This window comes from Trichomycterus rosablanca, chromosome 18 (genome assembly GCF_030014385.1).
Source record: "Trichomycterus rosablanca isolate fTriRos1 chromosome 18, fTriRos1.hap1, whole genome shotgun sequence".
NCBI classification, from domain to species: Eukaryota; Metazoa; Chordata; class Actinopteri; order Siluriformes; family Trichomycteridae; genus Trichomycterus; species Trichomycterus rosablanca.
This window is the reverse complement of record NC_086005.1, coordinates 1,453,586-1,688,454: the sequence shown is the minus strand read 5'-3', so window position 1 is coordinate 1,688,454 and position 234,869 is coordinate 1,453,586. Positions and strand designations below refer to the sequence as shown.

General features: G+C 42.7%; 11 protein-coding genes, 3 long non-coding RNA genes and 1 other non-coding gene across 17 annotated transcripts in view; 7 read left to right on the top strand and 8 right to left on the bottom strand.

The window, feature by feature from the left end:
- Positions 1–18,030: 18,030 nt before the first annotated feature.
- On the top strand, positions 18,031–36,265 carry csgalnact1a (chondroitin sulfate N-acetylgalactosaminyltransferase 1a). The gene is made up of 7 exons (XM_063014343.1): positions 18,031–18,716; positions 22,925–23,141; positions 25,077–25,178; positions 30,908–31,086; positions 31,899–31,993; positions 33,230–33,311; positions 34,248–36,265. The coding sequence occupies exons 1-7, from the start codon at positions 18,062–18,064 to the stop codon at positions 34,535–34,537; spliced, it is 1,620 nt and encodes a 539-aa protein (XP_062870413.1). The 5' UTR covers positions 18,031–18,061; the 3' UTR covers positions 34,538–36,265.
- Positions 36,266–43,206: 6,941 nt separating this feature from the next.
- Positions 43,207–67,129, top strand: plpp1a (phospholipid phosphatase 1a). Its single transcript, XM_063013556.1, has 6 exons — positions 43,207–43,565; positions 52,768–52,922; positions 58,539–58,822; positions 62,854–62,911; positions 65,593–65,769; positions 66,644–67,129. Exons 1-6 carry the CDS (start codon positions 43,508–43,510, stop codon positions 66,761–66,763), a joined length of 852 nt encoding a protein of 283 aa, XP_062869626.1. The 5' UTR covers positions 43,207–43,507; the 3' UTR covers positions 66,764–67,129.
- On the bottom strand, positions 67,000–97,380 carry mtrex (Mtr4 exosome RNA helicase). The gene is made up of 26 exons (XM_063013555.1): positions 97,255–97,380; positions 94,515–94,655; positions 94,297–94,426; positions 92,990–93,102; positions 92,663–92,837; positions 92,492–92,582; positions 90,776–90,900; positions 88,988–89,086; positions 88,665–88,785; positions 88,458–88,589; positions 85,873–85,952; positions 85,107–85,217; positions 84,918–85,019; positions 80,270–80,395; positions 79,311–79,461; positions 78,912–79,084; positions 77,875–77,943; positions 77,444–77,572; positions 77,020–77,130; positions 76,731–76,919; positions 74,313–74,476; positions 73,417–73,522; positions 70,855–70,911; positions 69,236–69,398; positions 67,780–67,884; positions 67,000–67,240 (listed from the first exon to the last, which is right to left on the bottom strand). Exons 1-26 carry the CDS (start codon positions 97,347–97,349, stop codon positions 67,188–67,190), a joined length of 3,111 nt encoding a protein of 1,036 aa, XP_062869625.1. The 5' UTR covers positions 97,350–97,380; the 3' UTR covers positions 67,000–67,187.
- A 1,260-nt stretch (positions 97,381–98,640) lies between these two features.
- dhx29 (DEAH (Asp-Glu-Ala-His) box polypeptide 29) lies at positions 98,641–123,793 on the top strand. 2 transcript variants are annotated; one of them, XM_063013896.1, is made up of 28 exons: positions 98,641–98,765; positions 98,852–98,931; positions 106,099–106,212; positions 106,671–106,800; positions 106,930–107,072; positions 108,194–108,337; positions 108,428–108,554; positions 109,158–109,319; positions 109,418–109,589; positions 110,376–110,496; positions 110,576–110,904; positions 111,088–111,367; positions 111,980–112,123; positions 112,215–112,391; positions 112,512–112,652; positions 113,496–113,640; positions 115,824–115,944; positions 116,063–116,147; positions 117,153–117,241; positions 117,873–118,001; positions 118,990–119,065; positions 120,465–120,689; positions 120,788–120,924; positions 121,055–121,145; positions 121,819–122,100; positions 122,357–122,488; positions 123,074–123,170; positions 123,510–123,793. In XM_063013896.1, exons 1-28 carry the CDS (start codon positions 98,645–98,647, stop codon positions 123,566–123,568), a joined length of 4,053 nt encoding a protein of 1,350 aa, XP_062869966.1. In that variant the 5' UTR covers positions 98,641–98,644; the 3' UTR covers positions 123,569–123,793. The 2 variants fall into 2 exon arrangements, with proteins under 2 accessions (XP_062869966.1, XP_062869967.1); XM_063013897.1 differs by having other exon boundaries at positions 98,822–98,931.
- Positions 105,998–107,462, bottom strand: LOC134332311 (uncharacterized). The gene is made up of 4 exons (XR_010015238.1): positions 107,400–107,462; positions 106,674–107,049; positions 106,197–106,358; positions 105,998–106,116 (listed from the first exon to the last, which is right to left on the bottom strand). It is a non-coding gene; the product is annotated as an uncharacterized LOC134332311 (long non-coding RNA).
- Positions 117,001–121,839, bottom strand: LOC134332310 (uncharacterized). The gene is made up of 4 exons (XR_010015237.1): positions 121,779–121,839; positions 119,421–119,579; positions 117,877–117,986; positions 117,001–117,228 (listed from the first exon to the last, which is right to left on the bottom strand). It is a non-coding gene; the product is annotated as an uncharacterized LOC134332310 (long non-coding RNA).
- A 617-nt stretch (positions 123,794–124,410) lies between the features above and the next one.
- Positions 124,411–124,484, top strand: trnat-agu (transfer RNA threonine (anticodon AGU)). Its single transcript has one exon. It is a non-coding gene; the product is annotated as a tRNA-Thr (tRNA).
- A 3,941-nt stretch (positions 124,485–128,425) lies between these two features.
- mcidas (multiciliate differentiation and DNA synthesis associated cell cycle protein) lies at positions 128,426–132,656 on the top strand. The gene is made up of 4 exons (XM_063014478.1): positions 128,426–128,513; positions 129,207–129,277; positions 129,909–130,019; positions 131,208–132,656. The coding sequence occupies exons 2-4, from the start codon at positions 129,215–129,217 to the stop codon at positions 131,766–131,768; spliced, it is 735 nt and encodes a 244-aa protein (XP_062870548.1). The 5' UTR covers positions 128,426–128,513; positions 129,207–129,214; the 3' UTR covers positions 131,769–132,656.
- A 387-nt stretch (positions 132,657–133,043) lies between these two features.
- On the bottom strand, positions 133,044–158,706 carry pstpip2 (proline-serine-threonine phosphatase interacting protein 2). Its single transcript, XM_063014479.1, has 15 exons — positions 158,634–158,706; positions 155,096–155,196; positions 153,040–153,114; positions 151,792–151,826; positions 151,516–151,622; positions 150,970–151,032; positions 147,099–147,197; positions 144,895–144,940; positions 144,314–144,393; positions 138,506–138,604; positions 135,860–135,956; positions 135,691–135,763; positions 135,562–135,593; positions 135,383–135,451; positions 133,044–134,935 (listed from the first exon to the last, which is right to left on the bottom strand). Exons 1-14 carry the CDS (start codon positions 158,664–158,666, stop codon positions 135,396–135,398), a joined length of 996 nt encoding a protein of 331 aa, XP_062870549.1. The 5' UTR covers positions 158,667–158,706; the 3' UTR covers positions 133,044–134,935; positions 135,383–135,395.
- Positions 158,707–161,105: 2,399 nt separating this feature from the next.
- sub1a (SUB1 regulator of transcription a) lies at positions 161,106–166,211 on the bottom strand. 2 transcript variants are annotated; one of them, XM_063014309.1, is made up of 5 exons: positions 166,119–166,211; positions 163,916–163,985; positions 163,710–163,832; positions 162,881–162,989; positions 161,106–161,446 (listed from the first exon to the last, which is right to left on the bottom strand). In XM_063014309.1, exons 2-5 carry the CDS (start codon positions 163,982–163,984, stop codon positions 161,367–161,369), a joined length of 381 nt encoding a protein of 126 aa, XP_062870379.1. In that variant the 5' UTR covers position 163,985; positions 166,119–166,211; the 3' UTR covers positions 161,106–161,366. The 2 variants fall into 2 exon arrangements, with proteins under 2 accessions (XP_062870379.1, XP_062870380.1); XM_063014310.1 differs by lacking the exon at positions 166,119–166,211 and adding an exon at positions 164,529–164,641.
- Positions 166,212–168,068: 1,857 nt separating this feature from the next.
- pmaip1 (phorbol-12-myristate-13-acetate-induced protein 1) lies at positions 168,069–170,965 on the bottom strand. Its single transcript, XM_063014312.1, has 2 exons — positions 170,827–170,965; positions 168,069–169,234 (listed from the first exon to the last, which is right to left on the bottom strand). The coding sequence occupies exons 1-2, from the start codon at positions 170,837–170,839 to the stop codon at positions 169,101–169,103; spliced, it is 147 nt and encodes a 48-aa protein (XP_062870382.1). The 5' UTR covers positions 170,840–170,965; the 3' UTR covers positions 168,069–169,100.
- Positions 170,966–178,674: 7,709 nt separating this feature from the next.
- On the bottom strand, positions 178,675–180,299 carry LOC134332809 (uncharacterized). The gene is made up of 4 exons (XR_010015315.1): positions 180,153–180,299; positions 179,725–179,767; positions 179,385–179,433; positions 178,675–179,211 (listed from the first exon to the last, which is right to left on the bottom strand). It is a non-coding gene; the product is annotated as an uncharacterized LOC134332809 (long non-coding RNA).
- A 6,528-nt stretch (positions 180,300–186,827) lies between these two features.
- golph3b (golgi phosphoprotein 3b) lies at positions 186,828–196,913 on the bottom strand. Its single transcript, XM_063013961.1, has 4 exons — positions 196,534–196,913; positions 193,851–193,982; positions 193,109–193,223; positions 186,828–192,293 (listed from the first exon to the last, which is right to left on the bottom strand). Exons 1-4 carry the CDS (start codon positions 196,744–196,746, stop codon positions 191,869–191,871), a joined length of 885 nt encoding a protein of 294 aa, XP_062870031.1. The 5' UTR covers positions 196,747–196,913; the 3' UTR covers positions 186,828–191,868.
- A 5,229-nt stretch (positions 196,914–202,142) lies between these two features.
- isl1b (ISL LIM homeobox 1b) lies at positions 202,143–206,160 on the top strand. Its single transcript, XM_063014693.1, is given in 7 exon segments — positions 202,143–202,161; positions 203,040–203,229; positions 204,001–204,249; positions 204,909–205,128; positions 205,412–205,429; positions 205,777–205,938; positions 206,059–206,160. Coding segments are annotated over 7 exon segments (960 nt in total).
- A 20,174-nt stretch (positions 206,161–226,334) lies between these two features.
- Positions 226,335–234,869, top strand: part of itga1 (integrin, alpha 1) — a 43,183-nt gene continuing 34,648 nt past the window's right edge. Inside the window, exon 1 of the mRNA XM_063013603.1 lies at positions 226,335–226,398. Within this exon, the coding sequence (XP_062869673.1) occupies positions 226,356–226,398 (43 nt within the window). The 5' untranslated portion in view covers positions 226,335–226,355. The remainder of the gene's footprint in view (positions 226,399–234,869) is intronic.

Genomic DNA, 234,869 nt, shown 5'->3' with positions numbered 1-234,869 from the left:
GTTGTTGCCATGGCTACTAAACCTCTCAGAAACAGTAGTTAGCATTTAGCTAATCCCTAATATTACAGGCTGTGCAGGCAAATAATAACATTCAGTCATTTTGTCCTCATATTAGATTTCAGGGCATTTAGGTGCCCTCAGTGGGCATTCTGTTGTGAGTGTTAGTGTTTTCTGGCAGTTCTCCCAGAAGGGTTTACCCACAGAGGCGGAGTATACCGCCCCTAAACAAGGTTGCCAGAATCTCATCTGGTTCTTAAAAATCCTCATATAGAAACGGTAAAACAGAGTAACATTTATACAGGATACAGTAATATTCACTCAGATTTATCACAAGCAACACAGTTCTTCAGTGTTTTTAACCTTTCTTCATTTCACCAGTATTTCCTGACATATCTGCGCTTACTGTGTTGGATGACTTGGCCAATTTTTTCCCCAATCGTATTCAAATATAACTTTATAATATAATTTTTTGTGGCTGGTTTATTATGTGTAATATTTTGGTTGTCGTGTTGCAGATTACATGATTACTTTAATCAGAAAGAGGGAAATGACTTTCCCACCCCTGTAGCCATGACTGGAAAACATGAAATCAGAAGTCAAGATGTGAAACAGCATAAATTCATGGCCCACAGTCTAATCTCATTTCTGTGCCACCTTTTTTTTAGCTGGGTTTTTGGCAAGTCTCTGAAATACCTGGTATACCAGTGTATACCTACTTGATTGTGGGACTCATTCAGCATATTCCTGAATGATATAATAAAAACGTACGCTGCTCAGGAGGCACAGCGGTAAAACACACGCTGAACACCAGAGCTGGGATCTCAAATACATCGTATCGAGTCTCAGCTCTGCCTGCCGGCTGCCGGGGTGGGATATTAAAAGTTTGATAGGGACTCTCTCGTAACTAATGCAATTACAACCTCTGCTGGCTGATTAATGGCACCTGCACAGAGATGAGAAAAGAGTGCTCTCAGGGTGTGTCTCTCTGTACACAGTGCTGATCTGCATTGCACACAATCCATACGGCTGCTGCCCACGTGTTGGAGGGGACGTGGGTTAGCTTCGTTCTCCTCAATCAGAGCGGGGATCAGCATTGGTGGAGAGGATAGATAGATAGATAGATAGATAGATAGATAGATAGATAGATAGATAGATAGATAGATAGATAGATAGATAGATAGATAGATAGATAGATAGATAGATAGATAGATAGATAGATAGATAGATAGATAGATACTTTTTTATCTCGAAGGAAATTATTGAAGGAAGCATGACACAATCGAGCAATTTTTTATTATAAAAAATTATAAAAAAAAAAAAAAAAGTAATATTAGGCCGGAAAGAAAAATCTGAATTAAAATTGGTTTTATGGTTCAGTAGAGTTTTATTAACAAGGGATTTAACATAAAGTTTCACACACAGACACTAAAGCAAGAACAATCTAATACATTCTAAATATTTAAAATAGTTTCAATAAATTTATTACTTTTTTGCTGTAACACCTAATTATTAATAACTTTTTTATTGGCTGTTTATAAAGACTTTATTTTACAAGAAATTTTACATTTTTTACATAACATTTGTTTCATTTTTAGTTGTTTTTAATAAAACCAGGTACAAATCGATCGCTGGAGTTTAATAAGTGAATACTTGTATTGTTTGTTTGTTTGTTTATTAGGATTATAACGTCATGTTTTACACGGTAGTTACTCATCACACAAGATTCATCAGTTCACAAGTTTAATATCAGACACAGTCATGGACAGTTTAGTATCTCCAATTCACCTCACTTTCACGTCTTTGGACTGTGGGAGGAAACCCACGCAGACATGGGGAGAACATGCAAACTGCCCTATCTGGGGATCGAACCCAGGACCTTCTTGCTGTGACAGTGCTACCCACTTAGCCACCGTGCCGCCCCTAATACTTGCATTGGTGTCATGTAATTTAGTTATGTAGCATTAGTAACCAGTAATTTCTCTAATTAATCAGACCCACCTCGATCTTGACCTTGATCTTGAAGCGTAGTGGTTAAGGTACTGGACTAGTAAGCAGAAGGTCGCTGGTTCAAACCCCACCACCGCCAGGTTGCCACTGTTAGGCCCTTGAGCAAGGCCCTTAACCCTCAGTTGCTTAAACTGTATACTGTAAGTCGCTTTGGATAAAGGCGTCTGCTAAATGCCAAAAATGTAAATGTAAATTAATGCTCTACCTGTTCCTCTCGGTTCCTCTCAAGGCAACCAACCCGAGCACTTGAAGTGACGTTAAAAAAGAGGGTTTTGTTCCAATCTGGCAGCCCCTGATTCAGCTCCGTTTCCATTGAGTGCTGAACAGTTCTTCAGTTGTCAGTACAGTGACAGAACAGTTCCACTGATTCACTCCTGATCTGATCAGCTCTCACACTGCAGGGTAAGTCTGCACCTATTCCATCTACATCACTAATCCATCAGGACTTTATTTAACTCCAGTTTCATTCATCCAGCTTTTAATCTCATAGTTTAGACAGGAAAAAGCTTCTGAAAGGATGTGGAGATGTTTCTACAGACCTCGTTTAGGTGCAGAACAGTTTTAGGAGTTGACTTGGTGGGACTTGGTGATGAATCACTTAATAACACATGTTTACATGTTTAAAATACTTGTGTATGTATATGTGTGTGTGTGTGTGTGTGTGTGTGTGTGTGTGTATGTATACACTGTATATATATATATAAGGACTCACTGTACAGGAACTGTAAGTGAGGACATGATGTCTTCCTCATGTTCACCAACATGAGCTGCATCCTGAGCTGAAGTTTGTTGATATAATAAAGAATTTGTTCATCAGTCAGAGGGGAAGTCACTGTTTTAAACTCACACTTTTATGAGTAGTGTAATAGTGATATAAAGCTCAGCAGTCCTGGGTTCAGTGCTGATCGTTGCTGTGTGTCTTTATGGAGGTTGGAATTAGTACTGGAACTGCTAGAATGGGGTGCTGAACACAAGGTGTGAGTGTGTGTTGCTCCCGAGGTGCTTGTGGCATCTTGTTAAGGGTGTATTTTTACCCTAATGTTTGTTAGTTTGTTTAGTAGGTCATGTTTAACGTCATGTTTTACACTTTGGTTCCATTTATGACAGGAACGGTAGTTACTCATTACACAAGATTCATCAGTTCACAAGGTTATATTGAACACAGTCATGGATAATTTAGTGTCTCCAGTTCACCTCACTTGCATGTTTTTGGACTGTGGGAGGAAACCGGAGCACCTGGAGGAAACCCACGCAGACACGGGGAGAACATGCAAACTCCACACAGAAAGGACCCTGACCGCTTTATCCTGGTCTTTATCAACTGCTTTATCCTGGTCAGGGTTGCAGCAGGTCTGGTTTCACCAGGAAACGCTGGCCGTAAGGCAGGAACACCCAGCCATCCCATCTTAAACATAGCCATGCCTGTGTAGATGCCTGTCCGGTCGATAGCACCGCTGAGATTCGAACCCGGATCACTAGTGTAATAGACCGCTGTGCCACCTGAGCGCCTTCAGATGATCATAATTTTGATAGACGTACCAAACGCATCAGTCTGAGCTAATTACTGAAAAAACCACCACTAAACAGCTGTAGCCTAGTGGTTAAGGTCTAGCTGGACTAGTAATCAGAAGGTTGCCGGTTCAAGCCCCACCTCTGCCTGGTTGCAACTGTTGGGCCCTTGAGCAAGGCCCTTAACCCTCAATTGCTTAGATTGTATAATGTTACAGTACTGGATAAAAGCGTCCGCTAAATGCTGAAAATGAAAAAAAAATCCACTTCACATTAGTAATGAACCAGGGCGGAGGTAGCTCAGCTGTTAATGTACTGGACCAGTGATCAAAAGGTTGCTGGTTCAAACCCCACCCTTGCCAGGTTGCCAATGTTGGGCCAGTGAGCAAAGCGCTTAACCCTCAAATGCTTGGACTGTTGCTTTGAATAAGTGTCTGTAAATGTTGAATATGTGATATACATATAAATATATGGACAAAAGTATTGGGACGACACTTCTAATTATTGATTTCATGTGGTTCAGCACAACAGTTGCTAACATGCTACCAACTTTGCAGCAACAGTTCCATCATGACTCGGTTTAAAGAAACTCCAGTTTCTCGACCTCAGCACCACCAGCAGCTTTGGAATGAACCGGAACATCGACTGAAGCTTTCCTGATCAGCCAGTACAGTCTCCGGCCATAGAAATGGTGTCATCCTTTGATGGAATGGGCACAAATTCCCACAGGCGTACTTTAAACTGTTGTGAGAAGCCTTCTCAGAAGAGCGATCGTTGTTCTAGCTGAAAAGATCACATATTGAGGGCGCTCTATAGGTGTCCAAGTACTTTTGGTAATATAGTGTGTACATTTGTTATAGGGCAGGGCGGCCGTTTGCCAGTGTTTACGGAACGTGTCTTTAGGTTAATGTATGGGCTCATTGACACACCCCTCTGTCCCACTGAAAGACGGTCTGTACTCTGTTAACACAGCGACCCCACACGAATTCTCCTCCAAACGAAATCACAGGAGTCCTAATGACACCCAGAGTGAATCGTTTTCACTTCTGAATCATTAAAAATAAAATAAAAAAACTCACACGTATCAGGACTGAAGTTTCAACCCAACCTTGGTCATGTGATCACCGTTCCATGTACTTTTTAATGGGTGATTTTACACCAGCACTGTCTATACAGACACAGAGAAGTCACCAGCTGTAGTGAGTCATAATCGTCTCATATCCTGGTCAGGGTCACGGTGCGTCTGGGTTGCCTGGAATTATCGAGCGTGATGCAGTAACACCCCAGACAGGATGGTGCCAGTTCATCATGGGGCCTCGGCCACCCCACCCAGACCAGCCAAATTCTGATGAGAAATGAGTGTCTGCTATTGGTGCTAGAACATCACAGAGGGAATTTCCTCCTGGACTATAGAGCCAAAAGTATTTGGACACCTGATCATGAGCTTGTTGGGCGTCCCATTTAAAAAACAAACAGAAGGACCTCTTTGTGATCTTTTCAGCTAGAACAACAGTCGTTCTTCTGAGAAGCTTCTCACATGAGTTTTCAGAATGTCTGTGGGAATTTGTACCCATTTAGCCAAAAGATGACAGCATTGGTGTGGCTGGGCACTGATGTCGGTCAAACCTGGGCTGAGGTCAGGGTTCCTTCATGTTTCACAGGGGCACAGTCATTCTGGAACAGGACAGGGTCTTCCCTAAACTGTTGCTGCACAGTTGGAAACATGAATTCTAGGCACTCAGAAATATACAGATTTTTTTGTTTATGCTTCCTCTCCACCAATGCCGATCCCCGCTCTGATTGAGGAGAACGAAGCTAACCCACGCCCCCTCCGACACGTGGGCAGCAGCCGTATGCCTCTTATCACCCGCACTTTGACGAGTGCAGTGCAGCTCAGCGTTGTGTACGGAGAGACACACCCTGACAGCACTCCTTTCTCATCTCTGTGCAATCTGAAATATTTTTAACCATATGCAACATCATCATGATGAGAATCTAAATAAAAAATGATAAAGCTTGACTCGAAAGCCCAGAATACTTTGCAGCTGTACTTCTCTGCAGTTCTTGTTTTTGGTTATTTAAAGGAAATGTGACAGCTAATAATTTCCTAGTAAAATGACTTCACGCCATCTGGGTGTTTCTCAGACACACAACACTTCAACAACACAGAGGAAAATGTTTAAGTCATCAAATTCATGTCCCTTTTTTTACATTAAAATAAAAATAGTCTACTTCTGAGATCCAGAGATTCAGGGTTCGAATCTCAGCAGTGCTATCAGCTGGTCAGGCGTCTGCGTGGACATAGTTGGCTAATGTCTGAGGTGGCCGAAACAGCCCAGCCATTGTGAGGTGCACTTGTCAGTGTTTCTCAGCGCAGGTCCCAAGCCCGGATAGAAGTAGGAGTAGGATAGAAGAGGGATTCATATAAAGATCCGCACTGCGTACTGAGAGTCACACACATCAAAAAAGTGATGAATAACGATAAAAATCTACTAGTGTTAATGAATAAGACTAAAATCAAACAAGGTTGTAATCAACACTAAGTTTACATAAGTATGTGGACACCTCTTCTAGCTTCTGAGTTTGGGAGTTTCATCCACTCCAGTTGCTAAGAGGTGTATACAACCAATTATATAAAATAGATTATATCCTTTATAAGTTTGAGGCATCAGTTTGGGGAAGGTCTGTTCCTATTCCAGCATGACTGTCTCCCATGGGTGACGAGTTTATTGTGGATCAACTCCGATGTTCTGCACAAAGTCTCAACATCAACCTTACTTAACACCTTTGTGTGTGTGTGGGGGGGGGGGGGGGGTAGAGTGTGTATGAGAGTGTGTGTGTATATGTGTGTATGTCTGTGTGTTAGTGTGTGTGTGTGTGTGTGTGTGAAAACGTGTGTGTCAGTGTGAGTGTGTGTGAGAGAAAGAGAGCAAGGGTATGTAAGTGTGTGTGAGAGAGAGAAGTGTGTGTGTCAGAGTGTGTGTGTGTCAGTGTGAGAGAGTGTGTGTTAGTGTATGTGTGTGTGTTAGTGTGTGTGAGAGAGAGAGAGGGAGAGAAGTGTGTGTGTCAGTGTGAGAGAGTGTGAGAGAGAAAAAAAGTGTGAGTGTGTGTAGATGTGTGTGAGTGTGTGTGTCAGAGTGTGTGTGTGTCAGAGAGTGTGTGTGTTTGAAAGAGAGAGAGAGAGCAAGTGTACATGAGTGTGTGTGTCAGTGTGTAGATGTGTGTGTGTGTTAGTGTATGTGTGTAAGAAAGAAGATGTGTGTGTGTATATTGGTGTGAGAGAGAGCAAGCGTGTGTGTGTGTGTGTGTGTGTGTGTGTATTGGTGTGAGAGAGAGCAAGCGTGTGTGTGTGTGTGTGTGTGTGTGTGTGTATATTGGTGTGAGAGAGAGCAAGCGTGTGTGTGTGTGTGTGTGTATATTAGTGTGAGAGAGAGCAAGCGTGTGTGTGTGTATACTGGTGTGAGAGAGAGCAAGCGTGTGTATGTGTGTAATGGAAAGAGAAAGCGAGTGTATGTGAGTGTCTGTGTGTAGATGTGTGTGTGTGTTAGTGTATGTGTGTAAGAAAGAGGATGTGTGTGTGTGTATACTGGTGTGAGAGAGAACTGTGTGTGTGTGTGTGTGTGTGTGTGTGTTTGTATGAATTTGAAGGTTTGCAGTGCTTCTGAATGTCATGGTGCAGAACTGCTGCAGTCTTGGCATTTTTAGAGTAAATAGAGATAATGTCAGCACACACACACACACACACACACACACACACACACCATGACCCAGGCTAAAGCAGCTCAGTGTGTTGGTCTTGTCAGCTCACTTGGTCTTGTTTACAGGTTTGTGTGTGTGTCCTGTGATGGGTTGGTGACCTGTTCTGGGTGTTCTGGGTGTTTCCTGCCCTTCAACCAGTTGAATCAGACCCACCGCAACCCTGACCAGGATAAACTGGTGGTAAAACAGACAGTAAATGAATTAATGTTTTGTCCTGCACTGCTCTGTACTCATGTTTTACTTTTATGGCTGTACATGGCACAGCAGAAGGGCATGATTCTGTAACCATGCTCCTACGCCAATCTTCACTGCATCTGGGCCAGTCACAATCCCGAAGAGCATCTTGTGATGTTACTGGATGCTCGGCTTTATGGTTTTAAGTGGGAATGCTGGACTGGGTTTAGGTCAGGTGACTGTGGAGGAAAGTCCAGGACGGTCAGCACATCGTGATTTCATGTGGTTGTTGCAAAGCTTTGAGGTTTATCAGAAAACTGTAAATAAAAACTGCAAAATAAAAGTGTTTTCACGTGTGGCTTCAGACTTTTGCCCTCAGGTTGATGATTTTTGCACTGGTTCTTTGTGGTGTGTCGGTGTCTCTGACTCTCAGCTTGTGTAACGAGCGAATGCAACAGGAAGATTAACAGGAAGTGAGAGCGTCCTAGAAACCAGATCTTTTCTTAACAAGAAGTGGCAAACGCACCGAAATCTAAACCTCGACTTTACGTCATGATCAGGGCCGCTGACGTCCTCGCTCACCGCTCAACTGAATTCAGATCCAGTTTGTTCTTAAAGCTCAGGTGTTATGAGCTCGGGGTTAGTGGTAGCTCAACGGTTAAGATATTGGACTAGTAAGTGGAAGGTTGCTGGTTCAGGCCCTACCATTGCAGAGTTGCCCCTATTGGGCCCCTTAACAAGGCCCCTTATCCTCAATTGCTCACATCGAGTTCAGTCATAACTGTAAGTCGCTTTGGATAACAGCAGCCGCTAAATGCTGCAAATGTTCATGTAGAACTGAGCACTTTAAGGTCAGAAGAACTGTAGAGGTCAGATGTACAGGTATGTAGGTGTTTGTGTATATATATATATAAAGGTGTGGTGCATGTAGCTGTATGTGTGTGGTGTATGTAGGTGTATGTGTGTATATATAGGTGTGTGTGGTATGTAGGTGTGTGTGTGTGTGGTATGTAGGTGTGTGTATATAGGTGTGTGTGTGTGTACAGTGTTGGTATTTTAATGGGAGGTCAGATGTAGGTGTGTAAGTGTGTGTTTAGGTGTGTGTGTGGTATGTAGGTGTGTGTGTGTGGTATGTAGGTGTGTGTATATAGGTGTGTGTGTGTGTACAGTGTTGGTATTTTAATGGGAGGTCAGATGTAGGTGTGTAAGTGTGTGTTTAGGTGTGTGTGTGATATGTAGGTGTGTGTGTGGATGTGGGATGTAGGTGTGTGTGTGTGTGGTATGTAGGTGTGTCCGTATGTGAATGAACAGCTCCAGTTTAATGGAGGGGGTGGGGGGTGTTTGGTGGAGGATCACCTGAGGCCAGAACTACACATCAAACACTCTGGTTTCCTCTCTGAACCGCTGGCTCTACTGGATCCACATCTGGTTCCTCTTCTGCTCTTTCATCTGCACTCTCTCCTTCCTCTCCATCACTCCGTACCTGTCCAACACCTGGAACAGCTTTCACCTGTCCTGTACCAACAGGACGGAACCTCTAACAGCTTTCTCAGTATCCTACTGCACTGCCTCTCACTGCCACACAGCTCCGGAGACCCGGGTTCTATCCTGGCTGAACATTCTAGAGATGTCTTGGAGGAAGCACGTGTTGGCACCAATTATAGGATGCTAATCTGAGTCTCATGCACTGACTGAGCTCCATGAAGAAACTTTTCTGTTCTGTGTGCAGCCAGCCAGCACATTCAGGATAAACTGTAACTAAATCCCCATTGTCATGTTCCAAAATCTAGCGGGAAAGCTTTACAGTAGCTTGAGATCTTGTTCAGCAGCAAAGCAGGTCCAGCTTTCTATTTATTGGCACGGTGCTGGATATAATATGTGGGTGTCATACTGTACCTCACTAAAATTTGGTCCAGTAATGGATTTCACATGAGTGCTAAACATTAGCTGTGAACTTTCATTAGTCGTTAGCTGTTAGCCTTCAGTACAAAGCTAAAGCACCAAACATGTCGTGACAGAACAACTAAAGCAGTGCAGGCTATTGAATAGACCCAAGCACACACACACACACACACACACACACACACCTACAAAGTCTCAGAAAAGAACCCAATGAAGCCAATCAGGATTTTTGTACGGTGGCGCCACCCCTCTTCTCCTCCTTCATCCTCTTTTTACTGTGACAGTGCGGGCAGTTTGTCTTCACACCGAGGAGACGTTCTCAGTACAAGGGGCCGGGGGGGTCCGGCTGAGTGTACACACACACACACACACACACACACACGGGTTCCAGGGGCCACTAAAGGGTGCCACTGGTGGTCTGTGCTTAAGAAGCACTTGAGAAACCCTAATTTACAGTACAGTCGCTCCCCAATGTGCAGATTCACGTCTACTGTTTCAGCGCAGTTTAAAGTTTAAAATGTCAATTATTTTATTTATTTTAATGCATTTTCTCCACATTTCTTTACTCAATTTGTCTTCCGCTGCTGAGAGATACCAGATTGCATCCGAGGAGAGCACCATTCTGCACGGGCGTCTCTTCTGCCAATCAGGGTCCTTACACTTACACAGCGTATGAAGACCCGCCCACCCACACATAGTCCGGCCCCCACCCTGCAGATACGGTGGCCAATCAGAATCTGCCGCAGGCACTGCCGATTATGCCCGCCAGATGGCGCCCAGCCGACCGGTGGCAACACCGAGTTTCGAACCGGGGATCTCAGAATATCCCTTAATGTCACCTAAAGTTCACGGGTCTGTCTCAAACCCCAGCCCTCTCTCTGTACACAGACACATTTTACATCATCCTACACTCCCGAGAAGAGGGCGTGTCTAAATTCTTAGCTCCCTTAAAATGCTCCTACTGAGGCGCCTTAATTCTGAGTGATGATCTGACCGAATAACGAGGGAGCGTCCGACGCCTCCTCAGCGCTGAAGGCAATCCCAGCATTCAGTGCGGCACGACTTTCCTCACACAAAACACTACAAACGTGGCGGACGAATAAAATGCGGAGTTTTAAAGTGTTAATAAATTCTGGTTGATGTTTATTCTGTATAAAGGTGTAATTATACGAGTGTCGTTTATTTGTAAATCGGGGCGTCAGGGACAGTTTAAGTGCTGTCGGTACACGGAGGGAGACGTTAGCTGGCGTGCTAGCGGGTTGAACGGCCTGATGCTAACTATGGTAGCTTAGTAAGCTAAAACCGCAGTGACGTAATGGGTGTATCTCTGTATAAGTAGAGCGTCTAAATATGAGTTATGAGCTCCAGGTCTTATTAGAATCCTCTCTACTGAGGAGCTGATCAGGTAGGTAAGGGGAGCAGGGCGGGTCACCAGGTTTTGTTCTGTTTATTATTAGTTACAGTTGTGATTCTATAACTGTGGTTTATTAATAAATAAAACTCTATGATAGGTGTGTATGTACAGGTAAAATTATATCTAGGGTTCAGTATTATCCAGTTTGCGTTGCGTCTTGTAACGTTCCCCCCACAGATGAGGAACGTTTATACACAGTCTACCGAACAGGCAGTAATTACAATGAGATTCCAAAATTTAATTTCATCGTCTTGTTTCATCATCAGCTTTCATCCTGTTTTTATCTGTGTAACAGCTGCTGATGAACACTTTTTAATATTGACACTGTCTACGGGCACAGAGACGCTTAGGAGTCAGTATGAGTTCATAAAGCCACATTCATAAAGCTAAAAGCACCCGAAAGAGCGAGAGGGGGGTGAAAGAGAGGGAGGTGGGGAGACTCACTGATTCTTCATGTGCCATCTTTGCCCTCCAGACAGGAAGCAGTCTGAGGAGAGAGGAAATTATTACAGTCAACTGAGAGAAAGGAGAGGAACGGATCTGTCTCTCTCACTGTCTCTCTCTCTCTCTCACCCTCTCTCACTCTTTCTCTCTCGCTCTCTCTCTTATTGTCTTTCCTCTCCTAAACGAGGACCTCATTTTTGAGGTGTGCACAGGAAATATCTGCGTGTGTGTCTGTGTGTATGTGATTGTGAGTGTGTATGTGACTGAGTGTGTGTGTATGTATGTGTGAGTGAGTATGTCAGTGTGTGTATGTAAATTTGTGAGTGTGTGTGTGTGTATGTATGTGAGTATATGTGTATATGAGTGTGTGTGTATTTGAGTGTGTGTTTGTGAGTGTGTATGTGTGTGTATGTGAGTGTGTGTGTATGTGATTGGTTGTGTGTGTTTGTGAGTTTATGTGAGTGTGTATGTAAGTGAGTGTGTATGTGATCGGTTGTGTGTGTATGTATGTGAATGTGTGTGTATGTGAGTATGTATGTATATGAGTGTGTGTGTAAATGTGAGTGTATGTGTGTGAGTGTGTGTATGTGTGTGTATGTGATTGTGTTTATGTGTGTGTAAGTGAGTGTATGTGTGTATATGTGAGTGTGTGTGTAAGTGAGTGTGTGTATGTGTGTGTATTTGATTGTGTGTGTATGTGTGTGTGTATGTGATTATGTATGTGTGAGTGTGTGTGTGTATGTGAGTGTGTGTTTGTGTGAGTGTGTTGTGTATATTTGAGTTTGTGAGTGTGTGTTTGTGTGTGTATTTGAGTGTGTACATGTGTGTATGTGATTATGTATGTGTGAGTGTGTATGTGTGTGTATCACAAAAGTGAGTACACCCCTCACATTTCTGCAGATATTTAAGTATATCTTTTCATGGGACAACACTGACAAAATGACACTTTGACACAATGAAAAGTAGTCTGTGTGCAGCTTATATAACAGTGTAAATTTATTCTTCCCTCAAAATAACTCAATGTACAGCCATTAATGTCTAAACCACCGGCAACAAAAGTGAGTACACCCCTTAGTGAAAGTTCCTGAAGTGTCAATATTTTGTGTGGCCACCATTATTTCCCAGAACTGCCTTAACTCTCCTGGGCATGGAGTTTACCAGAGCTTCACAGGTTGCCACTGGAATGCTTTTCCACTCCTCCATGACGACATCACGGAGCTGGCGGATATTCGAGACTTTGCGCTCCTCCACCTTCCGCTTGAGGATGCCCCAAAGATGTTCTATTGGGTTTAGGTCTGGAGACATGCTTGGCTGTCTCTCCTGCTGTAGGAACTCATGTTAGCCGTGTAACTGGTGTAGGCCTGGTGTGATGTTACTGGAAAATGACCGACTGCAAGGTGCTCACCAGTCTGCGTCACACTGGAGCTTCATCCCACCACCCTCCCATTGATTATATTTCTATAACGCCACACCCTGGAGTACCCGGTTCCTCTTGTCTGTCTGCAGAACCTATAAAAGACCCAAATTACCAAAGTGAGTAAGACATGGAAGTAGTTTTCACCATAAGAGCAGAAGTTTTGGACCCAGCTCAGACGTTCAATAAAAAAATGCCAACGGAGGGGGAAAAACCCGCCTCATTTCCTGCGTGTTACAATACCAGCTAAACTGGAGCTGGGAGAATGGCGCGGCTGGGATGCATTAGCCGTATTAGCTACGTAGACAGTTCCTGAACACATCAACTGGCTTTTAGCGTAATTAACCCTGTGTGCTGAATGGTAGGAAAAAGACAGCGGAAGATGCCAAGTGACCGACTAGATTCACCATCGGGTCCAAACGCCCACTGCTGAATCACTGTCGTTAATTATCAGCGATCAGAAATAATGTAACGTTATCCTGATTCAAACGCTGCTCATGACATGACATGAAAATCAGCCCTTCGATGTCAGCGATCAAATCAACAACGTGCACCAGCGCTGAACCAGGGTTCCTCATCACTGGGGCGAGTGCGACCTCTGCTGGCCGGTCGAGGTGCTTGCACAGTGGACGGCTTATCACAGATAGCAGTGCGTGGCTCTCCCCGCCCCTGGCAGGTGAAAAGAATGAAGCCCTGGCATGAAGCCCTGGCCCTTTTCGATCAGCAACCAGTGAGAGAGAGCGAGACTCCAATTGGCCCTTACTGGGTAAAAAAAAAGATGAATTAGATGCTAGAAGGAAAAGGGCAGGAAGGGCACCAGCAGAAATAAAGGAGAGAATAAATTTCTGCAATAAAAAAGACCAAGAAAATGAGGAACAGTTAAAAATAGAGGAAAGAAAATAGAGAATCATAGGTGCAGAATGGAAGGACGGACAGGAACGGAGGAGGTGATGGAATGTAGGAACAGAGAGAGAGAAAATGACATGGATTTAATAAAGTACAGAGCAAAAAAGAAATTGAAGAAATATAGAAGTAAAAATTGAGAAATAAAGAAGCCATGAGAGAGAAAATGAAATAAACGAGGAGCATAAAGTGCAGAAGATGAGAAAAACAGAAGAAATAAGATGGAAAGATGAAGATGAAGGTTTATGGAGAGCCGAGAAAGAAGTAAAGAATAAAAGACAAATGAGTAAAAATATCTGAAGGTGAAAATGGAGGAGATGGAGAAGAAATCAGAAGAAGATCAGACTGGTGTGGTGCTGCCGGGGTGTTTTACCACATATATACCCCAAGACCCAAACCAAGACCCTGACCAGGACTGTTCTGGGTTTGAATCTAGTAACACACACACACTTCACTACTCAGAAAGTGTTTTGGTCGAATCCCAGGCACCTTCGTTTCATGTTTAAAAGGTTTTTAAGTGGACGATGAGCTGCATATGATTAACAGGACCTAGAACCTAGAATTAGTAAATATGTGAAATATAGCAGCATGGAGAACATGCTTGGAGAGCATCGGTTTAAAACACTGATGCTCACCTACAAAGCCAAAAATGGACCAACTTCAAGTTACCTTCGTGGTCTAATCAAACCCCGCTCTGTACCACGCAACCTCCGAGCCACTAGTCTCGCTCGACTTGATCCTCCACCCAGGACTAGAGGAAGACAAGCATCAAGGCTCTTCTCTGTACCGGCACCCAAGTGGTGGAACGAGCTTCCTCTGTCTGTCCGAACATCTGAGTCTCGCTGTCTTTAAAAAACAATTAAAAACCTTCATCACTTCATTACTGAACATCTAAGCTGACTTGTACTTACTTACTAACACTCACTTATTCATTTCTTGGGAAAAAACCCCCCACTAACTTTGGTTCTAACAGAGTTTCAGGAGATTTGTGTTCTTGGACTGTTGTTTACTTAAACTAGAGTAAGGTAATGTTTACTATGGAAGCACTTCTGTAAGTCGCTCTGGATAAGAGCGTCTGCTAAATGCCGAAAATGTAAAATGTAAAATGTAAATGTAATACTAAAGGCACGAGAACACTGAGCACAGTCTAGTGATTTATCACAAAATGTTCTTGGAGGTAACAGGAACGAACGTGGATGAATCTTCTCAGTCAGAGTTACAATATTATCAAACATACAGGGATAACAGGGAGAACCTACTAATGCTCTTCCTGTGAGCTTCACTAGATACAGATCATGAACATTTCTGTTCACAATGTGACCTGATCTATGAGAATATTTCCACATTTATTATCAGAAGGATGAATATGTGAGGGTAACAGGACTGATGAACTAAAACATCAATTTTACCCTCATTATTCTACGTTTCTGATGGAAAATAAAGATTAAAAACATCGACGGGATCTGGAGTCACCAAACACTGCAGGACACAAGGACTTCTGATAGATTTTAGTGTCGTGTTAGAGAGCGGGGACATTATAGGATTTATAGGGAGTTTTTATGAACGTTTTAAATTAAATATTCTGAATTTGCAGTGAGATCAATCTGCAGGACACTTTGCAATTTAAAAATGCATTTTAAAGGTAATTTCCATCTACATTTGTACATTTAATGTCGTGGGGACGGAGATGGCACCGATTCGGAGGAACGGCACTTCTACAGTGTACAGTCTGAAGGAGTGAGTTATGAGATTCATGAGGTGCTTCGACAGCAGTTAGAACGAGGACTGCGGTTCACACTGGACTCCATTCAACACCGTACTCGCTCCAAATGGTGTGTGTGTGAGTGATTGTGTGTGTGTGTGTGTGTGTGTGTGTGAGTGATTGTGTGTGTGTGTGTGTGTGTGTGAGTGTGTTCACACTGGACTCTATTCAACACCATACTCGCTCCAAATGGTGTGTGTGTGAGTGATTGTGTGTGTGTGTGTGTGTGTGTGTGAGTGATTGTGTGTGTGTGTGTGTGAGTGTGTTCACACTGGACTCCATTCAACACCATACTCGCTCCAAATGGTGTGTGTGTGAGTGATTGTGTGTGTGTGTGTGTGTGTGTGTGTGTGAGTGTGTTCACACTGGACTCCATTCAACACCGTACTTTCTCCAAATGGTGTGTTAACTTCTATACACTCTTACTATGTGTGTGTGTGTGAGGTTCAGATGAACAGTGTGTGTCCCAGCTCGCCCTGATACACTCCTGCACTCAACATAACCGATCCTTTCATTTAAACCCTCCTTCCCTAAACTGTAACAGAACCAACTGTGTCTCTTACACACACACACACACACACACACACACACACACACACACACCATGTCTCGCCCTTCTCGTTTTCACCTAGGTTTCCAAAGGACGGTCCTGTTCCTTTCGTACAATGTGCTCAGTGTGTGTGTGTGTGTGTGTTTCCTCAGCTCACACTGGTGCTCCCTTGTGAGGTCGTTATTAACAGGCCGGTCTCATTTCCGTGCATCACCCGAGCCACCGGCTTTAAATGCAGGGGCCTCTGAAATGAGCTCAGTGTGTTTACCGCTCGGTAGCAACATTCGAACCTGCTGCCCTCTGCTCCCGCTCACAGATTCCACCCGGTTATTCACACAGTATAGTGGACCCACGCTCACCTTCTTCTTGACCGACTCAAAAAGAAAACAAAAAAGCACTTGGTTGCAATATCGCCAGCTACTCAGTCCACCAGCAAGTTATTAAAACACTCACCAGAGAACCACGCATGATCCCAGCAAATCAAGAGCGGCAAATAACCTATAATAACCTGAATAAAGCTGTTATGCCATCTATGGTCAAAACTCAAGAACACAGAGGACACCAGAAGCAGCACCGTTATGCCACCACAGTTCAGACAAACAGACAAACAAGGTGAAAACTAACAAACAGACCGAGGACTGAGCCTGGAACTAAGACAGGTATGGGTATAAAGTTTGGTCCCCAGGTGTAACAGGTACCGCTCGATTAGGTGCAGGGAATGCTTTGAAGTGCACTTTCCGTCAGTCCCTTCACCCCTCTGCGTACCAGCGTGGGTACGCTACAGAGACGACTTCACCCCCGAGCGTCAGCAAGAAATGTTGGTACTGCCCAATGTCATTGGTCATGTTTGTTTGTTTATTAGAAAATTAAAGAAATTGGGAAAGAAATTGTTCCCTGGCACCCAACACTATGTCACAGACCCCCGGGGTCCTCGGATTTATGACATCATAAAACATAAAGCAGGCAGGATATTCAGATTTTACTACAACTGATAAGAATTCTGTACACTTTAGAATCAAATATAGAATTCTGTATTAGTGATGAAAGAGAGAAATGAAAGCCTCTGATATTCTGTTAAATATTCATGTTTCTTTGTTTTTATAGATAACACAGCGGAGGATGAAATATTCAGCAGGTTTATATTAAACACAGAAGATCTGAGGACTGAAGGAAGAGACGAAGCTGCTGACGGAAATTAAACTTCTCCAGGATCAAGGATGTCCAGAACAGATCCGGTCGTTCCTTCACATGATCCGCTCATGAGATCTTCTGATTTAAGGTTTGAGGAGTTTAATCTGGAGCCTGAGATTTGGATTATTGGACGTGGACTATCAAGGGAACAGGAATATTAGCAAGAACAGACGTCACCACTCGATTAGTTGTTGTTGCATGACTTTTAACAATTAGGATAAATTTAGCTATAAATATTCATCCATGATATTGTCTATTAGCAGCTAGATTCATTTTTTGGTGTTTAAAGATAAAGCTTTTAAAATAGGGCAGACTCAACGAAGCAGTGGTGGGGCTCGAACCAGCAACCTTTCACTCAATAGTCCAGGGCTTTAACCGCTGATCTTGGCTTCTGCCTCATTGTAACCAATTACAGAGCGAGTTGTTGAAGGTTTAAGGCCCAAAAGTGGCAACTTGGTTGAAGTGGGGCTTAAACCAGTGACCCTGAAGTACCCAAACCACTGAGCCACAGCCTAATACACAGTATTTTGCTAGAATTGTTGTAACCCCTGATCTTATTCCACTGTTCACATGTCAGATAGAACCGAACATGGAAAAATATCCAGAATTATTATAGAAATGTTGCATGGAATTATCAGAATGATTGCAAGCTTAGTGTAAGCTTTAGTGTATAGGATGATATTTTGGTAGGCGAGTTGCATGTTAAATTATAGAGACATTTGTGGAAACGTTTACTGTTTTATAAAAAAGCTAATTTAGCCATTAGCTGAGACAACCAGCTAGCTAGCTTGTGGTTAACTTACTCAGCTTAAGCCTAAAGCTCAAGATAAATGTATGTGCTTATGAAATGTAAACATTGCAAACACTTTAGCAGGTACATCAGTGACCTCTTGACTGACAGTTGCTAAAGTTTATGCTTTATGCTAAAGATAGCATTAGCATTAGCCCGAATAAACATCTGAGCATCTTTAGCTTGCGGTTTTTACACATGGGCATGACGTTAAACGCTTGATTCATCACATTTGGCACAACATGTGGCGCAGAGGAACGCTATCGTGGCTCTCTCGCCTCTGTGGAGCTCTGGTACTCGTTTGCTGCTCCTTGTCCCTCCTCTACATCCTCACCTGCAACCCTCATGCCGACGACCTCTCGCTCTCGCCCAGGATGGGTGCGCCGGGCTCTCCGGGAGGGCCGGGAAGCCCAAACGGACCAAACGCTGCTCCCTTGGCGCCGTCGAGCCACGAGAGCTACCAAGCTTTGCTCCAGGAACGCGAGGAGCAGCAGCGGCAGCACATCTCCAGCCTCAAGAAGCAGATCGCCGAGCTGAAGGAGGCGCTGCAGGAGCGAGTCGAGCGGCCCAAGGAGCCGCAGGAGAACGTCGGCAACGCGGCGAGCGATCTCAACGACTTCCTCCGCGCCCAGATGTCCAGGGCGGAGATAGCTGCAGGGGTTCGTCTGCCCAACGAGTACGCCGTGGTGCCGTTCGACAGCTTTACTCTTCAGCGGGTGTATCAGTTAGAGACGGGGCTCACCCGCCACCCGGAGGAGAAACCAGCGAGGAAGGATAAACGTGATGAGATTAGCGAGGTGGTGGAGAACGCCGTCCACGCTCTGAACTCACAAAACATCAACAGAGGAGATAGAAGCGGCTCCAACAAGGTCTACAACACGGCCGACTTCATCGAGGGTGAGTGGGTCAGGTTTATTTATTTACTATTGTTTATTTTGTAAGTGGCTGTTTAGTTAACACTTTCGATTAAATATTTGCAACTTGGGTTTGATTTTAATTCTTGCAGGTGGAAGTAACAAAACATGATCAGCCATAACATTAAAACCACCTCCTTGTTTCTACACTCACTGTCCATGTTATCAGCTCCACTTACCATATAGAAGCACTTTGTAGTTCTACAATTACTGACTGTAGTCCATCTGTTTCTCTACATGCTTTGTTGCCCCCTTTCATGCTGTTCTTCAATGGTCAGGACCCCCACAGGACCCCCACAGAGCAGATATTATTTAGGTGGTGGATGATTCTCAGCACTGCAGTGACACTGACATGGTGGTGGTGTGTTAGTGTGTGTTGTGCTGGTATGAGTGAATCAGAGTTTTTAAACACCTCACTGTCACTGCTGGACTGAGAATCGTCCACCAATCAAAAACATCCAGCCAACAGCGCCCAGTGGGCAGCGTCCTGTGACCACTGACGAAGGTCTAGAAGATGACCGACTCAAACAGCAGCAATAGATGAGCGATCGTCTCTGACTTTACATCTACAAGGTGGACCGACTAGGTAGGAGTGTCTAATAGAGTGGACAGTGAGTGGACACGGTGTTTAAAAATTCACTCATACCAGCACAACACACACTAACACACCAGCACCATGTCAGTGTCACTGCAGTGCTGAGAATGATCCACCACCTAAATAATACCTGCTCTGTGGTGGTCCTGTGGGGGTCCTGACCATTGAAGAACAGCATGAAAGCAGGTAAAAAAGGTATGTAGAGAAACAGATGGACTACAGTCAGTAATTGTAGAACTACAAAGTGCTTCTATATGGTAAGTGGAGCTGATAACATGGACAGTGAGTGTAGAAACAAGGAGGTGGTTTTAATGTTATGGCTGATCGGTGTATAATAGTTGCTGGCATCTATTGAAATGAATGTGTGCATTTTAGACACTGATTGGTCGATAATAATAATAGCGCTTTTTGGATGCACCCAAACAAAATAATTAGTAGGAAAATCAACGACCTAAACGACACCACCACAGAATCTCTGCTGGGTTTAAATTTAAAGTTAAATGATTTTTGGTGCCACATTAAATTTCACTCCGTCTCTGTTGTAGTATCATACATCTGTGCATTAGTGCTGCGGAAAAAAACAACAAGAGTCGTTTTCAGACAAAAGCAGTTTGTTTCTGAGCAGGAAATCCTGTAGCGCAGGCATTGTGTTTAATCTCGGTGAGAAACAAATCCAGCTGCTGTACTGCACACACTCATAAACACTACATGACGGGGTTACACACCAGGGTCACCAACACCTAAATAACAGAGTACAGAAACCACTGATTCATTCCAGTAAAGATCTCAGAAAAATGTATTTAAGTGCTTTAATTCTGAACCACTTCTCCTCACTTCCCCTCTGAACCTCTCAGCTTTGATCTGATGGTGTAATTATTCGGGCCCCTCTCCATTCTCCGCTCTCCGCTTCACAATGGAGGGTTTGTGAGGAATCAGACGAGCACTGAATCTACATTTCTTAAGCCTTGTTCATCTGAACAGCTGACAAAAATAATAACAGGACGTTTTAGTAAAGCTGCTAGCACAAATACTGAGGGAACACGACTCTCTGGCGTCCGGCTCTGTGTGAGAATCCGCTGCTGGCTGGTGTAAAGAAGCGGCTTTACGCTTGACCTTACACAAACCGGTGGGGTAAGCGGCAGAGAAATCGTAGATGGGAACTGGAAATGATCAAATTAGGATAGAATTAGGATAAGATAAGATGGGATAAAATAAGATATAAGATAATATATAAGATAAGATAAAATATAAGATGAGATGGGATAAGAGATAGGCTTAGATGAGATGGAATTAGATACGATTGGATAAGACAAGATGGGGTAAGAAATAAGCTTAGATAAGATAAGATGGGATAGCCTCTCAGGTGGCGCAGCGGTAAAAACACACGCTGAAACCAGAGCTGGGATCTGGAATACATCGTATCGAGTCTCGGCTCTGCCTGCCGTCTGAGGCTGAGCGACCACATGAACGACGATTGGCCTGTTGTTCAGATATGGGCGGGACTAAGCCGGATGGGGTCTCTCTCCCATGACTGGTGCAATTACGACCTCTGCTGGCTGATTGATGGCGCCTGCACAGAGACGGGAAAAGAGTGCTCTCAGGGTGCGTCTGTCCGTACACAGGGCTGATCCGCACTGCACTCGTCAAAGTGCGGGTGATAAGATGCATACGGCTGCTGCCCACGTGTCGGAGGGGGCGTGGGTTAGCTTCGTTCTCCTCAATCAGAGCGGGGATCGGCATTGGTGGAGAGGAAGCATGATGCAATGGGGCAATTGGACACACTAAAAAGGGGAGAAAATGCATAAAGAAAAAAAAATTTATTTGTAAAAAAATATATAAATAATGTCGCCTTCCCTTTATTATCTTCTTTAGTTTATTCGGTGTGACCGGGTGGAAAGAAAAATGAGTGACGGATAAACAAAATCACGTCTGTTAGGGAAGAAGCGCTAAAGTTAAGTTAAAGCTAATGCTGAGTGAAATATTCTGAAGGTCTGAAACAGAAAGAAAAAAATCACACTGACACGTGAGGACACGCTGAGCTGAACCTGAGCGAGCTGAACCTGAGCAAGCTGAACCTGAGCGAGCTGAACCTGAGCGAGCTGAACCTGTCAGGGGTTCCAGTCCGATTTTCTCTTCTAATCCTTAGACAAGTGTTGACGTCAGATATTACAGCTTTAGCTCGATTGATTAACACTGTGCGGTGGCTCGGTGTGGTGGGTGTGGTGGGTTCGATTCCCAGTTGGAGTGATCTGGGTCTAGTACTTTCTTCCAACTTGAAACCATTAACGGACAAACGCTGGAACAGATCAGCTCAGGAAGAACACGCCGAGAGCATCAGAAGCTAACAGGAAGAGCGAACGTGAATGTGCAAGTGTCCTCCATGTCGCTAGCATCCTCCCTCACTTCCTCTGATTGAGGCTGTTTACTAAAATAGGAACAATACGTGACGGTGTAGATGCTGAGTTCATCTGCATGATCAGTACGGTTTTCATTTACATGCTTATATATTTACAGCAGATTTTGAGGTCCAGGCTCAAATTTGAAGAGGTCCAGACTGTCAGGACCATCATATTTTTTTGTTTATGCATTTTCTCCTTTTTAGCGCGTCCAATTGCCTGATTGCGTCATGCTTTTTCTCCACTAATGCCGATCCCTGCTCTGATTGAGGAGAACGAAGCTAACCCACGCCCCCTCCGACACGTGGGCAGCAGCCGTATGCATCTTATCACCTACACTTTGACGAGTGCAGTGCAGCTCAGCGTTGTGTACGGAGAGACACACCCTGAGAGCACTCTTTTTCCATCTCTGTGCAGGCGCCGTCAATCAGCCAGCAGAGGTCATAATTGCATTAGTTATGAGAGAGACCCCATCCGGCTTAGTCCCGCCCATATCTGAACAACAGGCCAATCGTTGTTCATGTGGTCGCTCAGTTTTAGCCGGCAGGCAGAGCTGATATTCGATACGATGTATTCGAGATCCCAGAATGCTGTTGTGCCACCTGAGCGGCCGACACCTTATATGTTTGACATGTGCTTGTTCGACATCGAATTTTAAAACCAATTCCAATGAAGCCCCCAAGGCTTGTCTGTGGGAATTTGTGCCCATCCCGTCAAAAGAGCAATGGTATGTTGTTCGCAAGGCGCAGCAGCCTAATACGCTAGTTCCTTTCTGGCCAGGTATCCAACAGACACAGTCGAGCGTGTTTGATGGAGGGAACGCTGCTTTCTCTTTATCAAAAGAAGGGTCGTAGGGATTACGCCCTCTGCTGGCTGATCGATGGTGGCTACACAGAGACGGGGGATAATAGAGAGCGGTGCATGGCTCTAAGTGCACAATACAGATCTCCATATGAACCCATCTGGTGCAGGTGAAAAGAAGCGGTCCATACTGCACACGTGTCGGAGGGGGCGTGCGTTAGTTAAGACCCTCCTCAGTCAAGAGTGAAGGTCTGCTGCAGTAGAGAAGAAATATGATCTGGGAATTGGATATGACTATGAATGCTGGGAACATTTGACAGGGCTGTCCAAACTGTTGCATGTATAATTTAATAATAATAATATATAATGCATATGGTGTTTTTTCTCTTTGCTCTGCAGGTCTGGCTCGTACAGAGAGAGATAAAGGAACACTGTACGAGCTGACGTTCCGCGGGGAACAAAGAAGCGAGTTCAGGCGTCTCGTCCTGTTCCGTCCCTTCGGCCCGTTGATGAAGGTGTCGAACGAACGAGTGGAGACATCTCAGAGCACCATCAACATCATCGTTCCTCTCTCACAGAGGGCCGACAAATTCAGACAGTTCATGCACTACTTCAGGTAAAACGCCTCCTCGTGGGTACGTCTCTACCGTAGGAGGGTTTGACCTGTGGGTGGGGCTGTCAAAGAGGGACTCGACGACATTGATGTGTTATTTAGGGTAAAAAAAACACTGATCAGCCATAACATTAAAACCACCTCCTCGTTTCTACACTCACTGTCCATTTTATCAGCTCCACTTACCGTATAGAAGCACTTTGTAGTTTTACAATTACTGACTGTAGTCCATCTTTTTCTCTGCATGCTTTGTTAGCCCCCTTTCATGCTGTTGCTTCAATGGTCAGGACCCCCAAAGGACCACTACAGAGCAGGTATTATTTAGGTGGTGGATGATTCTCAGCACTGCAGTGACACTGACGTGGTGGTGTGTTAGTGTGTGTTGTGCTGCTGGATATTTTAAATACCGTGTCCACTCACTGTCCACTCTATTAGACACTCCTACCTAGTCGGTCCACCTTGTAGATGTAAAGTGTGACTGGAAATGTTATATTTTATTAGTTATTTGCATTATTTGCAAGTTTCTGCTTTCTTAGTTCGATTAGCAGGGGTAGAAGAGACGTTTGGAAGGTTTCTGAGGTCCAGAGATAAGTTGACCTTGGCATGGGCACCCCCGCACACACAGTTTTGATACTTATGCATTCTTATGGAAGTACACCATGTTCCTAACAAGCTGACTGTTCTTGTAGGATGATAAACAAGTTTGGTGTGGAAAGTCGGCCTTGAGCTGGGTCGCTGAGAGGAGTTAGCCTGAAGGGGCAGTAAAGCGGGGTATAAATACTGCGATAGGGCGGACGGTATCCACCTTTCTATCCTGTAAAGCTGTGTTATGAGATGGGTCCTCAGCTGAGCAATAAATTTATTATTTTGCTTTCACCATTACCCCGGTTGTCTGTATCAATCTGTAAGGGTTATTTTGAATTCCCACAATAAAAGTCAGAGACGATCGCTCATCTATTGCTGCTGGTTGAGTCGCTCTAGACCTCTAGATCTTCTAGACCTTCATCAGTGGTCACAGGACGCTGCCCACGGGGCGCTGTTGGCTGGATATTTTTGGTTGGTGGACGATTCTCAGTCCAGCAGTGACAGTGAGGTGTTTGAAAACTCCAGCAGCGCTGCTGTGTCTGATCCACTCATACCAGCACAACACACACTAACACACCACCACCATGTCAGTGTCACTGCAGTGCTGAGAATCATCCACCACCTAAATAATACCTGCTCTGTGGTGGTCCTGTGGGGGTCCTGACCATTGAAGAACAGGGTGAAAAGGAGCTAACACAGCATGTAGAGAAACAGATGGACTACAGTCAGTAATTGTAGAACTACAAAGAGCTTCTATATGGTAAGTGGAGTTGATAAAATGGACAGAGTGTAGAAACAAGGAGGTGGTTTTAATGTTATGGCTGATTGGTGTACATCCCTCATGATCAAGGTCGAGGTGCATCACAGGGAATCCTTCCTTGGACCCTGATTTGGCACAGTGGATTCAGGACCACCGGTCATTCTAAAGATGGACTGGCAATGTTATATGGTACCTGTGTGTGAGTGAGTGTAAATAATTGAGTGTGTGTGTTGTGCCCCGGACCAGACTGGTAGCTTGTGCAGGTTGGATTTCCACCATGTACCCAGTTCCAGGACCCAGTATGATCCTGTGAGCTTGAAGCCAGTTTTGAAGTGTCAGTGTGTCTCCAGGCGTCTGAAGGTCTGGAGGACACTGACTGTCTCCTCCTTCATGCTCTGAAGTCTTCACTCATGAATCAGTGAAGGTTGCAGCATCTCCACGTGCAGTTTTTCTGCAGCAAGATAAAAGAAAAATCCAGAGTCGGCACTGAGCTGGAACATTTGGCGTCCGTACATCAGAATGTGTCTGTTTCCAAGTCCTGGAATTTCACACCACTATTGTGTGTGTGTGTGTGTGTGTGTGTGTGTTTTCAGAGAGGTGTGTATTAAGCAAGATGGACGAGTTCACCTCACCGTCGTGTACTTCGGGCGAGACCAGATGAACGAGGTCAAAGGGATGTTAGAGAACACGTCCAGGTAATCCAAACTTTAAGGTTTGTGTTTAGCCTCACGTTTACTGCAATCCTACGGCAATTCAGTTAGCAATCGGTTAGACAAAAATTGTAAAGCAGATAAAAACACGACTTGCGTAACTGAGTTTGGAAAAATAACAACCAATTCTGTGTTTGTGTGTGTGTGTGTGTGTGTGGTTGGGGGGGTGGTCAAAACAAGGACGAGAATTTTGATATTTGAGACAGAACATGAAGCCTGGCACAATCGCTGGATGTTCTAGGTTTACATTCGACTATTAAGGCTGTGCCGTGTATCATAGCTTCTATTTATTCTATCCTTCAGTTTCTCAGAATCTCTGCTATCGGCCAGTCGGGCACCTGTACGGACATGATTGGCTAATGTCCGGTTGGTGAAGGGGATGGGGGGATCACAATAATGTTATCGGCCAGTCGCAGGGCATCCGGCATTAAAACTGTGCCAAGAACCTGAATGATGTGCTGTAGCGCCCCCTAGTACATACAGGAGCAGCAGGAAGAGAAAAAAAAAAAAGCTGTATAGTCAACATCTGTGTGTGTACAGCGAATCTTATCTGTTCAGGTAACAGCTCCAGAGTCGTTGAGTGTAATGGCATCAGGATCCATTATAGGATTTTACAAAAGGTCGTCTGTCGATGTACACACACACACACACACACACATCAGACTTGATTGAGAAACTGAACACACCCCACCGTGCATGATTAATTTATAGCGCAGACTCACTGGCTCACCCAGTTCTGGAGCTCTCTCATAAATGATGCCGTGTGATCTCGTGTCCGTTCAGAGGAAACTTTTCGTCTCCGGTTCACACAGAGTGAAACCCACGAGTGAGGATCAATAACCATGAATAATTTCTGCTGCTCTGAAAGCAGAGAGGAGACGAGATGCTGAACACTCGCCAGTTACTCCAGCCAGAGTACCGGTGAAAAAGCAAACACCGTCTTTTGTTTTCTGTCTTTTCCTCACTAATCTAGTCATATGTTATTTTTTTTCCTGCTCCTGCAGTCCCTTACCCCCCATCAAGGAGGGCCGCAGACTGTCATAACCCCCCTCCAACTCCACCGACCTCTCAAAATGTGCAGTATTACACACGTCACTGAGGAACCCCTGCTCGATACACATCCATCCCCTACATACGCACAGCCAGTCGTGTGAGATGTCTTCAAACTCAGCGTTTGAACTCAACGTTAGATCTCAGTATTGGTGGGCTAGAGCATTAAACCGCTGCACCACCGAGTGTTCTGTGTGTTTTGTACTTATCAAGACACTTTTTAGCATTATAATTTGTGCCCTACTAAATTTACGGGAAATTTCGCTTAATATCCTCGACCTCATTTTTCAAAAACCAGATTTCACTGATTTGTAAAGAAAAGAGCCACATTTCACATCAGTCATTAAATGACACTCATAAAATAAATGATAGAATAAATGGAAGCTACTATACACAGCACAGCTACCTTAATAGATGAAAGACGAAAATACTTGCTGCTTTACACTTTCACATCTTGGACATTTTGTCTAACCGATTGCTAACTAAATTGCTGTAGGATTGCTGGTGTAATTGAGCGTCTTTAGAGTTGCTGAGTGTTAGGTATTAACATTTGTTAGGTAGTTTCTCAAAAGTCATTCAAAGTCCTGTGCCTTAAACTAGACTAGAACTTAACCAGGAGAAGAATCATTCGTTGAATCTCGTGCACGAGGAAAGCACCCAGACCAGACACCAAGTTAAAGTATGAATGCCTTAGTTTATTGAAAGAAACCAGAGTTTTTATAAAGACCAGAAAAGTATGTGTGTGTGTGTGTGTGTGTGTGAAGGCTAAAATCCATGAGAAAGTTTTAGAGAGAAGGACAGTTTTGATCAACAAGAACAAAACTAGCCAAAACAACCTTCAGAACTGCATTATCAGCTCATCAGCTCATAAGCGGCAGAAATACTAGTCATACCATAGTGATACCATAAGTGACATAAGCGTAACTAAAATCTAACACTGAGTTTATAAAGAAGGAAATAAACTGTACATAGATAAACGATGGGGAGCAGAATACTTTACTGGTTTGTTCTTTTGAGGTGCAGCACAGAGATGATCACGTGTGTAGAGAAACATACTTTTATATTGACAAAATGCCTCAATATGTAAACACACACATCAGACATCAGCACATCACACTACATCACAGAAAAGTCTCTTACACTGACTTAATTATCATATGATTGCTAGGACGCCTCATCTTTCATGTGAATGGAAATCGTTAAATCGCTAAACACAAACCTTAAATATTGAATTCCACAGCAAATTGAGTATTACACGAGAAACGGCTCATTTCATGGACCATGAATTAGGCAGGACCTTAATCATAGTGCAACATATTGCACTAATTAACACTTGTTAGCGTGGCTAGACACAAAATTCCGTTAGCATATTCTACATATTCCACCTTCTGCATGCCTTCATAAGGTAAAAGTAAACACGAGTACCTAAAAATCAAACAAAATGCTGCACACGGACACAGGGAACCCTCAAAATCTAAACCTCTCACAGACAGGAAGGAAAGAACCCAGGTCATCGAGACTTATGTGTGTGCAACACCCTCAACTGCTGCCACGTAGCGTACTACCATGCTTCCACATACAGCACCAGAGTTGTTAGGGTGGGTTAATCCCCAATGTCTGGGTACTCTGGGTACCTTTCGAAACTATGCAGAAGGTGGATTTTCCGCAGGTGAGAGTAAGCAAGTAAATGTGTGACTTGCCACTGAAGTTTATTTAAATCTGCTTCTCACAAGACTTGGAAGCATGTCTGTGGGAACTTGTGCCCATTTAGTCAAAAGATTGATTTGTTACACCTGTTAGGAATTGTTGTGGCTGAAACACATGAATTAAAAATATTAAATTGGGTGTCCCAATACTTCTGAGCTGTTAGAGGCCACATCACACATCGTACAAATCCACAGAACCGCTCTTCTGTAATATTCTGGCCCAAACCCGAGATCCTACCACATGATCACCATGTTCTGCGGGATTTGATCTAATTCCTTCTCAAACCACTAATTCCACTAAATATTGGCTCCAGGGATCAGCGCTGTTAACAGAACCTGGCACGTGTACAGGGGGGGTGACTCAGCTCAGGCTAAATACTCAACATGGACAAAAGTATTGGGACGCCCACTTCTAATGATCGAATTCACGTGTTTCAGCCACAACAGTCACTAACAGGTCTAATAAATCGTTTATATAAAGGAAACCAATGCTTCCAGCTTTGCAGCAACAGTTTAAGGAAGGCCCTTGCTTCTTCCAGCATGACCGCTCCCCTGTGCACAATGCAGATCTATTAAGACATGGAAAGTGAATTGCTTTGGAATGAATCGGAACTTCGACTGAGCCTTTTTGGGTAACAAATGCTGTCATCTTTTGACTGAATTGGCACAAATTCCCACACACAGACAGGTGTAATAAATCAATTATATAAAGGAAATCACATGCTTCAAGCTTTGCAGCAACAGTTCAGGGAAGGTCCTTTCCTGTTCTAGTATGCTGATGCCCCTAAGGAAGCTCTATAAAGACAGCTTTGGAATGAACCGGAACACTGACCGTGGCTTTCCTGATTAACAACAGCGCTCAGCCGTATACATACATCATATAAAGGAAACAATATGCCTACAATATGCAGCAACAGTTTAGGGAAGGTCCTGTCCTGTTCTAGTATGACTGTTCCCCTGTGCACAAAGCAGCTCTATTAAGACATGGAAAGTGAATTGCTCTGGAATGAATCGGAACACCGACTGAGCCTTTTTTGAGTAACGTCGGTGCTCAGCCATGCAAATGCTGATCTTTCGACTGAACAGGCACAAATTCCCATACACAGACACGCTTCAAAGCCGTCTCAGAAGGGAAAAGGTCACACAGAGGTCACAAACAGTTTGCTTATAGTCAGGTGTCCGAATACTTTTGTGATACTGGTTCGTTTTGGGGTAAAGGAGTTAATCTGAGTGATTGCTTTAGTCCTGTTACACACATACACACAGTCAGTGCTGGTCTAACATCTCCACAGGGGACTGTATGGGTTCATTCCTGAACTCAATTCCCAGCATGCACTCTGATTCAAAGCAATAAACACCATTATGACTTTAATAAACATTTACAGTGATGCTGTTTGTGTGTGGAGAAAATGTCACGCTGTGTTTTATTAGAACTGAAACACGGAACCTAAACGTAGTACAGTGGTCCCTCGCTACTTCGCGGTTCGCTTTTCGCAGACTCGCTGTTTCGCGGGTTTTCACTTAAATATTAGTGTAAAATATTTATTGCGGTATTTTCGCTGTTTCGCTGGTTTTTGCGGTACTCGTTCTTCACATGCGTAGAATGAATACTGTACACACCAAAAACGCAAAGTAGGACCTACCCAGCGGCCGCTTGAGACGCTACTTGCCGACGTGAGATTGTAAACAACACATGATTGGTTGACTGATGGAAAGCAACCAACCAGAGAATGCTGCTCTGTATACCAGTCGCTGATCAAATTTTAAAAATTACGTATCTAGGTTTAAGAGTTTAAAACACTTTTAGTGTACAGTATGTATGAACATTTAAGGAGTGTTTTAAAAGAAACAGGTACAGTGGGAAAGGTTATTAAGGGAATGGGAAAGTGTTATGTAGTGTATAAGTGAGTGGGGAGGGTTTATAAAAACTTAAAATAGTGTATAACTACTAAAATAATGTATAAATATTAAAATAGATATAGCGTCGCTACTTCGCGGATTTTCACTTATCGCGGGTGGTCCTGGAACGTAACACCCGCGATAAGTGAGGGATCACTGTATACATTAAGTGCTTATGGCAGGGCTTCCTGAGAGCCGGGTGTCTTACTTCCACCCGTCTGTATCAAATCATATCTTATATACTGAGCCTAAAGTATTTGGACGCCTGATCGTGAGCTTGTCGGACGTCCTGTTTCAAGAACAGATGTGTGATCTCTTCTGAGAAGCTTCTCACCAGACTTTGAAGTGTGTCTGTGTGTGGGAATTTGTGCCCGTTCAGTAGTACAAAAGATGACAGCACTTGTACGGCTGGACGCTGATGTTACTCAAGAAAGGCTCAGTCGGTGTTCCGGTTCATTCCAAAGCTGTTCACTTTCATTCTTTATAGACTTTGCAGTCATGTTGGAACAGGCAAGGGCCTTCCCTAAACTCTTGCTGCACAGTTGGAAGCATATTGTTTCCTTATATGATTTATTACACCTGTGTGTGTTTGGGAATTGGGGTGGCACGGTGGCTCGGTGGGTAGCACTGTCACCTCACAGCAAGAAGGTCCGGGTCCTTTCTGTGTGGAGTTTGCATGTTCTTCCCGTGTCTGTGTGGGTTTCCTTCCACAGTACAAAAACATGCAGTCAGGTTAATTGGAGACACTGAATTGCCCTATAAGTGAATGTGTGTGTGTGTACTGGTGCCCCATCCATGGTGTTACTGTGTGCCTTGCCCCCATTGAAAAGCTCGGGCTCCAGCTCCCCCCGCAACCCTACATTGGATAAGTGTTTAAGAAAGTGAGTGTGTGTGGGAATTTGTGCCTGTTCAGTTAAAAGATGACAGCGTTTGTATTGCTGAGCCCTGATGATCAGTGGATGTTGCGGTTCATCTCAGAGCTGCTGATTGAAGCTTTTCTTCATGTCTTTATAGAGCTCACGTTGTGCAGACGTAACGTTTAACTCTTTCCTCTCTCAGAGAGCTGAATTTCCGGAACTTCACGCTGATCCACCTGAACGAGGAGTTTTCTCGAGGCCGCGGTTTGGACGTCGGCGCCCGGGCGTGGAAGGGAGGAAACGTTCTGATGTTCTTCTGCGACGTCGACATCGTCTTCACCGCCGACTTCCTCAACAGCTGCCGTCTCAACACGCAGCCAGGTACGAGGAGCCCGAATCAGACCCGGCATTATATTTACCTTCATGGCATGGGCATCGAATGCAAGCAATTGAGGGTTATGGGCCTTGCACAGGGGGCAACGTGGCAGTGTTGGGGCTTGAACCAGTGACCTGCCGATTACCACCTACATTTTCACAATCTGGCAGACTCTGTTATCCAAAGCGGCTTGCAGTTATCATTGAGTAAAATTTAAGCAATTAAAGGGCTGAGAGCCTTGCCCAGGGGCCCAACAGTGGCAACTTGGCAGTGGTCGGGCTTGAACCGGCAACCTTCTGATTACTAGTCAAGTACCGTAACCACTGAGCTTCCACTGCATATTTTCTGAGCACTGAGTCTTCTCTTATAATGGTTGATAAGCCTAGAGAATGTATAGTGATTGATTGGCATCCTGTTCGAGGTGTGTTACAGCATCACGTCCAGTGATTCTAGGGGAAGTTAGAACCACCACGACCCTGAACAGGATAAAGAGGTGGTAACAATAAGAAACACTGTATAGATTTAATACCACTTGTTTGAGGTGTGAGTGCAGTTCTGATACGGTTAGTTAAGTGTGTTTGCATGCACAGTGTAATCTGATTATTTAATTCAGCATGTAAACGGTATCATTTATTATATTATTCAAATAAAGGTCATGTTTGGTTCAGTAATCAGTTAATGTGGCTGATTTGTACGACTAATCGAATTGCTCTCGCTTTGGGTTTGAGCAGGAAACGCCGCTCCCTTCAGAGCTTCAGTAGTGCAGCATCACTGAGATGAAGATGATGACGGATCTTTATATTTGTGTCTCTTACAGGGAAGAAGGTGTTTTATCCCATTCTGTTCAGTCAGTACAATCCGGCTGTGATTTACGGAGGCAGCGATCACGTCCCGCCCGTAGAGCAACAACTGGTAATGAACCTTTAATCAGCTTGGATGGAGCCATACGTACCATCAGCATTAAAATTACACCATTATCTATTTTAAAAGTTCACTGTTGGACTTAAGATGTAACAGACCTAATATAAACATGTCAACCAATCAGAAATTAGGGTTTCATTCATTCAACTCATTCATTCAAATAACTGTGACCATCTACTAACATGACAGATGATCCTGGGTTCAGATCCCAGAAGGAGTGGTCCTTTCTGTGTGGAGTTTGCAAGTTCTCCTCGTGTCCGTGTAAGGTTTCCTCCTACAGACATGCAGTCAGGTAAATTGGAGCTACTAAAATTGCCCTTAGATGTGCGAGTGTGTTCAGGTGTGTGTGAATGTGTTTGTGTGTCTGCCCTGTGATGGACTGGCACCCTGTCCATTAGGATAAGTGGCTTATCTATCACCATCTACCGTGCATGATATTGTGAAAAGACTCAAGGAAACCAGAGAAATTAGTCTGTTAAGGGCAAAAGTGCACGTCCTTCAATCCTTCAGACGGCATTGCATGAAAAACTGTCATCCTACTGTGATACATTTACATTTTGTGCATTAAGTGCTTCCACAGTAAACATTTCCCTACTCTAGTTAAAGTAGACAACAGTCCAGTAATACAAACCTGCTAAAAACCCTGTTAGAACACAGGTATCGTTTCCTCGATGCTCGTCTTCCTTGAGTTCTGGGTGGAGGATCAAGACGAACAAGACTAGTGGCTCGGAGGTCTTATGAGTTCTCTAAGGTAGCTTTGTAGGTAAGCATCATTGTTTTAAACTGAATGTTGGCAGCTACAGGACGCAAAACGTTGCCATTTGGGCTCTGGAGTACTTCAGAAATCCATTGTCACATAACACAGTCCGCCGCTGCATGAATAAATGAAACCTGGAACTTTATAATGCGAAGAAAAACATAGCCGAGCTCGTTTCAGATGTACCGACAGTCAGTGGATCAATAAAAACACTGGGATTCTTTTATGGTTATGAGGTTTTATATTTAAATGGAACAAAGTATATAGATGGTTTACACTTTTTATAGCCATGCTTCAGTTTTCCTGTCTCCCTATCAATCAGTAACAGAGCACGAGTTAGCCCTTGCCCTCCCAGGCAGGTAGCTGTTGTTTACTTTATAAGTGGAACATGGTGGCACTGACTAATATGTAAGATTACTGAGTAAAAAAGAATGTATAATAATAATAAAGGTGTGATGTTCTGTGTGCAGGTGATTAAGAAGGATACGGGTTTCTGGCGGGACTTTGGCTTCGGGATGACCTGTCAGTACAGATCAGATTTCATCAACATAGGTAATTATTATTCATTCCCCCCTTTTCTCCTAATCTAGTCACTTCCAAATCCCGATTATAACTCCTTTGCCACTTGTACCACCCCTGCCCTGGGCATGAAGAGCCGCAGAACAGCACTCGCCTCCTTCGATACGAGTTCTTCTTTTCACCTGCCAGCGGTGGATCCTGAGAATCATTCACCTCTCGTGCAGGTGCATTAACCAACCAGCAGAGGTCGCCTTTCTGCAGCAGCAATGTGAACCCATGTTGAACTACCCTCCCTCAGACACGGCCGGGTCAACATAACTGAATTTCTGTGTGTGCTGAGATCCGAGTTCCAATCCAAGCTCTGCTATCAGCCGGCCAGACGCCTACACAGACACACGATTGTCAGGCTGTCTGCCTGCAGGGGGAGGGACAATGGGTGCCCAGGGTTCCACTTCAGTCATTGCGAGGCACCTGCAGATCACGAATATGTGAGTGTCCATACACAATAATATGCTCTGTGAGACGCCACCCCTGACAGGTGAAAAGAAGCGATCACTGACTGTCGTAGGGGTGTGTAACAGCCTCGGCCCTTCTTGATTGGGCATGGGGGTGGGGGCAGTGTTGAGAGAGATATAAGTCCCAATTGCTCACAACCAGATTGGATGAAAAGAAAGAAAACTAAATAAATAGAAGAAGTGAACGTCCTGCAAAGTTTACACCAAAAGCCCAACGTTGATCGCTGGTGGAGGTGACAGTAAAGGATCTGCAAACATTTTCAGAACCTTCTCAGTGTAAGATAAACACTTAATGGTTTATAAAGAAATTGATGTGGGGCTCAAGCATGCAATAGACCAGGTGGTACTGGACCCACCACAACCCTGTCTGTCTGTAGATTTTTCCAAAGAGAACAGAAGCCTCATAGATGTAATAAAATCAATCAGACTGTTTACCCTCTCCTGTTCACCTTAGGCGGATTCGACGTGGACATTAAAGGCTGGGGCGGCGAGGACGTACACCTCTACAGGAAGTACCTGCACAGCAACCTGCTGGTGGTCCGCGCCCCGTCCCGCGGCCTGTTCCACCTGTGGCACGAGAAGCGCTGCGCCGACGAGCTGCAGCCCGAGCAGTACAAGATGTGCATGCAGTCCAAAGCCATGAACGAGGCGTCGCACGGCCAGCTGGGCATGCTGCTGTTCCGACACGAGATCGAGGCTCACCTGCGCAAACAGAAACAGCACGGTGGATCCAAGAAGGCCTGAAAGACGAGACACGCTGCTCACTCGTACCTACGGAATCCATACGGAACACCCTGACTGGATACTCATGCCAGCGAGGTGGCGCATCGCCTGAGCTACATGCCTGAGCTACACGCCTGAGCTACACGACTGAGTGCCTGCAGCTAGAGTCATTAGGAGCTAAATTACGTGTGCCATCCCAAACATGTAGCCTAACATCTCCTCAAAAACAGAAACGTGTACGATCCCTGCAGTGGTGTTCATGTGCTTTTCCAGTACAGCGTGCTCTAGTTCACTACGTTAGACCATCATGTCCTGGAGCCACAGCAGCCTGTGTATAAAGAAGGCATATTCACTGGTGCAGAACATTAGTGTTAGTGCTGCACAGTTCCAGGAATCCGTGTTTGATTCTTTTGAGCTGTTGGCTGACTCGACTCCAGGTACTCTGGGTAGGGTTCCCAACTTTCAGAACTGGAAATGGGATGGCGGGTGTTTACCTGAGCGGGAGCGGGTGGTTAGGGTTGCACCTATAAAAAATATAACGGGTCTCACACCGTCATAGGAACATTATCAAAATGTTTTATTTAGGCTGTTTAACATTTATTATCTTCATTCTTTATAATAATAAATCAGAACCATATTTTAGGCAAAACAACACGCGTAAAAAACATCATGTAACATTTTATTCTCAATAGTGCAAACAACATTTTTACATAATCCATCTTCACACTGACATGCAGCCCCGGTTCAATGCCCGGACAATGCCCACCCCACCGCCCCATAGCGCCGGCCTGTGTTACTTTAGTTTCGCCCTAAGCCGGATTCGAACCTAAGGGGTAAAAACATGCGCGATGCGCTCTGCCCACTGTGCTACTCAAACAGTGGCGTAATAAACAGGTTGTTATGCTGATATGCCTGCGCACACGCGGCATTACTAAGACTAAAAGTAAATATTACTTAAAATAATAACCAAACGCTTTCTAATTTTCACGGTAGCTACAGTTTCCTTCTGTTTCATACACATCACCCTGTCTCAGTCTAATCTGCTGCATTTCTTTCTTATTGATAAAAATACAGAACAAAGCACGTTCCTTATCAGTTCAATATGGAACACCGCGTTTAGTTTCCAAATAAGGAACGATTCCGTATTTTACGGGACGGTTGGCAACCCTAACTCTGGGTATTATGATTTCCTCCTGCTTTTCCAAAAGCACCCAATAGAGTGCAGTGTGTGCAGTAAGAGACATTATTGAACTCTTTTCTTATATTATTGACGTTTACTTTGTTAAAAGTAATAAAAATGTGACTTTATTTTATTAGAAATTAGGAGGTGTGAGCAGCTGGGAGCAGATCTACACACATCACCCCAAACATCATGTTTTTTCTTCCTTCTCGACAGTTTGATGTGGATTTATTAGAGAATTGCTGGAGGGTTTGAGGTGAAAGCATGTGCAGGTTCTGACTGAAGATCGTTTTCATGAAGATTGTGAACTATATGACTATATTAGACTGCCATCTTTTGGACTTCTGAGGAACAGCAGCACTAAATAAAAGCAGCTGTATTTTCGTGGACATACATTGAGTAGTGTTGTGCGGCACAGCTCCAGGGTTTCGTGTTCGATCCTGAGTTTGGAATCTAGCTGGCTTCGTTTGTCCCTTCGAATGTCCGCTAGCTACGATTTCTTGCAGTGTTTATGTGATGAGCTAACTAGCACCTTGTCCCAGATTGTCTCATTAAACATCATGCACTCACACATGAGCACATTTTTCAGTTTTATATATAAATAAATATCATGTTTTATAAGCGCCCAAAGTCTGAGAGCAACAGTTGGATTCGATCGACTCGTCTGAAGCTTGTAAACTAGCAAATCAAGGCTAAACTAAAGCTTTTAAATGGGGGCAAAACATGGCACATTAAAACTGTATTCAAACCACAACCAGCAGCCCAATCATGACCACATCATCAAGAAACCAATATAATTACACTTTCTAAACACATATACGTAGAATGTGCTGAATAAAGAAGAAGCCACACCAATCAGCAAGACTATCTTTGAAAGACGGCTGTGTACTAGTGGTCTCAAAGAGACAAGTAGCTTAGCATGGGCTAATCCAGTAGACAAATGGACGAAATGTTCTATTTATCGATGAATGAAAGTTTAACATTAATAGCAGTAACAGAAGGGTTCATGTAAGGTGGAGAACATTATAGTAAGAGAGATATTGATAGCACAGAGTATCCAAATGACAGTGAAGCATGGTGGTGGGAGCATTTAAGTCTTTGGAATTGGTCAGGCTGTGTGTCTGTACAGGATTCCTCTTCAGCCATTTTGTGGCCGTCGCTGACCAGTCGAGGTGCCTGCACGGGGGGCGGATGATCAAGGATGGCAGTGTGTGACTGACCATAACCAATACAATTACGTCTTCTGCACAGATATAGAATGTGCTGAATATAGAGGAAGCCACTCCGATCAGCAAGACTATCTTCAAAAAATGACGGCTGTGTAGTAGCGGTCTCAAGGGGACAAGTAGCAGGCAGCAATCCACGCTTAGCATGGGCTAATACATTATACAGTAAATGACTGGAAAAGTATCAAACACAGAGCATCAAAACAACAGTGAAGCATGGTGGTGGGTGTATTTAAGTCTGGGATGAGAAGTACCACTCCATGTGCTACCCTCTGTTTTAGATCTTTGTACAGAATGATTAAAAAGGCACCAGGGTAAAGACCCAAACACACTTGAAGCTTTGAAACAACTACTTGATGGAAATCATGTGCTGACTGCTGACATTACACACTGGCGCCCAGGTGGTGTAACGGGAAATTCTGCTAGCACACCAGCGCTGGGATTCTGTACTTCACAGTCTCAGCTCTGCTACCGGTCAGCTGGGTGCCCTTGGCAGGCATAATCTGCAGTGCCTGCAGCAGACAAAACTGGCCACCCTGGTCTGCTGGGTGGGAAAAGACCGGACTGAAAAGTGGGCGGTGTCTTTGACGTGCTGTCGGTTAGTGGTCCGATGCGCCTGTACAAAAGTGAAGGAACGTGGAGATCAGCGCTTGACTCTCCGGCCAATATACCTTCCTTAGATGCCATCAGGGTCTCCAGCAGCGGAAGAGTAACTGGTGATGATAAATTGGGAGAAAATTTTGAAAATGCAGAAACAAAATTGAAATAAAAAAAGATGGAACTAACTCAAGATTCAACTTTTCACTCAAATTGTTCTCAAATAGAAGTATTTCACTAGTGGTCTCATACTTCTGGCCCTATCTGTGTATAAAGTCTATTTTTATTTTATTTTGAGAGTAAGATACATTATCAAACCCTATTCTTATATAATTGACATTTATTTTATTATTAAATGAATAAATGAAATGCTCGAGCACGACCACATTTGTTAATTGATTTTAATAGAATAATATCAGTCAGGTGCTCAGGTGGTGCAGTGGTGTATTACTTTAGCCCACTACCACTGCAAGAGCAATGCTCTGTTAACTACTGACTGGATGTTTAGTGTTCCTGCAGTTTTAATATCCTCTACCTACCAGAATCATAAATGTTTGAAGCTGACGTCATCTCTTCTTCACATCGGTTGTTCATCAGATGCTGGTACTTTCTACACCGATAGAGGGCAGCAGTGCATCATTTATACCATCTATAATATAATAATACTAATGTGGATAATATTTACATTTATATTTTCAGCATTTAGCAGAAGCTTATATTCAAAGCGACTTACAGTCATGACTGAATACAATTTTGAGCAACTGAGGGTTAACGGCCTTGCTCAGGGGTCCAACAGTGACAACTTGGCAGTGATGGGGCTTGAACCGGCAACCTTTAGATTACTAGTCCAGTACCTTAACCACTGAGCTATCACTGCCCTTGTAAGTGGATAAGTGGCCCTATTCTGGATTACAACAATTATAATATTACTATACATTTTAAAAATCTAAACATAGGGCAGAGAAGAAGGAAGAATCTGAATTATTTGGGTTTGATACTAAAAATGGTGTAATAACCTTCTATTAAACTGTACTGAGTAAATATAAGCAAACTAATAACAATGAGGCTCAGTGTCAGTCTCAGGGCTTCTGAACCAGAGAAACCACTTCTCATTTCACCCCCAAAATAAACTATAATGACGTTCACACTACAGAAACATCACTTCTTATTTTAGCTCCTTCATCTGATCTTATTGTCTAAATGTTTTTTTACCTTTTACCTGAAACAACTAAATATATAAAACCTCTCAGTCAGAAAGATGTAAAAATGACTTTATTTGACTTTATAAGAGTTAATATATAAGTTAATACATGCACTATATGCCAAAAGTTTGTGGACAGCTGACCAAAAGCTTGATGCACATTCTAGTACAAAACCGTGAACTAAATTTAATATAGAGTCTCTCGTCCTTCCTGCAGCTATAACAGCCTTCACTCTTCTGGAAAGTCTTTTCACAAAAAATGTAATTGTGTCTGTGGGAATTTGTCCCTATTCAGTCAAAAAGGCATAAGCCAGGCTCACAGTCAACTTTCTAATTTATTTCAAACATGTTTAGTGTGGTTGAGGTCAGGGATCTGTGCACAAAACCAGTCATGTCTTATGGGCCTTCATCAAGCATTTACAAAGCTGGAAGCTGATAATACTTTTACAGTAATTACATTTATTCCACTGTTTGCAGTGTGTGGCTGAAACAACTGAACTTAATACCTGAGAGCGGCGTTCACATCATTTTCGGCCATATAATTGATTTCATTAATTTCATACACATTGCTAAAAAACTACTAATATAGCACTGTCACCTCACAGCAAGAAGGACCAGGGTCCTTTCTGTGTTGAGTTGGCATGTTTTCCCTGGATCTGTGTGGGTTTCTTTTAAGTGCTCCGTTTTCCTCCTACAAGTCCAAAAGTCAGACAGTCAGACCAACTGGAGCTTCTAAAAATTGCTCCAAGTGTTTGTGTGTGTGTGTGTGTGTGTGTGTTGTTTCCTGCCTTTTGCCCAATAAATCAGACCCCCCGTGACCCTGACCAGAATACAGCGGTGGCAGAACAAACAGTGAATGAATGAATAATAAACCTGGTTAAATACTTCATTAAACTCTTAAACACGACATTTTATACACGTGATTAAAAAGCTCAAACATTTCTAATCAGTGCAGGAATTTTAATCCTCCTAACACAACGTATCTGATATGTTTAGCGAGCTCGCATGCTGTGTTTAGAAAAGAAAACAAGTTTGTTTGTTCATATAAAGAATAAAGAATAAATGTAGAAGATGCAGGAGGTTTAATAACAGCTTTCCTGCTTTTGTCCTGCAGGCAGCAGAAGGTTGCTGCTCTTTTATGGCATTTCCTTCTTTTATTTCTTTATTTCCAAAAACAATTCAGAATTATGTGCTTCCAACTTTGCAGCAACATTTTAGGGAAGGCCCTGTTCTGTTCCGGCATCCCCCTTTATATAGATGTGAAGAAAAGCTCGATTTTTCGAGTCCTGACCTCAGCCAGCAGCTCTGGAACATCTACATCAGAGCCCAGCCTTATGATGTCATCTTCTACTGAATGTGCACAAATTCCCATACAAAGACATGCTCCAAAGTCCTGTGAGAAGCTTCTCAAAAGAGCGGCTGTTGTTCTAGCTGAAAGGTTCACACAGAGGTCACTGTTTTAATAGTGTTTGTTTTTGGATTGTGCTCTGACCCCAGGTTCCAAACAAGCTGAGATATACAGAAGAGGAACTGTACTGCACTGCGGACGTGTAGACGTATACAGGTCCTTCTCAAAAAATTAGCATATTGTGATAAAGTTCATTATTTTCCATAATGTAATGATAAAAATTAAACTTTCATATATTTTAGATTCATTGCACACCAACTGAAATATTTCAGGTCTTTTATTGTTTTAATACTGATGATTTTGGCATACAGCTCATGAAAACCCAAAATTCCTATCTCAAAAAATTAGCATATTTCATCCGACCAATAAAAGAAAAGTGTTTTTAATACAAAAAAAGTCAACCTTCAAATAATTATGTTCAGTTATGCACTCAATACTTGGTCGGGAATCCTTTTGCAGAAATGACTGCTTCAATGCGGCGTGGCATGGAGGCAATCAGCCTGTGGCACTGCTGAGGTGTTATGGAGGCCCAGGATGCTTCGATAGCGGCCTTAAGCTCATCCAGAGTGTTGGGTCTTGTGTCTCTCAACTTTCTCTTCACAATATCCCACAGATTCTCTATGGGGTTCAGGTCAGGAGAGTTGGCAGGCCAATTGAGCACAGTAATACCATGGTCAGTAAACCATTCACCAGTGGTTTTGGCACTGTGAGCAGGTGCCAGGTCGTGCTGAAAAATGAAATCTTCATCTCCATAAAGCTTTTCAGCAGATGGAAGCATGAAGTGCTCCAAAATCTCCTGATAGCTAGCTGCATTGACCCTGCCCTTGATAAAACACAGTGGACCAACACCAGCAGCTGACATGGCACCCCAGACCATCACTGACTGTGGGTACTTGACACTGGACTTCAGGCATTTTGGCATTTCCTTCTCCCCAGTCTTCCTCCAGACTCTGGCACCTTGATTTCCGAATGACATGCAAAATTTGCTTTCATCCGAAAACAGTACTTTGGACCACTGAGCAACAGTCCAGTGCTGCTTCTCTGTAGCCCAGGTCAGGCGCTTCTGCCGCTGTTTCTGGTTCAAAAGTGGCTTGACCTGGGGAATGCGGCACCTGTAGCCCATTTCCTGCACACGCCTGTGCACGGTGGCTCTGGATGTTTCTACTCCAGACTCAGTCCACTGCTTCCGCAGGTCCCCCAAGGTCTGGAATCAGCCCTTCTCCACAATCTTCCTCAGGGTCCGGTCACCTCTTCTCGTTGTGCAGCGTTTTCTGCCACACTTTTTCCTTCCCACAGACTTCCCACTGAGGTGCCTTGATACAGCACTCTGGGAACAGCCTATTCGTTCAGAAATTTCTTTCTGTGTCTTACCCTCTTGCTTGAGGGTGTCAATGATGGCCTTCTGGACAGCAGTCAGGTCGGCAGTCTTACCCATGATTGCAGTTTTGAGTAATGAACCAGGCTGGGAGTTTTTAAAAGCCTCAGGAATCTTTTGCAGGTGTTTAGAGTTAATTCGTTGATTCAGATGATTAGGTTAATAGCTCGTTTAGAGAACCTTTTCATGATATGCTAATTTTTTGAGATAGGAATTTTGGGTTTCCATGAGCTGTATGCCAAAATCATCAGTATTAAAACAATAAAAGACCTGAAATATTTCAGTTGGTGTGCAATGAATCTAAAATATATGAAAGTTTAATTTTTATCATTACATTATGGAAAATAATGAACTTTATCACAATATGCTAATTTTTTGAGAAGGACCTGTATATGACAAATAAAGCTGTTCCATCATTTTATTATTAAAATCTATTAGGATTGATTGGGGGACGTTCCTGTCATATCAACAGCTGACAGATCCCAACATTACAAAAAGCTAGTGAGAAAATATGTTTATTTATAATGCTTACACTTAATGAAAAAGTGAAGTATTAACAGCATCACCAGCTACAACAGCACCACTATTACTGTTACTAATGATAGTAATAAGAACAATAATAACATTCATTACTTACATCATTAATTATAATCATAAAAATAATAATATAAATAATAATAATAATAATAACTACTGATAATAGTAATAATAATAAAATAATAAAAATAATAAAAACTGAAATAGTAAATAGTAATAATTATAATAATAATAACACTAAATACTACTATTACTACTGATAATAATAATAATAACAATACTAATAACACTCACTCACTCACTCACTCACTGTCTTATCCGGTTATCCAATCAGGGTCATGGTGGGGGGGGGGGGGTTTGCTGAATTACAATAATAGTAAAAACTTCTATTGATAATAATAATATAATAATAATAATAATAAATAACAAATAATAAAATAATAATAAAAATAATAATAATAATACATAATAATAATAATAAAAACTATAATAATAATAAAAACTACTACTGATAATAATAATATAATAATAATAATAATAATAAATAACAAATAATACAAATTATAATCTAATAATATTAATAATAATACTTAATACATAATAATAATACATGATAATAATAATAATACATAATAATAATAATACTTAATACATAATAATAATACATAATAATAATAATAATACCTAATACATAATAATATTAATAATAATACAAATTATAATAATAATAAAAACTACTATTGATAATAATAATAATACTTAATACATAATATTAATACATAATAATAATAATAATAAAAAATATAATAATAATATTAATGATAATAAAAATAATAATAATAATAATAATAGAAATTATAATAATAATAACAATAATAAAAATTATAATAATAATAAAAACTACTATTGATAATAATAATAATAGTATATATTTTGTGTGTGTGTGTGTGTGTGTGTGTGTGTGTGTTTGGTACACACTCTTTGTTGTGTTGTTATTTTATGGGTGTGGTTCGGGGGGGGGGGGGGGGTGAGTGTTTGTGATTGGTTGTTCTGCACCTCGTGACGCTGCAGACGGAAAAAGGAAAGGGGCGTGATCTGAGCTCGTGACGCCTCCGGGTTGGTAGAAGAACCGGCGGCTCGGTGTCGGACTTTATTATGATCGCGGTCGGACTGAGATGTTCGGACTGTTCGAGTATAAACAGAAAAGCTGCTCCGCTCAAAATCACATTTTATTTTAACATGTTTACATCCGATTAAGTTTATTATTATTATTTTATTATTATTATTTTATTATAATTGTTATTAATTATTATTATTATTATCGCGGGTCTGATGAATATGAGAATCTGATCTGGACGCTTTTTGGTGTCGGTTGATTCTTCTGCGCAGCCGCGTGTTTTGGTGTTTTGGGTTGGACGTCACTTATCGGGACTCTTTGATCTAATCGTTTGATCTGAAGCTTTGAAGATGTTTGATAGACGCGGGATTCCCTACATCATGCTGGATATCGCCTGTCTGATCCTTGGTATGTTCTCCTCTGCTTCATACTGACGCTTCTTACAGGGCTGCACGATATATATCGTTTATAATAGTTATCGCGATAATTATGTTTATACCGGCCAGATGTTTATTTGGACACGTGAATACACACACGCATGATTTCTGCAACTGTTCTCTGTCAAAAAATATTAAATATAAATAATAATGAATCATTTGTTGGTATAAAAAGTTCCATAATGGATTTGAACTTTGTGTCATGTCCTTAATTCCTTACAACTATTTCTGACAACTTCTCTGTGCTCATATAAATAGGGCGAGTTCGACTGCACCTGTTAAAAAGCTCACTTAAAATAAAAGGGGACGCTCAGGGGGCGCAGCAGTCTAATACGCAAGCTCACCACCACACCATCAAGAGTTTTAGCTTCCAACTGAGTACTAGTGGTACTAGTGGTGCTACCAGCCTGCCCGGGCGCTCAACAGACATTCGGTCGTGTCTGTAGGAGGGAAGGTCAGACAGGGTTTCCCCCTCGTCAGAGCTGCAACACTGACCCCTGCTGTCTGGTTGAGGAACCTGCACGGGTACCGAAAGAACATGTATGGCACAGAATTAAGACGCTCTGTTAGAATCCACCGCTGGCTGGTGTAAAGAAGCACTAGGCGGCTGCACACGTACTGCACGGCGGGTGCAAGTTTGTGTTTTCACATTTCAGTTCCATGTGCACCTTTGAAAAATGGAATAAGTCGCTCGGCGCTCGGGTGGCACAGCAGTAAATCTGAATCCGAGTTCAAATCTCAGCTCTCATAGTAGCTCATAAATCTCATAGCATGATTGGCTGTGTCTGAGGGTGGCTGGGCTGAAGGAATTCCTCACTGTTGCTTGAATAGCGGCCTCTTCTGGCTGGTCAAGGTGCTGCACAGAGATGAATAATGGACAGCAGTGCGTGACTCTCTGTACTCTATACTGATCCCTAAAGCTAAAAATATTTACAAATGAGGTGCCAAGATTTTAACAGGAACATAAACTTGTACACGAACGCCCCCTGTGGAGGCTTTAAATTACACCTTGTAAACCACAGTGTGACCAGATTACCACGTTTTTATTCATTGATTATGTTTCGTTTTGTGTTTGGTTTTGATGCGTCGTTTGTGTTACCTGGATCGTTTGAATAGTTGCTAACATGTTGTACTGGTTCATTTTGGCATCGCCCCGACTATCAGAACCAGAAGAACCAGACGTTTAATCATGTGTTCCAGCTGCACACACCTCAATGCAAACACACCTTCCACCCTCTGCTAAACCCTCCCGCGGTAACGGGATTAGCTTTCATGACATGCACTGTTTCTTTTGCATGCAGGGATCGTATTACGCTGCACGCTGTGAACGTCAGGGCTACCATTAGTGCCGAGGTGGCGTTTCATTGTCATGTTTTCAGGGTCCCGACCCTCCCTCCTCAGATGTAGCTGATTATGTCTGTATGTAGACGCCCAACCGGCTGATAGCACAGCTTGGAATTTAAACCCTGGATCCCAGTGGTAGTGAGCTAACGTAACTTACTGCTGCGCCACACAATGTTTTGATTAAACTGCTGGACATTAAGATGATGATATCACCCCAAAACGTGGCGTCTGAAGCGGAGCGTGAGGTACAACGTTGATCCAAACTGCCTGAAGCGCTACAGCAGTGTGTTGAACGTGTACTGTTAGCTAAGCGTACACCAGGAGGATGGATTTAGTTCCGTTGCATACTTTATTGTAATGAAGCCCAGAAAACCAGAATGAATTCCTAATGATAAATGAGGTGTAGCTCAGTGCTTCTTGTGGCTAAATCGCTAACTTCCAGCCCTACTGTGGCGGTTCCAAGAAGCGACGTGACGTTAATGAAGTTTGGAATTAGAAGGTACCACAGGTCTGTGGGGGGTGGCACGATGGTGCAGCTGGTGAAGTGGGGCAGTGAAACCTGTGCTCTGTCTGTCAGGTGTTTGGCATGTTCTCTCTCAGCCAGTGTTTTCAGACTCACCTTGATCATGACCAGGAGAAAGTGCTTGTGTTGTGATTGATACACACACTCACTCTGATAGAACATCACACACACAGGGATGGATCACGCCACTCACCCCCCAGTGTTTAGTGTCTATAATAAATGTTCTGTATGATCAGTTAAAGCCTGTTCAGAGTGTGTGTACGAGAGTGTGTGTACGAGAGTGTGTGTACGAGAGTGTGTGTACGAGAGTGTGTGTACGAGAGTGTGTGTACGAGTGTGTGTATGAGAGTGTGTACGAGAGTGTGTATGAGAGTGTGTGTATGAGTATGATTGTGTGAGAGAGTTTAAGTGTGTGTATGAGAGTGTGTGTATGAGAGTGTGGGTATGAGAGTGTGTGTATGAGTATGATTGTGTGAGAGAGTTTAAGTGTGTGTATGAGAGTGTGTGTACGAGAGTGTGTGTACGAGAGTGTGTGTATGAGAGTGTGTGTATGAGTATGATTGTGTGAGAGAGTTTAAGTGTGTGTATGAGAGTGTGTGTATGAGAGTGTGTGTATGAGAGTGTGTGTATGAGTATGATTGTGTGAGAGAGTTTAAGTGTGTGTATGAGAGTGTGTGTATGAGTATGATTGTGTGAGAGAGTTTAAGTGTGTGTGAGAGAGTTTGAGTTGTAGCTTAGTGGTTAAGGTACTGGACTAGTAATCAGAAGGTCACTGGTTCAAGCCTCACCGCTGCCAGGTTGCTGTTGTTGGGCTCCTGAGCAAGGCCCTTAACCCTCAATTGCTTAGACAGTATACTGTCACAGTACTGAAAGTCCTTTGGATAAAAGCGTCCGCTAAATGCCGAAAATGTAAATGTAAATGAGTGTGTGTATGAGAATGTGTGTATGAGTGTGTATATAGGTATGTGTGTGAGAGAGTTTGAGTGGGTGTATGAGAATGTGTGTGTATGAGAGTGTATATAGGTATGTGTGTGAGAGAGTTTGAGTGGGTGTATGAGAATGTGTGTGTATGAGAGTGTATATAGGTATGTGTGTGAGAGAGTTTGAGTGGGTGTATGAGAATGTGTGTGTATGTGTGTGAGTATTAGAGTGTGTGTTTATATTTGTATGAGTGTCTGTGTGTGTGTGTGTGTGTGTGTGTGTGTGTGTGAGAAAGAAAGAGCGTTTAAGTGTGTGTGTGTAATACATGATGGTTTGATATTGCATCACTGCAAACCGTTAGGAAAACAACAGCTCACACAGTGTGTGTATGAGAGTGTGTGTATTTGTGTATGTGAGAAGTGTGAGAGAGTTTGAGTGTAGGTGTGTGTATATTTGTGTACGTGTGTACAGTGCCTTGCAAAAGTATTCAGCCCCCTTGAACTTTTCAACCTTTTGCCACATTTCAGGCTTTAAACATAACGATATGAAATTGTAATTTTTTGTGAAGAATCAACAACAAGCGGGACACAATCGTGAAGTGGAACGAAATTTATTGGATATTTTAAACTTTTTTTAGAAATAAAAAACTGAAAAGTGGGGCGTGCAATATTATTCAGCCCCCTTGCGTTAATACTTTGTAGCGCCACCTTTTGCTGCGATTACAGCTGCAAGTCGCTTGGGGTATGTCTCTATTAGTTTTGCACATCGAGAGACAGAAATTTTTGCCCATTCTTCCTTGCAAAACAGCTCGAGCTCAGTGAGGTTGGATGGAGAGCGTTTGTGAACAGCAGTTTTCAGCTCTTTCCACAGATTCTCGATGGGATTCAGGTCTGGACTTTGACTTGGCCATTCTAACACCTGGATACGTTTATTTGTGAACCATTCCATTGTAGATTTTGCTTTATGTTTTGGTTCATTGTCTTGTTGGAAGATAAATCTCCGTCCCAGTCTCAGGTCTTTTGCAGACTGCAACAGGTTTTCTTCCAGAATGTTCCTGTATTTGGCTCCATCCATCTTCCCATCAATTTTAACCATCTTCCCTGTCCCTGCTGAAGAAAAGCAGGCCCAAACCATGATGCTGCCACCACCATGTTTGACAGTGGGGATGGTGTGTTCAGGGTGATGAGCTGTGTTGCTTTTATGCCAAACATAACGTTTTGCGTTGTGGCCAAAAAGTTCGATTTTGGTTTCATCTGACCAGAGCACCTTCTTCCACATGTTTGGTGTGTCTCCCAGGTGACTTTTTATAGATATCTTTGAGAAATGGCTTTCTTCTTGCCACTCTTCCATAAAGGCCAGATTTGTGCAGTGTACGACTGATTGTTGTCCTATGGACAGATTCTCCCACCTCAGCTGTAGATCTCTGCAGTTCATTCAGAGTGATCATGGGCCTCTTGGCTGCATCTCTGATCAGTCTTCTCCTTGTTTGAGCTGAAAGTTTAGAGGGACGGCCGGGTCTTGGTAGATTTGCAGTGGTCTGATACTCCTTCCATTTCAATATGATCGCTTGCACAGTGCTCCTTGAGATGTTTAAAGCTTGGGAAATCTTTTTGTATCCAAATCCGGCTTTAAACTTCTCCACAACAGTATCTTGGACCTGCCTGGTGTGTTCCTTGGTCTTCATGATGCTCTCTGTGCTTTAAACAGAACTCTGAGACTATCACAGAGCAGGTGCATTTATACGGAGACTTGATTACACACAGGTGGATTCTATTTATCACCATCAGTCATTTAGGTCAACACTGGATCATTCAGAGATCTTCACTGAACTTCTGGAGTGAGTTTGCTGCACTGAAAGTAAAGGGGCTGAATAATATTGCACGCCCCACTTTTTAGTTTTTTATTTCTAAAAAAAGTTTAAAATATCCAATAAATTTCGTTCCACTTCACGATTGTGTCCCACTTGTTGTTGATTCTTCACAAAAAATTACAATTTCATATCGTTATGTTTGAAGCCTGAAATGTGGCAAAAGGTTGAAAAGTTCAAGGGGGCTGAATACTTTTGCAAGGCACTGTATATATTTCTGTATGTGTGTGTGTGTGTGTGTGTGTGTGTGTGTGTGTGTGGTAATTAGTGTGTGTGAGTATGTCTGTGACAGTTTAAGTAAGGGTGGGTTCATATTTGTGTGTGTGTGTGTTTCTTATTTTTATTTTTAATATTTCTCTTTAACTTGCTTTGGCAATACGAATGTCCTTGTTTGTTATGCCAATAAAGCTTCTTTTGAGTTTGAGTGTGTGTATGACTGTGTGTGTGTGAGTATATACTGTATATACGTATATATTTGTCTGAGTGTGTGTAAGAGAATGAGTTTGTGTGTGAGTATGTGTGTGTATGAGTTATGTTTGTGTGTGTGTGTATTTCTATAAGTGTGTGTGTGTGTATATATATTGTATAAGTGTGTGTGTATGTATGAGCATTTTTATGTGTGTGTATGACTGTGTTTGTGTGTTTGTGTGTGTGTGATTGTGTGTTTGTGTGTGTGTGTGTGTGTGTACTTTAACCTGTGAGCTTGCGTGAGTAACATATTCTGATACATGCTGATAATCACACACACACACACACACACACACACACACACACACACACACACTGATTCTGCAGCAGATTTGGAGGTCAGAGGTCATTCTGTAAGGAAAACAAGTAATAAACAAAATAAAGAAATAAATAAATCTGAGCTTTAAAACCTGGAACCTGTACAGACTCTCGGGCGGCGCAGTGATAAAAAGGGTTCGAATCTCAGCCGTGCTATCGGCCGGTCGGCCGGTCGGGCGTCTGCATGAACACGATTGGCTAACGTCCGCGGGGTCGTGGTGCATCAAGCATCACAGGATTCAAATTCATAGGACGTTCTGGAATGCAGACTGTGACGTAGATCTTCACCTCCTGCAATTCTGAACCACACCACAGAGCGGTCAGGACGATCCTGGTCAGGGTCACATGCGTCCAGGGCCACCCAGAAACCCAGCAAGGCACCAGACATCACACTGACACTGGTACTGTAAACACACTCACTCACTCACACTATATTTTGCTTACATTCACTATACAGCCAAAAGTATTTGGACGCCTGATCGTGAGCTTGTTGGACGTTCTATTTAAAAAACAAACTAGAAATTGGAGCGTCCTTTCTGTGAACAACAGCCACAAGTGTGTGGGAATTTGTGCCCATTCAGTCGAAAGATAATAGCGTTTGTATGGCTGGCACTGAGCACCGGTTGATGAGCTGGTGTTCCGGTTCATCCCAGAGCTGTTGAGTGGGGCTGAGGTCAGGACTCTGTGCAGGACACTGGAGTTTCTTTATACCATCATGCTGGAACAGGTGAGGACCCTCCCTAAACTGTTGCTACTAAGCTGGAATGAATAATGCATGAATGAATAATTAGAAGGGGAGTCTCAATACTTTTGTCCATGTACTGTAGTGTACATACTCTGTAGGTAGATGGATGTATACGGCTGGTTAGCAACGTCTTCCATATATGAAAGTGAAGCATGTCCTTCATGCAAACTGTAAATGAAATGAAGCCCTGATGGAAATGAGGAGCTCGGTGTTTGGATGAAGACGTGAAGAAGGAACGTTTGCACACCGGCTCAGAACACTGAGCAGAACATCACACACGGATCACGGGACCCCCTGTTGGACCTCCACAGACCCTCACGTGCGCTCTTGTTCTGGAGAAGGTTTGGAAATCCCGAAACCTCTGGAACGCCCGATGATGATATTTTCCTGGGCGGAGTGACATCATCAGAACTGCATGCAATCAAAAGCAGATGATGCGACGGTGCTGCTGCAACCACAAACAGCAACTGCACCGAAAACAAGAGTCATCGCTAAGCGCCTCGAATAGAGCGTCTCATGTAGAGCGTCTCATGTAGAGCGTCTCATGTAGAGCGTCTCATGTAGAGCGTCCACTTTATCATTTTAATACGAGAACGATCTGATACAGCTGGTCAATACATACATACACTATATGGACAGAAGTATGTAGCCTAGTGGTCAAGGTACTGGACTAGCAATCGAAAGGTCACTGGTTCAAGCCCCACCACTGCCAGGTTGCCACTGTTGGGCCCCTAACCCTCAATAGCTTAAAATGTAAATGTATCAGGACGCCTTTTCTAATGACTACATCCATGTGTTTCAATCAGAGCAGTTGCTAACAGGTGTAATAAATCAATGATATGAAGGAAACTTTATGCTTCTGTCTTTACAGCAACAGTTTAGGGAAGGCCCTGTGCTCGATTAAAAAAAAGCTGACCTCAGCCCCACTCAACAGCTCTGGAATGAACCGGAACACCAACTGATCGTTCAGCGCCCAGCCGTACAGATGAAAATGCTGCCATCTTTTGACTAAACAGGCACAAATTCCCACACACACACCAAACTTCAAAGTCTTGTGAGAAGCCGTTTCAGAAGAGCGATCACTAGAGGTCACTCTATTTTAAACAGCATTTGTTTTTGATATAGGACGTCCATCAAGCTCACGGTCAGGCGTCCAAATACTTATTTCTATACTGCCATCCTCCCAAAGGTGGTGGTGGTGCAGAAGGTGGGTTGGCTGATGGTGCAGTTTGGTGTTTCAGTAGGACATTTGTCAAAACTGTTTTCTAAATGTTGACGCTACTAAAAAGTCGAGTCTGTTCTTAAAACCAGCACGTTTTTTTATGTGAATCAGAAGTTTTACCAGCTTTTAAGTTAATTTAGTTTTTCTGTCATTTTTTTCAGCCACGATTTTGTTTTTGTTCCAAACAAGAACAGTTGCAAAAATCATCGAAATCCCAAAACTGACATAATGAAGCTTCTACAGGTGCATGGAACTTATAGGTGATGTATCATGTACAGCAGGGGTGTCCAAACTTTTCATGTTAAGGTTCAGATAAAGTAAAAACCACGGGGCCACAACCACGGGGCCACAAACACGGGGCCACAACCACGGGGCCACAGAGTCTTTATTAATACAAGAAATCTAAATATAACCGAGCTGCTGATTACTAACAATTCCACTTTTGTGATTAATGATCTTTCGTCCACAGTGGCGTGTAAACTCAGATTTTGCTCATCAGTTTATAATCCTAACGTGAAGATTATTTTACTTCTTCAAATTAAACATACCCACTTCCCCCTGAACTCGGTGCTCCTGAAATCTTCTGCGTTCGCGTCTAGTTTTTGTTCCTCTGCAGCCGCAGCGTTTATGTAGGTGCAACGTCAATGTTTTCAGTCTGGGGGAGAGTGTTTAGATCTGGTTCATGTGAGAGCGCCACCCAGAGGTCAAACAGTTCAAGCTGATTTTTTAAACCTGATTAATAGTGACACGACTTTCATTTTATTTCTAAAATACCTCACGAGCCGTTTCAGAAATGGTAACGGGTTTGGACATGGTTCATGTACATGGTTCGGACACCCCTGATGTACAGATAATAATCTACACTATATGGACAAAAGTATGTGGACACCCGACGATGAGCCTGTCAGACATCCAGTTCCAAAACCACGGGGATTTAGACTGAATTAAGCTGCTCAGTCTTTCATCTGTAGCTTTAAAATAACACAGTGTTTTAGGAGGCCTGTCTACAAGGCTCAGTAAGTCAGTAAGGTCAGATCAGGCACTGATAGAGAAGAGAAAAGAAAAGAAGTGAAGAGAAGAGAAAAGAAAAGAAGTGAAGAGAAGCGAAAAGAAGAGAAGAAAAGAGAAAAGAAGAGAAGAAAAGAAGAGAAGAGAAGTCCTGGCTCACCGTCTGAGTGTAATTCATCCCAAAAGTGTTGAGTTGGGTTGAGATCAGGGCTCTGTGTAGTCAAAACAGGGGGGTAATCATGCTAAAATAGAAAGGGGACTTCCCTAAACTATTGGCACAATGTTAAAAGCATGCAAAACATTCACCTCATATCATTTATATACACCTGTTAGCAACGGTTATGTCCGAAACAGCTACTGTAAATTCAGTCATTAGGAGGGGTGTCCAGATACTTTTGACCCTATAGTGTCTGATCGTGTCATATCTGGTTCCTTTTACACCCTGATATTCGTCCTTTTATTGTTTTATTATTTCTTTATCTAAGCTAACTGGTTAGCATTGATGCTGTCTGACACAAATTCTTAGAATGCTTTTAGGGCGTGGCGCTCCTCAGAAATGTTTGTACAGCACGTCCAGGTTTATATTTAGATCCAAACCTGCTGCCTGTGAGGATCCGACAGCCTTTCTGAGAGGATTTGTAGATCTTTAGGTAAACGTGTGCTGACCTTAGCAGCTAATTAATGCTAATGCTAGCTAGGTGCACACACACCTCCACCGCGAGATGTTAACGGTTTGTTCACCCTTCTCCGTTCACAGCGGGTCTTCCTGTGACGGCGTATAACCTGGGTAAGGTCCGGCCCTATCAGAGGGGCTTTTTCTGTAAGGACGAGAGCATCGCGTACCCCTTTCACTCGGGCACCATCACCTCCACTGTGCTCTACACGGTGGGCTTCACACTGCCCATCTGCAGCGTAAGTAACGCTGGCGGCGACCGTTCACATCGACCACGTGCTCAGGGATCCCCCCCCCCCCCCCCAAAATCAGTATATATATATACACCGATCAACCATAACATTATAACCACCTCATTGTTTCTACACTCACTGTCCATTTTATCAGCTCCACTTACCATATAGAAGCACTTTGTAGTTCTACAATTACTGACTGTAGTCCATCTGTTTCTCTACATGCTTTGTTACCCCCCTTTCATGCTGTTCTTTAATGGTCAGGACCCCCACAGAGCAGGTATTATTTAGGTGGTGGATGATTCTCAGCACTGCAGTGACACTGACATGGTGGCGGTGTGTTAGTGTGTGTTGTGCTGGTATGCATGGATCAGACACAGCAGCGCTGCTGGAGTTTTTAAACACCTCACTGTCACTGCTGGACTGAAAATAGTCCACCAACCAAAAACATCCAGCGCCCCGTGGGCAGCGTCCTGTGACCACTGATGAAGGTCTAGAAGATGACCGACTCAAACAGCAGCAATAGATGAGCGATTGTCTCTGACTAATAGTGTCTAATAGAGTGGGCAGTGAGTGGACACGGTATTTAAAAATTCACTCATACCAGCACAACACACACTAACACACCACCACCATGTCAGTGTCACTGCAGTGCTGAGAATCATCCAGCACCTAAATAATACCTGCTCTGTGGTGGTCCTGTGGGGGTCCTGACCATTAAAGAACAGGGTGAAAGCAGGTTAAAAAAAGCATGTAGAGAAACAGATGGACTACAGTCAGTAATTGTAGAATTACAAAGTGCTTCTATATGGTAAGTGGAGCTGATAAAATGGACAGTGAGTGTAGAAACAAGGACGTGGTTTTAATGGTATACCTGATCGGTGTATTAAATCCAGATGTGTTGCAACAAGGTTCTGCAGATTTGATCTGAACTCTTCGATCTCACGATTATTTTTTATTTATTTAATAACAATAACCAGAACAGAAAAGAAATAAAGAAACGACTTCTTTCATTCCCACTGATTCTGTGTGGACTCCCTGAGCACGTCTCCTGTTCTTAATCGCAGTTTTGCTTTGCAAATGAGGATGCAAAAGCAGAGGAAGTCAACTCAGTGTTAGTCGGCATCAGAGTCGGCAGTGTGAGCTGTAAGAACACGACGGGTGGAACCGGGTTCCTCATCGTGTCTCAGATTTTACCTGCTGTACGATGTTTTAACGAAGCGGAACGTTTCTGAACCACGAGGGTCAAAAAATAAACTAATGAGACGTTTACTGTATTAGTTGCAGTTGTAGCCTAGTGGTCAAGGTACTGGACTAGTAAGCAGAAGGTCGCTGGTTCAAGCCCACCACTGCCAGGTTACCACTGTTGGGCCCTTGAGCAAGGCCCTTAGCCCTTAAATGCTTAGACTGTATACTGTCACAGTACTGTAAGTCGCCTTGGATAAAAGCGTCTGTAAAATACTGATAATGTAAATATTAGTGGAGAACGGGAGCCAATCAGCACACGTTATACATTTGAGTCCCGCCTCCAGACTGACTGTGTATTATGCTGCTGCTTTTATGCTTTGCTTTCTCCATTGCATTGTCCCTGTTTAGATATACCCAATTCCCTCAGTGCACGCTGGCACGTTGCTGGTGTAGGACGGCCACAGACTCCAGTAAACCCACTGACCTTTTTTTTAACACCCCGTGATGAGCCTGTGGTGTGAAATCAAGGTCGAGGGTGAGAACACCGAGTAGTTCTGCTGTACAGAGGAAATTCACTCAGTCGTTACAAAAGCGACGCTCCAGAAATAGCTGCCGTAGATTCCTGGAGCGTTTCGTCGTTTCTGATTGGCCGTCGTTAATCCGGACCAGAGCAGCAGCTGCTGATCTGAAGACGAGGCTTTACAGACGCCGTGTGTGTGTTGCCGTTACGTTGATGAGGCCGTTCTGCACCCCCGTACTTTACAACGTCCAGATTTAGGGCCCTTAAAAGTTTGCATCTCTTTTCAGATGATTCGCTTCCGACCTGCTGTTTAGTTGATTCATTCATGCGAATCATTTCCATCTGAATCATTTGCTGTTCAATTCCTCACAATGTGTTTAGAAGCTTTTGTTGTATCCAGTGAATTAAAAATAAAACTCGTGGCGTTGGCGTTAATTTAGAATCCAGAAACACTGAACCCACAGTGACGTATGGAGGTCAGAGAGAGCATCATGATCATCATCATGATGCATGTTAAATTATAGCATATTAAATTAACTTTAATCCATCCGATAGGGCGGCTCGGTGGGTAGCACTGTCACCTCACAGCAAGAAGGTCCTGGGTTCGATTCCCAGGTGGAGCGGTCCGGGTCCTTTCTGTGTGGAGTTTGCATGTTCTCCCCGTGTCTGCGTGGGTTTCCTCCAGGTGCTCCGGTTTCCTCCCACAGTCCAAAGACGTGCAAGTGAGGTGAACTGGAGACACTAAATTGTCCATGACTGTGTTCAATATAAACTTGTGAACTGATGAATCTTGTGTAATGAGTAACTACCGTTCCTGTCATAAATGGAACCAAAGTGTAAAACATGACGTTAAAATCCTAATAAAATGGTTCTGGAGCGCTGCTTATTAAATCATAGCATATTAAATAAACCTTTATGCATCAGATAAAAACTTTACGCCCGTCCACAGAAATCCCAGTAGCCTATCAGGAGAAGGCCTGTGGATGAATATGTAGGGAGTTCCCATCACAGTCCAACCGTGCTGGCCAAAACAGTATAACGACTTACGAGTTCCTCCTACAAGATTGCAATGACCAGCCCGTCAGCCGGCCAGGCATCTATACAGACAGCGACCGGCTCGTCTGAGGGAGGGAGGGCCGAATGGATTCCTAATAAGTGCTGCAGTTACTCCCTCTGCTGGCTGATCGATGGTGCTGCACAGAGACGGAGGATAATGGGGATCGACGCGTGACTCTCCGTGCGCGATACAGATCTCCGTATGAACCTGCCTGCAGTCTGCAGTGGTGGAGGTAGATTGGATACGACTACGTTGGGAGGGAATGCATAATGAATGATGTAAATCACATGCTGTGGTCACTGCGGTCAGTTGAGCTTCAGGTGGATTTTTAGAGTGACCTATTGGACGTGGTCTCTACCTCCCGTATTAATAGTTAAGGGAAAGGGACACTAAAGGCAGCTTGTGACACCCCAACACCCAAAATTACTTTGGCATTTTCCCAGTTTGGATATATTCACTTCCACTGTGCGCTCTGGCGACCTCTGCTGGTTGCCCGATGCTCTTGCTGGTAGGTCTGCTGGCTGGCACGCACATCCTCCGCTCGGTATTTTACTCCAGCCAGGGAGAGATACCTTGGCGGCAACGTGGTAGCCTATTAGAAGTCAGGATCTCACGCTACGTGTCCCGCTACACGCCACCGTACTGACCACACGTGCCCGTCCAGCTCCGCGTCAGGACTCTGTGTGTGTGCCCGTGTTGTGTGTTAAGAGCGCTCTTCTAACCCACTGCTGTCCCACTGCTTTTGTTTGTGTTTGTTTTTGCTAGCTGGAGTCCCGTTCGCTATACTCACACTGAAACACACAACGTTCAGTCGAGGATTTTTCTGTAGCGATGAAACAATCAAGTACCCGCTAAAGGAAGACACCATTTCCTATGAATTGTTAGGAGGAGTTATGATCCCAGTCGTGCTGCTGACTGTAAGTGCTCTTGGTTTTGTTCTCTGCTCCTCTCGAACCCTCCTCCCTGTCTGTCTCTGTTTAACACCACGGCCTCGGCGCTGTGGGTTCGAATCCCTGCGCTCTTCGTTCTTCACTCTTTACCGCCGTGTGTATTTATCTTTGTGGAGTTTCTGACTGGGAATAAATTAAGCAACCGAGACCGGAGGAGAGCCGTGACTAACACATACCGCTTCTTTTCACCTGCATGAGGAGGGTTCATACGGAGATCTGTATCGCGCACGGAGAGTCACGCACTGATCTCCATTATCCCCCGTCTCTGTGCAGTGCTGTCGATCAGCCTGCAGAGGTCGTAACTGCAGCAGTTATAAGCAATGCCTGCGACCCTCCCACCCTCGGATGAGCCAGTCGTTGTCTGTATGGGCGCCCCGCCTGCTGGTAGCTAGCATGTTGTACAGCTGCGCTACCCAAGCACCCAGATGATATTTTTCTGATTGGGCATGACCGGGCACGACTGGCATCTGCTTGGTTTAGCAGTTATTGGCATTACAGTGCCCGATAGCATAGTTTTATCAGGACTATCTGACTCACGCTGTGCAGTTCAGCACTTTCCAATCGTCCTGTTTAAAACCGTCACCCCGAATAAAATCCCCACACCCCGAACGCCACACCCAGGTCCGTCCACGAGTCTGGAACAGCTCAGAGCTCGTAGCGGCGCCTGCAGAACGTTTCCAAACCTGCTGCGACTGATTCCTGACCTTCACACGAACAAAGAAGCAGCTGAGATCTCAGCACGGAAAGAATGTCGATCCCAAACCGCTCGCCCTCGTGCTAAACCCACAGCGGCACGTTTCTACAGATCTGAGGGGAAAAAAAACAACAAACCCACGTAAATGCCAAGAAACCTCAAGACTGGCACCAATCAGGAAAACAGTAGAATGATAATGTTTATGATTAGGAAACATGATGCACAGTTCACTTAAGCAGTCTAATTTAGAGAGAAAAACATGAATATAATTAATAAATTATTATTAAAGGTCATTTATTTATCACAAACTCCATTTCCAGAAAGGTTGGGACACTTGGGACACTTTTAATGATTTGGGAACTAAGAATTGGGAGACTTCAGCTGCTCGACAGTGCTCGTCATCGTCTGATTCTCATCTTTATGAGGCGGCAGACGTTTTTAATAGGAGACAGATCTGGACTGCAGGCAGGCCGGTCAAGCACAAGCACTCTGTGTGTATGAAGCCACACTGACAGAATTAGGGTTACCCTGGATGGGGCGCCAGTCCATCGCAGGGCACACACACACACACACATACACACACAGGGCAATTTAGTGTCTCTAATTATCCTGGCTGCATGTTTTTGGACTGTGGCAGGAAACCGGAGCTCCCAGAGGAAACCCATGCAGACACGGGGAGAACATGCAAACTCCACACAGAAAGGACCCGGACCGGACCGCCCCGCCTGGGGATCGAACCCGGGACCTTCTTGCTGTGAGGCGACAGTGCTGCCCACTTAGCACTTAAATTAATTTATTTCAAATTTCTGTTGGTCGAGCTGAGCAGTTGAGGCTCAGTTGTCCTGCTCAGGGGTCCAGCAGTGGCTCTCTGGCACTCAGGATATAAATAGGCAACCTTTTAATTTTTGCACAGGAAAGAACTGAAGAGAAAAAATATTTTTAATGCCTCATGTAAATTTAGAATTTTATTTATGGCTTGCTTTGATTTTTGATTTGCCCGAGATGTGACTGAAGGTTGTGACTGATGTGACTGAATTTCATCACGCTACGTGATAATTCCACCCTCTCCTGCTCTCTAACCGCCTGAGTTGACGTCCTCGGTGATAGATAACGATGTTCTGTGGTTGATATTTGAATAATTATCAGGTTTGTTAGAATTTTCTCTCCTCAGAAGCGTTTTCATCTCTCCTCTGTCCCTCTCCTCCTCCGGCAGATGATCGTTGGCGAGTGTCTGTCGGTTCATTTCGATCGCATCAGATCGAAGTCCTCTTTCAGCAACAGCTACGTGGCCTGCGTCTACAAGGCGGTGGGCACCTTCCTGTTCGGCGTGGCCATGAGCCAGTCCCTCACCGACATCGCCAAGTACTCCATCGGCCGGCTGCGACCTCACTTCCTGGACGTCTGTAAGCCCGACTGGAAGCTGATCAACTGCTCGGGCGGAGCTTACATCGAGAACTTCACCTGCACCGGAGACATGAAGAAGGTCAACGAGGCCAGGTAGGGAATTCAACATGTTCATCACGAGCGATATTTATTAGCAGCTCCAGATCTGACCAAACCAGAACGTTCTTGGAGAATACGTTTCTCCAGAGTAATCTGGATCGGTATCAGAAATCAGAAATCTTCAGTTTTCTGAAAAGCCCTCCCAGACGAGTGGAGGCTGTTATAGCTGCAGAGCCAAGGTGTGGGAGTCCCCATCAGTGGCAGTGGTTTTAGACCGTGACGTCCCATTACATCAACATTTACATTTCCAGCATTTTGCAGACGCCTTTACAATACAGTGCAAGCAGTTGAGGGTTAAGGGCCTTGCTCAAGGGCCCAACAGTGGCAAGCTTTGGGCTTGAACCAGCAACCTTCTGATTACTAGTCCAGTACCTATGGATTATAAAAGGAAACCAAACCCGTGTCCACTGTTAACTGGACTCCTGTTTACGATGCACGAGCGACTCCAGCGCTTCACCTCCTCCTGGGAATATTTTGGGCCCTCAGACGGCCCCGTCTGCCCCGTCGGCACCGCTGGAACTCTGCTGGACCTCATGTGCAGCTCTGACATGAAATTCACCCTCCAAAACTCCCTACACACACACACAAGCACACTTTGATGTGGTGGGTTTTCCAAACAGGCGTGTGTGTTTGATTTGTGTGCAGGAACCGTACCGGCCCGTTCTTACACACCTACACACCATCTGATACGTGAGCCGGTCAGCGCCCAGGCTTAGAGCTCCCAAAATTACAGGCCCCCGCGTGACCCTAATGGTGTAATAGCACGGGATCGGACTTCAGACGAACTGCACAGTCACCCAGATGCAATCGGATTAAACGGTGTCCGATTAACAAAGACGCGTTGCTGGGTCGGGTTAATGGAGGGTGTGTGTGTGTGTGTGTGGGGGGGGGGGGGGTTGTGTGTGTTTAGGTCTTGTGGTGAGACGGCGGTTCACACACACTTTGGTGCTCTCTGGTCCTGCGGTGAGCTTTCAGAGCCCACACACACTCACACACACAAGGTGGAAAGTGTCCAGCTCTCGGGGATTTTTGGGTCGGATTCAAGGCCGGTGGAAACGTTCCTCTAGAAGGTTCTCCTCAGGTTCTTATTAATGCCGGGCGTGGTTCCTGTCTGATAGACTCGCCCTGCTGGAAAGGATCCACGGCCTGTGTTGGAGACGAATCCATTAATAGAATAAATAAAGCGACGGGAGAAACGAGACGCCAGGAATAATCATGAACCCTCGTTAGATGATACCACGGACGTGAGACCGGGGTGGAACGCCGGGTTTTGGGGGGTGGGGGTGCAGAATCAAAACATCGGTGGTTCTGAAGGTTCTGCTGCTGCTGAAGTCGCCACGGAGAGTCCAAACGTTTATTAGATTGATAAAACAAACACAACCTTTGATCTTTTCACCCAAAATAGACACGCCTTATGTGGACAAAAGTATTGGGACGCACCTCTTAATCACCTCTTTGTGAATCATGTCGTTGTGTAGAGCTCACAATTACAGCGTGGTTCTATAACGAATACAATACGAATACATCGAATACAATTCGAGCAATTGAGGGTTAAGAGTCTTGCTCAGGGGCCCAACAGTGGCAACTTGGCAGCAGTCAGGCTAGAACCGACAACCTTAGGCTTCTTAGTTCCAGTGAAGATAAACCTCAATGCCTCAGCATACCGAGACATTCTGGACAATTGTACGCTTCCAACTTTGTGGGAACAGTTTAGGGAAGGTCCATTCCTGTTTCAGCACAAAGGGACTTTCCATAAACGTGTGCCTGGGTGAGTTTGGTGTGGAAGAGCTCAACTGGCCCACACAGCCATGAAACAGACAAGTCGCTGGTCAGTGCCCTCTAAGTGCAGGTCCCAAGCCCGGATAGAAATAGGAGGGTTGTGTCAGGAAGGGTACTACTGTCCTGCATCTTCTGAGAGGCTTCTCACAATACATTTGCTGTCTGTGGGAATTTGTGCCCATTCAGTCAAGGAATGAAAGCATTTCTATGTGTAGGGCTGGGCGCTGATTAATCAGTTAATGTTCCGGTTCATCCCAGAGCTGTTGAGTGGGGCTGAGGTCAGGGTTCTGTGCAGGACACTGGAGCTTCTTTAAATCAAGCACAGGGGCACAGTCATCCTGGAACAGGAAAGGGCCTTCCCTAAACTGTTGCTGCAAAGTTGGAAGCATATACATTCCTTTATATAACTGATTTATTACACCTGTTAGCAATTGATGTGTCTGAAACACATTAATTTATTAATTAGAAGTGGCGCCCCAATACTTTTGTCCATATAGTGTATGTATAGGGCAAGCTGTAGCCTAGTGGTTAAGGCACAGGACTAGTAATCCAAAGGTTGCTGGTTCAAGCCCCACCACTGCTAGGTAGCTGCTGTTGGGCCCTTAAGCAAGGCCCTTAATCCTCAGTTGCTCAGACTGTATACTGTAACTGTAATGTAAGACGCTTTGGATAAAGGCGTCTGCTAAATGCTGAACATGTGAATGTAAATGTATACTATCAGCTTTATTTCTACCTTTTCAAGACCTAGAAACACTTCTTATCAATGCTGGGCAAATTCTAAATAAAATATATGTTTTAAACTGATCAAGGATAAAAGATGTGACCACAAAATTCCAGATATTTAACAGAATAATGAATCTGTCTATATTTTAAAGACGTCCTTCACTGAGAGGTATCAGCCGGGTTCCATTCTGAATCCTCGGCGTCTCTTTGTCTCTTAATTCGTCCGTGTGAGCTGTAACTCGATCGGTCGGTCGGAGGGAACACGACAGCTCATCCATCAGAGCGTTCACGTGGCACGGTGCCAGGCTGGGTGAAGCTTTCGGCTAGATGAAGAGAAGCCACGATTACGATTACGCGCTATTACTCACGTCAGACGGCGGGATCTTCTGGTGGAGCTCGAGTGTAGTCTGGCACCACGCCCTTCACCGTGCCAGGTTTATTAACCTCTGCTTTTGCTGTTCTGATCTTGGTGTGGTGTACCATGTCTAGAAGATGTATAGATGGATGAGATAGAATCGAGGGACTGGATTTGGGATCGATACGATGGGTTAAATAGATGGACGGAATTTGGGTTGATGGTTTGATTCTCAGTTTTACCCTCATCCACGAATCCATGAAGTCCTAATAATTCCACTCATATCATGATTGTTTTGATGACACGTAAGGTCCAGATCAGTGGGTTTGGTCTTGTTAGTGCTGCTACAGCGACCAGGCATAACATTAAAACCACCTCCTTGTTTCTACACTCACTGTCCATTTTATCAGCTTCACTTACCATATAGAAGCACTTTGTAGTTCCACAATTACTGACTGTAGTCCATCGGTTTCTCTGCATACTTTGTTACCCCCCTTTCATGCTGTTCTTCAATGGTCAGGACCCCCACAGGACCACCACAGAGCAGGCATTATTTAGGTGGTGGATGATTCTCAGCACTGCAGTGACACTGACATGGTGGTGGTGTTTATAAACACCTCACTGTCACTGCTGGACTAAGAATAATCCACCAACCAAAAATATCCAGCCAACAGCGCCCCGTGGGCAGCGTCCTGTGACCACTGATGAAGGTCTAGAAGATGAGCGACTCAAACAGCAGCAATAGATGAGCGATCGTCTCTGACTTTACATCTACAAGGTGGACCGACTTCACCGGCCCTTCCTTCCTCAAGCGTAACCAATCACACCTGTATGTAGACGCTTGACCGGCCAGTAGCACCGCTTAGTATTTGAACCCTGGATCCTGGATCCCAGCAGTGGTGGGAGTAATTACCAAGTCTAGTATTTATTTATTTATTTAGATTAGTCAGTGGTATCTTACTTAAGGTTAAGGTACCTCTCTAATAATCAGAAGGTTGCTGGTTTAATCCCCACCACTTCTCAGAACTGTAGTCTCTTTAGGATGAAGGCGTCTGCTAAATGTCGTAAACAAATAAATGTATAAAATAATGAAGATGATGAACAATGAAGAGTCGATCATCAGCGTCAGTGTTTTGTTTGTTTCTCTCTCTGTGTGTTTGTTCTACAGGCTGTCGTTCTACTCTGGACACTCCTCCTTCTCCATGTACTGCATGCTCTTCCTGGCAGTAAGTTTCTATTTATACCTCCACACACACACACACACACACACACACGTGTAAAACCCTCACTACATGGCTCCAGCTACACCCTGATAACACCCTGATAACAACCAGAACCGCCTAAACATCCACACCCCTCCCCGCCCAGTGGTGGTGGAAAAATCCACACAGATTCCAGATGTTTTAGAGGGAAAAACCTTCCTGAACGGAGAGCCGACATGAGTGAGAGTGTGGATCATTTAACGGGTGCAAATTCAAGGTCCTTAACTCTCAGTTATTTAAATTAAAGCGTCTGCTAAATTACGTAAATGTAAATAAATAGTAAAATCCTGAATCCCAGCCGCTGTGATGTTAGATTTACAGTGATGAAATGAATAAATGTTTAATGTTTTAGTCTGATTAGTCCAAGTTAGAATAAACATCACAAGCTTGCAGAAAATGAGATAACCGTTTTGTAGGTCCCGATTCCGGACTCCTGAATCCTTCTAGTTCAAAACCAGGACGACTGTGCACTGTTTACCACCCCGAGCATCCATGAATTCACCCTTCGTTGACCAGCAATGCCTTAATTATTCATGTTTTATCTTCTCTCACATTGACCACTGTACTTCTCTTTATCTCGTGATCTGTTAGTCCACTCTGTCCCCCTGATCTCCCTCCAGTGGCTCCCAGTAAAATACAGTGTAGAGTTTAAGGTTCTTTTATTAGTGTGATGCCACACCCACATTTTAGATCTATTTAATGCCCTGTTTACTTCTATTAATTTTTGAGATAATGACTCTAAATCGTCCGTCCCGTTGATACCTTAGCTTGTATACAGGTTTTGAATATGTGCACCCGATCGCTCACCACACCCATTTTTATACCCTTTTTTGCCCCATTGACTTTTCATTCATTTTTTGAAAGGCAGGTTTGATCTACTGAGCCTCTGCATGCATGACCTAAAGTTTTAAGACGCCACCAACTCCCGAGCTACAATCACACTCGCGTTTTCTTTAGGAAATATATTTAAGGCTCTTCTTGGTGATTGAGGTCTAAATGTGACCGGACGACACTGTGGCCACCCCAAAGTTATGGAACTGCTTGCCAACTTGAAGACCAATTCATTTTCACAGGCGTTTGGGTTTTGTGTAGTATAGGCACTTTTATATTTTGGCTATAAGCGGTGCGCGTGGGAGGAGTAATCTGAGAGACGCTTATAGTCCGGATTTAGCTCCATCTGATTTCCACCTTTTTGGACACTCGAAGAAGCTTTAAGGGGAAGAAGATTTTCATGTGATGATGGTGTGAAAACAGCGGCCCATCAGTGACTACACGCTCAACCGAAAACTTAATACTGACGGCATTAAACAGTTATTACAACGCTGGGAAAATGCGACGATGTAGAAAAGTAATAGAATTTGTTCTTAAAATTCTTAATAAATAGAGAAGATCCTCGTATCTATTCTGCTTCGTCTTTTATTACTATTTTATGTCATTGGTTTGTTTTATTAGCGTTCTGATTTTACTGTGCAGCACCTTGGACGACATTCGATGTTTGTGAAGGCGCTCTATAAATAAACATGACTTGACGTAACTTGATCGGCCCTCTAATGTTCCCTGTATTCAGAACAGGCCGGTGACTTCAGCTTTTCTGTCACTTTGGGCTGGACTGTGGCATTTAACTTCCTTCCCAACTGAGTAACATCACAACACACCCTCCGCACACACCCTCCGACTGTCACGACATACAAATCACCACAGTAACACACGTGGACGACACGCCCTCGCGACGAGAGACGCCTCAGACTAAATATAGGAGCTGAATCAGGGTTGGGAGCGTCGTAGATGGCGTGTACGGTGTAATCAGTGTGATTGTGACGCCCGTCACTCGTCTGCACTGTTATTACAGTATAAACGCCCAGAAGTAACTCCCTGCTACAACAAAAACAATCATTATATAATTGCACGACACAGGAATTTAACACGACACTGAATGACGGACTTGAATAAAAAGGGGCAGAGGTAGCTCAGTAGTTAAGGTACTGGATTAGTAATCAAAAGGTTGCTGGTTCAAGCCCCACCAAACGTCATGTTTTACAAACAGGGCAGGATGTTATTGCTTACACATTCACCAGTTCAAGTCTTTATCACAAACACACAAACACAGTCATGGACAATTTTGTATCTCTAATTCACCTGACTGCATGTCTTTGGACTGTTGGAGGAATCCCACACAGACACGTGGAGAACATGCAAACTCCACACAGAAAGGACCCAAACCTATGCACCTGGAAATCGAACCCAGGACCTTCTGCTGTGAGGCGACAGTGAGCTCAGTGGTTAAGGTGCTGGATTAGTAATCATAAGGTTGCCGGTTCAAGCACCACCGTCACCCAGTCGCCACTGTTGGTCCCCTGAGCGAGGCCCTTAACCCTCAACTGCTCAGATTGTTTAAGTAAAAATTGTAAATCACTTTTGATACAAGTGTTCGCTAACTGTAATTGTTATTAATTGTATTAATTTTGAAAAGGTTTAGATGAAAACCAAGTCACTGATCACAGAGTCGATCGGTGAATCAGCTTTTTTGTTTGAATTATTTACAATATTACTTCTCGTATTCATTATGATTATTATGATGATTTATAGTTGTGGTTGTTCACCCTGCACCACCACACGTCTCTCTAACCCGAGCGTTTTTCTCTCAGCTTTACCTGCAGGCTAGAATGCGGGACGAATGGGCTCGACTGCTGCGACCCACCCTCCAGTTCTTCCTGATCGCCGCGTCCGTGTACACCGGCCTGTCCCGAGTGTCCGATTATAAACACCACTGGAGCGACGTTCTCACCGGCCTCATCCAGGGAGCCGTCATGGCCTTACTGGTGGTGAGTCCTGCTTCTTAGTACTGATTAAACCCTGGAGTCACCTTCAGGCAGGGGGGGGGGGGGAGGCAGCAGTTTTTTACCCTTTGCCTCTTGAGTTTGATTTTTAAGTATTTTACAATAAAATAATTCTTTGCTGAGCGTTCTAATGTAACTAAATGGTCCTAAATGCTGCTGGAATTAATTTATAACAGCTAATTCACCAGCCTGGAAGACTAGAAGTGCTGATCATTTGATCACAGCAACCAAAAAAATAAATAGGATAAATATACATAAATACAAATAAAAATAGAATAAATAATAATTCTTTGGACTGGATCATATTCCAGTACACTTCATTAAATTCGATTTCACTCTAATCTGTGTGAAATTACCATCATTCTGCCCTACAATATACAAACGCATCATGCCTTTGGGCTAAACTTTTGTCTTTTATAAATAAAAATATTAAAATCATCATATATTTAGAATTTATCCTCTTTCTCCATCAGGTACTCCCTCTTTTACAGTAAAATAATCATTTGTTGAACATTCTAATAAAAGTAAATAAAAGTAAATAGTCCTAAATGCTGGAATTAAATAATAACTAAAAAATAAGCTAATTTATTTGACCGCAGCAACAAAAATAATGAAAAAGTAATAATAATAATAATGATTTAGACAGCATCATATTAGAAGACACTCTAATCAGTCCTCTGCATGTTAATTAAATTAGATTTCTGTCTAATCTGTGTAAAATTGCTGTCAGCTCCCCCTAAAATAAACAAAAGCATCATGAGTTTGGGTTAAACTAAATTCTTCTATAAATAAAAGTATTAAGAAATCATCATATATTTAGGATTCTTTGGTTTAGCTGTCGTCCTCTTCCTCCCTTCAGGTCTTCTTCGTGTCCGACTTCTTTAAGAAGCAGCCGGCGGTGCAGAAGGAAGTGGAGATGACGCATTCCAACCTGCAGGAGACGCCGACTAACGGGAACCACTACGAGATCACCAGCTAAAGCCTTAACCCACGCCGCCCGTCCCGCCGCGCTTTCTGAGGCGCCGGTGTGCGACAACGAAGGACCACTGGGGTGAAAAACCTGTGAATGTAACTCCCCGCTTTGCCCTGCTCTGCCCAGACTCCGTTTCCCATGATGCCTTGAGGGCTGCTAATGCTGCTATCTGCCTGCCACTGCTTTTCTCGTTCGGGCCGCAGCGATTGTATGTATGGAGGGAAAAAAACCATATAGAAAAGTAAACGTCACTATACATATTTTTAATTAAAAGTTAAAACAGTATGTACAAACAGAAAGAATCCGTGCTTAATGAAGACAAAAGAAATGAAGCCATTATTGTCGTGAACGTTAATAAATCATGTTCTCTCACGTCCTGCTTCAGTGTCATGATGAACGGGGACGAAAACAAAACAAAACCGAGTGAGCGTTACAGGTACAGACTGGCTGCAAACACGATGTCCCTCTTAATCTTTGTTATACCTGTAAATAAATAAGAATAAAAATCACATCTCAGTCATTAAAATAATCAGACCCTTCACTTTCATTAACTGCTTTATCCTGGTCAGGGTCACAAGGGTCCAGTTCCTCCGGAAAACACTAAGAGCGAGGCGGGAACACCCTGGACAGGACGCTAATCCATCTCAGGGCTTCAGCCACCCAACAGCCACCCCGCTTCCTTTTCTTAGACTCAGCCAATCATGTCTGTGCAGACCCCCGGCCGGCTCATAGCACCTCTGGGATTCGAACCCGAGGTACCTCAGTGCATTATGGGTTATAGAAGGTCAGTGTGAGAACCTAGTGACCCTCCCTGCTCCCTAATGCCTACCTGATCAGCTCCCTCGTCATTCGGTCAGATCATCACTCAGAATTAAGGCGCCTCAGTGGGAGCATTTTGAGGGAGCTAAGGATTTAGACACGCCCTCTTCTCGGGAGTGTAGGACGATGGGAAATGCGTCCGTGTACAGAGAGTAAATTTAAGTAAAAGCAGCAGAAAAAAAAAAAAAAAAAAAGAGTCGTACCGAGAGCAAATTTATTCTCCAGCTCGGTGTTTCCGATGGCCTTGGCGGCCTGACACATCTGCCTCAGGAGCTCCTCCAAACGCCTCATACAGCGGATTATACTGCCTACACACACACACACACACACACACACACACACACACACACACACACACACACACACACACACACACACAATTAAATATTTAAACACACAATATATATATTAGGGATGCATCGATACCATTTTTCCCAACCGAGTACAAGTACGTGTATTTTTGTACTTGCCGATACCGATACCTATTTAGAATGATGGAGTTAATGAGTTGGAGGTTAATAAATATTTTTTGCAATGTCGGTGTTTTGTTGTTATGTTTTGTAGAGAACGATCAGGTCAGAAATACTGTAAAACGTGTGTGTGTGTGTGTGCTGATGTATTCTGATATAAACTATATTATCCCCCTGTGCCACCTGTTTACACTCCTCTCCTGCGTTTCCCCTTCACACCGTATCCTACGTTCTCATTGGCTGTTCCACATGTCGCTCGTTCCCAGTCGCACGTCTCGGATCAGATATCTGACCTGCTAGAAAACTCGAGCGCTCGGCGAGCCGGTCGGATCGAGTCGTCGGATGGTTCACACTCAGCGATCGGGAGCCGAGTTTCGATCGCCGAGCGAACGCCGAGTCGCTCCCGAGCCGGCAGATCCAGCGCCGACCGGCCGGCGAGCGAAAATCAGGGCAAAAGTCGTGTAGTGTGAACCGGGCGTAACGCAGCGACGTGCACTAGGTACACGGTATCGGATGTTTAGTATCGGAGCCTCGTTTGCGAGTACGAGTACGAGTTAATGAGCGCGGTATCGGGCAAATACACGATACCAGTATCGGTATACTCATGCATCTCTAATATACAGTATATATGGCCAAAAGTATGTGGACACAACCACGAGCTAGTTGAACATCCCATTCCAAAACCAGGGGCATAGGCATAGTGTTGACCCCTACTTTGCACATATCACAGCCTGCTCTGTTCTGGGAAGGTTTTCACAACATTTTGAAGTGTGTCTGTAGGAATTTGTGCCCATGAGGTACTGTAAAAAGGGTTCGGCCTTCTTCTCATAGTGTTCAGCAGCACTGAGCATCAAAGTTCCTTCACTCCATACTGTACATTTACATTGTCAGCATTTAGCGGACACTTTTATTCAAAGCGACTTACAGTTACAGTATACAGTCTGAGCAATTGAGGGTTAAGGGCCTTGCTCAAGGGCCCAACAGCAGTGACCTGGCAGAGGTGGGGCTTGAACCAGCAACCCTCTGATTAATAGTCCAGTACCTTAACCACTAGGCTACAACGTCCCCAAAGTCATTAAACCATGCTGACTGGAACTCACCCGAACTCGATAACCAGGAGAGCGTCCACATACTTCTTGGCTAACAGACACTCGAACACCATCAAGCACTAGATCAACAGGTCGGTTACCTTCAAAGACGTCGGTCATCTTGCAGATCTGAGAGAAGGACGCTCCGTTGGCCCAGGTGTACACCACGTCCATGAGGTGAGGACGGAACTGGTTCAGGTACAAGTCCTCGTCCACCTCCAGCTTCGCCTCGGCCGAGACTTTGGCGATGCGCTTGGCGCACTCCTGCGAGGGAACGACCGATAAAAAAAGCATTTTTAATATACATCAAATTTTTAAGACTTAATTAGGAAGAAAAGTATTTGTTTTTTACTGTTCTTTTTAGTTTTATCTACACCTTGTTTTTCCATGTCATTTGTTGTGGAACTACTTCTTGGCGGAAGGATACTGTCAGTATCCAATTACCCTACTGCATTTTGCTTCCTCTACTGCTGCAGACCTCCACTCCTGACCGAGGAGAGCCGTGACTAACACACGTCCCCTCCAACACGTGTGCAGTAGTGACCTCTTCTTTTCACCTTCACAAGGCAGGTTCATACAGGGATCCGTATCGCGCATGGAGAGTCACGTACTGATCCCCATTATCCCCCGTCTCTGTGCAGTACCATCGTTCAGCCAGCAGAGGTCAGAAATGCGGCGGTTATGAGGCCGCAGACCGATATCGGTCCGTGGGTCATTTATTACCGGGCCGCACAGAAAGAGTAAACAATTAGAGACGCTACAAGAGCAAATACATTTCCAAAACTCTTCAGGTGTTATTGTCCCCAATCACCACTAGGTGGGAGCAGCGTCTCGTTGCAAGAAAAAAGCTCAGGATTCACACTGATTTTCCACTCTATAGTTATTCTTTTATATATATGAAACCGGTCCCTACGGCGTTCCCACCGTATAACCGGTTGTATAAAAGCAGTAGTAGACCAGAGGTCTGGATGTTCTCGATAACACACTCGCTCTCAGGTTCTGTTGCTTTAATATAACATGATATTAAACAGGCCAGATTTATCGGCTAATATTAGCAACAGAAGAGCACCCAGCGACCCCTCCACCATAAACACACCAGCAGCTAAAAGCAATAGAAACCACATGGCACAGAATCCCTCGTGTAAACACGTGTAAGAGGAGTCAGTACTGTATAAACATGCCGAGCAAGTGTGTGTGTGTGTGTGTGTGTGTGTGTGTGTGTGTGTGTGTGTGTGTGTCTAACAAAAAAGAGCAGAAACAAAACAGATAACGCACAAAACCCCAACACCCCCCCCCCCCCCCCTTTATACATCCAGATTTAAACCTCTTCTACAGGGGACGACACACAGCAGCACTATTTATTATGATTTTAACGTCATGTTTTACACACTGGTTCCATTCATGACAGAAACGGTAGTCACTGACAATTTTGTATCTCCAGTTCACCTCACTTGCACGTCTTTGGACTGTGGGAGGAAACCGGAGCTCCTGGAGAAAACCCAGACAGACACGGGGAGAACATGCAAACTTCACACAGAAAGGACCCTGACCGCTCCACCTGGGAATCGAACCCAGGACTTCATTGCCCACCCAACCACAATTATTAACTATTATTGTTCGTCCTCATTTTGACTATGTTCTTGTTTTACATTTCTATAGTTGTTCAGGCAACACTATTGTGTGTGTGTGTGTGTGTGTGTGTGTGTGTGTTTGCACCTACCTGCATCTGACGGAGAGGTGCTGCTAACTGCTCTGTGAGTTTGGGCATCTCATTCGCCTAGAAGAAAGGAGAGAGAGAGAAAAAAGTTGGAAAGGTTTTGTTTTGCACATTCCAGGGTTCGAATCTCCAGCGGTGCTATCAACCAACCGTGCGTCTACATACACGCATGCATGATCGGCTGTGTCCGAGAGGGAGGGGGTCGAGGCCCCGTGATGGATCGTCAGCAAATCTGGGGTGTGTTACAAAGAGCCTGGACACACAGAGAGCCTGACCAGGATGAAGTGGTGGTAAAAGTTACTATAGCAGTTACTATAAGCTCCAATTGTCCTGACTGGAGGAAACCCACATGAACACGGGGAGAACATGCAAAATCCCTGTTGAAACTATGACTCGGGTGGAAACAGAGACCTGTTAGGGAGGGAACGCACTCGGTTCCGGCTGTAAAAGCTTATCGTACACGCAGCACGAGCAATTTTAGCTACAGCCACTACAGAAGGCTGAGTGGGTACAGCTGGTGTGTGTTGGGGTGGGGCGAGTCTGTGGTGAGAGGAACGACAGGTGGAAACACTGAACTGGCAGCTGAGAGAGCAGAAGAAGCAGCTGCGCACACTCACACGCACACACAGACACACACACATACACACACAGACACACACATACAGACACACACACACAGACACACACACATACACACACACATACAGACACAGACACACACACATACATACACAGACACAGACACAGACACACACACATACACAGACACACATACACAGACACACACACAGACACACACACACACATACACAGACACACACAGACACACAGACACACACACACACATACACAGACACACACAGACACACACACACACATACACAGACACACACAGACACACATACACAGACACACACACACATACACAGACACACATACACAGACACACACACAGACACACACACACAGACACAGACACACACACATACACAGACACACACACATACACAGACACACATACACAGACACACACACAGACACACACACACACATACATAGACACACACAGACACACATACACACACACACACATACAGACACACACACAGACACACACACACACATACACAGACACACACAGACACACATACACAGACACACATACACACACAGACACACACACAGACACACACACAGACACACACACACACACACAGACACACACACATACACAGACACACACACAGACACAGACACACAGACACACACACAGACACACACACACACACAGACACACACAGACACAGACACAGACACACACACATACACAGACACACACACAGACACACATACACACACACACACACATACACAGACACACACACAGACACAGACACACACACAGACACAGACACACACACAGACACACATACACAGACACAGACATCACAAACCAACAAGTACCATTTTTTACAGTGGTAGCCTAGTGGAGGAGCTTTGGGCTATCAATCAAAATGTTATAGGTTTGAATCCTGGCTTGAATTTGACGGGCCCTTGTGCTGGTTGTGGGTTTGAATCTCATGCAGCCACTGTCGGGCCCTTGAGCAAGGCCCTTAACCCTCTGTGTAAAAGAATTTTATCGTACTGTTCACATGTGTATGTGTAGGGGTATATATGTGACACAAAGCCGTTCTATTCTGTTCTATCCTAGAAGGTTGCAGGTTCAAGCCCAACCAACACCAAGTTGCCACTGTTGGGCCCCTGTGCAAAGCCCTAACCTTCAGTCGCTCCCAATGTATTTGGACACAACTGTAAGACACTTGGAATAAAAGCGTCTGCTAAATGCGTACATGTCTTTTACATTATATGGCCAAAAGTATGTGGACACACCTATTGGTCCATACACTCTTGACCGTTTGGAGTACCAGGATGCCCCCTACTGAAAACTTACCATAAACTGCATTATACACACCGTCATATGTAGAACTAATTCTTCATGTAACTGATCTGATTTACGCTAAAACAGCTGACGGCTGACCCGCCTCAGCTCTGGGTCAGCGTAATAGACCCAAGTGATCATGTTTCCGAATTAAGAATGTTAACGATTAATCAACACAGTCATTAACGATCTTTCTGATGGTTGGCTGTCCTTATCAAATCAGGACGCTCGGTTATCAGAGCAGAGTTTGGAAAGTCCTGAGTTTGTGTCCTGATCGGCTGTGTAGCAAAGGTCTCTGCTGATAAAGTGATTTAAAAACAATCCATTACTGATTTATTACCACATACATTATGGACAGAAGTATCTGGACACACCTCATTTCTCTCAACTGCATTCATTCTTTGGGATGAATTAGAATGCCCCACTCTTTCCTGATGTGTGGAGGCCGTTACGCTCACAAACGTGTTGCTGCAACTCCATGTCAATCTCGTCGTTTTGAAATGGCATGACAAACAATCCTGTTGCGTGGTGTCCATTTACTTTTGGTCAGATAGAGTTACTCACCGGGGTTAATCTTACACTGACTGTTCTGTGGTAGATGAATGAAACGAAACGTGTGTAATTACATTTTCCTGGAAGACGAAGCAGCTGAGCAGGGCCGTGGCTTGTTCCGCCGTCAGGTCGTTAAAGAGGCCGTTGAAGACCATCTCGGTCAGAAGCAGCTCGTCAGCGCTGCAACACACACACACACACACACACACACACGTTGACCGTGACCCAGACAACACAACTACGTATTGAAACAAAACACAAAACAAATTTAATTAATAAAAACGGTGACAATCTGATCGCACTGTGGTTTACAAAGTTTAACGTAAAGCCTCCACAAGGGGGCGTTCGTGTACAGGTTCATTTTGAGTTTATGCGCCTGTTAAAATTCATTTATTTCATTATAATTTTTCTCTGTGATCCAGGGTTTGAAAATCACTGCTGAGTTTTATCCTGATCAGAGTCACGGTGGGTCCTGTGTCTCCCTCAACATTCGCTCAATGGCTGGAGGTCCCTGCGCCCGCTATACCAGCTGTGCCAACCTGCTACCCTGTCCGTTACAGACACAATCATCACTAGGGTGGATTTTCATCTACAAAAGCTTACATTCTTTTCTGCATCGTCCTGATTTGGATATACTCAATACCCTCGTGCACTCTGGCGCCCTCTGTCGGTTGCATTTACATTTCCGGAATTTAGCACGCACACAGCACTGTGACAGTACACAGTCTAAGCAATTGAGGGTTAAGAGCCTTTCTCAAGGGCCTAACAGTGGCAACCTGGCAGTGGTGGGGCTTGAACCAGCGACCTTTCGATTACTAGTCCAGTACCTTCACCACTAGGCTACAACTGCCCATACCTCTCCCTGGGCACAGGCTAGAACGCTAAATGGAGATCGCCGTTCCCCTATTCAGCCTTTCCTCTCTCCAACATGGTGAACCTGAACCAGCATCACAGTTCTATATTTATATACCTGCTGATCTCACAGGCGACACGACCCTTCATCTCGATGACGTCAGAGGAAGTGGCGAAGCCGAGGCGCCGCAGCACGCGCTTCCGACACTTCAGCTCGTCCATCTGCAGCACGGTTCGAGCTTTCTTCAGATCTCGCTTCGCTGCCTTGATATCGCCGGCAATCTGCCACACACACACACACACACACACGGAGTAAAACCGTGAGCATCGACACACACTTACATGCCCCTCTCTGCATCTACAGCAGTCTCCACTCATCTGGAAAGGCTTCCCAAGATTCTGAGTTTGTAGAAGTTTAAGGCCAATCAGGTTGAAAAGCATTTGTGAGGTCAGGCTGTGATGATGGACGAGAAGACCTGGCTTGCAGTCAATGTTCCCAAGGTCTTTTATTTACTTTATATTTTTAGTTTTTAATTTTATACATCAGAAGTATACATTTATACATAAATGCGATGCAGCTTCATATGGGAACCCAACACCGGTAAGGGATTAGAAGGGGCTGGTGAGTTGGTGCTCCTTGGTTATAATGAAGGTGGTGCAGTGGAGATACAAGCAAAGAAAAACAAACAAAAAAACAAATGAATACTTCAGCATTTTTGGGTTTAACTTCTTAAACATCTTAAAGGAAGAGGAAAGGCGCCGTTTCACTCGCCGAGTTCAAGTGCAGTGTCTCAAAACCACACACGCTAGTGCACCACAGACTTCTGCAGCCTCATAAAGCAAAGCGTTCTTCATCCTTCCGCTCTCCGATTAGCTTTGAAGTGAGCCGTTACTGAGCGCCGCCAAATAACCGATTGCCAATCGTTTCAAACATCGGCGCCTCGACGACGGATCAGTGATCCAAAAAAGCTCGTTTTACGGAGCTCTGTGAATCATACGCCGTCCTACACCGGAACGCTGGCTGATGAAGAACATCTGAGGAGCTGCAGGTCCGTCTCCAAAGGAAGTCACGACTGGAATTAGACTTTACGCTGCCAGGTTGTTCACGTCACTGCTGTGGAGGCACCAGATGATGGTTTATCTGACGAACATGAAATAATGTGTGTGTGTGTGTGTGTGGGGGGGGGGGGGGGGGTTGTTCATGACGCATGGTGATCATGGATGGTCCAGCGATTGTGAAACTGTCGCGTGATTCACAGACGCACTTGAACATGAACCGTCGAGGCTAAAAACGTCACACGAAGCCTTTCTGCATGTGGTGACGAACATAAAGATGGAGGGACGTTCCAGGCTTTATGCTTGTGTCTTTATAATTGAATACAAGTATTTCAGAAAAGATGGGCCATTAGGTGGAACGCTAATAAAAACAGAAAGCATTAAAATAAACTTTAAACCGAGTTAAACTGATAACTGTATAAGGACAGCATGTTTTTATTTGTTTCATTAAGCTTAAATATTTCTGTAAATAATCATAAATCAATGGATTTTCACCCCCTACAGTGCTTATTATAAAAAGATTTAGGGAATCTAAAAAGCATTCCTAACGCCTGTGACCTTCAGACATTTTTACTGCTGCTACCTCTATTGGAGGGATGCTATACAAAATTTCATTACACCTGTGTATAGTGACAATAAAGATTCTATTCTATTCTAATAATAAACAATATCCTTCACCATATATACTCAGAAATATAAAAAGCATTTCCTACACTGTCCCAACTTTTCTGGACTTGAGGTCTGTAACAATGGACAGCTTTGTGAGCTCTACCGGTCTGCACCAGACAAAGCCTGAGTAAATTTCCTGGCTTTGTTTAGGCACAGTGGAGAAACTCTGGTACAGGAATCAGTCAGGTCACTACGACTGACCAGAAATAGCTACTGAGCTCCGTCTGCTCCTCTGATACTTATTCATGAGGACTAAAAAACAGCTCATCATCAGTATGACATTTAATTATGCAAAGTTCCATCTGTCCTGTTCTGGACCAGGAGAGCCCCAGACTATCATGCAACTAATATGATGTGTGCAGTGTTGTGTGTGGAGAGTCACGCTCTGTTCCATGTGTTCCAGTGTAGCAGCAGGGAGAAACCCTAATTGACCTAGCCCAGACATGACCTACAGTGTCTGTTGATAGCAGAGCTGAGGTTTGAGGTCAAGATCTCGGCACCGATGGGCGTGTTTTACACCTATATGCTTATATTATGAATTTATTTACATTATATGTACATTTGAATGCTGTGCAAGTTAGAAGACTCAGCAGTTCAGTTCAGCTGCAGTAGAATCAGGTGTCATGAACTTGCTTCATTTTTCGATCCACTTGTGCCATAAAATTGCCAAAAATAAACGTTTTTTAACATTAAATCAAAGCTAACGAGGCAAAAAACTATAAAAAGAAACATAATTCATTTACAAATCTTCCTGAACAGTAAATTTATGACAGTAAGCCCTAAAACACAGTGTGTGTGTGTGTGTGTGTACCAGTGCTTTCTTCTCGCAGAGCGTGTAGACCGATTCGAGGCTGGGGTCGGTGTGGAGCGGGTGTGTATACATCCTGTGTTCAAACGCCTCCACCTTCTGGATGACCCTCTTCAACCCCGAGTCCTTTATCCCCATATCATCTATAGGGTCCAGCAGGGGTAGGCCATCAGGAAAACGCTTCTGCACCTCCTGTACGAGACGGGGACGGAAGGAAATGGAAGACGGCAGCTGAATAAAAGTGGTCGTCGTGTAAACCGGGACAGATTTACCCTTCAGGTGTGTGTGGTACCTGGATGGATTTGAGCATGCTCTGTCGGTTGTCGAAGGGTCGCAGGTCTTTAGGAATGTAGAGACGAACCGAGCTGATGGAGGTCAGCAGGTTCATCATGACCGGTACCACCTAAACAAACCGAAGGATTATCGGTTAGAAAGAAAACCTTAATCCAGTCATATACATACATTATAATGTATTCATACAGCATTATCTCTCACTGAGAGCAAGACGCTTGCAGGTCGACTTACAGCACAGAATTTATTAAGCTCGGACTCATTCATCTGTGAAACATGACCGACACCCCCACACGTGCCTTATTTATACAATATTTTAAGCACTCACTCTTTGAAAGGTCTCCTCACGTCCCTGGTCTATAACGGAAGGTCGGCGGGTAGAAAAGTGACTAAATAGACCGGAAGTGTGAACGTGCATCTCTCACCTGCATCTCTCCTTTCTCTCCTGGTGCTGCCGGCCTGGCCGCTTCGGTCGCTGCATTTTTTACGCTTTCCTTGCTGCAGTGCAGCAAAACTTCAACTACATACAGAGGATCCAGCTCACCAGTACCAGCCTAAACACACACACACACACACTTTCATTAACAATTCACACAGGTTTTAACACTGGTTATTAGAGAGCATGTCACTGGGACAGTCAGGGACAGCAGTAGCTTACAGCTTCAGACTGACCCTGTGCTCTGACCCCAGCTTCCAAACAAGCAGGGATATGGGATATAAAATTATTTCATTGTACCATACATGTGTGTATGTACATAAGATAAAAGCCTTCCATCTTCACTATTATTATAATCATTATTATTATTAATAATTAAGGATCTAGTTATTGATCTAGCTGCAAATCAACCAAACCTACCTTGACATTGGACTTTTTGGAGAAGTTAACGACGACACCCCAGCCGAAATCCAGATCGTCCTTTTTCACCTGAGTAAGCACAGAACAGCAGTATTTATTTATTTATTAGAATTTTTAAATCATGTTTTACACACTACAGAACAGCGGTATTTATTTATTTATTTATTAGTATTTTAACGTCATGTTTTACACACTACAGAACAGCAGTATTTATTTATTTATTAGAATTATAACGTCATGTTTTACACACTACATAACAGCAGTATTTATTTATTTATTAGAATTATAACGTCATGTTTTACACACTACAGAACAGCAGTATTTATTTATTTATTAGTATTTTAACGTCATGTTTTACACACTACAGATCAGCGGTAAGATCATCGACAGTGACATGACCCCTGAGCATGTACTACAGAATTACCGGAGGTATAACAACGCACAATATGTTCAAAAGTATGTGGACATCCAACCATGAACTTGTTAGACATGTCGATCTAGGATCAAGGGCACTGAAATGATCCTTATTTTGACTTCGGATCGTTCTTAAGCTTCGCGTTCAGTGGAGGTGCGCAGACACAGTGTTGACGATTTATTCACATGCAGTTTTGTATAAAATGTGTAAGCTGGTGTGGTGTGATGGTAGGAGCCATGCTTCTGATAGTAGGGGGTATGAATTCCAAGCTGGACTCACAGATACATAAGGTGCATGGTGGTATGTAACCCTAGCTATTGGGAGGGGCAGTAGTGCACCCTTAGTGTTTAATACATTAACACAAGCCAAGTGTCATGTTCAGAATGAACACCTGAGCTTATTTCACCTGTAAGTTTAATCTGAGTAGGGTGGGGAAAAGGGGGTCCACAGCCCCTCTCATCAGAGGTGGGAGATGGGAACGAGGTTGCACACTGGATGGGACTGGATCGAGTGGTAATACGTATTTGTATTGGGACTAGGGTCTCGGAAAAACACATTCACACATTCGATTTAAAAAATAGAACCACACAAAATGAAACAAAACCAGTTTGAGAATTATTACCTTGACTAAGCGTCCCGGCTGTAGGAAAGGCAGGCAGTATTTAGGCTTCTGCACATATTCCTCGATCTCCTTGGCCAGTTTGGCTAGCTGCTGGCGGATTTTGTAGTAGGTGACCACATTCTCCTCGTTAGGGATCTCGATGGCGTTATACATCCCCTCTAACTTCTTCAGCTCTGAGAATAAAAGAGGATTCTGTGAATAAGCCCGATCATCCGGCCATAATCTTGCAACTTATATTGGCCATTCTCCGTTAGATTTCAACCACGGTGCGATTCTAACTACAGAACTGCCGCTTACTGGACGTTTTTTGTAAAAAAAATCCCATGAGAAGTTTTCCAAACCAATCCAGACTCAAACAATCCAAACAAACTGTACAGAGTAAAGAAGCGTTTCTCGTACTCTCCACGACTCCCGGCACGGCTCTGTAGTGCTGAAACTGGTAGAAGGATTTCTCCAGCATGTACTCCGGGTTGATCTCCTCCACGCGCAGCAGGTTCAGAACCATGTTGTAGGTCAGGTGAAACGCGCTGTTCAACGGGTCCGCCGATCCCTGTCGGCAGAGAAGGAAGAGACGACAAAAAACGGGTGAAGATCCGATCGTACGGTCGCGCCGGCAGAGAAACGACGCCGGTTTGTTTGCGACAGGAGCCGAGAAAGCACGGTGACGGGAGGAGGACGAGGAGGCGCCGTAATCGGCTATGCGACAAAGCAGAGAGGAAACTCATCACATCAGGCCACTTAGGGTCATGATTTCTGCAGCTGTACTTTAAACAGACAGACCTAAAATTCTTGAGACCCAGGCAACACAAACAATGCATCTTACTCCAACTGCTCTGTACAATCTGGTCCCACTGTGGTTCACAAGATGAAACATAAAACCTCCACATGAGGGCAACCACGTACAAGTTTATTAAATTATTATTATTTGTCTATTCAAATCAATCATTATTATTATTTCTCCCTCAAATAAATGAGAAAAATAATAATGCAAAACCCTGAAATAGATGAAATACCAAACAAGGAATGTGGAAGCCATGCCACTGAGTTAAATGACATTAAAGACCTGTGCAGCGGCCTACACAAACAGGTGTGTCTGAGAGAGGGAAGGTTGGACGGGTGCCTGTTGGGTGGGATGGGGTGAGGTGGGGGGTCACATGGAGCTTAGTTTGGCTCTCCGAATGCAATATGGCTCTGCGTGGGGGCATGTGGTGATCTGGCTCTCCTTTATCATATCGGGGTTGTGCAAGCGGCAGTGGAATTACAATGGGGAATTAGATATGACTAAATTGGGCAATAAGGTGGACACAATCCAGAAAATCCAGATGTTGAGAGCAGAGCCAGGGATGTAAAAATCTTACCTTCAGGAGCTGCTTCCCCACAGCCGGGCTCATCTTCTCATCCACCATGAAGATAACGATCCCTCGTTCATCCATCCCTCTCCTACCGGCTCGGCCAGACATCTGGATGTACTCGCCAGAGGTGATCTGGTAACACGGAGACAGAGATGTTGGACCGAACGTTCATGATGATGGAGTGAAGCTTCATGTCGGATTTCATGACGTAAACGCTTCTGCTCAGCACAGATCAGCACTTGGACGGATGTTCTAACAGATCTGTGGTCAAAAACGTCACGAGCCGGAGGATGGATCCATGTTTCAGGTCCTTCCAGCTACAAGTCAAGTCAATTGTCCGAAAGGAACCGTACAGAATCCAGGACTGACGGACAAGCTGAGGGCGACGGTGGGGAGGGAAAAACTCCCTTAAAATTACAGGAAGAAACCCTTGGAGGAACCAGACTGAGCAGGGACCCCCGTCCTCCCTGGGTGGCCTGGAGAATCATTTAAAAAAAAAAAGAAAAAAGGACAACATACGACTAAAAGTATTTGGACGCCTGACCATGAGCTTGCTGGACGTCCCATTTTAAAAACTAATGGTTTTAAACCAGAGTGACCATCTGTGTGATCTGTTCAGCTAGAACAGCAGCCGCTCATCTGAGAAGCTTCTCACAAGACTTTGAAGTGTGTCCATGTATGGGAATTTGTGCCCTACAAAAGATGACAGAATTTGTATTTGTATGCCTTTGTATGGCTGTCATTCCGAAGCTGTTTGAAAAGGGCCAAGCAGGAGGAAAGGGCCTTCCCTAAACTGCTTGTCAGCAATAGGAAGTAATAAAGCACGATGACAGTAGGAGGTTTAATAGATGGAATAGGAATTCAGTTTAATAGATGACTAGTGCAAAGTAGGGCAGTTGTAGCGTAGTGGTTAAGGTACTGGACTAGTAATCAAAAGGTCGCTGGTTCAAGTCCCACCACTGCCAGGTTGCCACTGTTGGGCCCTTGAGCAAGGCCCTTAACCCTCAATTGCTTAGATAATATACTGTCACAGTACTGTAAGTCACTTTGGATAAAAGCGTCCGCTACATGCTGAAAATGTAAATGTAAAAGAAGTCTGACATTGCCTGGAAGCAACTTTACAGAATCCAGGACCAACAGACTAAAAACCCTGTCGTTGAGCACGCCGAGGGCGATGGTGGGGAGGATGAACTCCCTTAAAATTACAGGAAGAAACCCTGAGAGGAACCAGACTCAACAGGGACCTCCATCCTTCCTGGGTGGCCTGGAGAATAATTGAAATAAAATAAAAAAACAATATACGACTAAAAGTATTTGGACGCCTGACCATGAGCTTTCTGGACGTCCCATTTTAAAAACTAATGGTTTTAAACCAGAGTGACCATCTGTGTGATCTGTTCAGCTAGAACAGCCGCCGCTCTTCTGAGAAGCTTCTCACAAGACTTTGAAGTGTGTCCATGTATGGGAATTTGTGCCCGTTCAGTAGAACAAAAGATGACAGCATTTGTATTTGTATGGCTGCATGTATGTCATTACAAAGCCGTTTGAAAGGGACCAAGCTGCAGGAAAGGGCCTTCCCTAGACTGTTCGTTAGCCATAGGAGCTGAGAAAGCACGGCGACACTAGGAGGTAGACGAACGTGTTGTGGCAATAACTGATAACAGCAGATCGTTTATGATTCCTGCGACTGTACTTTGAACAGACTTAGAATTCAGTCTAATAAGATGACTGGTGCATTGTTTATGGGCACAGAGAAGTTTCCAGCTGTGGTCAAAATACCAAGCATGGAATTTAGAAGCCATGCCACAAAGTTTAAGGACATCAAGGACCTGTGAAGGAGCCTACGCAAACACAAACGGCTGTTGCTGCAGAGTTGTCCACATCATTTCCTGCCTATCCATCCATTTACTCTTTTGGGTTCGTGAGGGGGTTGAGGGTGGAACAGAGATTAGAAACGGTCTCGGACTGGTGGATGAATCCATGTTAATTCTATTCAGAGCTCATGAGAATTCCCTCCACGTCTCGTCCGAATAAAACGCCGCGTCACTCCTCGACCGCTGATCAAACCTGAAAGGTTCTCGGCAGCGGACTCAGACTCTCGGACCCCACCGAGGCGCGATGGAAGCTGGAGGGAGGCCGGTCACGGTCGACGAGAGGCGCTTTCGCTCCGGATCCGAGAGCCCGTCGTGAAGCGTGTGGTGGAGATTAAAGACTTCGGATCCGACCGCAGGAACCGGGAACAGGACCGCTGGCCGAGGAGCGACGGTTTCACAACCCGACTCCAGTCATGCAGCAAAAAGCTAAACGTGGCACGGTTCTTCTGCCGGGATGTGGTGCGCAACAGATCTTCCTCCACGACCCCACTGCGACCTTTAGAGCTTAGATAAACATTTTCCTAAAGTATGTGGACACCTAATTGTTAAGGTGTTTTAGCCAGACTCACTCCTAACAGGTGTATAACAGCTTAATGGTGAAGGTACCGGACTAGTAATCAGAAGGTCACTTGTTCGAGCCCTACATCCACCAATATGCAACTGTTGGGCCCCTGAGCAGGACGCTCGACTCTCAATTGCTTAGATTGTACAATTGAAAGCCGCTTTGAATAAAATGCAGAAAAGCAAATCTGACACTCTAGTGCACGACTGCTGAGTGTTGAACCTAAGCAGTCACAGACCTGGCCTGGCACCCAAACACAACTGGGCGTGTCTGAGGGTGGGAAGGTCGCACATGGGGCGTAGTGTGGCACCCTGTGGAAACGCCAACATAAGAAGCGACCATGGCTTGGTATCGGGCGTTTCGAAGGAGGCGTGTGGTGATCCGGCTCTCCTTGATCAGCTCGAGGGTTTCGCAAGCAGCAGCGCATTTACAATGGGGAACTAGATACGACTAAAACTGGAAGATAAACAAAAGAACGATAAACGACGTGCAGCCTATCACCACGACGCCAGGTCTACAACTGACGCAGAAACCGAAAACCGAGTTCCTCCGGAGATCGTTCGCGTCCTTCAGGATCACGTGCAGCCACAAGGATCCAGAGGAGACGTGGCAACGAGTTTCTCTTCCTCCTCACTCACACGTTCCAGATGTTCCTCACAGCAGGATTTGGATGGCAGCTCTTCACAGCTTCATGCCAGAGCCGATGGCCAAGAGCTCGTCTGTTATTTATTTATTTATTTATTTTCGTTTTAAGTTCCAGCTGCTTGAATCGCGGCCTCTCGCTCTCGCTCGCTCACACGGACGACACGTGGCGTTTAGAACGAAACGTAAAAGAACGTCCTGGTCTTCTGTGCCACTTGGTGGTTTCAACCCTCTTGCTGGCATACCTCTGCCAACCTCAGCTGTGCAGCCGCATTTGGCGGGCACACTCATAACTGGATTGGATGAGATTTAGCCAGTGACCCCGAAGCGGTGACGGAATTCAAAATACCAAGAAAGTTACAGTGGTGTGTGGCGCTCGGGTTCGGATCTCAGAGGCGCTATCGACCGGCCGGGCATCTACTACACAGACATGACTCTGCAAACTCCTGCCATCTGATTTTTCGATTCGAATCGATCTTTATTTGAACGATCCGATATCGATTCATATAAACGCGAGATCGATCTTTCAAATACGCCCCTTTTTGCGGTGCACACGGAAATATTTATTAACCTCCAACTTCAGAACGATCCCTGTTGGTCGTGTTGCCAAATCCACTCAGATTCCTTTATTTTTTTCTCTTTGATATTACGCCGCTCATCAGCGCACAAACTCTGATCGCTCGCTACTTGTTGGAGTGTATTTTAGGACGTGGTTTCATTAAACCCCTCGTCACTTCTCGCGTGTGTTTTTGTGACAAAACGTAGTTTTGGAGAGCAGACAGACTCATCTGAGATTCCTACTGGTGATAGCCCAGCCCTACTCATCACCCTCTAGACATAGCCAGTCACGCCACGTAAATCAGCGTCTTTCATACTTTTTTTTAAAGGAACCAAAGGATTTTGTCCATGATTTTTACTGCGACCCAGGCACTCACTCACTCACTCAACCGCTTATCCAGTCAGGGTCACGGGTGGGTGCTGAAATCCCAGCTTTTCAATGGGCGCAAGGCACACAGTAACACCCTGGACGGGGCGCCAGTCCATCGCAGGGCACACACACACACACACACACATTCACCTGTAGGGCAAAATACAGTGTCTCCAATTAACCTGACTGCATGTTTTTGGACTGTGGGAGGAAACCGGAGCTCCCGGAGGAAACCCGCGCAGACACGGGGAGAACACGCAAACTCCACACAGGAAGAACCCGGGACCTTCTTGATGTGAGGCGTCAGTGCTACCTTTATTATTATTCATTCATTAATTAATGAAGCTGATGCCAATTTGGTCCCACTGTGGTTGACAATGTGTAACGTAATGCCTCCACAAGAGGGTGTTTCGTGTACAAGTTCCTTTTTTATACGTGCCTGTTAACATTCATTCATTTATTTATTTAATTATTATTATTATTATTACTATTAACACAGACATATTGTACCCAGTGTTTCCGGTTAAAGAACCAGACCCGCCACGACCCTGACCGAGCTACAGCAGATGATAAAAATAAGTAGTGTGTGTGTGTGTGTGTGTGTGTGTGTGTGTGTGTGTGTGTGTGTGTGTGTGTGTGTGTGTTTACCCAGCGAAAGTCCTTGCCATCGAACTTGCGAGCGCTGGTGAAGAGGACGGTTCGAGCGGGCATGTTGATCCCCATGGCGAACGTCTCTGTAGCGAACAGGGCCTGACGGAGAGAAGAAATAATAATCACGTGATGAACCCAAAGCCGTGTATACATGAAGGAGTGGACGGGTGGACGGGCGAGTCTGACCTTCAGCAGACCCTCAGAGAAAAGAATCTCGATGGTCTCCTTTAGGATGGGCAGCAGGCCGCCGTGATGGATCCCGATTCCTCTCTTCAGCAGAGGTAAGACGTGTTCGACCTAAACACACACACACACACACACACACACACACACACACACTAAGGATCAGCTACAACAACTATTTAATTCCATCTGCAGCATTTAACGGGCGCTTTTATCCAAATCGACTCAGCAATTACGACTGAACACGATTTGAGCAATTGAGGGTTAAGGGCCTTGCTCAGGGGCCCAGCAGTGGCAACTTAGTGATGGTGGGCCTTGAACCGGCAACCTTCTGATTACTAGTCCAGTACTTTAACCAGTGAGCTACCACCGCCCAATTACCAACAGGTGTAATTAATCAATTATATAAATGAAATTATCTGCCTCCAGTTGGCAGTAACAGTTTAGGGAAGACCCTTTCCTGTTACAGTATGTTGGTTTAAAGAAACTCCAGTGTCCTGCACACAGCCCTGACCTCAGACACACTCAACGGCTCTGGGATGACCCGGAGCATCAACGGAGGCTTCCTTGATCAGCCAACATCAGTGTCCAACCATACAAATGCTGTCATATTTTGACTGAATGGGCACAAATTCCCACAGACAGCATACTACAAAGTCTTATAAGAAAATACCGTGTTGAAACAGAGGGGAACTGAGTCGGGAAGAGATGAGGGGGGGTAAAGGCTGAGGTGAAGCAGCTCGGTGCGTTTGGTGGGCGTGGTCCTTACCTGTGGCAGCTTCTTGTCCTCGTCCGACAGGCAGTCGATGGCGTTGCTGAAAACCTCCTCCACCAGTTTCTTCTCATCGTCTGGATGGACGCACGAGGGGAAAATAAAATAAAAACATTTTAAAAAAGCAGCGAGGAAGGTGATCAAGGTCACCGTGATACTTCATTAGCCTGGAAAACGAGTCCTCGGGACATTAATCATATTAAAATAGATCGAGCTCGGGACCCTGAATCATTCCAAATGGTTGAAAGAGAGTCACGGTCAGTCATGTGATCACATCTGATAAAGGTGTTTCAGGTTTTAAATCAGTGTAATTCTGGTGAGAGCTGCAGACGGGTGCTGACGAGCGCTCCACCGCTACTAGGATTAAAAATAGAACTCGTTCTGTACAGCAGACCTTCAAACAGGCAAAATTACCGTCTGTGTTCTTAACAACAACAGGGTCTGATTGTAGACGTGATACGCTGAAGCACTTCAGTGAGGACTGGGACTGAAAGAGAGTCCACCACACTGTCGTGTTTGATTTTACTTATACATTCACTTAGCGTGCTCAGTTAGGTTTCTTTTTATTTATAGATTTATACAGATTTAATTTAGCAGGCCCTGTGGAGTCTGACCGTGTTAATGCATTCATTTAGCATGCAGTTTCAAATCTGATTTTATTTAGAGATATTTCTATGCAGATCATCACTCAGAATCACGGCGCCTCAGTAGTAACATGTTAAGGGATCTAAGAATTTAGACACGCCCTCTTCTCGGGAGTGTATATCGTGATATTTTTTGATTATCATTATAGATTAATTAAGCGTGTCCTGTCTGGTTTGATTTCATTTAGGGTGATCTCTCCTGTTTAATTTAATTTATAGATATATTTCATGTGTCCTTTCAAATTAGATTTTATTTATAGATTGAGAATTTTATAGACAGATTATGGATGTGTTGGAAGACCTAGTGAGCTGCCTTGCTGCCTTACTGCCTACACAGGCAGCTGCCTGAGTAGAGAGGATTCTAATAAGTCATCGATTTATGTGGCAGGTTATTCGAAGGCGCTACTTAAGACAGCGATTCAGTCAGATTTCACTCACTAAGCCAACGCAGTTAGCATCATGCCATTCAAACCGATGGGATGAGGTGGCACAACGCGCTAGCACGTACCGACAACGGTTAAATTCGCCGACGAGCTCGAGTTTGCAAACAAACGACACTTGTGCACCTTTATATAAATTTAAAATTGATGGGCAGTAGTAGCTCAGTGGTTAAGGTACTGGACCAGTTATCAGAAGGTTGCCGGGGGGGGGGGGGACGTTTCTCTGTTAGTAACGGGTCATTCGTTCGCGATCCGATTCTATTGAACGGCTCTTTCAAATGAACCGAGTCGCATCTCTGGGAACCGTTATATACATGTTTTATATGTTCTTTTCATTTTTGCGTCGTTCTTATTGGCTGTAATGCACCAATTCTGCTTCACATCAGTTCGGGGAATTAATCAGTCATAATAAAAGCCGTTTATTGTCGTTATTCAATTCCGAAATCCGAGTATCGCGAAGAGTGAGCGCGACACAAACACACACACACACACACACACAATATTAATTGTATAAACTTGCACAAGTGTGTTTTTTTGCAAGTTCGGGCTTGTCAGTGAATGTAACCGTATTCGGTACAAAGAGATGTTATAGTGACATGCTAACTGTTAGCTTAGCAAGCAAAACCCGATGGAATCGCTGTCTAAGTAGTCATTGACTTACAGTATTAGAATCCTCTCTACTGAGGCAGCTGCCTATGTAGGCAGTAAGGGCGCAAGGCAGCTCACTAGGTGTTTGAACACACCCCATGTAGAGCGCTCCCTAGCTTTCCTAGTGTTATCATCTCAAAAAGCGAGCTCCCCACAACCAATCAGCGAGCTCCAACCGCCCACAACTCCCGCCCCTCCCTTATTGTGGATGCGCACTGGTCTTAAAGGCTCCGTTTTCAAGGTGGACCTGAAGCAGAAATTTGGCGCTTCACATTTTTAAAATACCGCGGTATACCGTAATACCGTCATACCGCCCAACCCTACCCCCACCACTGCCAAGTTACCACTGTTGGGCCCCTGAGCAAGGCCCTTGACCCCTTAATTGGTCAAAAAAATCGTGTTCAGTCATAATTGTAAGTCGCTTTGGATAAAAGCATCTGCTAAACGCCAAAAATGTAATTGATGATCATTTATTCACGTTTGAAAATTACTCCCTCATATATTTCGTACTTTTTTGTGCCGCGTTGAAGGCTGGGATTGCCTTCAGCGCTGAGGAAGCATCGGATGCTCCCTAGTTTTTCAGTCAAAATAGATTTAAGACGCCTTACTAGGCAGCATTTTAAGGCCCCTTCTCGATAGCGCATGTAGGATGACGTAAAATGCGGCCCTGTACAGAGCACACCAGGTTTTTGAACACACCCTTGATCTTTAAGCAGCTTCATCTGACCCTCGTTTTTTTTTTTTCTGAGCAGGACCTTTTTAATCTTTATCTTTTACTTCTCTGGCTGGAATCTGGATTCTGAAATGCAGTGAGGTGTTCGCGTGTGCGGGCGACGAGATCCGCGCGTACCCGTGTTGAAGTCGAGTTTGGACACCTGCAGAGCGTACGCCTCACATTCCTTCTTGCTGAAACTGAAGATGATGACGGGCTGGAAGTTTCTCTCCATGATCATCTTCACAATCTTAAACACGGTGGAAGGACCTGCGGACAAAAACCATCTTCATCAGAAAGATGAACTCATGCCAGTAAACCTGAGAGGTTCACTCATTCGCTCACCCTTGGTTCCTCCTCTCCTGCCTTTAGGGTCCCATTTGCCCCCTCCGCCGCTCGCCCCGGAGTCTCCGGCATCTTTGAGCACCTGCATGGCTGTGCTGAAGTTATCCTCCCTGAACTCACCCTGACAGGATATAAAGAGAGAGAAAAATAACATTGATTGTTTAAGATTCTCAGTCACTTCTTAATAAATTACACCTCTGCAGACTGCAGGCTAACAAATATACATCATAACAATATAAGTGAGAGCAGCGTGGTCATTCCACGGGCTGCATAAGGTCCATAGCTCCCACTTCTCTCTCTATTGAGGGTCAAGAGCAGCTTACGTTCTCATCCACGACCAGGTGAAGTCCGTCTCCTCCTGCTGGAAACACGTAGTGCTGCAGTGGAGTGGGTCTGTAGTCGGTGTACACCACGTGACAGGGCTGTGAACACACAGTGACACGTTCAGTGATAATCCACTCATTTTTATTTATTTATTAGGATTTTAACATCCTGTTATACACACTTTGGTTACATTCATGACAGGACAGGTAGTTACTGCTTACACAGATTCATCAGTTCACAAGTATTTCATGTCAAACACAGTCACGTCTTTGCGCGGTGGGAGGAAACCGGAGCACCCGGAGGTTTGTTCGTTCGTTTGGGTTTATTGCCGTATTAGCAACATATTGGCTATTTTATGGCGTAGACATTTATTAGATCTTTCTATTAGAATTTTGTAAAAAATAGTAAAAATAAAAATGCTCAGATCATTTGTTTAAAATTACGACTTTCTAAAAAGTGAAGAACAAAACTGACAGGCTGGTGCCTGCTCTCCAAGCAGGAGGTGTCGACGGGTGAGGGCAAGATACGGGTAAGATTCGGCACCTGGTAATAATTGTCTGGTCGTGTCTATTTAAGAAATCTCGATTGTGTATAATATTGAGGTTTGGAGTCATTTCATACGGTTTGTTTTGAGTATTGGTGGACCAGTCTTATTGCCATTTTATTTTACAGTACAGTAGTTTTTTTATTTCTGGGTAAGCATCAGTCTTTGGGATGTATCTCCAAGCGAGATCTTCATTTCTTGCTTCCTTTGCCAAGCTGTCTGCTTTTTCATTTCCCTCTATACCACAATGACTTGGAATCCAGCAGCAGATGATGGGAAATCCTCGGCTGTATAGTTCTTTGTCCTGTTTAAGCAGTTCTTGTATTATTGCGTGATTTGCTTTCATGGACTCAAGAGCTTGCACACAGGATTTAGAGTCGGTGCAAATCACATAGCGTTTATGGGGACTGATAGATATATGCCTGATGGCCAAGAGGAGTGCATGAGCCTCTGTGGTAAAAAAATGAGGCATGATGAGGTAAACGAATACTATAACTGTGGCCGTTGGTAAAACAAAGCGGCTCCCACATGGGTCTCATCAAACCCAGGAGCTTCTTGTTGTGAGGCGACGGTGCTACCCACCGTGCCTCCCTATTTACTTTTGATTAATAAACATAAATAAATAAGTATACTATGGCCAAAAAGTATGCAGACACCCTTTCTAATAATTAAGTTTAGTTGCCTTAGGGAGACCCCATTGTTGACAGGTGTATACAATAGAATAGAACGGTCAACAGGGTCAGGCCGTACGGAGCACCTGGAGCCGAGAGGGTTAAGGACCTTGCTCGAAGGCCCGACAGTGGCTGCATGGCAGGGACGGGATTCAAACCCTCAACCTTTTGATTGATAGCCCAAAGCTCTACCCTCTAGGCCACCACCAAGCCAGTTCCTGGCCTTACAAATGCTCTTATGACAGAATGAGCACACATTCCCACAGACACAGTACAAATTATTAAGAGAGGCGGTCCGGGTCCTTTCTGTGCGGAGTTTCTGTGTGGGTTTCCTCCCACAGTCCAAAAACATGCAGTCAGGTTAATTGGAGATGCTGAATTGCCCTATAGGTGAATGTGTGTGTGTGTGTGTGTGTGTGTGTGTTTATGTGCGTCTGCCCTGCGAAGGACTGGCGTCCCGTCCTGTGTGCCTTGCGCCCATTGAAAAGCTAGGACAGGCTCCAGCACCCACACACCCCCTGGTGTCCACATACTTTTAGCTCAGCACTCAGAACCCCTCACGTCTTTCTGACCTGCGTGTGAAGATGGCAGATCCACTCGGCGAACTGGCGCGCGTTGGGGATGGTGGCCGACAGGAAGACGTAGTGGACGTTATCCGGCAGCAGGATGATCGTCTCCTCCCACACCACGCCGCGCTCTGTGGGACAAAACGGAGCCGGATCACGAAGGCTGCCGGGTAAAATCTGCACCCAAATGATCATTCTACCCATTTCATGATGGACAAGAGGATTCGATCTAACCTCCAGCTTTGACCTCAGCTGTGCTGTCAACCGGCCAGGCGCCCACACAAACAAACTGGCAGCTGATAAACACAACTACAGTTTCTATTTCTGCATTTTTAAGACCAATAATCCCATGCACGATTTTTTACATTTTCAATCTAGTCATATCCAACTTCCCAGCTGTATCTCCTCTAGATCTGTAGACCCTGACCGAGAAGGAATGGTATTTTAGGAACACGTGCGATACTGGTTCACACCCAGAGAGTCACGGTTACCCCTTTTCCACCGACGCGGCACGGAGCCCGTTCCGGTTCCCGTGTTTCCACCGGAAAAAAAGAGGTTCCAGACAGAGAACTAGAGGGCCGATCTGGCCCCACAGAATACTGGGTTTTTCAGGCCGAACCGTGACGTCCGTCAGTGGGCGTGTCGTGTTGTACAGCACAGCGACAGCAACAACGGCGTCAGCTGGGGTCTCGCATGGAGCGTAATGCTGCATTTTTATCTTTTAAACTTCACCTGATTACATTTTGAGCCAGTTTGCCCCTGATATTTTCAAAGCGCCTTTAAAAAGATGAACTGTGTGATGTGACGTGGTAAAAGTGACCCGGACAGAACGGGTTAAACACAGATACACGTGGTATTTTAGACTGGGTTTGATGGTTATTTTACACAGATGTTTGTTCGTGTTGTGGAACTTTAGTGATGTTTTATCGCGCGAGTCGAGCGCCGAGCAAATCGGCTATTTGCGCCGAGAGTCGCGGTGAAAGCGAAGCGCAAAACTCCTCTCACGTCAATGAACTAAAGAAAACAACAACTGAGACGAACACGTCACGTCTTCTCATCACCGATTGTTAGATCGCTGCTTTTTACATAAAAACAAACATCTGTAACAGCAGCACAAATGCTCGCACATAATCCACACGCTCCTCCATGTTATTACTGCTCTTAACTTTCGCTGCTTGGTTCTCAAAAACTGGTGGAAACGTGCGTCGGTTCTCTACAGAACACCAAGGTTCGGAGAAACCTGAACAGAACCGGTTCAAGAACCACGTTTTTTTTTTTGGTGGAAAAGGGGTAAGAGAGTCTCCGCGCAGCGCCTCGACCAGCCAGCAGAGGTCGCAGGTGCAGCAGCAATGAGGAATCCCTTACACCAGTGGTCCCCAACCACCGGGTACCGGTCCGTGGGTCATTAAATAATATAAATAATTAAAGATCGCTAGAAAAGCCAGTTTTCACTGCTTCTATTTCGGGTGTTACTGTCTTATTGTCACCCCTTGGTGGAAGCAGCGTCTCGTTGCAGCAATAAAAGCTCATTTTCAATCATTTGTGTAACTAGTAAGGTTAAATCCTCCCGTCCCCGCCGGTCAGTAAACTTATATCTTATATGAAACCGGTCCGTGTATCAAAAAAGGCTGGGAAATGCTGTCTTACACCATCCCACCCTCAGACACAGCTTATTATGTCTGTAGCAGCAGATACAGTACTGAGAACGGTATCATCACCCACCTGAGTCTCTCATGTAATGAATCTCATCAAAGATAACCCAGGCCACCTCACGCATGACCTCTGAGCCCCGGTACAGCATGCTCCTCAAAATCTGAAACGACAAAGATCAAGGTTCAACCCCTTATAACGAAGGTCCTGTGTGTATAAATCACCTGTAGAACCGAGGGTTACCTCTGTGGTCATGACCAGGCATGAGGCGGTGGGGTTGATGGTGACGTCTCCGGTCATTAATCCCACATCCTGGAACTCCTCGTACATCTCCCTGTACTTCTGGTTGCTCAGAGCTTTAATGGGGCTGGTGAAGATCACCCGCTGCTTCTCCCTCAGGGCCAGAGCTATGGCATACCTGCACACACCAGATACCCGTGACTAACGTCCTCCAGGGCTCCTCGTTCACACCAGGTCACCCACTCCCACCTTTACCTCTCTATTACACCCTCCAGCACATTATACACTCCACACCAGGTCAGCAAAAGTGAAACATCGGACGTTACTCACTCGGCACACACGGTTTTCCCGGCTGAGGTGTGAGCAGAGACCAGGACAGACTGGTTGTTGTCGATGCACAGGAGGGCCTCGCGCTGGAACGGGTCCAGGATAAACGGGTATTCCTGTGGCAGAGAAATCAATTCGTTTTTAAATGACTAGATAATAAAATGATTATTTTATTTCCCCCCCAGTTTAGTCGTTTCCATTTCACATTGCGCACCCACTGCTGCATGCACCACCTCCGATCAGGCCAAGGACGCCGGCTCAGTAGCCGGGACCTACCTAGACCACATATCTTACTTAGCAGCAGTACAGAGAAACCTTATCCGACCATCCATTCCTCAGACACAACCAACCGTGTCTGCTGGATGCCAGGCCAGGTGGGTAGCTTGGCTGAGATTCGAACTGGCGAGCCTGAACACCCCAGGGAGATAAGCTAGCACATAAGGCGCCGTTTGTTTGTTTGTTTGGATTTTAATTGTGTCTTGTCTTTATATTGCGAGTCCAATTTTCATTTTTATGGCTTCGTGAGGTAGAAACTGTTCTTGTATTGTCTCGTGTAAGAATCGCTTTTGCTCCCGAGCGCCGTACTAGAAATGTTTTTTTGAATAAAATAAATACCAAACATAATTTAAATGTTGGTTTTAGCATCTGATAAAATGAATAAAACAGGAAAATAAATAATGTGTCTGTTTGTGTAAATAGGTGCAGTTGTAGCCTAGACGTTAAGGTACTGGACTAGTAAGCAGAAGATTACTGGTTAAAAACCCACCACTGCCAGGTTGCCACTGTTGGGCCCTTGAGCAAGGCCCTTAAGCCTCAATTGCTCAGATTGAACACTGTAAGTCACTTTGCATAATAAAAGCATCTGCTAAATGCCAAAAATGTAAATACTTATAAAACAACTGGTCCCAGGCACTTGACATGGTCTACATAATGATGTACAGTCATTACTGATTATCCTACAATACACAGAGCACCAAGGTAAAGAGGCTTTCAGACGTTCCTACTTTTAGAAAACATTAAAAAATCTCATTAATAATTAATAAAAAAGCTGATGGAAGACGGTGCTAAACACATCATTGTCCCAATTGTTGGAAAACTGTGTTTGTATTTAAATTGTTCATTTAATGTTTGTACTTGTGCAGAACAGAGCAGTCCCGATACATCCCAACAGCAGCACAGAAGCAATATTGTTTAAAATCGTACTTATCTGTAATTGTAATTTGTAATTATTTGCTCACAACGACACCAAAAGACCTGAATATTCCAGTAAGAAGTGAAAACGTTATTCCGTTTCCGTGCCGCTCGGCTACCTTGGCCGCTTTCCCGACCCTGGGCTTCAGCTGCGTGTATTCCTGATCTGCGGGCAGCGCCACCTCGTGAGTGCAGCCCTCGATCGTCTCCACCTGCTCCACCTTCACCTTCGGCATCAGGTCTGCCAGACTGCCAAAGAAACGAAACAATTTCTCCATCGTTCACAGATCAAATCTAACCAACATCGCGCTGATGCGCGGGGATTAACAGTCCCCACCTGAACTCTTCTGTCGACAGTTTGGCCTTTTTACCCGGCGCCACGTCCTCCGTGCCATCGTTGTCGGCTTCTCGTTTCGGCCTCGCCGCCGAGGTGGATGCTGACGTGGTCTTTTCCTTTCTGAGCGCTCCAGCGGTTTTACTGAATAACATTCAAATAACAGAAACACAACAACAATCTTAATCAAATAATAGATTTAATGCCATGAATATAAACACAGTGAAAAAAGAAAACACATTCTTGCTGATGATAACTGTAGACCAGGTCTAGACGGTACAATTAAGCCTGTTTTTAATTCCACTAAATTGGTTGACCAGTATATTTATAGTCAGACCAGTAAGCAGCATCACAAGTCAGCAAACCAAACTGTCCTGTACCCTGCCCTCCCCAAGCTGCTACTAAATGCACAGATACATAAATAAACACATTTGTACATAAATAAATACTATTATTATTATCTGTTTTTACTGTTTGCACTATTCAACCACGTGTGTTTATATATCCGTATTGTTTCACCATGTAAACACTCATATTTCTTACAATTTTACTTATTTTGTGCTGCACTGAGTATTTTTTTGTACTTTTTTTTTATATATTTTGCTATTTTTATCTTGTTTTATTGTATTATTGCTGCTGGTCTCACAGAGCCACCAAACGTTGTATCATTGTATAACTACAATGATAATAAAGTGTCTCTTAACTTATAGTGAACTGTGAACAGCAAAGCCAAAATAACGACCCTCACAAGTGCAGAATAAAATCATTTAGAATTTAAAAATGACGTATGATTTTAGAACAGCTCAGCAGTTAAGTTACCAGAGTAGTAATCAGAAGGTCACTGGTTCAAGCCCCACATCTAGCTATCTATTTATCTCTTAACGCCGTGTTTACTCTTGTGAGTTACATTCACGGCAGGAATCGAGCCCTACATCTGCCAGGGTTCCCCTATTGGGCCCCTGAGCAAGGCCCTTAACCCTCAATTGTCGCTTTGGAAAAGACAAGAAGCGTCTGCTGAGTATAAAATGTGAAGAGCGGTGGTGGCTCAGTGGTTAACGTACTGGATTGGTAATCAGAAGGTTGCCACTGTTGGGCCCCTGAGCAAGGCCCTTAGGCCTAAATTACTTGCTTACTATCCAGTCGTAACTGTAAATCATTCTGTGTAAAGTATCTGCTAGACATGTAAAAGCAAGCAGTTGTAGCCTAGAGATTAAAGTACAGGACTAGTAATTAAGAGGTCGCTGGTTCAAACCCCACCACTGCTAGGTTGTCACTGTTGGGCCCTTGAGGAAGGCCCTTAACTCTTAATTGCTTGGATTGTGTACAGTCAGGGTTCTAAGTCACTTGGAAAGGACAAAAAGTGTCTGCTAAATATAAAATTTGAAGAGCAGTGGTGGCTCAGGTTGCCACTGTTGGGCCCTTGAGCAAGGCCCTTAACCCTCATTTACTCTGACTGTGTACAGTCAAAATTGTAAGTCGCTTGTATACAAACTGTCTGCTAAATATACCCTTCGAGGAGCAGTGGTTACTCAGTGCTTAAGGTAATCAGAATATTGCCATTGTTGGGCCCCTGAGCAAGGCCCTTGACCCTTAATTGCTTTAATTGTGTACTTTGTTTGTTTGTTTTTGTTTATTGCCATTCCAGCTCAATTTGTTAATTGTGTACAGTCAGAATTCTAAGTTGCTTGGACAGAAAGGGTCTGCTAAACATGCATTTTGAAGTGTAGTGGTGGCTCAGTGGTTAAGGTACTGGATTGGTAATCAGGAGGTTGCCACTGTTGGGCCCCTGAGCAAGGCCCTTAACCCCTATTTGCTCGGACTGAGTGCAGTTAGAATTGTAAGTCGCTTGTACACAGTGTCTGATAAATATACCTTTCGAAGAGCAGTGGTTACTCAGGGCTTAGGGTAATCAGAATATTGCCACTGTTGGGCCCCTGAGCAAGGCCCTTGGCCCTAAATTGCTTGCTTAGTATCCAGTCGTAACTGTAAGTCATTCTGTGTAAAGTATCTGCTAGACATGTAAAAGCAAGCAGTTGTAGCCTAGAGATTAAAGTACAGGACTAGTAATTAAGAGGTCACAAGTTCAAGCCCCACCACTGCTAGGTTGTCAATGTTGGGCCCTTGAGCAAGGCCCTTAACCCTTAAATGCTTAGACAGGATACTGTCACAGTCGCTTTGGATAAAGGCGCCTGCTAAATGCCGAAAATGTAAACATAAATGCAGAATATGACACCGAACAAGCTCGTGTTCTGTTGTCCACATACTTTTGGTCATATTGTGTACATAGTGGTGAAGTCAGCCTCGCCCTATTTATATGGACACACACACAGGTCAGCTGCGCATGAAATGAGTATAAACGAGATGTTTAATCGTGCATCCTGCAATTCAGAATCAGGTGCAGAAATTTAACTTTAAATGTAGATTTGGAAGTAAAACGCATGAGCCAGTGAACGCTGCACAAGTCGAGTTTTCAAGCACATTTGAGCTTAAATGTGCTCCAAAAACACTTATTTTGATTTCTTCGATTTGTTGTGAAGCACAAACACTCCCTAAATATGACTAATAACGGTTTATTTAGATAGCATGCGAGCCTAAAAAGTGGGATACAAGCTAGAAGGGTTAAACAACACGCTAGCTAGATGCTAACTCGTGGGCTCGCAGGTTAGGTAAATAAACACATTTAAAAGAAACTACAGAAAAATGTTGTGTTTTAATCAACTATTCACATTAAAGAGAGACTCACCCTGATTTAGTTTCGGTCTTCGAACTTGAGGATTTAGCAGAACTCTGATCTTCATCAAACACGCTGAACAGATCGTCTCCAAACGCGTCCGCCATGATTATCCTCCAGAAGACTACAACTCCCACAATGCTGTGCGGCCGCTCAAATCACTGAGACACGTGAAGCCCGAAACGACGAACATAAACAATTATAAATAAAGCAAAAGTCTTTAATTAGTTATGAATAATAATAATAATAATGTAAACTAAAACATCCCTCTTATATTGTTATGATGCTATAGTGCTGCACTGCGGGTAGTGTGGGTGTAGTGCAACACCACGGTTCTAAGCAATGCGGGTTCGATCCTCACCTTCTGTGAGATATTACATTCACATGTTCAGCGTTTAGCTGACACCTTTATCCAAAGCGACTTACATTTCAGTTACAGTATACGGTCTGAGCAATTGAGGGTTAAGGGCCTTGCTCAAGGGCCCAACAGCAGTAACCTGGCCGTGGTGGGGCTTGAACCAGCGACCTTTTGATTACCAGTCCAGTACATAACCACTAGGCTTTGACTTCACTAGATATTAATCTGATTTCTTGTTGTTCTGAGCCGACAGTAGGTGGATCGGCTGTTTCGAAACCCCTGGTTTGTCCACGGGCGGCACGGACAGCAAGAAGGTCCTCAGGTGAAGCGGTCTGGGTCCTTTCTGTGTAGAGTTTGCATGTTCTCCCCGTGTCTGCGTGGGTTTCCTCCCACAGTCCAAAAACAACATGCAGCCATGTTAACTGGAGACACTGAATTGCCCTATAGGTGAATTAGTGTGTGTGTGTGTGTGCCCTGCGATGGACTGGTGCGCCGTCCAGGGTGTTACTGTGTGCCTTGTGCCCATTGAAAAGCTAGGATAGGCTCCAGCACCCTTGGATAAGCGGTTAAGACAAACTGCCCCACCTACTGGGGGAGCACAGAGAGAGCTGCACACTAGCAGCACGTTACACACACACCTGCCACCAGGTGAGGGACAGTGGGTGACCATGTCTCATACACACACACACACACACACACGTTTATTACTACCTAATTAATGTAAATGTCACCATTTTTATTATTATTTCATTCTATTTTATTGTCTGTATATATTTGTTCTTACTGTTATTTTTATTTTTCTCTGTGACTGAGCTTTGGCAATACGAATGTCTTTATTTGTCATACCAATAAAGCTTCTTTTGAGTTTGAGTTGAGTGGCTGACTTTTATTTTGAAAACAAGTTTTTCTGTCAATCTCAATGCTGCTGTTTTCATGCTCCTGTACAGACCGGTGCGTGGACCAGGTAGCCCTTCCAGTTCTGGTCTAATCCAGTCCACTTCTGAATCCCAGTCCTGACTTCTGATCCTTCTTCCCAGTTGCTCAATGGGTGGGAAGAAGAAGAAGAGTGCAGGTGTAAGTCCTGCTCCTGCAGCTCCAGATTCTGCAGCCAAGAAACAGCAACAACAGCAGCAGCAGCAGAGACCAAACACCAAAAGCACTAAAGGTTTAGTACAGTACTGAATCACCTGATCCTGCTGACTGTATCCTCGCTGTGTGTAGTTTATATGAGTGTCTCTTGTTTTCCTACAGCACCGAAAACCTACACCCTGTCCAGCACCACCTCCAGCCAGGGAGAGTCTGGAGGAGTCTCAGAAAAATCAGTGCTGAAGGTGAGTCCACAGCTGATCCATGCCTGATACTTGGCTTTTTATTTCAGTACCTCTTTCTGTAGCTTTTACAGGTTCTGACTGTAGCTGTTGTTGCTCCCCTGTACCTCATGCATCAATAAAAAGAGGCTACAATAGGACCACCACTGACTTTATATGATTTAGGTCGTGGACTACTGTCAGTACTGCACTGTCTGGTATTGGTACGACTGTATCATGGTTGTGTGTGTGGTGCTGGTACGAATGAATCATGGTAGTGTGTGTAGTGCTGGTACAACTGTATCTTGGTAGTGTGTGTAGTGCTGGTATGACTGTATCGTGGTAGTATATGTGGTGCTGGTACGATTGTATCATGGTAGTGTGTGTAGTGCTGGTACGACTGTATCTTGGTAGTGTGTGTAGTGCTGGTATGACTGTATCGTGGTAGTATATGTGGTGCTGGTACGATTGTATCATGGTAGTGTGTGTAGTGCTGGTACGACTGTATCATGGTAGTGTGTGTAGTGCTGGTACGACTGTATCTTGGTAGTGTGTGTAGTGCTGGTATGACTGTATCGTGGTAGTATATGTGGTGCTGGTACGATTGTATCATGGTAGTGTGTGTAGTGCTGGTACGACTGTTTCATGGTAGTGTGTGTAGTGTTGGTGCGACTGTATCATGGTAGTATATTTGGTGCTGGTACGATTGTATCATGGTAGTGTGTGTAGTGCTGGTACGACTGTATCGTGGTAGTATATGTGGTGCTGGTACGATTGTATCATGGTAGTGTGTGTAGTGCTGGTACGACTGTATCATGGTAGTGTGTGTAGTGCTGGTACGACTGTATCTTGGTAGTGTGTGTAGTGCTGGTATGACTGTATCGTGGTAGTATATGTGGTGCTGGTACGATTGTATCATGGTAGTGTGTGTAGTGCTGGTACGATTGTATCATGGTAGTGTGTGTAGTGCTGGTACGACTGTATCATGGTAGTGTGTGTAGTGCTGGTACGACTGTATCTTGGTAGTGTGTGTAGTGCTGGTACGACTGTATCGTGGTAGTATATGTGGTGCTGGTACGATTGTATCATGGTAGTGTGTGTAGTGCTGGTACGATTGTATCATGGTAGTGTGTGTAGTGCTGGTACGACTGTATCATGGTAGTGTGTGTAGTGCTGGTACGACTGTATCTTGGTAGTGTGTGTAGTGCTGGTACGACTGTATCGTGGTAGTATATGTGGTGCTGGTACGATTGTATCATGGTAGTGTGTGTAGTGCTGGTACGACTGTTTCATGGTAGTGTGTGTAGTGCTGGTGCGACTGTATCATGGTAGAGTTGCCATGGTGATGGTGGACGCTGGCGCATTTGGCTGCCGCTACCGTTACCGTATTTTACCGTATTTTATTGTATTTTTATCGTTTTTCGTTTTCATCTTTTTACACACCTTGTGGATCTATTTCTTTTATGTTACTTTTGATACTTTTATTTGTGCTTTTGATACTTTTTGTTCTTTCTACTGTACATCGCGTCTGCGGCCGGTGGTGAACGGTGGATGAGTTTTCCTGGGATCGGCACGATGTTGAACTATTCCGTTGACCAGCTGAGGAAGTTCAACAACTGCACTACTCCATCGTGTATTTCAGTCATCAAACAGCTTGGACTCCTTCGCCGGCCTCGTTATATTCACAGGGGCTCCCGGAGAAAGCTTGTTTATCTTCGAAACGGTAACGCTATTCCATCCTTCTGGTCAGCCGTGCGCACTGTCGCTCCGCAAACACGTCATCAGAGCGCTGCTGCCTTGCACACCAGTAGCGGTGTAGTCTCCATGACAACGCTGTCCACGGAGTGGGATGGGAAACGCGGAGTGGACTTAGCAAATCTCCGTTCTCTTCCTCGTTCCTCACAGCCAACTACACAACAATACCACTTGAAAATGGCATTGCTTAATGTTCGTTCACTCAACACAAAAAGTACTGTACTTAGTGAATTTATATCTGACAGTGAACTAGACTTTTTCTGTCTCACTGAAACTTGGCATAAACCCTTGGATTATTTTACGTTAAATCAGACCACGCCAATGGGATACTCATATATTGATGAACCTCGTATGGAAGGGCGAGGTGGTGGTGTTGCTGCAGTCTATAGGGATGATATTAAAATAACCACTTTGTCTTTTCCTGCTGCTCTTTCTTTTGAACACCTGGCTTTCAAGTTGTCAGGGCCTACTCCTCTGGTCACTGCTGTAGTTTATCGTCCGCCAAAGCCAAACGCTTCCTTTCTCTCTGATTTTTCAGATTTTTTAACCCAGCTTAGTGCCCTCTCATCCTCTGTACTGCTTATGGGTGATTTTAACATCCATATTGATGACAACAACTGTAAATTTGCCAGGGAATTTTTGGAATTGTTACAGTGTTTTAATTTCACACAACATATACATTTTCCAACTCATAAAAAAGGTCATACTCTTGACCTTGTCTGCTCTACTGGTGTCCTAGTTCATCAGCCGTCCAGCCATGACCTTACTGTCTCTGATCATTTGACAATCATCATGGACATTGAGGTCACTAGGCCCATCACTAGAGCTAAACGTAAAATATCCTTCAGGAATCTTCAATATATCTCTCCCTCTGCTTTCTCAGATTCTCTTGTTAAAAAGATGTCTGTCTGTCCTGTACTGTCTAGTAATTCATCTGACCTTGTCGATTACTATAATGACATACTCGCCTCATGTCTTGATGAGCTGGCTCCTTTGAGAACCAAATTTGTTTCATTTAGTCATTCCGCACCATGGTACACAATTGAGCTTCACCAAATGAAATCCCGTAAACGCCAGCTTGAAAGACTTTATAAGAAAACCGGTCTAACAGTACATTATCAGATTTATTCTGATTATCTTCAACATTACAAAGACGCTCTTACGGCAGCCCGATCCACTTACTATTCCGAACTCATACATGCTGGATCAACAAATCCTAAGACTCTCTTTTCCACAATAAATAAACTTCTCAAACCAGTTGACAATACTACCAATTCCTTTACAGTTGACAAGTGTAACTCTTACCTCTCATTTTTTCAAACAAAAGTTGAGAATATCCACAATTTTCTGACAGTTTCCCCTGTCATCTCTGTTTCTCCGCCTATCTCATCTCAATTTATTACCCAGCCTCTGTCTCAGTTCTCACCTGTGTCTCTTTTGGACCTATCTGAGATCTTAACAGGGATGCGAAGCTCCACTTGTGTTTTGGATCCTGCTCCATCAAAACTTGTTAAGGGTTGTTTTCCAGTTATCTCATCACTTATCACAGAGATAATCAATTCCTCTCTTAGTTCTGGCTCAGTCTCTCAATCACTCAAATTGGCTGCTGTTACTCCCATACTTAAAAAACCTGGACTTGACTCTAACATTATGAGTAACTTTCGGCCCATTTCCAATCTTCCATTTCTGTCGAAAATACTGGAACGTGTTGTTGCCTCACAGCTCAAAGATCACCTAAATTCCAATAATCTATTTGAATCATTTCAGTCTGGTTTCCGCCCCCAGCACAGCACTGAGTCAGCCCTCCTCAAAGTCACAAATGACCTTCTTCTTTCCTCAGACTCTGGACAAATTAATATTCTCGTCCTCCTTGATCTTACTGCAGCTTTTGACACCATTAATCACTCCATTCTTCTGTCCCGCCTTGAATCCTCTGTCAACATCACTGGTACTGCCCTTTTGTGGTTAAGGTCATATCTCGTAAACAGACAACAGTTTGTTAATATCAACAATTGTAGTTCTGCCATTGCTCCACTGTCCCAAGGCGTTCCCCAAGGCTCAGTGTTAGGTCCCCTTTTGTTTATTCTTTATATGCTCCCCCTTGGTGACATCATACGTCGGCATGGTTTACATTTCCACTGCTATGCTGATGATATTCAGCTTTACATCTCCTCCAAATCCATTAATACTGAACTTCACTCCACTCTGACAAATTGCATCACTGAAATGAAATTGTGGATGAAAGCTAATTTCCTCAAATTAAACTGTGAAAAATCTGATATGATCATTGTAGGTCCTACATCCCTGGCAAAAACCACAAAAAATTTTCAAATTACCATTGATAATGACACTTTGTCTCCGTCTTCTAACATCCGAAATCTTGGTGTAATTTTTGATAGCAACCTCTCTTTTGACCGCCATGTAAATCACATCACCAAAACTGCTTTCTTTCATCTAAAAAACATAGCACGTCTACGTCCATCACTCTCCTTTTCTGCCGCCGAAACCTTGATTCATGCTTTTATTACATCCAGAATTGATTATTGCAATAGCATCCTTTATGGTACATCTAACAAAATCCTAAAAAAACTTCAGTATATCCAGAATTCAGCTGCTCGCCTCCTTACTCATACTCGCTCCCGTGATCATATTACACCTGTTCTACAAAAACTTCATTGGCTTCCCGTTGCTCAACGCATTCAATTCAAAATTCTTCTATTCACTCACAAAGCTCTCCATAATCAGGCCCCATCCTACCTCACCGACCTGCTCCATCAGCACATTCCCTCCCGTAGCCTTCGCTCTTCTGAGGCTAACCTACTGTCCATACCCTCTAGGACCAAGCACCGGACCTGGGGTGACAGGGCCTTTTCCATAGCTGCTCCATCTTTATGGAATGCTCTCCCCAAACACCTACGAGATTGTCCTGACCTGTCCAAATTCAAGTCACTTCTCAAAACTCATCTATTCAATATGGCATTTAACTTGTAACAACACGAAATAAATGCTTTTATTTTTGCTATTCTTTTTAATAGTTTTTATACTTAGATCACGACAGAAATGTGAAGTCCTAGATCCTAAAACTTGTAAAGTTTTCAGTTTCCTGATTGCATGTAAATCTGTCCTGTTTCTGTCTAATTTTAAGAAATTGTTCTATATTTGTTGTTCTCTCTCATAATTTAGCTAATTTTTAATGAACTGTCTTATGCTGCTCTCTTTGTTTTTATCTTAATTATTCTTGATGTTGATGTACTATTTTGATTTTGTACTATGATTTGTATGGTGTATGTACGTATTTGTTTTGATTATTTGTCTTATGTAAAGCGTCTTTGAGTATCTTGAAAAGTGCTATATAAATAAAATGTATTATTATTATTATTATTAGTGTGTGTAGTGCTGGTACGACTGTATCATGGTAGTGTGTGTGGTGCTGGTACAACTGTTTCATGGTAGTGTGTGTAGTGCTGGTACGACTGTATCATGGTAGTGTGTGTAGTGCTGGTACGACTGTATCTTGGTAGTGTGTGTGGTGCTGGTACGACTGTATCATGGTAGTGTGTGTAGTGCTGGTACGACTGTATCATGGTAGTGTGTGTGGTGCTGGTACGACTGTATCATGGTAGTGTGTGTAGTGCTGGTACGACTGTATCTTGGTAGTGTGTGTGGTGCTGGTACGACTGTATCATGGTAGTGAATGTAGTGCTGGTACGATTGTATCATGGTAGTGTATGTAGTGCTGGTACGACTGTATCAGGGTAATGTGTGTAGTGCTGGTATGACTATCATGGTAGTGTATGTGGTGCTGGTACGAAAGAATCATGGTAGTGTGTGTAGTGCTGGTACGACTGTATTATGGTAGTGTGTGTAGTGCTGGTACGACTGTATCGTGGTAGTGTGTGTGGTGCTGGTACGACTGTATCATGGTAGTGTGTGTAGTGCTGGTACGACTGTATAATGGTAGTGAATGTAGTGCTGGTACGACTGTATCATGGTAGTGTGTGTGGTGCTGGTACGACTGTATCATGGTAGTGAATGTAGTGCTGGTACGACTGTATCATGGTAGTGTGTGTGGTGCTGGTACGACTGTATCATGGTAGTGTGTGTAGTGCTGGTACGACTGTATCATGGTAGTGTATGTAGTGCTGGTACGACTGTATCAGGGTAATGTGTGTAGTGCTGGTATGACTATCATGGTAGTGTATGTGGTGCTGGTACGACTGTATCATGGTAGTGTGTGTAGTGCTGGTACGATTGTATCATGGTAGTGTGTGTAGTGCTGGTACGATTGTATCATGGTAGTGTTTGTAGTGCTGGTACGACTGTATCAGGGTAATGTGTGTAGTGCTGGTATGACTGTATCATGGTAGTGTGTGTAGTGCTGGTACGACTGTATCGTGGTAGTGTGTGTAGTGCTGGTACGACTGTATCATGGTAGTGTGTGTGGTGCTGGTACGACTGTATCATGGTAGTGTGTGTAGTGCTGGTATGACTGTATCATGGTAGTATATGTAGTGCTGGTACGACTGTATCATGGTAGTATATGTGGTGCTGGTACGATGGTATCATGGTAGCGTGTGTAGTGCTGGTACAACTGTATCGTGGTAGTGAGTGTAGTGCTGGTACGACTGTATCATGGTAGTATATGTGGTGCTGGTACGACTGTATCATGGTAGTGTGTGTGGTGCTGGTACGACTATCATGGTAGTGTGTGTAGTGCTGGTATGACTGTATCATGGTAGTATATGTAGTGCTGGTACGACTGTATTGTGGTAGTATATGTGGTGCTGGTACGATGGTATCATGGTAGCGTGTGTAGTGCTGGTACAACTGTATCATGGTAGTATATGTGGTGCTGGTACGACTGTATCATGGTAGTGTGTGTGGTGCTGGTACGACTATCATGGTAGTGTGTGTAGTGCTGGTATGACTGTATCATGGTAGTATATGTAGTGCTGGTACGACTGTATCATGGTAGTATATGTGGTGCTGGTACGATGGTATCATGGTAGCGTGTGTAGTGCTGGTACAACTGTATCATGGTAGTATATGTGGTGCTGGTACGACTGTATCATGGTAGTATATGTGGTGCTGGTACGACTGTATCATGGTAGTGTGTGTGGTGCTGGTACGACTGTATCATGGTAGTGTGTGTAGTGCTGGTACGACTGTATCATGGTAGTGTGTGTAGTGCTGGTATGACTGTATCATGGTAGTATATGTAGTGCTGGTACGACTGTATTGTGGTAGTATATGTAGTGCTGGTACGACTGTATCATGGTGTTGTATGTGGTACTAACACGACTATATCAGGGTAGTGTATATGGTAGTAGTACGACTGTAGCATGGTAGTGTACGGGGGTCTGAATACTTTCTGAATCCACTGTGTATTACATTAGTATATCTGTATAACTCGTTCTTCCTTTGTGTTTCCCGAAGGTCGTCATTCAGCCGGTCCTGGAAAAGAAAATAATCAAACTGATCAATGATCACCGACAGGAACATGCGGACGGTGGACCGATCTCCGGTAGACTCACCTCCAAAAAACTACTGGTGAGGAACACGCCCACTGCTAACAGGCCTGTCCAGTCAATTATATAAAATAATTACATGCTTCCAACTTGGTGGCAGAATTTTGGGGAAGGTCATATCGATTCAGCGGTGTAGAGGAACTCCAGTGGACTTTGTGCAGCCCTGACCTAAACCCAACAGACACAAACAAAAACAACAGTCACAGGCCAGGTCTTCTTATTTAACATCAGTAACTAAAATTATCTTTCGATTGAATGGGCACAAATTCCCACAGGCAAATCCAAAGTCCTGCCTGAAGAGTGGAGGCTGTTACGGCTGAGCTATAAAACCAACTTTACATTACTGCTCAAGGTTTTGAAATAAGACGTCAGACAGGCTTACGGTCATGTGTCCACATACTTTTGGGCGTATAGCATAGTTGGATATTTGTCATTAACTGGTGTGTGTGTGTGTGTGTGTGTGTGTGTGTGTGTGTGTAGGACCTGTACACGGCTCTGCAGCTGTTTGGATTTAAAACAGATCACATCGAAGAATCCATGAAGAGCAGCGTTCTGTACGGAGGTGATCTTCACTCAGCGCTCGACTGGCTCTGTCTGAATCTTAGAGACGGTAAAATAACCTCATGTACCATTCGAATGCTTTTCACCCCCCTCACGCTACATATGTGGGAAAGACCCAAATGTCTAACGATCTGCTCTGGAGAAGCTGGACAACATGCGTCTTTCCTGCTTTCCGCAGATGAGCTGCCGGAGGGGTTCAGCCAGAGTTTACGTGAGGAGACCAGCAAGAGTCGAGCCAAGTTTCAGCACCCAAAAGAAGAACCGAACCAAGCAGGGATGAAAAACTGTGGCTCTAAACCTGAGGAGAAACCGAGAGCGCAGGTAAGAGATAACCAGAACGTAAACACATTCTGTTTGAAATCCCAAAAACCTCATCCAAAGCCAGATCTGAATTTAAACCCTAATATCACAACCTAAATCTGGTGTTACATTTTTAAACCCATCTGATGTAAATATTAATAATAAAGCCAATAAAAAAACTGGAATTTAGTCTAAACTCAGCTCTAGTGTGTTAATCTAAATCCTAAATTCCTCTTCATTTTGATCCAAATGTTGATTCTTAAATCCCGGCCTGATAAACGCTGGTGGAACTTCAATCACCTTGAACAAAGTCTTAATAAAAATCAGTGTTTACTAAAATGAGCTTACCATTTGCTTGGGTTCTGCGTTGTTTTAAAGCACTGCTGTAGTTTTGCAGACCTCATGAATATCAGCACCGTTGTTCGAGCTCCAACACAAATCCTAGTGATTCCCCCCCTTTTATTTAGTCATTTTCAATTCCACATTATGAATCCGCTGGCACTTCCGATCAAGGAGAGCCGGATCACCACAACCCCGCTCAGACACACGTCCAGTCTAGGGCCACTTCTTATCTCCAGCCAGTGTTGGGTTCACACACTGAGTGACCGCGGCCGTCCAATCGTCGGTGGCTCTGCTAATGCGCCAGTGTTCATACTTTTACAGTTTCCATACAGCTTTACTCTCCAGTGTGGTCTTGTTAGTGAAGATTAGAGACTCTCAACACCATCTGCGGTTACTTTTACATCCTTTTGATGCTGCAGGAACTGCGCAGGTCATACCAAACATAAACCTCTTTTTTCACACGAGTAGCTAACGCGTTGTCAGCGACGGTGATATGTCTTTTCCAATTGATGATTGTGAATCCGGTGCATTGTTTACACAAGTACATGTGAGTAGTTTGCTAACTGCATCCTTTGTGCTACGTAGTGTGTAACTGTACTATTAGCAGTTCACGGTATGGTAATATGGTAGATATTTTTGCCACAGTTGGGACTGGAACACAAAAACATGTCGTAAAAAGACCCACCCTCTCACCCACCTTTAATACAAAAGAATAATCACATCAGAGAGAGTCGGGCTTCATCAGGCTCTTGTAAGGAACCTTGTTCTGTAGTGTAAATGAGAACTATACCTCCACACAGGTGAAGGACGACGGAGCGAGTATGAAGGAGTGGATCCTACGATACGCACAACAGAAAGAGGAGGAGAGCAGCGAGGAAGAGGAGGATGAAGAAGGGAACGGTGGTGGCTCTCAGAATAAAGAGATGGATGAGGAGTTTGATCCTGTTCGTATAAACATTTGTTCTTTTTTCTTAATAAATCATTACAGTCGTACTGCTGACCACATGAATCAAAGATCATGACTCTTGTTGCAGAACGAGCGCTACCTGCTGCTGACGGCTCAGCTGTTCGATGCCAAGGAGGCCGCAGCACAAGCTAAAGAAAAGAAGGACAAAGCGGCGCAACGCAGCGCGCAGGACCGAATCCGCGTGATACAACAAGGTCTTACACACACACACACACACACACAGATTTATTCATAGAAACATCTATATGATGCGCTACATAGCTCAAGCATCCTGGCAAACTGGGCATGATCTGTACTCTCACCTTTCACAAACACTCAGTAGGTGGATTGGCTGCTCTAAACTTCCTCTGGGATGGGGGGAGCGATTGGGATGAGTGATCGAACCCCCTGTGATGGCTTGTTCAGGGTGTGGTCCTGACTTGCACCCAGTGTTTCCAGGCAAACTTCACACAAGCAAACATGTCGTGGTGGGCTAGTGTAAAAGAGCGCCGCTAAAAGAGTGTGTAGCAGCACTCTACACACACACACCTGCCACCAGGTGAGGGACAGTGGGTGACCATCTCTCTTTCACACACACTTGTGTTCTTATTATTGCTCTTATATTTAGTATTATTACTGTTTTTCTTACATGTTAATATGTATATCTGTAACTTTTTTATACAGGTATATTGTATATTTTGTACAGTTATAATTTTCTTACTATTATATTTCCTAAATGTGTAACTAAGCTTTGGTAATACGAATGTCCAGAATTTGTCATGCCAATAAAACTACACTCTGCACTGCTCTGATTTCAGAGATGAAGCCACTGGAGTCTCATCCGGTCTTCAACCCCGCCATCAAAATCACTGACGTCCCTAAAGAGGAGAAAAAACCCAGAGCTCCGGCTGTGAGCGACCAGGACGAGCAGCTGAACTTCAGCTTGTTTGAACAAGCCAATCAAACACCAGCGGAAAAAAGTACTTCATTTCTGTACTGATGGGAAAATAATACTTTTGGCTTTTTAGTCATAGCACTTCATCAGATTTTAACCGTCTTGTGTTTGTTAAATTTTTAGCGGAAAAGGTGAAGAAGGAGCCGAAAGACATCCGTGATTTTGACTACACGAGTCGTAGCTGGACAGGAAAATCACCCAAACAGTTTCTGATCGACTGGTGCAGGAAGAACCTGCCCAAGAGCCCAGCGCCATCTTTTCAGAAAGTTCAGGCTGGAAAATACTGGAAGTGCAGGTCAGTGCAGTGCAGGATTATCTCAGTACTCCATCATATTCTTGTCCTCATGAGTAAGAAAGGACCAGAAAACGAACCTTTTACTGTGTGATGAGCAATTTACTGTGAAACTTTAAGCTTTGTGTTTAGTGATTTAACGTTTTTCATTCGTGTAGCGTTCGAGCGCCTCATGTTTACTGCTTAATCTGCACTATGAGCCGTCCTAGCAATCCTACGGCAATTCAGTTAGCAATTGTTTAGTCAAAATGTCCATGATGTGGAAGTGTAAAGCAGCTAAAAACACGACTCCGGTAACTGGGTTTGGAAAACTAACAACCGATTATGTGGACGCGATGGGGGGGGGTCAAGACACGGACGAGAATTTTCGTCTTTGAGACATCACATGAAGCATCATATTAAGGTAGCTGTGCTGTGTATCATAGCTTCTATTTATTCTATCATTCAGTTTATAAGTGTCATTTAATGACTGAAAATTCTGTGAAATCTGTGATTTAAGCACATTTTCCCGTCAATTTAGCGGCGCCCTAATCATAAGCTATTGTGAGGTGTTCACTAATAACAATATTTAGGAAAGCAGGCAGATACAGGGCCTCACTCCAAAATCTGGTGCTAAGACCTCCCCAAGGAGTGGAGGCTGTTAAGAGCCAACTGATGTTACTCTATGGTCTTGAAATGGGAAATCCAATAATGGTCAGGCGTCCACATACTTTTGGCCACACTGTATAGGAATGAGTGGTAGACTTGCAGCAGTGCTTTCTGTGAGGGTTTGGTTGGTTTGTGTGCCAGGGTGCGGATTCAGAGACCCGAAGACGTGCTGGAGGTGTGTCCCACCATCCTGACGGAGGACGGCATGCAGGCGCAGCACCTAGGAGCCACGCTGGCTCTGTACACCCTGGTGAAGGGACAGGTATGGAAAGTTCTGGTTCTGTCAGGTGCACCAGTGTGAATCCTCTCACAGCCGGACCTGTCTGTCTCTGTCTGGTCAGTCAGTGCATCAGCTGCTGCCCCCTCCGTACCGGGACGTCTGGCTGGAGTGGCGTGACGGAGAGCAGCAGCAGGAGGAGCGAACGCGCTCGGCCGTCAACAAACCGCGGGACCAGTTCATCTCTCGCCTCCTGACTCGCCTCAAGCAGCAGCAGCAGCAGTCTGAGCCACGCCCTTCGGCGCAGGGTCCCGCTCGCTGCACCGAGGAATCGTGGGAAGCGCTGGCGGAGAATGAAGCGGTGGAGAAGGAGGAGATGAAGAGAGACGGGCAGGAGGACGAAAAGTCACGATCACTGTTTGTAAAACTCCGCAACTCAGAGCTGGCTCAAAGGTCGTTATATATCATTATATAACTTTAACATTCCGTGTATATAAATAACCCATACTGGTTATGCTTGGTATGTAGTCTAAATAAAATCCAGGTTCGAATACCAGCTGTGCTATAGCAGTGATGTAAACATCAGATGAAGTTCAGGATTAGTTGATCTAACTTCAGACTCTTTACTTGGAGCAGGTTGTTATCAGACCGCCAGCGGCTGCCCGTGTATCAGCACCGGGCGCGAGTGCTGGAGACTCTACGGCGCCACCGCGTGGTGGTCGTGGCGGGTGAGACGGGCAGCGGGAAGAGCACACAGATCCCTCAGTTCATCCTGGAGGAGGTGCTGGGTAGGCAGCGGGAGGGAGGAACCAAGGGGTGTAACGTAGTGGTCACTCAGCCGAGAAGAATCTCCGCCATGAGTCTCGCTAACAGAGTCAATCAGGAACTGGGGAGCGAGGAGCCACCGGGGAGCAAGGTGAGCAAGAGACGTTTTGCATGGTTTGGTCTCTTTAGAGGTATTTTTCATACACTGGTGCACCATTCCTCACTGTTTAATCCAGTAGCGTGTTCATATTGGCTGAAAGCAAGAAACCTAAGTTTAAATCACACTTAAACCTAATTGTGAATCAGGCTACATATTAATGTCCATGGTTTTAAAGTGGGACGTCCTTGGAATGGTTCCTCACATTAAACGCTGGTATGCACTGTGTGCACATGTATGTTAAAGTTTGTGCACCCCTAGTCTGTGCGACCAAATTGCACGTTTTGACACGGAGATAACTGCTTTTTTTGTAACCCAAACGTTTACAATTAGGATGTTTACTGCAGATTAATCTGGTCGGCATACCAGACTTGGCATGCCCTTCCTGGCGCGACCCTTCTACTGTATGTTTATAAGGGCCTGGGACCTGCACTGAGAGTGCACAGACACGTGGCTTGGCAGTTCAGCTGTTATCAGATCTACATTTGTATTGTTTGGGCTCTGTTTGTGTGGGAGACGTTACAGGAGAGCTTACTGAAGGTTTACAGTAAGAAGCTTACTGATCTCGTATCCCATGATATCTAATAAATGTGGATCATTTTGTAGAACACGCTGTGTGGATATCAGATCCGAATGGAGAATCGATCTAGCTCCTCTACACGCCTGCTGTACTGCACCACCGGGGTCCTGCTGAGAAAACTCCAACAGGAGCCGCTCCTCTCCTCCATCACACACATCATCGTGGACGAGGTACTTTCACTTACTCACTCAGACGGGAAGGTTTAAGCTTGATAAGCTTCGTATTGTTATGCTGTATGTATGTGTGTGTGTGTGTGTTCAGGTTCACGAGCGCAGTGTACAGTCGGATTTTCTCCTCACCATTCTGAGAGACGTGATCCAGAAGCGCTCAGACCTGCAGCTCGTCCTCATGAGCGCTACGGCAGACTGCAATAAGTTTGCTAAGTATTTTAACCGCTGTCCCATCGTCAGCATCCCCGGCAAAACCTTCCCTGTAGAGGTCAGTCTCTCAGCGTCTGTCTTCATTAAAGACAAAACAAAACCAATCTGATCTGAGAAGTGTCTGGGTGCAGTCGAACATTTTAACGATACTCTCTTAAAAAAAAAAAAACTGTGTTAGGTGTTTCACCTGGAGGACATCGTGGAGGAGACAGGATACGTACTGGACCAGGAATCTGAGTACAGTCAGAGATTTGTAGAGGAAGAGGAGGACGTCAGCATCTCCATCACGCAGAAAGGAGGAAAAACCCTGCAGCACCAGGTGCCACACACACACACACACTTTCTTTAATACATAGTTCATCCCAGGAACAAAGTTATTCAACACACATATAACCCTTACAGAAACTAATGCCATTGCAGTAACAAGATCAATTAATTCACCATTTTCATTCAGTTAACTGAACAAGGGGCGGCACGGTGGCTCGGTGGGTAGCGTTGTCGCCTCACAGCAAGAAGGTCCTGGGTTCGATCCCCAGGTGTAATGGTCCGGGTCCTTTCTGTATGGAGTTTGCATGTTCTCCCAGTGTCTGTGTGGGTTTCCCCCGGGAGCCCTGGTTTCCTCCCACAGTCCAAAGACGTGTGTACTGATTAATCTTGTGTGATGAGTGACTACCGCTCCTGTCATGAATGTAACCAAAGTGTAAAACATGACGTTAAAATCCTAATAAATAAGTAAACTGAACAAGACCAGGCTTGGTTTAGCACACCAATGTGGAGTGGTAAAACCGGCGGGTTTGAATCTGGCCGAGGCGAGCACACAAACACAATCGGCCGTGTTTAGGGGAGGGAAGGTTGGACAGGGTCTTTATATTTCCAGGACTGGTCCTGGCAAGGTACGTGAATGTATGAAATGAGACGAGGACATGTGGTGTTGTCTGTAATAGCTTATGGATAAAAGCTATTAATGAGTCTCAAAAGCTCCTCAGTCCTTTCCACAAAGCTTTTTTTTGGATGGGGGGGCTGGACCAAAATAATTCATGCTGGTATCAGTGGTGCTTTCCACAACATGTCACTGTACATGGAATATCATGATTATATTGTAAATAACTCACAATCGATGTTTACGTTGTACTCTTAATAAATAAAACGCATGTGTGATCAGGAGACGATTACGCGGGACCCCGGTTCATGCAACGATTTGGGACCAGAGCTGGATCATTTCAGCAAACGGACTCGTCATGCTCTGCAGCACATGAACCCAAACAAGATCAACATGGAGCTGATCCTGGATCTGCTCGACTACCTGGGTAATCCTCACTACAGCGAGGCTTTAACACTCTCACACACACACAAACCAGTTTAGAAAGGTAAAAAAAAAAAAAAGCAACGTCCAAATTGTGATTTAATTTAACACCACAGCCCGAGTATGTAGTCGCTGATCGTATGCTTGTGGTCACAATCATTTCTACCTGGTTCCATAAACTCTACAATGAATCCAGTGTAGTTTAACAGCCTCCCCTATTTATCAGATCTGAATCCAATGGAGCATCTTTGTTATTTGGAGATTTGAAGCATGAATCAGATGCAATTATGGGGGGGGTCAGAGTGCAGGGCCAGCCATTGTACAGCGTTCCTGAAGCCGAGAGGGTGAAGTGCTCTGCTCAAGGGTCCAACAGTGGCTGCTCGGCACCAGGTCTCATCCTGTCTAAAAACACATTGTAATTATAATAATAGGTAATAATTATAACAATAATTTCCTTCGGGATAACAATAATTTCCTTAATGAATAAACTATCTATCTATCTATCTATCTATCATCTATCTATCTATCTATCTATCATCTATCTATCATCTATCTATCTATCATCTATCTATCATCTATCTATCTATCATCTATCTATCTATCTATCTATCTATCTATCAATCTATCTATCTATCAATCTATCTATCTATCTATCTATTATCTATCTATCATCTATCTATCTATCATCTATCTATCTATCTATCTATCTATCTATCTATCTATCTATCTATCTATCTATCTATCTAATCTATCATCTATCTATCAATCTATCTATCTATCATCTATCTATCTATCTATCTATCTATCTATCTATCTATCATCTATCTACTATCTATCAATCTATCTATCTATCATCTATCTATCATCTATCTATCTATCTATCTATCTATCTATCTAATCTATCTATCTATCTGTCTATCTATGTATCTATCTATCATCTATCTATCTGTCTGTCTGTCTGTCTGTCTATCATCTCCTATCTATCTATCTATCTATCTATCTATCTATCTATCTATCTATCTATCTATCTATCTATCTATCTATCTATCTATCTATCTATCTATCATCTATCTACTATCTATCAATCTATCTATCTATCATCTATCTATCTATCTATCTATCTATCTATCTATCTATCTGTCTATCTATGTATCTATCTATCATCTATCATCTGTCTGTCTGTCTGTCTATCATATCTATCTATCTATCATATCTATCTATCTATCTATCTATCTATCTATCTATCTATCATCTATCTACTATCTATCAATCTATCTATCTATCATCTATCTATCATCTATCTATCTATCTATCTATCTATCTATCTGTCTATCTATGTATCTATCTATCATCTATCTATCTGTCTGTCTGTCTGTCTATCATCTCTATCTATCTATCTATCTATCTATCTATCTATCTATCTATCTATCTATCTATCTATCATCTATCTATCATCTATCTATCTATTATCTATCTATCATCTATCTATCTATCATCTATCTATCTATCTATCTATCTATCTATCTATCTATCTATCTATCTATCTATCTATCTATCATCTATCTATCAATCTATCTATCTATCTATCTATCATCTATCTATCTATCTATCTATCTATCTATCTATCTATCTATCTATCTATCTATCATCTATCTACTATCTATCTATCATCTATCTATCATCTATCTATCTATCTATCTATCTATCTATCTATCTATCTATCTATCTATCTATCTGTCTATCTATGTATCTATCTATCTGTCTGTCTGTCTGTCTATCATCTCTATCTATCTATCTATCTATCTATCTATCTATCTATCTATCTATCTATCTATCTATCTATCTATCCGTCTATCCATCCATCCATCCATCCATCCATCCATCCATCCATCCATCCATCCATCCATCCATCTATCTTTGGCTCCATAACACAAATGTACTACAAAGAAGAAAACATTTTGGACGTTCAGAAACCTAATTTAAAGCACCTAATATAATTATTGCAGTCATATAAACTCTGTATTTAGGATTTAAACTGTACGATTTAAACATGGGTATGGTCTCTGTGTGCTAAAGTGGCAATAAACTATAATGAATACATAAAAATCTTTTAGTACAACCATTCAGGGTAAAACTGTGTAGATATTGTGGAATGTTTATTATGACGTGTGTGTGTGCTGGTCCTAGATAAGTCGCCCCAGTTTGCATCGACCCCTGGTGCCGTGTTGCTCTTCCTTCCCGGACTGGCTCACATTCAGCAACTTTACGACCTGCTCAAAACCGACAGGAGGTTTAATTCTAAAGACAGGTAATCATCCACTGTGCCGTGTTCACGTTAGAAGAACGTTTTTCTTGATTTATTAAGCTTCATTTTCTTCATGCATGTTTGACATCATCATATTTTTAATGATGACGTTATGTTGCAGGTATAAGCTGGTGGCTCTGCACTCCACTCTTTCCTCTCAGGACCAGGCTGCGGCGTTTATAGCGGCCCCTCCAGGAGCCAGGAAGGTACTGCAGCTGTTGGGTTCAGCAGATGTGATTTCTATGTAATTGGGGACTAATCCTGAAAAAACTAAAGGATATCTGAATGGCCAAAAGTATTTGGACACCTGACTGTAAGCTTTAGAGATGTCCCGTTTCAAAAACAAATGCTGTTAAAATAGAGCGACTGCTTATTTAAGAAGCTTCTCACAAGACTTCGAAGTGTGTCTGTGTATGGGAATTTGTGCCCATTCAGTCAAAATATGACCGCATTTATATGGCTGGTTACTGACGTTGGCTGATCAAGAACGCCTCAGTGGCCGCTCAGGTGGCGCAGCGGTAAAGACACGCACTGCAACCAGGGCTGGATCTCGAAAGTGCGTCGTTTCGAATCCAGCTCTGCCTTCACCGGTCGAGGCTTTTGAGACCGGAGGGGATGCTCTCTCAGGACTGGGGCGGTTGCGCCCTCTGCTGGCTGGTCGGTGGCGCCTGCATGGAGACGGGAGGGGGTGCGGCGGAGTGTGTGATCGTCAAGTTATTAAAAAAATTATTTAAAAAAAATAATAATAAATAAAGAACGCCTCAGTTATTGTTGCTCTGTGCACAGGGGCACAGTCATGCTGGAATAGGAAAGGGCCTTCCCTAAAGTGTTGCTGCAAAGTTGGAAGCATATCCTTTCCGTTATATCATTGATTTATCACACCTGTTAGCAACTGCTGGGGCTGAAACACATTCATTCAATAATTACAAGGGGTGTCCCAATACTTTTGTCCATGTAGTGCATCATAAAGTACAATTTTTTAAATTTCATTTAATATCACTGTAGTCTTCGCCTTTGATTATTCGAAATACAGACACAGCGACTAGTTGCATATTTCATGTGTGGACTTTATTTAGACAGACAAACCTAAGACTGGCTTTAGGGAGGCATTTACGTTTTTAAAGCTTAAAGTCACGTCATTTCCTAAGAAACTAGAAGTTAACCTTGTCATACGTGTCTCTGGTGTGTGTGTGTGTGTGTGTGTGTTTCAGATCGTGCTGTCTACCAACATCGCTGAGACTGGAGTCACTATTCCAGATGTGGTGTTCGTCATCGACACGGGCAAAACTAAAGAGAATCGGTACATGATGACTTATAACATTTTTATTATATGCTATAAGGACAAAAGTATTGGGACACCCACAGGGACAGACATCCAGTGTCCTGCACAGAGCCCTGATGTGCCCCACTCAACAGCTCTGGAACATCAACATCAGTGCCCAGCCATACAAATGCTGTCATCTTTTGACTGAATGGGCACAAATTCCCACACACAGACATCATAAATCATAAGTCTGGTGAGAAGCTTCTCAGAAGAATGCCTTATTTTTTTTAACGCATCTTCTCCCCACTTTACCTCCCGATGTAGTGCATCCAATTTGTCTTCCGCTGCTGACAGACTCCGGATTTGCATCCGAGGAGAGCACGCCGCTGCCCACGCCTTCTTTACACGTGTACAGCCCAGGAGTTCAGAAATTCGGTGCTGGTGCGCCAGCGGAATATCCCGCTGCGCCACCGGGGCGCCCCAAGAATGACTGTTTTATCTACCTGAAGAGATCACACGGAGGTCGCTCTGTTTTAATGCTGTTTGTTTTTTAATTGCGACGCTCAGCAATCTCACGGTCAGGTGTCCGAATACTTTCGGCCATATATTGTACTGTACATTCTGTGTAAAATAAAGAGTGTGTGTGTGTGTGTTTGTGTGTGTGCAGGTACCATGAGAGCAGTCAGATGAGTTCTCTGGTGGAGACCTTTGTGAGTAAAGCCAGTGCTCTTCAGAGGCAGGGGAGAGCGGGGCGTGTCCAAAACGGCTTCTGTTTTCGCCTCTACACAAACGGCAGGTGAGAAACACCGAATAGCATCACGACTTCAGAGTATTTAGCTTTTTATTACATTGAAGGGATTAATATATTTGTAAATATAAAAAGGGTATGCAATTGAGTATTAAGGGCCTTGCTCAGGGGCCCAACAGTGGCAGCTTGGCAGTGCTGGGGCTTGAACTGACAACCTTCTGATTACTAGTCCAGTACCTAAACCACTGAGCTATTACTGCCCTGGTTCACCTGTCTCGTATATACATTCATTAACAATTTAATAAGCATCTAACATACAGATGAACTTTTGAGGTTTTCAATTACTGACTGTAGCCCATCTTGATCTGCACACTTTGTCAACCCCCTCTACCACATCTATTATAGGAACGAGACCCCCCCTGACCAGATGATGTTCGGGTGGTGGATCCTCACACTGACATGGTAACGACACAGTGAAGTGTGTGTTGTTCTAATATGAGTCTAGCAGGTGCAGCAGTGTTGTTGGGATTTTTTCACACCTCAGTATGAATGCTGGAAGGAGAGGATAAAAATATAAAACCAGCAGCGTCCTGTGATCTGAAAGTAAAAAAAAAAAGATAGAGGAAGATGAACACATGTCATGACAATGCAGTATTTAAAAATTCCCAACACTGCTGCACCTGCTGCACTCATATTAGAACAACTCATGCTGCCAGGTCCTTAACGTGTCAGTGTTGTTTCAGTGTCGAAAATGATCCACCACCTTAACATTATCTGCTCAAGGCGGGTCTGTGGGGGTCTGTTTTTTTAAAGATGTTGTAGAGAGGGTGACGAAGTGTACAGATCATCAGATGGGCTACAGTCAGTAATTGTATGTTCACATATTCATACAAATAAAGATGAAACTAAACCTTAAACACTGATAAAACTGTAAGTTTGTGGTCATATTATATTTTTATTTAAATGTTTAAACATTCTGAGTCTCAGTGGTTGTATTAAAAGAAATGGGACAGCAATGGATTTTGTCTTTCTACAGATTTAATAGTTTTGTTGATTACTCCAAACCCGAGATCCTCCGAGTTCCGCTGGAAGAGCTCTGCCTCCACATCATGGTGACACGTCTTATCTACCCTACTTTTACTTTTATTAATATTAATAAAGTGGTGCTTCCACATGTTATTGATAGCGCTTAACTTTCACTTTCGTAACCTCCCACACTGTCATGGCTTAGTGATGGTTAGCTGCGCAGTGGGTCAGGTCTCTCGAACGCAAGTTGCATACAATCTAACATTCAAAACACCTCAGATTAGGTGGATTTGTGGAAGGTGTGAACATGTGAGTTCACCAGGAACATTATCTTGTACTTATAGGTCCAATATTGGAATAATTACTATAATAATGACATAATTTCTCCTGTTTGAGTTCAGTCTTACGTAGGTTGATGGAGCCATTAGACAATTTGATTACCAGAAATCAGCTGCTTTGTCTTTGGTCAGGGTCACAGCAGGTTCAGGTCCACTGTAAAACACCGGATGCTAGGCAGGTTTACCCTGAACAGGGCACCAATCCATCGCTTGGCTTCGGCCGCTCCCTCAGACGTAGCCGGTCATGACTCGCCAAACTCGCCTACAATTAAACAATAATGGTATTATGATATTCTGCCAGCACACCAGCTAGCGCCCAACCGAGCAGTTCTGAATCTCGGCGTTGCCACCAGTTGGCTGGGCGCCATCTAGCAGGCATAATTGGCAGTGCCTGCAGGGAGGGATGACCGAAATATGTGGGCGGGGTCATCAAACGGTGTGTAAGGACTGTGATTGGCGGATAGAGATGCCAGTGCAGGGTTTATGGGTGGAAAAGGGTTCCGTTAAGGGCTGCACAAAAAAATCGAGGATCCCCAGCAGCAGAAGACAAATTGACTACGCTAAATTGGGAGAAAAACACTATCTTTAACATTATCTGAATAATAAATATGGGCAAAATTTAAAAATAATTATCAGAGGAGTGTAAACTGGAGTGGATGCCTTTCTCACACAAACCTCCTATTTATCAGCTATTTATATTGACAAGTGCACCTCCCGATGGCTGTCCGGCAGCCCCATATATACATACTGAATCTTGTCTGTGTAGATGCCTGGCTGGCTGATAGCACCTATGAGATTTGAACCCCAGATCTCAGTGGTAGTGAGCTAGTGTATTTTACCGCTGTGCCACCCAACTTTGTGGTGTACTTATTTAATCGAAATATGTTTGTAAACGTTATCGTTTTACGTGACCTGGTATTTACGTGTAAATTGTACAGTAATTGGTTGCTTGTCATATTAACTCCGGGGTGAATTTAGACACAGTGCTGACTGTGTAAATTGTTGGTTAATACTACATGGAACATGCGTATGTGAAAGGGTTTTACATGCTTTCAAAACTACACACACTGATCAAGTAGATCTTTGCCTTTTTAGGAAGAATCTCAGTTTAGATGATATAACTGTGTGTGTGTGTGTGTGTGTATAGAAATGCCAGTATGGTTCCCCGGAGGACTTCCTGTCCCGTGCGTTGGACGCGCCCCCTCAGCAGGCTGTGTGTAATGCAGTAAGTGTGTTGAGAAAGATTGGTGCGTGTCAGGTAGAGAGTTACACTCTCACCCCGCTGGGCCACCACCTCGCCTCACTGCCCGTCGACGCCAAGATTGGCAAGATGCTCGTCTTCGGGGCGGTGCTTGGCTGCCTGGAACCCATCGTAAGTTTAGCTTTTGAACTTCACCTGCCTGAAAGGTCTGTGCATATATACGTCTCTGCTCTAATTATTCATCGAAATGACGATTTCTGTCCCTACAGGCCACCATAGCTGCAGCCATGTCTGAGAAATCGCCGTTCTCCACCCCCATGAACAGAAAGGAGGAGGCCAACCTGGCCAGAGACGCTCTATCCATGTCCAGTTCAGATCATCTGACCATCTATAATGCTTACCTAGGGTATGTGACCAAACCCCATCCAGCCTACTCTGATCAGACGTGGTGGTGGTGGGCTAGTGAGCGGGTGAATACTTATTTAATACTGAATGGATGTTTCAGTGGGGCTGAACTCTTCCTTCGTTCCTTGCAGATGGAAGAAAGCATGTCAGGATGGTTTACGTACTGAAATGGCCTTCTGCAGAAAACACTTCCTGAACCGAACCGCTCTCATCACTATCGAGGTGACAGAATCTACTGATTGCATCTATTATTGCCTATTAGCCACATTAAACAAAACCTGATCCAACGCACGGGACAGTGGTAGCCTAGTGGGTAGGGCTTTGGGCTATCAACTAAAAGGTTGAGAGTTTGAATCCCAGCTCTGCCATGCAGCCACTTTTGGGCCCTGGAGCAAGGCCCTTAACCCTTACTGCTCCTTAGCTTCCGTCTTATTCTTCGGCTGCTCCCGCTAGGGGTCGCCGGCGGATCACGATCCACACTACCGATTTGGCACAGTTTTTACGCCGGATTCCCATCCTGACACAACCTTACCTATTTATCCGGGCTTGTGACCGGCACTACAATGCACTGGTTTATGCATCCTAGCGGCTAGCGACTGTGGGAGGAAACCGGAGCACCCGGAGGAAACCCACGCAGACACCCCACCTGGGGATGGAACCCAGGACCTTCTTGCTGTGAGGCGACAGTGCTACCCACTTAGCCACCGTGGCTCCTTAGCTTCCCTAAGTAAATGAAATTATCTTCCTTTAATGTAAAATCAGACCTGAATCATTTGGCCCAAAAGGGGGGTGATTACTTTTTCACGCCACTGTATATGGGGGGATAAGCGTATCAAAAGTAGATTTAAAACTCACGTATATTCACTTGGCATTTCTTTCTTTTTGCCTCCATCAGAACGTGAAGCAGGAGCTGGTCCGAATGGTGCAGCAGACTGGACTGAACACTTCTACATCCTCGTCCTCCATGTCCTTCTCCAAACAGGAAGTGCCGGTTATAGTGGCCGTTCTGAGTGCAGGGGTTTACGATAACGTGGGGCGCATCATTCCTACCCCGTCCGTCCTGCCCGAGGAGCGTATAGCGTGCACAGTGGAGACGCCGCAGGGGAAAGCACAGGTCCATCCGTCCTCTGTTAACCGCAACCTGCAGACTCACGGCTGGCTGCTCTACCAGGAGAAGGTACGGCGGCGTGAGCGACTCGGCTAACTAGCACTAGTGTTCACAACACAACAATGGAAAATGCAAAATTGCTTGTACTGTTAACATTTTCCACATGTCCCAACACTTTTGTCCATAATATGATGCCATCCTTGAGCTTTTAATTTGTACATGTGAATGAATGTAATATGCAGTCAGTATTAGGTGTTAAACATGATCTGATTACAGACCGTTATTGGTTTACACAGATCTGATTTGACTGCTGTGTCACTCACAGGTGAAATATTCTAAAGTCTACCTGCGAGACACCACCCTCACCTCTCCGTTCCCCATCCTGCTGTTTGGAGGAGATATCGATGTTCAACACCGGGAGAGACTCGTCTCTGTGGATGGATGGATTCACTTTCAGGTCTCATCATGCTTTTGATTCTTTAGCTAGTGATGCTTTTACTGTTTGGGTGCCTGTCAAAAGTCAGATCACAACATGGAGGAACTTTATTATTGTCCTGTCCTATCAGTGCAATTAGCTTAAATGAATATTCATGAAATAGTGCTGAAATGTAAGTGCACCCTGGACACGAGGGTAAAACAGGTAGCTGTGTACGTGCTGGTACATGTACAGTATGTGTTCACTTAATTACTGTGTTTTGTACTAAATTTACACAGTTAATGTGTTTTAGTTCCAGTCAACAATGTTTGGACACGCTTAATCCAAGTGAGTTAATCTGATGTTATGTTAAGAGCCACACAGCAGTGCCTAAGTTCCGGGAGTTCGATTCCTAGTTTTAGTCCCAAGCCCTAATAAACAAGAGGGTTGCGTCAGTAAAGCCATCCAACGTGGACAGATAAGCCTCAACCAGCTGTGTCCAAATGTCTCACTGGTTGGGTATGTCCGATCATACTGGTTTACCAGTATTTAGCTTTAATTTAATGGATGAAAATTCCAGATGTATGTGTGATTTTTATTTAATAAAATGTTTTATTCTTTATTCAGGCTCCTGTTCGAATTGGTGTGATCTTCAAACACCTGCGTCAGCTCCTTGACTTACTGTTGGAGCGAAAGCTGGCCAATCCCAAACTCAGTCCGGAAGGTAATTCACATCTACACACTCACAGCAGACGTTTCTAATTATTACAGTATTAGGTAAGAATGGAAAAGGATGGTTTACTTAAGTTCTTTTAAATTAACTAGTTGAGGAGACAAGAAATAATCAACAGAATAAAACTTAACACCAATCATGCCATGACTGACACAGATCTGTGTTAAACATGCTGTTAAAACTTAAATAAATAACTAGTTGAGACATTTGCAGACATATCTGAATATCAAAGTTCAGAATTTGGTGGTGTCTGGGTTTAGGTGGTGACGTTTTGTTCATGTGATTAGTTTTGATATCGGTCATATGTAAGACTTTCCTGTTTTTCCACAGACGAAAAGACCATACAGATCATCATTGAGCTGATTAAATCTGAGAATGCTCCACGCTGAGGCTGCTTCGGTTACCGATTGACAAACAGACTGTAACTGGGTGTGTGAGCTGAATCAGGACTGTTAGAGAGGGAATAATCCACATCCTTGGAGATAAGAATGATACTGAGACATTTCAGAAAGGTGAGGGACCGTTCCTACCTTCTCAGTGGGAGAAGAAGATTATTCTCCTGTACTGTGTTTACATGCATTGTGAAATCTGAATAAAAGTATTTTAACACTGTAGTAGTTTGTTTAATTATCTTAATCCTGTGTGGTGTGTATGAGCATTGCAGTTAGACGACTTTTTCAGATTGTATACTTTTCAAAAACATATTTAGCACTTGTATGGAGCAGCAGGTTAATATATTAGCCCACCGACGCTGAGACTCAAACAGGGACGCCTAGACTCCAGCCTGTTCAGGGCACCCTACAGACAATCTGCTGGAGCAATGGCTGGATGTGACTCCTACTGTCAAGTACAATTTTGGGTCAAAGATATTGCAGTTTGGGAAAAGGCCTCACTGAAGATCTTTGAGATGAATTAACATCAACTGCGAGCCATGCATTTTTAAACAACAGTGTCTGACCTTACAAATGCTTTTGTGACTAAATGAGAACAAATTCCCCAACATAATCCAAAATCTTGTCAAATCCTGTTTAGAAAACTTAAAGCTTTGGGTTAGGATTATTTAAAGCTCTGCTATTATACAGTTCTTATCGTTAAAAACAGCCAAACATTACAGTCCCCCAGTATAATACGCAGATTTATTAATATATGTAAATAAAGGCCAAGATAAGTCTAGCAGTGTTGATATATACCCATTATTCAGGTAAATACTGAAATAAGTGTACACATCTAGGGCAGTTGTAGCCTAGTGGTTAAGGTACTGGACTAGTAATCCAAAGGTCGTTGGTTCAAGCCCCACCACTGCCAGGTTGCTGCTGTTGGGCCCTTAAGCAAGGCATGTAATCTATCTATCTGACTGTATGTCTATCTATCAATCTATCTGTCTATCTATCTATCAAATAGAGCTAGTAAAATTCTTCATGGTTCCTTTCAGTCATGACATAATGTTAAATATTTGAAGGGTTTTTGGGTTGTTTGTTTCAATCTCACCATCATTATTCCACCCACTTTGGCATTTATGTGGCATTTCCACTTAGTTTACCTTCTGTTATAGTAATATTTCGTGTTATTTCCATGTTCCTGTGGTGTAGAACCATGTTGTTCCTCTCAGTACTGAAGCTCTGCCTCAAAACGACCGTTTTTTCCGTTGGTCGGTTGATGATTTAAATTTTGCCCGCGAAACCTGAATGAAACGACACGGGTTTTAAACAGCGCGTGCACCTGAAAAGCTTCAGAGTCGATTCAGCTGTCAATGCCTGGATTCAGAGAATCGACTCATTACCTACTATTCACATTCACATGCAAACTACTGAAGTTAGACTGAACTTGGTGACAATAAAAGCTGATATTTTATTTAAAAATTGTTTAAACAAACAACTTTTTCTAATCTAGAAAAGCTAGTCAGTTTAAAAAATGTAACTGTAAGTAGAAAGTATAACATTTTCCTCAGAAAATGGTGAGTAGTAGTAAAAAATACTACTACTATAGTAGTACGTGGAAGAAATACTATTGCTTTTAACTACAATATGTGATTATATAAAAAATTTAGTAATATTATTCTAAATATAGTATTTATATATTTTTTAACGATTCCCAATCCCCCAAACATATATTGCTAAATGAAGTCTTTATCAAGTATTAATTACTTATCAAGATTAAGTAGTATTTTATATTTATAGCAGGATATTTTTTAGGCTGCCATATCATGGTTATTCAACCACTACATAATACTAGTGATCTTAAAACCTACTATCTCTAGTCTGTAGGACCTAATGCTGGGTTATGACATGATTAACCCATTGGGACTTAATAACCAGCCCTCATCTGCTTCAGTTGTAATATGTTTTATAAATGTTTTATAGTGGGACTGTTCTGGCCTAGTGGTTAAGGTACTGGACTAGTATTCCAAAGGTTGCTGGTTCAACTACAGGTTGCCACTGTTGGGTCCTTGAGCAAGGCCCTTAACCCTCAATTGCTTAGACTGTATACTGTCACAATGCTGTAAGTCACTTTGGATAAAAGTGTCCGCTAAGTGCCGATAATGTTAATGTAAAATAAACACCAGCCTGAGATTCAAATGTTCAGGGTATAGCAACCATGGTGAAAGCTAATGAGCTGAGAGGAGGAGACCATTTTATTCACTAATGGGTAGAAGATTTTTACCTTGAACATTCCTAGAGACACCACTGGAAGTATTGTCTGGACGTTCCAAACCTGTGGTCCTGCAGCAAACTTGCCTGGCTGTGAAATAAAGTCCAAATAATTAATAAATAAACGCCTTAGCAATCTAATTAGATATTTTTTAGATTAGATTAGATTCAACTTTATTGTCATTACACATGTACAAGTACAAGGCAACGAAATGCAGTTCTAGAAGAAACAAGAAATAATGACCACATTGGGAAAGAAGGAGATAAGCTCCATTCAGCACACAAGCACATAAACATGACAAACATAACATAGTCACACAACAAGCCACAGGTAGGGATGTTGGGATTGGAAAAGTAACCAAACTACGACAAGCAGCCATCTTGCGGTTCGCAGCCGATCGGCGCGCGCTAAGACCCGTCTCGCCGTATTGGTGGGGTTAAGCTTAGTTTGGAAGGCGTCGGGTGATGGGTTGGGAAAATGTCAGTTCTTTCATTCCTGCAAAAAGTCTGTACAAAGTACGCGATAAGATGGCGACACAGCAGTTGCTGCCCAGAATGAAAACAGTCAACATAGAACAGTGGAGGGAGGGTGAGATGACCCTTAGCGCAGATCTTCCGGAGGAATTTCCTTATCAGCGAGGCCATGCTGATAGCAGGGAAAGCCAAAGAGCAGAAATGACCTGTTTTTGTAATCCGAACACGGTTAAAAATTTCCTTAACACATGCTCTGCGATTGATTCGGTCTCTGATTCAAATCCCTTTGCAAAGCCGCTAGTTTCACCAAGATAAATTCCATATTGCGATTCATAGTCACAGTCTGAGTTCCGACGGCTTTGCCCATCATATCAATCAAATTGGGCAGTTTCTGGGGACCCTTGACAACTGACCCAACTCTTTTAATTTCCTGATACAGCAGAGTAAAGCCTAATCCAATCAGCAAAAACCCCACAATCACAGTTCCGAATAGGTAAACATCTTCTATGTCCTCTAACGAAAGAGGTGCCAGGCACACGACTCTCCACTTCTCCCACGAGTCCATCGCGTATCCCGCCATCTGCGTTCCGCCGGGGCATGTGGGTTTTCCCGAACCCGAACTCCTCGTTGAGAAGATGGTGTCAATAGCATTCAGAGACCATTTAACCAAATCCATAATTTGTTCTTCAAAGTGCAGTGCTAAGAGAATCTCTGAAGAGTAGAGTAGACGAGACAATATATACAGAAGAAGCCAAGCAGGAGAGATAAGGGAGCAGGGAACAGTGCGTCCGCCTTCCACGAGAGCTTAATTAGGACAATAAAAAATCTCTGTAGATTAATTATTGTAATTGTTGTTTTATTAGTTTCTGTTATTATTATTATTATTATTATTATTATTATTATTATTATTATTATGACTATAGTTGTGTAGTTTATGGTATTATTATTGTAGCTGTGTAGTTTATGGTATTATTATTAACATTATTGTAGTTGTGTAGTTTATGGTATTATTATTAATATTATTGTAGTTGTGTAGTTTAAGGTATTATTATTAATATTATTGTAGTTGTGTAGTTTAAGGTATTATTATTAATATTATTGTAGTTGTGTAGTTTATGGTATTATTGTAATTATTATTATAGTTGTGTAGTTTATGTTATTATTATTATTATTATTATTATTATTATTGTAGTTGTGTAGTTTATGGTATTATTATTATTATTATAGTTGTGTAGTTTATGGTATTATTATTAATATTATTGTAGTTGTGTAGTTTATGGTATTATTATTATTATAGTTGTGTAGTTTATGGTATTATTATTATTATTATTATTATTATTATGATAATTGTGTAGTTTATGGTATTATTATTAATATTATTGTAGTTGTGTAGTTTATGGTATTATTATTATTATTATTATTATTATAGTTGTGTAGTTTATGGTATTATTATTATTATTATTATTATTATTATGATAATTGTGTAGTTTATGGTATTATTAATATTATTGTAGTTGTGTAGTTTATGGTATTATTATTATTATTATAGTTGTGTAGTTTATGGTATTATTATTATTATTGTTATTATTATTATTATTATTTTAGTACTGTAGTTTCTGGTATTATTATTATTATTATTATTATTATTGTTTCTGGTATTATTATTATTATTATAGTTGTCTAGTCTCTGCTATTGTTAGTTGGTATTATTATTATTATTATTATAGTTTATGGTATTATTATTATTATTATACTTTCTGGTATTATATTATATGTCTGTAGTGTCTGTTATTATTATTATTATTATTATTATTATTATTATTATTGTTTCTGGTATTATTATTATTATTATAGTTGTGTAGTCTCTGCTATTATTAGTATTATCATTATCATTATTATTATTATTATATTATTATTAGCTGTGTAGTTTCTGCTATTATTAGTATTATCATTATTATTGTTATTATTATTATAGTTGTGTAGTTTCTGCTATTGTTAGTTGGTATTATTATTATTATAGTTTATGGTATTATATTATATGTCTGTAGTGTCTGTTATTATTATTATATTATTATAGTTGTGCAGTTTCTGTATTAAATGTCAGTAGTGTCTGTTGGCAGAAGCGGGAATCCTGAATGGAATGTTCTGAGGCGCGCGGACTGAAGGCATCTTCACCCCTAACAACCACAACATACAAACCAGCCAGCGCGCGGTAAGGCACGCGCTCACTACACACGCACGCACGCGCACACACACACGCACACACACACACACATAAAGCTCGCGGCTCGTGCTGCAGCTCTTCAGTCATTAGTGTCTCGAGCGTCCGTTTGCACACGCGCTGAATTCTATTCATCATTTTATGCTTCAGCGTTCAAACTGATGAAGTTAAGAACAAGGTAAGTTCAGATACATATAATACATCCACTGTCTAATAATAATGGCTAAAGTTAGACACTATTTTAAACGGTACATTCTCTCTATCACATGTTATGATTCCACTGTCAGTAAATAATTCTTTAACCATGTTTAGGTGCCACAATTAACCACAGAATCATGTTACCGATGCACCAAAACCTCCTGAGTTCCTGACTGCTAACTCACTGCATAATGAATTAGGATTTGTAAAAAGCAACTTTCTTGAAATGATCTGAGTTGATGTTGATGCTGATTTCCACCCAACTCAACAGATTTTATACACTGAGGCCAAACTCTATAGAATCATTAAAACACTGGTGCTCTGGTGGTGTAACAGTCTATGGCTAACCCACCACAGCTGAGAGTTCCAGCTCTAGACACACTCAAGAGTTTTCCATGTCTGATGGAAACAAAATAATAACTGATGCATGACATATGACATAAAAATGAGACATTTAGATTTTTCCTGTCTGTGTGGAATCTTCAGAGCTGCTCATGATGGACGTTGTGGATCCTGTTCAGTGTTACCTGAATAACACCATCCAGATCAACAGACAGGTAAGAGAGAGGAAGAGATCAAAGAGTTCTTCCATTCCTCTATTGCTTTAATTTTCCACTATTTAGATCATTAACCACCTAATTTTGGTCAGGATTGTGGTGGCTGTGTGTTAGCTTGAAACACTGGATGCAAAGTATAAATATACCTGCAACATACAATCATGCAAAATCACACCTAGCCAATCCACTCAATGGCATGTGTTTGGAATGAAATAATAAACACTTACATGTGAAACTCCATTCAGTGACCGGAGGAGAGTCGAACCCAGATGCTCAGAATCCACCTTGCTAGTAGTTTAAAGTATCATAGTTATTAAACTACTGCATAATACTGCTGATCTTAAAACCTACTGTAGGACCTAACGCCGGGTTATAACATGATTAACCCATTGAGACTCAGTAACCAGACCCAATAACCTGAAGCAGAAGTCTTGTGGATTAATTCAAGGCTGTGATCATAATACATATTATCCCCCCATGTTCAACTCATGGCTACATCCTTGGATTATTTACGTTAATGTAAACATTTATTATTTAATTTTAAACTTGTATTGCATCTTGAAATGACGAGCTGTGGTGTTCCACCATGTTGCTCCTGATTACTAATGAGAATCATCTCCTCTCGCTGTAGCTCCATGAATCTTTACAGAGGAAGCAGGAGGAGATCTCAGCTCTAAAGGAGAGGAACTCTCAGCTGATGGAGCTGCTTAAGCAAGCTGATCATTACGCTGCTTTACTCGACGTAAGTCAGAACACGTTCATTCGTTTATAAAAAGATTTACAATGGGACTCTTTACCGGCCTAGAGAAACAAGGTTTCTAAATGTACATTTTCAGCATTTGGCAGATGCCTTAATCCAAAGTGACTGACAGTACTGTGACTGTATACTGTCTAAGCACTTGAGGATTAAGGGCCTTGCTCAAGGGTCCAACAGTAGCAACCTGTCAGTGGTGGGGCTTGAACCAGCGATCTTCTGATTACTAGTCCAGTAATTTAACCAACAGAGCAATAAAAATTTGAACCCCATGACTATCATTATGTGTGAAAAAACATCATACCAACACTCACGTGTGATGGTGTGCTGGTGCTTTGCTACACTTCATGGACACATTGGGACACCCCTTCTAATGATACAGTTCATGTTTTACCACAACAGTAGTTAACAGTTTAGGGAAGGTTTAAAGAAACTCCAGTGTCCTGCACAGAGCCCTCATCTCTGCCCCACTTAACATCTCTGGAACAAACTGGAACATCATACAAATGCTGTCATCTTTTGACTAAATGGGCACAAATTCCCACAGACGTCAAACTTTAAAGTCTTGTGAGAAGCTTCTCAGAGGAGCGGCTGTTGGTCTAGCTGTTTTAATACCATTCGTTTTTTAGATGGGATGCACAACAAGTTCACGGTCAGGTGTCCAAATACCTTTGGCCATATACACCTATTCTAAAGAAAATGGGGGGTGGTCAAAACAGCCTAGCCAATGGGAGGTGCACTTGTCAGTGGGCTCTCAGTGCCGGTCCCGAGCTTAGATAGAAATAGGAATGCCGTCAGGAAGGCCGTCTGGGTTTCATCTTTCTCAGTCTAGACGTTCTTCAGATGCAGCAGCATCAGCATTTATTTAAAACACCGTAATAGTCTCCAGGATCCTCACCAAGGTTTGAGCGTTCAACTTTGTTAGAGTGTGAAGTGAGGAAAGTAAGGTTGAGACCAAAGCTCCTTCCTGGAAGAACCTGTACCTCAACCACACTTGACAGAGCCTGCTGGCTCCTCTGGGTTCTTTTGGTCTACAGATGACCCTCAGAACCTCAATTGAGGCTTGTTGGAGTAAATACAAAAAAGTTGCACACCAGGGGGCACTGTGACCTCAGGTATCAGTCAATCCACCCCAACAGCACATGACTTCATTCTCGTTTCCTTTTTCCATTTCAGGAGCTCCAACTTCAGCCCGAGGAATGTGCATCACACCCAGCTGTAGCTCCCGTTCCACACCCACATTCCCCGAGTGCTGAACCAGCTGAATGGCATCCATCATCACCACAGCCTTCCTGGCTGGAGTCCCTGCTCTTAGATACGCCGCCAGAAAAGGAACAGGAAGAGCCGTACACCCCGGGGTCTGAACAACGCGCCAGCACACGCGTGAGGAGACAGTTATGGCCGAGTCACCATGACTCCAGCAGTGACGAGTGTTCCTTCACAGAAAGTCTGGGATGGTGTCCTACAAAAAGACCAAAGCTGGACCAGGATCTAGACTTCCCTCAACGTCTACACTCGGAGACCGTATGTGTCTTCGGATCTTTCCATGGACTACAGGTTCTCAAACCCACGACACCATCAACGTCTCATTTCTGTATGGAGGACACGGCGTGTTTTAAGACCTCCATCAGAGAACACAGTACTGTCCAGACCAGAGCGTACCCTCATGGAAAGACCCTAACTTCACTCACACCTGATGGATCCTGCAAGTTCCTCTGGGTTCCCAAACACAACTAAATTCTCTGGCTTTTCCCAAATACTAATTATCTAATAGATGCTGCAGGTTCTTTGGGTTTTGAAGCACAACTGATGAATCCTGCATGTTCCTCTGACTTCATTAAGAACATAGACCCACATAGAGGTTCTGTGGTTTGTCCTTGGTTCAGCACCAGTTCTTGAACTTAAAACTAACAGCAACTGCAGGTTCCTCTGGGTTCCCCAAACACCAGTGTGTTTTAGTATTTATTTACACACCGTAATCCACATTTTTTGCACATTCACTTACTTGAATTGAATCCTGAATGGCTTCTTGACTATATGTGGACACCACATGGAGTAAACCAATGATGGGTATGATCCCAGTTTGGATATACTCAGTTCTCTGTGCACTCCCAGGGTGGCACACGTTCTCCACCATGTATCTTCACACCATAGTGAGCCTCAACACTTTTTATGTACACTATATGGACAAAAGTATCGGGACATCTTTTAATTACTGAATAATAAACCAATTATATAAAGGATATTATATTATAGGCCTCCAGCTTTAGGGAAGGTCCTTTCCTGTTCCAACATGACTGTGCACAAAGCAAGCTCTATAAAGACATGAGCTCTGGAACTGGAACATCAACTGAGGCTTTCTTGACCAAGCCATACAACACTTTGACTTAATGGGCAAAAATGGGCATCATACTTCCAAATCTTGTAACAAGTCTTCTCAAAAGAGGGGCTGTTGTTCTGTCACTGGGGCGTCCAACAACCTCATGGTCAGGTGTCCAAATACATTTGGCCATACAGTATAGTGTACCTTGTTCTTAGTTTGGTCTGACCTGAAGTGTCTCAGTTTTCCATCAGAAGGATGATAAATAGGTTTGTTTAATATATAAAGCTTCACACTATTTAAATCACAATAATAATATATTAATTTATTAAAGAAGCCGTGTTTCAGATTCACTGACCTCCTGTATACAGCATTTACAGACATTTACAGACAGAACACACCTCAATAAAGCTGCACTGGAGACAATTCTGCTTCAAAATCAGCCTCAATCTGTTAGTGGTCTATAATAATAATAATTGTTATTATATTATGGGGTTTTGGTTCCAGCATCGGCACCAGGCCGGTGGAAAATGCCATCAATGCCGAGGCGCGACCCTCCTCGTTACACACAAACTTACAAGTTAATGTAAATTTTTGGCATTAATTATCATAGGTGTTTAAATCTGTGATGTTTTGTAGAATTTGAATAAATACAGACTGTTAATTTAAGAGCTGCATTTCATTTCATTCATTTGTGATATAAATACGAATCAAAATTCTACCCAGTGCAGCTTCGAATCACTGATGAGTCTTTCTGTCCGACGTGTTATTAACATTCGTTACTCATCATTTTTCTTTGGTTTGTTTTCCACATCAAAATTTTAGCTTTTTAGTAAATAAGGCACAAACGAGTGAACAAAACAATGAAACAAATAAATATAAAATATCAACACAATCATGATGCTCTGGAAGCATATGCTACACTTCTTAAATATAAATATACTACTAATATAATCCAGTGTAAATCTAAAACCTCCCACCCTTCTTCTTTCTACTTTTCTTCATTTTTTGCATTTGTCTAATTTTTCCAGTTCTCCCATTTCCCTGACAGAGAAGAGCCTCAGACGATCACATGCTCATTGGCTGAACACCGGTTGCATGTTGTCACCCATGCAAAGCCCCTTCGACCCATCCCTTCCTCAGACACAGCCAATCGCGTCAGGTCAAAAACTCAGCTGAGATTCAAACCCAAGAGCTTGAGATCTCAGCTACAGTGGTAGCACCCCAAATGTTTTTAATGTTGGTTAGAAAGGCCTGCATAAGGTGTTTATATATGGTGTGTGTGTATGGTGTGTGTATACAATGTCTGTATACAGTGTATACGGTGTGTATATATGGTGTGTGTATACAATGTGTGTATACCGTGCTTGTATACAGTGTATAAGGTGTGTATACAATGTATATACAATGTGTGTATATGGTGTGTGAGTATACAATGTGTATACAGAGTACACTGTGTGTATATGGTGTGTGTATATGGTGTGTGTGTATACACTGCATACAGTGTGTGTGTATACAATGTGTGTATATGGTGTGTGAGTATACAATGTGTGTATATGGTGTGTGAGTATACAATGTGTATACAGAGTACACTGTGTGTATATGGTGTGTGTATATGGTGTGTGTGTATACACTGTATACGGTGTGTGTGTATACAATGTGTGTATACAGTGTATTCAGTGTGTATGATGTGTTCGTATATGGTGTGTGTATACAGTGTGTGTGTATATGGTGTGTGTATTTGGTGTGTGTGTATACAATGTATAGTGTGTGTATATGGTGTGTGTATTTGGTGTGTGTGTATACAATGTGTGTATACAGTGTATACGGTGTGTATATATGGTGTGTTTATATGGTGTGTGTGTATACAATGTGTGTATATACAGGGTTTGTATATGGTGTGTGTATACAGTGTATACGGTGTGTATATATGGTGTGTGTGTATACAATGTATACAGTGTGTGTATATGGAGTGTGTACACAGTGTGTATGCTGTATGTGTATACAGTGTGTGTATGATGTGTATGTGTATACAGTGTGTGTATACTGTGTGTGTATATGGTGTATACAGTGTGTGTATATGGTGTATACAGTGTGTGTATACTGTGTGTGTGTGTATTCAGTGTATTACAGTGTGTGTGTATACTGTGTGTATACGGTGTATACAGTGTGTGTATACGTGTGTGTGTGTATACGGTGTATACAGTGTGTGTGTATACGTGTGTGTATACAGTGTGTGTGTGTATACAGTGTATTACAGTGTGTGTGTATTCGGTGTATACGGTGTGTGTGTGTATACGGTGTATACAGTGTGTGTATACGGTGAATACAGTGTGTGTATACTGTGTGTATACGTGTGTGTGTACAGTGTGTGTGTGTATACAGTGTATTACAGTGTGTGTGTATTCGGTGTATACGGTGTGTGTGTGTATACTGTGTGTATACGTGTGTGTATACGTGTGTGTATACTGTGTGTGTATCGTTACAGAAACATGGTGTGTTTAGTGTGAAGGGATTAATATGTGTTTAACAGCAGGTGAATGAGTGAATACAGCAGTGTTCAGCATGGTGGGGTGCAGCGTCTCTGTAACAGAACAACACAAACAACCTCATTATTCATTCATTCAGTTGTTAATTCATTCATTTATTTATTAATCCTTTCATATATCCACTTATTTGTTCAGTTATTATTCCTTAATTTATTTATTAGTTAATTTATCAATCACTAAATTCATTCATTCATAAAGTGCATAACACATAACAGACCTACACACTCACACACACTCATCCCCATCTCCCTCCCTCCCTCAGACACAGCCAACTGTGCCTGTTAGATGCCGGGCCAGGCCCGTAGCACAGCTAAGACTCAAACCGAAGAGCTTGAGATCGCATTATACCACTGTGCCACCCAAGTGGCCCTAAATCACAATCTTATTTTGATTTAGCTTTTAGCCACCAGTTTACATATTTTTATTTAGCTTCTCTGATTATTTATTTGACAGAAGGTGATTATGTGGTGTTTAACTCTTACCTCGTCCTTTCTGTTAGTATTTAATCAGACTGTATCCTGGATCTTCTATAGTCGCATAGGTCACATCACCTGCAAAACAAATCATCAGCACCACCCGGGTGTAAATAAAACCACAACATGGAAATGAAAAACGTTCTCCTGTGTGTGAGAGCTGTGAGGATGTTCAATCCGGTTCGTACCTCCTGCGTTGGGTAACTGGGGTGCAGCTCTCCTAAATCACAAAACAGGGTTCTGATTATCTCCCAGGCTTCATTATGACAGGATCTAATCATCATTATCATCATGAGGAAGCTAAAGAGTTTACAGACCGGGTTAAAGACGGCGGCTGTCGGGTAGGAACCGCTCTCTGATTGGAGTAGAAGTTCTCGTACTGTATAGGAGCTGAGGACCAATCAGAAGCGAGATTGTTAATTGTTAGGACCGGACTGTAAACAGAAAATGAAGGTAGGTGAGAAGGTGTGGAAGATGATGGATCACCTGGAGGTTTGTCTCCGGTTCTTCTCAAGTTGATGAAGTGCTCGATGTCCTCCTGGATGTTACACTGCTCCAGAGATTTCCTGACATCCTCATAAAGCTGAAGCCAAACACACACACACACACATTGTAATGTTAACTCCAACCTCACTTGGTGCTGCTTCGCCCGTGTACCAGCCTCTATCCTTCTGCCATTCTTGCATTTTGCCACAAAAGTTCCAGTAAGGCCGGGCTCTGATCCCCAAGATGTTGGATGGGAATGAGGTCAGGGCCAATAGACAGCACTCAGGTGGTGCAGCGGTCTATTACACTAGCCTGCCACCACTGAAACCCAAGTTTGAATCTTGAAGCTGTGCTATCAGCCAGCCGGGCGTCTGAGGGGGATGCTGGGTGGCCGAGGCCCTGCGATGGTTCGGCACCCAGTCTAGGAAGTTCCTGCCATGCGGCCAGGGTTGCCCGCTGTGATTCAAGCTGCTAACCGGAGTGCTTTGACTATCAAAGTAGTTTTGTTTGTGGCTTGTAACTGCTGTCTAAGGTTACTAGATATTTAATCGCGTGCATAATGCGTAACGTTTACCACATTTACACTTACATTATTATTATTTTTTTATTTTGAGAAGGAAAAAAGCGCACTGCTACTCTTCTGCATTCTAGACTTTGAATTAAAAGGTCAGATAAATTATCTTAGGCTCCTGCACAAACACTTAAAAAGAAGAAACTTTTCTAGTCAGTTGGGACAGTGAACCGATTTAACTCAATACTACAGGGATCAGTAACGCGTACGGAGAGTCGTGCACTGAGATCCATTATTCACCATCTCTGAGGAGCACCACGACCAGCCAGTAGAGGGCACCATACAGGCCAGCAGCACCTCCCTCAGACATAGCCAATCATGTCTGTATAGGCTCCCAGCCTGTCAATAGCAGAGCATGTTGTCCCACTGTACCACCAAATGATGGTATTTATTGCTGTCTTAGGGATCAAAGGTCACAGGTATTCGATACTGCCGTTTATGCACAGATTTTTCTCTGCATTCTCTAGAAAATTAATAATGTTATGGACTGTAGACGGTAAAATCCCTGATTAAACTGTTCGGCTATTTATTTCCATAACCTTGACCCATGCTACAAAAGGCGGACCAACACAATATTAGGAAGGTGGTCATAAAGTTATGCCTAATCGATGTATATGCAAATTCTAGATTTCTTTCACTTTATCTCCCAATTTTTGTCATATCCAATTCCCCCTTGTTGATCTGATCAAGGAGAGCCGGATCACCACACACTCCCTCAGACGTGTCTAATCTGCGCCGCTTCTTCTCACCTGCCAGTGTTGGGTTCACATAAAGAGAGACATGCTAAGCTCCACGTGACCCCCCCACACTACATCGCAGCGGCAGTGGGAAGAGACCCAGTCCGACCTTCCCTCCCTTAAACGCAACCAATTGTCTTTGAGGGACATTTTCAGTGCATTCACTGCATTCCATTCTTCATCAGACGTATCAGCCAGTGCTTTGTTTTGTATTCCGCTTGTGCGCTGTAGGTTTCCTCAGTGTTACTCTCTCAGGACGTGCATGTTCCTGTCTGTAATGTTCTCCACTCAGCAGTTTCTACAAGCCTATCGACATTCCTGTTCCTGACAAGTACTGGCAAATTCCAGCTCATGTTCTACAGCTTTTACTCCAGACGTGATGGACGTTTGTTCTACCCTGTAAGAACCAGCCACTGTACCAAACTCCGACCTGAACGTTCTACTGACCTAATGCATCTAGGACCTGTTTAGAGAAACCAACACACATAATGGAATCAATTTCTTTAATCACCTGGAAAAACTGGAGCACCAGCTTGGATTCAAGGATTAAACCCAGGACCCTAAAGCAGTACAACACCAACACTACCTGGTGCACCAACACACAGCAACATGAGTTCAACCATGCAGAAGGTGGACTCTAGGTGTAGGTAAATGTGTAAGAGTGCGTTGCACTGTAGACTGGCTCCCAGTCCAGGGTGGAATCCTGCCCTCTGGCCAGTGTTTAAAGGTGGCGCCAGACCCACTGTGACCCTGATCAGGCTAAAGCAGTTATGAACGACTGACTGAAATACATGACTTAATATTTTAAGTATGTGGACGCCTATATTTCATTTTCATTAAATACATTTTTAGAATATCATTTGCATCATGTCTATCGTGGTCAGGGTCCCGACTGGTCCAGGCCCCCCCGGGAAACTTCCTGAAAAAAACACCCTAGACAGGGCATAAATCCATCGCACATCTGTGTAGACGCCCCAACTGGTCGACAGGGCCCAACAGTGATAACCTGACAGTGGTGGGGCTTGAACCAGCAACCTTTCGATTACTACATTTACATGTATGTTTTCGGCATTTAGCAGACGCTTTTATCCAAAGCTACTTACAGTTATGACTGAGCAGGATTTTGAGCAATTGAGGGTTAAGGGCTTTGCTCAGGGGCCCAACAGTGGACACTTGGCAGTGGTGGGATTTGAACCAGCAACCTTCTGATTGCTATTCCAGTAACTTAACCACCAGGCTATCCTTTCATATTAAGGTGGTAAAACAGACAAATGAATGAATGAATGAATGGTGTTGGTGTAGATGCTTTTGCCTCCCGGAGTCCTCTCAGATTTTTACCTCATCGCTGGTCACACACTGCTGTGAGAGCTGATTTAGGTGAGTCCATATCACGTTCCGCAACACACTGATCCTCTCCACTTCCTGTTTCTCAAACATCTGAACACACACACACACACACACACACACACACACACAGATGATCATTTGATTTAAAGGGGAACTGTGTGACTTCCCTGTTATTGTGTAATACTGTGGTACAGATCAGTGTTAATATTACAGTGTTTACAGTTCAGTACTAAGTTCCCTGGACTCTGACAACTCCAATACACAACGACCGAGTGACTATATTACTTAAATCTTTGCACAGTACAGTAGACCCTTGACTTACAAATGTAATTGGTTCTGAAGGGCTGTTCTTAAGTCAAAATGTTCGTTAGTTAAACCTATTTTTCCCATAAGAAATAATGTAAATAGAATTAATCCATGCCAGACCTCCCAAACTTACTCAACCTCCCCCCTTACTCAACCTTTCAAATGTCTTAAATACTCTTTTTTGTTATGAATACACGTATATTTCGCCTTAAATCTTAAATTATAGAATACACATTCCTGTAATAAACAATAATAAACAACAATACACAGTAGTACTGAACTGTACATGAACACACATCACATAACATTTAACGTACAGTCTAAGCAATTGAGGGTTAAGGGCCTTGCTCAAGGGCCCAACAGTGGCAGACAACCTGGCAGTGGTGGGGTTTGAACCAGCGACCTTCTGTTTACTAGTCTAGTACCTTAACCGCTAGGCTAACTGCCCCATGTACTGGCCAACACTACTACTGTCTCTAGCCTCCCTCGATTTCTTTAGATTAGTAACGTCTCTTGTATTTATTGTTCTGTTGTTTATCTGCGCTTGTGTTCTGTGAGGCAGCCTGGTCCTGGTCCTGGAGAAACGTTGTTTTGTTTCAATATGTACTTGTATAGAGCTGAATGACAATAAAGTCTCTCTTAAACTCTTGAAGAGCTGTCGGAGGAAAGCCTCTGCACTCAAGGACCAACGAACTCAAGCGCCTGCTAGATCGTTTAATGGGACCGCATAATATGGTGAAATAAGACCACAATAAAACACAACATGTAGGTTTAGTGGAGACACGAAAATACCATACTTCCTCACTGTGAAGCATGGCGGTGGATTCTGATCCAACCAGCCCCAAAGATCACATATCTCACCAGAGAGCAACACTGTTTAATCTTTCCTCCGCGACTGTGGCCGAGTGTGCTCATTCTGACCACATTTAGTTTCATTCACTCTTCGCTCTAGTTCCTCAAATGTATTCGGCCAGTGCGGTGTTTTGTATTCTGTTTTCTCAGCATTAATGTCAGGACGTGCATGTTTTTTGTTTGTAATGTTTGTAATGTTGTTTAGTTGTTAAAGTGAACGGTATCTTGTTAAAGTGAACGGTATCTTAACTGAGGATCATGAAATGATAGCAAATACTTTTAACAATTTCTTCATAAACTCAGTTGAGCAACTGAGCAAGAATTACTCCACGCAGATTTCTTTACATACTCCTATTGATGATGCCAAACCCATTTTTAGAATAGCAGAAATATCTGAATTTACAGTATTAAACATTATGAGTTCGATAAGAGACTCTAAAGCAAAAGATGCTTATGGTTTGGACACAAATTTTATAAAATCATATAAGGATATCTTGGCTAGCCCCATAGCTAATTTGATTAATCACTCAATTAAGCAAGGAGTTTTTCCAAGAGCATGGAAGTCGGCTGTTATAACACCCATTTTCAAGGCAGGTGACCAAACAGCTGTGGAAAACTACAGACCTATTAGTATTTTACCTGTGGTTTCCAAGGTGGCTGAAAAATGGGTGGTAGAGCAGCTGACTGCTCACTTGAACAAGGGCTATGCTCCCCTGCACCCGATGCAGTTTGGATTTCGTGCTAACCACTCAACAGAAACAGCTATTTGTTATTTTCTTGAAAGCGTAAAATCAAAACTAGATAAAGGTGGAGTAATTGGAGCGGTATTCCTGGATTTAAAGCGGGCGTTTGACACTGTAAACCATGAGGTACTTTTATCTAAATTATCTAATTTTAATTTTTCTATTGATGCTATTAAATGGATGAACTCATATCTATCAAATAGGACACAAAGTGTACGTATTGGGAAAACTCAGTCAACATATTTAAATTGTAATACAGGTGTCCCACAAGGGTCAGTATTAGGCCCTATTCTGTTTAGCATGTACATTAATGACCTGCCATCGGTCTGTTCATCTGCTAACATACAGATGTATGCTGATGATACCGTTATTTATGTGCATGCTAAAAATAAACAGCAAGCTGCAAGTGAGTTAACTGCAGCCATGATCCCTGTATCTAATTGGCTAACTAATTCATGCTTACACTTGAATGTAAATAAAACTGTTTGTATGTTTTTTTCACAAAAACATACAGAAGCATTTCAAGATGATGTTCTGGTCAGAGGAGAAAAGCTCAAAGTAGTGTCTGATACTAAATATCTTGGAATCATCTTAGACTCAAACATGTCATTTAAAAAGCATGTTAAAAAGGTAACAAGTACTGTTAAACTGAACTTAGCTAATTTTAGACACATACGACCATATCTAACAGCTGCTGCAGCCAAAATTTTCATGCACGCAATGATCTTTTCTCACATATCGTACTGCTTTACAAGCTGGTCACAAACAAGCTCTACAATCTTAAAACCTATTGAGTCCCTTTATAAACAGGCACTAAAGGTATTAGACCGGAAGCCTAATAGCTACCATCACTGTCATATTGTACAAAAGCATAATTTATTTAGTTTTGATAATTTCAAACATTTTGCAGATGCTTGTCTCATTTTCAAGATTTTAAATGGGCTTGCTCCTCCTCCCTTGAATCAGTTTATAGCACAAAAAGATAGTAGAGGTAGCAGGATAACAAGAGCAACTACTAGAGGGGACTGTATTATACAATACAGACAAAGCAAATTTGGGCAAGCAGTCTTCTCAGTTAGAGCCACCCAATACTGGAACAGCTTACCAATCGAGTTAAGAGCGAGCACAAATTATCGAACTGTTAAATATAAATTGAAGACATGGCTGAAAGCAAATCAAACCTGTTATCATTGATAATTACATATATTTTTATCTACTGTTTGTGATGTTATATGTATGTACGTTTATGTGTATGTATGTGTGTATTTTAATAGCTTTTTTTGTGTATAATGTTTTACTGAGCTATGGACACTGCTTCCAACCACACAACAACAACCTGCCTAGGGACTACAGATGGAAATTAGCTTTATAGCTAACTCTGGTACATTTACATTGATGTGGAAACAAAAATGTTGATTAATGTATATTGTCCCTGTTAAATAAATAAATAAATAAAAAAATAAAAAAAATAGTGGAGACACAAAGATGATAAAAAGTAGCTCATCCTCACTGTGAAGCACGATGGTGGGTCTGTTGTTTGTTTCCTTAAGGATAACTTCAGATACTTGATGGTAAAAGCAATCTGCCCCAGCCTGGATGCTCAAACTGGGACGTAGTTAAATCTTCCAGTAGGACAACCATCCAACACACTTTTCAAACACAATGCACAATGCAAAAATGGTTTACTGACCACAGGATCAACCTAAACCCCTCAGAAAATGTGTGGGACCAGCTGAACATAAGAGTCTGGACTCTGGAATCTGAAGCATCCGGAGGGATTCTCTACAAGTGAACGGTCTCAGATTCCTCTCCATGTGTTCTCCAGTCTCATCGTGCATTACAGAAGATTCCAAACTGTTAGTTCAGCAAAGTCAAGCTGTACTACAGTGCTAAATAAAGGGGTGCCTATAATTATGGCACTTTTTTAGTTTTGTGAAGGAAAAATGACATAAAAGATGCTTTTTTGCTTGGGATTAGTTAGACCATGGCAACCAAACGTCCACAGCCGATAATGATGCTTCTGATGTGAACACAGGGCGACGAGCGATCAGAAATTCGGGCAACAAGAGGTGAAAAATGACTTTAGGGTTAGACTGACACTGGTCCTGCTGGTCCATTCCATTCCTGAGATCCGGTTTCATCCAAACTGAGATGTGGCAGTGATCTGGTGGCCAGATTAGAAAGAATATGTGGACCAGACGCCAACAAAAGAGCATCAATCATTCATCATCTGGGTTGCATTACACTTGGATAGAGATAAATGGTCTAAATGTAGGCAGCCGCGGCAGCTCAGTGGACTAGTAATAGAAAGATTGCCGGTTCAAGTCCCACCGTCACCAAGTTGCCACTTCTGGGCCCTGAGCAGAGCTCTTAACCATCGATTTTTTAATTGTATTTAGTCACAATCGGTATTTAGTGTCTTGTTATTTCTCTTCATTTTTCTGGTAAACTGGTGTGACGTACTGGTAAAAGCCACAAAATGGTAGTTCCAACAGAAGGCACACAGCATTACATAAACCCAACCAAACCTAAACACATCAGTGCACCCTTAGTGCAGGTCCCAGGCCCGGATAAATACAGTGCCAAGTTAAATATCAACATCAGTGATTGGCTCAAAAAAGCCAAACATTCGGACCAGAGCCGTAGATAGAGAGAGTTGCGACACTCCTTGATCTCGCCGCCACGCGGTCACGTGGTTCATGTAACCCTCCGATAGTTCCAAACAAACCCGGCGCTGTCATGTTCTCATATGGGACAGGCAGCAGTAAATGAAATATTAAACGGCAAATAATAAACATTTGTACAATTTCTGGGTATTTTCAACTGCGTTTACATTTACTGCATCTGCTTTAATGTCAATTTGGTATATAAAGTGGAAGCTTGATGTTTATAATGACTTGTTAATAGGTCGTTCTTGTTAACACACAGTACATTATATTAGCATACATTACATAATGCGATATCATTAAGTAGTAGAGACAATATACAGTACAGAGATTAAAGTTTTTTTATGTTTTGTTTTTTACATAAACTAATCTCCCTTCACTTTCCTGAGGATTCATAATAATAATCATTTTGGCTAAACACTCATGTCACTAAACCATGTGGCTGGATTCATAAGGTTTACCTGCACTGAAGGAACAGATTGATAAACACACTACCGTACCTTTAAGGTACATGAAAAAGCATTCATTCATCTCTTATTTCATGAGTGATTAATAATTGATTCCTACATGTAATACATTAATGAATTCATTATGAATATGCACTAGTTCATTTTGTCTAATGTAAGTGGTGGACAAGGTACACAAACCATGTAGTTGAGTTAAAGTAGAGATATCCAAGGTAACATATTACTCCAGTAAAAGTAGTAGTAAAAGTAAAAATACTCTTTACCTCCACTAAAGTACTAAACTAAATTTACCTTCAAATGTACTGAAGTATGAAAGTAAAAGTATAATGATTTATTGTGGTTCTAATATTTTATTATCATTTCTGTAACAAGACTCTTGATTAATCAACTCATTTTAGGTGAAAAGACTCGTGTGTCATTAATTAAGCTAAACTGAATAAGCTAAATTCAGTTATACCTATTAATTAAGATAAACATGTAACATTTAGTGCTGAGCAAATGCTAAACAATAACAGTATTAAGTATATTAATGACATTAAATTCATAATTGTTTTAAAACAAAGCAACATACAGCTAAAAATGCTGGATAAGTAGTGGAAATGAATGGGGCTCTATGGGTTGTTTGGAACTATACAGAGCTCCACAACCCGGAAGCTGCGCAGAAAAAATGTCCCGCCCCCTTTCCAACGGTTCCCTATGAGAGTGTCGCCACTCTGTTCTCTCTACCGCTCTGATTCGGACTATTCGGACGTGTGTGTTACTCACCTCACACGCTTTAACGAACTCGTTGAGCCACTCCTCCCGAATCTTCCCCAAAACGCACACGCTCTGGTTGTACATCCTGTCTGTATCAGACACACCGACAATTCCACTCAAACACACAAACGTGCGACATATTCACACAAAAATCTAAAGTATTCGGACGCCTGACTGTGAGCTTGTCCGACATCCCGTTCCAAAGAGAAATGGTATTCAAATTGAGCCACCTCTATTTGATAATTTCGGGTAAAACAGCAGCCGCTCTTCTGAGAAGCTTCGCACAAGACAAGTATGGGAATTTGTGCCTATTCAGTCAAAAGATGACTGTGTTTGTATGGCTGGGCGCTGATGTTGATGTTCCGGCTCATTCCAGAGCTGTTAAGTCAGGGCTCTGTGCAGGACATGGGGGCACAGTCATGTTGGAATAAGCAGGACCTTCCCTAAACTGTTGCTACTAAGATTTCCTTATATAATTGATTTATTACACCTGTTAGCAATTTATGTGGCTTAAACAGGTGAATTCGGTAATTAAAAGGGGCGTCCCAATACTTTTGTCCATATACAGTGTGTGTGTGTGTGTTGCTCACCAGCTTCTTCTGCTGACTGCTTGGCCTGCTGAGCTTTGGCAAAAAGCTACAGAAACAAAAAGAACGACGTTATTTAGTCTGCATTTAGAACAGCTAGAGGTTCAAGTTCAAGAGAGTTTAAACGAGGCTTAATTGTAATTTCAGCTCTATATAAGATTATACATTTTGAAACGAAACAACGTTCCTCCTGGACCAGGACCAGGGTGCAACACCGAACACAAGTGCAAAACTCTACAATCTACACAGTGCAGATAAACATCAGTACAATAAATACGAGAGACATTTCTTATCTGAAGGAATTCAGGGGGGTGGAACCACACACAAGAGTAGTGTTGACCAGTACATGGTATTGAGTAAATGATAAGTGAGGTAAGAAAACAGCATGTTCTGATATACAGTTAGCATCGCAGGTTTATATAGTGGCTGAGATATTAAAATAAAGTGCAAAAAATGCAATATTGTGCAAAGATGTGAGCAAAATAGTCACTAGGTCGTTGTATATTGAAACAAAGTCCAGGGAACAAAGACTGTGTTGATTGTGTGTGTGTGTGTGTGTTTGTAAGAGTGCGTATGAGTGTGTGTATGTGCATGTAAGTTTGTTTGTGTATGAGTGTGTGTGTGTGTGTATGTGCATGTAAGTTTGTTTGTGTATGAGTGTGTGTGTGTGTATGTGCATGTAAGTTTGTTTGTGTATGAGTGTGTGTGTGTGTGTGTATGTGCATGTAAGTTTGTTTGTGTGTGAGTGTGTATGAGTGTGTATGAGTGTGTGTGTGTGTGTGTGTGCTTGTAAGTTTGTGTATAAGTGTGTGTGTATGTAAGTTTGTTTGTGTATGAGTGTGTATGTGTGTGCTTGTAAGTTTGTTTGTGTATGAATGTGTATGAGTGTTTGTGTGTGTGTGCTTGTAAGTTTGTTTGTGTATGAGTGTGTGTGTGTGTGTGCTTGTAAGTTTGTTTGTGTATGAGTGTGTGTGTGTGTGTGCTTGTAAGTTTGTTTGTGTATGAGTGTGTGTGTGTGTGTGTGTGCTTGTAAGTTTGTTTGTGTATGAGTGTGTGTGTGTGTGTGTGTATGAGTGTGTATGTGTGTGCTTGTAAGTTTGTTTGTGTATGAATGTGTATGAGTGTGTATGAGTGTGTATGAGTGTGTGTGCTTGTAAGTTTGTTTGTGTATGAGTGTGTATGAGTGTGCATGAGTGTGTGTGTGTGTATGAGTGTGTATGAGTGTGTGTGTGCGTGTGCTTGTACGTTTGTGTATAAGTGTGCGTGCATGTAAGTTTGTTTGTGTATGAATGTGTATGAGTGTGTATGAGTGTGTGTGCTTGTAAGTTTGTTTGTGTATGAGTGTGTGTGTGTGCTTGTAAGTTTGTGTATGAATGTGTGTGTATGTGCATGTAAGTTTGTTTGTGTATGAGTGTGTGTGTGTGCTTGTAAGTTTGTGTATGAATGTGTGTGTATGTGCATGTAAGTTTGTTTGTGTATGAGTGTGTGTATGAATGTGTGTGTATGTGCATGTAAGTTTGTTTGTGTATGAGTGTGTGTGTGTATGTGTGTGTATGTCCTTGTAAGTTTCTTTGCGTGTATGCAAGTTTGTGTATTATTGTGTGTGTATGTTCGTATGAGTGTGTTAATACAGGTATAGGAATAATGTGTCACAGTGTGTGTGTATATACGTGCGTGTGTGCATATAAGTTTGTGTGTGTACGAGTGTGTATATACAGATATATGAAATGTGTCACAGTGTAAGTGTGTGTGTGTGTGTGTTTGAAAGTGTACATATGTTAGTGTGTGTGTGTATGTGGATTTAAGTTTGTTTGTGTATGAGTGTGTATATGCAGGTACGTGAATAATGTGTCACAGTGCAACTGTGTGTATGTATGTTTGCATTTGAGTACGTGACGTGTGTGTGCGTACGTATGTATGTGTGTCAGAATCTAAGTCTGTATGTATGTGTGTGTGTGTGTGTGTGTGTGTGTGTGTTTGTGAGTGTGCGTATGTTAGCGCGTGTGTATGTCTATTTTTGTATGAGTGTTAATATTAATATTAATAAACACATTAATATGATAAGACATTCAACTCCGGGCCCGGCCACGCCCACTCGAGAGTGTGAATATACAGCCGGCGCTATTGTGGAGCTTCGGCTTCACATCAAAGGAACCAACACTTTTCTAACCAATCAGAGTTTGCGGTTCTGATCCGAGCACACAGACCTTCTCCTGCTGTTTGCTGTTGCTGGCGCCGGCGCTTCGATTCATGGCCTGTTCAGCTTCTTCTTTATCACGACATTTCTGCTCGTACGTCTTCTTGGTCTGCAACGAACACACACACACACACAGGTTATACTGTAATAATGTGATTTCTAACTGGTTTTAGGAGCCAATATTTCATCCATGTTGCATTGTTGAGTATGTGCCACACAGCTCACTGAACTCTTCCTATACTATAAATTTTTTCTTCTTTTAAACAGTGTGCTAAGGAAGGGGGGGTGTAAACTTTTGGAAGGTTTGTTCTGTACAACTTCTGTATTTTATACTGATATGCAAACCAGTCTGCAGCTTCCTCTTCAGCAGTGTGTGAATGACTGGCGTAGGTCCATTTCCTCCTCGCTTACATGCAACGTTAGGCGCGATGCCCGGCTGCCATGCCAGCTCAGCCCGACCCAGAAAACAGCTTTCCGTGCCGGGCACCTCACGGACCTGACCGGAATCCTGAGGTGGAGGGTGATGACGTACTGAAAGTACACTATAGGTACAAAAGTATTTGGACACCCCTTCTAATGGCTGAATTCATGTGTTTCAGCCACTACAGTTGCTAACAGGTGTAATAAATCAATTATATACTACACAGCAACAGTATAGGGAAGGCTCTTTCCCATTCCAGCATGACTCTATCACTGGGCACAAAGCACCTCAGATACACTCAACAGCTCTGGAAAGAACTGAAACATCGACATAGTACTACTAAATGGGCACAAGTTCCAACAGACATACTTTAAAGTCTTGTAAGTGCCACCCATTAGTGCTGCTGTACCCTATTACACTGTACCTTATTACACTGTACCCTATTCCTGCTATCAGCCTGCCGGGCGCCCGCACAGACACACGATTGGCCGTGTCTGTACGGGGAGGGACGACGGCTGAAACAGGGTTCCTCTTCGTTGGTGAACTTTCAGCCCCTACACAAACCTTCTATTAAAAATATGTTTTTTTTAACCCAGGACAGATGTAAGAAATGTTAAAAATCACGTGTCCTGTCGTACACACTTATTAATGTTCAGAATAATGTGTGTGTGTGTGTGTGTGTGTGTGTGAGGTGGAAAGTGAAAGCTGAACTGCTGAAAATAAAAATCCAGTGTTTAGTCAGGACGCTGAGTGACCTTTAGTTCTTCTGTTTCTTCATCTATCTCAACGTGGAACTGATCTGCTATACGAGGCCGGATGCAATCTGTCACACACACACACGTTCATTCACTCACTCACTTTTTTTAACCGCTTATCCAATTAGGTGCTGGAGCCTATCCCAGCTTTTCAATGGGCGCAAGGCACACAGTAACACCCTGGCTGGGGCACCAGTCCATCGCAGGGCACACACGCACACCCATTCACCTATAGGGCAATTCAGTGTCTCTAATTAACCAGACTGCATGTTTTTGGACTGTGGGAGGAACACGGGGAGAACATGCAAACTCTGCACAGAAAGGACCCGGACCGCCCCGCCTGGGGATTGAACCCAGGACCTTTTTGCTGTGAGGCGACAGTGCTACCCTCCGAGTCACAGTGCGTCTCCGCGTATTCCGACTTGTTTGGAAGTTGGGGTCAAGGCGCTGGGTCAGTCATCGTACGTCGACCCTGGAGCCGAGACAGTGAAGGACCTTGCTCAAGTCCGTCTACCTCCCACAGGGACCCTGATCTAAGTTTGGTGGACTGGTGTAGGAAGCAGGGCACGTCACTAGCGTAGTTCGAACCCCCAACCTTATGATTGGCAGGCCAAAGCTCTACTCTATTAAACAACCCTGACTAACGCTCACACACCCGTCACACTAATGATTACACGGATTCTAAACCTTACACAACTCACAGCTTATTGCTAAACCCAGCAGAAGAAGCCACGCCTCACCGTAACCAGGAGATGGTGGGAGCAAAACAAACACGCACCCCAGTCAGTGGGTTCAGATCTCACGAAACCCCTCCCGAACCATCGGTCACGAGTTTACTTCCACTCACAGGGAGGTGATTCACATCGGCATGAACGATGAATGATTTCCGACTTCCTAAGTGGTCTTTTCACTGAATGGGCACAAATTCCTTCAGGCACACTCCTAAATCCTGTGTAAATCATTCTTGTGCAATTGGATTTTTAACACGCTTATAAAGATGCACATATTTTTGCACACACCATGACTGATTGCTCAGTGCAGTTCTGAAATATGTAGAGAAGCTGAGATGCGTCAAACAACTAATCCTGATCAGGGTCGCGGTGCGTCCACCTTCCACTGAGTCGCTGGGCGCAATGCAGTAACACACCCCGGACAGCACGGGGCCACAATCACCCCCGAGACGTCGCCAATCATGTCTGTATGTAGACGGCAAATTCGGACCCTGAATCCCAGCAGTTATGGGCTAGTGTAGTGTAATGTAGCGCTGCACCATCGAGTGCTCGTTTATATACGATGGAGGCCAAAAGTCCACTTTTTTTTTAAGCGATGCACATTTTGTCCGTATTTTTAACCGCGACCCGGGCAACACAAACGATGCATGGAAATGAAATACATGTAATTAATAAAATTGGTGGCGATCTGGTCCCACTGTGGTTTACAAGATGTAGCGTAAAGCCTCCACAAGGGGGCGTTCATGTACAAATTCATTATTTATTATTATGGGCGGCACGGTGGCTTAGTGGGTAGCACCGTCGCCTCACAGCAAGAAGGTCCTGGGTTCGATCCTGGGCGGTCCTGGTCCTTTCTGTGTGGAATTTGCATGTTCTCCCCGTGTCTGCATGGGTTTCCTCCCACAGTCCAAAAACATGCAGTCAGGTTAATTGGAGACACTGAATTGCCCTATAAGTGAACGTGTGTGTGTGTGTGTATGTGCCCTGCGATGGACTGGCGCCCCGTCCAGGGTATTACTGTGTGCCTTGCGCCCATTGAAAAGCTGGGATAGGCTCCAGCACCACCCGTGCGACCCTGATTGGATAAACGGATAAGGCAGTGAATGAATGAATAATTATTATCATTTTTCTCTGCCCTATTTATGAACATAAATCAGCTTCTGATGAGTCGATCAAATCCACCTGCTGGAAGTACGATGTTCTGCTTTAATGTAAACAGACAGACTGAAGAAAACGAAACACTACAGACGTTTAGAAACACACAAAAATTCAAGTTTTACTCAAGAAAAGACAGAAAATGAAGAGTAGAAGCATTTTCACTAACGTCCCAAGACTTTTGGTACCTGAAGCAAGATTTTACGTCCTTTAAAATATCAGTAATGAGTCACAGGTTTGGTCAGATCGTTTCCTTCCTCTTTTTCAGGACCAGTGCAGAAGATCTGTGGTGTTCAGCCAAAAGTATTCGGACGCCTGATTATGAGCTTGTCGGACGTCCCGTTTCAAAAACGTTATTAAAACAGAGTGAAAACAGGTCTCTCACAACACTTTCATTCCTTATTTCTGTGGGAATTTGTGCCCATTTGGTCAAAAGATGACCAAAGAGTCACGCCGGAACAGGAAATGACCTTGCAAAGTCTGAAGCATGTAATTTCCTTTATATAACTCACTTATTACACCTGTTAGCGACTATCGAGGCTGAAACACATGAATTGAGAAATACAAAGGGGCGTCCCAATACTTTTGGGAGTTTTGCTTCACACGTACAGGACATTCGGACCCCGGAGCTTTCAGAGATGCTGTTTACATGCAAACTATTTTAGCGCAGGTTAGTAACTATTAACTATTAATGTATAAATAACATCAGCTTTTCATAAATGCAAATGTGTTCCAGGTGTTTCGGTTCCTCTTTTCTGGTGCTGCTGCCCCGCCCAAAAATAAACAAATAAACAAATAAATAAATAAAGCCACACTCACCTCCATGGTTTTCTTGTACTGCGTTGCTTTCTGTTTGTGCAGCGCGTCTATCTGCTGCTCCATCTGCAAATCAACACATCTGTAATCAGAGCCTGATCTGATCTACCGACACCTGAAACTCAAGAGCTCGAATCTCGGTTCTGCTAACAAGGGTGCGATTACGACCTCTGCTGGCGAAACAATGGCGCTGCACAGAGACGGGGGATAACAGACATCAGTGCGCGATACGGATCTCCGTATGAACCCAGCTGGTGCAGGTGAGAAGAAGCGGTCGGTACTGCACACGTGTCGGAGGGGGCGTGTGTTAGTCACGGCTCTCCTCGGTCAGGAACACGAGGTGAAATATGATAGGGGAATTGGATACGACTAAATTGGGAGGAGAAAATTAAAAAATCCCGTACGTACGCAGAGACGCTACACCGTGCTGAATTCTGACTCCTCCCTTCCTCGACCCTTCCTAACCCTCACCCCCCCCCACACACTTAATTCCACTGAAACTGGACCCACCATGACCCTGACCAGGATAAACTACATGGTTTGCTTCACCTTTTTTCTTGCTTCTTTCTGTTTCTCTTTGAACTCCTCTAACTTTTTGACCTCGTCCCTCATGGCCTGGGCCAAGTGCAGGTGTGAGAAGCCGACCTGTTCGGTCTCTGTAACACACACACACACACACACACACACACACACACACACACACACACACACACACACACACACACACACCCACACACACACACACATACATACATGAGCAAAGGGTGGGAAAATTTTCATTTCTTGTATTAAAGTGTTTCACAATAGGTACAGTTTTACACTTACGCAATTTGAAAACGTCAAGTGATCTCTTCAGTGTACTGAAAAATAATAATAATCAATCAGTGACAGTATGAAATCCATACATTCAACTATACATCCATCCATCCATCTATACATCCATCCATCTATACATCCATCCATCCATCCATCCATCCATCCATCTATACATCCATCCATCCATTCAACTATACATCCATCCATCCATCTATACATCCATCCATTCAACTATACATCCATCCATCCATCTATACATCCATCCATTCAACTATACATCCATCCATCCATCTATACATCCATCCATCCATCTATACATCCATCCATCTATACATCCATCCATTCAACTATACATCCATCCATTCAACTATACATCCATCCATCCATCTATACATCCATCCATCTATACATTCATCCATCTATACATCCATCCATCCATCTATACATCCATCCATTCAACTATACATCCATCTATACATCCATCCATTCAACTATACATCCATCCATCCATCTATACATCCATCCATCTATACATCCATCCATCCATCCATCCATCCATCTATACATCCATCCATCCATCTATACATCCATCCATCTATACATCCATCCATCCATCTATACATCCATCCATCCATCTATACATCCATCCATCCAACTATACATCCATCCATTCAACTATACATCCATCCATCCCACTATACACTTATCCATCCATCCAACTATACATCCATCCATTCAACTATACATCCATCCATCCCACTATACACTTATCCATCCATCCAACTATACATCCATCCATTCAACTATACATCCATCCATCCCACTATACACTTATCCATCCATCCACTCAACACTGAGTGATGTGACACATCTGTTTAAATTCTTTTAATATCATTATTAATCCTCTGTAATCAGGAGTGTTACGTGACATTCACACATCAAGAAAATGAGTTTACTTAATAGATCATTTATAAATAGTGAGCGAGTGAGCGAGTGTGGTGTAATGTAGGAGCCACGCTGCTGGTAACAGCACGGCCTGAGTTCTGGGGGTTCGAATCACAGGCTGGGCTCACCAATACAGAAGGCGTGTGGCGATACTTGAACCTAGTCACTGAGGGGGACACACAGTGCACCCTTAGTGCAGGTCCCAAACCCGGATAATATTCTCCTTTTTATTTTAAACTGGTCAGTCGGTCAGTCTTGGTGAATCCTGACTCACACCGGACGTTTTACGCTCTACGGAAATGACCAGCTTACTTCATCTCGTTGTGGCCGCACACTTTTTTGGACAGTCCCAGCAGATCCTTGGCATATTTCTCCTCGATGGCGGCTCTGAAACACAAAGAGAGAGAACTTCAGATCTCACCGCTGGCAAATCAGCAACATACTGAGTGCCGAATAAAACGAACCGATTATACACAAAGAGGACTCGAGTAAGCGGATTCATTACATGAATTACTGCGATATTATCCTGATCAGGGTTGCGGTGGGTTTTATTCATTTGGCGAAAAGCGGGAAACATCCTGGACAAGTCGCCAGTCCATCACAGGGCACACACACACACTCACACACACACACACACACACACACAGGGTAATATTATCTTTTACTATATTATTAACATCCAACGATCCTGACTGCATGCGTTTGGGCTTTGTTATAACAGCACTGACGGTCGACTGTGGAATATTTAGTAGTGAGGACATTTCACGACTGGACTTGTTGCACAGGTGGCATCACGGTACCAGGCTGGAACTCACTGAGCTCCTGAGAGCAACCCGTTCTTTCACTAATGTGTGTAGAAGCAGTCTGCATGCCGAGGTGCTCGGTTTTATACACCTGTGGTGATTTGGATGGGTGAGTGAATACTTTTGACAGTATAGTGTACGTCCAACATTCGTATTCGTACCTTTTTTATCAAAATAATGACAAATTACCTCTTGTTGTGCAGTTCTTATCATTTAATGGGCAGGGAAAGTGGCAAAACTGGTCCCAGTAAGGCTTGATTTCAGCCCCTCTGAGGAATACGAGTCTCAGGGAGGTGGCGCTACCTAAAAACACTTCTATGTGATCTTTTCTGAGAAGCTACTCACAAGACTGAAGTGGGTCTGTGTATGGGAATTTGTGCCTGTTTAGTCAAAAGATGGCAGCATTGGTATTACAACTGTTGTGGCTGTAACTCATTAATTTAACATTCAGAAGGGGCGTCCCAATACTTTTGGATTTATAGTGTATGCACTCTACATTGTTTGGTACGGAAGAGAAGCCCGGCACAACGAAGCAACGGCGGCGGTTTCGGACTATCGGACGCCGGTGCGATCAGAGGCGACGACTGCTTGATTTTAGCCGAACGTTCTGCGCTCGTCTGGACTTCTACGCTGTTCTTTGGAGGAGCAGCTTCACCACAGGACGTCCTGTTTCTCACTTCTAATGGAAGATATCTTAGCGAGTTATTTTCACACTGCTGACGAGGTGACGGCTTTATGCAAATGTTAATAACCGCAGGCGGCGCTGGAGCATGCATGCATGGTTTCTGAGGAGCTGTGTTCCATCCCTACCTTTTACCCACAGTGTTCCTGTAGAACCTTTAAGTTGACCCCTTGGCTTATGCCTGGTTCACACTACACGATTTTTGCCCAGATTTTCGCTCGGCGACTGGTCGGCGCTAGATCTGTCGGCTCTGGAGCAACTCGGCGTTCGCTCGCTATGTGTGAACTACTCAACAACTCGATCTGAGCGGCTCGGTGAGCACTCGGTGACCGAAGCGAGATTTCTAGCTTGTCAAAAATCTGGATCCGATTTGTCCGACTGGCAATGAGTGCTATGTCGAACAGCCAATGAGAACGTAAGATACGGTGTGAGGGGAAACGCAGGGGAGGAGTGTAAACAGGTGGAACAGAAGCGTAATATAGTTTATATCAGAATACATCAGCACACACACACGAGTTTAACAGTATTTCTGACCTTATCGTTCTCTACAAAACACCCACGCTGCATTGCAAACAATATTTATTAACCTCCGACTCACTACAGAACAATTCATGCTGGTCGTGTTGCCAAATCCACTCAGATTCATTTATTTTTCCTCTTTGATTTTACGCTGCACATCAGCACACAAACTCTGATCGCTCGCTACTTGTTGACGTGCATTTTTGGACGTGGTATCATTAAACCCCTCGTCCCTTCTCACGTTTGTTTTCGTGACAGAACGTAGTTTGGGAGACCAGAGAAGCTCGCCTGCGATTCCAGTTGGTGATAGATGGTGTAGTGTGTGACCCCCTATCACCGATCAGTCGTGTAGTGTGAACATTACCTGGCCTTCATGAAGTCCTCGATCTCCTTGCACGTCCTCTTACCATCGTTCAGGTGCTGGATGATGGCGTCGTATCCCGCCGTGCTGGTAATGTCGCTGCTCTGTTCACCAGAAAAAACAAAGACGAGGAGGAGAAGCAGGTATTAAAACACGTCCCAAATCTGCAGTCATGACATCATAGAGAACATGGCTATTAACACAGCCACACGACCCAAACTGCCCATAATCACTGTTAGGGTTAGAACCAGCCAGAGCCGTAAAGAATCTGTGAGGAAGATGGTTAGAGAGGCATTAACAGGTTCCCCAAACATCCTTATGGGAGAAAATACCTCGAAACTCAACGTCTTTAAAACTCGACGCCACTTCCAGAACCGACTGACGTGAGTCTCAGATTTGCTATAAACCTGTCAGGCACCCACACAGACACACGATTGGCTGTTTGTCTGTACGGGGGGGGGAACAGCGGCTGAAACAAGGTTCCTTTGTGACTTCGGGCCTGTCAGGTGAAAAGAAGCGGTCTAGGCACAATCTGCCCTACTCGATCAGGGCATAGATAAGAAACATGAGCTCCAATTGGACTCCAATACGACTGGATTGGGTAAAAATGGAATAAAGCCATGGAGAAAAATAAAGCTACATGAAGAAAAAGCCTGAAGGATCTGGAGAGGATCTGGAGAGGATTTTGGACTTTCCAGTCTCACCATTAGTTAAATACACTCAGAAACAGAAGTACTGATGGAGATGGTTGTGTTGACAAAGTAAAGTTGCACAAAGTACAAAGCAGGTTGCAAAACTGTGACTAGTTTCCTTTATTTAAAGGTTTGATTTCTGTCATATCAGCCTAATATGGACAGCGGTAGCTCAGTGGTTAGAGAGTTGCCGGTTGAAGCCCCACCATCACCGAAAACGAGACCCTTAAGGCACCATTATAGTTTGGATAAAAGCACCTGCCAAATGCCTCAAATGTAAACATAAATATTCAGCATCATATCCATAAAGAACCAGGATTAATAATAATAAAAATAACAAGAATAAAACGAGGCGTATGTTTGACTAAAAGGCAAATAAACAAATAAATGAACATGGGTTCAATATACAAACGAGGCGTCGTTATGGTTCAGTAGTTCTAACCTCGGGTACTATTTCTGACACGCTCTCATCTGCTTTTTCACATCTCGGCAGTATCTGTGACATTGCTAAAATTGAGGAAGAGAAAAAAAGAACGATGGCCGGGTTCGTAGCAGAATTACAGTGTAATGAGGGAAGGATTCGAGCCGTGAGGTCTCAGACGGGACCAGAGAAGCTGGCTCGAAGAGGGCAGACAGACCTCAGAGTACAACGGTTTCTTTCGTCCTCAGATACGTCAGCTTTTTTTTTATCTATGCATATTTCTGCACTTTCTCCCAATCTAGGCGTATCCAAGTAGCCCAACTGTATCCACTGCTGCAGGGTCGTACCTAGCACACGCCGCTTCTTTTCACCTTCATACGAATTCACACAGTACGGAAAGTCAGGCACTGCTCTCCATTATTCATCATCTGTGTGCAGCACCTCGACCAGCCAGCAGAGGTCACTATCACAGCAGTCACTATTTTTTTTCTCTTTTTCTCCAATTTCCCCCCCCAATTTAGTCACATCCAACTAGCCAGAATGCAATACACTTCACCTCTACAACCCTGCATTGCTGACTGAGGAGTTTCGCAACTGACACGCCCCCTCCGACACGTGAGCAGTACCAACTGCATCTTTTCGCCTGTACGCGGCAAACACCAGGGACCCTGGCCCGGCTTATCCCATCCTGTGAACAGCAGCCAATCGTTGTTCATGTGGCCGCCCAGCCCAGCCAGATGGCAGAGCTGAGATGCGATACGATTCATCTGAAATCCCAGCTCTGGTGTGCTAACATATTTTACCACCGCTTGTTTACTTTTATCAGCCCAGACGAACAACATGGATGTTATGTTGGAGAAAGGTGGGTGTATGCCATGTATGATGCCACTGTCTATGCCAGAAATCTTTAACTGCAAAAAGCATGAAACTGGATCTGAACTCCAGTGGTCTGCACAGCCAACCCCATACAAACATTTTTTAGATGAATTGGAATGATGACCTGACCTCACATGTGGGAGTATGGGATGCTAAACAAGCACATGGTCAGGTGTCCACAAACTTCTGACTAGTGTTTGCCTTGGTAATACTGGGTGTAAAATGACTTTGTCGGTCCAAACCCCAAACAGAGAAACGTGCGAGTGTGTGTGTGTGTGTGTGTGTGTGTGTGTGTGTGTGTGTGACTCATGAGTGATGAGTGTCATTATGTGCTGAGGTGTCCAGTGGGGTGTAATTTCTGCACCCAGACGTTCTGCTCACACCCTGCAGCCACACTGACCATCGGCGACGTCACACGTTCTGTAACCACAGGGTCCGTCTCAGTCAGTCGTGGATATAAAGTCTCAGCGTCCAGAGAGACCTAAATCAAGCCCACAGCGAAGAGTCGTTGACGTTTAATTTTTGCAAGTTTAGTCATCTCTAATTCCCCGATTACGAGCCGCAGACTCTCATGACTTTTAGCCGTGTGTTAATCCGTGCTTTATTTATTTATTTTTAAATTTTTTAGGGGATTTTTCTCCCCTAATCTAGTCGTGTCCAGTTCCCCTGATTGCGTCCTCTATACTGATTCGACCCTTCACCCTTGACTGAGGACGCCCCTCAACTGACGTGCGCCCCCTCCGACCGCATTTTCCACCCGTGAACGAGTCGAGTTCATACACCGACGGGCACCGTGTACGGAGGGCCACGCCCCCATCAGCGTTATTCCTCAGCCCTGTGCAGGCGCCATCCGTCAGCCAGCAGGGGCCGCAGTCGCACCGGTTATGAGGACCTATGATCCGACTCTCTTACCCTCTAACCCCGAACAACAGCCGATCGTTGTTCATGCTTCCGCCCAGCCCAGTCGGAAAGGCAGAGCTGAGGTTCGATAAGATGTATTCGAAGCCCCAACCTTTCATGCAGCTTCTTTGTCCAGCCAGCAGAGGTCGCGTTAGCAGCAGCTTTGAGGAACCTCGTCGACCTCCCTCCCTCCCTCAGGCACAGCTACAGGTAGTCGTTCATCCAGTGGTGCCCTATAAACTCATAAACCTCTAAGGAATGGCCTCCAATTTCTCCTTTTTGAGCTTACTAAGGGATTTTTGAACTGGGATGTCAAACAAGTTCATGATGAAATACTTTTGGCCATATAGAAAAGTAATAATGAATCCAGAGAACAAGAACAGTTGCAGAAATCACTGAACTATGCTGACTGTGCTGGTGTTTTATGAGAGATTATGTGAAAGTCCATAAAGGAAGTGTAATGAATCCTTTCCGTTAAGGAAATAAAAAAAGCTTCCCAGATTTCACCCCAACACACTTACTGACCTTCTATAGCTTCTATTTCACATCACAGAATCTTACTTTCTGGTCTATAACAACCTTAGAGTTTTTTGTCACAATAAAATGAGATGCTAAGTGATAATAAAAAGTAAATATTGTGTAGAATTCTTACCCAGAAGTTGTCTTTAAAGTGCAGCTCTCTCATGATGAAGCAGTGAGAGGAACGACTGTGACTAATGAGCACTTTCACACTCATGTTATAAAGCAGTGAGAGGAGCCGGACGCGTCCCAATCTGATCTACCTTACGCACTTCTCCCCTACACTTAGTGAACTCAAGCATCCGGGTACCTCAGAGCTAGAAAGGCTCGCTAACCGTCTAAATAATTAGTGACTCGTTACTAACTATAATCACACAACTAAAATCAAAATGACAATAAATATAAATCTAAATTCGATTTAAGAGCACACAATAATATTAAAGAAGATTATTGTTTACAACTAAGGAGTAAATATCTAGAGAACACGTCAAATATGTGATTGTTTTGTACTTTTGTATTTCTAGAAACGTAGCGTCTTGTTTACATCCCTTCTGCACATTTTAGACTCCTCACAAACACAAACATGGAAAATTCAAGTGCTAAACAGTTAGTAATACTATTATTTACATACTAATGTTGAGGAAAAGCACAGTCTGAAACCTGCTATCCAAAACTAGGTTGAAAAACACCAAATGCTTGTAATATAGAGGAAATAAGTGAGGCAAAACTGCCCCTATGTACATGAAATTTAGTTTAATTGTTGGAACTCCTAAGTATTAAGTAACAGTAATTTATTTTAACACGTTTCTCAAGTTCTGTTTTAGGCAGCAAGATGCTTCAATTTGAGACACACACGACTAGAACCTGCTCAACTCTGCTGCCACCTTGTGATTGAAACCTAATCATGTTTCTATTTCAGGTCTTCGATTCATCATCCATCGTTCATCGTCAATGCGTACCTGCTTTATCCTGGACAAGGTCGCGGTGGGCCTGGTGTCATCTGGTAGCCCTGGGCGAAATACTGGAAAGCACTCTGGAAAACACACCTAGAACAGTCAAAGTAAAACTAGTACAGTACTTGACAGAAACCCAATCAAGACAAATCACCCGAGTGCAATATACCACAAAATTATGTGGACACCTGAGCATAAGCTTGATAGGGATGCCTTTACAAAAGAGCTGAGACGTAGTCTTCTGTCTTATGGTCCAGCATTTGTGAAGTCAGGCACCAGACGCACAATCCTAACGGACCTGTATACACCTGGTTAGGTGGGTGTGGCTGAAACGCCTGAACTTTATCATTTAAATAAATGTCCATAAATTTTTGGCCATGTAATGAACATGAGGAACAAAGTTGATTTAACACAGTCCAGTACACGTGAACAGAATTATTCATTCATTCATTCATACATGATACCGCCAAAAGTACAAAGGCGCAGAGCTTGGGGGTTTCTTGGTGATAAAAGCTTGTGGTGATCAGGGATGTTGGGTTGCTGTCGTTCTGCCTCTCTTGTCCGATCACTCAGGTTTGATGACGGTGGGGAGATGGGCGCTGATGTCCTATGACAGCCTTCATGACCTTGTTACCTGCTCGCTCTCCCTTTTAGTCCTGCTGTAATAATTAGAGGTGTCTGAGTTTAAAACTGATATTTTACTCTTAATGATTCACATTTTACACGTTTTACCCCGAGGTGGTTCTGACGGAAACCTGTTCACCCGCCTGAGGTTAAGGAATGAAGTCGAGACCGCCGTGCCAACAATGCTGTTCCTGCCAGATGTGACGGGGACCTGCCGTGTCTGCACCAAGAATGTCAAGAACTCACTACAGACTTTATTACAGACTGGACTGAATAATAACTCTATTATTATTATTTATTTATTGCTAGTTATAACTTTTAGTTCATTTTAATTTGTGTTTGTATGATTTGTGTAAATCCTATTTATTCAAAGTTTCCTCCAGGCCACCCGAGAAGGATGGAGGTCCCTGCTGAGTTCCTCTGGTTCCTCTCAAGGTTCCTTCCTGTAATTGTAAGGGAGTTTTTCCTGCCACTGTCGCCCTCGGCTTGCTCAACAGGGGTTTTTGGTCTGTTGGTCCAGGATTCTGTGAAGTTACTTTGAGACAATGTCTATTGTAAAAAGCGCTATATAAATAAAGTTGACTTGACAAGCTTGCTGGGCATCCAGTTTCAAATGCAAATGTTATTAAAACAGAGTGACCTTTGTGTGTGATCTTTTCAGATAAAGTAACAGCCGCTCTCCTGAGGAGCTTCTTACAAGACTTTAAAGCTTGATGTCTGTGGGAATTTGTGCCCATTTAGTCAAATGATATCAAGAAATCCTCAGTCGATGTTCCGGTTCATTCCAGAGCTGTTAAACGTGGCTGAGGTCAGGGCTCTGCTTCTTCAAACAAATGTCTCTGTAGAGCTTGCTTTGTGCACAGAGGTACAGTCATGCTGGAAAAGGACCTTCCCTAAACTGTTGCTGCAAAGTTGGAAGCATGTAATTAGTAACTGCTGTGGCCGAAACATAATACATAAATTCAATAATTAGAAGGGGCGTCCCAAAATTCTCGTTCATATAGTACACATTAATAAATATTACGATCTTTTGAGTTTCAAAAGCTTTTTTATTGTAAAAAAAGAGCAGACGTTAATCCCACAACCATTTACAGATTTTATCTGGCAGTTTGTTTCCTTAGTTTCTTGGTCAGTAAAATAAAACTGCAAAAAAAAACCTAAATAAAGAAAGAACGACACTTATGATGATAAACTGATGAAACCTAATCTACAACTCACACACAAGCTAATCCTGCATCTGCAGACTATAATCTCACGACTCGAGGGGCGCGGCAGATTCGGCCGAGTCTTTATATTCTCTTCACCGCGTCATCGATGTCGTCGATCTGCTCCTTCAGCTGGTTCCACTGCTCCGGGTTCAGAGAGATACCTGACATCAGAGGAGAGAGGAACGGTTACAGGAACAGAGAGACACCTGACATCAGACGAAACAACGTTTTGTTTGGTTTAATGGCAAGTTAGCTAGAGATGGACCGATCTCCTTTCAGGGACATCGGCCGATAGCCGATTCCGATCGGGGGGGGACGATTAGCAGTAAATAAACTTAAAAAGAGCCTCACAGTAAAGATAAACCGGAGCAGCGTGTGTGTGTGTGTGTTTGTGCCTTTAGAAGAGACGCTTTGTTCACAGTATCGCTATAAGTGATTCATTGATTCATGAGTCGATTCGTTTTTATGTGAAGCGTAAGTTTCTCTTCTCAGTTATCTCTCCGTGTTTACTGTTATTAATTAATGTCGTGGTTTTAAATAAACACCAACTACTACAGAACATTCTGTGTGACTCTCTTACATTAAAAAGCTTCATTACACCGTTATTAGCACAGATCTGTAACCGACCGTCAGACTCGTTCCGTCTAAGGAGCTAAAAGTTCAGCAGATGATCCTGAACTAACGAATTTGGTAATGAATAAACTTTTGCCTCTGATTGGCTCTGTAACGTTTTCTGTTCTCATCTACATCACAAGTAAGAACCGCTCACGATTTACCAAAGTGAACCAGGAGTTTATATAACGTGCTGATAGAATCCACTCAGATGTGACTGGGTTGAATTATCTTTTTAAAGTAAATATTTCAATCAGCAAAATTACATCGTAAGAGCTTTCACGATGGTTTCTGTACGATGGTTGATGAATGGTGATGCGATGGTTGGTGCTTCGTAGCTCAAAGTCTGGATCAATCCACTGAGCTGTTAACTTAACGTGATCTTTATATATCACACGATCGGATCGGCTACTTTTAGGAAATATCGCCGATCGCATATTTTGATTAAAAATCGGCCGATACCGATTCGTAGCCGATCGATCGTCCCATCTCTAAAGTCAGCACCTATGGCCATTTTTGACTGGTTCCATAAAGGTCTCATTTTATTTAGTCATGGACGTACGTGATACTGTCATACTACTGTACAGTATAATAGTAATTGCCCTTATATAGTCCATATTTTTATTGTTTTGCGAGCCAAAAATGGGTTACAGAAAAAAAATGATTTCATTTAATAATTTGTTAGGATTTTAATGTCATGTTTTATACACTTTCATTAAGATTCATCAGTTCAAGTTTAATGTCAAACACAGTCATAGACAATTTTGTATCTCCAAACTAACTTGACGGCACGTCTTTGTACTGTGGGAGGAAACGGGACAAAGGACCCGGACCGCTCCGTCTGGGGATGGAACCCAGGACCTTCTTGCTGTGAGGCGGCAGTGCTACCCACACATCCCTGTAATGCCCTGTAATACGCGGTTCCTCGTTCGCTGCGACATTAGAAATCAATTTATGCATAACGGGCGTAAAACGTCCCTCACCTTTCTTCCCAGGTTTCATCTCCCCCTCCTGGTCCATCCAGTACTCGCGGATGTCGATGAGAACCTTCCCTTTGAACTCACGTACACTCACGTACCTCATCTTCCCTATCTTGGAGAACACAACACACAGAACGTTTACATGTTTACACCTCAGTCACAAGTTACACAAGGGTAAATTATGCAGTGGGATGAATCAGAATCAGAGCGCTGTGGTACTGCCCGCCTGACCGGGTGCTCGAGAGACAGAAATCCGTCGTGTTCGAGTGAGGGAACATCGGACCGTGTTTTCCTGGTGTCACCAGTGCAAGTTTGCTTGTTAGTTTGGATTTTAACAGCATGTTTAACACGTTTGTGTCATTTTATGGCATGATCAGTACCACGTTTGAGTCTGCTTATTGTATCCTGTCCATTATATATCTTTATTTTTATGGCTGTGAGGTAGGTTCAGGTGCAAGTACTGGAGGAACATGCAGGACACACAGCGTGACTCCCGATCAGCCAATCCAGAGATTTAGCACGTTATGGGGAGCAGGAAGACAACAAGTGCACAGAGGGAGAGGAAATACGGGCATTGGGATTGCATTTCCCCGTCTTATTTCAAAAATACTTGGAATTAATCAGTAGGGTTCAGTTATCTCCTCAGGTAAATGTGGCCGCTTTACTTACTGGAAGAAAAAACATCCAGTGAGCAGCAGACTGTACGGTCTACGTCTTGTGTCAGCAGAATGAATGGACCCGACCCGCTCTGTATAAACAGCTCAGGCTGCGAGTGCCGGGGGTGTACCGGTGTAGGAGATGTGAGCACGTGTAATCGGTTGCAACTCCTGACCTGGAACATGTTGTCGGCTTTATTGCTGCTGCCGCCACTTTTCGCCGAGCCGGATGATTTCGAAGACTCGCCGCTCTTCTGCTTCTTGGCCGGTTTCTCTGGCATCGGCTTCTTTCTTTTGGCCTTGAATGATGGGAGTCCAGCGATCAATAATCAATAACGATCATGAACACGAGTGTGCAAAAGTCTGGTGGACGTTTTCATACCTTAGTTTCAGCTTCACTGTCTGAGTCGCTGCCGGAGGTCGAAGACAGAACTTCCCTGGATTTAGGCATCCTGCAAGACAGGAACACACTCTGTTACTCGAGTAACGTCTGGAGCAGGACTGCTAGTCTTGATAAATTATTTAAACCAATAGCAAACCAAACCATAATTCGTCCTAAGAGTTTCATGCCAACAAGGCTTGAGGTTTCATGGAATTAAAAAAATAAAACAGTTCAGCATTCAGGCTGCCGCTTACTTCATGATGGGACTAAATTAGACCTAAATAAGCTAATAAATGAATAAAGATCCAGTCTGAATATAAAAAAAATAGAAAATTGAATATCTAAACATATCTAAGCATATCAAGTGAAATAGAACTGAACCAAGAAAACACCCTTGAGGTACCCCACATGTAAGTGGAGCAATAGAAGACGTCTGATTACCTAGAGACTGTGAATGTTCTGTTGTTCTGTATTATAAAACGATGTAATCATTGTCCAAACATCAGTTTAATGTAAAGTAAGTAAATGCACATCATGCCCTAGTGCTCTTCATTGTTCTGACCAGGTGCACCAGTCTAACTTTACTTTTAACAGAAATTAATTCCACACGCACCTGTTCTGTTGCTGCTGGCTTTACCACAACCACGAAAGTGTAATAAAAAAAATCCCCACAGCCTGGTTTAATATCAAATCAAAAACAACAAATTCACTCCTGCAGCTCCTGCTCGACACAAAATGAAACCTGATGGGAGTGCGACTCAAACTGCGCATGCGCACACGGACGTCGCGGCGTTATCGTTATCATTTAAAAACACATTTACAACTCGCGTTTACTGTATTACTGTATTTATATTAGATATCTACCGCTGCCGTATTTATAACTGACTCATTTATTTAGTAAACGTTTACAGTAAGCTTTTTGTGTTCATTTCGGTTGGCGCGGATACAAAAAACTACAGTAAAAAAAACTACAATTCCCATAATCCTCCGCTCTGTACCAGGTTTACTATAAACGCATTGTTTATATCAGACACATAGTTCTTTAAAAACATTTTAGATTTTACAATAACAAATAATAAGGCGATTGTTCTTTGTTTACTAGTTGAACAATAAACAATAAACTGAGGTCTGATAAATATCTCACTAGCATTGGAAGCGTCCAAAAAGCATCGAAGTGTACTAATTATAGCGCACACAATTGATTCGACTCTATACAGAATAGGGTACCTATTTAGACATACAGTACCGATTTGGAACGCAACCGCAAAAATGCCCGGATTCAAACGCGTAATCTTATTGGGTCATTTAGTAATATTCAAATCAACATTTACATTTACGCATTATTGAACATTACCTTCAATATTATTCTGTACACACACAATTGAATTCTTTATTTAAATACTATAATGCTTAAAATGCGTTTTTATTATTATGTCGTTTATTAAATAATCTGCTTTCAGAGATCGACAGGAATTAAATCAGGCCAAATGCCCGGATGAGAGCGGGAAATCTGATTGGTTAACATAACTATCGCTAAAGTACTAAAAGGGCTACATGTATTTATTGTTAATTATTATTATTCATTTACCCAACTGCGTTTTATATTAAAACGTGATCCCTAATCTAACGACGTATTTTAGCGAGACGTTAAAAATGGCCATGTCTGAAACAACACCTTACTTCCTATTTACTACACACTTCAAAAGGTAGTTCAGGTGCTCTGTAAACAAATAGTTTACACAATTTAAAAGCAAAGTACATTATTCTGCTCTTTATTAAGCAATACGACTAAAAACCTTTTAAGTTTTAAGACAGTAAAATTCTCTAAACTACCGTACTACTCAAGAATTGTAGCTCGAGAAATGCCCGGATGCTAAAGCGGCATCTGATTGGTCAACTCTGCACGCTGTTTCATGGGATATGTAGTTTTTAACTACATGAAGAACTACAAGTCAACATTAACATTTTCGTAAAAATATGAGAAGCGGAATGATCACAATAAACACGTTACATAATATAGATTAATCTTATATTATATCGACACACTAAATAAACACAGAACGCTCGTAAAAGAGGCATTTTTTTCACCATATCAAAACAAAATCCCATTCATTTAACATCACGGATGAACTAAACAAAGCAATAATGTATTAAATATTAATTCTGCATCGATATTATTATGTTATTATGCGTAAATTCTCACCTGTGACTCTGATCTTGTAAACGCAGCGTTGGAAAGTCAGTCGGTGTAAAACGGCGGTTTGTTTCTAATAGAAAAACCCACTGACGCAAAAATGGCCGCCGCAGGACGTGTAGTGCAGGATGTAGGGCGCAGAAGCCATTATTTCATTCCCTAGGAAGGGCGCCTAGATAGTGAATAAGAGGTGATTTGGGACGGAACCTCACGTTAGATTAAAAATTAGAACGTCGCAGAGGACTTTCCCCAATACACTGTTTACTTGGTTTGGGAATATTTTTAAAAACAACCGTTTGTACAAACAGTCACTCAAATGTTTATTTATTTAGAGTAACCACTTTAGTCTAACCAGGCTTGCGGTGTGTCCAGAGCCAACCTAAACACTTGGAGCATCCATTACCTTTACTCACTTACACCTAGAGTAGTCAGTACACATAGGTACATGTTTTTGAGGCACGAATTAAACAAAGTACCTGCAGGAAACCCACACACACATGAGCTACTGTTTATGAAATCTTATCTATCTTATCTTCTCATCCATCTAGCCCGCCAATATAGAGAGCTTAAGCTCTTAAGAACTGAGTCTCAGCAGTGCTACAGGCCTGTTCAAGCACTCAACAGACACAGTTGGCCGTGTCTGAGGAAGACAAGGTCGTTTTAATATTTTAGTTTCATCATTCTTCTTAGTTTGGCACAATTTTGAGCAGCCAAATTATCTAGTGCATGTTTATTAAGGGTTGAGAAAAAGCAGAGTACACAATAAACACCCACGTATACCTGAATAGAACATGCCAAACCTTTCACAATGACTGGAAGTGTACACACCACATAGCCAAAAGTCTGTGAGTTTACGTGTTTCAGCCACACTCATTGCTAACAAATGTATAAAATGAATGATAAAAAACCCCAGCTCCAGTGTTGGTCTGGACAGATCTGGTTTGACTAGTTCGGTGTGGTCGATTCAACCTAACCCTAAACTCAACCTTACTAAACACATTCGGGAGTAATTGGAGCATCACGTGCAGAGCTTTCTTGTCTAACAGGCTTTGACTTAAACTCTCTTTGGACAGAATGGTTACAAATTCCCACACACATGTTCGAAAATCTAGAAAATCAAACAAGCTCAAGGCCAAGTTTCCACATACATTTGGCTTTACAGTGTAGTCATGCTGATTAGATTCAGGAGAAACCAGTAACAAGTCGTCTAACAGACAATCAGGTTTTTATAGGAGTTTATTAACAGAGAATTATGTGACAGTGTAAAAATAAAAAATAAATATTTCAACATTTAAAATCAGAAAAACCCAAAACAGCAACATTCCATTTAAATAAAGGCAAGAAAAAAAGCTTAAAATGAAATGTGTGTTGTCTTTTAGCAAAAGAAATAAGTTAAATAATTAAATTACATTTATTATTTACATTTCCAACTTTCAAACCCAAAGTGTTTAACTTGTGTGATTGAAGACAACTGAGTACAAACGCTGCCACAGACATTACAAGCAATATTTCCACCAGTACAATATAAATAAATAGTTGTGGACATTTTTATTTATTTAGGTTTTAACGCCATGTTTAACACATTGGTGTCATTTAATGGCAGTAATAGGTATTATGTATCTGTCTTCATATTTTGGTCCATATTATATGTTCATTTTTATGGTTGCAAGGTATGTTAAAAGTCTTCTTGTGTTGTCGTGTGTGAGAGTCTCTTTGATGGTTTCTGGCATGTGTGCTTGTTCTCTTTCTTTAGTGTATTTTGGGCATTCTATCAAGATGTGTTTTATTGATATAGGTGTTTTTGTGGACATTTTAAAGCTGTAAATCTTGGCACTTGGAAAAGAACAAATAATTACTTTTTAATTTCATTATTGAGCAAGTCCCACTATATATACGGACTAAGCACAAACATTGGTCTATGGGCTGTATGTTACAGACACAATAACATCACTGGTCCACTTTGCTGCTTCTTTTTACCTCATAAATGAGTTTATTATGGTTGTTTGTTTGTTTTTACAATGTCATGTTGTCACATTTATGATATTTACAGCAGGAATCAGTGTTTATGTTTCATTGGTGTTCTTATACAGTATATATGTTTTATAATATTAAGGAATCTGATGATTATTACTGTATTATCTTGTGTGACTAGTCTTTGTCTTTCACTGTTGTCATAAATGGTTTAAAGAAAGAAATAACACATATTTTGACATTTCTGGCATTATAGCATGACGGTTCTCTTTAAAAAAAAAAGTAGAAATATGATCGGAGCATCAATTTAAAGTTCACTTCTGTTTATGTACGTGATAAAGATCTTATCTAACATCATTTCTCTCCTCATATCTTCCCTCCACTCCAAATTCTGCTTTAGATTCATCAGCTCAACGTCAGATCAGTTCTGGGAATAAAAACGGTCGCTGTAAAGCCATAATCTTCATGTGAAATAAATGGTGGGATGCAAACGTTTGCACTCGACTGTATTTACACACACACACACACACACGTATACATTTGTATACACCAAGTAAGAAAATTATAAATAACAACAGAAATGGTAATAACAGAATAATTATACAATAATAGAAAAATAATAGAATATGTAATAGAAATGTCTAAATCTGTGTCTGTTAAATTCATATTAATTTTTAAAGTAAGAAAATGGATTGTTTCTGTGGTGTGTTTAGAGCGTGACGTGTGTCCAGCGCAGAACACCGAACCAAATCCATCATCCATACAGTCCAAACCCAGAGTACAACCCCAAACCATTTCACTCCAGCCTTCCAAGAACAGGGAACAACGAGCGGTTCGATATGAACCAACCCGCGAGACAGCAAGTAGCGAGGCAGCCATCGGCCGTTTGAGACAGAACCCTCATCAGAGCTTTGAGTTCCACTTTCCTGTGGAATTTGTGCCCATTTTTTTTTTCTTTTCAGGTCAAGTCGACCACGTGCAGACCGTTTCCTTCATTCAGCGGCTCCATTCCAGTCTCGGCTAGGTCCCCGTCACCGAGTCGTCGCTGGCTGCTTGAAGGGTCCGTACGATCAGCTCTAAGAGAAAATATTTCCAGTAGATCTGGTCTCCCAGGGTACGGAGCTGGAGAGCGCATGTAGCCACCACGGACTCTTCTGAAGAGGAAAAAAAAACAAAGGATTAATACGGTTCATCATCAGTAACGTATCAGCGACTATAAACAATCAGTCATGAAAATTTAGTATCTCCAATTACAGTCACTACCGTTCCTGTCATGAATGGAACCAAAGTGTGTAAATAAACAAATAAATGTTCATTGTAGAGCACTGTGCTCTCAGTGTGATCTTTACTAACGTTTTATTCATTTAGCCCACATGACATTTGGTAAAGCTTTTATCCCAGGGGTTCACAAACTTTTACCGCTTTTATTTCAGATGTAGGCCTGTATCTTGTACAGTCTACATTTCTATTTCCTCATTCTCCACTCGTCTGTCTTTCACTTTCATTTGTCCGCATCCACGTGGCAGCAGAACTGTTCCAGGAAGTGGATATGAAAAAACTAATGCTTTACATGTCAGTTAAGTCAACTGGGAATTTTTCCATACAAATATGGTTTAAATACTCCACACACACACACACACACACACACACACACACACACACTTTTTCTATTTCTCTTCACCTTCTCTACTAACGTTTTATTGGCACTTATTGCTAAAACAAGATCAAACTGAACATCAGGACAGAGTGTATTTACATTAAAGCTATTTATTATTATTATTTATTAACACTATTAATACAAACACTGCTACTGTTATTAATATCAACATTACTGCATGTGATTATACTATTATCATTATCATTATCATTAATAGTTCTTCTATTATTACATCTAATAATGTTCCCATCACTACTGCTATTTCTAATAATAATAATAATAATCTTAATAATAGCAATAACAACAATAATAATAGATCTAATACTAATACTATTACTATAAACCCTACAATAATGATGACAATAATAATAATCATAAAATAGATCTCATACTAATATTATTATTAGTAACACAACAATAATAATTAATATTAATAGATCTAATACTACTAACACTACAATAATATTAATAATAATGATATTAATAATAATAATAATGACAATAATAATAATAATAAATCTAATACTGTTAACACTATAATAATATTAATAATTATAATAATAATAGATCTAATACTATTAATAGTTACACTACGATGGTAATAATAATAATAATAATAATAATAATAAATCTAATACTAATACTATTAACACGGCAATAATAATAATAATAATAATTAATACTACTACTAATAATAAATCTAATACTACCACTACCAGTAAAACAATAACAACAATAACATTATTAATAATAAATTATATATTTTTCGACATTAAAACCAGTTTAAAATCGATTATAATCAGAAACTGTGCAGATTTACAAAAACAACGACAGTAATAATAGATCTAACACTAATACTATAACTAGTAACACTGCAATAATAATACTACTACTACTAATAATAATAATAATAACAATAATAATAATAATAAATAATAACGATAATAATAATATAATAAATAATAATAATAATGTATTTTACAACTTTAAAATAGTTTGAAATCGATTATAATCACAGATTACAGATTTATAAAAACATCGACTAATAGATCAAATATAAAACTTGTATATTATAATGAGTGAATTCACCTTTCTTGGCCATGTTGAGGTGTTGAAGATGTTATAAGATAAATAAAGGTAAATAAAGCTGAGCTGAGCTGTAATGATGTGGATCTTGATGTGTATCTTCACTCTCTCTGATGAAGTCTGAGCTGAAGCTCTGTGTGTGTGTGTGTGTGTGTGTGTGTGTGAGCTGGAACTTCTCCCGCACTTCCGCCTGAGCTGGACGGGGCTTTTCTACCTGCTATCTATAGTGTCTGTGAGCAGAGTCTCAAATCACTTCTAATTAACTTCAAAGTGCACTAGAGAGGGCAGGAAGCACAGGGTTAAACACTCTGCGTAGTGCGCATGTGTAGGTTAGTCTAGGCGGTTTGGGATTGGACCGGACTCGAGAGCTCATGTGATTGTGAAGTTCCCCCTTTGCGTCATTAAATCATTCAGTGACGATGATAAACATCTAAACCGGAAATTAGCTTCTGTAATAATCACATTTATTCTGGTTTCATTGCTTTTGAGTCACTTGTTTTTTTAATAAGTTTTAATACGTTGTTTGCTGGTGTTTATTTCCTGTACAGTGAGAGATGTTGCAATGCTGTGGAATAAAGAGTTCAGCCTCCTAAACTCGCCTACATTTCATCTCTCAAACTGCACATTTCAAATAAAGAAATCACTATCAACATCTTGGGGCGATTTAAATCCACCTTCTGCATGCTTTTGGCTGGACGGAGGTGGGTGGAACTGCAGTGCCTGTGCTAAATTCCAAGCAGGCGTGAGAACATGCCAAACTCACCACAGACGGTAACCTTAGGTCCCACAAGACACATGTTAGGGGTAGGGTTGCCAACTTTCAGAACTGGAAATAAGGAACACCCTGGGCTGGCGGGTTGGCGGAAGGCATAGGGTGGGGGGTGGGATGCCAGGTGTTTACCTGAGCGGGAGTGGGGGGGTTGGGGTTGGGGTTGCACCTGTAAACAATATAATGGGTCTTACACCATCATAGGAACATTATCAAAATGTTTAATTTAAGCTGTTTAACATATATTATTTTCATTCTTTATAATAATAAATCAGAACCATATTTTAGGTAAAACAACACGCATAAACAACATCATGTAACATTTTTTCTCAATAGTGAAAACAACATTTTAACATAATCCATCTTAACACCGACATGCAGCCCCGGTTCTGGACTGCGTTGCTTAGGGGGGCAGTAAGAAAACTGGGGAAGGAGTGGGGCAATGCTTGTGTTACTTTAGTTTCGCCCTAAGCCAGATTCGAACCTAGGGCAGAAGAACGTGCGCGATGCGCTCTGCCCACTGCGCTACTCAAACAGCGGCATGTTTATAGTGGTGGTAAATTCGGTTCATTTTATGGACTCTGGTTAATCTGAGTCACTCAGTAATGTGATCCGTTTCACTTGAGTCACTTGAGTCAGCTTTACTGCATTAAAATGCACACTCTAAAAAATGATTCAGCACATTAGTAAATTAAACATAATATAATAAGTCAGTTCAACAAAAAAAAATAAGTTTGTTACATTTGTTCAAATTTTTTGTTCAAATGTTTGAGTTTGGGCAACCTAAAAAGACATTATTTTAGACAAACTTAAAATTGTAAACTTTTTCAACACATTATTTTTGCTTTAGTACAACATCATACCAATTTTGAGTTGAGCCAACTAAAATATCTGAGTTGTCTGAATGAAAGCAAAGTAAAGAAGAGCATCAGAAGCTCTACGTTCTGTGACTGCACATGCAGTCGGACATGTAACGGACGATGACGACGCTGAAGTTTTGGATTTTTCAGCTATTCAACATAATACAAGTTATGTTTAAAACTTAACAAATGCATAAACAATAAACTGACTGAATAACGAGGGGAATAGCATTTTAGTTTCACGTATTTTCTCAACCAAAGATTTCAAATATTGTATGGCAGACGAGTGCGAGATCTTTTCAAATTGTTAATTTATATAAAGGTGTACAAGTGTAATCTATTTGCAAATTTGGGCTTGTCGGTGACAATTTAACCATTTTTGGTACACAGAGAGAGCTGTTAGCTGACATGCTAGCGGGTTATGATGCCCATTGGTTTGAATGGCCTGGGGCTAACTGTGTTAGCTTAATAAGCTAAACTTGTCTGTGGTACAGCACATTACAAAACAGTCTGTTACACTTCATTATGATGCGGTATGATTGTAAGTAAGCGGCTCATTTGATGTGATTTTCACGACTGTGAATTAGGTAGGGCCTTATTCATGGTATTCATAGTTAGCTATAGTTGCAAACTTTTTAACATTAATATGCTTATTGTCAATTTATTGGAATTTTGCTTACATACTTCAACTTTAGCTGATTTACTGTGCTTGTCTTAATTGATCATTAAACGAGAGCTAAATCATCATATTGTTTAAATGTAAATATATTAATTTAAAATTGTTTGTGTTTTTTATTGCAGATTAATATGCAATGCAATCCCAGTCCAGAAGTGCTACTGAAACATTACAGATTGTGTCATTACCAAGGGTGCTCCTGGCCATTGCCGTGTTTGTATCCTGACTCTGCTTACTATACTAGAAAACTACTTTTGTTTATTGATGCTAATTATACTTTTGCTGGCGTGGCACAGGTTTATGGCTTAAAATAAATGTCTGTTGTTAAAGTCAAATAAACATTTAAATAAAATTTTCTTAAATTGTCTTAAATTTCTTTCATAGCTACTTGTTAAGAGCGTAACATATTCATTTACATTTTTGTCATTTTGCAGATGTTTTTACTCAGATAGACTTACAATTGTGGCTGAATACAATACAAGCAATTGACGTTTAAGGGCCTTGCTCAGGGCCCCAACAGTGGCAACTTAGTGGTGGTGGCGCTTGAACCAGCAACTAGACCAGTACCTTAACCACTGAGCTACCAACTGCCAGTTCAGATATGTAAAAAACTTTTGCCTGTAAAAAAACATTTAGTAACTGCTTTTTTTTAGTTAAAAAAAACACAGTTTAATAAACTAAAAGTAAAATGTTTAGTCAACCTTAAAAATCTAAAGGTTAAGCTGACTTGAAAATGTAAGGCAACCGGCTGCCTCACCTTTTTAAGTTTTCTCAACTTCAGCAGGTTGTTAGTTCACTCAAATCACTATTTAAAGTTGGACAAAATTACAATTACTATTTGATTGTACTTCGAAAAAAAAGGTTGATTTAACTTAAAATATTCTTTTAAGTGAACTTACAGGGAAACGAAAGAAAATAAGTACGAATGCCTGAAGTTGAGAAAACTCAGAAAAGTGAGGCAGCTGGTTGCCAAAGCAGATGCTTTAATTTGTTGTTGCATAACAAAACTTTCTTTAACTGAACTGTCATATAATTAATACAAAAGGTTAGATTAATTTAGCCTGATGGTTTTGAAATATATATGGTGGTTGCATATAATAAATATACGTATATATATATATATATATATATATATATATATATATATATATATGCAAGCCCTTTTGCTGCTTGTTAATTGTTTGCACTTTTAATAAATACAGATATTGTATTTGATGTCTGGAAATTGATTTATTTGAGTGTATTTTAAGAAATACAAAAGCAAAAAAATTAAGGCAATAGTTTGCATGGATCTTTCTATGTTGGTAGAACTTTAAAAAAAATGAGCTGGTACAACTTGAATTTGTAGTCCTTCATTTTGACTTTATTTAGTTGTGTTTATTACAAAACCTGAGTAGATTCAACTTAAAAATATTTAAGTTGTCTCAACGTAGTGATTTTAGTTATACTGTGATAATTTATTTAAGTGTATTTTAAGTGGCTTAGATAGGTTCCATTTACTTAATAAAACAGAAAGTTAATTCAACTCAAAAAGATCCATGCAAACTATTGCCTTAAATTTTGTAAGTAATTTCAACACCTCATTTTTTACAGTGCAGCTGCGATGCAAGTGTTTCCCGAAACCGTAGTTCGAACTACTGTTGTAACTACGTTGGTAAGTTGCATAGTTCAAAACATCGTAAGGCGACACAGGTGTTTGTCAAAAGCATAGTACCAACGAACGTTCGTAACTAATGTGGTAAAGTTGTGTAGTTCCAACTACACCTGTAGATGTGTGGTTAGAAGCGTAGTTCCTGGTGACTACGTCATCGCTGACGTAGAACGCCGTTAAAGGGCAGTAGTTTTGGACGGTAATCTTGGTGTACGAACATTTACAATGTAAAATGTTTAATAATGTAGCTCTTAATGGACTTCTTAATGTATTAATGTAAATATAGTTGCATTTGTCGAATAATTATTCACACACACACACACACACACACACATCATCTGTACATAATGGATTCATACAGGAATGAGTGAATGAATATATAATCAAAGCGAACACGTAGGGAACCAACGTGGTTCGAACTACTGTTGTACCAACATGTTACGACAGTTTCGGGAAACAGTCGTAATTCGGATGTTTGTTAGTTTAACGATGCATCGTACTATGGTAGTTCAATGCTAGCCTCCGTGGTTGTTCGGGAAACCCAGAGAGCAGAGATGCGCAGGGATGCACGTCTTTTGTCTATTAAAAATGTTTAAATTTAGCTTCTAGCCTAGGCTAGTTCTACACTGTAACACAAACAAAGTGTTTAGGCTAAATATATTAAATGCGCTAATCTAATAAAATTATGGTAAAAAAAAAAAAAGGAAACAAAAAAAGAATAAAGGCTGAAAGACCTTAAACCTGCGTTATCATGCGCGCTGGAAAAACCAACATGTTCACCTGATGTGGTTTGAGGGAGGATCTGAGTGGGGTAGCGATGTTCCCCGCCGCACTAACAGTCTTTTTGAGTTCTGCCAGCTGCTCATAGAATTACGTTGATCCAACACAATATTTTAAGTTTGATTAATTAGTTTTTCATAATTTAGTAAAAATGATTTTTAAATAACATTAATTTAAATGTTTGTTCACTAGCTCCTAGCATTGCACTAAATCTTTTTTCACCCTGCTCGTGCTTCTTTCTCAGTAATGTCAGTCTTTCTGAATAAAGTGAACAAAGCAAAGACAACATGACATTATTACAAAACACTTACGGGCCTTTGTTTAATTCTGCTGAAGGTAAAACAATTTTTTTTTTTTTTTTTTAAAGGGGACATTATTACCAAAACTGGATAATTTCATCAAAATAATTTAAGATAGATAGATAGATAGATAGATAGATAGATAGATAGCTGGATAGATGGATAGATAGATGGATAGATGGATAGATAGATAGATAGCTGGATAGATAGATAGATAGATAGATAGATAGATAGATAGATAGATAGATAGATAGCTGGATAGATGGATAGATGGATAGATAGATAGATAGCTGGATAGATAGATGGATAGATGGATAGATAGATAGATAGATAGATTAGATAGATAGATAGATAGATAGATAGATAGATAGATAGATAGATAGCTGGATAGATAGATGGATAGATGGATAGATAGATAGATAGATAGATAGATAGATAGATAGATAACCCCCTAAACCTGAATATGGATGCCAAAACACAAAGTTTACTTTGAAGACATCTCTTTTTATTGTATCACTAACAGCGTAAGTTGAAATTTACAAAAAAAAAAACAATACACCACATAACTATAATATTTCAACAAATATTTATGTGTACAAAATGCACATGTCATTCCTGTTAATCTGTGTAAAAAAAAAAAACTATTAAAAAATTAAAATAACAAATTTTAATAAACTATGGTCAATAAACTATATTTTTAAAGAAAAAGAAAAAACCTAATAAAAAAAAAAAAAACGCACACAAACATTTTTTTTTGCTGACATACCTACACATTTTTCCTAACTTACTAAGAAAGACATAAATCAGACTTAATCTGATTCCAAAAATGAAGCCATCATTTCTTTAAGACGGGACGTTTCTGCCTCCATGACGCTGTTTCTCGAAAGTTCTTTGGAATGTCCTTTTTATTTTTTCCATAAGATAGCGCAGAAAAGAGTGTTTTAAACCAGGAGGCTCCCACCCCTCTGGTCAAAGCTTCCATGCAATGCCTTTTTCTAGAACGAGGTGCTCGGTTGTGGGGTCGACGCTGATGGCCGCTGGCTGACGTCATCGTCGTGGTCTGCTGAAGGACCGGTCAGTGCGCTTCCTTGTGCAGCACTCAAACGCTCCTCTAACTCTTGAATTTGAGCGCTTAACCTTTGTTCTATTTCTTGCTGTTGAAGAATTTGTTGGGTTTTCATATTGTCCTTAAAGGCGTCGAATTCTTGACGCAGGACACCAAAATCTCTTCTCAGTTGAGTCAATTCCTGGACAACAAAACTTTCCAGGGCTGAAAACTTTGCGTTCACAACTTCTTCCGCAGACAAGGAGCAAACACTGTCGGAATCGGAGTCACACATTTTCTCTGTAAAAAGAGATTTGATAACATCAGTAAAGTCACAATTATTTGTCTATATAAAAAAGAATCTGTATTTCTTACTTATGGAATACACGTAAACTTTTTACTCACCATGTAACACGTTGTTCACAGGATAAACGAAACAAGCAGAATTACAAGCTATTACATACAGCACTGTGCGCTTCTAAAAGCCTCCAGTCTCGGACTAACACTAAGCCCCTCTTTTATTAGCAATATTACTGGCTTCTGGCTTGTGTTACACCGAATTTGAGCCAATGGGATAACAGAATACATTTACCATAATAGCAGCGTGCAAACCATCACTCCGCCCCAAAAGGGAACGCGCATCCACCCCCCCCCCCCCCCCCACACACACACACACAGACTCAGCGAATTACAATTATCTATACAAAATATCCTTAAATAAAAGTAAAATCACTTATAAAGTAACAGTACACACTCTAAAAAAATTAAACATTAGATCAACAAAAAAATGAAGGCAACGTTTTGTGAATTGTCCAAAGTCAAGAAGATTTGTGCCTTGAGAACTTAGACAATGCATATGTACACTGTAAGCCCGGTTCAATCTACTTAGAAAATCTGAGGAAACCGGTTGCCTTAAAAAAGTCTGATGGTGCTCGGTGTCGGTTGTCGCGCCACTATTAACCACACTGTAAAAAAAAAAAAAAGCGTAAAAAAACGGTATTTTTCAGAGAATGTCTGTAAAAAAACAGGAAAAAACTGTAAAATTTAAAACAGATATAAACTGTAAAAAAACGGTAATTATATTTACCATAATTAACATCTATCACTGTAATTTTACAGGAAATTGTCCTATAAGTTCATGAAATCTTCTACTTTCAACATATATTAATTGTTAGAACAGTGTCATACACCTCTAAAAAAAACCCAGAATATTTATCTTTATAAATGATAAAGAAAAGTTTAAGTACAGATAATTACTACTGTTATCACAAAATATTTGCATATAAAACAAAAAAAACATGTAATTTTACTTAGCAAAAGCCCAATTTTAAATTAACTGTCAGAGGTATTGCAAAAAATATCTGTTAAATTGTCTTTTTTTATTATCTAAATACATTAATAAACTGTCAAAATAAAAGCATTTTCTTTCTCTAAAACATAAGTTAACTGTATTTTTAAATTGTTATTCTTCATTTAAAAAAAATATACAAAATACAAAAATTTTAAGTTAGTTAAGATTTGTCTGCATAATACTTACTGTGATATTTTGCAGCTGTTACATGTTATATAGAACTTTATAAATGCAGTATATAAATAGCTTTTGTTAATTTCAGCTTCAAAATGGATCAAAATCCACCACAGTTCAGCTATTTTTGACCCAAATAATTTTCACACAAATGAACAGTAAGTGTAGAAACAAGGAGGTTTTAATGTTATGGCTGATCAGTGTAAGAATCAGATGTCTAACACAATACAGCATACAATAAGTGCAATCAAAATTCATTTCAATGGAAAATGTTTAACAAAGCAGCACACAGTTAAGTGAAATGTCTGCAAAACATGAGCATGAAACACTTCTGAACAAATCTGAATTATGTACAAGTCAGTGCCAACATTGAAGTTTTCAGAAAGTGCAACCACAGTGGGATTCGATAAACATTACGTCACAAGTGTAATACTCAGTATGGACTACATCTCACTGAACAGCTTTATATTTAGTAATTGAGCTTTATGAGACAGTTTGTTAGCATCTAGTTCCAGAAACAGGTTTTGGAGAACATCAAAAGTGTATCTGAATGTAGGAGGGTAACTCAAGTTCTAAATCATAAGGTTATAAATATATAAGGCATAAATCAGCCCGAACTGCAAAGGCAAGGAACACACTGCCCAGGTCTTCTAGAACCACACCACCTAATACCACTTCAGTATTGGCAGGGGGGTCCATGGCTTCAGCTCCCTCAACTCTAGTCACATAGATCCCAAGAACAGTCTCCTCAATCACCCGTTCAGTTGCAGCCATATCACCATCCTACAATGGAACAGAGGGGGAAAATCACTTTCTTAAACTTAACAGTACACAAATTTCCATTTAGGACTTAACATATCTGACATCTCACTTCAACCTTTATTTTAACTCAGACGTACATTGGCCCGAAAAGATGGGGTGGTTGCTGTAACGACTCAGAGGAAACTCGTGCTTACCTTCACCCTCCTAGCGCTGATGGTATTGCGTGATTGGAGGAATCCTAAACTGTAGATGAAATTGGATACTATTAAAATGATATATAAATAAAAAATTACTAAAGAAAACTAAAGGAAATCAAAATCAGCAAGACAATTATTTATAAAGAAATTACCAGCTTAAATAAGAAAATAGACATAAAATACATAAAACTAAAAAGTAAGTAAAAGAACCAAACAGAATAAATAATAAGAATTTCCACATTTTTTCTTCTTCACTTAATCTAAACTTAACTCAGTGTTCAGTCAAAAGTAGCTCAATATTCTTCAATTTAGCATCAAATGTAGGAAAAAAAGTTACCAGTAAAAGGTCAGTCCAACTGCAAATACACATTTCCAACCATCTGTAAACAGAAGATACAAAACATCAGTTATTTTGTTGTAAATAACTAAAATATTATTTCTATAGTAAAGACTTTAACATTACAAATTAACTGATTATCCAATACTGTTCACATGTGTGTGCTTTCCAGGATAACAGTCACAAAACTCAGGTTTGTAATGATACTAACGTTACAGAATCACTTTGTTTTTAAGTTTGTGCAGAACGTGAGCGCCAAACATAAAGCATGAAGTTCCCCTCAGGCTCGAGCTGCCTGCTCACAGCTTAGCTAGCTAGCTTATGTGCTCATGTTTTTTAATGCACTGGCACCGCAAATATTACACATCTTTTTATTTTCTACCTTCTTCTAATATATTTCTGCATGAAGTAATTTAAGCCATTTTTACCTTTCGGGAAAGAATCTTACTGCCACAAGTTGAGAATACTGGCTGTTGAACTTGACTAGCTTAGCACTAGCTTAGCACCACGGCAATGCAACGTTATCACACACAGCGCAGCCGGACTTAATATACAGTCAGCCAACAACAATCTATTAAAATCTGCCTCAAGACTTTAATATGATTCACAGAAACTCTGAAAAGATGTTAATAAATAAATCACTATAAGCAGGTCCGCCGTTAGCGTTAGCATTTTTAAACAAATAAAGCATGCACAGCAATAAAACTTGAATATTATTCAACTAAAGAGCTATATTAAACAATATAATAAGATAAACATCATGATTAGCATGCAATTATACATATGGAAAAAGATTTTGTAAAACTTCACATTATCTGAGACGCCATTGAAACACAATGTGCCTTCACGATGTATTGCGTAATCCCCGGTGCGTCATATCCGGTTTCACCTGATAAACTCATTGCATTAAGTAGTTCCAGGGAAATAAAGCAACTAAGTTAAGTTAACTAATAAACACAATGCAGTCATGTTTCAATCTAAAATGTAATTGATTTGTGTCACACCAGCATATATTCTTTATGCAAAACCAACAGGCACTCAAAAGTGTGTAACTGGTAAATTAGAGCATCATTTTATATCTGTGGTGCTCTGTTGGAATGTGAACCCAACATGTTGCACAGATGGACTGTAATAAATTTTTCTGTGAATTGGGGAATGTGGGGATGGGTAAATTATGCTTGATTTAAATATTATAAATGAGAGAATAAATCACAGTTAATAACATTTTAAATTTGACTATAGTTTTACACAGTTTGTATAAATGCACTTATTTAACAATTCAATCTTTAAATTAATACAAATGCATAAATAAAGTAAAAGTTAAAATCTGTTTAAATTGTATTGTTGCCTGACTAATAAGGTAGGCAATACCTTTGTTTTTCCAGTTTATGTATATAAAGTAGTGGTTAAGAAATGCAAAATTACTAAATATTTCTTTCTTTGCTCACATATTTTTTTTGCAATTGTACTTTTTTAAATGCATTATTAACAGTATTTTTATTTATTTGACAGTGATATATCGGTATAACAAAAGTTTTTTTTTTGAAAATTACATAAGATTCTGCTATTTTTGTCAATGAAGATAACTTTATTTTTACAGTTAGTTTTGTTAAAAGTGTCATTAAAAACTGTTAAAAAACAGATTTTTTATGTATTTCATTTATACAGATTTTTTATGGTAAATCACATGACACTTTTCAATATACAGTTTATTCTTGTAATTTAACAAAAAAATTCTGTCTTTTATAAATACAGGGAAAACCTGTAAAAAAATGTTTATTTTTTACAGTGCATCTATTAAATAGGTATAATTAACATAACTACTACATTTTAAGTTATTATTCGTTTCAATACATTTTTATTCAACGAAAAAATGCTTTTCCCAATAATTCTACTTAATATCTTGAGCTCAATGGAAAAAAACTATTGATTTTTTCTTAGTTTTCATGTTAATTACATTTCAAATATGAATTACAAATGTTTATAGAGAAACAGACACAATTATACAATTACTTTTTCTTTATTTCACTTCAGACGTATTTAAATACAACATGTCAAGAAAACATCTTTAAAACTGTACAAACTGTGTATAAAGTTCTGATGAAACGCAAACAGCTCTTCACAGTAACCATGAACCTGTAAAACAAAACAAAGAAACAAGAAACAGAAGTATTAAAATTAATTAAACCAGATTAATGCATTAATAGCATTAATTTAAGGATTAAAATAAAGCAAGCCAGCACACTCTTTGCTTCGTATGAAGGCTAGCATGCTAACATGAATGTTGATTATTTATTTAGTGTCAACATTAAGATCATTTATTTTAAACAAAATTGTTAAGTACAACACTTACCAACATTAGACTGAAGTTCGGTTAATGGAAGATAAAAAAGCCCCATCAGACTGGTGTACATGCTACTCAAAAATAGCATCATGAGAAAGAAAATGATTGTCCACTTACTATAGTGTGTTGAAACAAAACTTATAATGTGTGCGTTATCAGAACTTATATATTAAATATATTTAAAAATCATTTAACGATTTCCCTCTGGAAAACACGGCCCTTAACCCTCAATTGCTCGTTGTGTTCAGCTCATTCTGTAAGTCGCTTTGGATAAAAGTATCTGCTAAATGCCGAAGATTTTAATGTAAATGTTATAGGTCAGCCCCATCTGTTCTATTCTTTGTCTTGACACCTTCATGGTGTCATTAACTCTCAAAAATGTCCAATACACAGCACCATCACCATACAGATGAGAAAGTCCGAAGACAGACAGTTTAACACCACACAACGACGACGGGGTCGTTAACGCAAATCAACGACGCAGACATTCTTTTGTATTGCCATTTAACACATTACATTCTTGATCTAATGCCTGTCTCTTTGTATATCTGTTATAATTGTATAATTTTATCTACAGACATTGCTGCTATTATTATCATCTGTATCTAATAAAAATAAAAAAAACCTACAAGAAAAGCAAAAAAATTATTTTTTTTTACAATGATTAAGAGGAGCATGGAGATACGTTTCAGTACGTGTCTCTAAAACCTCCATGTACATCATAGCTTTTTTTAAATCGTGCATAACTGATAATAAACATAATTTGTTGTAAAATGTTGTAAAGTACAAACAGCACAGTATTTTAAAGCTAAAGTTTAATATGCAACATTTGTTTAAAATTCGCAATTCTGATCTATAAAAATGGTTGAACTAACACAAAATTTATTTATAATTCCTTACACAGATAAAAAATAGGCAACATACTACAACAAATATCACGTCTTCAATGCACTCATCTTTAGTAAATACATTTTTCTTGGCACCTCACACGTCTCTTGTCAGTGACAAGGGGGGGGGGGGGGGGGGGGGGGGGTTGTTGGACTCACCTACCACTCAGATATGGGTCAAGGGTTTAAAATTACCATGGGGGCTGTGATACTCCTTAAGTGGTACAGTACTAAAGTAGCCTGTCAGCATTTGCATTTTAATAATAATAATATAACTATATTTTGTTCTTGTGCTCACAAGAACATATGCTGCATTACTAATCTATACCACTAATAATAATAATAATAATAATAATAATAATAATAGCATGTGCATAAAATCAGCCACATAACGAACACCAGTGTGTTTAACCGCTTGTTTATTGGAATATTTAACTTATTACTTAGATTCACAGACTGGAGTGAAGTCGGTTCAGCCGAATCATCTGAGTCAGAGTCAGAGGTGTTTCCAGTGAGTCGGCTCACTCGCCTTGTATACTGAGCAGCAGCCAGTCAGAGGACTCGTAGGATCCGGGTTCATTTAGATTTCGGACTCGTGATTCCTGATTCAGTACAAAGATTCGAATCATATATGTCTTCTATAGAACCATGTTCTGCCTGCAGGGGAATTGAACCCAGGCCCTTCTTGCTGTGAATTGGCAGAAGTGGCCACATGAAATCCACTATCTAATGAATGTAAATTGCTTTAAAAAGTCATTAATTATAAAATAATGTGATCTATAATGCTTTTACAAGTAAAATTGTATTTATTATGATTATTAATTCCATTTAAGTACAGAGCTGGTTTGCATAGTTATGAAAAATAATTATTAGAATAATGAAAAATAGTCTTTATTATTACCGAATTTCTCATTTGATGTGGTGGGTGTTTTAATTGTATTAAATGATGATTTATTTCAGCTGCTCCGATTAGGCGTCGCCACAGCAGATCCGGGCACAGGTCCGGCATTGAGAGTGCACTGATAGTGCACCATGCACCTTGTGTGTTTGTGAACCCGGTCCAGGATTCGAACCCCAGAGCTCCATCACCGTTACCAGCAGTGTGGCATCTTAACATAATCTTAACATCTTAACATAATGCCAAGGGTCCTAATGTAGCCATGTGTGTATACTTGTATGCACATGCATGTGCAAACGTATATATATATATATGTGTGTGTATGTATTTGCATATGTGTACATGAGTATATATGTGTATGTATTTGCATGTGTGTATATGTATGTATATGGGTTATATGTGTATGTATGTACAGTATATGGCTATATTGGCCTCATTGTGCAATATTGTCATGTCACTTTACTATTTAATAATGTAATTACTATTCAATCTTTACACTAAAACTATACCTCTATATGCATCATTCATCCATCCATCCATCCATCCATCCATCCATCTATCCATCTACCCGCTCACTCTAACTGTTATTAAATTAAGATTTATTTTCAGTTTGTGATCATAATAGACAGTTACCAGTGGGTGTAACATAGAGTGACCTTACTTTGGTTTTTAAAAAAAGAGGACACTTGGGGCAGGACGGCAGCATGAGGCAGACGGACACCGGTACTGGGTGGAAGGTTGGGTTCGAAGGTGGGGGGTGGATTGGCAAAGTAATTTAAAGTAATTGGTGGCACAGTGGCAATGTGTATGGGGTAAGCGTTTAAATATATAAGAAATATGCATCAATGCATAACCATGCAACTATGTTCTTAAACTATAATACATAAACAGTTAATCATGTTGGGGAAAACGAGGATGTATGGTCACCCTATGTAATCTGAAGACCACTGTCATTCTGGATGCCGTGAACATGGGGGGGTAATTAAATAGCCGCCCAGCTTGTAACACTGTCAAAACAGCTCACATACCAACACACCTGAAGGTGCTCTGTGGTATCTGGTACCAGAACATTACTAGCAGGTCCTCCAACTTTGGTACATCATGAAGCCAAGATCTCCAAGAAAACAGGGTTCGACAGACCAGCCAACCTTCTTCTGCCTGTATGTCCACTGTAGGAGATGCATGGGCACTCTGACTGGTACAGAAGGGTTTGATGCTCTGTGTGCTGTGATGCATTCATCTCATCACCAGGATTAAAATCATCTGCAGTTTGATCCACAGTGGATCTTCTCTTGGTCAGGACCAGACGCCACAGCCTTCATGTTGCATCAAAGAGTTTTTGCTGCCCAGTAACCTGTCGGCGGTTGGTGTCTCGTCTCCTCAACGTGTGAACTATGAGGAACCTACAACATTTATTAGCTCCCACACCCTCACATGTACCAGTAGGGCTACTAAATAAGCACTGGCTAATCAGTGGTCTGTACTGTATATTAACTACTGTTGTGGTGTGTTATGGTTGATATTATTTAATGCTCTGGCGCCATCTGGTGGATAGAAGAAGTGCAACATCGATCTCAGATCTGAGAGTTTAATCAGACAGGAGACTTTTAATATAACCGAAGACAAAATAAAGGAAAATTAAGAAGAGACAATGTCCAATAATCAGTCTTAAAACTGTAAATCAAATAATAATAATTGCTTTTGTTCATATACTCCCTTCCTGAAGAGACTGTAACAGAATAATGAGGGCTGCACCAATATGAAACCTCTTATCGTTACCCCAAATCCAGGGGTGTTTAGGTGGCGCCCAGGGTTCAGAGTTGATTTTCAGGTTTGATGCTTTCTGTGAGCATTCACCACTGCATGGGGAAAAGAAGCGGCTGGATGCTTCACAAGTGTGTCAGAAGAGACGTACCAGTCTGTCAAACTCTTCAGCCGGCGTGAGGGTCATGCAAATCACCTCAGCGCCACTCAACAGCTCTGAGATGAACCGGAACACCAACTGATCAATCAGCGTCCAGCCATTGTTCGAATGACCGAGCACAAATTCCCACAGACTTGTAAGAAGTCTTGTCATTAGATCATACACCGATCAGCCATAACATTAAAACCACCTCCTTGTTTCTACACTCACTGTCCATGTTATCAGCCCCACTTACCATATAGAAGCACTTTGTAGTTCTACAATTACTGACTGTAGTCCATCTGTTTCTCTACATGCTTTTTAACCTGCTTTCACCCTGTTCTTCAATGGTCAGGACCCCCACAGAGCAGGTATTATTTAGGTGGTGGATGATTCTCAGCACTGCACTGACATGGTGGTGGTGTGTTAGTGTGTGTTGTGCTGGTATGGGTGGATCAGACACAGCAGCGCTGCTGGAGTTTTTAAACACCTCACTGTCACTGCTGGACTGAGAATAGTCCACCAACCAAAAACATCCAGCCGACAGCGCAGCATCCTGTGACTGATGAAGGTCTAGAAGATGAGCGACTCAAACAGCAGCAATAGATGAGCGATCGTCTCTGACTTTACATCTACAAGGTGGACCGACTAGGTAGGAGCGTCTAATAGAGTGGACAGTGAGTGGACACGGTGTTTAAAAACTCCAGCAGCGCTGCTGTGTCTGATCCACTCATACCAGCACAAAACACACTAACACACCACCACCATGTCAGTGTCACTGCAGTGCTGAGAATCATCCACCACCTAAATAATACCTGCTCTGTGGTGGTCCTGTGGGGGTCCTGACCATTGAAGAACAGGGTGAAAGGGGGTAACAAAGCATGCAGAGAAACAGATGGACTACAGTCAGTAATTGTAGAACTACAAAGTGCTTCTATATGGTAAGTGGAGCTGATAAATGGACCGTGAGGTGGATTTAATGTTATGGCTGTGTCACTTTATTTGTTTTTAAAAGGCGTCCGAATACTTTTGGTGTAAATCTAGAAGTGAAACAACGACAGAAACAAGAAAGAAAAATAAATCAGGTGAATTTTACTGATGATTAGGAATGAAAGTGAACGCCGGAACTGAACTGTGGATCACAAACAAAAGAAAAAGAGAATAAAAATACACTGAAGTCTCAGAAGTCTTTGATCTTGTGGAGCGCTCGGTGGGAGAACATACAAACTTTCCATGGACCCTGAACAGACCGAGAGCCATGGCGCTTCCACAAAATCCCGATCGTCCACCGTGCAGGATCACACACACCGGCTCCACCATCGTGCTGTTTATTTTATACAGATTTTATTCTCAGTTAATGACAGAACGAGTCCGTTTGTGTAAAATCATCTGATTATTAATAACGACGATAAAAATAAATCCGCCTGACTGCTATAAATATCCCTCTTTATATAAATAGTTCCTCCTCATCATTACTTATCTGTACTCTATAGGGTCAAAAGTATGTGGACGCCTAAACGTGAGCCTGTTAGACGTCCCAGTTCCTAACCGTGGGTGTTAATATTGGATGGATAGTGTGGTACTCCTGATACCCACAGTAAACGAGGCAAGATCAGAATTAAACCCTATCTTACACCCCACCAGGGTAGTTCGGTAAGGTACAGTGGGATGGGTACAGTACTGCTGAACGGCAAGGAATTTTGGTATTGTACTATAGCAGGGTGTTTTGATAAGGTACTGGTACGGTACTGTACTGTAGTACAACAGGGTACTGTGGTAAGGTACGAGTAGGGAAATGTAGTACGGTAGGATCTGTATGGTACTGTTTTTTGTCTATTTATTTCTAACAGAACCGTGTCTGCTGCAGGCACTGCCAGTTATGACCACTAGATGGCGCCCAGCCGACCGGTGGCAACGCCGAGCTTCGAACCGAATATCCCGCTGCACCATGGGTACGGTACTGTTGAATGGGTACGTTGTACTGTGATATGGCTGGGTATTTTGGTCAAATTTGAAGGGAAAAGTAAGGTATTGTAGTACAGCAGGGCATTTTGGTAAGGTAAATGTATGGTTTTGGTGTACTGAAGGGTATTTTGATTAGAAGTGGGCAGGGTACTGTAGTACAACAGGGTATTCTAGTAAGATAAGGGTAGGGTACTGTAGTATGGCAGGGTATTCTGGTAAGGTAAAGGTAGGGTACTGTAGTACAGCGGGATATTTTAGTAAAATGTGGGTAGGGTACTGTAGTCTGGCAGGATGGGTACAGTACTGTAGAGCGGTATTGTACTACAGCAGGGTGTTTTGGTAAGGTACTAGTACCGTACTATAGTACAACAGGGTATTCTGGTAAGATTTGGGTAGGGTAAGGAAGGAATTTCGGTATTGTATTATAGTAGGGAGGGATATGGGTATGGTACTGTAGTACAACAGGGTATTCTGGTGAAGTACAGGTACAGTTCTGAAGTACAACGCGGTATTTTGGTTGGGTACTGATACGGTACTATAGGAAGGAAGGGTATTTTGATCAAATATGGGTACGGTATTATAGTACAGCAGGGTATTTTGATCAAATATGGGTACGGTATTGTAGTACAGCAGGGTATTTTGATCAAATATGGGTACGTTATTGTAGTACAGCAGGGTATTTTGGTAAGGTAAGGGTAGGGTATTGTAGTACAGCAGGGTATTTTGGTAAGGTATGGGTAGGGTATTGTAGTACAGCAGGGTATTTTGGTAAGGTATGGGTAGGGTATTGTAGTACAGCAGGGTATTTTGGTAAGGTAAGGGTAGGGTATTGTAGTACAGCAGGGTATTTTGGTAAGGTATGGGTAGGGTATTGTAGTACAGCAGGGTATTTTGGTAAGGTAAGGGTAGGGTATTGTAGTACAGCAGGGTATTTTGGTAAGGTATGCGTACGGTACTGTAGTACAGCAGGGTATTTTGATAAAATAAGGGTACTGTACTGTAGTACGACAGGGTACCGGGTATTGTTGTACTATGGCAGGGTATTCTGGTGAGGTAAGGGTACGGTATTGTAGTACAGCAGGGTATTTTGGTAAGGTAAGGGTAGGGTATTGTAGTACGGCAGGGTATTTTGGTAAGGTAAGGGTAGGGTATTGTAGTACGGCAGGGTATTTTGGTAAGGTAAGGGTAGGGTATTGTAGTACAGCAGGGTATTTTGATAAGGTAAGGGTACGTTATTGTAGTACAGCAGGGTATTTTGATAAGGTAAGGGTAGGGTATTGTAGTACAGCAGGGTATTTTGGTAAGGTAAGGGTAGGGTATTGTAGTACGGCACAGTATTTTGGTAAGGTAAGGGTAGGGCATTGTAGTACAGCAGGGTATTTTGGTAAGGTAAGGGTACGGTACTGTAGTACGGCAGGGTATTTTGGTAAGGTAAGGGTAGGGTATTGTAGTACAGCAGGGTATTTTGGTAAGGTATGCGTACGGTACTGTAGTACAGCAGGGTATTTTGATAAAATAAGGGTACTGTACTGTAGTACGACAGGGTACCGGGTATTGTTGTACTATGGCAGGGTATTCTGGTGAGGTAAGGGTACGGTATTGTAGTACAGCAGGGTATTTTGGTAAGGTAAGGGTAGGGTATTGTAGTACGGCAGGGTATTTTGGTAAGGTAAGGGTAGGGTATTGTAGTACAGCAGGGTATTTTGATAAGGTAAGGGTACGTTATTGTAGTACAGCAGGGTATTTTGATAAGGTAAGGGTAGGGTATTGTAGTACAGCAGGGTATTTTGGTAAGGTAAGGGTAGGGTATTGTAGTACGGCACAGTATTTTGGTAAGGTAAGGGTAGGGCATTGTAGTACAGCAGGGTATTTTGGTAAGGTAAGGGTACGGTACTGTAGTACGGCAGGGTATTTTGGTAAGGTAAGGGTAGGGTATTGTAGTACAGCAGGGTATTTTGGTAAGGTATGCGTACGGTACTGTAGTACAGCAGGGTATTTTGATAAAATAAGGGTACTGTACTGTAGTACGACAGGGTACCGGGTATTGTTGTACTATGGCAGGGTATTCTGGTGAGGTAAGGGTACGGTATTGTAGTACAGCAGGGTATTTTGATAAGGTATGGGTACGGTATTGTAGTACAGCAGGGTATTTTGGTAAGGTAAGGGTAGGGTATTGTAGTACGGCAGGGTATTTTGGTAAGGTAAGGGTAGGGTATTGTAGTACAGCAGGGTATTTTGATAAGGTAAGGGTACGTTATTGTAGTACAGCAGGGTATTTTGATAAGGTAAGGGTAGGGTATTGTAGTACAGCAGGGTATTTTGGTAAGGTAAGGGTAGGGTATTGTAGTACGGCACAGTATTTTGGTAAGGTAAGGGTAGGGTATTGTAGTACGGCACAGTATTTTGGTAAGGTAAGGGTAGGGCATTGTAGTACAGCAGGGTATTTTGGTAAGGTAAGGGTACGGTACTGTAGTACGGCAGGGTATTTTGGTAAGGTATGGGTAGGGTATTGTAGTACAGCAGGGTATTTTGGTAAGGTATGCGTACGGTACTGTAGTACAGCAGGGTATTTTGATAAAATAAGGGTACTGTACTGTAGTACGACAGGGTACCGGGTATTGTTGTACTATGGCAGGGTATTCTGGTGAGGTAAGGGTACGGTATTGTAGTACAGCAGGGTATTTTGGTAAGGTAAGGGTAGGGTATTGTAGTACAGCAGGGTATTTTGATAAGGTAAGGGTACGGTATTATAGTACAGCAGGGTATTCTGGTGAGGTAAGGGTACGGTATTGTAGTACAGCAGGGTATTTTGGTAAGGTAAGGGTAGGGTATTGTAGTACAGCAGGGTATTTTGGTAAGGTAAGGGTACGGTATTATAGTACAGCAGGGTATTTTGGTAAGGTAAAGGTAGGGTATTGTAGTACAGCAGGGTATTTTGGTAAGGTAAGGGTAGGGTATTATAGTACAGCAGGGTATTTTGGTAAGGTAAAGGTAGGGTATTGTAGTACAGCAGGGTATTTTGGTAAGGTAAGGGTAGGGTATTGTAGTACAGCAGGGTATTTTGATAAGGTAAGGGTACGGTATTATAGTACAGCAGGGTATTCTGGTGAGGTAAGGGTACGGTATTGTAGTACAGCAGGGTATTTTGGTAAGGTAAGGGTAGGGTATTATAGTACAGCAGGGTATTTTGGTAAGGTAAGGGTAGGGTATTGTAGTACAGCAGGGTATTTTGATAAGGTAAGGGTACGGTATTATAGTACAGCAGGGTATTCTGGTGAGGTAAGGGTAGGGTATTGTAGTACAGCAGGGTATTTTGGTAAGGTAAGGGTAGGGTATTATAGTACAGCAGGGTATTTTGGTAAGGTAAGGGTAGGGTATTGTAGTACAGCAGGGTATTTTGGTAAGGTAAGGGTACTGTACTGTAGTACGACAGGGTACCGGGTATTGTTGTACTATGGCAGGGTATTCTGGTGAGGTATTGTAGTACAGCAATTGAAGTAAGGCAGGATATTGTATCCAAAGCGACTTACAGTACCGTGACAGTATATTATCTAAGCAATTGAGGGTTAACAGTGGCAACCTGACAGTGTTGGATGTGAACCAGCGACCTTTCGATTACTAGTCTAATACCGTCACCGCTCGGCTACAGCTGCCCTACAGTACTGCACCATAGGTAAGGTACCAGGGTATTTGGGTAAGATCTGGGTATGTTACTACAGTACGACAGGGTATTCTGATACGGTACGGGTACCAAACGGTCAATCAATCTCTCAGGGAATTAAAAAGCAAACTTGAACCCAGGTGCTGTGCACATAGTCCGTGCTCACGACACCAGCAGCCTGGAGAACCCGAGGGCAGTGCTGTGGAGGTCGGAGAACCCCAAGAAATCATCACATAAATCATGATTAGAATGATCAGAATCTCCTTCATTTACCAGATTCGCACCACGATTAAACCACCACCGTTAGTTCAGTATAAATCTCTATAAATGTGATGCCCAGTGTGCGCCTCTCTCTCTCTCTCTCTCTCTCTCTGTTTATCTCGATGTCTCTCGCCCCTTTGGTAAAAGCAGCTAAAGTCTCTCTCTCTGTACCGAAAGAAAATGCGCCCCTCTATCCGCCCCCTCCCCCGCGCGGGCGGGCGGGGCTCATTTGGTGAACGCGGCCACGACGGCCCAGAGCAGCTCGTTGGCGCCGGCCTTGGCGGCCTCGGCCTCGGGCTCCAGCTCCAGCAGCGTGCGCACGCGCTTGGTGGCCAGCTCGTACTGCTCGTCCTGCAGCGGCGCGAAGGCGTTCTCCAGCACGTCGGACGAGTGGGCCAGCAGGATGAGGCCCAGCAGGCGCTTGTCCATGCGCTGGGGCTCCCTCACCCACTTGTCCAGCATGGCCTCCTGCAGCCGGCGGACCAGGCGCTGCTTGATGGTGCCGTTGCTGAGCGGGTGCGTGGTCATGTCGAAGAGCAGGAAGTTCTGCTTCTCCGTGCTCAGCACGCCCTTCTCCACCAGGTTCTTGGCCAGGCGCTCGCGCACGTTACGCAGCTGGTAGTGCAGCCGCAGGGGGTTCCACGTCTCTCCTGAACGGGGGACGAGAGGAGAAGATCACACATCAGTGGTGCCCAGGACGTTATACACCGATCAGCCATAACATTATAACCACCTCCTTGTTTCTACACTCACTGTCCATGTTATCAGCTCCACTTACCATATAGAAGCACTTTGTAGTTCTACAATTACTGACTGTAGTCCGTCTGTTTCTCTACATGCTTTGTTGCCCCCTTTCACCCTGTTCTTCAATGGTCAGGACCACCACAGGACCACCACAGAGCAGGTATTATTTAGGTGGTGGATGATTCCCAGCACTGCAGTGACACTGACAAGGTGGTGGTGTGTTAGTGTGTGTTGTGCTGGTTGAAACACCTCACTGTCACTGCTGGACTGAGAATCGTCCACCAACCAAAAACATCCAGCCAAACAGGTCTAGAAGATGAGCGACTCAAACAGCAGCGATAGATGAGCGATCGTCTCTGACTTTACATCTACAAGGTGGACCGACTAGGTAGGAGTGTCTAATAGAGTGGACAGTGAGTGGACACGGTGTTTAAAAACTCCAGCAGCGCTGCTGTGTCTGATCCAGCGCCCCCCCCCCCCCCCCCCCCCCCCAATATACTAATGTAAAAATGATAAATAAACATATTAGGATGGCAGGAATGTTTTTAGAATGGCTGGACCCTCCTACTAAATGAATTTGGCCCCCTGGTCTCGGTTCCAGCACCCCAGCACCTGGACTCGTATCCCCTAGATTACAGGGTTTTAAAATCGTACGTCCAGTTAGAAGGACACAACTAAAAGAAACTAAAATCAAATATAAGAAATAAGCGCCTCTCCTCACCGCTGAGCAGCTCTATCCAGCTCTGCACCGTCTCCGGAGGCTGCGTCTCCTTCACGTGCTTCAGCGCCTCGTCTAGCAACACGTCCCCCGTGGGCGCGTCCGATTTACACACCACCTAAACGCAAAAGCAAACCGGTAATGCAGGACAACACACGGCGCACGGGGTCGACCGGGACTAAAAAGAGGAAGGGTTTTATTTCAGCTTCCTTTCAGGCTGCACCGGAAGCTCAAAACCCATGTTTAATTTCAACCCACACACACACACACACACCAGCGCAACAGCAGCAGCGTCGTGGCCGAATAAGAAAGTAAAATTGCGTCATTTGAATGTTGGGAGTCGCCGCTGGGTTTGCATTCCCTCCTGATGATTTACCCAGTACCGGTCAAATGGTTTCAGATCCGCAAAACCAAACGTAACACGAGACGAGAAGATCGCATGGAAATCCGGAGACGCAAATGCATCGCGCTTCTACACGGCTGCGGAGGAACTTCGGCTTCGCTTACGGTGTTTGGTTCTGTTGAATCCCGTCGTGTCGCGGCTTTAGGTCACAGACTGCTGACCGGACGTCATTTTTTTCTCTCTCGTTTTTAGGATTTTCTGGTTTATTATGGCGAGTCGGCTGAGGAAAGGCATCGAATCCGACGAGGTCAAACTAGAAATGTCATTTGTTTACCAGACAAGGGCCATTTCTAGACTGAGTAACTACATCTGTGTATCTGACACCTCGTAAAGCTCTCGTACCTTCCTGGCCAGCAGGCTTTTCCTCCTCAGGCCGCAGGGTTCCAGCTGCAGTCGTCCCCGGAGCCCGAGCTCGATCAGCATGCAGCCCCTCAGACCCGACGATATGCAGTCGTTCCAGAACGACGTGTAGCCCTGTGAAACACACACACACACACACACACACACCATACTCATTAGGTCTGTACGAAAACCCTAGCTCTCTCTCTCTCTACACAGACGCATTTTATGCCATCCTACATGCCCGCTGCTGAGGGATACCCGATTGCACCCGAGGAGAGCACGTCGCTTTACACGCCTCTTCCGACACGTCCACAGCCCTCCTCTTCTCGCCCCTGCATTCTGCACCAGGGTCCTCACACAGCGTATGAAGACCCGCCCACCCACACATACGGTGGCCAATTAGTACCTGCTGCAGGCACTGCCAATTACGCCCGCCAGATGGCGCCCAGCCGACCGGTGGCAACTCCGAGTTTCAAACCGAGCGTCTAAATAATCAGATGATGAGCTCCAGGTCTTATTAGAAGCTGATCAGGTTTTCAGACAGACCCAATGTGTTCTTTTACAGCTAGGACCCGGCTCGCTGGAGCTCTGCAGCACCAACACTGTCAGTTTACTCCGTAAAAGTGCTCTTCATGTCCGATAAAGGACAGAATGTTTCTCCAAAACGTTTCGTTTCTTTAAGAACTTTGCGTGACTCCTTTTATAAACTCTGGCTCCTGTATCCTAAAACGCCGACGCTTATCTACATTCCATTATATATTCTATAGTAAAAATTTGATCTGCATGAGTACCGATACCGATACCGCGCTCACTAACTCGTACTCGCAAACGAGGCTCCGATACTAAACATCCGATACCGTGTGCCTAGTGCACGTCGCTGCGTTATGCCCGGTTCACACCACACGAATCTTTGTCCTGATTTTCGCTCGGCGTTCGCTCGGCGATCGAAACTCGGCTCTCGATCGCTAAGTGTGAAGTTTTCTAGCACGTCAGATATCTGATCCAATAGGTATCGGTATCGGTACTTGTACTCGGTTGGGAAAAAATGGTATTGATGCATCCCTAGTAAAAATCATACGTGCTGCGCTCAAGTGGTGCAGCGGTCTAACGTGCTAACCACCAGTGAGATCTTGACCTGTCCAGGCGTCTAAACAGGCACGGCTTGTCGCGCCTGAGGGAGAGAGGTCGAAAGTCCAAAGCTCTACTCGGTCGGCACAGGGTACAAGAGCCATGAGGATTAAAACAGGGGAACTGAAGAGGTCCCTTAAGGTCCCAAGACCACTCAGACCCTGTGACTGCTACAGGCCCAGAGCTACGTCAGGCAAAGATCACGTGCGGCGATGCTCCACAAAACACTGGTGAGAAATCCAACACCAATAGTGTCTAATAGTGGTGGGGAAGCTTTCCTGGTACTGCTGAGCTCCTTCCCAGTGTTCTGTATTAAACATTATTCCACAAAGACCGGATTTCCCCAAATAAAAGGTCGTTTTGGAAAGAAGAATGACCAAGAACGAGCTGGTCAGCAGTCCGAGAGCTACTGGAGAACCGTTTAAAGACGTCAGCGCTGGGTGGAACATTATTGACTCTTCCTTCTGTAAAGAGCCGTCCGGAGGCTTGTTTACAAGCCGTAAACTCCGAAAACAGTGTTTAAAAAGAACGATCTTTCATCTATGAAGCATTAAACACTTAAGAAAACAAATCTGCTATAATATTGTTAGATGAAAGTCATTAAGAGCAGGACTGGTTTTAAATAAACACTTAGTAAAGAGGGTCGTTAGTCCGGTAAACAGAGAGAGCGGGAGGGCCGGTGGAGGGGGTTCATCATCGCTGCTGCTGTAGTTGCGGCCTCTGCTGGCCGGTCGAGGCGCTGCACGCTGCACACAGACGGTGAATAACGGAGAGCAGTGCGTGAACCCGCCGTACAGGTGAAAAGAAGCGGTCTGCGGCAGTGGAGGACAGATACTACAGGGGAGTTGGATAGGACAACATACGTCCACCTCCATGCTTGACCATAAGGATCGTGTTCTTCCGGTCATAAGCCTTGCCCTTCCTGCGCCAGACAATCCCAGTTTTGATCCGTCACTCCACAGAACCCTGCGGTCCTGTCCAAATTCCTTCTGGTGCATTCCATTTCACTCCTTCCTCTGATTTTTGATGAAGTTCTTAGATGTTTAGTGATCTTCTTACGGCTGTTGCCACTCACACTTCTGTCCCAGCCTCTCTCGGGTCGTCCTGGACGTCTTCTGAAGTAACACAAGGCCTCCGGACGAAGTTCTGGACGTCCTCTCACAGCCACGAGCCTGGAACTTCCAGACAACGCTCCCAACGGCGTCCCAATCTCTTCTCTAAGGATTTATGGTTGCAAAACACTTGAATCTCTGGCTGAAGCGGATGAAGGCTGGTTATTAAGTTTTAATGGGTTAATCATGTTGTGACCCAACTTTAGGTCCTACAGACTAGCTATATCGTGTAGGAGTGTAAGATTAAAGACATGTCAGCATTAACAAAACACCCTGCTTCTCTAAAACACTACAATGATCGTTTTTATGTGTATATTTCATATAAAGCAACATAAATATGTATATAATATATCATCGTGCACTTATATTCTATAAATGATCGTTTGTGGAAGGTAAACCTGGCGTATGGGGGCGGATTTATGATGTTTATGTGTCCCCAGTACCTCTCTATCCTTGAGCCCCAGCAGCAGCACCTCCTCCATCAGAGTCAGACGGGTTTCTTTCGAGTCCCCCCGCTGCTCGTCGTCTTCCTCCTCGCGGCGCTCCTCGTGCTCCTCGCCGGCCGGGCTCTTCTCCTTGTCGGCGGCGGCGTTACGCGAGGCCTCGGTCCGCCGCTGCACCAGGCCCGAACTGTTCCTCTGCGTGATGGAAGTCATGATGAAGCGCTAACAGTCCGACAATCTGATCAGCGAGCGCTCCAGGGAACTGTTTTATTTATTTATTTATGTATTAAATCATCAGATTATAATTAAATCGTCCTCTGCGGTGATTTAGGAGCCGCTCGTTGACGTGGATGTTTACATAGAGCCGGAACACAGTTCCTCATTCGGTACGGGCACAGCCGTGACGTCAGAGATCCGGGAATGACGTCAGTGGTCCCAAAAGTATAGACATTCAAGATTCAAGAGTTTTATTGTCATGTGCACAGAAGAACTAGCAGTTACACTGTACAATGAAATTCTTACTTTGTTCGTCCTCCAAACATCAATAAGTATTAAACATAAAACAAAATTAAACTAACAGAATATTACTAGAAAAAACTTTTTAAAAAAATATATAATTTAAACTATAAAAAAACGTTTTATATACAGAGGAAAAAAAATAGAAATAAAATAAAATAAGGCAGTACAAAAGGCACATAGCAGCAGTTACATAAGGTGCAGAAATTATGCAGTGTTATACAGCATAAATACAGAAAAATACAGCAGCAGTTATTTTAAAGTGTAAATTGTGCAACATTATGTGCAAGTAGCAGCAGTCATTTAAATGTGCAATAGTGCATTGTAGAGAATGTACAATGTTCATGAGCTAAGTTGTGTATGTGATAGTCCGTGTTTGTTCACAAGCCTGACTGCTTGTGGGTAAAAACTGTTTGTCAGTCTTGTTGTTCTGGCCTTTAGGCTTCTGAAACGTTTGCCTGATGGCAGAGGAGTAAAGAGGTAGTTTTGGGGGTGTGTGCTGTCCTTAATTATGTTGTGGGCTCTCCTGACCACCCTGGTCTGATAAATGTCCTGTAGTGCAGGGTAGGACGTTCCAGAAATTCTTTGTGCAGTTTTTATTACACGCTGGAGTTCCTTCCTGTCCTCTGCAGTGCAGTTTCCATACCAGACTGTAATGGAGCTGGTAAGGACACTTTCCACCGTACATCTGTAGAAGTTGCTGAGAATTTTGGTTGACATGCCAAATTTTCTTAGTCTTCTTAGGAAGTACAGTCTCTGTTGAGACTTCTTAATGATATGGCGTGTGTTGCAGGACCAGGTGAGATCCTCGCTGATGTGCACACCCAGAAATTTGAAGGTTTTCACCTTCTCCACCACTGTTCCACCTATATACAGCGGTGTATGCTGTTCTCCTCTCCTCCTGGGGTCCACAATCAGTTCCTTTGTTTTGTTGATATTTAATGAAAGATTGTTGTTCTGACACCAGTCCACAAGATCTGCTACCTCCCTCCTGTACGCCATCTCATCCCCCCCAGTAATAAGACCAATGACTGTGGTGTCATCAGCAAACGTAATAATACTGGTGGTGTTATAAGAGGCCACACAGTCATGTGTGAAGAGCGAGTACAGAAGAGGGCTCAGCACGCAGCCTTGAGGTGTCCCAATGTTTATGGTCTTTGTGCTGGATGTTCGAGTGCCAATCCTGACTGACTGAGATCGGTCACATAGAAAATCTAGTATCCAGTTACAGAGGGTCGGTGTCAGTCCAAGGGTGTGGAGCTTCTCGGTGAGCCTGTGTGGTATGACTGTGTTGAACGCCGAGCTGTAGTCGATGAACAGCATTCTTACATATGTGTCCTTGCCTTCCAGATGTGAAAGGGCTGTGTGCATGGCTGTGCAGATTGCATCATCAGTGGATCTGTTTTGACGATATGCAAATTGTAGGGGGTCCAATGTATCCGGAATGGCTTTTTGGATACGAGTCATGACTATCCTTTCAAAGCACTTCATTACGATAGGTGTGAGCGCAATGGGACGATAGTCATTCAAGCAGGTTATTGTGTTTGTCTTTGGGAGTGGAACAATGGTGGTGGTCTTAAAGCAGGAAGGAACAGAGGCTTGCATAAGAGACAGGTTGAATATGTCTGCAAACACATCTGCCAGCTCTGATGAACAAACCTGTAGTGCACGTCCAGGAATGCTGTCTGGACCAGTTGCCTTCCTTGGGTTTACTCTCAGAAGCGCCCTGCGCACCTCCATCACAGACACAATGAGTGAAGCGTCCTGTGTGCTCTCTGTGGCTGGAACCTCTTTCAGTGGTTCGATGGTGAGGGCCTCAAAGCGCGCGTAGAACTCATTCAGCTCTTCGGTTAGTGATGGATTGCTGGTTGTGATATCTATGTTCCTCTGCTGGTAATCTGTGATGTGTTGCAAACCTTGCCACATGCGCCGGGAGTCCGTATTGATGTAATATCCCTCCAGCTTCTGTGTGTACTGTCTCTTGGCCCCTTTGATGGCTCTACGCAGGTCATATCTGGCCCTTTTGTAGTCCTCAGTGTTGCCTGAGACAAATGCAGCTGAGCGAGTACGTAGCATGGAACGAACTTCACAGTTTATCCAGGGTTTTTGGTTGGGGTAGTTCCTGCAGTGTTTAGTGGGAACAATAGCCTCAGTGCAGTAGCTAATGTAGCCAGTTACTCCAGAAGCATACTCCTCTAAATCAACAGTACAGTCCTCTCTCAGAGCAGCAGTTCTAAACACGTCATTTTATTACTTTATTATTGATTGAACCTGCACCTTACATGATACATGATTCCGTATGAGCACAGAATTGTTTCGTTCGTCAAAGGAACTTAAAACTTCTTATTCATCCATTCATTTAGGGTCCTATCAGGGTCGCGGTGGGTCCCGTTCACTGGGCGAAAGGCAGGAAACACCCCTGACAAGTGGCCAGTCCATCACACAGTCATATCTTGGGGCAGTTTAGTAATTCTGGTTGTTCTCACTGCATGTTTTAGTACTGTAGGAGATAACCGGAGCTCCCGGAGGAAACCCACACGGACACGGGGAGAACATGCAAACCACACACAGAAAGGGGAATTGAACCCAGGACCTTCTTGCTGTGAGGCAATTTTTCTATCCCTTATAAACTGAGGTAAAATCAGTTAGAATATATTGTATTAATTATATTATTATTAATCAATGGGAAATGGAAAATAAATATTTAAATTCTAATGGAAATGAATAAATAGAAAATGGGGAAAAAAACAAATAAAGTTAGGTAGTAATTCAGGGCGTCTCTGCATTCTCCACCTGCAAAGTAAACAAAGAGGTTTTTTAAGTATTTCTGCATATTTATCAGTACATGTAAAACATTTTACACTGTAACCAAGTCATTCTGAGCAGCTAAAATACAAAGATTCCTTAAAGTTATGTTGCAGTCTTTAATTTAATTTAAGTCTTCAATGTGCAAGAGGCGTCTGTGGCTCTTTTTTAATGGTTGAATTACTGGTATGTGTGATTTTACACTGAAAATCAGGAAATAGCATTATTATTATTATAGAGGTACATGGCGGTATTTAATATGCCATAAAATAATTAAACAGCCAGCTTGATTAAACAAAATTAAGAAGAAAAATCGTACTAGTGTTGTGGATGTTTTAATATTTATTTAAATATTGCTTTTTTTTGTAAATATTGTTTCTGTTTTTGTATTTAAAATAATCCAACTAAGCAAATAATCAAAAACATAATCACCAGACTGATTAGGAAAATAATCGTTAGTTGCAACCCTACATGTGAAGTGAAGCGTTTTTGTTTTGTGCAAACACGTTAGTTTAGGATTATAAACTGTTCAGACAAATGTAGGATATATGTCACATTAAAAAGCTACGGGGAAAAAAAGACTAATTTAGTGTTAATATTTTTATCTAATTAATCTTCTTTTTACTGAGAATAGTCCACCGGGTAAAAGTGTCAGTATACGAGTTGTAGTATGTAATGTGGGTTACACTTGATAAAATACAACTTGTTTTGGAGCATTTTAAAGCAAATTTTAAAAGCTATTGAAGTTATTAATATGCTGAATACTTTAAATGCTATTTAAGTTATGAATAAAAATCTGTTTTTTATTATGTAATAAAGGGTAAAAGTGTCAGTATAAGAGTTGTAGTATGTAATGTGGGTTACTCATGTTTTCTTTTTATCCCTGTCAAATACCTCTCCGTTCTGTACATCTAGACCAGGGGTTTACACACTTTCATGGCTTGAGATCTACTGTTTCAGTCTACAGGTCATCACCATCTACTTTTTTGAGGTTGACCTCATTATTTTTCAAAAAAGCTTTGAAGCTTTTTTAAATGCGCTTCAGTTCCTGTATTGATATTCAGCTTTACAGAGCAAGTGACTGAAAATTCACACTGACTTTATTCTGATGATTTGCTCTAAACAGTATCGGTCAGGTTTATGTACAGTACCAGTCAAAAGTTTGGACACACCTTCTTATTCCTTTGGTTTTTCTTGTACATTTTCTACATTGTAGATTAATACTGAAGACTAACTAGATTAACTATGAAGGAACACATATGGAATTATACAAACCAGAATATGTTTTATATTTTAGATTCTTCAAAGTATAGCCATCTTTTGCTCTGATGACAGCTTTGCACACTCTTGGCATTTTCTCAATCAGCTTCATGAGGTAGCCGCCTGGAATGGAATTTCTTGCTTTTTCAATGTGTTTGAGACCATCAGTTGTGTTGTGCAGAGGTAGAGTTGGTAAAATATAAAACATATTCTGGTTTGTTTAACACATACTCTGACAGTATATATTATCTAAGCAATTGAAGGTTAAGGGTCTTGTTCAAGGGCCCAACCGTGGCAACCTGGCAGTTGTGGGGCTTGAACCAGTGACCTTTCGATTACTAGTCCAGTACCTTAACCACTAGACTACACTGTCCTCACTGTGCATTTAGCAGTAAGTGACTTACAAATACGACCGAATACAATTTGAGCAGTTAGGGTTAAGGGCCTTGCTCAGGGGCCCAACAGTGGCAACTTGGTAGTGATGGGGCTCGGACTGCCGGCCTTCTGATTACTAGTCTGTAGGGAAGCTGTAGCCTAGCTGCTGTAGCCACTGCCAGGTTGCCACTGTTGGGCCCTTGAGCAAGGCCCTTAACCCTCAATTGCTTAGATTGTACTCTGTCACAGTACTGAAAGTCGCTTTGGATAAAAGCGTCTTCTAAATGCAGAGAATGTAAACGTAGTCTTGTATCGCACTGCTGTGCTACCACCACAGTGTTGGCCCCTGACCCTCAGAGACCCAGACCAGGGTGAAGCAGAATGAATGAATGGTAGGAGGTGCATTATATTTGCACCTGGCGGCTCCCCCGAACCCCTCGGAGTGGGTGCAGATGTATTTTTGAATAGCCGAGTCCCGACCAATCATCGCTCATGTAGGCAGGACACTTCAGCGGTGCCTGTATTCAGAGGCGTACAGAACTGAGAGGGGCTCAGGCTGGGGACTCTAAAGGGTGCCGGGTTTTAAAAGTGTGCACTCCTGAGAGCGCTTGGGGTCAGATTCGGAGCGGAACGTATATTCTGACGTTCTCACCATGGAGGAGAAGCAGAAGCGTAAGTGATTCTCTATAGAAACATTCAGATGCACCATGAACACCAAGGTTTATTGTTTTTGTGTTGACAGAAACGTTGGACTCGGGGGTGCAGGTTTGATCCTCGCTTACACTCAGAGAGGAATTTCACATGGGTTTGCTTTGCAGAAGGTGGATTGGCTGCTCTAAATGGCCCCTCGGTGTGAGTAAGCGAATGTGTGAAGACTTGTGATGGATTTCCAAAGTGTATTTCAGTCTTATGCTCATGGTTTCCAAGTGGACCCACTGTGACCCTGATCAGGATGGAGTATCTTTTATCTATTGTTAACAAATTACACTATGTGGACAAAAGTATCGGGACGCCCCTTCTAACTGCTTGTTGGATCTTCTCACAAGAAGAAGAAGGAGTGTGTCTGTGGGAATTTGTGCCCATTCAATAGTACAAAATATAACAGCGTTTGTATGGCTGGGCGCTGATCGATCAGTCGATGTTCCAATTCATCCTAGAGCTGTTGAGTAGGGCTGAGGTCAGGGCTCTGTGCAGGACACTGGACTTTCTTTATCATGTCTTTGGAACAGGAAGGGCCTTCCCTAAACTGTTGCTAAAACACATGAATTCGGTAATTAGAAGTGGCGTCCCGATACTTTTGACCGCACAGTGACGTTTTGTCTTTCGTCATTCGTCAAGGGAAGTTGTAGCCTAGTGGTTAAGGTACTGGACTAGTAATCGAAAGGTCGCTGGTTCAAGCCCCACCACTGCCAGGTTGACACTGTCGGGCCCTTGAGCGAGGCCCTTAACCAAATTGCTTAGACAAAATACTGTCACAGTACTGTAAGCGTCTGCTAAATGCTGTGAGTGTCTCATGTGTGAAGGGAACGCTCCTGTGTCGCGGTGTGAAGGGAACGCTCCTGTATCGCGGTGTGCCGGTTGTGGGCAGCAGATCCTTGACCACTTGGAGCTGAAGGTGTTTCCTGACCTGCGCTGGCACGCCCAGTGTCTGAGGTGTGCGGAGTGCCAGCAGAACCTGGCGGAGTCTCACTCCTGCTTCATCAGGGATGGAAGAACGCTCTGCAGGAACGATTACCGCAGGTACGCCGGGTCGGGCACGGGGCTCCCTGATGCCAACTATCTACCTGATCAGCTGCTTCAGTACAGAGGATTCTAATCACACATGGAACTCATAATCAGATTATTTAGACACTCTACTTAGCTTACTAAGCTAACACAGTTAGCTTCAGGACGTTCAAGCACGCCAGCTAACGTCTCCCTCCGTGTCCCGAAAACGCTTAAACTGTCCCTGACGCCCCAATTTACAAATAAACCACACTCGTATAATTACACCTTTACACAGATTAAACATTAATTATAATGTATTTACAGTACATGTGAATGGAACTCCGTTGGTTGCTCCGCATTATATTCGTCTGCCACATTTGTCGTTTTTTGTGAGAAAAGTCGTGCCGCACTGAATGCTGGGATTGCTGAGGAGGCTTTGGACGCTCCCTCGTTATTCAGGCGCCTCAGTAGGTGCATTTTAAGGGAGCTAAGAATTTAGACACGCCCTCTTCTCGGTAGTGTAAGATGACGTAAAATGTGCCTAGGTTTCAGACAGACCTTGTGATTGGCTCATCTGAGGGCGATAGTGCTGCAGTTACGACCTCTGCTGGCTGATTGATGACACTGCACAGTGACGGGGGATAATGGAGATCAGTGCATGACTCTCCATGCGCAATATGGATCTCCGGTGAAGAGAAGCAATCTGTTAGTCAGGACCCTCCTCGGTCAGGGCTGGAGGTCTGCAGCAGTAGAGGTGAATCGGTGGATTGGAAAACAATGACTGACTGTTGTCCCCGTATACAGGTTGTACTCCAGCAGATGCGCCGGGTGTCTGGCGTTCTTCAGCAGTCGTGACTACATCATGCGTGCAGGAGTTCGTATCTACCACGTTCCCTGTTTCCGGTGCACCCGCTGCGACCGGCGGCTTCGTCCCGGAGACGAGTTCACCCTTCGGGATGGTTTCCCGCTCTGCGCAGGTCACATGACTCACCGGACTCACCTGGACAGGTGTACTGATGGAGCAGGTAAACACACCAGCACCCACACAATCAGGTTCGATCCTAAATACCTGAGGTCCATCATCTTCTGTATTATGTACAAATCAGCTCTCCGACTACTGCTGGGGTCTGGGTTCGAATCCCAGTGGTGCTATCAGCCGACTGGGCGTCTACACAGGCATGATTAACCTAATTAATGTCTTGTGGAAGGGGGATTCTGCAGGGTTCTGAAGTGTCCCCACATATCTCCCCACCTTGCAGGTACGGGGCTTCTAGGTGGCGCCCCCTAAAGGAGGTGCAACCTGTGACAAGTACACTATATGGCCAAAAGTATTTGGACACCTGAGTGTGTTCTTGTTGGACAAGCGGTATTAAGACCTTGAAGTGTGTCTTTGGGAATTTGTGCCTGTTCAGTCCAAACATGACAGCATTTGTATGCTGACTGATTGGTTGGTGTTCTGTTCATTCCAGAGCTGTTGAGTGGGGCTTAGGCCAGGGCTTTGTGCAGGAGACTGGACCTTCCCTAAACTGTTGCTGCAAAGTTGGAAGCATTGCCTGTTACCAACTGTTGTGGCTGAAACACATAAATTCAGGGGTGTCCCAAAACTTTTGTCCATACAGTATGAATGTTATAAACTGTCTTTAATTAAAAAGCTCGTTAGGTTCCTAATTCTGGTGTGTAATGGATATTTTAGGGGCGAGCGGGTCGGAGAGGGGCGCCCGGACGGCCCGGACGGCACGGATGAGGACGGTGCTCAGCGAGGCTCAGCTCCACGTGCTGCGCTCCTGCTACGACTCGAACCCGCGGCCGGACGCCCTGCTGAAGGAGCGGCTGGTGGAGCTGACGGGTCTGAGCTCGCGGGTCATCCGGGTCTGGTTCCAAAACAAGCGCTGCAAGGACAAGAAGAGGAACCTGCTGCAGACGCCGGTACAGGTAGTACTGGTTGTACTGGTTCGTTCATTTCTGTCCATAGATCGCTTTATTCTGGTCAGGGTCATGGCGGGTCTGTGGGTAGACGCCCGGCGGGCCGATCTCTGGGGTGCTGGGCTAGCATGATGGACCGCTGCTCCTCCCGAGCGCCTCAATCATTTAGTGTTTGTTTGTTTGTTTCCTGCATCTGAAAGCAACCCAGTTACCCAGAATGCTCAATACCATCAAAAGTATGTGGACACCTGAGTTGGACACCTTGTTGGACATCCCATTCCAAAACTATGAGCATTAATGTAGGTTTGAGGTGGAGGAACCTTCTGGAAAGGCTGGACGGTTGTGCCCATATACTTCAAAAAACATTTGTGGCCACTTCTTTTCACCTGTCAGTGTTGGGTTCCTGCACAGAGACGTTCCTGGAGAGCCACGCTAAGCTCCACTTGTGCAGGCACCTAGACCAGTCCTGAAGATCACATATAGAAACAGCAGGCCAAGAGAACCCATGCGACCATCAAGCCCTCAAACACGGCCGAACGTGTCTGTGTGGACGCCCAGCCAGGTCGGCAGCACAGTGTTGTGCCACCTGAGAGCCCCAGTAACATTCCTGTGGTACTAAATGTTCCTCTCTAACCCAAAATCTTTTGTCCTCTCAAGGTTAAAATGCCGGAGGAGCCGTTTTTCACCACGAGTCCGGAGATGTTGGACTCGGACACACCGGTGAAACCTCTGGATCTCCAGAATCTCCAGCCGTGCTGGAAACTACTGACCAGTTACAGTCCAGACGATCGGATCGATCAAATATCCGGTCAGCAATCGGTGAGTCTCAAACACTCTTAAGGACTAAGGACAATGTCGTTCATATTTAAACAGTTTGACGCTGCTGAGCAGTGATTACTCCCGGAGTGCTCAGTAACTGTGTGCTTCTGTGTTGATCAGAACTGTTTATCAGAGAGGAGGAAGAGTCTGTGTTCTACAGGAAATCAAATCATGGAAGAGTTCTCCGAGCTCCAAAACCACGGCAGAAATGATTTTCTTTAGAGACGTAGCGCATGACCCCTATTTATTTATTTATTTGTCAGTGATCCCCTGTGCAAGCATTTTTTTATTGATTTTTTTATTGATTTTTATTTTTTTATTCATTTATTTTTATTTTATATTTTTAAATGAAATAATTACTAATTTATTTATTTATTTATCAGTCATCCCATGTGCAGGTGTCTATTTATTTATTATTATTTGTATTCATTTATTTATTTATTTTTATGTATGTATTTATTTATTTATCAGTTGTCCCCTGTGCAGGTGCCTAGTTATTTATTTATTTATATTTATTTATTTGTGTGTTTATTTATTTATTTATTTGTCCCCTGTGCAGGTGCCTATTTATTTAATTATTATTTATTTATTTGTTTGTTATTTATTTATATTTATTTACTTATCAGTCACCCCCTTTGCAGGTGCCTATTTATTTATTTAATTATTGTTTATTTATTTATTTGTTATTTATTTATATTTATTTATTTATCCATCAGTTGTCCCCTTTGTGGGTGCCTCTTTATTTATTTATTTATTTATTTATTATTTATTTATTTATTTTCCCCTGTGCAGTTTTAATAAAACTGTTTTTATTATTTTGTATTATTTATTAGTTGATTTAGTTCATGATGCTTTGTTTTGGAACATTGAAAAATGTTGTTGTTTGTTTATTGATGTACTAAATGTGTTTATGTGAGAAGACTGGAGTGTAACGTAATAAAATGATTTAAACGTGACACGACATGTTTCGTTATTTCAGCTCCTGTGGGTTGAGGGAGGCTTTTATTATCTAAATAATTAATTACTTAATTTATTTATTTATTTATGTATTTATTTTTTTATTTATGTATTTATTTATTTATTAACTTATTTATTTATTTATTTTTATTTATTTATTTATCAGTCATCCTCTGTGCATGCACCTATATATTAATTTCACTGGGTTTCACTGGGTTTCAAGTTTCTGATGGTGAAGGTGGGGGGTCCACGGGGGGTCCATGGGTTTCATTCCCTCCCCCCGAATGATCAGAAACGGTCCGGGTAAAGGGACCCTCTGGCTTCTGTTGATGAAACCGAATAATAAAAGATCTTCAGTACTTCAGCCGAGCGCTTCATCCTCACCAAGACCAGGCGAGTGAATGAATGCGCCGGTGCTTTCTGCTCTCACACTTTCATCTCTGGACCCCGGAGCTCCGGGTTTGTGAAGCCGCTAAGATGAGTGAAATAACGTTAATTATCTCGAGCCTTTGTGCGGCTGAGAGCTTTTAATTAAAATGGAGATGAACAGGTGAACAGGTTCAGAGAGACGCCGCATGTGTGTTTGATTAGTGTCTTAATTGTTCAATTTTTATTTCTGCAATAAATCAAACAAGTGAATAACGAAGCGATCCAGAGCAGACGAGCGATTTACTGACTGTTAGCAGCGTATAAGACGCTTCCAAAACTTCCTTCAAATACACCGAAGCCGACGCCCTGAGAGAGGAAAGAGAGACGAACGGAATTCAGCTGGATTCAACACGATCACCAAGGATCTCTGGAAACAAGGAGAGAGACTCTAAATGAACCAAGCAACTATAGGTGCAACAAGCTCACGCTCGGGCGTCCGAATACTTTTGGCCCTGTATGCAAAGCAGATTTGGATCAGACTCGAATCAGACAACAGAAAAAAGAAACGCTAAAAGAAAAGACGCCGTTAGATCCGCGGACGGGCCCAGATCTTTCAAAGCCGAGCGCTTTTGAACAGAACAATGCGGGTTCGCGTCCCGGATCCCTTCAAGCGGGCGGAGGACGGAATGAAAGGCGCTGAAGTGGCGTCCACCACTCGAAGCACTTACAGAGCGAGCGAGCGCGTGAAGAGATCGCTACTTAGCTGAATCAATAGGTGAATAAAAGCCGCGGGGCATCAGTCGCGCCCCGGAGGTGAGACCCGCCCGGCTCCCTCGCGTCGTCTCTCTGAGTGGAATCTGGAGGGGGGAACGTAGCGGTGAAGGTGCGCGTGTGAAGCGTACTCCAGTCCCATCGAACGCTAACGCGCCATTGTGCCGATGCAGATGCGCCGTCTGATAGAGCGGATGCTAATGCTAGGGCTCGGTAAAGATCGAAAGGTGATGAAAACAAGGCGAATAAGCGCGTATTAGCATCTGAGATAGCATGAAACGCTGCATATGCTAAAACGTGTCTCGGGTCCCAGTCGCTATTTGTACAAACCACGTTTCCAGAAAAGATGGGACGCTTGTGATGTGTTAATTCTCTTGAATATTTATTTAACTAATAAACACACACAAAAAAATTTCTAATGTTTCAAAAAAAGTTGGGACAGCGGCAAAATGAGAGTGAAAAAGCAATAGAATATTGACGATAAGGATCCAAGGATCAGTCTGTACAAGCAATGATGGCTTGTGACACACCACTGTGTTCCAAACTTCAGTCAATTGGTTAAAAATTGTTTTTCAAGTTTTCCAACTCAAGTTTGCACATTATTTAGGACTTTTACCATCTACAGTCCATAATATGGTGAAAAGATTCAGGCAGTCCACAGAATTCTCAGTCTGTGTATAATGAGGCCTGAAACCGATGACGGCGGCATCTCTGATGTTGATGTTAGATACACATTCTGCCATTAAGGAGACATTTTATATTATTATTACTATTATTATTACTATTTTATATTATTATTATTATTATTGTTACTATTATTATTGTTATTTTTATTATTAGCAGTTCTATTATTATTATTAAATATTATTATTATATAATTATTATTATTAGTAGTAGTAATATGTTATTATTATTATAATTTATATTATTATTTTTATTATTATTATTATTATTATTATTATTATTATTATTATTATTATTATTGTTACTATTATTATTATCATTATTATTATTAATATTATTATTATTATTATCATTATTATTATTTTTATTATATTGTTATTTTACATTTTATATATTTTATATATATATACTGTATATACATATACGTATATATAATGTATATATATTAGTAGTAGTAATAGTAGTAATATATTATTATGATTATTTTATTTTTTTATTATTATTATTATTTTTATATTAACACTATTATTATTATTATTATTATTTTATATTATTGCTATTATTATTATTATTATTATTTTATATTATTATTATTATTATATTAACACTATTATTATTATTATTAGTAGTAGTTCTGTTATAATTATTATTATTATAACAAATGGAAGATGCAAAAACAGCCACAGCCGCACTGTACAATTTTATTTATTTATTTATTTTATTTATTGATTGTTGTTGCTTAGTTACAGTATTACTGTACTCTGCATTAAAAGGATTTGGAGTTCCGGTTAAACTCCACCACAGCAGACAGGATCATTACCCCGAATCTCTCATCCTCTTTTATCTTCATCAGCATCAGTTTCTCTCCATCCTGACATTAAAGTCATCTGAGACATGCAACACTCAGGATGAATACAGGACCAGAAGTATGTGGACACCACTTTTAATAGTAAGAGTTTGGGGAAGGTCAGTTTCTGTTTTAGCATGACTGAGTCCCTGTGCACACAGCACGGCCCAGAGCCTGAGCTCAACCCAGATAAACACAGCTGGGATGAATCGGAATGCCATTAACAAGACGGGCCTAAGTAGGACTAAATGGGCACAAATGACCACAGACATGCTTACTATAGTTCAGTGAGTGTTATGTCATGGATGAGAAAGATTCAGTCCTGTAGGATTTGAGCAGAATGGGAATTTGTGCCCGTTGGTGATTTTGGATGAGAAAGCCTGGCTCACAATCAACTTCTTCTGTAAACCTGTTAGAAATGTGTGTTGCTGAAACACCTGAAATTACCAGCTAGGAGGGGGCGTCCACATACTTTTGGCCAAACATTGAACTATACGTTGGTTCCTAGGAAAGGCTCCGGACCCACCACGACCATAATACATGTATTATAAAACGCATATTTTATGTAATACTCAGTAACGACCACTAGATGGCAGACGCGTGTTGAATGAACACAACATGACCAAAAGTGAGGGAGTCTCACAAGAGTTTGTAGTGTGTCTGTGGGAATTTGTGCACATTCAGTCAAATTATGGCAGCATTTGTATGGCTTGGTCAAGAAAGCCTCAGTCGATGTTCCAGTTCATTCCAGGGGTCAGGACTTGCTGGAACAGGAGAGGCCCTTCCCTAAACTGTTGCTGTAAATTTAGAAGCACACAATTCATAATTCAGTAATTAAAGGGGTGTCCAGATACTTTTGACCATATAGTTTACATTTAGTTCCCACAGACCTCACACAATCCCTCCAGCACAAAAATAGACCCAGTTCCCAGTATCAAACTGGGAAAATTCCTTAGACGCCGAGTGGTTTTAGCAGAAGCTTTATCCTGGTCAGGGTCGCAGTGGGTCAAGTTTCCCCAGGCAGGACACCAATTCAGTTTTAACACCACTTATTTTAAATGGGACGTCCGACACGCTCATGGTCAGGCGTCCGAATACTTTTGGTCATGTGGTGCTCGGTGAGTGAAGGGTTCCAGGAACACCTCGCTGGTCAAGGTCAGAGGTTGCAGAGGTTTGAAGGTCATTTGTTGAGCTCTGCGCCGTTCCTGCTACTGTCCACAGCCGCCCTTCTGCTGGAACGTTCCGACTCCATCCTGGACGTTAGCGTTCCTCAGCGTGGGGTGTTCCGATCTTCTCACTGCTCGGTCAGAAACGGTCCAGACCTAGGTGGGACCTCAGATGATTGATGTCCACTCTCATGTGCTGGCGACCGGACCGCTGGGGAGGGGGTCCGTGTGGTCGGGCGGGGGGTTCATTCCACCACCTGGGTGCCAGACTGGACACGAGGGTGATGGAATGATTCCCTCTCATGGGAAACCGAATCGAGTCCAGAGGCGGCTTGTTTATCACACCTACACTGTAGGGTCAAAAGTATTGGGACGCCCCTTCTAATGATTACATTCATTTTACATGCTTAGGGAAGGTCCTGTTCCTGTCCAGTGTCCTGCACAGAGCCCTGACCTCAACCCCACTCAACATGTCTGGAATGAACCGGAACATCGACTGAGGCTTTCTTTGAGGCACAAATTCCCACAGACACACTTCAAAGACTTCTCACACAGAGGTCACTATGTTTTAATACCGTCCGACAAGCTCACGGTCAGATGGGACGTTATGAGGACGAGGAGAGTGCAGGGTGATTTTGGACGTGACCCCTTCCCCCCAAAACTAACCCCCCTCCCCTCCCTGAGGAACAGTCCTAGTTACTGAAATATGTCTAGTATAAATACACTCCCACACACACACACACACACACACACACACACACTGTCAAACACACACACACACACACACACACACACACTGTCAAACACACACACACACACACACACACACTGTCAAACACACACACACACACTGTCGAGAGGATCGTCTGCATGACCATTTTGGTAAGATAGTTGTGCTCAGTCCAGGAGGACGAGATACACACACAATCACCATCAACATAACTGAACACTGAATACTAAACACTGAAATCTACAGTACTAAGGATTGAACACTAAAATCTACAGTACTGAACACTGAACACTGACATCTACAGTACCGAAGACTGAACACTGAAATCTACAGTACTGAGAACTGAACACTGACATCTACAGTACCGAAGACTGAACACTGAAATCTACAGTACTGAGAACTGAACACTGACATCTACAGTACCGAAGACTGAACACTGAAATCTACAGTACTGAGAACTGACCACTGAAATCTACAGTACTGAACACTAAACCCTGAAATCTACAGTACTAAGGATTGAACACTGAAATCTACAGTACCGAAGACTGAACACTGAAATCTACAGTACTGAACACTGAAATCTACAGTACTGAACACTGAACACTGAAATCTACAGTACCGAACATTGAACACTGAAATCTACAGTACTGAACACTGAACCCTGAAATCTACAGTACCGAAGACTGAACACTGAAATCTACAGTACCGAAGACTGAACACTGAAATCTACAGTACTGAACACTGAACCCTGAAATCTACAGTACTGAGAACTGAACACTGAAATCTACAGTACCGAAGACTGAACACTGAAATCTACAGTACCGAAGACTGAACACTGAAATCTACAGTACTGAACACTGAACCCTGAAATCTACAGTACTGAGAACTGAACACTGAAATCTACAGTACTGAACACTGAACCCTGAAATCTACAGTACTGAGAACTGAACACTGAAATCTACAGTACTGAACACTGAACCCTGAAATCTACAGTACTGAGAACTGAACACTGAAATCTACAGTACTGAACACTGAACCCTGAAATCTACAGTACTGAACACTGAACCCTGAAATCTACAGTACCGAACATTGAACACTGAAATCTACAGTATTGAGAACTGAACCCTGAAATCTACAGTACTGAACACTGAACCCTGAAATCTACAGTACCGAACATTGAACACTGAAATCTACAGTATTGAGAACTGAACACTGAAATCTAGAGTACTGAACACTGAACCCTGAAATCTACAAGACATTGAACACTGAAATCTACAGTACTGAGAATTGAACATTGAACCCTGAACCTTGTACATTGAATACTGAACACTGAAATCTACAGGACTGAGGACTGAACCCTGAACACTAACAGTACTGAACACTAAACACTAAACCCTGAAATCTACAGGACTGAGGACTGAACCCTGAACACTAACAGTACTGAACACTGAACACTGAAAGACCAGGCACCTGTGTTGTTCCAATGTTCCAATTCATCCCAGTGCTCTTCAGCAGGGTTAAAGGTCAAGGCTCTGTAAAGGTTCCCCTTGTGCACAGTGGGACAGTCATACTGAAGGAAAAGGGAAACGACCTTCCCCAAACTGCTATGTATTTGGAGGCGTGTCATTTATTTAACATCATTGGTTTTGTGTCTTTAGTGTTCAGGAACAGAGGAACGTTTCTTCTGATGGAGGTTTGGGACACGACCTCAGTGTTGGAGATCCAGAGGAACGTTTCTGTGGTCGTGTCCCAAACCTCCATTAGAAGAAACGTTCACAGACGTCAGATGTTCCCAGATCTGTTCTGTGGAGGTGTAAATCATCCCAGAGGGACTGAAGACCAAAGTTTCCACGTTGTAACCATTTCCCGTCTCGGTTTACGAGGGTCCGCGACCGACGTCTCGCCTCTTGACTCCCGTCACGGTCGGGGGTAAACCGAGGGGTAGATTTACATTTCATTAACCCAACAGTCTCACACGGCGTGTCGAAGGTCCCGTCGAACTGCGACCTCTCGTAAAGGAACACGATCAGTTTGAAATGAGGTGGAACACTCGACCCGACGTACCTCAAACCATATGGGTGAGGGTACATGAAGCACGCCATGCTGGGACATGACCTCGAAAAAACCTGACCAAAAGTATGTAAACACCACTCCAAATTTTGCACCGTTTGGTAAAGGTTTCATCCATCCATCACCCAACTATTCATCCATACATCCATCGATCCAACTATACACCCATCCATCCATCCATCCATCCATCACCCAACTATTCATCCATCCATCCATCCAACTATACACCCATCCACCCATCCATCCATCCATCCATCCATCACCCAACTATTCATCCATCCATCCATCCATCCATCCATCACCCAACTATTCATCCATCCATCCATCCATCCATCACCCAACAATACACCCATCCATCCATCCATCACCCAACTATTCATCCATCCATCCATCCAACTATACACCCATCAATCCATCCATCCATCCATCCATCACCCAACTATTCATCCATCCATCCATCCAACTATACACCCATCCACCCATCCATCCATCCATCCATCCAACTATACACCCATCCATCCATCCATCCATCACCCAACTATTCATCCATCCATCCATCCATCCATCCATCCAACTATACACCCATCCATCCATCCATCCAACTATACATTCATCCATCCATCCGTCCATCCATCAAACTATACATTCATCCATCCATCCATCCATCCAACTATACATTCATCCATCCATCCATCCATCCAACTATACATTCATCCATCCATCCGTCCATCCATCAAACTATACATTCATCCATCCATCCATCCATCCATCCATCCATCCATTTATCCATCCAGCCATCCATCCAACTATACACCCATCCATCTATCCATCCATCCAACTATACACCCATCCATCTATCCATCCATCCATCTATCCATCCATCCATCCAACTATACACCCATCCATCCATCCATCCAACTATACACCCATCCATCTATCCATCCATCCATCCAACTATACACCCATCCATCCATCCATCCATCCAACTATACATTCATCCATCCATCCATCCATCCAACTATTCATCCATCCATCCATCCAACTATACATTCATCCATCCATCCATCCATCCATCCAACTATACATTCATCCATCCATCCATCCATCCAACTATACACCCATCCATCCATCCATCCATCCAACTATACATTCATCCATCCATCCATCCATCCAACTATTCATCCATCCATCCATCTAACTATACATTCATCCATCCATCCATCCATCCATCCAACTATACATTCATCCATCCATCCATCCATCCAACTATACACCCATCCATCCATCCATCCATCCAACTATACATTCATCCATCCATCCATCCATCCATCCAACTATTCATCCATCCAACTATTCATCCATCCATCCATCCATCCATCCATCCAACTATTCATCCATCCAACTATTCATCCATCCATCCATCCATCCAACTATTCATCCATCCAACTATTCATCCATCCATCCAACTACGAAGGCAGGTTCTGATGAGTTTGGTCTGGAGCAACTCCAGTAACAGGAAAGGGCCTTCCCTAAACTGTTGCTGCAAAGTCAGAAACAAGTGGCGTACCGATACTTCAGTCCATGTTGCGTACCTTCTGGCAGCTGTGTCCGTATAATCCTGGATGATGATCTTCCCTCTTATGGTCTCACAGCTTCTCCTCACATCCTCCCTTATTTAGGAATGAGAAGCACCGGTTGCCGTGGTGATGGGGGTGATGGGGGGGTGATGATGGTGCTGCTGGCGTTCCATTCTTTCCACCGCGGCGTGTCGGGACGATTTAAAAGTGGACGGCACTTAATCCAAACAACTTCATAGCTGAAGCAGATGATGAAGAAGCTCCTCACCCGGCGCCAACACGGTAGCAGCGCGAGGCTAAATAAGGCAGCGGCGCTGAGGTCTGCGCTCCAGGAGGACTGGTTCTAGTCCCACCCGAGATCTGTGTGTGCCAAAAGTATCTGGACACCTGGACAACTCGTTGGACGTTCCATTCCAAAACGTTAGGCATTAATGAAGAGTTCCTGTAATGCCAGCGCAATTTAAGGCAACTAATCCACCCTCTGCATGTCCTTTGGAGGAGTAAGAAGACACAGCACACCAAGAGAACACAAGCGAACAGAGACAGACAGGTGCCACTTCGCATCACCCACTCTACCAGCTGTGCCACATCATTTTGGAACAGCCGATATTCTTGGCCGTTGGTCCATCAGACAGTGGAACAGTTGGTGCAGCGGCGACATTTAGTCATTCCCTCCTTCAGACATGGCCGGGTGTGTCCAAGACTCGAATCCCTGCGGATGAGTTAAACGTGTTGTGTAATGAGCTCACAGGCCGTGGAGGTTGGCGGTGTAGCTTGGTGGGGTTCTTCTTGTCCGTCTATCCATCCATCCATCCATCCATCCAACTATACACCCATCCATCCATCCATCCATCCAACTATACACCCATCCATCCATCCATCCATCCAACTATACATCCATCCATCCATCCATCCATCCAACTATACATCCATCCATCCATCCATCCATCCAACTATACATCCATCCATCCATCCAACTATACATCCATCCATCCATCCATCCATCCATCCAACTATACATCCATCCATCCATCCATTCATCCATCCATCCATCCAACTATACATCCATCCATCCATCCATTCATCCATCCATCCAACTATACATCCATCCATCCATCCATCCATCCAACTATACATCCATCCATTCATCCATCCAACTATACACCCATCCATCCATCCAACTATACACCCATCCATCCATCCATCCATCCATCTAACTATACATCCATCCATCCTTCCACCCATCCATCCATCCAACTATACACCCATCCATCCATCCATCCATCTAACTATACATCCATCCATCCATCCATCCATCCAACTATACATCCATCCATCCATCCAACTATACATCCATCCATACACTCATCCATCCATCCAACTATACACCCATCCATCCATCCATCCATCCATCCATCCAACTATACACCCATCCATCCATCCATCCATACATCCATCCAACTATACATCCATCCATCCATCCATCCATCCATCCATCCAACCATCCAACTATACATCCATCCATACACTCATCCATCCATCCAACTATACACCCATCCATCCATCCATCCATCCATCCAACTATACATCCATCCATCCATCCATCCAACTATACATCCATCCATCCATCCATCCATCCATCCATCCAACCATCCAACTATACATCCATCCATACACTCATCCATCCATCCAACTATACACCCATCCATCCATCCATCCATCCAACTATACATCCATCCATCCATCCATCCATCCATCCAACTATACACTCATCCATCCATCCATCCATCCATCCATCCATCCATCCATCCAACCATCTGTCTATCCGTCTATCCGTCTATCCAACTATCCATATATCCATATCCTATACATTCATCTATTCTGGAACAGTTACTGGTTGGTAGTTACAGCTTTAAGCTGTGTGTGTGTGTGTGTGTGTGTGTGTGACCTCTGTTTCCTCGTGTTTGCCCTTCCAATCAGACCCACCATGACCCTGACCAGGATAAAACGTTGATAAAACAATCAATGAATGAATGAAGCACCAGGATGTATCAGTAATTACAGAAGAACCCTCGCTGTGTGGAACACGTACACGGTGTGTGTGTGTGTGTGTGTGTGTGTGTGTGAGACGACGTCATGTGTGTGTGTGTGTGTGAGACGACGTCATGTGTGTGTGTGTGTGTGAGACGACGTCATGTGTGTGTGTGTGTGTGTGTGTGTGTGAGACGACGTCATGTGTGTGTGTGTGTGTGTGTGAGACGGCGTCATGTGTGTGTGGGTGTGTGTGTGTGTGAGACAACGTCATGTGTGTGTGTGTGTGTGTGTGTGACGACGTCATGTGTGTGTGTGTGTGTGTGTGTGTGTGTGTGTGTGACGACGTCGTGTGTGAGTTTCTGTTCTGCAGCAGCTCTGTGTGTAGTAGCGGTGAACAGGAAGCAGCGTCCGGCCTTTGTTCCATTACCACAATCACTGACGTCCGTTTTACAATCACTGACTGAAGAACAGAACAACTGAGCTTCAGTAATACGACTGTGGGGACGTTTAGACGTTATATAGTAATATCAGTAATATAAAGTTTATCATGGATCTATTATGGTTATTTAGGTTATATAATGGTTATTGGAGTTTTATTATGGTTCTATTATGGTTCTATTATGGTTTTATTATGGTTATTATGGTTATATTATGATTCTACAGTATTATGGTTTTATTATGGTTATTATGGTTCTATTATGGTTCTATTATGGTTTTCTTATGGTTATTATGGTTATATTATGTTATTATGATTATATAATGGTTATTAGAGTTTTATTATGCTTATATTACGGTTATTAGGGTTGTAATACAATTATTATGGTTATATAATGGTTATTAGAGTTTTATTATGGTTATATTATGGTTATATTATGGTTATTAGGGTTATAATACAATTATTATGGTTATATAATGGTTATTAAAGTTTTACTATGGTTATATTATGGTTATTATTAATATTATTTCATCAGATTTTGTGGTGAGACCGGAGGAACACGAGCTCATATGCAGCTCTCATATGTGCGGCGTGTTTGGGCGGGGTCAGTGCTGGTTGTAAGGTCAGAGGTCACAGCCTGGTGGTTGAACTCTAGTCTGACCCCTGATGTTCCCTGATAGGTGGAATTAAAAACACGTTACTCGGGGTGAAAGGTGAAGCACTAAACTGCACCGTGACGTGAGGTGATCACAGACCGATTAGCCCGAGCTGACAGACGCTCCGCGGAGAGTGAAACCCAGAACATCACTAGCAGCAGCTGCTTTATCCTGATCAGGGTCACAGGGGGTCCAGAGCACACTGGACCACACCCTGCACCCATCCATTGCTGTCCTGCCCCACACAAACCCACGATCACTCAGGACCAGCTAAAAACTTCTGAACACTGTCAGTCATCTGGACCTCCACACCTCCGGCCGGGCCGTTATGGCATGGCACGTGGGCATGATTCTGTTATATTATAGTTATTATGGTTATAGAATGGTTATGTAATTGTTATTATGGTTCAGTTATGGATATATGGTTATATAATGATTATAATGATTATATCATGGCTATATAATTGTTCTATTATGATTATATAATGGTTATATGGTAAAGGTTATATAATGCTTTTATTATGATTCTATAGAATGGATATTTAGTGGTTATAATGGTTATATAATGGTTATATTTTGGTTCTTTTATGGTTGTTATGGTTAAATAATCGTTATATGATAGTTATACAGTGTTATGTTTATTATGGTTATATACAGTAGTGGCTATATTATAGTAATAGAATGGTTCTATTATGGTTTTATTAAGGTTATCATGGTTCTATTATGATTATTATGGTTATAAAATGGCTGTTATGGTTATATAATGGCTATATAATGGCTATATTATGGTTATATTATGGTTGTATAATGGCTATGTTATGGTTATATTATGGTTATATAATGGCTATATTATGGGTATATTATGGTTATATAATGGCTATGTTATGTTATATAATGGCTATGTTATGGTTGTTATGGTTCTATTATGGTTATATAATGGCTATATAATGGTTATATAATGGCTATATTATGGTTGTTATGGTTCTATTATGGTTATATAATGGCTATATAATGGTTATATAATGGCTATATTATGGTTGTTATGGTTTTATTATGGTTATATAATGGCTATATAATGGTTATATAATGGCTTTATTATGGTTGTTATGGTTCTATTATGGTTATATAATGGCTATATTATGGTTGTTATGGTTCTATTATGGTTATATAATGGCTATATTATGGTTGTTATGGTTCTGTTATGGTTATATAATGGCTATATTATGGTTGTTATGGTTCTATTATGGTTATATAATGGCTATATTATGGTTGTTATGGTTCTGTTATGGTTATATAATGGCTATGTAATGGTCATATAATGGTTATATAATGGCTATATTATGGTTGTTATGGTTTTATTATGGTTATATAATGGCTATATAATGGTTATATAATGGCTTTATTATGGTTGTTATGGTTTTATTATGGTTATATAATGGCTATATAATGGTTATATAATGGCTTTATTATGGTTGTTATGGTTCTATTATGGTTATATAATGGCTATATTATGGTTGTTATGGTTCTATTATGGTTATATAATGGCTATATTATGGTTGTTATGGTTCTGTTATGGTTATATAATGGCTATGTAATGGTCATATAATGGTTATATAATGGTTATATTATGGTGATATTACGGTTGTATGGTTATAATATGATAAGCGGTGTTGAGCGGAGTTGAGGATCTGTGTGGCACCAACACCGCCAGTTGCACCATCAGGACTGAGCTGTAATGAAACAGAACATAATGGTAGAAGGTGATTCATCATTCAGTGATTGATGTCGGCACTTGACACGGCCACGGCTGTCTTCACAGTTTGTGCCGAAATCTTTGTGTTCCTTTGGTTCCTGGTTAATTTTTTGGTAAAACTTCACCTAACGGTTCGAAATTAGGTACGCGAACTGGAATGGAACCGTTTCACACTGGTCGAAAAGAGCGTTTATTAGTCAGGGTTTGGCAGTTTTTTTTTTTTTTTTACCAGTTTTATTGGTGGTTTGTGGTTCCCAATAAGAATTCTGTACATTCCGCAGCAACCACAGGAAGTGAGTATATCTAACGACGGTGGTTACAGTGGTTCAGTTCCACTCCTAATGAGCAAGTTCAGCCATGAATGACGTTTATAATCCAAAATAATAACGGTCAGCCGAGCAGCGGCACCAAAATAAGGTCTGGACCCAAGTATGAACCCTGCTCACGGTCCGAGTCGGGTTGAGTGTCCACCAGGTCTGTGTGTATTCAAACCAGGTCTTTCTGAGCTTGCTTTGTTCTCAGTAAGAGAAAGGGGACTTCCTCAAACTGTTGGCACAATGTTAAAAGCAGTCGTTAGGAGGGGCGTCCACATACTTTCGGTCGTACTGTGTATGTTTGACGGCAGGAATGTGGCTGGACGTCACGGTTTACAGCTGAACAATAACAAACACTTAGTCAGACATCACTTGTGTATCCAAACTGTCCCATCTGTCTCACAAATCCTCATCGGGTCCAAATCCCACCTGCATGTTCCAGAACCTCACACATACACCACAGGGGCAAAAGTATCTCTTCTAATGATCGAAGGGGGTTAGACAAAATTTTGGGGTTTGTGTTTTGTCTGTGGGAATTTGTGCAAGCCAAGGACGTTCCGATTCATCCTAAAAGTGTTGAGCGTGATTGAAATCAGGGCTTCGTGCAGACCATAAGAGACCCTCGAGAGGGTCGTTGTTCACGTCCTTTAATTTTGTGGAGTATTTCTTGGGGGCAGGGTGTTGGGGGGAGGGGGAGGGGTTAAATTACCCCACCCATGAGCTGCAGATGGGTGGAGATAATGTTCCATTTCCTCTCAGTCACCACGGCAGACGTTCTTGTATGATTTGTCTGTCCAAGCATTTTCTGTTTACCGTGTTCTGATAAACACTCGAGAAGGAACTCGTCTTTGATCTGGACTGCAATTTAAATCCACAGTTACACCGTGTGATCAGAAGTATCGGGACAGCCCTTCTAATTTCTGAACAATCGCTAGCAGAAGTACTAAATCAGTCATATAAAGGAAATCTAACTTTCCAGCTACTCAGTCCACCAAGTGAACAACGGAAGCTTAACTGAAGAATAAAAACCAGCTGTTTTGTTCTGTGTTATATACTTCAGACTTAGCAGCAACAGTTTAGGGAAGGTCCTTTCCTGTTTCAGCATGAGTGAGTTCTATAAAGACTCAGTTTTTATGACCCGGAACATCAACTGCGACTGTTGTTCTAGCTGTACAGATCACACCGAGGTCACTCTATTTCAGGTGTCCGAATACTTTTGGCCATATAGTGAAGCATTTCAGACAGAAACAGTCCACAAGAAACGAGGAAAGCAGGAACAGGAAACGTCCAAAAAAGAAACAGACGCTTCTACTAACCACATTATTGAGCCATTAGATGACTTCCTGTTTTTTATCTCTTCCCAGCATACTAATGATAGTCTGGGGTTATTTATTATTTTATTTACTATTTTGATTTTGATTATTTTAATAAATTTATTTTAATACATTTTAAATAAATTTATTATTTAATGTATTATTTATTATTTAATGTATTATTTTTATTTATTATTTTTTTATTTTATTTATTATTTAATTTCTAATTTAATTATTTAATTAATTTTTTTTTTTATTTTTTTTTTTTATTATTTAATTCATTATTTAATTTATGTTTTTATTTATTATTTTATTTATTATTTTTATTTATTATTTAATTTATGTTTTTATTTATTATTTTTATTTATTATTTTTATTTATTATTTTTATTTATTATTTTTATTTATTATTTTTATTTATTATTTAATCAATGTTTTTTTATTTTTTTTATTTATTATTTTAGGCACCTTTTTTGGCGGTGTGGTTCAAGAGGACGCAATGGTTTAAAAGCATTTTTATAACCTACCTGGGTGCAAAGCAGGAACACCCTGGTCAGGGTTGCGGTGTTCCAGACTTCTTGGTGCTATCGACCAGCCTGACATGACTGTACAAACGGGATTGGAATTCATGTCTGGGGGATGGACAGAGCCCTGTGACAAGTGTTTTCCGGTGGAACTGGCCAGTGATAGCTCAGTGGTTAAGGTACTGGACTAGTAAACAGAAGGTTGCCGGTTCAAGCCCCGCCATCACCAAGTTGCCACTGTTGGGTCCCTGAGCAAGGCCCTTAACCCTCAATTGCTCATCGTGTTCCGCTCATTGTGTAAGTCGCTTTGGATAAAAGCGTCTGCTAAATGCTGAAAATGAAATGAATGAAAATGAACTGGACCTGCTGCAACCTTGACCAGGATAAAGAAGGTGCGATGGCTGAATGTTCTGAATTTTTCGTGTTCCAGTCAGTGAGGAACACATTTCATTTGATTTACATGCCAGTGAGGCGTCCGGATACTTTCGGCCGTGTAGTGTATTTGTGTAATTCCAGGCTGAACGTGAGAGCGCTGTTCTGAGTTCTAGTCTGTTCTGAATTCCGTCAGGACGTTGTAGACGGGAGTGACGCGGTGGGACGTAAGGAAAGGAAAATGGTGAGCACGTGCTTCCTCTGGCGCAGAGGGGACGATAAGGAACAGAGACACAGGAAAACCCGATGTAAACTGTCCCGCTCAGGCAGTTCCTCATATTGAAGGGTGTGGCTGCACCCGTGTGAGTGTTCCTCACTGACTGGAACACGAAATATTCAGAACATTCGGCCATCGTACCTTCTTTAGAACCTGTGTCATCCTGGTCAGGGTCGCGGCAGGTCCGGTTCCACCGGGAAACACTGGGAGCAAGGCAGAACGGCCCAGACAGGGCTCCGTCCACCCTGTTAGGGCAAGTTGTAGCCTAGTGGTTCAGGTACTGGACTAGTAATCAGAAGGTCGCTGGTTCAAGCCTCACAACTGCAAGGTTGATGCTGTTGGGCCCTTGAGCAAGGCCCTCAGACTGTATACTGTCACTGTAAGTCTCTTTGGATAAAGGCGTCTGCTAAATGTCGAAAATGTAAATGTGCAGTCGTGTCATGTCCGGCTGGTCGATAGCACCAGTGAGATTCGAACCTGGACCTTAAGGGTGGTGGGTTATCTTCCTATCCGGGCTTGGGACCTGCACTGAGGGCGCACGGACGAGTGCACCTCCCAACGGCTAGGCTGTTAGGATGAATTTGATTGGCTGTGTGTCTCTAGGGGGAGGGACAATGGCTAAAACGTGTCTGCATGGGAGGCGGCTAATCACTCCGTCAGACGCCCACCCCTGCCCGGTGAAAAGAAGTGTCAGCGACTGCACACGTATCGTTTACGTGACAGCGACGAGAGCCGGATTGGGACGCCCCTTTTAATTTTTGAATAATAAGTCAAGGATATATTGTAGCAACAGTTTAGGGAAGGTCCTTTCCTTTTCCAGCATGAGCAAGCTCTATAAAGAACCAAAAACTCCAGCGTCCCGCACAGACCCACCGAACAGCTCTGGAACGAATTGGAACGTCAACTGAGGCTTTTGCACCCAGACATACAGTACAAACGCTGTCATCTTTTGACTCAATGGGCACAAATTCCCACAGACATCAAACATCAAAGTCATTGTTCGAGCTGAAAAGCTTATTATTATTAGTTAAGGCGTTTAGCGGACGCTTTTATCCAAAGCGACTTACAGTAATGTGACAGTATATTATCTAAGCACAATTGAGAGTTAAGGGCCTCGCTCAGGGGCCCAACAGTGACAACCTGGTAGTGGTGGGGCTTAAAACGACAACCTTCTGATTTCTAGTCAACTACCTGAAATGCTGAGCCACCACACAAATCACTGATGATTATATTGATAAAAATCATTATAATAAATGTAATCATGTGCTTCAGGCTCTGTCAACAGTTTAGGGAAGGTCCTGTCCTGTTCCAGCAAAGCTCCATTCACTGACCTGCACATACTCATCGTGACTGATCGGCGAATGGGCACAAATCCCCACACACACACTCCTGTGCTAAATTGACTTTTATCCAGAGTGACTTACAGCACTGTGACAGTATACAGTCTAAGCAATTGAGGGTTAAGGGCCTTGCTCAAGGGCCCAACAGTGACAACCTGGCAGTGGTGAGGCTGGAACCAGCAACCTTTCGAATACTGGTGTAGTACCCTAACCGCTAGGCTACAACTGCCCAACTGCCCTGTGAAAAGATCACATAGAGGTCAGTCTATTTTAATACCGTTTATTTTGGAGCGAGACGTCCGCCAAGCTCACGGTCAGGCGTCCGAATACTTTTGGCCGTGTGGTTTGTTTAGACCTGGATCTGTAAAAGGCGCCACACGAATGAATCTCGACCCGTCTGAGAGAAAAGCGCTAAACACTGAGGTGAGCACATGTGGTCAGCAGATCTTCTCCCACGTCAGAATAACTGATGTGGTCCGGCGAGGCGATGGGGGGGTGGGGGTGGGGGAGTTTCTGGTGTAGAAGGGTTCTGAAGACCCTCACTTTCACCTGGTAATGCTTACACACGCCTGTCACCACTCATCTACAGAACCCAGGTGGAACTGGAGCTGCTTGCGTCCCAGTAGGTCAGAACGGTGGTTCCGCACTGGTCAGCACCACCGATCAGAGGGGGGTCTTTCCTTACAGGCCAGGAGTTCAGAGAGAGAATGATGAGAACAGTTTCAACAGGTTAGGGAAGGCCCTTTCCTGTTCCTAGGTGAGCAAGCTCTAAGAAGACGTAAAGAAAGGCTCGGTTTAAAGAAACTCCAGTGTCCTGCAATCAAAAGGTCGCTGGTTCAAGCCCCACCACTGCCAGGCTGTCACTGTTGGGCCCTTGAGCGAGGCCCTTAACCCTCAATTGCTTCGACAATATACTGTCACAGAACTGTAAGTCGCTTTGGATAAAAAAAAAGCATTTTCTAAATGCTGACCTGACCTCAGCTTGTCACCTGATAAATCAGTGCCCAGCCATACATTTCTGCATTTCTGCATCCATACAAACGCTGTCAGCTTTCGACTGAATCAGCACAAATCCCCACAGACATACTTCAAAGTCGTTGTTCTAGCTAAAAACATCACATAGAGGTCAGTTCCAGGCTCCTCCGGGAAACACTGGACGCAAGGCAGGAACAACCTGGCCATGGAGGTCAGTCTATTTTAATACCGTTTATTTTTTTAAACTGGAACTGTGTTGGACGCTCAGTTTTCCCCCCCAAAACATAAGTTAATCCGAAAAAACATAAATCCGAAAAAAGTTGGGACGTTTTGTAAATCACAGTAAAAAGAAGAATCTGTGATGTGTTAAATCTTTTAAATCTTTATTTCACTGATAAAAGTGGAAAGAAAATAATTCCAATGTTTCACTGATTAACTTCATTGTAGTTTGTAAATATAAACACATTTAGAATCCAAAAAAGTCGGGACGGGGGCGTGTTCCCCCCTGTGTTCCCCCCTGTGTTTTCCCCCTTGTGTTCCCCATTAATTCCACTTTTTAATGCGTCTGGAATTGAGGACACTAAAGGTTGCAGGTTTGCGTGTGGAATTGTTCTCCGTTCTCGCTCGCTGTCGTCCGATTCTCCTCTTCATAACGCGCCGTACGTTTGGACTGCAGGCAGACCGGTCGAGCACAAGCACTCTGTGTACAGAATGAGGTCTAAACTTCCAGGAAAAGACATTGCCTCGATGACAGCCTGCCTCTAAAATCTTAAAATACACCCTTGCTCATGTAACTTTCACACCTTGGCACGGATGCACCCACATACCATGACTGATGCCTCATACCTTCTGCAAACCAGCATCTTCAAACAAACGTTCCAGAGAACAGAAGAATCACAGATTATTGTTTTATTTAATGCATTTGCACCCAAATGTCCCAAATTTTCCTTAAATGAGGTGCTTTTATATAAATAAATAAAAAATACATCCAGTGATGCATTTTTAAAAACGTGATCTTCAATTGTCGGTGCCCTTCAAAACTTTATATTGTTTAAATTGTACAAAGCAAAGAGCGCACAGGAAATGGCCCACTGCAACAAACAGCACACACACACACACACACACACACACACACACACATACTCGAACGCGCGCGCGCACACACACACACACACGTTTGCGCTCTGTGCTGTGTTTCTGCTCCCCGTTTGCGAGACTCACGGACGGGACGGTTCGGTTCGGTTCGTTTCGAGATGCGCCCCGGAGCTCCCGGTTCACGGTTTGCAGCACTGCTCGGTAAGTCTTATGCATTTAGTATTTCCCACTTCGGTTGTTTAAAGCTCGGTGTGTACCGGGTGCACCCACCGCGCCTGCTGGCTGGTGCATCCCTGCCATTACCGGTAATGGATTATTAACGGGTCGATGGATCCGCAGCGTTACGCGTGTGCGTCTGGACCATGAGTCCACCAGGGTGGGTGGGTTCGCTTTTCGGTCTTGGTTTCTTAATTCGGTTCGGTTTGGTTTGGAATGACAGATTCGACAGGACAAATCTTTGCACCACCAGCACTGTGTTTACATGTAGCACACACGTCTGGGTTCTGCATGAACCAACCGGAGCACCAGCACATCATGTCGAGTCACATTTATTAGGATTTATTTATCAGCGCTTTTCATTTACATAAACACCGTCTCAAATGAACACTACAGAATTTAGGAGCTAAAAATCTCTTCGAATTAAGGAGGGGGGGGGGGGGCTCTTAATTAATATCTGGACCCCCCTCCAAAAAAGTTAGTTCGCTAAACTGTACATTTATGCAAAACTTATCTGATATCAGCATACATGTATTTTATCGTGCACTATTATATATGGGATTATGGGAGAATAAGGGGGCGGTCTGACCCTCTTAATTAATACATGGATCCACGTATTAATTAAAAGTGAACAACCTGGCCAGGGTCGCGGTGTTCCAGGCGCCGCCGGGAAACACTGGACACAAGGCAGGAACACCCTGGTCAGGGTCGCGGTGTTCCAGGCTCCTCCGGGAAACACTGGACACAAGGCAGGAACACTCTGGTCAGGGTCGCGTTGTTCCAGGCTCCTCCGGGAAACACTGGACACAAGGCAGGAACACCCTGGTCAGGGTCGCGGTGTTCCAGGCTCCTCCGGGAAACACTGGACACAAGGCAGGAACACCCTGGTCAGGGTCGCGGTGTTCCAGGCTCCTCCGGGAAACACTGGACACAAGGCAGGAACACCCTGGTCAGGGTCGCGGTGTTCCAGGCTCCTCCGGGAAACACTGGACACAAGGCAGGAACACCCTGGTCAGGGTCGCGGTGTTCCAGGCACCTCCGGGAAACACTGGACACAAGGCAGGAACACCCTGGTCAGGGTCGCGGTGTTCCAGGCTCCTCTGGGAAACACTGGACACAAGACAGGAACAACCTGACCAGGGTTGCGGTGTTCCAGGCTCCTCCGGGAAACACTGGACGTAATAAAGGGGCGGTCTGACCCTCTTAATTAATACTTGGATCCATGTATTAATTAAAAGTGTCCCCCCCCCCCCCCCCAAACAACAGCCCTAGGGGTCGTAGTTAACGAACACTGTCATTTAAGGCAAAACAAACTTGGAAACTAGCTGTTTGTGTACATGTATTACCCACTTTTTAATTGGAGGGGGGTATGACACTCCTAAAAAAAGAGGTTCAGCAACAGTTCTGGGGGTCGTTATTTAGCTAAACTGTAACATGAGGCAAAACGTACAAACTATCTAATATTAGCACAGTATTAAACACTGTTTTATTACAGGGGATAGAGGGGTATTACCCTCTTCATTAATTTTCAAACCTCAAAAAAGATCAACATTTCTGGGGGGTCAAACAAACCTAAAACAAACCTGACATGTCAACTGGGACCCTGTTTATTTGTCTTTTTATATCCAATATAACTGAATATTGGAGGGGGAATGCCCCCCCACCCCAGGACCTTGCCTAAGTATTAAAATAAAGAAACCATGAGAGGAACCAAACTCAACAGGGACGTCCATCCTGTTTGGGTGAGTTTGATTAGACTAGATACAGTGTGTATGAATACAATTATTTCTAACTAAATTTATAACAAGTCAAAAGCATAAAGAATTAAATCACAGTTTATGGTCCTTCAGTCCAGTCTGTGGTTGAATGAAGTCTGACAGTGGCGGTTCTAGATCATGTAAAGTGGGGGGGGGGGGGGGGCAGGCAGGGGCCAGAGGCTGTGTTAGAGGGGCCAATTACTTTTTGCCCAAATGTGCATTGTGGGCATTAAGAGGAAACAGTCGATATTCAATAGAATTCAACATTTTATTTATGCAGTTTTCAGTCTTTATTTTGTTGAGTTTGATGTAAACAGATCAACAAAGAATCACAATTTAAGGCATTTGCTCTGCTTAAATGTCATTTATTCAGTCCTTTTCTTTTTCATATTCACTTTCGAGTTACATATACTGTATTCCTAGGGGGGTCGTAGAACCGCCACTGAAGTCTGATGGTAAGGAGAGCCTTTGACCAAAGGTATTGTGGGCGCGGTCACCACAGATTCCCAACCAACCAATCATAACCAGAATAGAGAACTTCCCTGGTTTGGAATGACCAATCAAACGTCTGAGTAAATAAGTGTGTTTCGAGAAACATGAAAATTGGAAACGTTTAGAACCGTCTCAAAATTTTGACCCCCACTGTACTTGATGACATTTTAATATTTACTTGTGATCTTTCAGTTAAAATTTTATTAAATATTAAACCAAATGTTTCCCTTTATTAGAAGTACATTGATTAAAATAAAGAGAAAACATAACCCTGTTATTAAATAGGTTATTTTATTAAATCATTGAGTGCCATAATTATTAGAACTTCTTTATGTAGAATTTTAATCCGCCTCCCTGTGAGAACACCAGCTCAGAATCTTCTGTAATGCTCCATGAGACTGGAGAACATGTGGGAACAGACCTAAAAATGTTCCTCTGTACAGAATCTCTTCAGATCCTTCAGGTCCTGATGTCCACACTTGAGGACTTCAGGAAAAACCTTAATTCTGTGATCAGTGAAGCATTTTTGAGTTGATTTCTAATTGTGTTTTGGATCGTTGTCTTGCTGGAAGCTCCACCAGTGGTCTGGTTTCCTGGCCGATGGTCTGATTTAATATCTGCTGTGATTTGTTAGAGTCTGAGATAGCGTTTATCCAAACCAGTTGTCTTGGACTTTGAGAGAAAACAGAGCCACGATGTTACAGATCCTCCGCCGTGCTTTAGTGAGGTTGAGGTAATTTTCTGCGCTGGGTAAGGTCATCTGTGTGTGTAATGAAACCCTCCTCTGTTTGATGTCATGTGACGAAGGAACACAAATTCTCTGAAAATCCCAAATCATTTGCTTTCTATGGTTTTTGCTATGCTATGTTTATTCTATAGCTATAGAGATATGTGGAGCTATAAAGGCTTACAGATATGGAGCTAGAGCGCTGTAAAGCTATTGCTCTATAAAGCTTTGGACCTATAGAGCTGTAAAGCTTCAGAGCTATAGTGCTGTAGTGGTATATAGATATTTAGCTATTAAGGTATGGCGCTAAAGAGCTGTAGAGCTTTAAATCTTTAAAAAAAACTGTAGAGCTGTAGAGCTTTTGAGCTATGGAGGTTTGGAACTATGGTGCTGTAGAGCTACAGTATATACAGAGCTGTAAAGGTATAGATTTATGGAATTGTAGAGTTGTGGAGGTATAGAGATTTGGAACTATAAAGCTTTCAAAATATGGGGCTATAGAGCTACATAATGTACTGTATAGAGCTGTAGCGTTACAGTATATATAGAGCTGTAGAGCTACAGTTTATGTAGAGCTCTATAGCTGTAGAGCTACAGTATATATAGAGCTGTATAGCTGTAGATCTACAGTTTATGTAGAGCTGTATAGATGTAGAGCTACAGTATATATAGAACCTAACACTGATACCTGAAGTCGTTCGTTTCCTTCTTTCATTCTCACTTCTTCCTCTGTTTCCTCGTCTCCTCTATTTATAAACGAAGCTTCTCTCATTTTATCTCAGATTTCCGCTTCAGATTTTACTGCGCTCGTGTTTCAGCACCTCAAGCGACGCATGTGATGCAGGAGTGTGATATGATGTGTGTGATGCAAGCGTGTGATGTGTGATGTGTGTGATACAAGCGTGTGATGTGTGATCTTGTGAAGGATTGGGTAAAACACTTAGCAAAACATTATTAATAGCAACTCTATTACAGTATTATAATTAATAAAGTTTTTTATTACTCTTCAATGTTGTTATTATTATTATTTACTATTGTTGATATATTATTATTATTATTTACTATTGTTGATATATTATTATTAATATAAAATTATTATTATTATTTACTATTGTTGATATATTATTATTATTATTATTATTATTTACTATTGTTGATATATTATTATTAATATAAAATTATTATTATTATTATTGTTATTATCCTTTGATTATTATTATTATTGCTAGGATTCATTTAATTAAAGAAAATTAACAATTGAATGAATAAAATAAATTGTATAAATCATTAAAATCCCAAGAATGACATGAACTACATTATATAGCCAAAAGTATTTGGACGCCTGACCATGACCTTGTTGGATGTCCCATTACAAAAACAAACTGTAGTAAAATAGACTGACCCTCTGTGTGACCTTTTGAGCTGGAACAACAGCCGCTCTTCTGAGAAGAGTGTGGGAATTTGTGCCTATTTAGTCAAAAGATGACAGGATTTGTATTGCTGGACGCCGATGCTCAGTTCATCCCTGAGCTGTTGAGTGGGGCTGAGGTCAGGGCTCTGTGCAGGACACCTGAGATTCTTTATCATGTCTTTGAAACAAGAAAAGGGCCTTCCCTAAACTGTTGGTCAAAAGTCAAATGCATCTAATTACACCTATTAGCTACTATGAACGTGCGCCCAAATACTTTTGCCTGTTACGAGTGTATGTGATCTACACAGGAGCATAAATCAGCCTCGACTGTCGTGCTGATTGTGGACAGGCAGGTGGTTTTGCTTTCAGACCAATCAACATCTGGCTTTAATGTGCGGTTGCAGTAATGTGTGTGTGTGTGAGTGTGTGAGTGTGTGTGTGTGTGTGTGTGTGAGTGTGTGTGTGTGTGTGTATGATTAGTGAAACTGCTGTATGCAGAAGAACATCGTGCTGATGCTTCACATTTTGAATCTGTTTAAAATCGCCACGATTCCTTCTGGTCACGCGAGAATAAACGCCGTGTTTCGGGGTGTGACGGATCTTATAATCACACCCAGGTATCGGGATGGGGGGGGGGGGGGGGGGTTGTTAGGGGGTCGTGGAGGTATCGAATGTTCCGTCTCACAGTAATGGTATATATACATTATACATTTAAAAGTAAGTGGACACCCCTTATAATGATTAAGGTTTGATGTCTGACCTGCGGGAAGGACTGACCTGTGAAAACCACTGACCTGTGAGAACCATTGACATGTTAGAAGGACTGACCTGTTAGAACGACTGACCTATTAGAAGGACTGACCTATGAGAAGGACAGACCTGTGGGAACCACTGACCAGTAAGAACCACTGACCTATGAGAAGGACAGACCATAGAGTAGCACTGACCTGTGAGAACCACTGACCTGTAATAACCACTGACCTGTGAGAACAACTGACCTGTAAGAACCACTGGCCTGTAATAACCACTGACCTGTGAGAACAACTGACTTGTAAGAACCACTGACCTGTGAGAAGGACTGACCTGTGAGAACCACTGACCTGTTAGAATGACTGACCTGTGAGAACCACTGACCTGTGAGAACCACTGACATGTTAGAAGGACTGACCTGTGAAAACCACTGACCTGTGAGAACCACTGACCTGTAATAAGGACTGACCAGAGAGTAGAACTGACGTGTTAGAAGGACTGACCTGTAAAAATGACTGATCTGTAGGAACTACTGACCTGTAAGAAGGACTGGCATGTGAGAACTACTGACCTGTAAGAAGGACTGGCATGTGAGAACTACTGACCTGTCAGAAGGACTGACCAGAGAGTAGGACTGACATTTGAGAACCACTGACCTGTAAGAATGACTGACCTGTAAGAACCACAGACCTGTGAGAACGACTGACCAGAGAGTGGAACTGACCTGTGCAAAGGACTTACCTGTGAGAACCACTGACCTGTTTTAGCCAAAGGGGGGAACGGTGGCACAGTGGGTAGCACTGTCACTTCACGAAGAAGGGCAAGAAGGGCATGGGTTCGATTTCCCAGCCCTGTGTCCGGGGTGTTTCCCGGCTTTCCTCGGCCCCACTGGGACCCTGACCAGGATATGCGGTGGTCGAACAGACAATGAGTGAATGAATCCCTACCAAACACCAGCGGTTCTCATCTTATTTTCTGGGAGCCCCTTGATACAGATTATGAAATACAACAAAAACTGCTCTGACCCCCCGCCCCCCGCCCCCCCCCAAGGCTCACTGTGGCCCCTAGGGGCCCCCCCACTGCTCTACACAGTGCACGTCGGTGATCTCCGGCTCCGGTACGTGACTCACCAGCTCTGATTGGATTGGATGAGGAAGTTGGCTCGGTGCCGTTCATGGCGGCGCTGCTGGATTGATGGTCTGAACTCGGTACCCTCACTTACTTCCACTCGCTTTATTGATCCTGTTGTCTGTGGCCGCAGACCCGCCGCCGTGTGTCCCTATAGATGATTTAATGAAGCACTCTCAGAATAGACCGGAGGTTGATGAGTAAGGAGGGCGAGGGTGGGGTGGCGCTGGGATACGCGCGAGGAAAATCTGCTCCGTCATGAAACCTGGAGCGTATGGTGCTCGTATTTCAGACCCTGGATAACAGTAAGAAGTTTAACTCACTTTGGAAGGTTTGAGCCTCTGATGTGCTGTTATTAAGCAACACAACACGAGAGGGAGTGTGTTATCGCGAATAACATCACACACGACCTCGAGTGTTCTATTGCTTTTATACAACAGTTTTAACAAAATAAAGAAAGAAAATAAATCAAAGAAGCCCTGAATTTCATAATAAATATGCTTTAATATTGACAAAACCTTCCACCAAAAAGTAGTTCCACAACGAATATAAAGTTTAACACTACAAAGCAAACATCCCAAGTTGCAAAAACTCATTTCAGGGAGGTAAGAACAACAAGAAGAAGGAGAAGGCAAGAACCTCCGAAGAGAAAAAAGAAATAAAAAACCTCTTGCACACACCAAAGGATTATGGGTGATAACAGAACTTTTAGGAGCTGCTAACTGGGCTATTAAGCTAACTGTACAAACACATTAATGTTCCCTACATAGTGCACTAGATAGTGTATCAGATCACGGATTTATGTTCCCTACATAGTGCGCTAGACTGTATATCAGATAACGGATTTAAAACGCGATCTGGAATAAAGGCTGTGTCGCCTGCGTGCGCGTTTGTGTGCTTGAAGCTTGTCGTTACTGGCAACGCGTCAGCGGAGTAATACTGTTGTGGTGTGAAAAGGTTAGAACGCTTCTCAACCAATCAGATTGTAAGGTCGGAACTAACTGTTGTATAACAGTCAGTGAATGTTGCGGCTCCTGTGGTGAGACCTAATCCAGAACAAGGCTCGATCTCTTGTAAAACATCACCACATCTGTGTGAGGAGAGGTGTGGGTGTGACCTCACGGTGGCGACCTCGTTACCCAGAACCCTGCGGCTGTTAACCCTCCAAAAACTCCCTCACAGCGCACAAACACACTCGGCACAGGCGGCATCGTACACAGTAGCATCTCACACACACACAACGTGTCGAACCTGTAAAAACCACTGACCTGTAAGAAGGACTGACCTGCAAGAACTGACCTGGGAGAAGGACTGACCTGTAAGAACCACTGCCCTGTGAGAACCGCCGATCTGTTAAAACCACTGACCTGTGATAATGACTGACCTTTGAGAACCAATAACCCCTAAGAAATACTGACCTGTGAAAACCACTGACCTGCGAGAACTGACTTGTGAGAACCACTGACCTGTGAGAACCACTGATCAGAGAGTAGGACTGACTTTTGAGAACTACTGACCTGTGACAACCACTGACCTGTAAGAACCACTGACCTGTAAGAACTACTGATCTGTGATAATGACTGACCCTTGAGAACCACTGACCTGTAAGAACCATGGACCTGTAAGAACCACTAACCTGTGAGAACCACTGACCTATGACAACCTTTGACCTGTAAGAACTATTGACCTGTGATAATAACTGACTATCTTGAGAACCACTGACCTGTGAGAAGGGCAGACCTGCATGAACGATAAACTTGTGAGAACCACTGACCTGCAAGAACCACTGACCAGAAAGTAGAACTGACCTGTAAGTAGAACTGACCTGCGAAAACTGACCTGGGAGAAGGACTGACCTGTGAGAACCACTGCCCTGTGAGAACCGCTGCCCTGTTGGAACCACTGATCTGTAAGAAGAACTAATCTTTGAGACCCACTGACCTGTAAGAAGGACTGACATGTGAAAACCACTAACCTTTAAAAAGGACTGACACTTGAGAACCACTGACCTGTGAGAATAACTGACATGTGAGAACTACTGACTTGTAATATGGACTGACCTGTAAGAACCATTGACCTGTGAGAATAACTGACCAGAGAGTAGGACTGACCTGCAAGAACCACTGACCAAGGAGCCAGTCAACTTCTCTGGCCTGCCTGGAGCACTGACCCCAACCCTGTTAAACACCTC

Coding starts and splice junctions, on each gene's coding strand:
- csgalnact1a (XM_063014343.1), top strand. CDS start 18,062: ATGTGGCGCAGAGGAACGCTATCGTGGCTCTCTCGCCTCTGTGGAGCT. Junction 18,717..22,924: donor CACGGCCGACTTCATCGAGG/GTGAGTGGGTCA, acceptor TTTGCTCTGCAG/GTCTGGCTCGTACAGAGAGA. Junction 25,179..30,907: donor ATGTTAGAGAACACGTCCAG/GTAATCCAAACT, acceptor TTCCTCTCTCAG/AGAGCTGAATTTCCGGAACT.
- plpp1a (XM_063013556.1), top strand. CDS start 43,508: ATGTTTGATAGACGCGGGATTCCCTACATCATGCTGGATATCGCCTGT. Junction 52,923..58,538: donor TCACACTGCCCATCTGCAGC/GTAAGTAACGCT, acceptor CTCCTCCGGCAG/ATGATCGTTGGCGAGTGTCT. Junction 58,823..62,853: donor AAGAAGGTCAACGAGGCCAG/GTAGGGAATTCA, acceptor TTTGTTCTACAG/GCTGTCGTTCTACTCTGGAC.
- mtrex (XM_063013555.1), bottom strand. CDS start 97,349: ATGGCGGACGCGTTTGGAGACGATCTGTTCAGCGTGTTTGATGAAGAT. Junction 85,953..88,457: donor CAAACTCGACTTCAACACGG/GTACGCGCGGAT, acceptor GCGTCCATCCAG/ACGATGAGAAGAAACTGGTG. Junction 70,912..73,416: donor GCTTCGTCTTCCAGGAAAAT/GTAATTACACAC, acceptor CCTTTCTTCTAG/GCGAATGAGATGCCCAAACT.
- dhx29 (XM_063013897.1), top strand. CDS start 98,645: ATGGGTGGGAAGAAGAAGAAGAGTGCAGGTGTAAGTCCTGCTCCTGCA. Junction 98,932..106,098: donor CAGAAAAATCAGTGCTGAAG/GTGAGTCCACAG, acceptor TGTTTCCCGAAG/GTCGTCATTCAGCCGGTCCT. Junction 121,146..121,818: donor CCGCTCTCATCACTATCGAG/GTGACAGAATCT, acceptor TGCCTCCATCAG/AACGTGAAGCAGGAGCTGGT.
- mcidas (XM_063014478.1), top strand. CDS start 129,215: ATGATGGACGTTGTGGATCCTGTTCAGTGTTACCTGAATAACACCATC. Junction 129,278..129,908: donor CCATCCAGATCAACAGACAG/GTAAGAGAGAGG, acceptor CTCTCGCTGTAG/CTCCATGAATCTTTACAGAG. Junction 130,020..131,207: donor ATTACGCTGCTTTACTCGAC/GTAAGTCAGAAC, acceptor TTTCCATTTCAG/GAGCTCCAACTTCAGCCCGA.
- pstpip2 (XM_063014479.1), bottom strand. CDS start 158,666: ATGAGAGAGCTGCACTTTAAAGACAACTTCTGG. Junction 144,941..147,098: donor ACAGCAAACAGCAGGAGAAG/GTCTGTGTGCTC, acceptor TTGTTTCTGTAG/CTTTTTGCCAAAGCTCAGCA. Junction 135,957..138,505: donor AGTGTGTGACCAGCGATGAG/GTAAAAATCTGA, acceptor GTTTGGCTTCAG/CTTTATGAGGATGTCAGGAA.
- sub1a (XM_063014309.1), bottom strand. CDS start 163,984: ATGCCTAAATCCAGGGAAGTTCTGTCTTCGACCTCCGGCAGCGACTCA. Junction 163,833..163,915: donor ACAGTGAAGCTGAAACTAAG/GTATGAAAACGT, acceptor CCATCATTCAAG/GCCAAAAGAAAGAAGCCGAT. Junction 162,990..163,709: donor AAGCCGACAACATGTTCCAG/GTCAGGAGTTGC, acceptor GTGTTCTCCAAG/ATAGGGAAGATGAGGTACGT.
- golph3b (XM_063013961.1), bottom strand. CDS start 196,746: ATGACTTCCATCACGCAGAGGAACAGTTCGGGCCTGGTGCAGCGGCGG. Junction 193,983..196,533: donor TGGGGCTCAAGGATAGAGAG/GTACTGGGGACA, acceptor TGTGTTTCACAG/GGCTACACGTCGTTCTGGAA. Junction 193,224..193,850: donor AAAGCCTGCTGGCCAGGAAG/GTACGAGAGCTT, acceptor TTTTGCGTTTAG/GTGGTGTGTAAATCGGACGC.